Raw genomic sequence first — 266,979 nt, 5'->3', positions numbered from 1 at the left:
AGCATTTTTGCAACATCCTCATCTCTGTCTGCCGGGTGTTCTAAACCACCGTGAGCAAAATGTGACCTTTTGATTACAGTTTCAGCAATGCTGATTTAAATGTGGTGTGCATGACTCACAGACCTAGACTGCTTTGACTTTTATCATTGGATTTTGTGTTTTTTTTTGTATATGGTATTTTCATCCCTATGGTTTTTGTTTCTGATAAGCTTTCAGAAGTTACACCTTACACAGGGTGGTCCAGTGCTTAGCATTGCTGCCTCATGGCACAGGGGTCTTAGGTTCAATTCCTGGGCTGTTGTCTGCATGGTGGAGTTGGCATGTTTTCCCTGTGTTTGTGTGGGTTCCCTCTGGGTGCTCCTGTTTCCTCCCACAGTCCAAAGACATGTTGGTAGGCCGCTCAGGGAATCTGGCAGACGAGCTGACAGGATCTGAGCTGCTCGGGGGAATCTGGCTGGTGGGTATCACTGTTGGTTTCAGTCTCACCAGACGGCTCTCAGTAGCTTAACGTCAGAGCACCTGTCTGGCAGTGTTCTGACTGAAGATGATTCTAGAAGATTAGCTGCCTGACTGATAGGCAGCCAGACGGCCAGACGAGAGGCCCGATCTCATACTCGCAGAGCCAGCTGGAGGGTGAGCACTCTTCAGAATGCCACGGTTACCCATGCCAACCACTGGCTACAAGTCAGTGCCAGCCTGGGCGTGACCAGTTAAGGGCTGAGCAAAAAGTTGTCAATTTCACCTGAGCCCGAACCCTCCAATACTATTCGCTTGATTAAACCAAATTTCCCATCTGCTTCTGCTTGAAGTTGTCTTTGCTTGTTTCAGTTGGCGGTCACATGGATAAAAACAAAAAAATCAAATGAGAAGAAATGATTAGTAAATCAAACGCCTCAGGAAAGGCCTTGGTAATGTGTAAAAAAAATTGAAAGGGAAATGAAAACCAAAATAGATTAATGATCTATTATTTTGCCGTGTATTGTAATGAAACCCCGTGAAGGTTGTTTTGGATGGCACAGGTCGAAGAAGATTTGAATTATGGAAAATTTCTACTAAATATATTTTTGTTGAATGAGTCATCTGGATATAATCAAATCCTCCTCCCCACTTCTCTCCCCATTTAAGTTAACAACAGGAAACTGGAAAAGGTCTGGAAAATAGGAAATTTGTCAGCCTAATTCCAATAAGAAATCCAAGGTGACACCCCTACTCTTTTCAAGAAACACCCTGGGATTTCTAATGACCACAGAGAGTCAGGACCTTGGTTTTACATCTCATCTGAAGGACGGTGCCTTTTTACAGTATAGTGTCCCCTTCACTATACTGGGGCATTAGGACCCACACAAACCACAGTGTGAGCACCCCCTGCTGGCCCCACTAACACCTCTTCCAGCAGCACTCTTAGTTTTTCCCAAGAGGTCTCCCATCCAGGTACTGACCAGGCTCCCACCTACTGATCTTCAATGGGGCTGCCAGTTGTGAGTTGCAGGGTGACAAGGCTGCTGGCAAATTACTCTTCATAATCTATATATGACTTTAGGAGATGTGGAGCGACATATTTAGACTTTCAGAAAGCTTTTACTGTAAAGTACCGCTTAAGGGACTGATAAAGCTTAAGGAAACCGAGGTATTGTGTACACATGGATTAAGAAATAGTTAACAAGCAGAAGACACATGGTACTGATAAGGGGGTGCGAGTTGGTGAGTGGTTGCTCTGGAAGAAAGCCTCCTGTTAATAAGAGGATTGAATAATTGGCATCCGATGGGAGTGAGAAGCCAGATGAGCGACCAGGATAGGTTTTGCATTGACCTGGTCTCTCGTCTGGGCTATCAGAGAGATGTGAACATTCAGCCTGGCAGGAAAGACAATGGCTTTTCCAGAGGGAGGTTTCCCATTATTATCCCTAATTAAACCCATCACATTCCCACAGGCACCAGATTCCACAAATTCTCACTCCGGGACCAGTTATCCAACCACTTCCCTTTCCCTTCAGTATTTAAAGCTCCTTCCCCACACCAACCCATGCTTACTATTAGGAGCACCTGTGTGGTTGGCTGTGCAGTGTCCTGGCCAAACAGGCACAGCTGGTGTTGCTGGGAATGAAAAGAGTGAGTGGCCGTCCGCGAAGAGCATGCATTTGGGGGAACACAACGAAGAGAAACAAGAACTGAGTGAGCCGAGATTTGAAGAGGAGATTGTGATTGAGAGGCCCTGAATGAATCCAGTAGAATTCTCCAGTGCCTGACGATATGCTGAGCAGTGATTAGTGAAGATATGGATTTACGTACTGTAAATATTGGAGAGAATGAAATCCCCAAGGAAGAATGTAGATAGAGTACCTCTTGACTTCTCCAATCAGGAAGCAACAATAAATGGTAGGGGCCCAGAGTGTTTCCGCCACAAGATAAATGACGGGATGGTTAAAACACGGAAAAATAAGGTAACTTGCAGACATTCTTTATTGTGGTTACTGGGGAGTAACCTGAGATTGATGTGCTGTCATTAGAGGTGTACACCAGGGGACTGTTCTAGCACTGCTGCTCTTTCTAATCTAAATCAATAACCAAGACTCCTCTAGAGTAATCCATACAAGTGATGCACAAATAGGTGGTGTTGCACATGGATGTACAACAGCATTTGAAGTGTAAGAAGACTTTTTCCAATTTGTGCAAAAGCTGGCGTTCAAATTCAATGCATTCCTATGAGTTCGTGTCTAGTTAAGAGTGTGGTGAGATGTGTGGAGCTGGGTGTTGGTGAAGAGACTAGTGTGGCCTATCGGTTGTGAATACCCACATGGCTATCTTCTCAGTTTTCCTTGTTTTAAAATGAATGTACTGTAATGCCTTTTGAGAGATTTGATAATGAAGGGTTCCAGTTAGAATAAGCAGTTCACTGCTGAACTGTGGAAGGTAAAAGCTCAGAGGCAAGAAAGTAGAGGACTTTAGAAGTTAAGTTGTGGCTAAATAAAACAATATAACTCGACCGAAGATAAAGCAAGAAAGCCAGTACTAATTGCTCACACTGTGTTAAAATAAGGATGGCTCTAACAGGTGGCCTTGTCAGAGGAGTGTGTTCACACTCCTAGAGTTCCTGGGTGAAATCCTATCTGTGAAGTTCTATCACAAGGAACTGGGTGATCAAACTGGCTGATACCTTAATATTAACTCAGTCTGTCTATCTCACCTGGCAGTACAGTGCAGCCCTGTACTGCTAGCACATTGCTGTCTTGCACAGTCCAAAGACACGCTTGTAGGTTAATTGGCCTCTGGGGAAAACTGGCTCTGGTGTTTGTGTATTTACCGTGTGGTGGACTGGTGTCTCATCTAGGGTACAGCCTGCCTTGTGCCTGTACCTTGAAGTCCTATTTGGTGCTGATTTACAGCAAGTCTTACATACTCTGGGGGCAACTTAAGACACCCAGCTCTGGCAGTATTAGACCAGATGTTCACCACTGGAGGAACTCCTGTCATGGTTTAGTAAAGACTCGAAATGTCTCCAGATGGGAGAGTTCAGTCGCACTGAAACCGAATGACAGACCCCATAAGCTGGGTCTGGGACAAATTCAGTCCTCTTTCCATGTTCTGCTGGTGTATGGAAGAAAAAATGGTTGTATTATAAAGTAATGTGTAGCATCAACAAAAGTGGTTAATAACTGACACATGGGGGGGGAAAAAATGGAAGATTCAAAAGCTGATGGGAGGCTCAGATGTTGTGTCCTATGAGTCACTAGATTCTTTCAAAATCTAATTATACATGGACAGATTAGCCATCCAAAGTGATATTTGTTTTTCCTTTTAACTTGATACAGTATGAAGTGATCAAGAAGTCATTCAGCAAGATGGAGTGACTCACAAATGTTTATTTTTTACTGTTACTATAGTTCTCAAGGCATACACAAATAACAGTTACGTTTTTTTAGCTTTCTCTCTATTTGATAAAGGCTTCAAAGCGTGTGCATGCCTTTTGAGATTATTTTGCGCTAACGTGTATCTGCTGAGATCCATACCTGCAGTCAGGTTATTCTCAAAAGTCTTCTGGTTTCCTATGTTATGAACCGTTAGACACTCCTAGGCTTTCCTCTCCAGTGTCTAGGGATTTATCAGCAATGTCATGACTTCTCCATTGTCCGTGAAAAGGGGAGGTTAGATAAATTAGGAGATCAAAGATTAGATTAGAAGTGCAGATTTAGTCAAACAGATCTCAAAGCTCAGATGCAGAAAGTTTAATTGTAACTCTTGTCGGCTTCAAAAACAGATGTAGGTTTAGATTTAAGCATTGAGCTCATTTTCCTTCTGGCCTTGAAGCCCAGGAGCATTTGTAGAATCTCAGATTATTTTCTAATGTTAGGTGTTTTAACCTGTCATGGTGGTGGCATAGAAACCTAGATTTTTTTTTTTTTACCACATTGTGGGACAGGATAGGATTAAAAATTGCTGTTGCTCTGAAAGAAATTAAGCTTTCTCCTTGCTGAGATAAATAATGGAATTGAATGTCAGCGCAGTAATCTTAAATATCAACCAAATAAAATAAGTTACCTATTTAAAAACTACATGGCTCTCTCTCTCTCTTTTTCACGGCTGTAGCCATTCCAAAGTAGACCAGGCCTTAAGCATTTTCTGAGAACGCAAGCAGGTTGTTGAACAAGGTCATCTTGTGATCAATGGAAAAGCAAAACATTAAAAGAGGGAAGGGGGGGAGGGAGGAAAGAGTAAATACAACTACTTACAACACTGTTGAGGCTTGCATTTAGGTTAAAAAAAAACACTATGACGGTAAACCTCTAAACATCTCCAGGAAGAACTTTTTAAAAATAGAACTGCACATCAAAACAAAAGGTCAAGACAAGAACAGTGATGGAAACCGTATCAGTTGCTCTTCAGGCCTGTGTGGTTGTCAGAATTGCCGTATGACTACTGACCATTAGAATTTGACCAAACTACCAAAATGGTGTTTTTGACGTTCAGAAAGAGGTCAAAATGTAATTTTGTCCTTCCACTCTCCCTCCAAGAAATACTTGGCATCTGTCCACAATTCGACGTGCATTTGTTTTGACTCCCCACCCTTCCAGCAGCTCCCTGGAGCATTCCTTGGATTTTCTCCGTCAAGTTAATTAACGTCAGTCATAAAACTACTGGATGAGGCATGCGGTCTCTTTACATTTATAATTATTATATGCCAGAACTACTGCTTCACCAAGGACGAATATTAAAATGCCTTCTTTTCACATGTGGGTGTATAAAAGGTACAATGTTATGGAGTTCAGGAGAATAACTGAGATTAGAAGTGGTGACAATTTCTGTCACGTATTCATTATTGTCTCTGAGGTAAAAATATAGTCAGACCGAGTGTTTTGGGACGAGCAGAACAAAAGTATAGTTTATTACAACATTATCCTGTTTCAGATGCCAGATACCTTGCAATTTAACATATCTAATAAACATCAGTGATGAGCTAAATAACATCAGTGATGAGATTTGATTTAACTAAATAATTCCTTTAGAAAGTTTTTAATGGGGAGTACTTATGTCACATATGGTCCAGGAATGCAATATGACTATGTGCTATAAACAGTGAATCAAAGCAATAAATTAAGAACTTCTTTCTCATACAAGCATACAGAATACACCCATACCTCTTTTTACAAATGTTCTTTTTATGAAAATCCAATTCTACAAAGCCACATTTCGTATAATGAAAGCCAACTTCAAAAGTAAAAGAAGTGCTACAAAGAGATTTTTTTTTTAAACCTCCGCCAAATATAGACCGTGAAGAGAGAAGCACCTTATGACTTGTTTCATATCAAGTATTTGCATCACATTCTACGAACTAGTACAGGTGAGAGTTAGCACAGAGCTTACAGTGGCACAAGAGACGTGTGATAAATTCATTTTTCGTAAGAATGTTTGTGGTTTAGACTTTATCATGACCCCTTAGCTCATGAGTGTGAGTGTGTTTGTGATTGCCAAAAAAACAAATCTAGTGGTTACTATACGGTACAGTACTGTATTCAGGTATGATTAGTGATGTTCAAATAGGTGAGCAGTGTTTTTTTTAATAGTAAAAACACAAACCACAGTATGAATGTTAGTTATTGTTTCTATTCTGCTCTTTTCACTCAATGTCTTCTCATTCTGCAGATCCACCACAATTGTAGCTATTTTCTATGAAACAGTCCTAAACAAATCTGTATTTAGTGACGCAAGAAGCTGAGCTTCACCGATTATGTAAAATAAATCATGTTAATGAAGAGAAAAACCTCCCAAAGAGTCAATCAGTATTTGAGAGGACAGATTCGTTACCACCACACCTCGCACAAGCTTTTCAGTTTTCCCTACAATGTTCTGATCAAGCTTTCTGAAGATTCTGGTTAATGTGAATTAAAGAAAGATACTGTAGCAAAATGACACGCTTGGTTTCTTCTAACACAAACTAAAATGCATGAATAAAAAGTTGATTGTAGAGGTAGCAGTGGACACACAGAGGCAATTGTTAATGCTCATAATAAACTATGTATTGTAACTTATGATAATATCTCTGATGTCTAAGCGTTTTGAGATTTTATAGAAAGTTTATAGATTTGAGTAAATTGTTCTCTATGCAGAGTCATAAACAGCTGCTGACAGTTATAACAGGAAATGTAAAAAGAAAGCTGAGATAAGGGAAAACTACCAGTGATGGGATGTAAAAAAAATGTTTAGTAATAAAACACACCCTAATGTGTTTGGTGACAGATCAAACCAGTAAGAGACAACATAGAAAAAATGGGTGTGAGAAATCTTATTTTTTATGTAATGTTTTGTCACCTTGGTGACACCTACATCAATTGATAGGGGTGCAGAACATGCTTTGCCTGTTAATGCTCTAAATGGAATGAAAGCAACCTGAGAACTGAGAACATGAGTCCAGAGTAGTGAGTTGTGGTTGCAAGCTTTAAAATAACAGTGTACTTTATTGCAATGTAAAACAAAGAAATGTTAGTGAGGTCTCCACGATATTCTGATCTACTTACACATTGCACAGTAAAGAGATGAATATTAATTAAGTACAATTATTGTATGGTCTGCATGGCAAATATAAATCAGACTCATATAGTTCAAATAAAAAATGAAAGCAATTACACTTTAAATTATTTTAGTTTTACACTGTGTTCGTTCAGAAATGCACATGGTTTAAAGGCATATGCACCTTCTCTTTTGTGTTTCAGTTATTTGCTTTATATGAAGTTGTGTGATAACACACATGACATAATGGTAACAGGATGTTCTTATTGCTTGAATTACAAAAGAATGTTAACAAATCAGTTGAAACTACAGTTTGTGAAAAGAAGTGCCACACAGCAGAAAAAGCAGACTGATAGCCAGACCTTTCTTACTCTGTTATCATGCCTATTCAAACTCATGCTGCTATTAATAGTAACTATTTAGTAGAAATATATTGGTTACTATTATTAGAATTGTGTTTAAAGATATGGTTTTATTTGCTTACACTGACTTTCATAGAATGATCACAATTTGTACCATAAGGTGTAGCAATTACATAGTCATTCCATAATTAAGTCAACAGAGTGATGTAAGAAAACTGATATGAAAACATTTAGTGAGACAGGAAATCCAGAACCATGCAAGGTACAGAATAAATAAGACTACATGAGGAGCAAGATAACATTATCTTGTAAAACAAATCACTTTTAATCCAGGTGAGGAATTCAGAGGATGAAGTCAGTTTTGCAGATACAGTATGGAGCAGTGCAGTGATAAAAGACCATAGGTATGCAGGAATAAAAGGTTTGTAAGATCAGTCCCATTATCGTTGTGTATGGAGAGAAGGTGTCATTAGGATTTCAGAGTGGCTGTAAATGAGTTGAGCTTGCTTGGTGTTTCAGTAGCTAATTGATCAGAGGATCTTATTAAGACTCTTCTTGAAAGAATCTGCCTGAATAACAGGGCTGGGCCGCTTGTTCTAGACTCCCACGACGCTTTTTAGAAAACAAAGTGCCTTCTGTTCTGAGCTGCAGTCTCTATGGTTTTCACTTGTGCCAAGATTGGGGGATTTCAAGCACAAACATATGTTAAAGGAGAAGTATTTTGAACTTTATCACGTAGAAACCCAGCCTTGGTTAGGGCAGGACAAAGACATTGCTGTCGTAACTTATCAATATTTTCTTCAAAGAACATCCTAGAGGTTACGAAAGAGATGAGCCTTTTTGCCTGTCTGGTTTGTTTGGAAGTATTTTATTGATCTAAAGATCTCATCCAGCTGTTCCTCGAATGAGGGTAAAATACTGGCTTCAGCCACAGGACTGAGTAGATTGTTCCAAACACCATTTTTCTTGCATTAAGCCTGTTTAAATACTGGATGCCTTTTAACAGCACAACCATCACCAAAACATGGTCGAAATGGCTGGTTTGACTGTATATACTGTTGTGCCCTCGCCGAGCGGTTTAGCGGCTGCATTTTCACATTGCTCCCAAGGCAGTCTGGGAACAGCTGCCTAGGGACTGGACTTGTGGTCAGCGCGCTGACCTGGGACTGACCCCGGCGTGTAAATAGTTGTAGTGTTGTTGAGTGGTCCTTGTAAATAGTTGCTGGATTTTTATTGTTGTGTCTCTGTAAATCCCTGCAGGCTGTCCTACCCCTTCCTAGTGTGTAAACCCCATTGTTTGGGAAAACAGTTTTAAATCTCTCATTGTTGGGTAAAGGTTCAATAAACTTGGTGCAACGTCAAAGGCATGTGCTGTATTCTGCGTGAATCCTCCGGTCATTACAATACACAGTATTTATAATTGACTATATGGATATTTAGATGTCTATTTTAGGAATAAATAAACTCAAGTAATAACAGCCCAGCACAGGTTCTCAAGTGCAGACTAAAACAACACTGACAGATAAACCTCCTGAAAGATATATTGTCAACATTCTGATAGACAATAAACACACCACCTACATCCTATTGTGGAGTAAACAACACTATAGCTGATGTATACTGTACGTGTATGACTACTACAAAAACAATTCAGTTTCTTCATCTGTTATCTTTCCCAAAAAAATGCGCTGTACTAGAAAAACGAGTTTGTTCTCTTACTGGTCTCGTTACTGGAAACCTGCAATTAGTATTACTGTATTTGTACAGTAGTTTTCATCTTAAAGTTTAGCTTGTGCTTTGCCAGAAATAAATAGATTTCCAGAGAGTGTTTTAACTACACCTGGCCAAATAGATTGAGTGATAGTAGATGTATGACTGTCTTCATCGCACTCTTTCAAATGTACAATGTACATGCGAGTGTAATGAAATAACCTCAGCATTCTTTGTTTGTGTTGGAAACATGATAGTAACGGTTCTATGTTAGGTTTAGAAATGAAAACATTTAAACCTCAAGGATTTTATGTTTCACTGCGGGTAGTATCCAAAGGGAGTCCTGCAAAAGCCGTGTTCTGATGTCTTTTGGTTTTTGTTACATGTAGCTTTCCAAACTACTTTTGTAACTCTACTTTCCCGTGGCCTCTACCCTATGGTACACAACATGGATATTATAATTATTGCTTACACTTATATAGCGCTTTTCTGGACCCTCCACTCAAAGCGCTTTACAGGTAATGGGGACTCCCCTCCACCAATGTGCAGCCCCACCTGGATGATGCAAGGGCAGCCATAGTGTGCCAGAACACTCACCACACACCAGCTCTCAGTGGGGAGGAGAGCAGAGTAATGAAGCCAATTCATAGATGGGGATTATTAGAAGGCCATGATTGGTAAGGGCCAATGGGAAATTTGGCCAGGACACTGGGGTTACACCCCTACACCCTGAGATTTTTAATGACCACAGAGAGTCAGGGCCTCGGTTTTACGTCTCATCCGAAGGACGGCACCTGTTTACAGTCTCGTGTCCCCGTCCCTATACTGGGGCATTAGGACACATGTAGACCGCAGGGTGAGCACCCCCTGCTGGCCCCACTAACACCACTCCCAGCAGCAACCTTAGTTTTTCCCAGGAGGTCTCCCATCCAGGTACTGACCAGGCTCAAACTTGCTTAGGTTCAGTGGGTTGCCAGTTGTGAGCTGCAGGGTGATATGGCTGCTGGATATTCTAAAAAATGTTTTTTAGAGCCTTCACCTGTCTTGTGGATATCCATGAAAATCTGAGATCTTCTGCTAATTATCTCCATGAACACAAACGACCGAAATGGATTTTGTACTGTAGAGACATATTCATACTGAATGTGAACCATGGGATTTTCAAGAAACATCTGTCAGCTTTAGAGACTTGTGAAAATGTCGGATGACTAATAAGCACTGTAAGATTTTAAACTATTTTTTGTCTGACATATTACATGTTGTTTCAGCAGAAGACGTATTGTACCTCTACAAGTTCATTAATGTGAGTACTGAAGCTTATTAAATGCAAACCTACAGGTTGGCCTGTATTTGAATTTTCCATAATTCATTTCCTGATCACGTGTGTTTCCCAGTTAAACCCAGCAGTGAGGTCTGTCAGCTTAGGTACCGCAGTTTGCAATAGGAGAGGAGATGACTCTAACTGACTCTAGACGAAAACTGTTCTAAAGCACATCTAAAATGAAAGTTACTGTCACTAGAAAGTTGAGGTGGCGTGTCAATGTCATTGATCTTTCTATAGGCAGTTTCAGAAAAACGGTCACAAATGCAGCTGTAAGGTAAAAAAAGAAGTGCTTTTATTTTATAGTGCAGAAATGCCAAACAACGAGAAACAAAACCAGTCCAAACAAAAGGCTAGCTCCTCTTTGAGCTACTGACTAGACTTCTTCAGTTCCCTTTCTAATACACTGTGCAATTTCAACATAAAACACTAATGTCACCCACTGGGTCCATCCTTCACCCCACACAACGGTCTCTCTTCCTCTCTCTATTTCGTCTGTGTCCTCTTCAAGACGTTTCAGCTTCCTGTTTTTAAAGCATCACCTGACCAATTGTTTTTTAGAGATGGCTGAGTGTGCAGGACATCCCCCCCCCAGCTTTCTGGGAAATGTAGTTCAGGCCAGAGCTGCCATCTTGCCTTAATCTTTCAGATGTCAAGTCACTGGATCACTTTATTCTGTTAACTAATGTTTGATTTCAGGTAATCTCTTGCTAATACTAATTTCAGTCAGATATTTCCACCTCCCTTTCAATTCCAGTGCAGAACGGTTACTGGTAGAATTAGATCACTATCAACCAATTTAGATAGCTGTAATCTTGTTAAATTATCAGTAGAGCCATTTTATGTTCTGGTTATTCACAATGTAACTTGTGTGAGAGATTACCAACATCTGGAAAGGAAAACGGATGGAGTTGGCAGAAAAGAAATTACTAACATCCAGATTTGCTGTTTTATTTTCAAAGATTTAAGATATTATTTTCAAGAAACATATAAAAAACCCTTCTAAAAGAATATTGTCTACTTCTCTGATTCCTCTTTCCTGCACTGCTCATTTGTTGTGTCTATTTGTCTTTTTAATCAGATTTTGTTTTTGTTGCTGCAATGGAAGTGAAAATAACTCTTACATGCTGTAACGGAACTCTTAGGTCTGTTTGGCTATAAAAATAGTTATTTCCTGGAATGTTGCATGGGGCCAAACAGAGATGTTCATATAACCTGACAAATTGAATGTGCTTATCAAATTTCTGGTCAGTAAAGCTCAATAAATCCAATCAGTTACAGGTTGCATGCTAGCAGATGAAATCATACCAGTTCTAATTTATTATTAGTGGATAAGGTCATATACTGCTACTTTCAAATTGAAATAAGAGATTCAGATTCATTTTTCTCAAGTTCAGTGATTTAGAAGCATCATGAAGCAGCGATGTGACCAATTGGATTTTTCATGCCGTTTATTCTGTTTAATTTAAATTTTATTATACTTTCTTAGTTTATTATATAATAAACTGGGGTCTGCCTATTATTCCAATTAAATGTTATACAGCTACTATTGAAAGGCTGTGATAACTCTGTTGCCTATTCAAATCACTGATACTGAAATAATGACCGCTTAATAACAGCAACCAGTATAGAATAACATTGAATGAATGAATGAATGAATTCAGGACTTGCTTGTGCCTGAAAATGAAACCAAAGAAAACCTGAAGGAAGTACAAAAGAAGCAAATAAAAGAATAATAACAGAAAGAACAATAATGTACTGATGTGTATGAGGGAGACTGACAGATGTCCAAAGCTGAAACTGCTGAGCCTCAAAAGAAAAGCGCTGCAGGCATTAGTATCTTGGGTTACAACATACCAACATTTCAGACTACCCATGAAACTACAGAAGAGGCTTACAATAAGATAAAGAAACAGAAATGAATGGGTCAGAGTTCAAGCACATTTGTGATACATCATTAAAGAGCAAAGAGCCTAATATGGCAATGGGCTAGATACAGTATACCGCAAAGGAACAGATACACAAGGCATCAAGGAAAATATTTCAAAGTACATCGTTGAGAGTTGCCCTTTGATTTCAAGGGCTAATGCAGATGGTTTTATTCGTAGAACAGTAGCTGCAGGTTTGTGCGTTTTATATTTTTTTTGGCTCACCTCTATGACTGCTGTGCCCACACAGAGGAGGATGACAAAGTAGAAACAGGCATCGCCAATCCCTCCTGCCTCGACCCATCCCCCTTTTGACACAACACAGGAGGCTGAGCCTGAGGTTCAGTTCCAGACGGAGGAAAGGGCTGTCCCTAGCCAACGCCAACACAAGCCTGCCTTCTCCTGGGAGGTCTCTCATCTCATCACATGTCCAGGCAGCTGCATCAGAACAACCCTCATCCCCACCCTCTGAAGTGTTCGCTTAAACAACGCTGCTTGGGAAATCCCAGACACAGTTGTGGACGTGAATCCACGCTCATGCTCGCCATACCCGGGGGATGTGGCTCTTCCTCTCACATTTTGTCATTGAAGCGAGCCTCACTCTGAAGATTATTTCTTGAAAGATTCTCAACTCTGAAGATCTTCTCTTTCTCTTTCTCTCCCCCTCTCCCTCTCTCTCTCTCAAAAAGACACGAAAACCGAACACGATTTAGTGTTGGTTTTTGAAAAGGGAAATGGAATGTAAGACATCTGCAGACACAATAAAGGGAACTTGCTGTAGGCAACTGACACTCCTCTTGTATGTCACACCGCCTTATTAGAATTATCAGGGGATTTCCAAGTTTCCATTTTACTTCAAATTTCATTCCCTTTTTTATAACGAAGAAAGGAGCAGGAGACCTTCAACAAACATTCAAAAACCATCATCAAGAAAACTATTTTGATGCAGCTCGCCTCTCTGTCGCCTTCACCTTATCCAGATGAGTAGCGTTAAGGTGGCCAATTTTTGTGCAAATTAGTCTACAATGCACTGCGACAATACGTAAACCTGTAGTGCATGGGATGTTATTCAAGTGGAAAAAGGTCACAAGTCTGTACCAACCATGGCCTTTTACAGTCTGAGGAAATGTGAGGAAATCGCCTTGCTCAAGGGTACAACATCTGTGATTTAAACCCATGACTTTTTGGCCTGGAGTCTGGAGCCCTAACCATTACTCCACATTGTGACCTATGCCTTCACGCTCCTGCCTTTTGATGCTTGGCAAAGACCAAATACAATATGAGCACAGGAGAATGAAACATCGATGGAACCCGCAAGTCCATATCCTCTGTCACACACACTGCACCATTCCTTAATGCCAAGACACCCCTGGCTAGCTTTCAACAGGCTGTACCTCTTGTCAACTCACCTGAAAGATAAATCCCACCATTACTCTGTTGAAATGCTTTATACCTGGATACTTTTGTCCAAGCAGTACCAAAAGATAGAGTAGTTGATAGACAGGAAGGCAAAAAATCTATGCGGTCATAAATCAGGAACATTAAAGGGAGATGATCTTGACTTTTTTTTTCTCCACTCACATGAATATTGAGATTACATTACAGCTGGGGTTGACTTTTACATGCAATAGTTTCCTATGTTCCTCAAAAGAGTTGGGTCAATTGAAATGTGCTGTTCCTGAAACACAAAGAAGTGGCAATTTATACACTCTTTGATGATTTAGAATGAGTAAAACTGGAACAATAGAAAACCAATTCCATGCGAGACAGACAATTTAAATGCTTTGAGTCTTTTGTTGGTATAATTTTAGATGACACCTTGACACCTTACAATGTTGTTTCATCTGCTTCATCAGTCATCCAAATACTATTTATGTGTATTCCTTCATGTAATCGTGCACCATTTCTGAGTTTTTGTAGCTTGGATCAAAGTCTGTGTGACGAATCCTCTGGAATTTAAATGTTCTTCACGCGCTGATTCCAGATTCTGTTCAACGTACACTGCATTCTCGGAAAACTTTCAGTTGGTTATTTCTAGACTTATATGAATGTCCCCCAGTAATCTGCTCTGCTCAAGTTAAGGGACTGGTTTTCGGTTATCATAAACTTGTACACTGTGCCTATTGACTGGAGTACAAAATATGAAACTATCAAACTCTTCAGTTTAGAACTTTGTAGAAATATAAGATTGTGTAGAGCAGTTATGCTTACAGCAGCCTCTTGCCCTGAGTTACAGGTATCACATAGTGGGTAGGCAATTTTGTTACTCAAACAACATAAAAATATCGAGGATGAGTTATGATGGAGGTTGAGGTCAGGGAAAGGGGACTGATCTAGTGGTATCAGCAATGTCATTTGTCCAGGTATATATTGTTCTTCCAAGGTAAAACAAAAAAAAAGCTGATCTTCAAGGTTTCATTCAGAACCTTGGTAAGTGTCACAAACCGGGTTAAAGAGCTAGGAAGTTTAAAAGTACAAAGTACTGGCATGTCTGCCAAAAAAAGCAATGCCATAAAAAACTCTTAAGAGTAGGAAATCTATTAATTAAAGGATCAAAAAATAATTTTAGCCAACAACCACGTGCTCTTTCAACACCTCATCCACTAACGTTCTTATATTGCTCAAATCAGAACTACAGTACTGTATGTGCCAAGATCACTTCTCTGTATAATATGTTTTTTTGATTGTCAGACAATGACTAATAATTGTTTGTAGCAACAGAGCTTTTCTAAAAATAGACCTAATTGAAAGCAAGTCGATCCTCTTCAGGCGGTGTCATCTTCTTGGTTAATTGTTATTGCACCGTTTGTGTAAAATTTGCATCACCAACGCATTTCAGTTTGAAAGCACACGCCCTGTAGTTGCTCAGCATGCAATGTTTTGATGTATCAGTGATGACTGCCTAAAAGGAGGCACCTTTCTTTATGACATCAGACAGCAGATGTAATGATGAAGCAGGCAGGCTGCTGCTTGTTCTTTTCTCCTGACCTGGCCTGTGTGTGTTGCTGGCCAGAGGAGAAGCAGTTGGATTTTCTGAACACGGAGTCATGGGAGGGCATCCGTTTCTCTGTTCTGATCAATGAATATATTCCCCCCAGGAGGAATGATTGGGAACTGCCCCTCTTGAATAAACTGTCTCTGGGGAGTAGTTCAAGGAGGTGGCTCTGTCAGCGTGCGTAGGCTGTAAAGGAACAAAGTAAAAGGTTTATTCCGTGCTGAAAAGAGAAGGAAAGAAACGCAACATTTCGGCTGTGGAGCCTTCTTCGGATGTGAGAACCATGTTTCCTTTCTTCTCTTTTCAGCACGAAATAAACCTTTTACTTGTCTCTCTGGGGAGGCCATGTGTGGCTATCTGAAAGAGACTTATTTCTGAAAAGATTCCGGCTTTCATTCCTGTGACTGACCAAGAGGCATACATTCCAAAGAGGTCTGATTTTCTTAGCAGTCTATCTGCTCTTCCAGAGCCCTTGGGTTTTTGTAGTGGCCTTCAACCTGTGTCAGAAAAAATCCTGATAATCTGGTCTAACAGACCAGTAACAGGAGTCTTTTTAGTAATTGAACACTTATAATAAAATTGGAATTAAGGGAAATTGTATCACTATATTGGACACCTTGCTCAAACCTTATTTTCTTGTGTGGCCTTGATCAAAACTGTATTATTATTATTAACGATGGTGTTATGATTCATGTAGCTTTAAAGAATAAAAGCGCTGTTAAAGCTTTCATTTTCTTTATATGCACAGCCAAGAATCCATACATCACTGGATTTCATCGCGTTATGAATCATGTAGGGTTTCCCAATGTCTTTATTCTTCACCATTGTCACGGATGTCGGAAGGGACGAACTGTGGAATGGCAGGAGAGCGGAAAAAGACCCTATGCGTTGCGGTTGGACGGGGGTTAGCCTGGGCTCAGTGTTCAGGCGTCGTATAGAAACCTATGCTCTCAGAACATCTGAACGTCAATGCTGAGCGAAGGAGAATGAGTGACCTCCTAAGGTTGCTGCTGGAAGGGGTGTCAGTGAGGCCAGTAGGCGGCGCCCACCCTGCAGTCCCTGTGGGTCCTAATGCCCCAGTATAGTGACGGGGACACAAAACTGTAAAAAGGGACCATCCATCTAATGAGATCTAAAGCCAAGGTCCTGACTCTCTGTGGTCATTAAAAATTTTAGGGCATTAATTTTTAAAAGGGTAGGGGTGTTACCCTAGTGTCCTGGCCAAATGTCCCCCTGGCCTTTACCAATGATGGCCACATCTATGAACTGGTTTCTTCACTCTGCTGGTGTGTGGGGAGTGTACTCGTGCACTATTGCTGCTGTCTCATCATCCAGGAGGATGCTACACAATGGTGGTGGTGGAGGAGAGTCCCCATTGCCTGTAAAGCGCCTTGAGTGGAGTGTAATTATTTTACATTTTATTTGTATTTCTTTCTTTAAGGTGTTGGAGGGCAGAGAGGGCACTGAATCTATTTTTTTTAAAGTTCCAGTTATCGCTTCCTCCACTTCCTGATCAGGATCAATACATTAAGATTTTCATTTGACGTTCTATTCCATTGAATGGTTCATTCAGAATAATAATTATAATTTCTTACACTTTTATAGCGCTTTTCTGGACACTCAAAGAGCTTCACAGGTCATGGGGATCCCCTCCACCACCACCAGTGTGCAGCCCCACCTGGATGATGCGACGGCAGCCATAGTGCCCCAGTACTCTCACCACATCAGCTCTCAGTGGGGAGGAGAGCAGATTCATAGATGGGGATTATTAGGAGGCCATGATTGGTAAGGGCCAATGGGACATTTGGTCAGGACGCTGGGATTAAACCCCTACTCTTTTCAAGAAAAGCCCTGGGATTTTTAATGACCCCAGAGAGTCAGGACCTCGGTAAAACATCTCATCCGAAGGAAGGTGTGTTGTGTCTTTACAGCAAACCCACGGTTTCTGTACTCATTGTTTGTTATGAACAAACAATAAATAGTCATTTACGACTGAAATGTCTCAGGAGGTAGTACATTTCATTCTTTATCTCATTTGACCTTTCCACATCTATTTCATACTAGGTTTCCACTATAAAAAGAAAAATTAGCATATCGTTTTCTTTCTCAAATTCAACTAGCCTTTCTCCTCTGTTATTCATTATGTTATAACCTAATTTGTGGACAGGTGTCTCATCTGCTTGCTCTATTTTGATTTTGACATTAATGTTCCCACGGCATCACTGCTGCCTTTTCTATGACAATTTTCCATCTGTGTTTTAAAGATCCAATGCTTGTCAGTTATCTCCACACATCTCCCATTATTAACCATGGTTATTTCATACTCATGCAAAACATAGATGGAGGACAGTAGTTTTGGTATAGTGAAACAGTAAAACAGCTAACAATAGTTCAGGAGTTCACTGTAGGCAAATTACAGTAAGAAATTTGGCTATAGCTGTTTTAGAAGCACACTATGATTTTATAGTTCTTTGAACACACTGTGAAGCTTATGCGGACTTATGTACTGTACATATAAGTTACCTTTAATGTCTCCGGAATTGAAAATAATGAAACAAAAGGAATGTTTAAAAAAAAACAGGAGATTTTAAACACTAACACCTCACCCAGCAACTAAAAAATGACAAGAAATCTACAGTATTTCACTCCCACACAATACATTATCTTTTCCTTGGGGCAAAGGTTAGGAAAATCGCAGAGACCCCACGCAATCAATTTTCCTTTTTCAAAGAAAAATAATCATTCGGTCCTTTTAATCATTGAATCAATATGTACCTTGATAAGAGATATAGATTGTTTTGGTGTTTTTATTCCATTTTCATTTATTTAAGCTCAGTCCATTGAGATTAACAAATACCATACAATACTATAACTAGCTGTACTATGTATTCATTGTAATCATAATGCAAACTTCCTACAGTACATCCTGCTAACCATTATATTACTGGAGATACTTCTGATAAACAGTGGAAAAAGTTGCCAAGCATTATATACTTGACAATGCTCTTTTATCTACCCTCGACACCTTTGCTCTTTAAAAACTCGAATCATCTCCTTCTCTCGCCCTGCCCCCTGGTACAATGACCATCTGCGATTCATAAAGGCAGCCTCTCGCAAACTTGAGCGTAGGTGGCGTCTTTCCGGCCTAAATGTACATTATCAGGCCTGGAGAGATTACTTATCTGATTATAAGGTTACTATAGAGTCTGCTAGATCCACCTACTTCTCTCACATCATTGAAAATCACCAAAACAATCCCAGACATCTTTTCTCCACCATCAACAGACTGCTCAAGCCAAACTGCCCTACCACATTACCTGCCTCATCACAACTTTGCAACACATTCTTAGATTTCTTTAGTTCTAAGATTGACAACATCCGGCATCACATTCTCTCCACTACGAATATAATTTCCATACCTCCTCCCTCATCATCCAACTTCTCTGGTTCCCGTCTCTCCAGCTTCTCTCTTCTTGACTCAGCATCTCTAAACAAACTAGTTACGCGCATGAAACCCACCACATCTATTTTAGATCCCATTCCCACCACTTTATTCCAGTCCTGTTTCTCTTCTCTCTGTCCCATTGTCCTCAATATAATACATGAATCCTTGAGCACCGGCATTGTACCAACGGTCCTCAAAACTGCTGCTATTACCCCAGTGCCAAAGAAGCCTAACATGGCTCTCGACAATCTTAACAACTTTCGCCCCATCTCCAACTTACCCTTTCTCTCTAAAATTCTAGAACGTGCTGTCACACTTACATAACCACCTCATGACAAACAACCTTTTCGAACCCCTCCAATCTGGCTTCCGTCAACTTCACAGCACAGAAACCGCCCTAGTCAAAGTCACCAACGATCTCCTAATAGCTTCTGATTCTGGTTCTCTTTCCATACTCATCCTTCGTGATCTCAGTGCTGCCTTTGACACTGTTGACCATAACATCTTACTTTCTCGTCTCGAGACTGTGTTTGGAGTCTCTGACACTGCCCTCAAATGGTTTAAGTCTTACCTCACTGATCGCTGTCACTTTGTCTCTCTCAATGGGTACAGGTCTGAAATTGGTCTTGTCAAGTCTGGTGTCCCCCAGGGCTCAATACTGGGCCCCTTGCTCTTCAGCATTTACATGTTCCCACTTGGTCAGCTTTTAAGATCACATGGCCTCAGCTTTCATTTTTACGCTGACGATACTCAAATATACATCCATACCAAACCCGACACTGATGTGGCTGTCTCTATTCTATCTAATTGCATCTCTGACATAAAAATTTGGATGACTCTAAACTTCCTTCATCTTAACTGTGACAAGACTGAAGTCATGCTTATTGGTACCCCCCATCAACTTCGTAAAGCCAGTCCTGTAACCCTGTCTGTAGATGGCTCTGTACTTGAGCTTCAATCAAAATTGAAAAACCTTGGGGTTATATCCGATTCTGGCTTAACATTTGACCCACCTGTACAGCATACTGTCAAAACAGTTTTTTCACCTTAGAAATATCGCAAGACTACGCCCTATGCTATCATTAACTGTGGCTGAAAAGCTGATCAACATATTTGTATTCTCTCGAATTGACTACTGCAATGCTCTACTCCCTGGGGTATCTAAATCTACTCTGAACAAGCTGCAGTATGTCCAAAATTCAGCAGCCAGAATCCTGACCAGGTCTAGTGCAAGTGTTCACATTACTCCTATCCTGGAGTCCTTGCACTGGCTTCCGGTCAAATTCCGCGTAGACTTTAAAATCCTCATGCTCACCTATAAGGCTTTACATGGCTTGGCACCTCAATACCTGTCTGAACTTTTATCGCCCTACTCCCCACCTCGCAACCTCCGCTCTTCAAATTCTGACCTCCTTACTGTCCCCCAAGCCCGTCTACATTGTATGGGCGACAGGGCCTTCTCCTGCTATGCCCCCAAGCTATGGAACTCTTTGCCCAAGGATATTAGAGAGTCACCTTCTCTAAACTCCTTCAAATCTAGACTCAAAACCTTCTTCTTCAGAAAAGCCTTTACTTAACTGGTTCCATTCTTCACCCCTCTGCTCTTCTTAATACCACCTTCCACGGTCTCCTCTATTGTTATTGTTGTATTGTTGTAATTATAATTGTGTCCTATCTTGTGAAATCTTCTTAATTATTGTTGTAGTCTTCTTATTTATTGTTATTGTCATCCTGTAAAGCACTTTGAGAAGCCACCTTTAAAGGGGCTATATAAAATAAAGTTTATTATTATTATTATATTATATAGAAAACACACTGATGGTTTTATTTGGATAAATACTATTTTTATAGGCTAGAGTACTCCAGGTGTACCTGAAGTTTTTTTAAACTCACTATAATACATTCCCTTGATTATTTGTTGATTCTTTCTACAATATTTAACAACTAGTTACCATTGTATGGATGTCATTCTAAGGAAGGAACAGTTATGGGAAATAAAAAAACACTTTAGTATCATTATTAATTTGTAATTTGTCATTCTTTATGTCGATTTTAGGCTAAATTAATATCAGACGTAAACACTTTCACATTCAGAGCTGCAAAGCAACACTTATTTTGAAATGAAATTACAATATACTGATATACTGTGCATGTTTGTAAATCATGGAATGTCAATCATGCCCCAATATAGTGACTGGGACACTATATTGTAAAAAATGTGCTGTCCTTCGGATGAGATGTAAAACCGAGGTCCTGACTCTCTGTGGTCATTAAAAATCCCAGGGTGTTTCTCGAAAAGAGTAGGGGTGTTACCCCGGCATCCTGGCCAAATTTCCCTTGGCCCTTACCAATCATGGCCTCCTAATAATCCCCCTCTATGAATTAGCTTTATTACTTTGCTCTCCTCCCCACTGATAGCTGGTGTGGTGAGCGTTCTGGCGCACTATGGCTGCCATCGTATCATCCAGGTGGGGCTGCACACTGGATGTGGTGGAGGGGATCCCCATTACCTTTAAAGCTCTTTGAGTGGATAGTCCAGAAAAGCACAACATAAGTGGAAGCAAACATTATTATTATTATTAAAAACACAATATTACAGCACAATATTTTATCAACTGTGGGTATTGGCATCAAACGCACGTATCAGATTACTGTATTAAATCATGATGAAATGCACAATGGTAAATCCGGCTGTTTTTACTAAGATGTAGCTGCTGTGGAAAGCCTCCTGTGGGAGAGGAAAAGGGTATCTGTTTTGGAATTACATAAACAATCGCTCTCCCCATCAGGAAAAGGAAAGACAAGGACCGGAAGTTTACAAAAAAAAATTGTAGATGTTGTGCTGCTCTAGCCTTTTGCCTATGAGAAACAGAAACAGACTCTTCTGATTTTGCATATGGGAAACCCTCTTCCGGCTCGCCTTGTGTAGGTCATTGTTAGATGTTTACAGCAGTCTCCATTTTCTTCCTCTCTAAACCCACCCACGTCTGCACTCTCCCACTCCCAGCTTTCAACAGGATAAGAATTATTCAAAACAGACATCTGACATTCACATAAACAGCATCAGGATATAACACGCACCAGGGGTGCGTTCACTGGTCTGGGTTATGTCTGTAGGTTTCCTAGGTCTTTTTAAAGCAACAGCACCTGAAGAGTAACGACAAGCTATTACATTGGTCCAATTAAGTCACAGATTAGCTGGATTTGGTCATTAAGGCACACTGTTTGTACTGTTTAATCAATTGATATCATAATTGTCAATTATGATGTGCCCAAGCTGAACAAATTAGCCTTTGGCATGAAATGGAAATGAGGTCCATTGGATTTTGAAGTCCATGGGTATCTCACTAATGTTCATCAAGCATTTTTGTCGAAAACGAGTTAATGAAACGCTGTTAAAGAAACTGTGTTTGTTGGGAGACTCAATATCAGCAGCTGCTCTGGTCAGTTACTTTGGTTAGAAATGTATTTGGGAAGAACAGGGTATACGGAGAATAAGTGTCTTGCTAAAACATGGTGAGTTAGTGGCAGAGCCGACACTGTAGTCAGGAACATTTTGATAAGTTTTTCTTTTTCTGTCAGTACGTTCCGAGTCTCGTGGCTGATCCACGCTGTATCCGCTCAGATCCGGCGTGACTATAAGATGATGAAACTGCTGGTCAGGAAACATTCCAGCCGGAGATGATGTTTTTTTAACTACAACTTGGCTGCGATCCAAGTGCAACCGCAGAGATTTCTTCATAGTCAAAACCTCTTTCAATTACAGAGGTTTTTTCCATTGAAAGCCAGTAGGCACCTGTCCTAGTTATTAAGCCCAGCAGTACGCGCATATTTTCATATACAGCCCTGCACTTCTGGAAGACAGTAAAATTAGCCCAGTTGCAGCTTAACTCAACGTGTTTAGCCCTTCTAAATGGGTCAGAGGCTGCTGACAATTTAGAAAAAACTGGCTGCTCTTGAGACTCTAGAAGAGGGCCTTGAACAGGCCTCAGACATCTGGGAGGGTGGGTTAATTGTGGCAGAATACATGCAACAACAAAAAAACGTTTTATCCAGATTATACTGTACATTCTATTTGTTGTTAGTCATAATGCCGTAGTTCTTTTGTTCTTATTTTGTGAAGAGAATAAGTAATAATGAAATTATTCATTAATAGCAACTATTATTACTAGTGCTTTTGCTTTTGCCAGGAGCGTTCTGTGTTCAGCTGTCTTAAGGATTAGTGTGGAATGCACTCTTCAGTTCCACACACAATTGCTCTCTTTACGACCGCCCCTGACAGCCGTCCTGCCTGAGAGGGAATTGGGTTGCAAAATCTTTCACATCCTTTTGTAAAAGCATATCAAACCCTTGCTGCTCGTTTTTACTGCCTGTTCTTGGGTCTGCGTGTTGAGACCCGTTTTTTTTGTGAGGTCTCAACAGAGTAAATTTTGTGTTGAATATTTATGTAGTAAATAGTATTGTTTGAATATGTCGGCCTGCGTGTGCTGCTGTTTTTAATTTCCTGAGGAGTTACTGTATCTTCTGCTTGTGTGTGGCACAACACTCTTCCGTAAGGGCCAGCAATAGAGTCTGGTAGAACAGCAAATACAATTCCAAAGTTATTTTGCTAGCATGCCAAACAGCATGGAGGGGAGGGGTGGGGAGTGATTCTGTGGTTTTGTTACTCATGTGTTTGCAGCTAGAAAAAAAGAAAAATTAGGCCAACAATTTAGCAAACAACTGTACTTTCCGACACTCAGTGCATGAAATGACTTCCCCTCTTAAAGTAGTTGCCTTCTCTTTTTGGAATTCTTTTCTTGCTCATTTTGCAGCACACAAAACTAATGTCCCAGGTTTAGTCATATAATATTTGGTAGAACATCGATTTGCATTCTGGACTCCTTGTGGTAAAGTGTATTCAAACATTCTTTAGTTGTCGTTATCGCTGCCCTGCTTTGTTTAGGAAAGGACTTTGATTCGGTACATACATCCTGCTGGTCCACAGGGCTGGTCATTTTTGAACATGCTCCTAATCTTCATGCTGGTGCAGCACCATCATTTCTGTCTCCATCTAGGTTTATATTCAATACAAATGTAATATGTTTGTGCGCACTACAGCAGAGTCTGTGCCAGTGACTCACAGCAAATTAAACACAGAGGCAGGATTAATACTGGCTTGTAAGGTGCCACAGTGCTTCACAAGGTGAGGGATCAAAGATATGATTGATCTGGCATATCAGCCACAGGAACTGGAAATCCTGGGAAATAATGATGGTTTCCCGTTAGGAATGAGATTAATGTGCCTCAGGTGTTTTCATTATGAAAACATTGCACAAAAAGACACACTTACTGTAATCGCAAGCGGTAAAAACAACGTAGGATTTTAATGTTGTCCATCTTCACAAAATAAATGAAATATCACCTGTTATATTATTAGATATAAACATTACTAGATAGAGGTACTGTAGATATACAGTGTAACAATTAAGAATGGAGGATCTGAGATTACATTTCTAAATGCAAAATGATATATGGGACTGTTCTTGCCTTCTGCCGTTTATGTGTTTCCATGTGGACATATCGCAACCAAGCCGAGCTGCAAGACCAGTGATTGAAGCCTGAGGTGTCTTTCCTTGGTGCAGCATTATGTGTCGCGATCCTCATCCCTCCTCTTAAGGGCGCTCCGGCTCTTTCGTATTTTAGTTGATTTCATGCACCTGCCCCCTGTTTTGTCTCACTATTTAAGCCGGGAGCCCCAGCTATTCCTGGCTCAGTTTTGGAAGATGGACACCCAGAAGCCCACGTACCAGCGGGTCCAGGAGAGTACCTGACGGCACAGGCTTCATCACGGCGTCCTGACCATCTGAGATCGGACTGTCTGGTCTTGTTTGCCCTTGCCACATCCCCCGAGCACTGGATGACCATCGTCACGCCCTCCTGTCTGTCTACCTGTCCTGATCCTGCTGTACCTTCCCCGGATGTCCTTCTCCACTTACTCCCGGATTATACCGTCTGCATAGGGTCCTGAACTACGCTTCATAGGAGCCTGGACTGGCTCCCGTTGCATTATTATATTCCAGAGGTGATGAATCAGTTTTGTCAGCACCTTTCAGGACCTTAAAAATTTAAATCAGATCCCCTCATGCAGTATCTCTTCAAATCCCCTCACACTGTCTACTGTGTTCAAGACTAAATAGATTCATTCTATGAAAATGGTTTTGTGTATGATATGCATTTTAATATGTTGAACACTGGCACGGTATCCATTTTATAATGTGGTGATTGTACAAAATATTCTGAAGGAAGTATAATAATTTTCCTTAATTTACATTCTATATTTGACTACATGTCCTAACATATTGAAGGCTCTTTTACCAAACCCAGCAACAATTTAAATGTTTATTTTAATTTTAATGCTTGGACCTTACAGTCTTATATTAAATGGTTTAAATCCCTTGTACCTACTTTAAAAATGCCTGTATTCTAGAGACAGTGGGTGAAGCATTCCTCATATCAAGGTTTTAGAAAAAGGACTTTTATTTGTTCTTGGTGATAGTCGCAAGAAATAAAAAAGAAAGCAGTCTCAAGTACCTGCCCCTCCACCAGGGTAGAAAGATCAGAAGTGGAAGAGGCTGGTAGGTTCATACAACATGGCAGTCCTTATGTGAACCGCATTACCCAGAAGGCATCAGGGAATGCCCACCAGTTTCCAATTCAAGTTCCTCCTGTCCTGACCAATCGGATTAAAGCAATTGTTTGGGTGACATTTAAAAAACCAGAAAGCAAAGGGAAAGAGAAGGAACTGACCCTGCAAATCGGTGTTTTTCTTGAGAAGGACACGAGGATATTAAAGTGAGTGGTTTTTTTTAAATAATTTGGAGACACACATGACTGTATGCCAGCAGGCAGCTGCCTGGCTGCTTGGGGTAAAAAGAAGAAGTGGAGTTAGAGTTCAGACAGAGCTAGGCTTGTGTGTTTTCAGAGTTTTTTGCTTAATTTATTTCTTTTACCTTCATCTGCATTTGTTTGACTGTTTCCCAAGCCCCAACCGTAAAAAGAGGTCATTGACATGACATACCAGCCCTGGGTGTGCTACAGACGAGGAATAAATATTTGTATGCTTTCTAAACCTTAAGGTAGTTTATGGTCGCCTTTTCATCTAGATACTATCTCAACCTTTTTTAGTGACATGATACTCCACATTCCAGGAAGAAGTAGTTACACTAGGAAGCTGTGCCAGCATGCGTAGGCTGCAAAGATTTATTCAATGCTGAAAGGAGAAGAAATGAAACGCAACGTTTTGGCTGTGGAGCCTTCTTTGGGTGGGAGCAGAAATATTGTTTCTTGTTTTACTTGTTCCTTCACATTCCAGGAATTCTATCTTTGTGAGAGGACACAGTATTGATCCACAGAATCCAGGATCATTCTTGAAGCATTCTTGATTTTGTAGCACCAGGTGCTGAAGAATGTGGATACAGGATCTGTGCTTGGAAATGAAATTTGTGTACAAGCAATGCTGAGATTTAGCTCCCTGCTGTGCCCTGTTGCTGCACACAGCATCCAAGAACACCACTCACGGTCCCAGTTCCAGAGCTCCTTGTGGGTTCCTCCTTCAAACGGCTCTGAAGCTCCAGGAAGCTCCAAAGCTGCTTGGCCTACCTGTGGCCTTGCATGACAGTGTTAGCTCCCCAGGGTCCTGTCTACACCTCCAGCAACCAAGTGTTTTGCCCTCAGGCTGCACCTGTGCCTCTGGGGAACCACAGTAGTTAGTTGCTCTATGTCATGTGCCATGTCACCCTGAAACTCACATCTGACAACCCACTGGAGCTCCAGCAGGGGTCTGTGATCTGTGTGGGACCTAATGCCCCAGTATAGTAAGGGGGACACTTTACTGTAAAAAGACGTAAAACCGAGGTCCTGTCTCTCTGTGGTAATTGAAAATCCCAGGGCGTTTCTTGAAAAGGGTAGGTGTTACCCTGGTGTCCTGGCCAAATTTCCCCATTGGCCTTTACCAGTCATTGCCTCCTAATAATCTCTATCTATTAACTCTTTTCTCCTCCCCACTGACAGCTGATGTGTGGGGAGTGTACTGGTGCACTCTGGCTGCCATCGCATCATCCAGGTTGGGCTGCACACTGGTGGTTGTGGAGGAGAGTCCCCATTACCCGTAGAGCACTTTAAGTGGAGTGTCCAGAAAAGCGCTATATAAGTGTAAGCAGTTATAAGTATAATTATTATTATAAGACAGTTAATATTGATCTCTTCATATAAGGCTTTTGATTTCATTTGTCTGTCTAAGATGTTCAGCAGTCTGTCTAATATTTGGACGATCAAAAATCAAATAGCTGTGGTAATTTGCAAATGGTGGTACAGTAAGGAAGAGTGAGAATCCATGTCTCCAAAGCCACAAGGCCACCGAGATTTTGTTTGAGTTATTCCAGACTTTACATTAATTTGAATGTTTATCTAATCTAAATCTATTTTTTCTTATTTTTTTCATCCACTGATCTAATTCAAATGTCTAAAACCCAGTTCCTGGTGGACTTTTGGTTTTCTGGGTGCCTGGTTAGTCAATTAACCAAATTGTTTTCTAATTAAAGCATAGGATTTTTCTTAAGGCTTTTTACATGAACTTATCTTCATTAACAGGACAGCTGCACATGTAAATCAACCTCAGAGCCTGGTTAGAAGTATTATAACATCACAGCTAATTAAATCAGAACACCTTTGTAACTGAGAATTAGCTTCTTCCCTTTCACTTTGCTAGTGCTGTTCCTCCCAAGACTTACAATTCTTGAATAAAGTCCCTTCATAGAATTTTCCACCCAAGACTAAAGTGACATTTACCATGGGTTTGGCTCAGGATATCAGAAGAAGAACGTTTTCTACCGCCAAAAGCAATAAGATAAATTGCAAAGGGACCATAAAAGGTTACTCGGGAAGAAGGCATGATGTCAATATCGAGATCATAAAACTATACAATGGAATGTATAAGAGCAATCTTTCAGGATGTAGGAAGAATTTAATCATTCCCTCTGAGAGAGACGTTCTGGATCAGAGATGCTTGTTTTGTATCTCTCCCTACCTTATGTTTCAACATTCCTCAACTCTATAGGCATAGAATAACCTGTAGTTTGGATTGCTGTGGATTTTCAAGTGTTCTGCTTATGACCAATTATCTTAACTGGTGATGAACTGCATAAAAAGTAATAGCCATATAAAACAACCACCTGTGTAGACCTTAAACCTGCAGACTTATCACCTTGCCACTCGCAACAGGCAGCCCCACTGGAGCCCAGCAGTGTGAGTCTGTCAGTACCTGGATGGGAGACCATCTGGGAAAAGCTAAGGTTGCTGCTGGAAGAGGTGTTAGTGGAGCCAGCAGGGGGGTGCTCACCCTGCGGTCCATGTGGGTCCTAATGCCCCAGTATAGTGACGGGGACACTATACAGTAAAAAGGCGCCGTCCTTCGGATGAGACCTAAAACCACGGTCATGACTCTGTGGTTGTTAAAAATCCCAGGGTGTTTCTTGAAAAGTGTAGGGGTGTTATGCTAGCCAGATTTCCCCCCTGGCCTTTACCAATCATGGCCTCCTAATAATCCCCATCTATGAACTGGTTTCATCACTCTGTTCTCCTCCCCACTGAGAGCTGCTGTGTGGTAAGTGTACTTTTACAAATGTAAAAGTGCTGTTTATGTTGGCAGATACAGTAATTTGACCAAATTAAATCTGATAATTGTACAGCTGAGCACGCAGGAAGGTCTCATGCCAGCACCTGTGGCTCCCTACAGGTAGTAACATGATTTGAAGCAAAAATGCTGAACTGATCATTAATGACCACAGAAATGTCACTTAGCCATGATGATCACTCAATTCGTATTTTGTTTTCAGTGGAAAATCTATTCATGTCCCTATATAGAGTGAACCTGATTTACTAGTGGATCATTTTCTATTCAGGCTTAATAGTCACAATCCCTAAAATTCGATTTTGTTATTTGAATGAGGCTAAAGAATAGGCATCGCTCCTTCATCAACACTACATAACATCAAAAACCTTGTGGAACACGATATAAGCCTTATTCACTTAAAGCGTTACTCATGTTTCTTCACTGCACGGCTTGTTTGTATTTATTTCGTGCACGTCCTTTCAGTCCACCAGATGAAATCACTTCCCCACATTGGGCAGTCGACCACACCTTTCCTTTATTTACTAGTAAATGAATACAAGAACAATACTACTGTGTGCTGAAAAGACGCCCATCCAACAGGGACCGTGGGTGTGTGGAAAAGACACACCTAACTAAACTGTGTGTTTCCAATAGTGGACATGGCAAAACTGCCTGTGTAATAACACTGGCTAGTATGGGCTAGTGATAGTGGGATATTGGAGAGATCAGTATTAAAAGTTTCAGTGAAATGCATTTCAGGCTGAGGAGCTTAAACATACATGCAGAAAGCTGCAAATTCTAGCATAATTCTGGTTTGGCTGTGAGGTACTGTAGGCCGTGTTTAGCACCCAGTATGAATGGGACTGATCACCAGCATACAGTAGCTGTGATTTCCATTTTCCTTTAATAATGACACCCCCACATTCTCTTGGAGAGCTCTTTTGACTAAGCTGGACTTCTGGGCTGAAAATGTGGACACAATCCAATTCCCTCCTGCTTCGATTTCCCGAGAAGCAGAGGCAATTGTTTTTGGTTCACAACATCTTCTGTCTCCTGTTTCATTTTCCGATTCCTGAGTGAAATCTGTGATTGGCGGACGTTTGATTGACTGGGAGATAAACGACGATCACACACGAGTACATTATCTATTAATTTGAGGTAGCTCTTCTTTTATTTTGACTCAAGTGGTGGCCTCTCTCTTTTCCTGAAAATATAAGTGGATGTGAACTGACTTCATGTTATTCAGTGGTACTGACATCTGTGTCTGAAGAGTTCTGACATATTCTTACGTGGCCATCCATTTTCATTTGAGCTGTGCTGGAGAGGAGGGACGCAGAAGTGAGCTACAGTACATTGGGGAAAAAAGTAGCAGTCACAAAGATAACTTACCTGTGACTTCAGTTTACCCCAGGACCAGCTTTCAGGAAAAAAAAATCATTTTCACTCCACTTTTTTTTTTTCGCTATTATTTTTTATTGTGATTATAACTTGGAGACTAAAGAGATGGACTGATGTCCTGGTCCAGCTCTTAACAGCAATAGAAGGGAAGAACAGCCCACAGAATTTCTGTGTGAGCCCATGTCATTGCAGTGGAGAGAGACAGATTCCCTTGTGATGGTTATAAAGGCTATAATGAGCATTCAAGGTGCCCCATGTGTGAGGTTTGACCTGTCAGGCACAGGTGAGTTGCTGGGGCAGCACACCTTGTTTTGTATTTGCTATTGCATTCTGTTAAACAGCCATGCCTCCAGTGGAAAAAAAAAATCACACTTCAAGAACTGCTCTGAAGTAGATAATGTTCTGATGTAGATAAGCATTACTACACTTGCAGCTCAAACAAGGTCACTGTGAAACACAACACTGAGTGCTGATAACACCAAATAAGTAAATATGGTTCCTTATAAGGTTTATAGATTTTGATTCCACCCCACCTAAAATGCATTCCAGATATTCCACTGAGCAAACACATTGATTACTGAACCGTTCTGGCTTCCTCTGACCTGCTGACCTTTTACACTGACTTGCGGTGTTCTTCTGATCTTTGAAAGGAGTGTTCTTCATCTTTAAAAGGAGTATCACCTGCACTTCATGGAGATAAGGAGTAGGAGTTTTCTTCCTTCCTCTGACAGGATGTATTGAATGGAGAGGTTGGGCACTGACCTGACAGGAAAGCATAATGTTTCAGCTACACCCCTTTGCAGCTGACAGTTCAGTATCTCTCAGATTAAAACACATTTAAAACAATTAGGACACATTTCTTCATCAGTCCCTATAACCCCTAAGCAAGGTGCGAAATAGAGTTTACTGATTATGTTTCCAATGACGTAAACACAATGCAACCTCCAAAAACTAGTACAGCTCCAGAACAGGGGTTTTAGCACTACAGTGGTTAAAGATAAGGCATAACTCACTTTGAATCACTTCTAGGCACTTGAAATATTAATATCATAGATAAGAATTGTTGTATTTTTTGACCATATACAGTAGAGCCAAGCTGAATTCCACTATCAGGAAAAGATCGATTTTTTAATTTATTGCTTACACTTGTATATAGTGCTTTTCTGATTCATAGGATTGTGAGGAGGCCATGATTGCTAAAGGCCAATGGGAAATTTGGCCAGGACGCCGGGGTTATACCCCTACTCTAAGTCTGTGAATTTTGGGTAAGCATTCTGTAACATGCTTTCTTAGAACTGAACCTCTTCCAAATGATTTGTTTCATATACTACAAGAAACTTCTTTGAAAAGAATGACTTTATAATTGAATACATCAGGCTAAATAATGAACTGAGTTTTGACAGGCAAGAAATTTAGAATAATTGATGCCCTGGAGGATTTGATACACTGCTGATGGAGTTAAACTCAATCTGATTCAAATGTATCTTAAATTACTCAAAACTCTGCAGAGCACCTTTCTGTTTTACCATCCTCGAACTTACCACACAATGCCACACAGGAAATTCCAGTTTGTTAGAAAGAGAAAATTGCCTATTCCTCACAGTATTTGAATGTGGAAACCAAATTGTTTTCATTTTTCCAATTACCGCATGGAAAAAAAACAACATTTCATTTTGAAGAGCCGGTTAAAAGTCACAAGCAGGTTTCCTCCAGTTTGCTCAACAATGCAAAAACTTGTAGTCTATGAGAAGAAGGTGAGAACAAAAATTTCTAAGTGAAGTGAGAGGGTTTGCACAACATACAGAGTCTGTGACTGTTCTTTGCCAAATACCATACATTGATATATAATATTGTTACAAATGGGGGCTGGACAGATTAGCAAAATAATTATTCATAACCCCCGACTTGTAAGCGATTACTATACCAGAGTGGCTGGCATAATTAGAGGCATGTGAATTCTTTGTTCTCCAGCACAGCTTTGTTGAGAGGAGTAATGATCCAGGCGCGCTTGGTTAAACAAATATTTATTACAATAAACTACACAAGACACAAAACATACAACACATAGTTACATCATATACAGTATTTATAGACAAGGTGTTTCACAGGCCTAACATTCTGGTCACCCATAAAACCCCAGACTGCAACCAAGCACAACACTCTTAATTTGCCTACAGAGGCCACACAAAAGATACTGTAAGCTGCCTTCTAACTAAATAAAGAGCAACCTGCAGTTAAATCTTTCTGCACTCTGGCTGCCACAAAATAAATGGGAGCCTATGTCCCTGTCCGTAAAATGCACCCTAATCAGGAAAGACGTTTCTAACTGAGGTACCAGGAAACCCAAGTTCCCTAAAAACACAGAATAGCATGCTCTCTCTAACAAGGTTCAAATACTTACTGTAGCTCCAGTCAGGTTTGATTTGGATGATCAAGAAGTAAGAGCTCTTGCCTGGCTTAACCTTCAGGCCCCAACTCCTCGGGACTCATCTGTCTTCTCCCTGCTCTCCTTTTCCCTCTTCACCTTCTCCTAATGTCCTTAAGGTGGACTTATATTGTGTCTTTCTGCCCTGCAATCATTAATCCACAACTTGCCTAGGCATACTAAGATACACTTTACTATTGCTTCTGCTCAAGGGACCCCCAGACCTCAGCACAGATCCTCTCTCCTTTGAAGTTCGAAGTATTTACTCTTCCCAGTGTCACAAACTTCATCTAAAATCACTTCTAAGTCACCTAAAGCTGTAACAATATTATATTAACATATCATTCTGTCGGTCCAAGAATCCCAAAGAGTTGACAGACAAGCACTGTCTGAGTCAGCTATCACACACTGAAGTGGGATATGAAACAAACTTCTGTCTGAGGTTATGAAGGCAAGTCTGCTTCTATTCCGGTTGTAGTGGAGTTACAGTAGCTGTTGAAGACAACATGAAGGCGTGAATTAAAACCTTAAATTTGCCAGCTCGGACAGGAATTTGGTTGTATTTCTCATTCTAGTGTCACCGCCTCCTCCTAGACTGTGTAGGATATCAGACAGTGAATACACTCACTGCTGTGGTTATGAAGTTTCATTATGTTTTGTCATATATAAATTGCGTTATTCTTGACTCCCTCAGCTCACATCAGTTGGCTTACTGCTCAAACAAGTCAGTTGATGATACCATATCTCTAGCATGTCATACCGTCCTGCCCTCCAACATTTAGACAGGCAGGATAACTGTGTAACTATTTATAGATGACAGCTCAGCTTTCAACACAATTGTTCCCACTCTGCTGGTTCACAGAAATCAGGAATCTGGGTTTACGCAACTCCATCTGCAGCTGCAACTGGATTTGATGATGGGCAGCCGGTGAAAATTGACAACATTATTTCCTCTGCAGTGATCTGAAATACTGGAGCTCTCCAAGGCTGCTCTGTCAGGCCTGGGCAGTGCTCCTTGTTCACCCATGACTGTACGGCCACATACAGGAGACACAATATTATCAAACTCACTGATGACATCACAGCTGATCATCAGCCATATCACCCTGCAACTCACAACTGGCATCCCACTGAAGCTAAGCAGGTGTGAGCCTGGTCAGTACCTGGATGGGAGACCTCCTGGGAAAAACTAAGGTTGCTGCTGGAAGAGGCGTTAGTGGAGCCAGCAGGGGGCACTCACCCTGCGGCTCATGTGGGTCCTAATGCCCCAGTGTAGTGACGGGGACACTATACTGTAAACAGGCGCCATCCTTCGGATGAGACGTAAAACCGAGGTCCTGACTCTCTGTGGTCATTAAAAATCCCAGGGTGTTTCTCGAAAAGAGTAGGGGTGTAACCCCGGCATCCTGGCCAAATTTCCCCATTGGCCTTTATCAATCATGGCCTCCTAACAATCCCCCTCTGTGAATTGGCTTCATTACTCTGCTCTCCTCCCCACTGATAGCTGATGTGTGGTGAGCGGACTGGCGCACTATGGCTGCCGTCGCATCATCCAGGTGGGGCTGCACATTGGTGGTGGTGGAGGGGAGTCCCCATTACCTGTAAAGTGCTTTGAGTGGAGTGTCCAGAAAAAGCGCTATATAAGTGTAAGCAATTATTATTATTATTATAATAACAACGATGAGTCTGCATATAGGAGTGAGGTGAAGCATGCCGAAAGTGGGTCCGTGACAACAGCCTGGCCCTGCTGAATATCAACAAGACAAAAGGACTCATGCCTGGAACAATGCCTGATCAGGTCACTTTTAAGAAGGCCTTAATTCAAAGCTTAGGTCACTGCAGGAAAAAGTGACCTAAGACACTATGGAGTGTCAGACACTATGGAGTAAGCCGTTCCACTGTGTCCCGTCTGCAGAGAAGGTTTCAGCAGACCAGCAGGACAGATGACTGTCCGAGATCTGGTCGCCCTCGAGTGACCACACCAGAGCAGGACCGACACATCAGACTGGTCCATGTGAGAGATCGTTTCAGATCCGCCACCCGTACTGCTGCTGAACCGGCCGGCAGACGCAATGTCCGCATCAGTGACAGGACAGCGAGGCTCCATGCTGCTGGCCTAAGAGCAAAGCGTCCAGTCAGAGGCCCTCTGCTCACACCTCCTAGACGTCACACCCGACTGGCTTGGGCCAGACAGAGGCTGTGATGGACTCGTCAGCAGTGGCATCAGGTCCTCCTCACGGATGAGTTACTCTTCAGCCTGATCCACGCAGACGGGAGGGCCAGAGTGTGGAGGAGGAAGTGTTGCATTTCTTTTCTCCATCAGTATATATACATCATAATTATATATCATACGTCATTACCCTTACATTAACTAAAATAGAAAAGGAATTTTAGATTTAACCACTCCCAACACGAGCTCAAACTGAAGCTTCATGTTTCTGAATTTGCGCGTATGGTCAACTCACGTACCCCCACTGATCCCCCCATTGAAGCCCATGATTCACCTCGTGCAAGGAGATCCAGCATATCCATTTGATTTTCATCACAGATCATGACCTCTCAGCAACACCACTGACTTTCTTACTCGTAACACACTCGGGGAGCCTTAGTTAATCGCTGAAGCATATTTCAAAAGGCATGAGGCAGATTGTGGAATGCGGTGAAACCGCAGAACCCACGATATGGAATGTGCTCAGTACCACAGGACACATGAGACAGGAGGCATTGTGGGTTCCCTGGAAAGAAGGTGGTGGAGACTGAAGCTGTGTTAGAACATGCATAAGCGAGACTTTGCCTGCTCTTGCTGAGATTTTGGTGTCATCTAATTCTGCGAGCCCATCCAGAGTGTATCCAGCCTTGTGCCTGCTGCTTGCTGGGTTAGGCTCTGGCTCAGCAGGCGACCCTGCACTGGATAGAGCAGATTGGATAACAGTAGGATGGATTATTCTGCATGTTAACTCAAAACTGTGTTAGGCGGTTAAGATCAGTATTATATACTGCCCATGTATCGCTGTCCTCGGGGGTCTGTTATCCAATAGGCACAGAGTAGGGACTGCATCTAGATCTTACACAAATTAAAGGGTCTTCAAAAAACACTTTAACACAGATCTCCTCTTGAATATATACTGCGTAAAGCAAGGAGAGACTATGCAAAAAAAAATCAAAATAATTCTGAACACCCGTCTACCCATAGAAAGCTACATGCCCATTCAGATGTTTCCACCAAATGGAACAGAAGTGGCCAAGGGCTATAAGGACCTTAATCTGGTCCTGTCTCTACTCCTAGTGTAGGCTGTGGGTTGTTGTGACTCTTACCAGCAGTGTTCTGATAATGGATGGAATTATCAGTTTATATAGCCTGATTGAAAGGAGTAGGTTCAGAGGTTAGTCGGTTCGGTTTCGCAGGTTAGCACACATCTCTTGCATGATTTGTGTGCAAGGATTAAATACACCCCCTCGTTGTTTTTTTCCACTTTCGTTCAGCCTCTCAGAAGCTTTTCTAAAACCTGTATTTCTTGATTGACACAGCGAGCAGCGCACTTCATTGCGTTGACCTGAAACCGTCTTTTTTTGTTGGCGTTTTAGTGTCTCCCTCAAATGCATTCCTAGAGAGTGGAGGAGATGTGTGGGTGGCAGAGTAAATCAATACTTTAAAAGAATGTGGAAAAGCGCTGTGCAGTATTGGTTGATCATTTTCCAAAGACAACTAGAAGTGAACCAGTTGTGCATTCACAAGGCAAACGTGTCACATTTCCTTATTATACAGGAATGTCTTCCTAAGTGTTCAGTATAAGACATCGTAACCTGTGCTTTGACATTCTGTGCTTGTCAAGTATTTAGGTGCCCAAGGACTTCATAATTAATCTGCTGATAGCTAACTGTATAATGAGCAGACTAACAATGTTGCCACAGCTTCCAGAGAATTCCAACCACATAACAGGAACAGACAGCCACAACTGGTGAGTCGAAACATTACCTGACTTCTGGGAAAAGTGGCCAGTGTGACGGTCTGGCGTGTCCTTCCCAGTATGTATCCTGCCATGGGCCTCTTGAGATGGGCTCCAGCACCTCTGTGACCCCGTATTGGAAGAAGATGGACAGGAGCATTGTCAACAGCGCGTGTCTGTCCATTCCCACTCATTAAGGACACGTTCCGTGGAGCTAAAGAGATTGTCGGTAAAGAACAATTGCAGTTTCAAATAGGGTGGATATAAAAAGAACGCAAAAGGTTGTGTTAAAAAAAAACTACAATAAATACTGCGGTTGAAATTCAAGTGCCTTGACAAAATAAACTTGCTTTAGGAAAGCCCCAGAGTAAGGAGGAGATTAAAGGATACAACTTTTTTTTTTTTACCAATTTTGGGAGGTAACTTTGTAAAGCAATTGCATCGGAGCCCTTCCCACTGGATTTCACTTTACTAGCAAAATTGTTTCACACTGCATGCGAGCCCCCCCAAAAATGTTTCCTCTTTTTCTGGTATTTCCATTCTTCCTACTGCTGATTCTGTGCTTTCGGTGTTCTGCCTAAAACAAAGATGCCCATCACAGTTCATCCTTCTCTCTAAAAAAAAAAAGACTTAAAATAGTCCTTTTGTTTCGGAGATACACTGAAAAACGAAATGTGAACTTTGTTTTGTTGAGCCCTGTGCCTCTAAAACTACCTAGGTTAATGATATGCAAAAAATGCATACGTATATACAGTATTTGACTTTATTACTGGCTGTCTGTACTTTCTCCTAACTGGGAGTATTGTCTATGTAGTATTTCAGTGGCAGAAGAGGTCAGACAGGAGGCTGGTAGGGGTGACTCTAGTCTTCCACCCCCTACAAAAAGACACAAAATGGATCTGTATTAAATTAGATCGGCTGAATTTCAATTGAGTGAGAAACATTAGCTGGCTTGTGAGCTCAAGTGAGTCATCATGTTTTACTGGGTCCTGTTAGACATTATTTATTAGCTTTTTTCCTATATCCGACTTAACCATTTTCCTTTGCATATGCATACACTACATCACTCCTGCCTGCCAACTCCATTCCTACCTTTTACTTTGCCCATCATACCGACACGAATCCCAGTTTGAAAAGAAGTATTTGTACTGCAAAGGAACCTGCATTTCTGTTGGAAGAGGAACTAGAAAAAGAGCTGTTGATGAAACCACACACATTTATAAACTGGTTCCTTTTTACTCACTCCCTTTGGCACGCAGACTGAATTTATTTATAGCTCCCCATCAAAACTGTGTCAACTTTCCCGATGTGTTATGCGATTGAATCAGAATCAAAAGGCCTTGAATCACATCACACTAGTAAAGAAGCTGGCTGATGCAGTCTTTGGAGGTGGAGGAAGACATCGGATTCACTTGAGACCCTGAGAAAGGTGGGAACATACTGTAAGAGAACAACCTTCAGTCACATGTTCTTGATATATTCAAGGCACAGACCCACTCCTGCCCTTGATCTGAACCCTAACCCTCTCTGTGAAATGGACATTAACCCAAATTCTGTTTCCAGCTGTTATACAGCTTGCGCTGCTGATGTGCTCAGGCTGGGGGGACTGGACACTGCTGGAGAGAATTTAGTGGATGTTAAGTGGATGGAATACCATCCTGATGTGTCATCCACTGTGCCTAGCTGGAAAATTACTAGGCACACAATTGTTACTATTGATCTTTGCCAAACAATTACTTAAATTCTAAAACGTACCGTACATAGAAACATGATCAAGGCTTAAAAAAATAATAATTTCATACATGTTCCAATGCACACCGAGGACATTGAGACATAAATCGTGGATATGACTGATTGCTGCACTGAGGCGAGGAAGTCTCTAATGTCTGCTGTTATTGCCCTTGGGGTCATCTTCTTGGTGTTCTAGTCACAGAGCAGGTAGTCAGGGAGTTTCATTGCTCCGCAGGTCAGAGATTTGATGGTGCACCAGTTGGAAAAGGCTGTGTAACTCAAAGGCACCCCGTGTATCAGGAGGAGCATCCTAATATGAAAGTGATTCAGACCTTGGGATTGCTCACTGCCTTGACATCACCTCTGGGATTTTTTGATGAGGTAATAATGGGAGAACAGTAGCACAATAAAGAAAATTACGTATCTCTTAAAGGCAGAGCCAGCTCACAAACAGGTTTCTAACCATTAGCTATAACTAGTTAACTTTGGCAACCAGCAAGGATAAATGAATTAATGCCGTCTGTTGCAACCCTTAGCAGTCCTTTTCAGAGTTTCTGACTAAATCTCCCTGAATTATTTTTTCCCCCCATTATGACTTGAGAAAATGTGTTTGATTTAATCATTTTCTGGGTGTCACCCTTTTCAGCCAGGTGTATCTGTGGTACTGCCTGATGAAAATGGATGCGATCGCAAATATGATGGATAACATGGGGATTATTTTCCGCAGACAGGTTAGGCCTCTCTTAGAAGAGATGGACTGAGCTGTTCATCTCTCTGCTAGCAAGCAAGTGTGGATAATGAAATACATTCTGCATGGTAATGCAAACAAAAAAAGTTATTATATATTATAATAAATCTGTAGAAAAAAAGCATGACAAAACATATCAACTGTAAGTGTATAAGGACTCTCAAGGGGTTCAGAGAGTACAGTAAGTGGTTTGTTTTGAGTGCACAGTGAATCCTATGACTCAGACGTCGCATACTGTACAATTCACTCTTTTGGGAAAGAAGGTATACAAGAGCCTAGAAAGGAGTCCCCCTGCTCCTGTCACCCCAGTTACGAGCTCCTGAAGTCCCCTTGACCCCCAAAATACAACTTATGTTAGACCACATGCAAGGAATGATCATAAAATGCTTATTTATACTTTAAGGAAAAGGTATAAACATATTAATAATGTTTAAACGTATTATCGAAAAATATCCAATACCTAAATAAAGTAGCATGATGATAATAACCACTGGGGTGCACATGATGGTTTTTTAGCATGCTCTTGCAGACTGAGCCTGAAATCCTTCTTTGGTATCAGTCACTCTTAATAATACATCAATTTCCCTACGGGATTAATAAAGTATTATCTATCTATCTAATAATTGCTTACGCTTATATATACTTTGCTGGGCACTCCACTAAAAGCTCTTTACAGGTAATGGGGACTCCCCTCCACCACCACCAGTGTGCAGCCCCACCTGGATGATGTGATGGCAGCCATAGTGCGCCAGAATGCTCCCCATACACCAGCTATCAGTGGAGAGGAGAACAGAGAGATTAAGACAGTTCACAGATGGGGATTATTAGGAGGCCATGATTGGTAAAGGCCAGGGGGAAATTTGGCCAGGACACCAGGGTAACACCCCTACTCTCTTCAAGAAACGCTTTGGATTTTTAATGACCACAGAGAGTCAGGACCTCGGTTTTATGTCTCATCCGAAGGACAGCGCCTCTTTACAGTACAGTGTCCCCGTCACTGTACTGGGGCTTTAGGACCCACACAAGCCACAGGGAGAGCGACCCCTGCTGGCCCCACTAACACCTCTTCCAGCATCAACCTCAATTTTTCCCAGGAGGTCTCCCATCCAGGTACTGGCCAGGCTCACACCTGCTGAGCTTCAGTAGGCTGCTAGTTGCGAGTTGCAGGGTGATATGGCTGCTGGCAGCGTTATTATAGTTTTATTTATTATAGTTTATCCTGTTCTCGTCTGATCTCAGGAGTTAATGAATATCCTATTAACAAGTTAATGTCCTGTGACGAGAGTGCTGGTTTTCAGGTGGTTTTTAACTTTTTATAGCTGTTTCAGGTTCTCCTGACAACCTTAATCGATTAACATTCATCTGCTAAATTAGTTCCTTATTATTCCTCTTATTTCTTTTAACAACTTATCAGTATCAGGTAACTTTGAATATACTTTCCATATTGGAGTGACCCACCTCGCCCAACATTGTTCTGTCCCCTCGGCGTCTCCCTTTTTACCCCAGGTGCAACCTTTCCCACTGATTTCCCCCTATCAAACCAGGGATATATCTCTGCTCTGTCTTTCCCAGCCTCTGAGTCCAGTAGGATTTCTGCTTTTGCCTTCCTAATTATACCTGCTTCATGATTAACATGCCTCGATGTAAAAAATAGGGTAATGAAACTGTCAGCAAGCCTGTAAGTCTTCTTTACCTGTCACAACCTATGTAGTTGTCATCAAACTGTTTGTTGCAATATAATACTTATAATCTCCCCCTCTCCTAGTCTTTGTACTCGGTTGTTACAGCTGTCATATTAGGTTCTGTCTACCGTGAAGGAAGCTGTGCTGATTGCCCATTTATTTTCATTGACGTCTCGGTCTGTTAATAATCTTTGTTGCCAGTCTTGCCAAAGGAATCAAAATTAACTGTGATTTCACTCCTCTGGAATTAAGCACACACAATTATCTCATGTTCTAGCAATGTTCCACCAGCAAAGAATTTTTCCATTGGCAATTTTATGGTGCAAAGGGTGCAAATGGAAAGCAAAACACCTGAAAGGTCAGAGCAACACAACAGAATTGCTTAATACTGTAGGTGTGCAGTTCCAACAATTTCCATAGGCAGACCAAGCTTATTGATATTCCTGTACTGTTGCGAGTGACAGCAGAAACACAGTAAAACATCACTTAAAATCCAGTTAAAGGTAAAACATACAGAGGTACAGGAAAGCATGATTTAGAAACTCTCACAGCAAAGTCAATGTAATGTGTAAGCATATACAGCTGTGTAGAGAAAAAATGACACAAAATAGAAATGCTTTAAATGTCCATAGTAACACACTGTAATGTGCTGTAAGTATGGGATTTTTTAATGGCCTTAAACTGTACTTTCCAAAATTAAAAAAAAACTATTTTATTTGAAAAAAACATTTTTTTGCATCGTAGGGCTGCCGGTGTCCAGAGGTTACCTGAGACCAGGGGTTTTGGGGGTGTCTGAAATGGCAGACCTCAATTGATATTTACATTTTTGGTTTTGCATGACAGAGCAAAAAATGTGTCTAAGGCAGCTTAAACTTTTAGCTGAGTCAAGGTATTTTTCAAAAGCCCCCAGACTGACCACAGGGCCACTCTGAGAAGCTGACCAAAATTTTCATTTCCAGAAAATCGTCGGCAAAATCCAGGTTTGTGAGAAAAGATTAATCTGGGTGAGGATTTTTTTAAAAAAATCTCTTGGTCTTCCCTTTGCTCCGTGAAGCATGTGTCAGCAAATGCAGTTTCCTTCTTTATTCTAAATCTGTTGATAGTGCTGCAAGTCTGTACGACTAGATTGGAAATTTGCTGTCTAGAAGTAATGTGCTCAATGGACAAAAAGGCAGGACTTTCGCATTCAATCCTGACGTTTTCGTTTCTGGATAAGAACAAGCTGGGGGAAAGCAGTGGTGAGGGGGTGGTAAGCTTTTGATCTTTGGAAATTGCAGTTCAGACTTTAAAAAGGTGCTGACTCTCTGTGGTCATTAAAAATCCCAGGGCGTTTCTTGAAAAGAGTAGGGGTGTAACCCCGGCGTCCTGGCCAAATTTCCCATTGGCCCTTACCAATCATGGCCTCCTAATAATGCCTATCTATGAATTAGCTTTATTGCTCTGCTCTCCTCCCCACTGAGAGCTGGTGTGTGGGGAGTGTAGGGGTGACTTTGCTGCTGCCTTTGAGAATTTGGAAGATTTGAACCAGATCTTGTCGAAATAAAATGGCTCTGTTCCTTCAGCTTGTTTGTAAGAATAGGACATTCATTCATTCATTTAAGTCCAGAATTGTATCTGCTTGGTCTTTGCTGGACTGAACCCCTAGTAGTAATGTCTGACCGAAACAGAACTTAACAGAACTGTATTCTTAATTAAGAATCATGAGTGACTGGCACAATCGCAACATAATTTCCTTTGATTTAAATTCTACATATTTAACTATACATCCTAATATTCCTTATGCTTTTCTATTCCTTCTCTATAATGTCTAGGATAATGATACGACAAAAAAAAAACACCTAAATGTTTTCCTGACATAGCGGTGCTTACTACTGTAGTAAAGTTGGTCCCAGCAATGGCCAAAGCACTTCTTAAATAAGTCTTGCAGGCAGAGAAGTGTCCTTGGTGAAAGAATGAGACATTTGTTACGGTACTTCGCTTGCATAAGGGTTAAAAAATCAAATAAAAAAAGGGCATCATGCCAGTGTGGGTGGTAAGAGATGGAATGAGGATTGTAAACTGTTTCCGAGGAAATATGCACCAGAATAATCCATCGCACTTCAGACATGGAATGACCCGTCTCCGGGTCGAGGACTGATGTGGGGTTTGGGGGAAGGAAGTGGCACTCTGCCAACACTGCCTTTGTGCTGCATGTTGGACGTTCGGCTAACTCCAGCTCGTTTGACTCTGACAGGAAGATAATACTAATAAAGTTTATTTATAAAGCTCCTTTCCAAACCCAAGGATGCTGTGCACTGTGGATAAAGATAAAGACAAAAGAAAGTAAAAGAAGAAGACACCAATGGCATACAGGTTTTTACAAATGTAAAATTAGACATATGTACTGTAGTAACTAGTAAGAAAATAAGTCAAATCAGTAAATAAGTAACTAGAGTGCTTAATCGTGTGGTGCTGCTGGCCAGGGTTAGTAATGTGAATAAGAGAAAAAAAAGGCTGTAAGGAGAAGCGTGTACAGTATCTTGATACTTTGGTGCTGATGTTAAAAGTTGGAAACTGAAATTCCAATAGTCTTTGGCCTATTATCTCACTCCACTGAAAAACAAAAGCGAGAATCCATCCACTTTCGTATCACGAATCACCTGAATTTCTCAAACATGGCTTTAAGCAGCAAAGAGAAAGACCAGAATTTCTGCTCAGGGGTTAGAAGCCACGGCAGGCTAGTTCGGCAGTAAAAGTCTGCCTGCATCATTCGTTACATCATCAAGGCATCCGGACGTCCAGGAGAAAGTTTCCTAGGGTGAAATATTCCACTCTGAGGCTCTTGTGGTGATGAAAGAGAGACAAACTGCTGTCGACAGGAACACACTGACTCACTTCTTTACTTCTGACTGCTCCTGACACCTATTGGCAAGAACTGGAATCTCTGAAAAAGTCCTTTCACCACAGTTCACTCGCTGCACACTTGCTCTATAACAACTGCTGGTGCACAAATACTGGATCGTCACTTTATGCGTCTTTCGGTTAAGCCCTCTTGGTTCCAATTTGACTGGAATTTCCATATTTACCTTTAGTAAGCTAACAGTTGCCTGCTTACTTTTACTTAGTACTGCACCTAGACTGTCTGAAAATGTCACTCAGACTTTTGGGACTAAATCAAGCCAGTGAGCAATGAGCCATTGGTTTTTAAAAACCACGAGCTACCTTTTTAATGTTATCTTAAATAACAGTAAATAACTGTATTTTGGAGCTATTGTATAATTTCTGTCTATTATTATACTGTTATGTTTTGTTTGTTGGCTGGACATTTCTGTACAAAGTATGCTTACAGGTTTTGAAACGCACGACAGATGTTGGGAATGATTTGGGGGAAAAAAGCAGTTTGGATACATTTTCTTCTTTTCAGCCTGTAACACATTTGTGAAGAAAGACAAAATAAAACATTGGACATCACGGATCTCGATCTTTTCCAGACAGTGGAAATTACACATCATCAATTCCCATAGTTAGAGAGTACAATTTTATTAACCCAGATGTTTGTTAAAGGCACACAGAGAAATATGATAATCTATTTAAAAGGTAAAGAAACAGCTATTGATCCTCAAATTGGAGTGGGGCTGTGCTACAGCTTGATCTCTATTGCCACATGCATTTCTGGCCTGAAATATACTCACCTTCTGTAACACATTGGACTGTTTTTGAAGCCTGGGAAGCTGTAACAATATTCAAACATGGCTACCATCGTTTGCATTTCATTTCACTGCATTTGGAAGAACTAACAACTAAACTTTGGATTGGTTGCACCTGCTGTTTGCTGGAGACTGTTTTCAAAGTTTAAAGCCCGTTAGCAAACGTCCGTTCTCTGTCTGAAGCCCATTAATGGAAAATAAGGCCTTGCAGCCCTGTTCAATTGCACAAACCAGTCTGAAGAACTACCTGACATATCCTGTTGTGATGGAGACCCCTGCTGGCTAGACTGACCTATTGCAAGTGTGCCTAAGTAGAATAGAACAAAAATGAATTGAGTCAAAATGTCCATCCATTTTCTACCCACTTTATCCAATTCAGGGTCATGGGGGAGTCAGAGTCTATCCTGTCTGGCAAGGGGTACAAGGTAGGATACGCCCTTGATAGGATGCCAGTCCATCACAGGGCACACATACACTCACACCAGGGCCAACTTTTCCCAGAAGCCAATTAACCAATTAAAAGAGAATCTTCCTCTGAAATGTAGCATACTTGCCTTGGAAGTTCTTAAGCTTTCAAACTACTGCACCTGAAGTCCTTAAAGCAGCAAACATCTCCAGATCATCTTGCACTTAGTGCCCTGGTTTATCCTGAAATGTATCACCCGGTGCCACATTGGCTGGCACAGCTGTGTAGGAAAACAGCGGAATTTTCTGATATTGCAGGTACCGTGTGTCGTTGTTCTCATTGTCGAGAGAGATTTACAAAATTCCCCTCCGTCAGCCAAACCGCATCAGAGAGATCAAGTTCCTTTATTGCCATTTGCACGAATAGTGCATTGGAAATCTTACAAGGGTTCTCTCAGTCAGAAAGCATAAAAACAAAAGGGTAGACACACAGACTATGTGCAGTACACTAAATACACTGTAAAAAGACAAGCATGCATCAGTGCACACTCGTCACACCCCCCTGTTTGTCAACCTGCCCAGTTCCTCGTCCTCTCCTCCCTTGTCCGTTTCCACTTCCTTCCGGAATATACCGTCTGCACAGGGTCCTGACCTACGCATCACAACATTGATTCTGCCTTATATTCCTGCTACCCTTCTCTCTCCCTCACACCTAAAGAAGCCTCAACAGCCAAAATGTTTTTTCTACTGTTCCATGTGGAATCAACCTTTACTTGCTACACTGCAGCCAGTGCACACTGACAGAGCTCCCTACTTGAACTTTAAAGAGCAAACTCTTCGCACACAGGTTAGAGCATTTCATGGATCGCTAAGCGTACAACTGCAGAAAGTCATGGTTTATTAGGTTTAAGTATAATCAATTATCCAAATTAGGGTGTAGGTGCTAACTAGTTTTTTAAGGTGAAAATGTTATACTTTTAGAAAATCACCACTGCCTAGCAGTAATGAATCATTTACACCAAAGTACTAAGAAGCTTAAGGTAGTAAGGAACCTTGTTGGTTTTAAAAAAATAATGACCATGTTTGGTGATAATGGTGCTATTTTTGGATGTTTTAGACAGTTCTGGCTGTAGTCTTATCATTTCAGCTCCAGCACAATGACAAAGCCCAACTTAAACAGCTTGGCTTGAAATGCAAAAATGCAACATGCATGCAAAACACATACTGTATGCATGAAAGAACAAAGCTATTATATTGACTCTTATATTGCTGCTTCTTTGCATTTGTAAATACTCATCCAGGACGCCGAAGTCCTGGAGATTTTACACAGAATAGATTACACAAAATTTACCAATAGAAGGAACTCCGGCACAATCAGCACAGGGTGGAATTCAAATATTTTTCTTTTTTCATTTATCACTGAAAGAGATGTCTTGCAGCCCACTTTCTGTTTGCGATTCAGGCTTGGTAGCAAGGATTGCTTTCATTTTCTTTTTAATAATACATTATAGACTTATACAATTGGTTAAAATGTCTCTTTATAGTTATAAATATTCAAAAACTAAGAAAGGAGGGAGGAAGGTGTGAAAATGTGTTGTATTTTTGTATTTGTATTGTTGTGTTGTATTGGCCTAATAAGTGAAAATACAAATCCCACAAAATGTGGACTGTAGTAACATAATTCTACCACATAGTGGAGATGTTTACCCAATTACCATGCTGGACGAGTACAGATCATACTTTTCATTCAGTTATTTCTACAAAAGGCGTTATGAATTATCAATGCCTTGACATACCGATATCCTGAAGTACACAGACAAACAAGAGACCAGCCTGCATGACTAAGCAGTGTTAGCCAACCAACAAGTCCTTTTCCAGAGATATAAAATAAATCTCCGCAACTTAATTGCATGAAGATCTCACCCAGTCCATAACCAGTCGATGTGTTTAGCAGAGCCATATGTCTGCTTCGGATAACCTAATGTGTATTATAGAGGCTGCCTCTTATGATATAAAGACTTTGAAGACAAAAACTTTGATTGGATTACAGGATGAACAGCCACACCAATTCTGTTTCAAAACCAACAATCAATGGAAGAATTTCCTCAACAGATTGGATTTGGACTGTGGATCTCTCATTACATCACCAGGTCATTTTTACGTTCCCATTAAATGATATATTAATGTTGTGATTTTAGCTCCAGATCCTCAGACCAACTGAAGGTACAGAATCTAATCTGTTTTGCTCATCCAAACATTAATTATTAACCTGAATTGAACTGAAATCCTGTCCCGATTCTGATCCAACTTAACTCACACCTTCGATCTAACACTTGAACCATAAACCCAAGACCAAAGCAAGCCCATATCCAAACCTGCACCAAAACCTTAACCCAGACTCCATCCCCAACACCATCACTTAAAACCTATTTTTTAAACCTTTGTTGTGTATTAATCCCTGTGTGTCTGACTTACACTAACTTGAATGGATAATGACATAATAAAATACAGCTCACATGAGTAGTATTCGACTTCCCGCAATCTCTAAGAATGTCTAATAATGAAGTAAATTTTAATTGGCCTTTTTTGTTCCATTCAGACAGAACCAATATCAGACTTTGATGATTAACAGAACACAATGTCTCCTAAAGCATTAACTGCTATCTGGCAGAGACCTTTGCTTTCATTTAGCTGTGCAGTCAAGCAGCATGCAAATAACATTAGTTTAATAGAAGCGAAATGAAAAACTATAAAGTTTTTGATTAATCAAGTTTCCCTCCTGGTGAGCTTAAATCACAGCTCTGCACCTCACTGAGACCAAATTGGCTGAGTAATATTGATAATGATGATCGTGCTTTCACCTTCCCTTTCAAATCAATAGGGGTGATGCATAAATGTGACATTCAGAGCTTAATATGGAATCATGTCACGCTGTCAGGCTAATTAAAGCCCAGACACTGTACTGGGAAACATTGTCTTTTGACAACTTTTACAAAACACAAGCTCAGAAACGTAAGCCTGTGGTTTTTGGGGGCTACCACCCACGGGGTTATCACCATTTTAAACCCTCCAGTCGAAACGCTGGTTAAATGTTTGTACAAGGTGCCCTGAAGTTCTCTGAAATCACCTCTGATATTCAAGGGTGTTCTGTCTTCTGATTTTCATTCCAGCTTGGACTCTTAATGACTTCACCTGAATCAATTACTCAGTTCATTGGACTATGTCAGGTATCCTCATTTTATCTACACTAGGTGGCGCTAGTTGGCTGGTGTGCTTGTTTGTTTATTTCCCTCCGTAGTTTTCCTGGTGTGAGCGAACAAAAACAGTGGCCGACACTAAGGACGTTAAAGGAGAAAGCAAGTCAAACTGCGTGTTACAATTTAACACTGTTCAAACAAATACAAACAAATAAAATATATAAATATTGTGAAATGTGAAACATAAATGTTTGATAACTAAAAAAATGAATTTGAACCAAATGCGACATTACCTGCGGGGGGAAACAACAACAAATACACCAATAGTTTCAAACAAACGAATACACAAATAAATATTTTAAAGGAACACTCCACCAGAACTGTATTGGTGGAGAGCAATGTTTGAGGTCATTTAAAGAATGTCGGTTCCATCAGAAAAAAAAACATTTTATTCTATTGCGGAGCAAATAAATAATTTATAATTGTCACTGTCATTAAGCTAAGAAAGGAAACAACATTGTGAGCAAGGAGTCACTATTATTAAAGAGGACCCAGAATGGATTTAGCGTTCCAATATGTATGAACAGCAAACACCTTGGTCTAATAGCGTGAAAACCTTTGTCTGTGTGCAACTGGGGGAGGGTGTGACAAGTGGAGCTCTTTGGGCAATGAATGACACCATATAGTAATTCTTGGACAACCTACCATGGCTGTTAGTGTGACCACGCCCCCTCCTCGATCTAATTCGTTGACAACCCTAATTAAACCCCCCTATTTACCCGCCCCCTTCACTCGCCATTGGCTGCGAAGCGTTTCAATCCGTTGGGAATTTCCTCGGGGGAGTTCGGTTGAGAGGGCAGGTAGTAGAGTAAGAAAGCCCGGCTGTCATTCGGGGGAAGAGTTGCCTAGAGAGAAGACGGCGGAGGACTTGCCACCAGACCAAGTGGAAAAGTGTGCAGTTAGCCTCTCGGCGAGAGAGAGGCGTGGTGGGGGGGGGAGGCCACCTGACAACACACTGTCCACGTAAAGCACCTGGTTCATGGAGAATGAAAACTGGAGCATGAAGTGCAGACCTACAATGATGTTAGGAACCCCGGCTCTGGAATTGCTTTTGCTGTTCAGTGTTGGGTTAACTGAAGCTGCACCTTCGGTCCAGGCCAGCCATGCGACTCCTTCTGGAGTGGAATACGATGCTGTTTCCCAGCCTTCCGTGGAAGCGTCCAGCGCGACAATCCCCAACCACCTCCCGGAGGACCGGGATATTTTTCCCACACTAGCCCCCACGCCGGTTCAAACTACTCTCACCGCCGCGAAAGCCACCCCGGTCCACACCACCACCACCATCACCACCACGACAGCGGGAGCAGCAACGCCAGCTTTTTCCACGGCTGCATCCCCGTTGTCCACTATGGTGCCTACAACCGCGAGGAAAGTAACCACGGCGGAGTTAGGGAGAGCGACTGCCGGCACCCCAACCTCTACAACACGGTCAACCACCAGTGCCCCGGTAGTGCGAACCACCGCGTCCCCAGCCACTGACAGGGCTGCCAGTTTGCAGACACGGGGGACCACCAGCGCACCTGCCGCCACCACAGAGATTGGGAAACCAGGTGAGCGAGCTTGCACAAGGGCGGTGAAGCGACACCAGTTCAGCTGGTGAAAGGGGAGAAAAAAAAGTGCCCGTTGTTTCTTTTGCATGACAAATCGAAGGAGAAATTGCAACTCCCAATAGTTTCTGTTATTTGCGGTGGTGTCTCCACTGTTCTCTACGTGGCAATATATCTATAGACTATATAAGCGGCGTCGCACTTGACAGCTCTGTGACTTGTTTATTGTTAAGAGTAACGAAAAGGGTTTCGGTTTGCAAACGCTGATACAGTTAGCAAAAAACTGTGGACAAAAAAAAAAGAAACATTTGTCGGGTGAGAGCTCACAGCTGAGTGAACTTGAGTAAAACCACTTCAAACTTCCCTCTGCTTTTTAAATGACAGTGCTTTATCGATTTTTTTGTGTGTGCGTGTGTGTGCAAATGTCTCCGCTGGAGCAAGGGGTACAGTAGCTGTAGAGCACGGCGACAGATGAAAGCCTATCGACAAAAGAGTCTAGAAATAGGGTGTTTGATTTCAGGTGGATCGTAACGGTGCGCGCCAAGCACCGAGCAGCATCTGATGTTTGATGAAAATGCCACCACAGGAGTAATGAGTAATATTAAGATGCCATTATTACCCCCTCCCTTTAGTTTGCACGTAAAAAAAATCGATTTCTTGCGAGGTTGGAGACGCGGTGGCCGCTATGTCGATACAACCCAGCGCAGGCAGTGCTGAAAAGAGCAGGATAAAAAATGACTTTTCATTAACAGTTATCCATCTGATGTAGAAACAATAAAATATAATGTGGAATGACCAGTAATTCCTATGTGAAACGTTATTTCTTTTCACCCTATGGATTGATGGTACAGAGCGCCGGTGCCTAATGGAATTTGGGGCGAGGGGCGCCTTTGTGTTGGCTACCGCTACAGGCGGTGGGCACGGCTGGTGGGGAGGGACAGCGCAGGTACTGTAATTCTCCAGCTACAGGCTGGAGCACAGAGCCCAGGCTCGCCCAGAGACCAGCAGCTTATCATTCCGGTTTCTCCTCAAAGCGATCGCAGAAGGATCGATAGCCTGTAAATCAATGCGCGGAACTCCAAAACCGCGCTTTGTTAAATGACCCTAGTCACATCTAAAAATGCTTATGTTGCAAAGCCAGATCGCTCCCTTTCCCCCAAATGTTCCCTATTTCGCGTACTTCAGAACTGTTGTGACTGTATACTGTACATTATCTCTAAAGACAGTGCCTTGGTGGGGCGCATGGTCCTCAAATGGTTAAAGTCTTAACGATTCTACTATACAGTTGAGAGACTTAATCTACTGTGTATAGTAAAGAGCGCGGCACTGTCACCTGAACACATTTCCCAGAAGGTTGGTAGTTTTGAACTCAGGCTAGCATATTCAAGTCTGTTTGATGTGTGTAAAGAAACATCACCCTCCAAATCGGAAGATTTAGGGAGAATCTTCCCTGGAATTAACTCCTTCCAGTCAGTCAGTGGTACCTTCTAAGCTGAGCATTGTGTAGTCCGGAGCTTGCATGAATCTGAGCCTCTCAATGTATAACGATCCCTGTACCTTTAAGAGAAGGAGACAAAGCCCCTATAAGATACAACACACACAGTATACATACTGTATCTCTGTCTATAGCATGTTCAGAATGTAGGATACTGTAAGCTCTTCTGAGTATCAGTATTTTTAATTCAAGGTTCATCTGTGTCCTGCTGTATCTTTATGTGATTGACTTGTTTTCCCCACTTATTGGCCCCATTATAGACGACCCCAACCCCCCCACCAGCGCAATTGACATCCCTCATAAGATTTTGTTGTGGTGTGATTAAGATTAAGGCATTTAAATGTGAAATATTTTCATGTTTTTACAGTAGCTTTAATTATAGTTCACATGATTGTGCAGTACAGTATGTGCAGAGAGACTTCATTCTCTTTTTGTTTATGGCTGGTGCTGTAGTCTAGCTACTGTACCTTACGAGTTCTAGTTCAATCTGCAATGAATTCAGGAATAGCTACATTTTGTGCTCATCAGGGGAATTGTCACTGGGCTGGTGTTTTCACAGTAGCCTCTTAAAGACCAGAGCAATCAGACGTGTTCTCTGCTGGTCTCCATCCGTAAACAGAATCTGCTGTCCTAAAGGTGGGTAAGACACCTATTGAAGCATGCAGAACGCATACATTTACAGGAAGGGATGCAAAAACACTTCAACCTCAAACTAATTTAATACCCTGGAACAATTCCGTTTTTTTCTTCTGAGGTTTTTACAGTGTCCTGTCTAGAGATTGTGGAGACATGCTAAAAGTGACCAAAAGAACAGTAACAAGCTGGAATTCCTGTACACACTGGCTCTCTGAAGAAGATGCTGTTGATTTGGTTATCGTATTTGATTCATGCAATTAGGCTGCGCTGTGCTGTTGATTTACCTGGCGGTGGTTTTGGGGCTACAAAACACGCATACGCAATGCTTGTTGGCATTTTCTTTGTTTGCTTCTCCAGATAAGTGTGACATTTAAGTTCTGTATACTGTATCTGTTTGATGTATCCTATACATGACCCACAAGTACAATACATTGCCCACTGCCTGTGTCCAGAACTGTACTGTCTGTTCATCATGAATTCCATCTAATAAGGGATCAAAGGAATGTCTTTGTCCATTGCTTTTATGTATTCCTTGAGGTTGTTGCTTTCCTTTTGTATTCTTTGTTTTCCAAGTCTTCCACGTTTCTTCTAGCTCCAGGAATACAGTTGCTTTTTGCAGTTTTGATCATTTTACTGGGCTGATACCGAGATGTCGTTTTAACTGCTAGAAGCAGGACCGCTTTTTACATGTGGTGTCTTTAGAAAGTGATAACAAAAGAATTCAGTCTGTCATCTGCTGGGTTACATGACTCACTCCAAAATAAAACATATTTATTAAAATAATCACGGTGTCAATGGATTACATAATACAGGAACAGGTATTTAATGCAGTTTTTAATGCATATGAATGTACGGCATTCAAAACTTGCTGTTCATATTATGGATGTTACTTTGAGTTTTAAAACACAAATTGTGGGCATTTAAGCTGTACTGTATAGGAAATCACTTTAGTAGTGTAATCATTATTGAGACTATAGTATTGGTATGCAACAGTACTTTCAATAATTTAATTAACACCATCTGAGTGGAGCTGTTCCTTAACAACAAAGAACACTTGTCTCAGAGTGATTATCTAAGCTCAATAACATGTAGTGGTGTTGGAAACTGCCGCTGAAGGGATATTCACAGTCATTTAAGTCCAGTTGTCCGTAAACCGTCTCAAACAGAAAGCTCATTTTGGTTTGCTTTTTAAGCAGTTTGAGCAGCGAAGGGGTTTTGTCAGGAGTATTTATTGTGGAGTACGGTTTCTGCTGTGTTGCAAAGGATGAGTACAGTGGTGTCCGCAGGCTGGGAAACAATCGCTGTGTAGTGGATAAAACATTTCCCTTACAAAGAGAAATGTTTTTGCTGCAGTCCGGTCTCTCTCACACTCTCTTAAGCTGTTTTTTTTCTCCTTTGTCTGTTTGGAGCGAGCATTGCTCACTGGCCTTAAACTGGAGTCTCAGAACAATCTCATTCCAGCCATATTGAAAGTTTGAATTAAAAAAGGTAGTGGCTCTGTGAAGCATTATTAAGTCTCTTTTCTTTTGCTTTAACTGAAGCTACAAAAATAGTTATCCCAATACCTTGAATCCAAAAAAGAGGATTTTAAAAAGCATATACATTTTTCCAAACTTATTTGCATTTTGAAGCACTGATGTGACTTGATTAACAGGCACACCAACATGAAAGAAGGAAGATGTTAACTTACGATCGGTTGCGAAAACTATTTTAGGGAGCAGAAAAAGTAACTTTTTGACTGGGAACAAATAACAAAAGAAAACTCTTTTCTACAAGCTGAGTCAAAGGGCCACCATTCCAGTTACAGTACATTATTGGTGAATGAGAAGCCACCATGTGACGCATTCTGCCAGAGGTGATTGGGTGTTAATAATCCTTCGAGATGCCCAGTGCTTTTTAAGTAGGATTTTGTTACATTTAACCTTTTTCCCTTTACCTTTGGGTGTATTTTTCAAGCCGATAAAAATCTAAGATGTCAGTGGACTGGGGGAATTTGGAGTGGTTTGATTCTGAGAGCCGTTCTGTAGATTGAATCAGGGCTCCCAAAACTATGCTATGAACAGATGTGTAAAATAAAAAAAGAAACTATTGTGGCTCATTGCTAGCTTTTCTTTCCTGGAATATGTTGGAGCATCTGGATAGGATCAAAACTTCTTGTTCGGCTGCTCTTCAGAGTCCAAGCTGTTCCTGTACACAATTCATGTTTTCAATTTTGTGCACATGAAAATCTGCTCAGTCTTCCTTCGAGAAATTGAGGCAGGATTAACCCATAGATTGATCGGATTCTGCATGGTCTATTCTCGAACATTGTTTGCTAACTGGTTATGGGGTAGATATAATCTCCCTTCTAACATCTTGCTAAAGGTACTTATTGTGCAAGTTTGGTGGCCATTCAATACAGAAACTACCAAAAATTCGGGATTCCCTCTCTCTAGAACACTGAACCAAAGCATGCAGGTGAATGCCTAGGGCCACAGACATGAATTCATCAATGACGGAGAGAAAGAAGAGTCACGTCATGGTCTTGTTGATCAGTAGTCTTATTATTTGCTTTGTGAAACAGCTGGTTTCTCGTTAAGGCAATACAGAATGAGAGAGAGGCCTCTGAATGTACTTCGATTCAAGACAGTGCTGATATTTCAATTTTATCATCGAGTCTTCCTTTCCAAACAACAATTATCAGATTCCCAGTGGCTTGGGAATCAAAGGTGGAAGGGAACATTGGACAGAAACGGTTCTTGGATAACATTGAAGATTTTTATTTTTTTGGCAAACCAGTCAAATGAGGAAGAGAGAACTGACGATTGAGTGTCCCCTGGTTTAGCAGTCCAAAGGGATTTTCTTAGAAGCCAGTGATTCAGACCCATTCAAATTCAAATATATGACGAAGGTCAGTCAGGGCATCTTCCTCGACACAATACAAGGTTACCTGCTCAGTTGGGATTTCTGGCAAACGCTGGGACCAGCTGATCCCCAGTTTTTTAATGACAAAGACATTTCTATGTTCGCCGCAGATTCTAGGCGAGGACAATGGGTAAGCGATGTCCTGGGGCTTGATCACATTGTAGCTATAGTTTTTTTTTTTCGTCCTCAAGATCAGTGTCTTTGATGTGTGATTATAAGGTCACGAGTGGTACATACGTGCACTTGCAGCATCTTGAGCTCCGTGAATTCTATGTGTTCCCAGAAGCATGCTGGGAAATTCTTGATCTGCTTAACTCCTGTGGAAGAACAAGGGGGAAAAAAAACAGTCGAGAGTTTACAGGCTAAGTGCTTAATGTAATACTGATACACCATAATAAGAGCAGAAACGTAGACCCTTGCTCATTTCACACAGGAGTGCTACACAGCAGTCAGCTGTCAGCTGTAATGTAGATGTGAACTTAATAAGATAGGTTACCAATAAGAGGAGGGCATATAGCTCACTTAGATCTTTGGTAAGATTGTAAAGTATTCACTGCTATTTGTGGCCTCAAGCATTCCCTGCACTGATGACACCTGTTCCTTTAAAGTTGAATCACTGGAGGAGATACAGTCCAGGGCTTATGGGAATGTCCCACACCGACGGGCTGCAGGAACTGAACCTTTTTAGTCTTGAGAGGACTACGAGGGGACCCGGTACAAGCAGTCGCAATCCTCCCAAGCTGTCGCCCCTGTCGGCCCGGCAGGTTTCGGCAGGACGAGCGATGAAGCGCCACCCAGGCGGCACGAGAGGAAGCCGAAGAAGGCTCCCCAGCTGAGACGATGTGCCACGCTCCCCGTCACCGTGGGATAAACCTTTACCCGCTCCTCGGCAGCCCACGCAGGCCGGCGCCGCTCCCTGCTTGAGGAAGTGGAAGTGCAGTGAGAACTAAGAACAGGATGCGGATCTTTACACAAAGGGATGTGGGAGTATGAAACGAGCCCAGTTGCTGAAGCTTTTACCCTCGTTTCTTTTGAGAAAGGGCTGGATCAGATCCTGAGATGAGATACCTAGTAACCACCGAAAGCACTAGATGGCCTCTCCCGGTTTGTAATCTTTCTTGCCGTCTCAAGAATCCTTTGAAACTGGTTGTGTATGCGCAGGGGGGAAAAAATGTTTTTTCAGAAAAGGCTTATTAAACTTGAACTTTTAGCACTGTTCTACTCGCACAATCTGAATCTGCTTTGGGACAGGTGTGCTGATGTTGCATGTTTAACACCTGCTGACAGATATAACAGGGAAGATGAAAGCTGTGTGACAGCACAGCGCATTTTCCCCCTAGCGCTGCAGATTTTTAAAACCAAGTACCTGATTTAAAGCCTTTGTGCCTTATTTGCTGTATTACCCACTATATTCTATTTAAATTCATGATAAAGGCACGGCTAAGGCAAGCTCTTCTAGTCATTGATCCAGTGGATAAGGTGAAGAATTTCGAAAGGCATTATTTTATCATTTCGCTCCAAATAACTCTGCCTTGTGCTGTCGTTACTTCAGCATATTTACTCACACCTGTGTATATAAAGCATAAACATTTTGTTTTCAATAAGCTGATTACAGGCTCAGGTTGGCTGACACAGCAGTATTGTTCACAAGTCTGGGGATCGCAGCTGCAGAGGAAGACTCTTGAAAAGAAGATCTTCTGTGCACACGGTTTTTAAAAAATGTTATCACAAGGTATAAAGCTCAGAGTAACGGTGTCCAAAATCTATATTGAATACTTCCTTTCTCTGCTCGGCAGAAGTGGGGAAAATACTGTCATAGAAATAAATGAGTATTCTTTTGGGACAGTATCTTCCATGGATGTTTTGAATTTCTGATCAATAGGTAAAGAGGCCAATTGTAAAAGTTTTGATGACTGCAAGCAGTATCGGCCAAACCGCCAAGTAATAAGGTAATCTGCTTTCCTGTTTCTGAAGCACTTGCAGCTGGTGGCTCGTCTGACCCTGCCTGAAGGGCTGTTTGCTCTGTGGTTTTTATTCAAATGAATGCTCTTTAGGAAAAAAAATCACAATTATTTAAATTGTCTTTGAAAGCAGAGGAAAAAATGCATGAGTGATGCAATTACCGCTCACTGGAAAAGACCATTAAAGCTCTTCCTAAGCTTTTTTTGTTTGTCATTTGGTATTCAAATGCCCGGCGTTTTCTCATTCAAGTTCCTTCTGATCCGTCGACGCGCCACTGAGGCAGTCGATTCTGAAATAAATAGAACCCTGCCTGTTGATAAATGCAGGGGTGAGACAGAGGCGAGTGCTGCTCTTCAGAGGAGACCATGAAGCACAGCTTCTCTCAGCTCATGCCTATTCTAATTCCCAGCCAGTGCCTGAAGCCTTGTGATAGACTGTAGAACAGGCATTGCACCCCATGGGACAGAGTTACAAAACTCATAGTCAACGCGCGTCAGCTTTTGAGGACTGCTCAGTTCAAAATATTTGTTTGACAGTCCTGTTAGTGCCCAGGAAATAACAGTAAGCAACAATCCAGGGGTAGAAGGGTTTAGTAACATTTTCATAGCCTTGAAGATGCTGGCCTTGGCGCACGTAAACCAGAATGATACCCTTTCCCTTGCATTCTGGGAGAACTTGTTCAAGTTTGAGTTTACACATCCCCGCAGTGTTCCCTGGTATGTACATCTAACAGCAACAAAGAGATGAAGAGAACATTTAATCAAAGTGAAAGAAAAGGGAATCGGAAGCACTGTTTTGACCTACAGATATTAAATGGACAGAATTATGCTGCTAATTGCCAGAAATTGCCAGAAATCGGCCAACGCTGAACAAGATTTCGTTTCGTTTGGCCAAAAACACTTCCTATCCTCTTCTTGCTTCGCCACAATCCAATCCAAGTTGATAATTTGCATTATTTCTGTTGAGATAATTGTCACATGTGGGTGTGTTTAAGCAGCAGTGCAGGTGTGCAAAAACAGGAATGTGTGCCGAGATAAGTGCTTTATTCTTTTTTTGGGGAAAGTGAAATCCAGCCCTTGCCATACACCATTAATGGAACACTGTTAGTGCCTGTGTAAAACTCACTGCACTGTAACGGAGTCAAATACTATGCATCACACTATGTTGTGTCATTACATTAGAAGCTTGCATATCCTGGTGTACATATACAGCATGTTTCTTTAATCTTAAGGGACTTTGTGTGTCAATTCAGCTTTTGGACCCCAAATCCCCCTGAGAAAGATGTTTTGTCACAAATGGGAGATTCCAGAAACACAGTCTTGGTAGAACATAATGCATTAAGCCAATATAGCGAGATGTACAGTATACTGTATGAAACTGAAGCAGCGTTTTTGCAATTTTTTTAACGTCGTTCGATCTTTGTTCATCTTTGTTAAAAGCAGCAGAAGCCTTTTTCAGGCCTCTCGAAGCCTATTTCTGAGAAGGCAGCCCAGTTCTCCTTTAGCCAACAGTGGCAGTGAGACAGGAGCTTCGTTTTCGTTTGTCACATAGTCTTCTTATTTCTTGTATTGGAGTCGAGCCCTGCCTCGTGCTCAGGGTAGTGTGCTTTGCATTTCGTTTTTCTTATTAGGTCCCGCAGCGTGTCTCTTGGAATGGCTCATGCAGATGTACGAAGTGCTTAATTTCCCACTAGAATAATACATATCTCGCCTTCAATTTCGGCGTCTGTTTCTTTTCACTGGGAACAATATTATCTGTTATCTAGAAAGGTTTTTATGTTTCCTCATGTGGTTGAATGAGGTTTAATAAGAAGTGCAGAAGAGCAAAGTTTCATTTGTGTTGGGGTGCACCGTACAAGTGGTTTGTTCTTCCTGGGAGAGAATGGTCGTACGTATTGTGTATGTTACTGTATGTGCTGCCCTTCCACAAAAACAGAACGCATGGGCTAGCAAGGCTTTCATTAAAATAGCTACTTAATTTGTGATTTTTATCCAGAAGCATCTCAACGTACTTCGAATATATGAGGGAACCCATTTCATCCCCAAAGTATCAACCGTTAAATTGAGGGAGGCCAGATTGCCCAAGAGAGATCATATTGCCAGATTGCCCAGGGGAACAGTCCTATTCTCGCAATCAGTGCAGTGACCAGCTTTTGACTCGGTCACATCCGGTCACCATACTGAGGCAGTGATTTCAAACTTCTGGTTCAGAGGGGCGGTGGCTCTGTGGCTCAGGATCTGCGCCTGTGGCTGGAAGGTTTAGATCCTGCGGCCGGCAGAGGACTCCTACTCCGTTGAGCCCCTGAGCCAGGCCCTTAACCCCAGCTGTCCCATGGGTGCCACATGAATGGCTGACCCTGCGCTCTGACCCCCAGCTTCTCTCTCCCCGTCTGTGTGCCTGTGTGTCTCATGGAGAGCAAGCTGGGGTATGTGAAAGACAAATTCCTAATGCAAGAAATTGTATATGGCCAATAAAGTGATCTTATCTTTTCGGAGGGAGACCAGTGCCACTTACTGGTCAGCCATCACCACTTACAGTACTGACCAGGCCCAGCCTTGCTTATCACTGAGCTTTTATAGACATAAGACTGCAGTGAAGTAGTGGTGATTACAGTTCTCATTATATACAGTACGGGTGTCGCAAGAACATCAATGGATTTTCAGATGTCCGTGGAAATCAGGGACCACTCAGCAAGCAGCAGGCACAGCTCTGTTTGAAATCTGTGTGGCAATTTGGTGGCGTGTTACTGTATATCCCAATTTGTGCTACCGGCTAGGTGTTTTTTCATTGACCTTAAACCCCTAAGATTTCCTATAACGAGAAGCTAGCCAAACCTGCAATTACCTTCAGTGATGAACCAGAGGCCACATGTGTTATATCTCTGGGGCGGTCACTTATATCTGATTTCTTTCCCACAGCGCAGAACACTCAGGAGCCAGGTCTGCTACTGCTTTACAGGCCTTACGAATCCTGGAACATACTACTTGCTTGACTATTCCCAGTATTTTGGACAGGAAGGGTCATCTCTGTAGAACCTACCACTCTTTAATAATTCAATTAGCAGTATATATACACAAGATGTTATGTTTTTGGAAAGACTAGGGGAAATAAACTGACAGCTTTCAACCGGTTTATTTTGATATAATGCAATTTCTGAAGCAAAATTATCTAAAATCAGCAAAATGTCTTTTTGCATTGCAGAGCTTTTGTCTGAGAAATCTAATTTGCTTTGAAAAAAGCAAGTTAAGTCGAGCACAAAAAAAAAAAGACCTGCAAATTGGATTTCTATCAGCAATCGAGGAATTAGCATATTCTGATGAAATCAAAACCAACTGCTTTCTGGGGTATTTTCAATCCTTAGAGAAAACAAACGGCACCGTTCACATGCAGCTATTTCTGGCTCAAGTAGCCAATGGAAATGGAAGGATAGAGAGCATCAGTTCTAAAACGAGATCTGTGTTCTGCTTGACTCAGCGGAGGCGGAAAACTATGGCAAAAATGGCAGTCAGTTTTGATTGCTTTTCAGTTTGCGTGGGCTGGGCTCTGTATGACAAAGTTGTACACCGTTCCCAATTTGATCTGTGTTTCAGCTTGGCAGAAAAAAGCCTTTTTTAAAGCATTTGCATAACAGTAATTGACATTTGGAATGAAACACTGGGTGGAGGGTTTGCATGAGAGATGATGTATGAAATCCCATCGTAGTGCGAGATGCCTCGTGCTATGATTCAGTTAAACAGCAGTAGTAGAGGTTCATTAGTTAGTGAGCTATTGCATAGTATAATAATGCAAGCAATTCTATGGCTTAAGCCATCTTCTCAGGGTATGAGGTATTGAGAAGACAGGTGAGCACCAACGATGCAAATCAAGGTGTTAGCGTTTGTGATTCCTTCCAAGGTACCTCTTGAGAAGAACATTCAAGATAACACTCCCTGTTGAACTCTGTGGGGTGAAATATAGTTGACATTGCTACTACATGTGTAGAACGGAGAGCTGAATTTTCTCACCGTTTTCGCAGTTTTGGCATGGAAGTCGTTTTGCAGGAACATCACTTTCTAAACATCTCCTTTTCGGAAATGACGGGTACTGCGGGCTGATTTGTTATAAGAAAATCAAAGGAACTAAAGAACATGCAGGAGTTACTGGACTGTAAACCCAGAAATGGCTCCTCAGGCAGTGATCCAGTGTATTAAAGCACAAGCACAGCATGTTGTTTCAGTATTTTGCTTACTCCACACAAATCGCCGCTAAATGAGTTATGATTTTTTTTGTCTATCATTTATGTATTCTGCTGTTACCTTTTACTGCCTTTACTTTTCAACTGTGTTTTCTGTGGTGACGTAGGGTAAAAGGACTTTGATATTTAATTGTCACAACTGTGCTAAGGAGGAAGTACGTAGGTGTATCCACTGCCCTGTAGTTCATAATAAAAATGATGTTTTTGCGGAATTGGTTATGGTTGTGCACCTTTCTCTGTTGCTTTTTATTCTGTTCGGCTGTTACTTGTTTTGCATCAAAAAAAGAAGAGCATTTGTCTCCGTTTAGCACCAGACTGTAAGCCCTGTAAAAAAAAGAAAAGAAAAAGGTTTTGGTTACAGAGTTTTGGGTTTTTCATTTTGGGGAAATCGAATAATTTAGAGGAAGCCTGTCCTGATGGTATTGGTCATGATTGGACTGAAAGGGTGTTTTTTCGGCACCACCCTCAGAGTGTGGTGGCATAGGGCTGCTTGATCTTCCAAAGCATCAGATTAACACCTGTGCCTATCATGCCTGTATCTCATACCACCCTAATTAAAATTGCTGGTGTTTCCTGTTGAATCTTAAAGAAGTTAGCTGGCGGGATCAATAACAGTTTAATCTGTTGTGCAACACAGAACTGAATAAATTGGGTGATAAACGCTCCTGTCCTTAAACGATGCCTTTGCCTCACTGGAAGACTTATTACCAGTAATTAAGGTTGTCAACTGTGTGTCTGCTGGGATATCAGTATAATGCTGTGCCATCAGGACTAAAACCAGTGCCTGCAAAAACCGCCTGATTGCTTTGTGCTCTCTGTGTGTGTGCGAGTGAAAGATGTACAACTAGGGAAGCATCTATCATATCCTCTTGTCAGTGATTCACAGGTTTTCACACAAGATTATGTAAAACCTTTTTCCAGTTCAGTGCCCTTGGCATCAATGTCAGGCGTGACAAAAACATCCCCTGTTCCACCAGGAGTCTTGTGTGGAGTGTCTATATAGCACTATAAATAGGTTCAGTATTTTGAATAAATCAAGTCCCTTCAGGATAGATATTTCTACTGCAGTTATGTACATTTTGTGTGGACTGAAAAACAGTCAGTTTTTCATCGCCCATTTGAATTGGTCTCTTAACTCTTGGTACCTCACCACCCACACAAAGGAGACTGTAGCTCCAGCCTTTTTTCAGGAGTGAAGTCTCTGGAACCTCCGGCGGTTGTTTTGTGAAAGGCTTTTGAAGAGGGGGGGTAGATCCAAATTTAAATGTCATACCTTCAATCAGTGTACAACAGCTGTGCCCCCTCTGGGATTTGAACCCACAACCCTCCTATGAGACCAGAGCCCTGTCACTACTCCACACTGTGGTTGTGGTGTGCTCCACAGCACTGCATACAGGTGTTAGTAAGTTCCCCGTTATAGTAGACCGACTGGCATCAGATGTTGGCACCAAGCAAATTGAATTCGCCCTAAACCAGTGTAAATGAAATTATGGTGTGTATCAAACTGTGACCAAGGTATTGATCGTAACTCTTCATGTGCCATCAATCCACTGATAAAGTAACAAACAACTGCATCTGCCAGTTCTGTAATTTCAAAATTGGCATCTATGCGCCAGAGAGGACCGTACCTGTACCAACTCACTTCGCTCTGTTGTGGTTTTAGAAAAGTTGTCTGTACTGGAGAAGGATGTACAGTAGCTGAGCTCCAAGGGAACTTTTAGTCCAAGGCAATTAGGATAAGGAGGATGAGTTTGGTTTCAAAGTGTCTTACAAAATACATGGTAGGATACCGCTGAGAACTGGTTACCCATGAGGCAAACTGTTCAAGAGACTGTTGTGTCCACCCACGCAGTGTGTTGGGGGGAGAAGTCATGAATTTAAGATGAATGAATCTGTAGGGACTGGGGGAGTTCTCTGAGTAAAAATAAACTTTAATTAATGAGGACAGAATTGGAAACTCATATTTAAGTTTAAGTATAATTTATTAATTCTTCTTGCGAGTGGACCTGTTTTCCTGGTTTGTTCAGCCACAAGTCTGCAGGTTTACCTGTATTTCACTTAATGACAAGGCCAGACGTTCAATCCATTGGAGTACTGTACATGCTGTAAGGCAGGACAGGATTTACTTGTTTGCTCAGTAGCAGGATGTATAATCTCTGGATACATACTGTAAATGATGGTTATCCAGTAAAACTAGTTGAGAAAAGAACTGTACTGGTTAGCAGTGGAGGTTTATGTACGCTGTGTGCATGAGGGTGCACTGCATTGTACAGAGATCCTGGGTGTGAGCACTTGGGGAAAAATCATAGCCTGCCTTCCTACTGTGCAGTGCCCCTCACTGCAGTTCAGCTATCTTTGCTTTTTCCTTGGCATTTTTGAGATTTTGAAACCCTTTGCCCCATTTCCAAATTCCCACTGCTCCTGATTTCTGTTCCCTTTCAAAGCAGCCCGTGTTCAAGGTGAAAAATAAAGTCTGAAGCCCAGCTCGTTTCCTAGATGAAATCATGTTTTCTCTCTGAGACTATTTTATAAGGTGGTTAAGAAAATGTGCTACTTTCCCTTCTACCTGCATAGGGTTCCAATTGTTAGGGTGTCACCGTGTGTTTTCCCCACAGTTACTGTGCTTGGTAGACCACTTAAATTGTGCTCCAAAACATGAACCATGTTACAGTCTTTGTGGATAAATAAATTGAACCCTCTAGCTAATAATCCAGATTCTGGCTATAACCCTAAACACAAGTTCAGCCTTAGAAATTTCTCTCTTGGGGGGGGCTCTCAAGTTGCTTAGCAAGTAACTACACTCACTCAGAGCACAGGTTGAGCTCTGGGGCTCAGATTTTACCTGGCTTCCCCAAACAGGGTAGCACAACATCTGGATAACTGCTGGGAGTAGGATTTGGATTAGTCAGGACTCTTGTGGTTTTCAGCAAAACAGTGACTCTTACAAACTGACTCTTCTGAAGCAACTGCTGGCCTAAGGTGACACCAATAAATGACTCATTCCTGCTACTGTCTCTAAACCTGTCGCAGATGAACAGCTCTGATGAGAACAGGGTGGTGGGGCTGCATCATCACTAACTGACGAGTTGATGCTGTGAAACGTGAAGAAATACGATGCCACATTCGATGGAATACGATTCGGGAATGAGCTACAAAAAGGAAATGCAATAATTCTCTTAGCTCACAATCATCACGAAAGCTCAGTACAGTTGCCCCCTGTGTGAACAGCACAAACAATGAAACCCACTGCCCTCATTAGCACTCCGTTAGTGCCGTTGAAAGTAGCGTTTGTGCTGCTTATTTCTACAGGAATGTGAGATCACTCAGCCCCACCCTTAGAATGGCAGTGGAGAACCACACAGGTCTCGCTTGTTTGTGCTTTATCTGCGCTGCTTTGTGCCATTGAAAGTAACATCTGAGGAACATTCATTACCAGGATATAGTGCCCTTCTTTTTTTCAGGGAGTCTCTTTTTTATCGTCTCTCGTTGTAGGGGGGCTGAATGATGTCACACCCAGAGCAAAGAAGACACTATATTTCGGGAACGAAAGCTGCACAATGGCCCAAGTGAAGGACAGACGGAGGGTTTCATTGTGCTGTTTGCAGAGTTGCCGACTTCCCAGGGCTCATAGCTGAACCTCCGTGACATCAACACTGCAAGACTGCAAGAGCTAGCAGCCACTTTCAGTTCAGTTTGCGTGTGGTTAGAGAAAAGGAAGTGCTGTAAACCCATCATACAATTGATTTTTTTTAACTGCTGCTTCTCCGAGTAACCTGCTTCATGGGAGCCACTCAAAGAGGGTTAAAATAACCATTCTGACAAATCTGGCACTGTGATCTAATGGGTGTTACTGTGATCTAATGGGCGCTTGTGACCGCATGAGCTGTCCCTTGATGAGAAAATCCCCATGTTCTTGCATTCTGAATTAGATGTTTTGCAATGAAAGATACAAAGAGCTAGCAAAAAGCACACCGTAACCTGCATAAAACCTCTTTCGCTTCATGCGCAATAGGAAAAAAAAAAAGCACTTTGTCCTTCCTTTATTTCAGCGAAGGTCACGTTTTCCTAACTGATAACACTTAGCCACATTGTCAGCTTTCCAAAGGAGCTTAATTTAGCAGCCATATAGTGGGACATTTGTTGCCTTCAAGACATGTCCAGGTAGTGATGTTTGCCTCAGCTGTTCACTTTGAGGAGACTGCTGAAGAACAGGCCTTCACCAATGGCTTTTTATGTAAAGGACAGAAAAGGATGAATGGGGTATGACGATTTATCATGGCTGTACAGGAGAGGAAAAGCAGCAATGGAAAATGGCAGTAAGAGATAAATCTTCCCCCTTTTGCACCAGCCTTTTGCATTATCTCTGATGCCACCGGCGCATCTGCGCAAAATTGTCTCCCATTCATTTTTTTGTGAAGCACAGGGTGGCTCTTTTTTAAAGGAATGCGGACCAACACCTCCTCGCATCTGAACGCACTGCAGTGGAGTGGAGGTTTGGTGTGAATGGTAAATTCGGGACTTATCACCTGGCTCTGGATCTCCCCATTCTGTGGGGTCTTTCCTGTGCGCCCCAATTTGAAATCGTCAGGGGACATCGTCAGGCTATCTAGTCGCGGTTTCTCAATGCTTGATCGAATCCAGGGTCGCAGGGGAGCCGGAGCCAATCCTGACAAGCAATGGTCCCAAGGCAGGATACACCCTGGATGGGATGCCAGTCTATCTCAGGGCTCACGCCGACACAGTTTCTGTGTGCTGTTACAGTGTAGCATCCTATTGAATATACTGTACACTTGAGGTCAGGCCAGTTATTGTATGGTCTTTTAAAAATAATTTTCTTTTTTGTCAGCTGTACTTTCTTTTGGATAATTCTGATCATAAATCGTGAAACATGAAATGATATTGTTCAAGTACCGTTTACAAGGTCTCCGTTAAGAATTCTAGATATACACATTTTCCCAAAATGTCACGAACCAATGAATGTGACTCCATATAGTAAAAGAAATTTGTTCATCACTCAAAAGTGATGGAGAAACTCAAAGTATAGCCATTGATTGCCATCAACCAGAGGATAACTCAAACACCACATCAAGGATGGCTGCTTTTGATGTGAAAATAATTCCAGTTCGTAAGGAATAGTACTGTTGCTGAAAGCAGCTTTGGCATTTATGTCATCTAAAAGCTGTGTTTTAACCATCATCCCTGTTAGTTTGTGTATTGTACCAACTGCAGATCATATAAATGTGTTTAAGCCGAGTTGGTGGGAACTTTTAAACCACAGAGGTGTGATCCAACAATTCTTTACATAGGTGTTGGGGCTTTTTATTGCAGAAGAAAATGAGGGATCAAAGCTGTCCTGCACATTTACCAGGCCATGTCTGCATAGTCAGAATCCTAGCCATTTGAAAGTACATTTCCACAGTTGCACTTGACCTTGATGTGTGACCTGTCAGTGAAGTGTAGAACGGACAGCAGGCAGAAAGACAGTGTTAGCAGTTTCCCTAATCGGCAAATCTTTTTTTAAAAAAAAAAACATATAACAAGCAATTTTGTGAAGCCAGTCTTGGCCGTCAGAGTCTAATGTCTTCTCATCACAAAGTGGGCAAAAAACGTAACCCAGACAGCTTGAGATGCCAGCTTATTGTCACAGGCAGTGAGAAGAGAATGTTCTGTATATGTTCCCAGGAGTGTAATACCAGACAGTGAGGGAATGTAGTAGCACTGCCCCAATGTTTCTAAGTGGTTTTGTGGTGTGGAGGAGGACTGGTCTTGAACGAGCTGCTGATATGACTGAACGCACTGCCAAACAGTTCTGAGTGCGCGTTAATGTAGGAGTTGTCTTTTTTTAGCAGACAAATATCAGCAGTGGAAAGTGGAGAAGTGCCTGTTGTCTTATTACTGTGACTTACAGTACATAATATTGTGACACTATAGCACTTGGATTCTGTTTTTATTTTCCAATTTTAGTTTTATTAACTCTTGCCACACAAGCTACAAAGTAAATGGAAAGGATTCTCATTTCTAAGTGTGTATCAAGCTTCAGTCTGATAAAAAAATGTTGACGCAGAATAATTAGTCATGTTTTCTGTTTTTGAGGATCACCTGTATTACAGTACTGCTCAACACCAGTGGAATAGCTGGAAGGACTTGATTTAGTTAAATTGCTTCCTCTCCTTCATACACTAGTTGGTACAAATCTTATGCACCATGACTGAGAGATCAGCTATACAGGGCATTTTCTATAATACAATTACAGTACTTGTAGTATGTGAACAGTGATATTACTGAGTAATTCCCTCATTAAGTCTTTTTTGGAAGAGAAACATGATATAAGAAAAAAATATTTTATTGCCACTTATGGTAGATTCACAGTAATTGTAGTTTTTACCATTTTTCTTTCTATAATTGTTTTGGACTAGAATAAGAGCCCACTAAATCTTGTAAAAACACCCATGTCTTTCTTAAAATGTGGCCAATGTGCATTAAAGGTTACACAGGTGGTTACACATCCTATGTGTGAAAGGTGTGTTCATCTATGATGCACTTCAGTGCTTTGTAAATGTTTTTTAATAGGAGAGAGTGCCATCCATGATAATCTGTGTTATCTAGAAATTCAATTACAAGGACTAATTAGCTTCAGTGATTAAGAGCTCAGCTGGGATGAAAACTGGAAGACTCAGGAGTACTCCAGAACTTTAACATTTAAGAGTTCTGTCACAAATTCCAAGAATGAAGAAATGTGGTAATTCAAATGACCAGTTATTAATTCTTAACAGATACAATGTTGGTGCTCAATATAATGGCCTACTTTAGCTCTATGGGGGAATAATTTGTATTAATGGGCTTGAATATGAATGCCAGGCCTAAAAGTATGCATAACTCTTCTTGGCAGTGTTTTAAATTTGACTTAAAAAAAAAGGACAAAGTTATTTCCAGATTTGATTGTATGGATGCTATGCTTTTTTTTTCTCTTCAAAAAAATATGAATAAGATGCAGTTTGACTAGTTGAACCTCTGAGAATTTCTGAGAACCACAACACATCTCAATGATCAGGTTAGATAGGAGTAACAGCTTTATACTTACAGGAGCTGAGAAGTTGAAATCCCCTCTCTTGCCCTGTTTACCCTCTTTTGCATGGTGCCTCTGAGTTGTGAGGGAGTAAGCTGTGTGGTTAAGAATGGGCTGTGTGCTGTTAACATTCAGCTCAGCACTGCTAGTTTGGCTGTGGCATTGTCTGGGAGCTATGGGGTTTCTTTGGGGACTTTGTAGGGAGGGGGGGATGACTTTTAATTAAAGCTCCTCTTCCCTCTTGATCTGCAAGGATCAGCTTCAGGGTCGCAGCTTCAATTGCTCATTAATTTGCTCTATGTGGACTGGTATGTGTGATAAGTACGTGCATTGTCGTGTTTTCATGCAAGGTTTTCAGGTTGTGGCTTTGTTTCGATAGTGAGAGGGCAGCACGGTGATGGCAGTGGTCAGCATCGCTGCCTCGCAGTGCTGGGGCCCTGGATTCAGTGCTGTCTGTGTGGAGTTTACATGTTCTCTCTGTGCTTGCGTGGGTTTGTATTTGTTTGCCCCAGCAGTCTGTTATTATAGCACTAAATGAGTTGGCCCTGGTGTGAGTGTGTGCGCGTCTGTGTCTGCATGTGTCCTGCGATGGACTGGCGTCCAGTCCAGGGTGCATCCTGCTGTTGCTTGCCAGGATAGGCTTTGGGTATCCCCCACAACCCTGGATTGGATAAATCCATTAGAAGACGCATGATGATGGGCACAGAGACTTTTAAAAGGGCAAGTCTGCGTAAGACCATTTGAGAGTGGCGCTGCACTCTTTCAGCCAGTCATGTGTTTTAGCTTGCTTGTAATTTAATCTGTGATGTTGTGTCATATACTGTAATGTGGAGCAGAGACCTCTCACCAGCCCGTGTGTATCGTGATTATTGTGTTGTAAAATAGAATTTTTCTAGTACAGGAATAAAGTGTGATTTAAAGAGTAGTCAACAGAACACGTACAGTAGTACACAAAACAGCAAGCAGTGAAGTACAGAAAGAGAGATTTGATAAATATTAGCTATCTGAATACAGAGTCCTGAGAGGACATGGCTGAGGTAAGATCATCTGAAGGCTTTAAATTATTAATGCAGTCTCTTTGAAGCCTCAGATTCCTTATTTATAAGGTTATGCGAGTACCCATACGGACTTTCAAGTCAGAAAAAAATATTTTTGCGCCGCGTCGTGTTTTGAGAATTTTTAACGCAACAAGCCTTTAATGTTGTTTGAAAATTTTTGAATGACCCGTTTCCAGAAGCTTGAGTAAACTGTTCATTCTCATCCGCTTGAGTAAACAATTGTGGTGTGTTTTGAAATGAAATATCGAAATGTTTTTGTTTAAACCTAGTTTGACATCTTTTTCGAATCCTCTGCGGCTTTTTACTCACGAACGCTGTGCAAAGCTATGATAAACTTCATTCCATCCAATCAGTTCCTCTCATCTCACTGGATCTAATTTGAATTATTATGGAATCATTCAACTTTGACAGCTAACAGTCAAAGCAGAAAGAAACACACTGAACAACCCAGGGAACATGCATTGTAAATACAGCTGAGTGAAAGTGTTTGAGAGAACAGTTCTGAATTGCACAACACTTTGATACATTCCATTTTCCACTCTCTAGGCCATTGTATACAATGTACTGTATATAGGTGTGTGGTTGTATAGCAGATATATAAAAATGTAATTCCAGCAAAAACAAATATTAGTTCGACAGGTGATCTCAAAAGCAGCTGTGGGTAGTTCTGTGAACTCCACTCTCACCAGGTCAGATTTCATCTTTGGTCGTCCATTGATGTTGCTGTTATCCTGATTTATAACCGTGTTTGGACATCTTTAATTTGGGCGGACAATGGTAATATCTGTCCCACATACAGTGTTTGGGCTGCACTGCACATAGCAACTGCACGTCAGAATCCGCTGAATGAAGTTGCCTGGAGTTACAGGGCCCATGTCTCTTCAAGCGCGATAGGCTGTATGGGCTGGCTTCCAGAAATCAAACTGTTGTCTCTGCATCAGTGCTTCTCAACCAGCTGGCAATCTCAGACAACTAAAACTGGTCTGCATTGATTTGTCTTCTAAATTTATGCCAAAGCTGAAAATCCTCCCAGTTCCACAGACCAACTAAGAAAAACAAGAAAACATGAATTGTTTGGGAACATTCCTGTGGTCCTTTTTCCTTGTTGTTCTCCCCAGAAATTGTTGCTTGAGGTGTCACTTGAGTTTTTCAGATCGTGTTGAAAAGAAACTGAAAAGAAAAGAGGCAGCCAGTAGCTGTTTTTTTCCATCAGTTCAAGCCTCTCATTAAGACTGGAATGAGCAACACAATCTGCTTTCTAGAACCTTCTGGAGTACTTTTTCTTGTGTAATTTGGTTTATACTGAAGCTGTTGTGTGGTTTGTGTAATTTGGTTAAATCACTCAAAAGTGGGAGATCAGAAACTGGAACCAGATTAGAATCTGCTTCCCTGGAAACCAGACTCTAGTTTCAAACACTTCTGTAGCATCATAACTTCCATTTTCCGATAAATGGTTTCCCTTCGTAAGAGTATGCAGGATTGTGGTTTATTGCGGTTACTTGTTCCTGATTAATCAACTCTGTAACACGCTCTTCAGAAGTAATTGCACAAATTTTAAAATAAACATTAAAATGAAAAGAGATCAGTTTACATACACATTTTATGTAGCTGCACTTAGTATAGCCACCCATCAACGAGTATGCACCCCTCATACAGTCATTTCTTCAAGTCACACTTGTAATATAGACAGTAGATACTGCAGTGTTGCATTAAAGCTTTAAATATTTCTAATTTCTAAATGTTCATTAACTTTCAACAACAGCCATGTCACCCTGCAACTCACAACTGACGACCCACTGGAGCTCATCAGTAGGTGTGAGCCGGTCAATACCTGGATGGGAGACCTCCTGGGACAGCTAAGGTTGATGCTGGAAGAGGTGTTAGTGGGGCCAGTAGGGGGCGCTCACCCTGTGGTCTCTGTGGGTCCTAATGCCCCAGTATAGTGACGGGAACACTATACTGTAAAAATGCATCGTCCTTTGGATGAGACGTAAAACCGAGGTCCTGACTCCCTGTGGCCATTAAAAATACCAGGGTGTTTCTCGAAAAGAGTAGGGGTGTAACCCCGGCGTCCTGGTCAAATTTCCCCCTGGCCTTTACCAGTCATGGCCTCCTAATAATCCCCATCTCTGAACTGGCTTCATCACCCTGCTCTCCTCCCCACTGAGAGCTGGTGAGTGGGGAGCTTACAGGTGCACTATGGCTGCCATCGTATCATCCAGGTGGGGCTGCACACTGGGGGTGGTGGAGGGGATCCCCATGACCTGTGAAGCACTTTGAGTGGAGTGTCCAGAAAAGCACTATATAAGTATAAGGAATTATTAATTATTATTTAAATGATCATTGGACAGGGGTGGGAATACTATGGTATAAAGTAACAACCTTGCTACATTGCAAGCCTGACAGCAGGAGCATTTCACTCTTCAGTGTTCCATTAGTTCCCACATTATGGTTTACAGTTAAAAAAGAATTCACATAAGTCAATGCACCAGAAAAGAACAATGACCTTGTCTTCTGATATACCTATTTTGGAATGTTCTTCCTCCCAATAAAATCCGGAGAAGACAAACAAAGCGAAGGGTGTGCTTGCAACTTCAGTTTGTGCTGGGTTTGACCGGTTTCTGTTCGCTGTGCTGCTTGGAGAGATTCCCACAGCTTTCTAAATCCTTGTTATAATCCAGGAAGCACAGAAATAAAAGCAGGTACACCACCACACCCTTGCCTCTGACAGCATTGCTGTGTGTCGGTAAGTCGTTAGTCCTGAACTTCCGGGCCACTCTCCCCTGAGTTTCTAAATATAGCTCAGGACCAAACAATACCCAGGAGTCTTAGGAAACCAGCAGAGGGGATGAGTCATCCTGCTGACCGAAACTACTCAAGTCATAGAGGCTGAACAGGTGGGAAAGTTAATGGTGCTTTAACTTCACACAGGAACGCATTTCAGTTCCTCTGCTGCCCTCTGACCTTTGTATGAAACTTGAGGGCTCCCCTGTTTGTTCCTGTTTCAATTTGTGATGGGGCAAAGTTTCTGCTCAGGGGGAAGGCTCTCATCTGCGACGATGTGTAAACGTATGAGTTTAAACGTACGAGCGTAGCTGGAGAAAAGGGCAGGCTCATTCTGGCCTGCTGGCTTCTGGTTCAGCTGGAAGGCTGACAGTCTTGTTTCCCAGGTTACAGTATGTAGGGGGAAAAAAAAACACGTTCTGTTTGTGGTTGACACAAAGTTATTTTTCTACAGTTATTGAGGTAGTTGCTTTTATACATGATTCATTTAAAGTACTGTTTTATGTGTTTACGAAAGCTGGAACATGAATGTTTTGCCCACTATATAGCTGAATGGACGTGTGTTCAATACAGTGCCTTTACAGGTCTGTCAAAGCAAACAATATTTTATATTCAAATATATGTACATTGGTGATTGAACAAAATGGGACATCATCGGAGGGGGCTGAATAATTTTTTAGGCAACATACATCATTATCTTTTATATAATAATTATCTTTTAAAAAATAGCTACTTATTTCATTTAGGTAGAGTAGGTTTTCACTTGACTATTTAAAAGCCTTGTTCTTTAACATACACTCAGAAGAAGGTCAAAATTACAACAAATTAGGATGTCTTAGCCATTGGTTTTCCTGTTAAAGGCAAGTGGGGAGTAGAATAAATAATTGAGATCCTTTTTCTTACTCAGAATCTCAATTGGAAGTGTGAAGGGTTTAATTTAAATATGTGATCCTAACGGGCTTAGGTGGAGGGCAGATGTTTGATACGTTAATAGCAGCAAGACTGCAAGGGGAAGTAATACGAAGAGGCCATTGAGAAGAGTTTTGTATTTGTAGACCTCACACTGCTTCGTGGACTGGCTCATTGGCTGTCATTCACCGGTTCTGACAGTGTTTCATCTCTTTCTGGTCATCTGGTCTAGAAAGAAACATCAGAGCCCCCACGGTGAGCAGCTTCAAAGAGAGAGGGGGTGCTCTGAGCCCCATCCTCCTGCTGCACTGCACTGTATGGCTGGAGCGCATTACAGACAGCGTGCCTCATGCTCCCTCCTCTTCCAGCCTCTGAGGCTCAAGCCCATGTCCTTTCAAATTCAAACCAGTTGTGCCTTGAGAACAGGTCGTCATCCCTGAAGGTTCAAGTGGAGTTGACTGCTGAAAGAGACAATGCGGGTCTGCTTTACCACTGAAGTTTTACATCTGCATTGTGCCTTGCTTGTGTACTCAGCAGATGCAGTACGCTTTAGCAGCATGATTCTGTATTTTTCCATCGCAAGCACTGGAATAGGAAGAAGGATGTACACTATAAGACATGGTATGAAAAGAAATGCTTTATCTTTTACCACAAAATAACACCAACATTTGGATTTGACGGAGTGCTTGATCCGTGCACACTGGTTTCAGAATATAGTATTGGATTGCTGCTACAGCCATTTATTTTTAGCTGAATTAATTCAAGCTTTTCCCTACCTGACAGGCTCAAGGCACCTTGTTTTCCCACACTGAAGCTAAAATTTGGTGCGAGCTGCGGTTTTCTACAAGTACATTGTAGTATTTGGCATGCGACTATTTAGTAAATTTAAATGATCAATCCAATGTGTCATTGCTCTAAGAACAGTTGGACTCTGTCTCCTTGAATTTTATAGTCCTACTGAACACGAAAGCACATTCGTGGGAACCCACATGCTAAATAAAGTCTCTGGTGCACAGCAGGCCCTTAAGCTTTTTAATCCTGCTTGGAATTAAACCAAAACGAAGGCTCATCAGCCTAGTGCTGGCGCCGTGTGCAGCCTGGACTCGAACGCCTGCTTCCTGCGACACCAGAAGTGGACCCAAACCGTCTGTGTGAAGAAACAGAGTGAAGACTGTCCCTTTTTCGCTGCTGAGGCTGACGTGCCTGTCTGTCAGTTTCAAATGGAAGTCTGCAGTGTGATGGCAGCCAATGATCCAGCAATCTCCAGACCCGCCCCAGTTTAAACACGTTAAAGTACTTAGTCTTGCAGTCTGAATGCTGTGTGAGGAGCTGGTTGGCATACATGTTTTTGCCATCAGCACATCCCTGGAGTTCTCTTAGTGCCACATTTCTGTTGTTGTTGGTGCTTAGTATTTCATCATCCGGAAATGCCGCTGGAACAAATCATTATTTGAAATAGAATTTGTTAGATAATCATATCAGTCGACACCATTTCAATAGTTCCTACTGTAATTTAAGATGATTGTAGTGGGGAATGTTTGTTAAATGAGTGTTAGGTGCCTGCAGTGTGTGAAAGACTAATATTTTACAATACTGTTATTTTACAGTATGCACACTGTAGTGTAATATAGTGTGACTTTTGACTGCACTCACGAAATGACACTCCCAGGTATGTTTTTAATCATAAAAGGAATCTGTTATCCCTGTTAGTATGCAATACTATACAATGCACCTTAAGGTATGAATTAGAATGAACTCATGTAAAAGTGAGTTGAGAGCTTCAGACATAATGAAAGCATAGCAAAACTGCAAGATTTTCTCTTCTGGTTAGCACTGAATAGTGTAGACTTTTTTTCATGTGCTCTCAAGAAATGTCTGAAGCCCCTTTCAGGATAAAAGAGTGAAGTAGTAAATTTCACCCGAGGAAGACTGCATTTATTGCATTGAGGAGCCCTAAAATTTAACCAGTTCACGGAGCTAAGACCTTTGTCTGCCATCTCGTTCGATGCACAGTTCTGCGCACGTCTTTGCCATGGGCTGAGCTCTGGTGCTAAGAATAGCCCCTCTTTGACCTTGTCATGGACGACACATTGACTGAGAGCGAAACGTAGCTGAGAGAGAATGATCAGTGATGCCTAGATGCTTTTCGTCTTTTCTTTTTAACCAACTCCAATTTAAAAAAGAAATTGGAGCAGAGCCTTTGGAGTAGTATGGAGCAACTTTTTCTTCCTTTGCTAAAAAATATGACTCCCTATGTTTTGAGGAATCGAAGTGAAAGGAACTGAGGAACTAAGAACTATTCTACTGACTTAAATACTGGAGCTTAACATCCTCAACGGCCTTGACAACCTCAACAGGCTAGACTCCTTCAGAATTAGCTGTGAGATGTGAACGAGAGGTCACAGATGGAAAGCACAAGGAAGCACGATAAAAACAAAGACAGGAGGTATGTTTTTCACAAAGGGTTGTGCGACTTTGGAGTAGGCAGTTATTGAAATTGATAGACTGGCCTTGTATTTCAAGAAGGATCTATTAGCTGCTATCAATCAAATGAATGGCCTCTCATTTGTTACTTTTCTTATGTATTTACAAAGTCCTTAACATTCTGGGAGAAGGCTAAAGTCAGACTCTCTGCTCTCCTGTTTTTCAGTGTTGGATTAAGATCCTTTCCCAGTTAATTTGCAGTATTCCGTTCAGCTTTGACATTTGCCAAGTTTCCATCACACAAGGGAGAATTTACTGATTTACCTCCCACTAATGCACATCTGATTGGTGTTTTCTGAGCTCAGTGCGAAGCACACAAGCCTGGCATTGAAATCCGAGGGACATTAGTTAGCAGCCTCTGTCACCAGCACAAAGCCAAGCCTTTGGCATTCTTCACCAGTGCTACAGGACAGTGGCCAAGGTTTGGTAAACTCGCCAGAGGCATTAATTGTGTAAATATTCTTTTGCACTCTGGAAAATATTTGAAATGGAAGGCACTTTGTGGTGTAGTATCCCAGTAGCTGTACATACAGCTACGGTTTTTGTGTATGCAAAGATTAAAGTTCAGATGAATCTAAATGGGTTTTTTTTTTCCCTCCAGTTATAAAACCAGTCAAGCTACGGTATCAAAGCCGACTGCTGTCAGTCATGGATGATGTGTGAGATGCAAAGTCATTTCCAGAATCCACCCTTTCATACGCATTAGAAGAAAAGCTGCTTTTTAGATTTTTTTACAGTAGTTAGATTATCATGGAAACAACTGGTAAGTGCTGTTCTAGCAGTATTCCACTGCTGCAGGCTCTATTTCTGACATTCCAGTTTTTCTTTGTGAAGTCAATAATTGAATTTGTACAAATTGTCTTGCAAGCGGCTGCAATTTCACTTGGCAGCCAGACGAAGATTTAATCAGTTAACCACGTTTGGCAAATTTAATTTCCTAGGTGTGTTCCTTTTTTTTTTTTGCTCCGTCATTATTGCAGTCTCAGTTCCACATTTCCCATTGCCTGTGTCAGTCCTTTTTACCTTGTCCTGCGCTGTCTCACACTTAGCAAGCAGTCACTTCTCACATCACCATTCAGATTCCGCATTGATTGAAAACACATGATCAGATTTGAAGTTGCCCGAGCAGCTGTTTGGGCGCTGAGACGGCCTGGTAAAATTCAGTTCGGGGTTGCGTTCCACATTTCTTTAGACTTTAGACTTTAGACGCAGAAAAAGAAACATATCTGTTCGTGAGATCCACAGGTCATGTCTGGCTTTGATTCCTCAGTACCTCTTGTAACATATTGATCTGCTGTGGTTGGTTGTACAATAATCAGTAGCTGCCACTCGCATTGTAACTCTCCTGTATGTGCCAGCTTTGCTTAATCTGGGCTGTTTCTCTGCCGTTACAGTACCTTGCATTTGGCTTTAGAGAAGTTGATGCAACTTCAGCTTCAGATCAAATGATCTCTGACGTTTTAGAAGATGCTCTTTTAATAGAGCCTGTAATACAAGCAAGTTGGTTTTTCAGGTCCGTCAATGCATTGTTGTAGGTTGCGGTTTCATATTATTGCTATTTTCTGATGCTGGAAGAATGATCCATTAAGTGTAATGGGGCCCATTACAGGAGACAGATCTATGGTTGGATGATATAAGCCTTTCACACTCTATCAAAAGCAGCTAAAGTTGCTGGAATACCATTTCTCAAAATTGTTTTTGTGCTTCACAAGTGAAAACCTCAGTCTCGCAGGCTAGTGTGCAAATGATTTATCTGGTGCCCTTGTTTTTAAAGTTTGACACTAGGTGCAGTTATAAAAGGAAACATCACCTTTGCTAAGACTGTATTACTTAATCTCTATGAAACAGGTTTATAATTTGCGTAAAACTGGCCAAAATTGGTTTTAGAAACTGTAAAAATGCTCTTTAACTGAAAAACCTTTCTGTATTTTCTCACCTTTTTGTGATTTAAAATTTATGGGAAATATTTTTTTCCCACAGAAAGGTAGTTTACAACAACGTTAATGACCACAAATATTTTCCAAATAGTACTAATGTGTGGTGAACCTTAAAAATTTACCCAGTTAAATTAATCAAAAAAAAATGAATGCTGGCCAGACAAGCAGAAAGTCATGCAATCTTGAGTTCTTGATCAATTCCGACGTCTTTCATGCCGTTGTGTCTGTAAATGTGTTGACACACTGATCAGGTTATATAACAGTTCTCCAATCAAGCAGAAAAATACAAATATGAAATGAAACACTTGAAAATAAACATTGATTTTGAAGTAGCCAGACAATGATAGCATACAGAGAACCGGAGTAGTCCGTCTGCAGCCCCCAGCGACATTCTGCGCTCGGAATATTGAGGTTGATTGATTGCAATATGTTTGCTTTGCAAAGCTTGCCCTATTTACCATTAAGGGTTACTAGTTCATATTTCCAGTTCTCCCGAGGGGCTGCTGATCATTCAAAAAGCAATTCCTGGAATTCCCAAACCAGTAACCTCCTCCAAGAGACCAATATAAAGCCTCTTTTCATTTCCAGCAGTGGTCCCAGGACTCAGTCGGTGATGGACTAGCTAATGGCCCAGGTTGTTAATTTAGACCAAAGGCATCTGAGGTCAAGGATGCTGCAAAAATCTCTTGAAGGTTACACTGTTACGTTTTGTAGCGTAGAAATGCACATTTTACCACTTCGCTGAATTTATTTGTATTGTTTTTGAGCCGGTTCTAGCCCTTGCTTGAGAACAATCTGGCTAATTTAATACAAGTGCCGAATGAGCGCTGAAATGGACAGGTTTATATTATGTATATACTGTATACAGCAAAGGGGAAAACGTATTTTATAAACACAGAAACTCGTTAAGAAAACAATCAAGTCACATAAAACAAGTCCAATACACATTTATGCAATGCATAATATTCATGCAATTTACAGATCTGAATATTACTGTACAATGACAATAACAATGATTATATTTTCTTCCTGCTCCAGTTTATTGCTTGACATCAACCTAAGTTATTAAAACACGGCACTTTTGCAATAACGTACAGTGCTTAATGAGTCGAAATTCAATCTGTAGACCTGTATCTGTAGCTGGCTTTCCATTCTCATATTTTGCAATTTCATGCAAAAAGCGGCATTATTTTGCTTAACTATTCTAATAAAATACCAAAGGCTTTTCAAGATCTATAAATATATATTTTCAAGATCTAACCCTGCAGTGTGCATGGTTTTTGTCAAATCGGGAACGGTACAGTATATACACAAGCACTTTTATGGCTGCAATGGTGCTGATGACTAAGGGCTCGACGAAGATGTCGCTAATGTGTTTCTTTTAAATGCTGCAGTTTCTATGAATACAGTAGAAGATGGGGAGAAAAACAACTTACGTTGTTTCTAATGCACAGGCCTTGACCTAAAACTTCTGCTCTGAAATAGGCTCACTACTCTCATCTATATAATGCACCCATGTGTTACTACAGTACATAACTGCTTCTATACTGTAGCTATACATTCAGCTGAAGCAGTAATGATCTGTGAAAACCACAAAAGATCCGACACCAGCACCCTCAGTGAACCTTAACCATTGTAGGCCAGTGTCTTTACGGCTATGTTTAGTAAGCCATGCTTTCCTCTCATGAAAGAGGAACGAATTCAAGAATGAAAGAAAATGAAAACAGGTCCGTAGACGTGCTTAAATAAACCAGAAGGCAAAAGAAAATCATCCATCCATAAATTTGTCCAACTGCCCACAACCCTGCTTTGAACAGTCCGTTTAAAAAAAAAAATGACGGAATTAAATGCCATTCCCAGGGCTTGTGTAATAATGAATGGATTGTAATGGAGTGCTGGGTGCTAAGAAGTGGGTCAATCTTTCCTACACACGTCTCACAATGGATGCTTTGGTCCTCATGGATAATGCTGAATGGCTGATTTGCTCTGGAGCAGAAAATCAGAGGGGCATGGGGAGGGAGATAATTACAGTGGGGCACAGTTTGTATCGTTATAGTCATCTCCCAATTGTTTCTTGTTCTTCACACTAAACAGCATCATGGCTTTGCGTGTGCGCACTCTCTCTGAAAGGGAAGAAGCTGGCAGAGATGGGGCAGATGCATCTGGTCCAGGCAGCTGGCCTGCCTCCCATTTTCTGGTTATTGGAAACAAACAGGAGAGCCCCATCCGATTTCCGGAGCCCGTCTGAAATTCCTGCGTTTTCCGTATTTTCCCGGCACTTCTGAGACACGAGACGACCCAGGGATCTTTTTAATAACAGCTTCCAAAACATTCTGTGTGTATGTTTTGGAAGCTGTTATTTAAGCTTTGTGCTATTAAAGCACAGGACATTTGTGTGCAATTAAGAGAAGCATTGCTTTTGGTGAGCTGAAGCAAAAACCACAAAATGTTTGTATGTACTTAGCGCTGGTACATAGCCCTGGTAGGTCGCACGCTCTAGTCAGAAATAATTTATTTTTTTGGCTGCAACTCGTTTCCAGGACGCAGTGATTCCAAGGCCTGTGTCTGGGCTGATTTACTGGATCGTTATAGAGCTGTACTGTGGTGTGCCAGCTTCCAGCAGCTGAAGCAGAAAACTGGCCGTGCTCTTATGTGCCAGCAGCCTTAACACAATCTTCTACCGAACTTCAAAAGTGGGAGAAAAAAAAGAGCATTAAACGTCTTGGATAGTTTTATGAAAGTGTTGATTAATGGATGAACTCTGTGCTTCCCTGTCGGATGGATTTCATTGTTAGACAGTTGCTCGTTAAACTGGGCCGATGATTATACTGCGGCCTTGTGAAGCAAAGGGGAGGTATAGGCTGAGCCGGAATCTTTCTGACAGTCTTTGGCCACAGTTGGAGCTGGTGGAAATCTTGAATGGAGCACTGCTCCTGCTGCCTGTGAGCACTGGCACAGCTGTAGGGAAAGCATCTGGAAGTTCTCTGCAGGCTCCAAAGTCCCACGGGTCTGCAGGATCACGCAAAGCGAGGAGTATGGAGCAATCGGAATGAGTCGTAGAAAAAAACAAACTTTAAACAGCCTCGTGCTTCATTAAAAATGAAACGCTGCTCTGTTAGGGTGTGATTAAATAGATCGCCGTTGTGTTACTTTTAAGACTGTGGTCACATTCAACATTAAATTGGTTTTCTGGCAGTTTCATCCATTTCTGAAAGTGAAAGCTGGCAGTATATTTGGTGATGTCGTGAACTGTGGTAAATGGCATTTGATTTTTGGTCATTCCACAGACGGAAAACAAAAACAGTGGCTTTTTTGGCAAGATACATGCTCGGGATGGGCTTTGTAATCTAAAGCACATGCATTCAGTTAATGAGAACCATATATAAAGGGAGTTTCAGTAGGGGCTTTCTTTGGACAGGAGGCCTTTTTAAAGGGTTTTCACTTAACTTTTATCTTGTTTCATTCTGATTGTAGAAGATAGAGTGTTTTCCCTTAAAAACAAGTCCCACACACCTTCCTTTACCACATACACATAGCAATAGCAACAGAGCTAGCAACGTGTTTTATTAACCTCTTCATCACCCTGCTAACTACCAAATTAGCTGGATGGGATGAAGGGCCTCCTCTCATTTGGACTCCCCCTGACCCTGGGGATGTTTCCCAGTTTCGTCTGTTCCTAAGTGGATGTACTGAGCACAACTGTAAAGGCAGGGGAAAAAGATGCTGGCAGGACTGGTAGCCTCTTCATTCTGGGCAGAGGGACCTTCCTGCCCATGCTGGCTGTCCATGACCAACGTTCTTCATTAGGACGCTGGTGAATGAAACCATGCATTGTTGGTTGACCTTTTTGCTGGCACACGCTTCAAATCTTCATTGGTGGCAGTCGATGCGCATCAGTCATAAAATGAGCAGTGCTCCGTGCCTGCAAAGCAAACTCCTTGGGGAAGCCACCCACATGGTATCTGTGGCCTTGATGATGTGGAAACAGGGAAGAGAGACTGTTTAGGCTGTTAACAGGAAAATCCTGTGCACTGATTTAATGGGATTCATATACAGAACGTTCTTAGGAGCTCTATTCTCCTGAGACGAGCGTGAGAGGTAAACACACGATGAGTTACATCCGTGTTTTATTAGAGAGTCTAAGTGTTTGAGCGATCAATAAGGTCCTATAGAGGCTTAACTGGGTCAATAGTTGCTTTTCAGCTGGTCCACATTTTGAAGAAAAAAATATATTCAAAGCATTGTGCAAACAGAGAGCTCTACAGTATTTTCTAAGATCACTGCTTAATTTTTGTCACAGAGTGGGCCTTGAGAGTCATTTATGTGTACAGAACACAGTATGGCTTCAGTTATATTGGTAGTTGCATTTGCACCCAGGTGGTAAACAGTTCATATAAATTGAAATCTATCGGTGTTTATTACTTGATAATATGTTGGTAATATATTCGAGCTCCAATTTTAGTGATCAAAGTGATAAAAGCTTCAGTCGACGGGCTAGGGCTTATTTTCTTACTGTGCTTCCTCTCTTGGAAGACTGAAGACAAGTGTTACTGAAGTGACCATGCAGAAAATAACTTTCAGTTCCATTATAGGCCTCAGAGTGTGGGCTCCATGTTGTTTTTGTTCTGGTTTGTTTCTTTTACTGACGAGGCATTAGTTTCAAAATGAGAACAGGCCAGGAGCAGATTTCGCATATGGACTTAATCAGAAAGTTCTGAGCCAACGAACACGAAACTGAATGAAAATATAAATACAGTGCAAGTGTAGTAAGTGAGCTCACTTCACTCACAGTTAACTAGTGTGTTGCCAGAGGTCCCCTCTGGGATTGTTTTAACTGGAGAGGTAAAATTTAAATTGCTTTTCTGCTGGTGTATGTATTATATAGACTAGATAAGTCTATGTACAGTATGTAGTAGTACATCTGACTTTCAAATGTCTTTTCCTTACCAAAAGGAATGTGTTTTAAAAGCTAAAAAGTTTTCTTTACAAATTCCCATGGGCGAGACTTTAACTTGCCTTCGTAGAGTTCGGATAGAAATAGATGGTGGTATTTTTGAACAAGCATTTACAGCGGTAGTATTAGGGATTGTATGTATTAGTTGTCCAGGCTCGTTCAATGAAAATTAACCCAACAACTTATTTGTCAAGAGACTAAAATGTATGGAACTGCAGAATGATCCATAACACAATTTTCTGTGCTTAGTTTATGATTGTGCTCAAGTTCTATCTATAATAAACATTTCTGCATTTACATTTCAAGATTGGGTCACATCTATTTTGATTTGGTTTTATCGATTAATTGAGTGTTTGAAAGCCCCTACAATAATTATTCCCTTTATAACATAAGAACATTAGAAAAGTTACACACAAGAATACGTCCTTCAGAGGGCTTAGCTGGTTTGGTTATCTTTGGTTATTTGCTGATAGCTAGTAAATCACCCAGCCATTTCTTGAAATAAAACAGGATATCTGCTTTAGCAGCATCTCCGGTTAGCCCAGTCCACACCACAGAAACTCTTTCAACAAAGCTATCTTTTCTAATTTTTAAATGGACCCCACTTTCATTTTCAGTTGTGATCTTGTTGCAGTTTTGATTCTGAAGAAGTTCTTTGACGATTTTGAACACTTGAATCCGATCACCTTATAGTCTTTTCAATTCAAGACTAAAAAGATTCAGTTATCTTAGCCCATCAGGCTATGAAATTCCTTTACACCCAGGGATCTATCTGGTGACTCCTCTCTGGACTGCTTCCAGCAATATCAAACAATATCTTTTTTTTTTTGTAACACGGTGACCAAAAATCACAATAACCTTTAGGAGCCTTTGTGAAAATGTAAAAATATCAGCAGATTTGCCTTGATCTTTTAGCTGCACTAACTTATACAGTAAGTGGCTGGACAGTTTGCATGACCATAACATGCGATAGGTGAAATTCTAGTTTGCAGTTCGGGCGTTTGGAGTGTTAATAGGTCAGTCCCTAGAAAAGCATGCACACTCTACGATATGCATTAGCCAATATTGAGAGCTAAAGGAGATCTTTAATGAGGCTGTTATGTAATTTGGATAATAACACTTAAAATCAATCAGTGGCCTTTAATATCAATATTAATCATATGAGATGTTCAGTGAATTGCCATGTGGATTAAGGATCCAGACAGAGCCTGGTGTCTTCTGCTATCTGTTCTACATGAGCCCTTGGGTACTGGGTTTTTCTCATTATTTGCTGTAGCTGCATAACTGTACAGACTCTTTTTTGAGTAACTGCTGTAAAGATCTTAAGAATCATTCTATATATGCCTATGAAATTAATTAATTGCTTAATTGACTACTCCATTTGGTACTAGAACTATAAATCCCTTCAGGACTTGAGTGTGACATGCCTGTATTTCGTGTTAGGCAAATTCTTGAGTGGTAAATTCGTATGCTGCAATAATTATACAGATTTTGTTTAGTTATACAACAACTGTGGTGCCTAAAGGTTACCAGTGTTTGCAGGAAAACTCCCATGACCTAATCCTTGTAGAGGAAGGATCTGCCTAAATTGGACTTGAGACAAGTACAAGGGCATCCAAGCCATTGATCTGCACTCTGAACTACCTCAGCAGCCTCAAGGTACTGTACTGTGGAGCAATTACTGTAATGCACACTGGGATAACAAGGCCACACGGATGATGGATAGTCAGAGGCTAATAGTGCACTTGATGAGCTTTAACATATTAATGAACAGAATTTCAGCTGCGGGATCAGGGGTGATTGAACGTAGGGCACTTTTGCTGTCAAGGATGCGGATATGTACAAGTTAGTATCTGCTGTCCTGCGTGTCAAGATGGAGTTACCTTGCTTATTATTCTTTTGGTCATCTACATCAATGATGAAACCAATCCTGACTGTGAATCAGGTGTGTGAAAATGTCTGTACACCACTGTATAAGGTTGGCTTGCACCATGCTGTTTGCGAATCTCCCTGTAAAGATGATTCCGTCCTAAGTTCTAGAAAACGAAGATAAGGCCAGGTCTATATGTGAATTTTGTATATGTGAAAGCAAGTGGAACTGACGTGTTTGGACCTACAATTTGTAGAGAGAGACAAGGTTGCTAATAACCTTCCCAGTGGAATTTCTGCAGTTCGGATCAAATGAGCAGCAGGAGATTTTGTGTGACACCACCCCTCGTTTGCACCGTGACACACAGCGCCTGAAGGGACAGTGTGTCAGGGTGTGCCTAGAATAGCATAACAATTGCTAATAGTGTTACGTAACTGTTTGGTAGAACAAGGAGAAATAAGTACGAAACAGGTTTCATTTTTACAGATTAACTCTTCCACAAACGTTAGCTTCCTGTTGACTCTGCCTCGGACTGCCCCAGGAGACAGATACCCAATAGCAGCAATGAGATACATGTGACTCTTATCCACAGTGGGAAGAAAGACTGGAAACAGAAAGAAAAGCCTGGTCTCTCTGAACTCAAACTGAACTCAATTTTTCAATCCCTCCTTTAAGGTAGAAACCCGGACATTCCTGCAAAACAAACCTTCCCCTTGGCCGGCAGTCATATCACCCTGCAACTCACAGCTGGCAGCCCCACTGGAGCTCAGCAGGTGTGAGCCTGGTCAGTACCTGGATGGGAGACTCCTGGGGAAAAACTAAGGTTGTTGGTGGAAGATGTTAGTGGGGCCAGTAGGGGGCGCTCACCCAGCGGTCCATGTGGGTCCTTATGCCCCAGTATAGTGACGGGGACACTATACTGTAAAAAAGGCGCTGTCCTTTGGCTGAGATGTAAAACTGAGGTCCTGACTCTCTAGGGTGATTAAAAATCCCAGGGCATTTCTCGAAAAGAGTAGGGGTGTAACCCCGGCGTCCTGGCCAAATTTCCCATTGGCCCTTACCAATCATGGCCTCCTAATAATCCCCCTCTGTGAATGGGCTTCATCACTTTGCTCTCCTCCCCACTGAGAGCTGATGTGTGGGGAGTGTACTGGCGCACTATGGCTGCCGTCACATCATCCAGGTGGATGCTGCACACTGGTGGTGGTGGAGGGGAGTCCCCATTACCTGTAAAGTGCTTTGAGTGGAGTGTCCAGAAAAGCGCTATATAAGTGTGAGCAATGATTAAATTATTATTATTATTCCCCTAGAGTGAAGCCATACTCACTAGTCCTGTGGACCCTCTCTGGCCCTTCTTACTACCTTCCTAGTTACAAGACATAGTCAGCCTTTTCACACAATGTTGACAATTTGGTAGAAAACTGAAACAAGACCCTGCTGGAAGCAGCTTTGCTTACTTTAGACAGACTGTATTTAAAGACTGCCAGGAATAGAAATTGCTGAAAAATGTGAGGAAACCCTGACATGCTGGGCTAAGTTTAAGTGGGGCTGGTAAACCACACCACACTGACCTCTGCCTCTAATGAAAGACAAATCAAAGCAAAGCCCTCCCATTTCTCCACACTAATGACAGTCTACTGCAGTACTTCAGCACAGTGCTTTTCTATTTTCATTTGTTTTACTCTGCGGATACCACAGATGTACTGTCGTAGTGTCCTACATTTTTATCGTGCTTTAGCGTACCTCTCTGTGGTTTATTATATCTTCAGTTCCTTTTAAATATGGGCAACCCCACGAGAAAAGCATAGCAAGGAAGACATGCCCTTGTCCTTTGTCAGTTACGATTGCCGTTTCCTCGCCAAAATAAGATTCATCTTCTTTTATTTGCACTGCATCATCATTTTCCGTGGTCTCAAGATGCTGAACAGTCAGAAGAGACGACGGAAACGCTTTTGAATACAAACGACATCTCTGCAGGATGGCTAAAGCCATTCCACCCAAACGAACGGGGATATAAATAGTCGTGGAAGCCGCCCCCAAGGATAAGAAACCTATTCAGGCTGGGTTGTCCGCGCAGACGTCCTTTCAGCACGTCACCTTGCAATTCCAATCATGCCTCGCTGACATTAATTATGGAAGGGTGATCTGAGCACTGGCAAGGAATCTGGCTGCGGAGCTCCTGGAGTCCTTCATGGGCTGCGCGCTGCTACGTCCGAGCCTGCAGGAGCAAATTGCCCAAAGCAAGGCATGCATGGAGGTGCATGATGTGACCGAGCCTGAGAGGGCCAGGACTGCAGACCCTGCCGTTTCGTTCCTGTGCAGAGACGAAATTCCTTGCAGGGCGACCTGACGCCAAGAGCCAGAATTTACTTTCTTCGACGCCGAGGAAAACGGGACTGGAGGGCAGATCTCAGCACAAGCGGGTCTGGCCTGGGCCGTTTCCCGAACGATGCTCACGTGTACAGTACTAAATCTACTGCCAGACTGCTGAAAGACTGTGACCGTCTCTCGTTTTCCAGTCCGCAGCCTGAACAAAACAAACGCTGTACTTTACCACGGGCTTTTGAGAGTGAGCCACCACTTCTGTCTCGTTAATTTTTATATCTGCTGAAAGTTACGTGGCTTTCCTATAAAGCAAAATTGTTGGTTAATTGGATTAGTTGCCTTTATGCTTTGGGGTGCCAGACTTTGGAGAACAGTTTGCTTTCATTTTGATTAAAATCCGATATATCATGACTTTTGGCTAATCCCATTGAAGAGAAATCAATAGAAATCCTTAGCAGTTCTTTAGCACTATGACGTTTTACGATAGTATTGAATACATAAAAACATATACAGTATTTACAGTGTCACACTGTAGATCGTCTGTTCATTTCCATGGTTCTCTGAAAACAAAATTGCAGTGTTGCACCAATAATTGACAGACTGTTTTTGCACAAACTTTCAAAGCATGTGCCTCTGGGCATTACTATATTCAACAGGTAATCAAAGACTTTATGCTGTCTATGTGTGTCTTTGATCGGTTACATGATTAGTAAAAATGATCTTGTTTCCATGTGCTGATGGCTTGACGTGTCTATGACTTGCAACAGTATGCATTTTGCTAAGTTGTTTATATGAATTTAGAAAAAATACAAACACGTGTACAGCCTTTTCTATCTCAAGATTGCCATCCCAAACCTGCTCTAGATCAAGAGGAACAAGAAGTACAGCAATTTGACCTCAAGAGCACAACAGCAATGTCTCTGCAGTACAATCTCTTGGCAGTTAAAATTGGCTTAATTAGGAATTTCATGTATTAACTCAAGCTGTAAAGCCAGCCTTTAGTGCAAAAAGGCACTACAAAGCTGACAAGCTGTACTTTTTATTTATTTAGCTTTGCTGGAGCCCAAGTTCACTCTGTGCTCTTGCCTCTTATCAAATCTCCCTGTGTAATGTATGCTTACTTGCATTTCTACGAACAATAAATCAATCTTGGTAGAAAATCAAGAATTTGATTAAGAGTTCCATTTAAAAAAAAAAAACATACTGGGAGGTGTTGAAATCAGAAGATGTGCTCTTGGTCCCAGTTCTCATTTGTGGTTTTCTTAATACCTCTCGGTATATGAAGGAGAAATTGTATTAGTATTGCATTTATGTTGCGCTTTCCCTCTCACGAGATCCCCGAACGTTTTACATATAAAAGTGGACTCACTGCATCTCCCGCCTGGGTGATATAGCAGACATTGTGCATAAGCAGTCCTTCTATGGAGCTCAGTGGAGAAGTGAGAAATTTCTTCATCAATTAAATAAAACTGCAACTGTAGGTAGGCCGGATTGTGAGAGCCCAAAATGGATTTAGCCAGGATGCTGAGTTTAACACCCCTACACTCATAAACAGTAACAGTCTTGGAATCTTTAGTGGCCAGGTAGTCATAATCTCAGTTTAACTGAGATTCTCAGGTGAAAGACATCACCACCTACTGTACATTACAGAGCCCCCCTGTCATCAAACTGTGGCATTAGTTTGGGACTTCAGGTTCAGAGGCAGGAGTGTCTCCTACTGGTCCACTGGTCAACAGCAGCAGCCTGTTTTTGTCTGGTGTCCTTCCATCCCAGTACTGACCAGGCCCAGCCTTGCTTAGAGTCTCTGATCTCAAAAGATCAGACTAAGTGTGCTAGTGGTCCCGCCAACATTAAAAATTAAGCATTGCCCTTCCAGTACCCTTAGTATTTGGAAGTAATGCAAGTGTCTTAATTGTAGCAAGTGAAGCCTTAAAATTATATGTAGCCATTCCAGATGAACAAAATGTTTAGGTTGAGTCTTTAATTTACTAGGCATGATTACAAATAATTGTAATCATGCCTAGTATTAAGCCTAGAGAATGTATACATTGATATTCCTTTGCAGGGACATCCATATTGTTCCAATTATACTAATCAAGTAAAAATTACTATTTTAAATTGAAGGTTTTTAATTTTTGAGATCAACAAACACCACCTATTTATATTGCATGTATAACGAAACTGCAAAAGGATAAAGTTTTATTTGGATTTCCTATTGAAATGGATCTATATTGCACACAAAAAATATGACCCATACTTTACATACTTTACTTTACAAGCAGTAGAATTCCTTGCCTTTTTCACTAACTGAATTGTGTTTCTGTGCTTTTCTGCCCAAAGTACCAGGCTAATCAAGGCAAATCTCGCTGCCTGTTCCTCAGTTTCAAGTGTTAATCACCTCAGTGGGTGTCTTTCATCCCCCCTCACAGAAAACCAGATCCAGACTTTCAAACAATCCTTTTATTCAGCTCTGCTCTGGCAGGCATACAGTAGAACAGGGTTCACAGTGAGAACCGCAAGTTTAAAGACTAAGATATATTTGCACAGTGTTATCTAGGATTAAAAAAGGTCGAACTTCACTGACAGAAAAGCAGAATCCTGGTCTCAGGTATTTGCCAGGCGGGTCTGTTACAGTTATTACTCATTTTAATTACTTTTCCACGGTACGCTACATTAGCCAGCATAGAACAGCCAAGAATATTTTAATTCCTTACATCTTTTTTTTACCTTACTGCTTTTTTTGGCAATCATATGTAAGAAAAGCATGCAACAACATGACCTTTCCTCTTTGTTTTATCTTCCAGCCCAGTTTTATAATTACAATTATTCTGTGCAGTTGCTCCAGCAGCATCTGACATGGTTTCAGCCTTACTTTGCAGTATAAGTGCGTGTCTTTATGGGCAGAGTTGACATGTTCTCCTCTTGTCAACATGGGTTTTCTCCAGGTCATGTGCTGGTACTCCATCACTCTACCCTTGCTGATCTCTTTCCTTTTATTGACCCAGATGGAAAATGACACTTACAGGCGGGTACAATATGGGCCTATTAACACACAAGCAACATGTACAGTCTAATGAGAAAGATAAAAAGAAAGATATTCAGTTCAGTTCAGTTTATTTGTCATATCCGCGAATGCAAGGAAATGCTTATTTACTTTAAAACACCAAACCTAAACACAGAACAGCAGCAGCAACATCAGTGTGAGTCCGTAGTAGGTGGTGGAAGTCAGTAACCTGACAGCTTGTGGGAAGAAGCGGTCTTTTCCCAATTGTATGATATACAATCTTTTATCCTAATTAAGCAGGTTAATAATAATTGAATCGGGGTAGCCTGAATCAACCCCCAGATGGAAGGAGCTCAGTTTCACTGTGCGAGAGGCGGACATGACAGTGTTTATACGGGCCTTCCACATTCTTTGCTTGACGTCGATGTCTGAAAGCCGTAGTGGTCGTCCACCAATCATTTTTCTGACTGCCTTCACTGTCAGTCTCTTGTTAACGTGTGTGTTGAGGTGACCAAACCAGGCTACCGCAGTGAATGTCGGGACCGATTCAATAAAAGGTCTGTGGAGTAAAGTCATTGTTGTCATTCACACATGAAAAGGACAGAGTTTTCTCAGGAACAACTGTTTCACCATCTCTGCTAGGAACTGAGTCTGGAGTCAAAGGACAGGTGAATTTGTTGGCTCCAAAGCATTTCGCTTGCCAGTGTTGTAAATATGGGTATTTTTTTAAATAAACAAATAAGGAATTTGCCCTTTTCATAAGGATTTTTCCACATTTCTCTTTCTGTTCCACTTGACATTTTACTCAGTGAAACTCGTGTGCTTTTTGTATATGTCTGCCAGATAACTTAATTATGTTATAGATCCTTTGTCCGTCTCAAGGGTACGATTTCTGTTTCATGACGATTTACCTCCACAGTTCTCTTTCATTTCAGAATGAGACTCGCCTTCCTAAGCTGAGTTTTGTCTCACATCATTGGATTGCAAAGGAGGCGGCTTCTTAGTCTTCCAAAAAGTGTGCAGAATAAGTGCACCCTGTCATTACAGAAGGATTAGTTGGTGTTCTTTTCATGGGTGGAATGCCGTTAATGAGCCAAAAAACAATGTGGTCTGGAAAGGCTTAGCTTGTCAAAGCGAGCATGGTTTCAATCCAACTGTCATGATCATCCTGCTCTAAACACAAGTAGCTTGTTAACTAGAAGAAGAACATTTGGATCAAAGTGTCTGACAATCGGGCCCGAGTGTTGATGCTGATGTCCCTCATGTTTCTAAATCCACAGGCACCAATTAGGAGCTGAACTCAAAGCCCCAAAAATCATCTACTATTTTGACTACAATTGATTGCTCTTGGTAATTACAGCAATTGCAGAATTTCTGTATCGTCAGTAAGACAGACTCGGATGTGCTTGTGGAAACAAATAAGGGCCTTTTTCACATCTTTTGCAAGACGCAACAATGCAAGTTATGAAATGGTCAGCAGTGTTCATCAATTGTTTTCCAGCTTAAAAATAATATTTTAAATATTATCTTTACAAAGAATCAAACTGACAATTAAGTTATCATTTCTGGAAGGGTTAAACAGGGATTTCACTTCATTAGAACACTGTTCCCGTAATGCGATCCAGGCCTTTCCTGGGTGCAGGACTGGAAGAGTGGGAGATACAGTAACCTGACTTATTTCCAATGCAGAAAGAACAGGAGTTCAATATATACTGTAGCTTCTGGTTACCCAATACACATAATGGACATGATTGGACGTGCCTAAGCTTTTACAATATATTAATTCACTTGCACTGTTACACGACTGTACAAGAAAAGGGAATGATTAATGACCACAGGACTCGGGTACGACTGGCACTTCACTTGCAAAATGAATTTTTTTTCTTGGGCTCTATTTGACTGCTGACTGACTTGTTTATAGTAGATTTAATGGGAAATTAAACCAATATCCTCCTTCCAATCCCTGGTCCCTGTACTAGTTAGACACCTTCATAAGAGCTAGATCCTTATTGTATAAGCTGTTCCTCATCCTTTCCTCTCCCTACTTCACTGTTATACCTGTATTTAGAAGAATCTCCTCGCAGTGGGTAGGTGGCATGGTGGCGCACTAGATAGCATTGCTGCCTCGTACTGCTGGACCCTGGGTTCAATTCCCTGGGGTGCCATCTGCATGGAGTTTGTATGTTCTCCCTCGGTTATTGTGGGTTTGCTCTGGGTGCTCCAGTTTCCTCCCTGGTAGGCTAATTGTCTTCTCTGAAAATAGGCCCTGGTGCGAGTATACAGTGCCTTGCGAAAGTATTCGGCCCCCTTGAACTTTTCAACCTTTTGCCACATTTCAGGCTTCAAACATAAAGATATCAATTTTTTATTTTATGTGAAGAATCACCAACAAGTGGGACACAATTGTGAAGTGGAACGAAATCTATTGGATTTTTGAAACTTTTTTAACTAATAAAAAAATGAAAAGTGGGGCGTGCAAAATTATTCGGCCCCCTTGCGTTAATACTTTGTAGAGCCACCTTTTGCTGCGATTACAGCTGCAAGTCGCTTGGGGTATGTCTCTATCAGTTTTGCACATCGAGAGACTGAAATTCTTGCCCATTCTTCCTTGCAAAACAGCTCGAGCTCAGTGAGGTTGGATGGAGAGCGTTTGTGAACAGCAGTTTTCAGCTCTTTCCACAGATTCTCGATTGGATTCAGGTCTGGACTTTGACTTGGCCATTCAAACACCTGGATACGTTTATTTGTGAACCATTCCTTTGTAGATTTTGCTGTATGTTTGGGATCATTGTCTTGTTGGAAGATAAATCTCCGTCCCAGTTTCAGGTCTTTTGCAGACTCCAACAGGTTTTCATCCAGAATGGTCCTGTATTTGGCTGCATCCATCTTCCCCTCAATTTTAACCATCTTCCCTGTCCCTGCTGAAGAAAAGCAGGCCCAAACCATGATGCTGCCACCACCATGTTTGACAGTGGGGATGGTGTGTTGAGGGTGATGAGCTGTGTTGCTTTTACGCCAAACATATCGTTTTGCATTGTGGGCAAAAAGTTCGATTTTGGTTTCATCTGACCAGAGCACCTTCTTCCACATGTTTGGGGTGTCTCCCAGGTGGCTTGTGGCAAACTTTAGACGAGACTTTTTATGGATATCTTTGAGAAATGGCTTTCTTCTTGCCACTCTTCCATAAAGGCCAGATTTGTGCAGTGTAAGACTGATTGTTGTCCTATGGACAGACTCTCCCACCTCAGCTGTAGTTCTCTGCAGTTCATCCAGAGTGATCATGGGCCTCTTGGCTGCATCTCTGATCAGTCTTCTCCTTGTCTGAGCTGAAAGTTTAGAGGGACGGCCAGGTCTTGGTAGATTTGCAGTGGTCTGATACTCCTTCCATTTCAAGATGATCGCTTGCACAGTGCTCCTTGGGATGTTTGAAGCTTGGGAAATCTTTTTGTATCCAAATCCGGCTTTAAACTTCTCCACAACAGTATTACGGACCTGCCTGGTGTGTTCCTTGGTCTTCATGATGCTCTCTGCGCTTTCAACAGAACCTTGAGACTATCACAGAGCAGGTGCATTTATACAGAGACTTGATTACACACAGGTGGATTCTATTTATCACCATCAGTCATTTAGGACAACATTGGATCATTCAGAGATCCTCGCTGAACTTCTGGAGTGAGTTTGCTGCACTGAAAGTAAAGGGGCCGAATAATTTTGCACGCCCCACTTTTCATTTTTTTATTAGTTAAAAAAGTTTCAAAAATCCAATAGATTTCGTTCCACTTCACAATTGTGTCCCACTTGTTGGTGATTCTTCACATAAAATAAAAAATTTATATCTTTATGTTTGAAGCCTGAAATGTGGCAAAAGGTTGAAAAGTTCAAGGGGGCCGAATACTTTCGCAAGGCACTGTATGTCTGTGGGTCCCAGCGTTTGCTCTGTGATGGAGGGGTGTCTTGTCCAGGGTGTACCCTGCCTTGTGCCTGGCGTCAGTACTATGAGATCGTATAGAAGTGTAGAAACTCTTTTAAGTGGCCTCCCAATTTAAAATGCGCTTTCTCCGAGGAGCTGTTGTTTTGCTGTCTTTCCTTGACCTCTGCTCCGTCCTGCATATGCCATTGAAGCTCTATGGCTTGTCCTTGGCCTGTGACTGTGACCAGTTCATGTTTGCTGTCTCTCTCTCTCTCTCTCGGTTTCTCCCAAAAGCGGTCTGGGACGAATTAAATCACGCGAGGCCTCTGGTAGTTCCTTTACGCGTCTCGTCAAGAGGAACAGTGTGCACCTTGCTGTCTTACAACTGCGAGCGCGTCCGCTTGAGCGCCACCATGTGTTTTCTGTGTTTCTCGACATGCCTGCTCGCCCAGCATGTGCCTTTGCTCAGCAGGCATAACCCTTCTCAAACGGATCGGAGCAGAACCTGGAAAAAAAAACCCTCAAACAGCGCGGCGGATGGGTAACAAGCTCCAACTTAGTCTGCGTCCCACCTTTTCACTTAAGAGGGTTATGTGAAAGCGGATACCACCCTTTCAGTCTCCGAGTCGGATGCCCTCGCCCTGTTCGCTGTGTGTCGGGAGCGCTGGCCGGCTAGGACTCCTCACGCCTCCCCTGGCCACCAGCCCAGACGCGGATTGGGAGCTCCAGTGCCAGAGCCGATGGGAGTGGGATTGGAACTCCAGGAGGAACCCATATTGGAAATCGACCCATCCAAACTGGCTGCCTTTACGGACATATGGAAACCATTACAGGACCAGGAACATTCTTCCCCGTGTGTCCAAGTCTTTTTTTTTTAAATTAGGTCGGCTTGATTATTTACAGAGACGAATGAATGCCCGGTTTTCTGACTGTTGCTTACCTTAAAGATCTGAGAAATCGTGCTCCACCAGTTCGACAAATTGTGACGTAGGGCTATTGATGTTACCCTTGTCACATGGTCTGTGTGGCCCAGCATTGTGTATCTGAAGTAGATATTGTTGATTTCTTGGAAATATTTGTGTGGCTGCGTGTTGTATTAGTATGTTACCTGTTTTGGACCCACAAGTTGTTTTACTCCGTCAGCTTGTGTCAGGCTACTGAACCTGCTGCCTCCCCCTGTTAGACAGGGCTCACCTGTTTGTCAGGTGGGCTGGGTGTGGGGTTTTAGAGTATTTAGCTTGGCCTAAGTGCAGGAACAGAGAGGATTTTATTGGTGTGTATTGTCTGAGTTGAGTTGACTGTCTGCCCCTTTTTTTGTTAAGAATTGCTGTTTCACTATCAATTTTGGTGGTGTCCTGTGTTTTTCTCTGACCAGACTGACCACCCTTGTTGGTGGTCAAATCAGAGGAATATTGTGACAGAACGAGTACCATTTTAAACGGTATCTGTAAATCGGTCCACTTAATGGAAGGGGGACAGATTTCTGCCGTTACTTATGAAGAAAGTGCCACCTTAACAACACTAACATTAGCTGTGTTCAGCCTTTACTGAAATTTAACAGTGTTCCTATTTCTATTTCGTTTTGATCTCCTCCTGTACATCTGATTTTTTTTTCTAATCTGAATGTCAGTGCCAATTTTTTTAACAAGTGATAGAAACAGTGACTATGATGGCAAAATAAAGTAAGCCGATTTGATGGGATCAGTCAATGGTATTGATTAAACTTGTGCTGCCTTACACTGTCAGTGCTTTAAAAATATATTTACCTGAGGACAGGCAGATGACAGAGCATCATACTATACAGGCAATTATCGTGTACTACTGCCTTAGTTGTATTTTCTGTTGCCTCAATTATGTTTACAATGTCTATCCTTTGTATTACTGAAGGACAGCACCACGATACTTCATAATAAAAGACAGAGAGCAGAATGTTTTCATGCACAGGCGGCAGGTGCAGGTATTTTCATGAGTGCTATCTAGCAGGTTTGAAGCTGGCAGGCGACCGTAAAAATGGAAAGCAACATACTGAGAAGTTGTCGATTTGCAAGATGAGATTTATCTCCCTTCCCCTTTGCTTTTCAGCTGGCACATTTGTCAGAATGAATCCATTGCAGTGTGACGAGTGCACCGAAACCTTACGGCCTTCCAGCGAGCCACAGCATTTAAACCAGCAGTGTCTCGCCCTGGGGTACTCAGGCCCAGCCAGCTCCTGTGGCAACTTCTGTGTTGCTGGACACAGCATGCTAATCATAAATCCTGGACTTCATGCCAGGTCTGGAATCTCTGCAAACGCCTGCCTTCACTGCTTGATCTGCTTGGGATCATATCGCCATACATTGATGTTATTTATTACAATTTTTAATTGCGTTTCAAGAAATGTTACTAAATATGTTTTCCTGAACTGCAAACATTTTCAAACAAGGTGCTCTCTAGCTGAGAGCCAGTTCTTTCACTGCGTGCTCGGTCAGTTTTTAGGAGGAGGAACCAGAGATCGGGTTCATCTCTGTTAAAGATGGGGGCTGGTAACGTATTTGGTGATAAGTCTGAAGAGCAGAAAATGAAATGAGTTCCTCAGTGATGAGAAAGCTGTCGTTTGTGAGCCCCAGGCTCGGTCATGATGCTTCTGTGTGGCACAGCTAACAGACTTTCCATCAATTTCCTCCTTGTGTGAGAGTGTTTGGCACTTTGTCAGTAGGGGCGCAGATGGTACCATGTAAATCTGAGGTGGGCTGCTCTTGTAGTGGCTGCGTGCAAAGATCGCTCGACGGGGAAAACATCACTACGTTCGAGTTAGAGGTCAGAAAATGTCAGAATACCTTTGAAGAGACCGTGAGAGTACAGAGTGAGATCATGTTATTTTATTATTCATTCATTTAACTGATATTTTTATCCAAAGTGACTGATCTTGTAACTGCTAAATATTAACTGTGTAAAAATACTTTGTGTATACAGAAGCTACTTAATACAATACTAATAACCAATACAGTGAAGCAAGGTAAAGAAATTCTAATGACTAATGCTTTAAAGCATAGTCTACAGTAGTGTAAACTCCAACTAAAGACCAGTCACGGCAAATACATTGATCATTCAAACTATATTTACTGCTATAAAGAAATACTTAGAAGATTACAATAAATGAGTGTTCAGCATTTTACTCCTCCACAAGTGTTTCTTTTTACTATTTGAGGAACTTTAACTGTTGTTAAGATACAGTAGCTCTGGCGTAGGAGAAGGACAAAGAACTGCTAAGAGTCGAACAAGCAAAAGCACTCAATTTGTTTCACAGGGACCACTTGAAACAATTTCTCAATTTTTGTACACATTTGTTGTCATTTTTTACACCGGTATTCAACTTCAAAATTCAAAATTCCCAAGAACTACATCATTTTATTTAATTTAGTGTGTAGAAGTACCCTGTGGTATCACTCTGAGTTATCAACAAGCTGTTCTGTGATTGACCTCTCATACAGTAGATGATTAAGCAACATTGCAATAATAAAAGCATGCTTTTGAACTAAATGCATTTAGTATTTTTCATATTTCTGACTTGGGTCCTGACATGAAAACTTTTTTCCCCAATGAATAACTTGATTGAAAAAATGAAATGAAAATGAAAAAATAGGAACCACAGATGTAATTTCTTCACTGCTGGAAAGCTCTCGTCTTCCAGGTGACTATGGGCTGGGAGCCCATTATTAAAATGATTGTTGTATTCAATGTATCGGACGTACAGTACATGTATCTCCAGTATAAGCTTGAACCCACCTCACCCCTGCGCAAATGCTGTAATTTCTTGTGGAGATATTGATATATTTCCCCACATAGCTTTCTTACTGTCTCATTAATTGTACCCTGTGGTTGTGTGCGTAGATTGATGGTTGGGATTCTCAGCTAAGCTGGCGTTGTCCATCCGTTGTTCTGTGACTGGTCCTGTTGGAAGTGACTGTGGTCATGCAGAAAGAAAGTTTGGATGAGTCTGACTCTGTAATACCAGCGACCAATGTGTGGGTTGGAAAATAGAGGACTGCCTGTTTATCCTGTTACTGTAGGATAGTCTATGTCGCTGAATTCCAGGCACCAGTAGTCAGGATCAGATGACTCTGAAAAATAGATGTGCTTGCAATGGCAACACAATGCTGCCCAGTCCAATGGATTATCAAATATCTGGCAGTTTCCATGCGTTTCCAATCAAGAGCTAATTAAATCTGTTCATGTCCATTGCAGCTGTAACACATACTTGAGAGTCAGGTACTGATTTTTATAATGGCTGGTCTAGTTTTGATAAAAGCAATTAATGTTTTAGTTCTAAATGGATTTCAGTAATTAAGGAATAGAACTCCGACTCGAAGGGAATTACCGCAAACTATTGAATAGGCAGCTCTCATCAATTAAAAGGCCGAGAACTCTTTATATATTAAAATTACAGTTAATGACATGCTGAGCTTTGGTTACTTTTGCTTTTATCATGCATTTAATAATTAACTGTATGGGTTTAATAAAATATGTAATGTGATCGGCCCACGTCGTTAATCGGCTTTATAAAGCAATAGGGACACTCTACATTCTGACGACAAAACCGTTCACTTGCTGTACAGTGAGATTCAGCTGTTTTGCTGGAGCACAACTGCATGTCCTTTCGCTAGCAGAAGGTAACTTTCACTTCTCTCGCTGGTCTGTCTTGGCAGTAAGATCTGTTTAGAAAGTAAAAGCCAGTTAACAATTTCTGTGGAGTTTGTTGGGGAGTTTCCACAGATCCCCCTGTGGTGTAAAAACCAAGAACTATTAGGCCCACATGTTTTGTAGAAACCAGAAACTTCCAGACCTCCCTGTGGTGTAAAAAACGAGAAATTCCAACGTTTCAGTTGAAAACAACCTCCCTTTGCTACTAAGATAGCTGTGAAAAGGCATTTGAAGTGGAGAGGTTAGTTGTCTAACATGGGTCTTTGGCCTAACTGTTGTACGTGCGGCCTCGTTTTCTGTTCATGTTGTGTGATCATTTCTGTATCGAACTGGCCTGCGACGCCTTTCTGAACTCACCTCTGCACTCCTTCGAGCAGTACTGCCTGTTGACATTGCTCCTGTCCTGTACTCTACTCTGCCTCCCTGGGGCCGGCTGTAGGGACACCTGACACTTTTAACTCCTCAGTGTGCCGGTCAACCAAAATGCTTGTTACTGTAGTTCTTGGATTTGGTTTCATAAAAATTGATTTTTGTTTTGGGGGGGAAAAAGCGTCAGACTCTTACATGGGACAGTATTTGTAGTTTGAATATGATTGAAATTCAAGTTCAGTTCACGTTTATCATCATTATACTCATATAGAGGGTATATGGTATAACGAAATGCTACTTAGCTACAGTACCTCTCAGACAGTAAGATTGCGACCAACTATAAATGAACTATTCCAAGCCAAGTTGTGTGCATATTATTTAATTAAAGTGTGCTCACTTGTGTACTATTTTCCCAAATTTATATCCCCTCCCTGTTTTCAGCAATTAATAAACCCATGGTAGCAGGAGTTCTGACCTAACTGCCCTCATCTTTCGCCTGTATGACCAACGGCACCTCACATTCATCCTGTGTAGACGCTGACACCTGTTGGAACCTAGTGACATTTTGTCAGACAGCCGTGTCGCTCGGCAACGTAGGGGCTGTTTAAAAGACATCCATCTGCAGCGAGAAGTGTTGATACTACCAGTTCCAAGTACTCAATCAGCCATTCTCTTCCATCATGCCTCTCTCCTTATGGGACATGATAGTCATTGCTGTTTGGGGGCATGTTCTGTAGGAAATTCCATTGCCCCTTTATCTCTTGTGCAGAGCTCTCTCTCTCTGGTGCTCTGACTGGCACGGGTAACTAGGTTCTCTTTGAAACTACTGTCGGTCCTCTATGCCCCTGGTCAGCAGAGCCACAGCTGTATCCTGTACAGTCAAAGACTCCTGTAGAGGGGTGATTCAAGACCCTTGACTTTAAGGTCAGAAAGGGGGCGTGGTGTTTGTAACAACAGTTTGTTACAAACAACAAGTTCTCAGCTTATATCTCTACATAAGTAATGACCTATTATGGATACTGTTCAATTCCAATAATACTAGAAAATTGATCTTTTTTTTAATTTCATTTATTTAAAAGGATTTATTTTAGACTGGATTGCCCAGATAGAGCCACGGGGGGACCTGGAACCTGTATATTGGATAAAGCAATTTAAAAAAATCCATGGATGGGTTTACTTTAATATAGGACTCAACATTTCTAAAAATAAAATAAAAAACGTTTTTTTAAGCTCCTCAGCTGCGTGAGAATGCTGTGAAGACGTCTGCAGTTAAGGGGTATCTTGAAACATAACCCTCTCTTAAGAGTTTTAACACTCTTAGAGTTTTCTTAAGAGTTTGAACACTCTTAGTGAGCAAGCAGTGTGCTCGATCCTGTAAGAGGATTCAAGAGTCCAGCCAGCTGGAAATGAGTGTTCTACAGCAGGCTGCATGCTCCCAGGCGACCCAGTGCCTTATCATATTCTCTTTCTCTCTCTAGATTTGAGCGGCTACAGACCTATCCAAACAGAATTGTTGATATAATTAAAGCAAATGGTGCTTCAACCAAGTCCTACTGTAAACACCCTGTGTGCACGAAACTGTGTACACTTACACAACCCATTTATTTCTAGGCTTTCATTTGTAATTTCTTTTCAGAATGTTTGAGCATTTGTTTTTCACTTGGAGCTTGCGTGTTACAATGTAATAAATAAAAGGTAAAATCAATTCTAATTTGATGTGCCTTGATTTCAGGCCATTAGACCATACAACTGTTACTTTGGAAAGGGTGTGGAGACTTTTTATGGCCACTGTAAGTTCACTGATGTAGCCAGGAGCCTTGTCATCCAAGCCCCTGAAGATGAGCCGCAGTATTTGCATTTTATTCTGAAATCTACTGGGCCAGTGAACGGGATGCTAAAACAGGAGAGACTGTTGGTTTTAGTTTTAATTTAAGATCCAAGCTGCTGCTTTCCGAGCATCTTGTAACTTGTTAAAAACATGTTTGAACAGCATTGCAGTAATCTAAAAATCGAATGGATGCATTATCTTCACTACATCGGAGTGGGAAAGTCATGAATAGCAATGTTACAATGCAAAGAAAAAGTCCCTCTCACAACATTGTGCACAAGGATCTTAAACACAAGGCTTGGATCAAAGACAATACCAAGATTTCTCACCTGAGTACTGATTCCAGCACAATCAATATTGAAACTAAATTTGAGATCCAATTACGGAATTGATCAGAAGAGCCAGTCAGCCTAAATTCAGGCTTGGCAGAGCTCAGATGAAGCATGACAAGGCAAGTAGTGCTAGATTAATATCAGGTTTCATGCAAACGTAAATTTGCATGTCATCGGTATAGAAATGAAAAGAAATTCTGCATGTACAAAGATGTGGTACACCGAATTTGACCACCTTTATCAAGGCTGAACACAATTGTTTTTCTTGACTTGATAAGCTTTACATTTTGATAAGATGCAGTGATACCAACAGCCCTCTTTAATCTATTCAGGAAGTGGATCACAACAGTATCGCAAGTGGCATTGAGGCCCAGCAAACCCGCAGACAAGACATCAGCGTCTTCAGGACCTCTGTATCGATCTGAATCCTGATTAAAGTGGTTCATATAGCATATCTGTAGATAAATGATCTAGTAACTGAATAGCAACAGCCTTTTTCAGAACCTTATCATTACATTCGCACTCTTACAAAGCTTCATTCCATCCTAAGAGTTTTAAGATTTTAATATAGAATTATTTCAGCCTGTCTTTTTAGCCTCTTAGCTTCCCAGGCTATAGTGTGTAAATCAGTGTTTCAAATTAATTTGCTGTCGCGGACCAGATTTGATTTACATGTAAGTGTACTTCATGAGGGCCTAATATACGATAAATTATCAAAATATTAGGCACAGCTTGTATTCTTAGTATTATATATTAGTAGTTTTTATTTCACAAGTACAGAGCTCTTTTTAGAATGCACTAAGTATTTGTTGCATCTTCACTAGATGACAGTTTAGCACAATGTACTCATTACCCTTTGAATATACAGTAGGATTTATTTCTATCAATATCAGCTACAGTTTTAACTGATGTTATTGTTGTACATGTATTTTTAAGCTCTTAGTTTGCTTAAATATTGGTTCTGTTGGATGAAATTTCTTAACTGCCACTATAAATATATTACACATAAAGACCTTTTTTTAGATCTCAGGAATGAGTTTTAATCCTTTTAGTGTAAAGTAATGGGACTTCATGTTGTGCAAATTTTCATATAGTATAATGAGCAGTTGGGAGAAATAATTTACCTTCACTAACCAATAGATTAGTGTATATGTACTGAATATCAATTATTAAAATGCAGGATAGGAAAGAGTTATAAGGCCTCTGAGATTATGATCAGCATCACCTGTAAACTCTGCTTGAGGAACTGAGTACACTACCACTCATCAGCTGTGCAACTCGCCTTGTTTCGTCATGCACAGTTTCAATGTTTCAAACTGTGAAACAGAAACATCAGAAGGCAAGGTTAAAAGACCGTTGCTTGATCAAAAATGAACATTGACAGTGGGGAAACACCATTTGCTTGAAATCAGTAATGTTAAAACAGCAATAAATTCACTTCTACAACTATTGCTATTACTAATCAAGTCTATCATCTTTTCATTCACAAAGAGATATACAATTTTTAATTTCTGTTGTATTACTTAACATTCTTAATTTTTCATTTGTTTGATATATAATTACCAGGACCTTATTAGTACATGATAAAAGGATATCACTAGGTACTGTTTCAGTCAGACTAATGGTGGGTCTCTTAGGTTCCTTAGAAACCTTGGCAGAGTTTGTAGGAAGTGTAGATACAAGTCTGATGGAGACTGATATGGAGATCTGCTTTATTAGTCCAGACAGAATGATTCTGTGGGATTCTTCCCTGTTTATACACATTCATATCCAAAGTGGGAAGAGAACGGCTCAATCCTCTTACAGTCTCGCATGGTAGTCGAACGCTTGGTGTGAGCAGCTTTCAGCACGTTCACCAAGAGTGTTAACACCAGTCTGTTCCCATGGCGATGGCTGGCTTTCAATGGTTTCTCTCATGCGAGACGCCAAACAATAAAGCTTATGAACTAGGAAAAAGACAGCTAGAAAAGCATGGTAAAATATTTTGTATTCCTGCCCTGAGTATTACACATTAGAAGTGAGAATATATGAAAGATGTATATTTCTAATCTCCAAGGAAAAATATCTATATTTAAGAGTTTAGCCTTCTTTTCAATGGCCGTCATGCTACATAAATATCTACATTATTTTCTTAATTGGTTGCTTCATGTTTTCTTAATTATGTCCCCCACTTCTGGTACATTTAGAAGCCATTGTCTAAATCTTAGGAAAATCAAGGAAGATTCACATTGTTTCAGTAGCCAGACAGGATTTTAATTAAATACAAGTAATGAGTGTGACAGACGCACAACACAGGAATTGATTTCAACGACAGTAGAAAACACCCCATTTATTGATCACTGTCATTCAAATTTAATTGCGTTTGCACTCGAGTCTAATGCTGGTGCCAGAGATCTACATTAAGATGTAACAACACCTGTGCTCCCATTTTAGTTGAAAAGAACTTGACATCAGAATGTAGCTTAACGAAGAGACAATAGGTGATAATAATGGAGTTCTCCTGAAGTCAAAAATCTTTATAGTAAATGGTACTTGACATATTCTTCTAGAAAATCTCAGCATAGTGAGATCGAAAACAAATGTTAACAATGCATTCCTGATGACTACTATGTGATCACAAACTCTGCCCTGGTGTGATTGCAGGAGGGATTGTAGGATGGGATCTTTGAAGATGAAAGTGGTTTCAAGTCTGTGAGACCAGAACCTGTTTTGAGACCAGCATCTGAGATCAGTTGACTTTTCCTGGTTGACTTTTGTAATATGATTTGGCAAAGAGATCACTGTAGAAGTCCAGGGAAGAATAGAGCTTGGTAACCGATAAATGTGAAGAGTGTTTCTGCCTCCTAAAACAGCCTGGATAAGTGAGAAGGGAGATATTCACGGACTGAGAGTGTGGGTACAAGACGGCTATCCAGGCACTGAATATTGGCTGCAGGCTTCCAAGAGGGGAAAATGTTTGTATTTGATTTCCTATGCGTTTTAATGTGTGAAATGCTTGATATAGATTTTATTTGAAGGGGGTCTGAATTAAAAACAAGTGAATAGTTGTTCTGCGTAAATCTCTTCATACAGCAGAATCTCGAGGGGCTTTGCTCAATGAGCTGCAGTATTTTTCAGTTGATTCCAATTTCACCAAGCAAAGCAACCTGCAAATTTTAAAAAAACAAAGGCTCATGCATCGTCGGATGTCACATCATTTGAGTTAGTAAAGGAAGACATAAATGTTATTTAATTAAAAAAAAACTATTAAACGTGAACAGCAGACTGTGCACAGTACGCCTGTACATTATTTCAACAGAACAACCTGTTTCCTAAAATCTCTCTTTTACTGGGAAATGCCAACAACTCAAGTCTGATCTATGAATAATTAAAGAATACAATTCCTTACTTGAACCCTGAGTAGCTAGTCATGGTGGAGAGCCACATTCCTGCAGGCCATTCAAGTCACTGTTTAAAAGCCATTATAATGTACATGTTAAAATTAAAATATGTATGAGCCTGCTTTGCTGTCCTGATTGTGTACAGTATAAGGGTTATATGACAGCAAACAGCCAATTGCAAACGTGATGATAGCATAATGAGGATTAATTTCATCAGTACTGACCTCAGAATTGCCTTTCAGTGATCTTCAGATACTGTAATACTGATGAAAACTGCTGGCCAATTGAGCTTTGGGCATTTGCTTACAAGAACATCCCTGTGGAAACACAGACTAGGTCTTGTGACAACATGGTCCAAAAATGTTGTCATAATAGTTGTGGGGAAAAATACGAGGACCGCAAAACAGATTTTAAACCCTGCTGGAAAAAGATTGTTGAAGTTATACATCTAGGATTTTCCGTGAAAGCGAATTCAACAACATGTAGTGATCACTTTGAAAGTAAAGATTGCCATGGGAGTTTTGTCTTTGTATCTTATACAGTATGTGTATACTGAAAGATGTGCATCCTTAACCTTTGTAGGATATCTGTAGTAGTGATATATCAACATACTGTACATAATCTTTTAAAAGAATCTGTGAAATTGAAATTACAGCCAGACAGTTATTTGTAATACAGTAACTCATAAGAAGACAAAGTAGTTGTAGCTACTCTAGTTGTAGTTGTAGCTTCTCTCTACTATAAGAAGTAGAGAGAAGTTAAGTGAAAATGATGGAAGGAATTGAGACCCGATGAGGACTTTCTGTAGATGCAGCTCAGTAACAATGGTCCTGGTTTATGTGAAGTTTTATTTTGCTGTATGTCTTTTATTGTGTGGTGTAGTGTCCACGCAGGAGTTGCAGTGTTATAATGGTGTCTTTTACCTAATTCAAGTAAAGCTTTGCAATATATGCAGTATATATAGTCCTGTTTAGCTAGATGGAGTTGGCTACATCATGCTGATGATCCCTAATAAGGGAAAAGCCTCTGTGCATCCCTGCGAACAGGGTGGCAGATTGCCGGTTGAGTTGTCACACATCTCGTACAACATGGTCGCCACCAAGGTTTCAAGGTGCTGCAGTGTATTCGCATAATGCTCATTGCAACCACCGTTTTCTCATGGCTGCCAGCTGTAATGGGTGAGGACCACAAATGGCAAGTTGTGTTTGGATACGTGTACACAAGGGGTTGTCACAACGGAAGCGAAATCCATACTCTGACTTAGCGGAGCAGGCCTCTGTCCTGTAATGCCAATGTGATGCCCATGATGTCTGTGCCAACTGAAGGGGCTACTGTATCACCGACACCCACCCCCCTCCCTTGGTGGAGGGGTGGAGAGAAATGTACTGTCTGGCATTTTGTAGGTCGATATTACATTAGTGTAAAAGGTCAAACAACAAGCAGACATGATTATTTTTTTTCGCTAAGGCTGAAAACGTTAGGGTATTTTCGTGTGGGATTGAATGAGTGGGCTCTCTGCAGACCTGCTGCACGGGAAAGAGTATCTTCAGAATGCTCTGAATAGCAGGCGCTGTTATTTCATCGATGCAAGAGTGCTGTACTGTATATATGACTTGATCACACACAAGCATTTTGCTCCAGGAAAAGAAGCCATTTCCATTATTATTATTTTTATGATAACTAAATAAACTGTTTCCGCACAATGCAAAGCCCCAGAGATCATCTGACTGAATGGCATTATATGTGATTTTTAAATGAAAATTGAGTTTGGATAGATGCCTCTGTCCCGAAGCCTACTTTTAAAATTGCATTTCTAGATATTATTCCCAGAACATTCAAGGTGACCTTCCCTGGTGAGTTAATGTTGATCCCAAATAAAATGAATAAATACAGTAAAACATTTTTTTTTTCTCTTTGCCAGGGACACTTTGTCTATTATAATCCTATATATCTTCTTCCTCTTGAAAAACAAACTGTTTTCTATCTCATATCCAGTAATTCCTCTGTGGTGAATAATAAGCAATATGGTTACAATTAAAAATTCATTGGTCAATGGGCACCAAGAATATGTGGATTTACAAGTTACTCTTTAAATGTTTACTAAACAATTGACTAATAAGGCCACCAAAATATGCATCAGTAAATCACTGCTTGTTTCAGGTTATGTGGCCTGACATTTATGAGAGTAAATTAAGGCAAAGGGCAAATTCTTTCTGTCTACATTTACTGTAGGAAGCCCTGTTCAAGTCATTTAGTCTTCATTAACTTCTAAAACAACAGGTTCCTGTCAAGATTAACAGAAAACCAGAAGTAAAAATGACCACCAGAGCTGGGAATCATTTTCCGAAGATTGAAGAAGGAAAAAAAAAAAGGTGTTTTCTTTCATCTGTGACGCGAGCAGACAGCAGTGCCACTGTCGTCATGAGTTTTACCTCGGTCCTTGAGTGATTTTCGATGGGATAGCTCTTCAGAGCAGGAATTCTAAAATACAGCTTTCAGCTAACCAGGAGACTGAGTGGTGTGAGCACAGCAGACTGCTTCCCAACCCCAGCAACCACTAATTGTCAGGCAGATGAAGCCAGAAAATTCCCGTGCCTTGAAAATTAAATTAAGTTTCCATTTTTTTTTTGTCTCGGCATGTGGAAAAACCAGATTTTATTCCTTTTGAGTTGCTTGAGGACAAAAAAAAAAGAAATCCACAGTATTCACTTCAAATGCAAATACAAAATGCCATACACTGCATGCTGTATCAGTTCTTGTTGTTCCAGCATGTGGACATGTGATTAAGCAAGCTGTTTTGGGTTCTCCCATTGCTTCATATCAGCAAATCCACGAATCACTGATGTCACTCTGCAAGGGCGTTGTGACATAGGTGTCCTTTGATGGGTTTGTCATAATGAACAATATAGGGAATGATAAGCTATGAATCACCCCTGGGTGCTATACTGCACAGTTGTCTAACGAGCTGTCGTCCAGGTAATTCCATCCCTGCCAACTGAATATGAAATGAGAGCAGTGAGATCAGGTGAGCTTCTGACATGCCCTGTCAGCGTCAGTGGATGAGCTGGCAACAGAGGCTTGAGGCGGGCAGACAGGATAAAGGTTATCAGTCGAGACCCAGTGAGCTGTGCAGCAAGTTTCCCTTTGATGCGATTTCGTGTTTGCGTTTTGCAGAAAAACTGAAAGTAGCAGAGCACAGTTGTGTTAATTTCCCCAGTGTGAGAGGGGTCAGGGTGCTTGAGCTGTGGTATTCCTCTTGCCTACTTTCCACTTCAGAGCGAACAGGAAGAGAACTTCCTGTTTTGGTTTTTGCCACACACACTACAAGGAACGGTGCCTCAGGATGGCTGGCTCTGATGGATTTGTGGAAATGTACTGTACAAACTATTTGTTTGCCTATGTGGCAAATTATTCTCCTTTGACAAATTGTGAAGAGGATATTCCGTTTGGATGTGCACTTCAGTGTAAAACTGCAGAGTTTTGCTCTCCTGTTACATTGTGGTTTATTAACCATTTTTAGACAATTGTGTAATGAATAAACCAAGGCAGTGAATCAGGGATGCTTATGTTATCGGCACCAGGCCATTAGTCTTCAAAGTGCTTCCTAAGGAGTTTAAGAGAGGTAACGAAATAGAGGAAGCCACTTGACCAGTCTGGCTTATTCTCAGTTGTTCGGAAATATTTGGAATATTTCAAAACCATTGCCCACAACACACAGTCTCGCAGTGGGATCGAAGAAGTGTTTCTCTGTCCTTCAGGGGCAGAAATAAAAAAAAAAACAACCCCTCTTTTGTACCTTCTTGAGATGGGGGGGAATTCTTTTTCGACCCGGGGTTTTTATCTCTAATTTTGTCGAAGGTTTTCTCTTTACGCGTCTTTTTTTTTCTTTTCTCCTGCTCTTGTCGAGGAGCAGCGTCAGCCTGTACTGACCTCGGCTTCGCTCTCTGTGCCCTGTTCCAGAGTTCTTCTGCAACTGTAGCGTGGATGGGGCGGTGAGTCTCGACGCGTGCAACGAGACCACAGGCCAGTGTGAGTGCGAGCCTGGATACACTGGTCTGCAGTGTGAGGACTGCGGGGATGGCTACTTCTCTAACGGGACCACCTTCTGTCTGCCCTGTGCCTGCGATTCCTTTGGGGCAGTGAGCTCCCTCTGTGACAGGTAAGCAAGCAAGGTGTGTTTAATGCAGAACCTGCAGCTCTGTGGCTCTCTGGAGCCATAAGGTGTTCAGTACACTATTTATCAAAAGATATGCACTATAGTATGATTGTTAAACAGGTTCGATTATCTGATTTTGACACTGAACTGCCTCCGTTTACTGGTTTGACGAAGGAGCAGGATGAAGATTTGAAGTTAACCTTTTCGATTGCCACTTTCATGTGCTTCGCTCATCTGAGCGTTTAAAAATAAGTTGCGCCAGTTCATTCGTAATAGTTCCTCAACTATGTATACCAGATAGCAGGCGTTTGTGTTGGACATACCGTAGGCCAGTGTGCGGTGCAGTAATAAAGATGAGTTTGATAGTGTCGGCAATGAAAACTACACCTAGGAGGTTAAGTCATGAAGTCTTTAAAGAAACATGAAGTGGAAGCAAAGGTATCACTGGTTTGACTATAATATACACCGTGTCAGACACCTTATCCGTTTGAACAAATAGTGATGCTGGTATTAGTTGAATGGCAGGATCATAACAGCAGTAGAGACTGCTAAAACAGCTATAGAAGTTGCCTCCCAATGAGCTACTGTACAGAGGGAATGGTGACAGGAAGGAAACCCCTTTATGATAAACCAATAAAAGCAATTCTGTTTCACTCGCGGAATGCCTTTAATCAGGAGGTTCCCTCTAATTGGGAAGGGCATTACGTGTTACACTCCTATTTCAGGTCTAGTGCTGTAACAAGGCCAAAGAAAATCACGTAGTAATAGTCTTTTCATCTATCTTTATATAGTCTTTCCACCTTTAAGAACAATCATTCTTAAAGCAATTTCAGAAGTCTCAGTAGGTTTTGTAGTCAAAATGCCACATACTGTAGCTCCTGGTTTGTTTGGGACAGTGGTTTGTTAACTCAACAGTGGTGTCAAAACAGCACAACCCATGCAAATAACGGTGAGCTGTGTGCTTGCCTTCAGCACCTGTGCCCCATGATGTTTTACCACAGGTTCTTGCCCCAGAGTGACAGTATGTATTCAGCTGACGCGCTGTCAGAGCTCTTCTCTCCACGGTGCAAGGCCCTTCCCTCTTTTATTTCCTTGACAAATTGAACTCGGGGCTCCTCCTGAAATACCCGGCGGGCCTGCTGCCGGCTCCCGGGAGTGCAGCCTTCTTTATCTGTGTCACTAGATGTTGTAAGCGAGTCAATAGGCCTGACCTTTCCTGTTGAAGCTTGTCGCAGTGGGGTTTTTTTTCTTCAAAGAAGCAAGTTACAACATTTTGTTACGACAGCTAAAAGCAACAGGTCTTTACCACTGTTTTGACTGTAGGTTGTTTGACTAAACTGGTAAAAAAGGGCAACCAGAATGATACAGAGCCAAGTTAAAGCAGCTCAATTGTTCCTTTCTTGACTTGCGGATGATGATCCTACCAATAACATTAATAGTTATTTTCATTTATAAAGCACTTTTCAGCCTGAAGGATTCCACATGCGGGAGGACACCCAGGGAATGATAATATCCACTTGGGTGTCACGCTGCCAATCCAATACACAGGAGGTCAGCTGGAGAAGTGAGAAACTGCTTCACCGATTGAATTAAAGCATAACTTTAGGAATGGCGGTTTATACAAGCCCAGAGTAGAATTTAGCGAAGACACCAGGGCGAACGCCCCTCCTCTTATGAACAGTGTCAGGGATCTTTAGTGACCCCTTTTAGTGACACCCTAAATCAGGACCTACACCACAGTATTCCCAGTCACTGTACATGTTTGGAAATGTCTTCGGCCCCAGACCCTGAACACTCTTATCTGCGGAACTCCAGCAGCCCCAGGGCTGGGTTATCTAGAGAAGCCTGGACAGGACTTGATTCTGAATCCAGTTCTTCTCTCTGGCTTGCCGGCAGAAAGGCTGGACTATCCCGAGACTCCGGAGTGGGGCAGGGGCAGGGGCAGGGGCTGACAGACAGACAGACAGGTCCCATTTGTGGCACATTCCTGGAAATCCGATTCTGCAACAGTTCATCCCATCATAAAGAAAGGCTTCCTCGCTTCAGGCACTCCAGTTCATACACGTCTGGCTTATTTTAAGAAGATAAGAAAAAATAAATATCCCAATATGTAACTTCCTGAGCTCTGTGACAGTTATTGGCTGATATGTTAAGTACAGCACCATAAAGTGCTCAAAATCAAATTCATATTTCATCTATTGAACTGTAGAAATTATACCACCCCTTCGATATATACTTTGCTTTCTGGTCTTCATTCTCCGGGCTGAGAGCTATATTATATGAGACTTTTGCTTGTTCTTTAATGCAGCTGTACAGTGTTAAACGTGACAGCTGTGACATTGATGTGACAAAGACAAAAGACATTAGCAGCTATAAAAATGTATTTAGGCACAGAAAAGCAGTAACTCTGAGTTTACTATCTGGCAACAGTAGTTATTATTAGACTTTAAACTAAACTGGTATTTTTCTCAAACTAGTCTGTCAACTTCAGTCTTTTGGGAAATCGTGTGCAAGTCTCTCTGCTGAGTAGCTGCTTTCAGTAACCCTGTCTGTATGTTTTGATGTCTGTATGTTCTGTATGTACCAGATGTTTCTGCTAGCTTCCAGAGGTGCCAGTCTTGTCAGATAACCAGCTCTTCCACCTAATTCCTCTAATTCCATCACCAGAAATGTTTAAACCGAAGTAATGTAGTGCAGAGCAAGAAGACTGTTGATATGCTAATTTGTTGCCACATTAAATGCACTCTTTATATCTCCGAATCACATTCCGTCATGACCTATTTCATAACAAGGCCTGGCCTATCTGAAGCATCTACTGAAGTGGCAGTAGTTTGCAGTGCTGTATATTATAGCAGTTTGGGAGCTGTGGTGGTTTGAGCACAGTGTTAAAAATAGTTGCTGTATTTGTGTGTCTAACCATTGCTAGGAATGTTCCTTGTCTGAGAGCTGACTGTGCACCATTGTGGGTGCCTCAGATTTTCTTTTTTTAGATCTAGCTTTCTCGTAATGTGACATGTGAGAGCACATCTCAACAGTTTTTGAAAATCAGGGCTTCATTAACTGAACAGTTTCCCCAGCTGTTTTAAGCTGGTGACATAACATCTTCAAGTGACGGATTTGATGTGACCGTTTCTGTTCCACCCTCTCTTTCATGCTGTCTGCACTTCCTGCAGACGCCAGGTAAATTTCTCTCAAGGTGCTGAATATGCTGAAATACTTCACAAAATAAGCAATTCACTGTACTGCTCAGTGCTTAGATTGTAAATGAAAAGGTAAGAAAAATAACCTGAAAATCCTTTTATTGGATTGAAAAAAGACAGTTTCTGTTCTTGCCGTGTGCCGTGTCCATAAGTTGCCATTTTTAACTTATGGATTTTCTTCAGCCAGTGTTTTTCATTTTGTTCTTTTGGGGCCATACAACATTGATCATAAGTGTTACCAAGGCCCTTTTTATAAAGCAGCATCTCTCCTTACCCATGAGTTAAAAAATAAACGATATAAAACTACTACTCATATTTTGCAGCATGAAATGCTGTTTGATATAAATTGATTCCAGGATAATCTTCTTTAGATTGGTTTCTACTGTCCAGTGACCATGCTTCACCAAAATACTCTTATTCCGTGACTGGAGACGTATTAAGAGATCACGATAATTTGATATCTTTTTTTCGGAGACTTGCGGATTCATTTTCAGAGTTGGAGACACCTCACCTGTTTTCAATTGAGTTTTAGTCCAGGCTGGGTAACGAGACAGAGCTCGAGTTCAGCAGTGTTACCGTGACGAGCAGTTTCCTTCTGTGAAGAAGCGTGCTTGCTCGGATGTAGAGTTGCACGTTTCTGTGCGTGCAGAGATGCAGGTACTAGGGAAGAACTGGGATTTGCTATCTCTGATGGATTGTGATGGATTCATGGCTTCCACCTTGTCGGTCATGATGGAGGTATTCCAGATTAATCAGATGAAAGCACATGTTCGTGCCATTCAATCAGATGAAAGTACAGGATTTATGTAGCTGATATTACGATGATTTTGACCCTATCAGCGTCAACGTAATTCATCACAGTTTTGTGATCCATTTGTAAGCCAGAGAAATGCTCGTAACTGTTGTGTTGTTTTGTCATTTGGACTGTATTTAAATCTGTGTTTATATTTGTAAGAAAGGCTAGTTGGATTCAATGGAGGCACTAATAATGTCAATGTTTGCTGTGTGAGTCAACTTCAAACTGTTCTTTCCATACCAAAACTTGATAAATCATTTGTTTTCTGTTGTAACATGCTTCTGTCATCGCCCAGACAGGCATAACCTGTGTTTTAGACGTAGGGTGCTGTAATCGCTGAAGTGGATTATTAGAGTGGATGGGTGCAGGTTGCTTTATAGAATCTTTGGGAACAAAATCAATATTTCATATAATTGTGGAAAGGTTTTCATTTTGAAGTGATGACTTCATAATACGTAGTGGAAAACAGTTTTTTGGTTTACTTTACAACTTGCATTGCCTCAGAGGAACAGGCTAGCAGAACAAAGGCGTTCATGTTTTCAAAATAACACTTTTATAGGAGGTGCTTTTTAGTCATTCTGCCATTCTTCTTCTTTAATGTGTTATCTTAGTTGATGTTTTATTTGGCCAGTTCAGCCAAATCAATTACAAAACTTTGAAAAGATGTATACAAACCAGTAGCATCCTTTTCTAATGTATTTCGGTATATATCTCAATATCCCTGCAATCAACATTAGAATATTCTTGTTATAGTATATATATTTATGCTTTCTCAGCATGATTTGTAGCTATTTCATTCCCACATTAACACTGCTGCCTGTTAAATGACAGTTTACCTGATGTAAATTAATGCGTCTGTAGGATTATGAACACCTATGTTTATAATCTCAGTAGATGCACTCAGAATACTAATGCAGACCAGCGTGTACAGTCTCCCCTCTGGAGTCAGCTGAAGAGTGACTGTTTCAGGGCTTCGAGTCTTTTTATCGAGAGTGTTGTGACAAAATCCCAAGATTTCTTGGCTGGGTTGGATACTGAAGTGTTGGGGATCAAAATAAAGTGCTATTTACATATTTATTTGATCCCTTTATCACAGGTAAAATGTTAACAGAGCAGTGAAAGAAAACATGTGCACAGTCCGTATCAGAGCACTATAATAAACCTTTTACAGTACAGTGTAATGCATGCAATGTGTTGTACAGGAAGCGAAGCAGCACAAGATATAGCCAATATAGTAAAGAAAAGCTATTATAGTAAAAGGCCTATTAATGGCACATTTAGTAAAATGAAATATTAAACAGAAACCACCTGTGATCTACCCTTTCATTGTCGGTATCTACATAATCCTTTTTAGAGGACTGGACGGACATTTCAAAATCCTGTTTGTTTTAGAACTCGACGGACACGAAGGAGGGAAAATGTTTAGTTCTAGTTTAGCTTTTAGTTCTGCTGCCAATATTCTCATCGCTTCAGAATGCAGAAGGATTTAAGAAATGCTTCTGTTTTTGGGGGGCTTACTTTCTCATATTCCACTGTACGTTTAAGCCAGTGACGCACGCTCATGTGAGCAAAGCAGTATGTTATTGCTTCGCCTCCTTAATGAATACTTTTATCGAATTCTTCAAAATAAAACCATTGAGGAAATAATTCAAATAGTAGTTATAGACCAGTGCCCTCATCCCCTGAAGAATACAGTTCAGCTCTCGTCAGCAGAATGAAATCTGTCCCATTGTAAAAGGTAGCAGAGCTGCCCTGAGAACGCTGACTCGCATGCTATGCGATCCCACTGCGAAGCAGAGCTGAAACAGCAGAACAGCTCAGCTGAAACTGGAATGGGTCGAGCAGTGAGGTGTGGGAGTCACTGGGAGGTTGTGTAGACCCAGACGGCATTGTTTAATCTCCCACGCGATCCTGCTTAGACTGTCTGAGCTCGCGGTGTTATCAAGCCCAGGCTAGACGAACAGGCATGTTTTCTGCTCTCTTTAGGCCGGTTATCACCGTGACTTTTAAAGATTAGCTGTGCTGAAGCCCTTATCCATGTGTTTGCTTGTAATTGCGTTTTGACTAGGAGTGGAGCCCCGGTGACCCTTTAGTAACACAGCTGACATATTGCCTAGTGCACTCCACTGCTGCAAGTGTTTGGTTCCACATGACATCGCAGGTGTTTGGTTCGCAGGGCCATAAAATGGAGGATAAGACTGAATAACCCTTCAGTCTGATGCAGTTGGCCGAGTCATTGTTGAAGTCAGAGCGAGATGGGAATAGTATTGTCGGCAAGTCCATCTTTCCAGAGATGACCCTCAACAGACAGGAGACACCCTCGTGCATTGTGGGAAAGTACATCAAAGACAAAGCTGGGTGTTCTGCGGTCTTAAGTCTATGACGCGTTTTTGAAGCCATTGCTTTGGAGTTTGTGACGGCGCTGCCTGTATTCACACAAAGCAGTAATGAAGCAGTGAGTAGCATGTAGATTATCGCCCCCAACACATAACCCAGGAGATTGAATAAGGAAGCAGATGATGAAAAGTACTGTGTTTCATTGGTATATTAACTTCTGCAGAGTTATGTTGAAACTTTAAACTACATTAATTGTGAACAGGAGGCAAGATGGACAAACAACATTCTGATACCTGTGCAGGGAAGGCCATTTTTTTCAAACCATCGATGTCTCCTCCCAGAGCATCAACACTGGATTTTCTGACACGGTTTAGTGCCACTGGTTGCACTCAAAGTATCAGACAAACGAACTAATCGCTTTTAATTTGTCAGTCGAGTTGCTGCTACCAGCTGAGACTCCTTCTGGCAACCAGCGTCTATACCATAAGTGGCTAATAATAGCTCTCTGCAGTGCACGCTTATGTATGAAATGCGATAACTGAAGTAATAGCAGCTTCAGCCGCCAGGCTTGTTTCCTTTGGGCAGAGGGCAAAAAAACCAATAACCGATACGAAGGGCTGTTCTGAAACATTTTGATTGACTAGAGCAATGTCGAAAGGCTTGCAGAAGTCTTCTGTGAAAAAAAAACAACATCTTTTCACAATGACTGTCTCCACACTGTGGGTAGGTTTTGCTTGTAATTTTGCTGCTGTGTACTTTGGAACCAAAAACAAATACTGGACTAGGTGTTTTAACCTGCTATATAATGTTGTATCTGCTACAACCCTAGTGTTGCCAGTGTATTTGTTCCTGCCAAAAGACCCCTATTTTGCAATTTTTGTACAAAAGGAAAATTCTCAGCCTTAGAGAAACTTAGGCTCTTAAAAAATGTAGGTGACATGTCTAAGTATAAGCTGCCATAGTGCCGATATTGCATCATGATCATGCATCCAGAAATATCCCAGCTCCTTAGCTGAGACTTCATGTGTAGTGCCGCGCCACACCAAGAGCATGGTTAATGTGTCAAATGAGTATCTTACATCTTTTAATTCACAAATTTGCATGCCTATAGGTATCCGTTTTAATGGATCGGTTTCTTAAAAGGGAGAAAAAAACTCTCTCTAGAAATGAACCTCAATGAAACTGCTATGAATCTGATTTGATATATGCACGTTCCAAACATTAGCCTCCCTGTCATTAATTGCAGTACTCAAGCCTAATACTGACCTTCCGGTGGTTCTGATATGAAGTCGACACAAGAGCAAAGAAGCTTCTTCCACAGGCAGTCACAGTGCCAGTGTTGTACAGTAGTCCTGTACACCTTACTCATTATGTATTTTTATTCCTACTCTACTCTTTCATTTAGTAGCCCTAGGATATGGAATAAAGGTGGCAATCAAGTAAGGACAACTCTCACACAGCTTCATTTTTTTAGACAGCAGACAACATTATCAAACATTTACAGGGTTCCCAGGGCCTGTCTGTTCCTTGTGCCATTTACACCGAACTGTCCTCTGAGAATTTTCTTAAAAGAATAGCAGTACATCCTCTCCTGCTCTTGAAAAGAAGTGTATAAAACCTTCAGTCACGTTGTTGCGCATGTTAGCAATATTGTCCACCGACTGTCACTTTGTTTTTGGTTCATGGTTTGACAATGGATTTTCACCCCAGTCCTGTGAGACTCTGTTGTTCCTAGTCCATACAGGGCCCACATGTGATGACACTGCAGAACGCTCAGATTGGTACTGGGGCTGTCTTGAAAAGGCAGTTCAGAAATCTATCTGTCACTCAAGCAGTGAGCACAATACAGCGTTTCCAATTGTGTGCTCTTTCTAAACGTACTGTACATGATTGGCCTGTCTTATTTCTTTGCAGATCGCTATAGGCTTAAGAAACCAATAAATGACAAGACTGCTAGGGCTGCCAGCTTGAGAAACTGGCACAGGCGCTGATGATTTCAGGAACGATTTATTTGACCACTCTAGTTTCAGAAAACAGAGGCCCAGATCAGATTGTTTGTCATCTGTCTGTGGTTACATTACAGCCCATGATGACAGGGTCTAGATTTTCCTTTGAGATATTTCATTTGGTTTCTTTTGGATGAGGTTTGTATTTCCTGCATCTTCTAGACGTCTACACCATAGCTGGATTATGTAGGCAACTTTAAAATCTTTTCTTATTTTTCCCCCACAGTGTGAGAGTTTCTAAAATTCCCATTGTTTTGTCTGCACATATAAAATACACCACTTTCATTGAGTTACACTATAAATCAGTATAAATCTAAAATATAATATATCAAATCCTTTGATTTGATTAAGCGTTTTAATTGATGTTGCTAATTAATGTACTGAACAATTGAACGAGTGGCCATGTACTTTGTTGATGCACATATACGAAAACAACACAAGGTAAAACAAAGCAGATTAGTCTATCAGCACTAGACACTGAGTATCTTTATCCACCATTTACACCAGTTCTGTTGAAATCCATTCTTTTTGTTAATAAGCTCAAAGTAAAACCGCTCCTAAGCTGTAACATTGCCTTCCTGTCAGCCATGATAACTACAAGTGCTGTTTGAATCCACCCAGTGTATTGGGAGGAGAGATTTTTACGTTTAGAGGGCTCACCAAGAATGAATAGTCTGGGGCACAAGGGAATGTTATCTTGAATAACAGTCGATTTTTTTCCCAAATGTGTTATATCAACCTCTGTGCCCTTTTGTACCCTATTCCTTGTGTCTACTCTCGTTTTCCCTTGTTTGTATTTGAAACTCACTTCACACAAATACACAACGTTTGTGTAAAGGGTTAGTTAAGGTTGTCGGGTACATTGTGCACACGTAGTTGGTCTTTGTATTAGAAACACTAGTTTAGGACGGGTGAGTGCCTTTGGTCTTGTATGGTTTGGGGTAGTCGGTGAAGGTTAGGCTAGGGCATTAGAAGATGCCGAAGACCGAGTGTTTTGGGTTTTGTTTTGTAGTTAGGTCAGCTTTCCCTCACTTTATTATCCAGCTCCATTTTGTTTATTTTCTTTCCTTTGGCACCGCTCAAGTTCCTTCTCCCTGTGTGTTATTGTGTCCTGTATACGTACCAGTCACCAAACTTGTTGCCACGCTTCCTAAGTCCCTCACCAGAAACCCACCTGCATCCAAATCCATCCTAAATGCTACACCCCTTTACCCCTAGACACCTAGGGTCGTGACAAATGTACCAGTAAATGTTTAATGTACATTTATAATACAGAAGTGCATCAACGATGTAAATGATCCTTTCAAACGTCTCAATAAACACTCCTTTAATGTTTTGAGCTGGCTTTCCATTGCTTTATGAGAAAGCCCTGCTGTGAAAAAAGAAAATAAAAACTTCAGAAAGGTTACAAGCTCGCTCGTGTTGTTGCTCGTAGCTAATTAATTTGAGGAGTACATCCAGCTGTGTAGGCGTCCTGAAGTCAGGATTTCAGCTGGAGTGGGGATTTCTGAGATGAAGGTTCTGTTGTGTAGTACCTCCTGGCTCCCTGTAGTACTGTCAACTTTATTGCACTCTCACCTGTCTCAAGCTCCGAGCTTACACGCGCCTTGAACATCAAGAAATGTAATAACTGGGAAATCAAAACAGCAGAGCAAAAGCCTAAGCTATTTTAAGGATAAATATAGGAGATCATGCATAAAGGCTCAGAAAAGAACAGAGACGGCACTGACATTTATGTTGGATGCATACATTACTGGGTTATTGGTTTGGGAATTGTTGAGCCAGAGGGAAGAGCTCCACCTACTGGTCCACAAATGCTCTGTTCCTTAGAGGGCCACCAGTCTAGTTCTGACCAGGTCCGTCTATGTTGAGCTTCTGAGATCTGACAAAATCAGGCTCTCAGGTGGTAGTGTTGATGGCCAACCTGAACGCAACCGAATGAAAATGGATTAAAAAGCCAGTCATCCATAGCATGCTCTAATTAACGTTCCATATTAATAAGCAATATGAGGTCTATGTGCAGTACCTGTTCAAGGTGACTTATAGATGGGAAACTAACAATGAGAACAAAGGCGTGAAAGGGAATTGCTGTAATTAATATGGGTAAAAATGACATCCTGAGGCAGCAATGGTGTCACTTTGCCTTCTCGATGGAATTCGATCCCTTAGCCACAGAGGATGTGAAGAGATAAAAATGAGAGATCTCCTGCAGGTCTCCCTTGCAGCCAGCATTCTCCAGCAGTGTTCTCGCAAGGTCGGACACAGGGACGGGAAAAGGGAAGACGGAAGAGTGGAGCAGAATGAGCTTAGAAGCCAAAGAACAGAGGCATTTCTTGCATAGAAGTAAAACAAGGAAAACCGAGACCAGAGTCTCATTTACTGGAATATACTTATCTAATAACCCAGGAGCAGAATTCTGTGGTGGCACGTATTGTGCTCCCCTCAACCGCTAGTTTGGTCTGGCCTGTTACTGAATGGTAATTAGATCACATCTAAATTACCCATCAGCATGGCGAGCCAAGATTGGATTCCTCTCAGGGGTTGAGTGTGTTGCCCAAAATACCTTCCAAGGGAACTTCAGGCCTTTCTAAGACAACAAAGCTTACTTGGCGGAAACCAGAAAAAATGAAAGTGTGTCACGTTATTTTCATTGTATATTCTATTGTTGCTCAGGAAGGTTTACCGTAAGGCTTTATGAGCCAGAGGCAGAGGTTTTACATGAATGTACAGCTGACCTAGAAAGTACTGTAACATTCATTTTTAGTGCGGGAGATGGGCTGCTCTCCACTCCAGCACACCAAAGTGCTTGGTAACAGATGAGCTGGGCTCCAGTGTGCCGTGGATAAAGAGGCTTACACGGCCTTGCTGTGTGATGAGGGAGCTCCTGTCCCACAGCGCTGTTTACTAACAGCTGAACAGCTCTGGTATTAAATCCACTTGCTCTGAAGCAGATCTCTTCCACACTGCCACACTTCCTCACGGCTTTCCTTCAGTTAAAAACTGGCTGGGCACCATAGGCCGCTGCCTTCTTTCATTGACCAATATTTTGTTTCCTGCTGTTTTCTGTAGATCTTCAGTCCAACCCGCAAAGCGATGCCCTGATTCATGTGATTGTTGTGCAATTGCTGTTGTTTTGATTTGATTTCTGATGTCTCATTCAAAAAGGTTGCATAGTTCAAGTACAGTATTTCCATCCTGGTGTGTTGGAATTGCACTATGTCCAGAGGTCAGGCAAGTTTAGAGGTAGGGGGTCAGAGAGGATTTTCGCAGTGGATAAATTTATAGGGCCATATTTATTTGTGAGCCCATCACTTCAGCTTTCCCTCATTTGCTGACGAACTGTGCTGTAAGGCTGAATTTTGCTATTGTAAATAAAATCGTACAGAAACAGGGTGTGAAAGGTTGTCAGGGATATTTCCAGTTCTGACTGGATTCACGGGCCTAAAACAGTAGTTTCACATTCTATTGATTTTGCTGACAGTTGCCTAAAATACGTTTTGCATCAGTTGTACAGGTAGTCGATTTATGGACTGCAATATACATTTTAATCTTTTTAACGCAAATCTTTTTATTAAGTGGGTTAAAGTGGTTCTTTAAGCCTCCCAATCAAGATACAAAAATATTTTTTAGTTATCAATATCAGATCCCATCATGGTATGAGATAGCAGTCAGCTTCCTGTGGTCCTACCCTAAAGGATGTTATTGCTTATCTTTATATGAAGGTTTTAAATACATCTTCTTGGACTCTATTTCTTGGAACATGCTTAAGTTCTTCCTCTTAACTATAAGTATAGTTGTAGTATTCATAAGGGGGCAGTGTTTTGTTAGTGGTTGACTGGTCTGCTAAGACGTGACTGCTCCTAGTATAGAATACCATACGTATTGTCCCCATTGTGCTATTTTAGAGATCTCTCTGGGCTCCTGCCCAATGTGACACATGCTATAGTATTTCATCTGAAGGCAGAAGAGACTAGAATCTCTTAAAGGCTGATGTGGAAAGCAGGTAAAGCCATAAGCCATAGGGGAACATAGGTCTTTATTTAAATACATCAGTGACTTAAACTGTAATAAGTCATAAAGGCTGAAGTGCTTCTGGGTTTCCCTGTGTGTAATTTGCAAAGACAGGGCTGAGAGCGAATGTTAGAGATCACAGCTGTCTGATTTGCCAGCTGTTTCTGAAATGTCTGTCGGGCTTGTTGTTCTTACGTACATTATTGTATATTAATGAACCTGGGAGGTCATTGTAATAGCACTGCTGATCTGTCCTTTGTATTAACAGTAGGTTGCCGAAAATCCCTTTTAATAAACCTTCATTTCCCAGAACAACAGTCTTCATGATTCGATATATTAAAATGTCCGACATTTGGCACCATTTAATAATGAGTCTTCACTAGTGCAATAGTACAAGTCTAATGATTAGCTGATAGAGGGCGTGTCCAGTGTTGTTGATTTAGCTATGCACAGAAATGGGGGTATGAGGTAGGTTTTGTCCTGAAAGAAGGACGTCAAATAAATGTGGATGCCAAACAGAGCTTTGAGTTTCATGGATTGCCTTCCCACTGATATCTTACAAAGAGAAAAAACAGTCTACAATTGAAAATATTCTTTTCAGTGTGCAGAGTGTTTTAAGCTTTGGTGTGGCTCCCCTGATAATCCTGCCCCTGAATGAGGGATCTGTGTAGAAGAACTAAGCCTCCAGAGTAATAGCAAAAGCAAATGTAGTCGAATTACAGCTCGACTGTGCCATTTCTGCAGTCTCTCCAATTGGCTTTAGTGTTATAATCTGTGAGGAACTGAGACAAGAGTGCTGGAAATTCTTCCTTTTTAACAGAGAGTGAAATATATTAGATATACAATATATAGATATTGAGACATTAGCATGGGCAAACATGAATTTAGCAAACTAAAGTAAACCCCATCTCTTTCCACCATGGTAAAATTCTACAAAACCGCCTACTTTATGTTGAAGCTTTTGGTATACAAATCTTTGCCTCTTGCTCATCTCATCATTTTTCTGAATTATTTTCCAATATCTGTAACATTGTTTCAGGCACACATAATTTGCTTTATTGTGGTGCAATTAAGCTGCATCGTTGTGGTTACTCTTGTATAAACCTCTTGACTCTGCACAAGAACCTCAGCAGAGGGAATTAGGAGACTCAAAGGTTATACCAGTGGGATACACTTACACGCCTCATGTTTTCCTTAATAAGTCCTTTCCTTTCAAAGCTAAACACAGCTTGTTGTTGTTAAAAGGATCCTTCCGTTATCACAGGCACAAACTATTTTTTTTTTCCATGCCGGCTGTAATTAGGCTTACAAACCTTTGACAGAAAACAAAATGAAGGAAGAAGAGAAGCCTGGTTGCTAAGAAACCGTAGCGCTGGGCCCCACTGATTTGGCAAGACGAGTGTGAAAAGCAAATTAAAGAATTGCAGCGAGATTCGTTGTGCGTATTCATTTAAGGATCTCCAACTTCTCCCAATGAGAGACCACCATCTGGGTTTCAAATGGCTGGAGTGATTAGTTGTGTGATTGCAGGTCGTATTATGCAGCAGAAAGGAGATAAGAATCCAAGTTAAGGACAGGAAAATCAGAAATAAAAGGGAGAGATTTTCCTTTTATTATTGTCTCTTTTCTTTGGCTTTACTTGATTCAAAGTTGGTTGGGTTATGAAAGCAGGTCCACCACCGCAATAGACAGGCGTCTGTTCTCGGACAAACCCCACTAAACACGAGGGAGTAATTGGATGCTGTTCCACAGCTAAAACCCAAACACAGAGCGACTGTGGCTCTTGCATAAAGTGAGGAAGGGGTTTGCTGTCCTGAGGACTGTGTTTCATCAGAGCTGCCTGATATACACCAGTGGTGCATCTGCCTGCTTGCACAAAGGCAGTGGACATCTAAGTGTCTGCATGCTGTCTCCTCTTCTCCCTAATTAGCATTTTCACCTCACCTTGCCTTCAGTGTTCAAGACCGTCCAAGCCTGCTATCGAACAAAATGGGTCTAGTGGCTGCTGTCAAGATCCGAAGGTGCTTTCAAGATGGATCTCTTATTCTGTGGAATGACGTGAGCCCGTGACTTCGGCAGCTCTTTGTTCAGTGGATATGCCGGAAGAGGGGGTGTTGTGGGGTTGGTGGGGGGGCATTCCGCAGTCCCCCCAGTCCTGTTTGGCCTGCAGCTACAGAGACATAAAGCTGAGGTTGCAGCCAGTAATCTGTAGTGACTGACATTGTGTGGGTCCTTCTGGGAAGCAGTTAATAACTGGCATTTCGAGACATTGAAAGATGGGCTTCAACTCTAATGTATCGGTCTTTTATAAAAATGTCCTTGACCATGTTTGACCTGGCGGGCGCTTTTGGATTTTTGGCGATGTATCTTTTGTTTGGAAATGAATGCGAGCTTTCAAGAAACAAAGAAGTAAATGCCTTGTGTAGCAAGGTGATGCTAGCTTGGATTTGTTTTATGACACAGCAGAGAGGTTTATTCGATTAGTGCTAGCTGACCTCCCCTTGGCACAATAGAAGCCTTACAGCTATGTCTCTCATCTTCCTTTTCCATTTTGATGGCTTTTTTTTTCTTATTCCTTAAGGACTATTTTACTGCTATAGCTTCTGGGAATAATACCTACATCGAGTAACTGTTCAAGCACAAAATCTTACATAAAGATAACATGGCGTAAAATTATGTAGAGGAGGCACAACTCCGTCTGTTTGAGCAAAGGGCTGTCTAGATTTGTGCAATGCTAATCGAATTCCTAATTTAAATACTTCACAGGGGTTGTTTTAGCAAGTACCCAAGCATTCAGGAATAATAACAAAATCTCAACAGGGAAAAAGAAACAGGCAGGATATGCAGATGAAACTTGCTCCTTTACTTTGAAATGACTGTTTTACGCTCAGTGCAGGGCAGACACCTGAGACACATGACTGACACCGGTGTTTCAGCCTGAATGTTCCATCTAATTACAAAGTACAAAACATAACATAAGCTCCATTAACCAGAGGCTTGTTAATTTCAAGGCTTTATGGTGATCCTTGTTTGATGAGTGAGGGGAAGAGATGACTTTTTCTAGTTTAAAAACAGCATTACCATACAGTATAACTAAGCCAATATGCCATCTCTCTGCATTGGTTGAGCAATATTTCAGAGGATACCTCTCATTCCTTCAAAACCCTGTACAATGACACTGTGACAACTGATGTTTTAAAATGTGAAACAGACCCCTGTACATACTGTTACTTGATCATTTTATGTATTCATTCATTGGGTGTAGAAATTTAGAAATTTGAGACAGTGGACTGGGTGGTATTGGACTAATGGAAAGACTTTCTCAGTCTCTTTTCTCAGGTCCAAACTGTTAGTTAGCTCCTTTTCATTATGTTTTAAAATCTGTGGACTTCCATTTTCTTTTTTTCTGGTTTTTGCTCTTCTGCTTCCACAAATTAGTACATTTCTCTTATTTTGCACAAGCATTTGTCTTTTTTGTGCCAGTTCTAAGGGGGAAGAGAGTACAAAATGTATTTGAAATGGGGGAAAAAAAAACATTATTTTTGTAAATTAGTGTTTCTAACCCTGATACATTTATTATTATTATTTTTTGTTTTTCAGTAGTACATCTACACATACATTTCAGTGTTACATTATAGAAAAAAAATAACAAAATGGTGTTAACTTGGGTCTACTGATCTTTTCCCAGTAGGGAAGAGCTGTGTTTTGCAGGACACGGAGAATTTTTTCATAAATTAAAATCTACCAAGACAGACCGCTACTTGCCCACCAGTATCATGACAGATCGATGTGGCAGACTTGACTTCAGCACCCATAGTGAGGTGATCTGAAGCATCACCTTTGCAGGATAAAGATACAGCTGGGACAAGAACAGAGCTCACACCCTCGATGATCTCTTGCCATTTTTTTTTCTTTTTTTGTTGTTGATGATTTGGATAGAAATGCTCTTTTGTTTCAGGAATCCTTCCTTTCATTTTTTTTTTTGTTGGCTTTGCTTTTGAAGTCGGGGTCAGGAGCGTCTTTGTACAGTAAGGGCGGTGCTGGCAAACCCCGGAGTTGATGAGTCGGCCGGGCGGAGGCTGTGAAAATAACGTTGCCTTGAACACAGCACGTTTGAAATCCGGGATCAAAGTGTCTTCATTGCGCACCGCGGGGAGATGCGTGCCCGGAGCACGGGAGATGAAATGCGTAATTGTGCTTGGTACCTTGTCCTCGATCCCCTCTAGCAGTGACTAATGCGGGAGAGAGGGGATGTATACTAGGGCAGGTGGGGGGGATGGGTGTAGACACTGGATAAAGGAGGAAACCCCTGTTTCCAGGCCGTGTCCTGGATTTCTCACTGACGACCGGCTGCGTCTCTGCCGGGACCGTTCGCGCACAGCCTGCCCGGAGACTGGCCGCACGTGTTGTAAATGCCCTTAAAAGCCCACACGTTTTCCGAAGCCCTCCGACCACCCCCCAACCCCGATTTCATTCAAGCCTGCACTGGTGCTCCCCTCAAAGGTCTTGTACGTTCAATATTGAAGCAAATGTCTCATTGAATCGTTACTGGACTTACTGCCACTTCATAGATTTTTTTTTGTTTGTTTTTGCTTCCCCCGATAACGCGTAGAACCAGATCCATACTACATGATGAATTATAGATTGTTTTCAACACCAGTTTTTTTTAAAAAATCACCACATTTACCTACAACCAACCCTGCAAGTACTTTGATGCAGTGCAGAAGCCCCAAATAGATTTTGGCTTTATTTACCCTTTATTGTGATACCTTTAGAATAGTAACTGTTCCGGTGTTATGATATTGTACGTCTTCTTTTGTGGTTTACACCGTTTGTGTAGCACTACGCTGCAAAACATCATTGGTGCTGCAATACTAAAATATACGGTTCTTTTAAAATATTAGGAATTGTATGTGGATTCCAGCAGGCCATTTTAACCACATGAAGGATTTGAGACAGTACTGAATTGATGCACTGCTGTCAACTGCGCAACACAGGTAAGTCAAAGGGTCAGTGAAAAATCACGACCCCCCCACCCCAGAAAAAAAAAAAACCCTGAAAGTCTTCAGACGCAATTTCAGACTCTTAAGCATTACTGAGTTGATTCAGTCAGTCGGATAATTGGTGTTCCAGGTCTGAGTGATAGCTGCCGTTATTGCAAAAAAAAACGAATGAAGAATTCATTTTTCAGCTAATGCGGTGATTCTTGTTTCACCAGGGTGCAGCAGAGCTTGTGAAATTGTCAATATTCAAGTAAGCTCCTGGCAAATGAGTTCCAGGTGCTAAAAGCTTTCAGACGGTTCAGCATTCCATTAAACTAGCTGTCTGTCTCTCAGGACGCCAAGCCCTCTTTCTCCCTGCTTCAGTATTTATCCTGTAAATGAGAACTCAATTATTTATAATATAGAGATCTCATTCTGTACAGTACACACTCCCAGCAGATTCCTGTCAAACACTGTAGGCTCTGTTCTGGAAGGCATTCCAGAGCTCCCTGGGTCTGACCTTGATGAGAACTGACTGAAGTTGTAACGTGGAGCGAAGATAAAACGCTTTTGGTTTGCGTTGATGATGCCCGCGGGTGTTGCGAATTTGGAGCTAACATACTCTTAAAAACCCAAAAAGGATCGTAAATCAATTCGACCCGTCATTAGGGGGTGATTGTGTTTTACGTTTTTCAAAAACGTTCCGCACACCACTCCGATTTCAAATCGTTTCATTCCTTGTGAGTTTCGTGTCTTAAAGACCATCTTGGTCCACGGGCTCTCTATGCCTTTTAATATTCCCAGCCTCACTGAGAGCTCACTAAGTGCTACAAGTGTGTTCTATTGTATTCCAGTCCTGTCGATAATTGACTGTAGTGATTGAAATGATGGCTCTAAATGAATGCCATTAACCCCATTTCTGAGTTTGTCAGAAAAGCAAGTGGTGGATACAGCGCAGCAGTCTGACGAGCCTCATCCTTATTGTCACCTGCACTCCGTTTAGATGTTAATAAATCCATCTGTGGATTAACTTCTGTGCCCTTAGAGATTGCTCTGTTTATACGCTGACTGTCTGCCTGATTTACAGCAGGGGAAAGAAACTCCACAGCACATGGCTTCTATAATAGTTGCTCTGAAGGCCCCGAACATTCAGTGACAGTGAGGCTGGCCATCCCACGTGTATTAAGTAGGGCCTCATCTCTTCAGAAACACGCGAGGGTGAGAGGGGTTGCTTCATGCATTTTAACGGGAATTCAGAGAAGGGGAGCTGTTTCTCCTCTTGTTAAGGCACCACACAGGCTGTGCTGTTCAGTAAGACTTTGCTTCCAGAGTTGTTTGATCTGGTGTCAGAGTTTGCCCTTAGATCAAGACTGAGCTACAAGCTGAATATATCACTTGTTCTTCCTGACTAGAGAAAATATACAGTACGGTATGAAGAAAACGTGACACAAATTTCCAAAAGGCTCAAAACAAGTCTATGTATGGTAATATACTGAGTATACAGTATTTGTTTTTCTGTGTAGTGGTTGGGGACTTGGATTTTCCTGAGCATATACAATGAAGTAGGTTCACTGCAATTAATTATAATAGTGTGCACGTGTATGAACTTTGAGGTCAGCACTGTACATTTCTGAATATTTGTGAATTCTGTCACATTTGTGACATTTTAGTGTTTATGCATTGTTATTCATTGTTAATCATTTCATAAATTCAATAATGGACTGAACTTTTGCTAAGCAGAAAGCTACATATAAAAAAAATACCAGTTAGACAAATTGCCTTAATGCAACAAACACATGCAGTATGCAGTATCTTATTTATAAAGCTCTTTTGCTCAGTCCTAATCTGTTTGCTGTAATTTTGAGTCATTAAAGAACCTGAGAGATGCAGTGCCAATGAAGTATTAAATAACATTTATAGTGTATAGTGTTCGGAAAGGATAGTAGTCTGTGCTTTACATTTTGCAGAAAGAATATTTAGGCAATTTTAAAAAGACATAATGATTATAAGTGTTGATCTTCCCTCCTGCGCTAGGTTTCCTCACAGGGTCTTATGATTTTCATTCCATCTGAGCTTAATGACTTAAGTGCATCATGTCTTGCTTTAACTAGCTGTAATTACAACTTGTTCCAAGTCTTTACACATTAAATCATTTGAATTCTCTAGAACCCCTTTGTGTCTGTGAACCAGGTGTGAGGAACTTTGGGCTGAAACGGATTATACTTCATGCTCATCCTCGCTTTTAGGCATCGGACCATCGTGTCAAAAAACACAGGCTTCTGTCTTGTAGTCAGTGAAACACTGGTGCTTCTTCCTGCTAAAGTATGTTGTGTATTTTATTCAATCTGGGCTCAGGATATGATTTCTATTTGTACATCCTGTAATTTCCTCAAGCCTTCTTCAAGAAGATCCTGTAATTTACTTCTATCTCATTTTGTAATTATCTTCCATATTTTATAGTGTGTGAATACATGACTTCATACTGTAAAATAGATTATTTTACACTATATCTCAAAATCTAAGGTTTGGTGAATATCTCTCTTCATTTCTAAAAGACAGTTTTTGTAGCCAGATCCCTTCTTTAAAATAGGGGTTGCAATACAGAACATACTGTACATACTATGCATAATGCTCATACAAATTGATTACAGCATTTGGATTTCTGTGAAAGTAAATTTATCTTCCTTTTAGTTTGTCTTGAAGTTCTAGGAATACATGTACTGTGCCAATCTGACACAGAACTGCAAATTGTAAAATGTCAGGAATACAATTCACAAGTTTTTAAAGAATTGTCCTGGCTGAATTCCAGATCCATATAAAAATTCATTTAATGGTATTTTCGTTTCTCGGTCACTGTGTTACATTCGGGTTGCGAAGTAGCTTAGAGTGTAAGATATCTCAAAACGACTTTTATTTTAAGAGAAAAACAAAAACAAATCAGTTCTCCATTTTTACTTGATTCTGCATGTTTGTTTTGTGGACCAACGGGGGTCGCTTGCGGGGCCGACGCCGATGTTGGTCCGGACGGCGAGAGCCGCCGTCGGTGTGTGAAGTCGGCGCGTGTTGAAAGACAAAAGCAAACCTCTGAGCGCCGCTTTCGAGTGCTGACACGATCCTCGTATTTACTGTACCTCCCTGGCCTGGCTGCACACTTCACACAGCCGCTGTTTAGCCTTCCTTCATTAGTTTTGGAGCGCCGCCAAGACGGGAAGAGAAATTCTCCTTGGCGATTATTTCTCAGGCTAACGCTGCATACATACAGTACTGTCGTCATTACCAAGCTCTTTTAACCTAGCACTTGGTGTTTGTCATTGTGTTTGCATTTCATTTTCTTTCCAATGTAAAAGTGAATATCTTTCCCCATTGAAGAAATCGCATCTGTCAACTAGCAAATGAATTGACAGGGGCATTGTGTTTGCTTTGATAGCTTTCAACATCTCTTTCCCTCCCTGCTTTCTCTCCTGTTAGCCACCTTAGGTCTTTTTTTTATCCTTTTCAATAGTTTTGATGGTCATTTACCAGCAATAAACTACTGGCAGTCATTTCTTTAGCAATACACAGAGAGTATATGCAGTTGCACAACTGAGTTTCCTCAGCGAGAGACTCTCAAGAGAACACGATTTGTTAGTTTAACTTAATATCTGTTTTCTTATGTCCCCCTAGGTCTGACAATGATGTTAGACTGCAGGATTCATACAAAGAGCAATATTGTTGGCAAAACGCAGTTTGAACTCGAAATCTCATTTTGGAATTTCTTCTACATCCGTTGAGTTGGGGGCATTTTGTTTAAATCGGTTTGTTCAGGCATCTTAGACGGTATTAAAGACGTAATGAAAGCAGTCTTGACTGCAAGCTATCAGTGTTTTCCTGTTTACTGTAAGTAAAAGGAAACTATACTTGAAATAAATGCCACTTGAAGTGGGAGAATTTTGTCTCTGCCCAGAAACAAGCAGTGATTAAACATGCAGACTGAAAAGATTTGAACAAGAGGATGGTAATCCAAACCGACGTGCAGTTATTGAATTTTGGACTAAGGACTTATGATTAAATGTTGGAGACGCTGACAGTTTATTATGTCAAACATAATGGGCTCAAGAGTTGTGATCCACAGTACTGGTTAGGTGCTGGTACTGCTAGAACAATTATAGCTAAAATACATAATGAAAATCAATGCATTGAATGAATTTAGTTCCCTGTGTTGTCTACAGTGCATCCTTAGAAATGGCTTTCAAAATACAATTGGAAAGCACATCAGTTCCCCAGTTTTGGACAAATATTTACTCTGAACGCTGCATTGTAGCAATATGACTTTGATACAGCAGTTTAATTTACCTCTTCAAATATTTAGTTTTTGATTTCTTTTTGTAGTTTCTGGTGGGTTTATTTAGTTTTAAACTATTTAGACAGGCACAGATAATTAGTCATTTGTTCCTGTGGGCAAGCAGGGTATATACAATGTGAATGTAAGAGTAAAAGAGCTACAAAGTGGAATTCCAGTGCAACACTTTATACACGAAGCCTAGCACCGTGGAAAAGTTTCACATACAAGTCTGCAAGCTATTCATATCAGCAGAATAATGCTGATGACAACCAGGGAGTCTCTTGGGTCAGAGTTCTTCCGTTATGACTAAGAGACCTGTGAAGAGAGGATACTGCTTTACAAGTGTGAAGGGATTAATTCCAGAGGACATTGAGAAACAATGCCGTTTGTTACTTCACTGACCCTTTTGCCCAAATTAGACATTTTCTTGCCATGACCCTGACTTGGTATTGTGTGCAAACCAATGCCCGCAGCCATAGGTGCCAAATATGGAGGATTTAGTATGGGGATGGTAACCTGAAGACACTATTTCCACCAGTTTAAGAACTGCATTAAATAGGAGGCTATGTCCATAGGCAGGTTTGCTCACTGAGGACCACACAGCAGGCAAGGCTGAGCGAACACAGAGCAGCCCCACAATTCAAATCATATGTGTCCGTCCTGATGGGGGCTAGTCTCTAGGATCTACAGCCACATCTGGAGTCCTTCCTAAGTCAGTCCAGAAGAAAAAAACCCTGTGTGAGGTACTGAGGTCTGTGGTCGATGAGTCATACTACAGGAGGCTGTATGAGTTTATTCTTTCGAAACCATGTGTATTTGTAACATTTGTCTCAAGAGGCGTAGAGTGGTCTGATGGCTAAAATAAAGGACTGAATTCCAGAATATGGTGACTTTTCTCCTCGGTGTTATAAACAGTGTGACTCACTGACCCGGAGAGGTTGCTGGCGTATCTCAATTCCAGTTTGATGTAGGGCCAGGGTGCCTAGAAGATTGATGTTGAGCTCCAGCTGTTGAACAACTATCATACTGTAGGTTCCAGGGTTGTGCAGAATCAGTCATATCAGTGTCAGTGTCATGGTGTTTTGAAAGGCACTCAAATGGATAGTAACTAGTAGGAAGCACCCCTACTGGTACAGTATATTATCAAAACCTTTCTGCAAATCTGATTTATTGCGTGCAGGATGAGTTTTATCTAAGGACACAAAGTGATGTTAGTTTTGTCTACAGTTGTATGATGACAGTCAGTTGTAATATTAGTATGAGGTGGGTCCTGGGTTCAATGCCAGGCCATATGTGCCGTTTGTGAAGTTATTATGTCGTCCCCACCCCATATTCATGTGGATTTCCTCCAGGTGCTCCAGTTAACTTCTAGCTTCCAAAAACATACTAGTCCTGCAGGTTAATTAGCCTCTGGGAAAACTGTCTCCGGTGTGTTTAGAGCATTAGACACAGAGTGGGCTACACCCTGGATGTGACACCACTCTATCTGTCCACAGACACAAACACTCACACCAGGGCAGTTTTCCCCAGAAGCCAACTTACCAGCACGTCTTTGGACTGTGGGCAGAATCACCAGGTTAAAACCTACTGTATGCAGATACAGGGAGAGCATACAATCTCCATATTTAGACATGTTATATCTAATTAGAAATGTTTTTTGGTCAATTACTTTCTCCAAGGCCTATAAACCGGGTTACTCAACTGTCGGGTTACTCCCCAGAACTAAGAGACTGGTGTTTGCAGAGGTTAAATAAGTGTTTGACAGGGTAGGAAAACATAAAAAATGTACCTCTGAAGTCTTGTTGGCCTTAAGGCAGACATTGCTGTGCTTCAGATTGTAGACTCTGCTCTGGTCTCCAGTCTTAATAAAGCGAGAGAGAGCCTTGGACACCCTTGGTTTGTTTGGAGGGGGTTGGTAAGCATATTAAATATAAATGATGATTGTGCCAGTTCCGTGCATGTTAGGTCAATTTAGAGGCCTTTCAGAAGGTGTGTGAAACATTCAGACGCAGTGTGGAGAAAGTATCAGAAGAACCCAATGAATTTCTTGCTTTTCTGCTCATTGAATGTGTTTTTATCGAGGGCCTCGTCATCATTTACTGTCTTCTCCTTCTGGTGTGTTTTAGCACCGGGATTAATCATCTGTACAAGTTGTGCGAAGCATCAGTTGAATTCATATTAGCAGTGATGTTAAGCTATTTCTTTGCAATGGGTGTGTTTTCGCTAGCAAAATCCTTTAAAAATAGTCATTTAAGTTGCAAAAGCAGAAAATAACCACTTTGAAGGTACTGTATATCTTGTGTTTCTAAATATCTAGTAAGGTACATCTCATGTACTATGATGTTTTCTTAAAAATGATTGTATTTGTAAAGATCTAAATCTGGTACTGTCATTATACTGTCATTTATTGGACTTAGGATTCCTAATTTGCCACTGAACACTGCTAAATAGTGTGCATTCCTCAAAGCAGGTTATTAAATTGAAATAAAGGAGCCCTTTTCAGCTTGAGTCAGTAAGAGGAAGGGAAAATACAGGCTCATACCTCACGAAGTGAGGTCTGGGTTGTGTAAATATATGTCTAACCTTTCGTTGCTTAGAGACTCCCAACAGGTAACACCTGACTGACCTTCAGACGTGTCCAAGATTTCAATATTTACATAGGGATCAGGAGTTAGAATCTAATTGCGTGTTTGTCTTTATCAAATCCTTCGTTCACTGTAGGTTTGGCACTTTTAATGTCCAGATTAATGCAGTGCAGCCTCAGCTGGGAGACTGTTTCATGAAAAGTCCTTTATTCGCAGTTGAGTTCTAGGAAATGGTATACGTCGATGGTCTTTAACTGCTTGTGCTTGTCCCCTTGTTCATTGTTTATTATTATTTTTGCTGCAGAAATGTCATGAATTCCCATTTTCTTCTACTACCGTGAATTAATCATCTGATCCTTTTTTTTGCAAGAGAAGCAGCGGAAATATTTGAACTTTTTCCTCCAGTGATTCTTTAACCGAGAACTTCCTGTGTCTGCACGGGGCTTCACGGGGCTATGGGTGGAGATGGACAATGGAATTTCCAAGTTTTACTTGAAATAAGTCAAGTAGCAAAAAACCTCTATTTCAAATGGAAAGGGTACTGTACGTTAGCGTGTGGGTTCAAAGGCACGAGCAGAGGTTAATTCCATTCAGAAAACTTAATAACAAGGGAAAATACTGTACATCGTGGCCATGGAGCCTCTTTGGGTATGTGATGAGAGCCCTGTTTCTTCTTTCTATTTACGTTCCAGGGTGGAATTAACACTTAATTGGCAGTTTGTACAGTAGGTGTATGCATTTCAAATCGGCATAAGCGAACAAGATCTGCTGGTGTGGGAATTAAGTGTTGAAGCCATTTAAAGGCCTAGTCTTTGAGTAATGTTTTGTCTCATCCAAAGTGCAAGAAAGGGTAACAAAGCCAAAAAAGGGAGATGGGAAGTTTGAACGTGGAGAAGTAAAAACTGTAAGCACTGGAGGGGGTCTTGGAAGTGTTTGGGCCAACGTTATGACATTTTTATGGCATTTCATCTCACTGCAGTATATAGTAGCTGGCAGCAAAGCCAAAGGTCAGGTAAAAAAGCTCTCCTGCCCTACAAGGACAGAGAAAGGCGCACTCTAGTGGTGGTATTGATTAGGTTTTCCTGTTTCACAGAGCCTGGGCAACAAAACTTTCCTATGACTTCTAGTTCCATCCTTTTGCATTTATATTGTCAAAGTTAGAGCTTGTGTTAGTTATCCCAGCCACGGAGAAAAGATGAGAGAGAATGCATTTTTTGCACTAATTAAAATAATATATTTCATGATGACTGCATGCTCATACAAAGCCAGTGGAAGCTGCTCCTTGAAAGATGTATATTAATGGGTCTCAGTAGTTAGCTATGTCACACTGATCAGCCCTTGAAAGGACCAATAGCTGTGGGTGGTTGCTAATTTCGTCTTCATATAAATGAAGATATGCTGTATCTCCGATATCTGTTCAGAGTGTTGTCCTCTGATATTGCCAAAATAAAACTCTTCAGCCAGACTTTTTGGAGGCACTCTGTATCAGGAAACTACCTTGCTCAGTCAGGTAGTCTCTGCAATGGTTAAAACCATAAGAAGGCTAATCGAGCCGTTTAGCTTTGCTCTGTAGATGAAAGCAGACATCACTCAGTGCCCGATGCCCTGACATACTGATGTTATGTGCTGTTAAATCAGCAGTAGTGACATACCTGTGATAATCCCCCTCTGTGGTGTGCTGTTCACTCTTTGTCATGATGATTCTTGCTTCCAAAAGGCTGTAGTCAGCTACGCTGGGGGAACTCCAGAGTTGCTCACTCAGCCCACTAGCATAATGAGCTGAGTTCGGGCTAGCCAGGTGAGTCCCAAAATTTGAATACGATCTCTGACTCCCCTCACTTCCTGCTTTCCCTGATGGCTCCAATACAGAAAAACCTGATACTCGTGTTGGAGGTGAGGCTCGTTTGTCATTTATTCTCTTATTTGAATGTTTTTTTTTGCTGTATTTTGATGCACTTCTAAAGAGTTGTTGCTGCACTGTAAAGACCTGCTGTTGTGTTAATGATTTGAAGCACAGGGTTTGTGCTGCTAACTGGAGACCTCCATTGTTGTTATTATCAATGAGAAAATCCTTAGGTGTCTGCTTTTTGGGTAACGTTTTCTTTCAAACTGCTGTTCATAAAAAGCCAGTTTGGGTTGTCTGCTTCTTTTCAAAGAAATGATTGTAATTAAAAAGACAGTTTTGATTTACAGTGCCCTGAATTCACACAGACTCTAGTTCTACAAGTCCTAACTGTTAAATTGTACACTTTTTGTTGTTTGACATTTTTGTTTTAGAATATCTGATACATTTTTCTACTTATGTTAAAGCCTCCTTGCTAATATGACTTTATATTATTTTGTCTTTGTAGTGTGTAATGAAACATTCATGTATTGAATTTAGTACCAGAAAAAAAAAATAACATAAAGGAAGTAGAAAAGTAAAGCATGCATTTATAGTTGTAATTAGAGTAACAAATTGAATATGCAACACATGCAGTGAAGAAAATTGACTTGGATATCATCCTTTACACAATAACCTCTATGACTTGTAAAACTAGTTCCTCTACCTTTTATTTTACTATACAAGTAGGGTCCAAAGATCTACTGCACAGTAGTATAACATTTCATATACCATTAGAACCATTACAAAGGCCAAGTTTTAAAAATAGAGCTAAAGCATCATTTTATTTAGTGAAATGTTCTCAAATATGTATGTTAATGGTAGTAAAGCATGATCATTTTTCACATTATCACAGTTCTTTACAAGTGTATATGATGCTATATTGTACTGCTTATGAAGGGAATTGTTTATCTCCAAGCAGAATGACATATCAGTTGTCTTAAATTGTGAAATGAACACTATTTCTGAGCTCCCCTCCTGATGCTTTTAGATCACATTTCTTTCCATTAAGGGATACAAGCTACAGTTGTCCACAGATCTCTTGCCTGCCATGGAAATGCAGTCAGCTAATGGTTTTTTGTGTGCAGTTTGTGTGGAGTATGAGAAACAGCAGGAAATATTCATCATGTACTTAATCATCTTAAAGCAAGATATAAGAAAAAATATATACTAATTACAGTCTACAGAGAAATGTGGCAGAATCAAAAATGGGGAAGGATGATGGTCATTTTGTGATTCTGCATTGATTCTGCTTAGGTCAATGGTCACTTTCTCCTTTGAAACAGCTTGATTTTCAGCACACTAACAGCCCTGTCCAATACTGCAATGAATACTGAACTCTCATTCTCTAATATTATATAGAATCTAACGAAGGAAAGAAAGGTTGTAGAAACTCATTACTAAAGAATGAAAGTAATGCTGCAGAAATACCAACTATTGTTTTGAGCCAGTCGTAAAAATACTGTTTTTGTGATGCAGTATCAGAGAACCAAAATCAGCACCCCCAGAACTGTTTGCAGTTCTTTCTTTGAGTTCAGGCTGGTGTGAGCGTGTTAGAATGAAAGAAATGACATTTAGCCTTACAGTGTTCTGCTTAGCTCCTGTGGGAGTTCACTCTTCTAACATGAAAAACCCTGTGGGCATCATGCTAACATGACCTACACAGTTTGAGCAGTGGGGTCTGCTTAGATTCTTATCAAAGCATGCAGCCACCATTTTTTTCACCACTTTTTAACAGCTTTTCCTCCTCTTTTTAGTTGAGTCTTAATTTGTGTGCTACTGTACAATCACTTCGGTTGTGCACTACCGAAGGAGAGTTAAAATGCAGTGCGCGGTGATTAATTTCAGAATATGTGTGAGTGAAATACATTTAATCTCTGCCGCGTGGCACAAAATGCTGCCGAAGAAACGTACACGGCCATTCATACTAACTCTTTCTTGTTTAACATGAAAACCCATCTTCTTTTAAATATCAGATAGCCTCCAGTGTCTGTTGAAAGTAAAACAAGCCCTTAAGTTCTCTTTAATTATTGCTGTTTTGGCAGCAGAGTTCATCAGCAACAGGAAGGTCAAGAGTGTCCTCACCAAATGTAGGATTGGCTCGGATAAAAAACTGTGCATTAGGAGCCCAGCCCAGCTTTTGGAATGTGGTCTCGGGGCCACTAAAAGGTGACTGTAATGGATAACAGGTCTGTCATGGTCACTGGCACAGAAGGCGGGTGACCTGGGCTCTTTGCCTGCTCCATTATTTGCCTCTGTTTAGGATGAAATGAGTTTTCACACTGACTTCCACATGCCCTGCCCTCCTGGCCTTCTCAGACAGGCAGGAGCTGGCAGCTGGCAGGAGCTGTCGAGATTCTTTCGAAACCGGTCGCAAGAAGAGGCTGTGCAGAGCCGCTCTGGCCTGGCGGAGCAGGGCGACGTGCGAGACTCGTGCCCCACGTGTCCAGACACTGTCGTGTGACACTTTGGTCATCGTGGCACTTTCAGCACAAGCGACTTCTCTGTGAAGTAAATGTTGGTTTTTTTTTTATTCCTTCAGGCCTTCTTGGAAGCTGCGATTCGCTCTTAGATGAGTTACTTTGTGCGTCTTTATTCAGCTCCATTAATTAGCAGTTTGGATGTAAAATGGAGTCCTTAGCGTGTGGTGCACAGAGAGATTAGGTCCCGCAGCAGTACAAATTAGTATTCCACACGTACATAGCTTTTCTGGGGGAAGCTAAGTCTCCTTTGTATGATACAATCAGTCTGTCACTCTATCAGTTAATTTGTTTGTTTATATGTTTATTAACACACATTACTGTAAACATTTCACCTGAATCGGCAACAAATGCTTTGGGCTCAGTGAGCTAAAGATGTTTGTCTGTTTTCTGCCATTTGAAGTCTCTGCTGGTAAAGACCCTCAATGGCTCCTGCTTTTACAGTCTCATCCATAGGTAATTTAACATCTGTGTTTTTAACATCCTTCTTATTTTATTATAATTAACAGGTGGAGATAACGGAAAATTCTATTCTATTGCTCATAATTTAGAAAGGGCTGCTACTTAACAGCTAGACACAAAACCAAGTCGACATATCTCTGTGAGCATAGTGAATGCAGGACTTGGAGTTGTGTGAGAATAATATAGAGTTGTGGTGGTGTTGAAGGAAACCTGTCACAAAAATTAAATGCCAAGTGATTAAACAGAGCACAGCAAGATCCAAGCTTGTACACTCTTATCAAACAACAGCGCTGTGTAGTTTGACTTTGAAAAGCCCGCTAAATAAACTTGAATTTGTCTTTTGATTTAACAAGAAGGTTGCACAGGTCAAGAATAAACTGGCTTCGCCCCTGGTTTACATATTCATAAAACTGTAATTAATGATAGTGTGTTCATGAAAGTATTGAGACATGTAGGTTAAGTGGAGACATTTAAATTGTCAAAACCTGTATCGTAAGCACCTACAGTATAGTATCCTATGACAGCATGACATCTTGCAGTCTTTTACAATAGGAATACAATATAAAGTCCTGCAGTCTTTAACTGAACTTCATCATATAAGAAGTAATATAAAGATCTCTAAGAACAAAACATAAGTGTCTGATAATTTAATCAAGTATCTAAAATGATGTGAAGCCGGTGGCTTTATCCAAAAGATTCACACTTAAAGAACTAAGCTTGATATATTGCAACTGTTAATAAATATTTTCAAGTACAGTATGTACTTCAGTCTCAGAAGTTAGATGGTAAAGATCTACATGATGGAGCCCAAGAAACTGTAAAGCACATGCTCTGAGAGAGGAAAGCTCATCGCAGGACAAGAACAGACCCATCTGTGGTCAACATTATACAGCATGTTTTCCACTGATTGGCTTTTCACACATGCAAGCTGGAATGAACTTCTTCTGATGCATATCGGTAGACATTTCCTTGTGAAGAAGAAGGGTTACACATCAAGTAACATTGACCCACTTAATATGCAGCCTAACGCATCCAGCAGCTGGTCAAAGGTAATATGTGCCCAGGTTCTGCAGAGACAGCGAGCAGAGCACAATGAAGCACTAATTAATATTTATGTGGCAATACCAACTTTACCAGGGAAATGTTTTGAAATTATCTAGTTTGTGATGATTGTGCACAAATTAGTTCCACAGATCTAGAAGGGAGGTAAACAGCGGTGTGACCATTTGCATTCACTGCATTTGGGGAATGAATACTAATAAACCAGTCTTTATCACGTGCCAGTTCAAACTGCTCCATCTACACCAACACTTCACTAATTTGTTTAAAGACGTAGATATACAGAAACATGTTTTTGAAAATAAAAAGAGGTCTGGCCTGTTCCTAGAAAAGGAGTGGGCAAAACTACCACCCAAGCTGCAATTTCTTGTTGATTGAACTGTTATAAATGTAAATAAAAGAATAAGGAGCTCTAGGAGCTGTAGTTCAGTGCTGGTGTGTAAAAAAAGTACTTCCTCTTTGGGCTGGCAGGAACGGCTGTGGTTTTTCTCGATTTGGGTAGTTAGCATCTGGTCTTCCACAAACCATGGTGTAATTAATCAGGTCATCACTCGCCAGCAGTTATAAAAGAGAAGCCTTTGACTTATTTCATGACTTTTTATTTTATTGATTTTGTTTATTTTCTGCATTAAACAAAGGCTCCTGACTCGTGTATGTGTATGTATGTGTGTTTTGGCAAGCCAGCAGAAAAAAATACAGCTTTCTGTGACTCTTGAGATGTACAGCTTCTCTATAAGTGCTCAGATTGAGGTGTGAAAAAATCCCATCAAGCCGATCTCTAAAAGACGCCACATAACAATAACTTCGGCTGATGTTCGTGGTTCCCAGTGCGGTGAAGGATGCAGGCATGTCACCCTCACCCTAGAGGATGTTTTTTTTTTTCTGTAGCTCGTGTATGACAAGGCACTGAAAGCCTCAGATGACAAATTAAACCAAGGGGGCTCTTTGTGCAGCTAAAGGCATTCATTCTCCATTCCCCTCAGTACACAATTGTTCCACAGCGCTAAAATAAATGCCTGGAGACAATACTACAAATTATTTGCCAGGGCTGTTATACTTTCTGTGTTTGCTCACAGTCATTGAGTTATACTGACGTGTAGCGCTTGTCCTCAGGGTGTGTTCATTATCACAGTAAAATCTGGTGCTGTTTACTTTCATGGTATGACAACTCAGCTTTGTGCGGGGCACTTCAGAAGACAGAATCTGTCCCAGCTGAGAGGAGGAGAAAGATTTAAGGAACTTTCACGTACCCTTCATTTCCCTTTTTTCCATTCCCAGCTCTGAGCATCTAATCTTAACCAGTGACACAATGCTGTCGTTTCAGAAGAGGAAGTAACTATTGTGATGGTGATGTAACTTCTCTTGTGCTTTAAATATCACCTCACCAGAGCCGACTGCATGTAACAACAGTCTCCTAAAACAGGGTGTTAAACAGCCTCTCCCCTTCTGTGCAAGGTGCAAGGCAGTATTGTATGTTAGAAAGGTAGCAATGAGGCAGTATTGTGCGCCAAGTGAGATTTTGGAAGATAAACCAACAACTTTTTCAGCTTTTGTCTATTAGCCTGTCTGTTTTATGAACCAATATCAAATTCATAGACACTGAAGGATTTCATGATTTGTATTGACTTGCAGTTGTGTTTAAGTTAAATTTGGAAGTCCCTGTTAACTGATCAGTGACTGAACAACCCCAGCTTATTACAATAAATAGTATTTTTTTTAAAGTATGTTTTTAAATAGCTTTCTACAAGTGTTCAATTACATTTATATAGTCATAGTGCACCGTTGTGTGAATTATAGGTCGTTCAACAACTTCAGGTGTTGGGTGTCATAGTGATTAATCTTTTTACAGGTGGGAAAACAGACACAAAGGCAGCCGTAGAGTACAAAACAAGAACTCTTTATTTAAAGTGGAATTACACAAAATAAAGCCTAACTCCTCTTTGAGCTTCTGCCTGACTCACTTCAAGGCTCTCTCTGTATTACTGAAAAAAAGGCAGGTTAGCAGCTTAGTAGCTTCTGGAAAAAAAAGATTGTCTTAAACTGGGAAAGATGCATCACACAGACTTTGTGGCTCCGCACAATGTCTGTCTCCTGTGTTTTCTCCAAAGAATTAGCCCTCTCCACAAAGCCCCCAGCTTCCTGGTTTATAAAGCACCACCTGTACAGTCATCTTCCACCTGCCAGGTGACTAAGGCCAGTAGTACATTCCCCACAGCTTTCTGGGGAAGGTAGTTTGGGTCAGAGCTATCTTTTTGCTTGCCTCTGCAGAAACGGTAGTTTCCAATCAGAAGAGAAAAGTCTGAATTCAAGTTATCCATAGTATAATAATAATAATAATTGCTTACGCTCATATAGCGCTTTTCTGGACACCCTCCTCCACCACCACCAATGTGCAGCCCCACCTGGATGATGAGAGGGCAGCCATAGTGCACCAGAACACTCACCACACACCAGCTCTCAGTGGGTAGGAAAACAGAGTGATGAAGCCAGTTCAGAGATGGGGATTATTAGGAGGCCGTGATTGGTAAAGGCCAATGGGAAATTTGGCCAGGACACCGCGGTAACACCCCTACTCTTTTCGAGAAACGCCCTGGGGTTTTTAATGACCACAGAGAGTCAGGACCTCTGTTTTACAGTCTAGTGTCCCCATCATTATACTGGGGCACTAGGACCCACACAGACCGCAGGGTGAGCACCCCCTACTGGCCCCTCTAACACCTCTTCCAGCAGCAACCTTAGTTTTTCCCAGGAGGTCTCCCATCCAGGTACTGACCTGGCTCACACCTGCCGAGCTTCAGTGGGGTTGCCAGTTGTGAGTTGAAGGGTGACATGGCTGGTGGCTATCATCCTATGCTTGATTCAGCGCCTGTTCTAGCAGAGGTGAAAGGCAGGACCCTATATCCTGGAAGGGATGCTCGTCCATCACTCGTCCAAGAGCACTTAGTTGCACACAGGGACAGTTTACAGCCGCCACTTAAAGTGTCCTGCATGTCTTTGGAAGATGGGAGAAAACCCCTGCAGATGTCACACAGAAGATCCCTCAGCCTGCACTTGAACCCCAGGACCTTACAAGCTTACTAACTGCCCCACCTCTGCAATACCCTTGTATTTTTCAGCAGCACTGAATTCCAGCTATGTAATCCAGCTCTTTCTTTTTTATAAAGCCAGCATTGATGCAGCTTTGAATGTTCATGCTCTCCAGTAGAAATCTCTCCTCTCTCCGATTGCTGCAATCAGTTCTGAATTGCGTTGCTGTGTGATATCATTGCCGTTTCCTGCATGGTTTCCAGCTTCCCCTCCGCAAGGCCAGCCCTAGGCCCCGAGCTTTGATTTGCATAGAAATTGTGTTGAGTTACAAGTTCGACAACAGACCTTCCATTATGTGCAACCATGGTCTGAAAGTCGTCACAGCAAACCTGGAAACAGTGTGCGTTTTGTAGCAGACAAGCTACAGGCCCCATTTCAAAAGGCTTTATTCATAGGAGATGTCAGCTCTGGTCAGTTATTGACCCTCTGTGCCCCCGTGTTGAATTAAAACATATGTCAAACTCAGGCATTGGGCCAAAAGAACAGTTCTGTGGAAAGATAAGAATGGAAAAAATAGTTATTACTACTCATTCTCTACTCATTCAAGAGTGCCTTTGAATCTGCATGCATCTGCAGATTAGGGTAGCAGGCTATTTCCAAAGAAGTTCTTTAAACCTCTTTTTTATCTCTGACAGAACATAGTTTTTCCAGGTTGACTACTGGCTTGATGGGTTATGCAGTCCTTGAGTTGTACAATATATAACTTCATGACGTCATTGAAGAAAACTGTACCACTTACTCTTCAGATTTATACGATAGATTTTTCTTTTAAAGGGTGTTTACCTTCTGTTTTTTTTTTTTGCTTTGTCTTACCTGAGGGCAATGTAGTAGAATGAGAGCAAGGGCAAATAAAATATGCATTTGTGTTTCATCTATTTCTTTTGCTTTATTAAAAACTGCTTTCATAACCAGACAGATAATGTTGTTTACGGGATGTCCCTCTATGGACTAACGTTGCAGAGATAAGGGCTTTTCATGTCCTTTTTCGTAAATTAAAAAAAAGTAATAGCTTTGATTACTCCAAATTAAAAAAAAACAAGATAAAAATGACCGTATCAGTCAGTATTGCACCCTAAACAAGAAACAAAATAAGAAACAGCCCTGTATTTAGATGTGTCTAATTATGACAATGAGGCTTGCAAAATCTGAATAGCAGATAACACTAGTACTCTTATTGCAGCTGCAGATTCATTATAAGGTCCAATTAGAAGCGTTTTCTTAAACCAGCAGCTCTGAATCTCGGAGGTTCGCAGGTACAGCTGGCTTGGGCTCGGAGCTCAGGAGCCATTCTGACTTCTGAAGCCTGCAGATTTCAGAGGATTAGACCTCTTAAACCCGACAGGATTAGCCTGGCATTGTTCCACAGCAGGCGGCTGGCAGCTTCCGAGGTCTTCATCTGTGGCTTTTTAAAAAAATATATATAATTTTGCTGTCTCCAGGCAGTTTCCAATTCCAAACGCAATCCGGAGAGGCGAAAATAGATTGCCGTTATTTGTACTTCGACGCCTTTGTCATTTCGGTCTCCTCGAGCATCCTGCCTGAAAGGAAACTGCTGGCGAAGGATTGTCCGCCATCGTTACATGGCCCACCGTGGGATGATTTGTGGAAACATATTTAGATTTTAGATTTCCTGGGGCATCTCCACCAGTCCCGTCACTGCTGTACACAATGTTCAATCTGATTGTCGGGTTTAATGGGTCCAGAACATGTAGAGCAAGGAAAGATACAATATCATGTGTTTGGCTGCAGTCACTGATTAGGTTTGTTTATATTTGAGCAAATACTGTAGCTCAAATAAACAACAGAGCTTTACTCCTAATTATGTTTTAACAGACAGTGTCTTTCCTTATTATACTGTACTTAAAGCTTGACTTCTGGGAAAAGTAGCCCTGGTGTGATTGAGTGTGTGTTTGTGTCTGTGTGTACCCTGTGATAGATTGGCATCCCATCCAGGGTGTACCCTGCCTTGTGCCTGTTGCTTGTTGGGATAGGCTCTGGCTTCCCGGCGGCCCTGTATTTCTATAAGGCGGTGGTAGAGAATTGATGAATGGATGCCTCATGCAGACTTAGCAGAACAGACTCCTGAATGTGGGGGAAAAACTAGTTTCTTGTGGAAAGGGTCATAAATAATATTTCAAGGGGAACCTGGTACACTATTTAAACATTACACGTAAAGTTTTATTTATAAGAGGTATACCGTACTGTGCTTCGGCAGCACATTACTAGAACTGGAACGATACGGAGAAGATTAGCACCTTTCTCCTCTGTAAAAGTGAAGGGCAGGTCGGTTTCTACTGGGGATATCAGGGTGTGGTATCACCAGCCTCTTCAATCTGCAGAGGAAGAGTTCTTACATAGAGAGATGGTAAAACAGGGGGAGAACCAAGACTGGAATTTTCCCTGCTTTATGATACTAAACAAAATGTGAGAGTCTTTCATATTTATTTTGCTGAGTTTGAAATCATTTACAGTCGGTGCAACAGTCTTTTCATACCACACTACCTACACAGTGGATCATCTACCTCCAGTGTAAGAAGGGATCAGTGATTACATTACAGTAGCCATAGCAAAGCCAGTGGGTGCCAAAATATAACCGTGGTTGCGAAACTTCAGTTTATGAAATACGGAATCGTCTGCCGTAAAAAAGCCAAAATGTTTTTCCTGAATTGTTATAACACAGTATAAAATTCTGAAGAAAAAAGGTATCTTTAATTTATGACCTCATTGCTTATAGCTTCACTGGTTGTCATTTTTAATCTCTTTTAGTGGAGGATTTGCAATAAAGGTTCCTGTGGCAATTAAAAAAACGACAGCATACCAGCCTAGATATGGGTTACTCTTATCTGGCAAAGTGCTTGTTGATGGGGCTCTGTAGTCTGGAAACCACATTAATATTTTATGGATGTCAGCGTGAAATAGGATTAAGGTGCTTTATTATTCAAATAGGATGCACGGGATGTCAGCAGGTGCCAGGCGGTTGCATTTCGCCTCAGGGCAAATGAGGAGAAGAGAGAAAAAAGGAAAACGCCGCCGGGATTGATAAGGAAATGTACAAACCAGTGAAGGATGGAGTCACCAGTTGTGTTTTGTTTTCTGCTGTAGTGCTGTGTCACGCCCGTGCGTTGCATGATTCTATAGTTAGATAAGGAAGCTCAATAAGTAAGATAAGAGCTTGTCAGCATGCTGACTGGACCGACTTTCTTAGTGTCACAGTTCCATTCTTCATGGGGAAGTGTACGTCATCGGCATCAAATCAGCGCTGATCTTTCAAGTGCTGGACGAAACTGTGAAGTGCCTATTAAAAAGGAAGTATTTCTTTCTATCGTTTTTTTTCCGAGGACACTGGGCAGTCAGCTTGCCAGAAACGGAGTAAATAGTCCACAAACCTGATTTTAAATTGATGGCCATAGGGGAGAGTGTATGCTGCTTTTGTTTTCTTTTTTTAAAGTTCCAGCACAAGGTTAAAGTCCCCGAGTCGGACCTGATGCTAAATATATCAACAGGGCTGCGTCATATAAAAAAAAAGGGAGGTGGGGGGAGGCTGAGCTCTGAACTGTCTTCAGAAGAGAGAGGAAAACCAGGTTTTGGAGAGACAGAAATACTTTTCAAAGCAATTAATTTTCGGATGAAACCATTAAATGAACAAGGTTAAACAGCTTTATAAGCTAAAAGTATAAGTTGGCCTTATTTGTGCTTGGTATCAATTACTTTGGTGCACGTTTTCCTTTAATTGGTAGAATTGCTCTACGTGCAGGGTGCAGGTATCCGGTATCCTTAGCAGTTTCACAAGTAAAGGCCTTTAGTCTTGATCCTGTAGGTCCTGTATTCCCTGTGACCGGGAACTCTCAGGTGCTGTCACACAGTGGACTGAAAACACCAGAGCTGGTAGAGGTCAATGTCAGCCAGCGTGTTCTCAGCTCTGTACAGCTTTGGAATCGCAGAGAGAGAACTATCTGTGCATCAACCGAAGCCCTTCCATTCCTGTTGGGGGTTTCACAGTGGGATAAGAAAAAACAGATGGCAAAATGTTGCACATTTCTGTAGAAATGAATCTGCTGCCTACATTTCTCCCATAACAGTGCAAATGTTCTAGCTGTAGTGTTGTAAAAGACACAAATGAAAAGAAAATGGAATTGCCAGTGAACAAAAAGTGTCAGTGAGCTACAACACCAAGTGTGGGGTGCTGTCCAGAGACTGCCCGAGTTGAGCCTCATTTTCTCAGGCTCAATAGCCTTCCTAAGTCAAAAATTCGAGTGACATTTAGAAATTAAATTAATTATATTCACTGATAAAGTGCCAATAAGCACGAGACTGGTCAACTGAGAGAACAAAACAAGCAAACAATCAACAAAACAATTCCTGACTTCTTAAGAATTCATGTGGGCAAAAAACTAAATTCCTCCTGGATTAAAACAGAAAAGAATAATTAATCTTCTGCAGTGTTTTACTTAATCATCTGTTTAATTTTTCAGTTTGTGAAGTAGCGTTCTGTTCTCCTCTATTAATTTTCAGATCAATCGGTGGTGACAAGGTCTTTGCAGGACAATGATTCTTTTTTCAGTGCCAGAAATTAATCCTGTTGTTCAGCCTGCGATGCTGCTCGGTGTGTTTATATGCAGGCCTTTGTATGGGGAGAAATAAAAGGCATGTTTAATATTAAAAACCCAACCAAAGAGACTGTAACTCCACAAAACACCATTTCCATAGAGATCACAGACCCTGTGCTCCCCCTATGCTAAACAGCAGGGTGCTACTCAGAGCAATGCTAATTCTGATCACAGCAGAGTGCTTTGTATTGTCAGCAAACAACATGCAAGCTAGGATGTGAAATTAAAGCCATATTAAACAGCTACATCTAAATACTTTTCTTAAAGAGACGAGGAATATGTTTTTAATATTTATTTGTCGGATAGCTGTACAGGGTTCAGCCAACATTGACAGCAACACTTGTTCATCTTGTCATGATTATGCCATCTTCCTCTGGCTTGGTGATTTCTGGAGGGATATCCATGTTGGCTCTCGAACAAATTTTGGACCTGGACAGTTCCTCCTAATCTCTTCCCAAGCCCCACCAGAATGTGAAGTCTGGGTTCATTAACACAAGATCAGCTGATAGCCACGCACCCACTGTTTTGAGCTATTTCTCACCCCCTTATCTCAAAAGCTCCAAATTCATGCTCGGTTTCACCATCTGTCCGGGCGGCACTGTGCATTTTAACATGTAGCCGTGAATTCGAAGCTGCTGTTGGTAATCCTCTGACAGACCTGCTTTCACAGACACACAGAGACCTGTTTTTTCCTGTTATTTGTGTGGATTTCCCATATGATTAGTGAAGAATCTCAGTGTGTTTTAAGCAGATGCACAGCTAATCTCTGTGAGATTTGTTGTATGCAATGTTGTATGATTGTTGTATGCAATGTATGTTTTTTTTTGTGCTAGGGAAACTCTTCCTCATTGATCTTATATTAGTATCAATTTAAATTGCCTGCATAAAGCAAGTAGTTCAGATGAGGCTATTACTGTTAGAGTTATTAAACCTGATAGACATTCCCCTGATAACACAGTCACCAAAGATTATGCCTCTTGAGCAGATGAGTTGCTGTGTGCTGAATAGCAATCAGTGCGGTCGTCCTTCTTCTGTCAGTTTTTCCATATCTAATCTCCATATATAAGAAATTAGACTCTCTGGTAATGTAGGAATGAATAGTCTTGTTATTGTGGATTGCCCTGGATCCTGCACAATTGGCCGACGTGTTCTTTTCCAGAGCACGACTGCCGGTTTGCGTTAAATTGGTCTTTTTTAGGCACCGGTGTAAAGAATATCCGTTATCCTCAGAGCAGTAATAAAGAAAAGTGATAAGTATTCTGTATAGTTCTTACATCCTTGAAATGTGCATGACTTGGTTTGTCTAGGGTAGATTTCATGTTTCCCCTGAAAGGACACAGAACGGGCATGGAATTGATACAGCAAGACCTTTTTTCAAGATGGAGCTTCTTAATAGTATTGCTATTGATTGTCAGGAGGCAAAGAATACGTTTTTTTTTATTGCCTTCTGCTGAATGGCCTGCCTAACCCCCTGTGTGCCCCTGGGGTGTGAGTCCCAGCACTTCCTGCAGGGTGCACTGGCCAATGGGAGCTGTCTGGCATGGTTGTGCTGTCCCCTCACCAGCCACCTTGAGGCCACCCAGCGCTAAATACATCCTGTCCTTGTGCTACTTTCGCACCATCTCTACTTGTATTTTAAATAGCAGTTGTATAATTTATTGTATCGTAATGTTACCCTTATCCCTATAAACTTCTGTCCTTGCACTCTTATGTCTCTCAGCTCGCGGATAAAAGCATTTCATTGCCGACAACACCGCTGTATGCTGTTCTGTTCTTGCGTTGATAAATAAACCTTGATTGATTGATTGAGCTCCAGATGGCAGACTCTGCTGAGATCGCCTCGGGGGTCTCCAGAAACTGTGGCGCTTACCTCCCTCCTACTGTCCGTGGCTCTCCTGTAAACATTCCCAGGTCCAGTGAGCTGAGCTGAAACCTACACCCCACCTCCTGCGTGTACACTGCCTTCACGCCAACAAAATTTACCTCATCGTTTTGAGTAAATGGAACCTCAGGCGAAAAACATCTTCTACAATGGGGAAAGTAGGTTGTGGTCAGTGTTCCGTTGACCCAAAAGGCCCAGTGGCAAAGCTGTGCTCTTGGACCCAGAGTGTTGACTTTGCACTAGAGACCCCTGGGTGGGGTGTAATGGTTTATATCGGAGTTCCGAGAAACACACTATGATGCTCATTTTTGAATACTGTCCAGGATATCTTGAAACGCATTGTTTTTCTATTTTGTGTCACGAATGCAGTGTATTTATATATACTTATGAAGGTTGGGACAAATCTAATTCCTCATTCTTGTTTTCTCTTAGCATATCTTTTCTTAAACATAGTGGGTTGTGACCGATTTCGGCGAGCACTCGCCTTCAAACAGAGGCTTAAACGCCTTGTTGCGATGTCATTTAGCCCTTCTAGATCATTTTTGTTTCGAGATAAATTAGGAGCCGATAAAACCGATTTTAACCCCGCTTATGGATCTGCAGCATAGACAGTGTATATTATGGCAATTAAAATTCATTTGCTGTGCACAGCACAGAAGTTGGCAGAACTGTCTAAAGAGATGGAAAACTCGGCCTTTTGCAGTCTGACATTTACTTATCTGCTTTATTCCGCATCATTAGATACATAACCTCCAACAGTGTGGGTACATCTGGATTCTGTTTCAGCTTACTCAGTCTCCTTTGTCTACCCAGTGCTATTCCAAGCCAGCTGTGGCTGTTCTTATGCAGCTATGGAGCTAGAATACGTTCCTAACAATATTCACTGAGACCCATTCTGCAGTCCCTCCTGTTGCTACAGCAACTGTTCTGAAATTAAAGACCAGGCTTTTTTGGCCTATGATCAGCGGTGCTCCTTGCAAAAAAAAATCATTAGAATCCCATCTGGCTCAGCAGAGTCCTGGAAGAAGCCCTCTTCTCTCTATTGCGATGCCAAAGCCGGTGATTACAAAAGCCCAGGTGCTACCCCTAAGAGCTCTGTCTGTTTAGGAAGAGAAGAAATGGAAAATGCTAGATTCACTCACCGTTTGGATTGGAATTTTTGTGTTATTGAAACAATTCTTTTATGCTGTGCCGTCTTTAATGTATTTCTTCTCTTCTTGCTGTTTTTCTTTAATGGTTAAACACTTCTTTGAAAATGTTTAAATTTCCAGGTTTAGTGTTTGCATGGGAATTGTATCTTTGGTTGGTGGTCAAAATACGTCTACCAACTTGCCTATTTTTTGGCAGACAAATCTTGTTGTTCAAGCTATATGCAGTCGTCAACATTTCCCACCCAGTCCTGCCTGGTTATGCTATGTATTGAATACATGTGGATTCCTTTGAGATGACAATATTATAGTAGATACCACTTCCCTTCTTAACTCCCAAAGAGGTGCTTTCATACCATAACTATAGACCTAGCTTCTGTGACCAGAACAAAGAAAAAGGAAATACAGATATTGGATCTGTGCAGTTCTGCACTCCTGCATCTGCTAGACACACAGATCTCTCTCATTTCAAATAAAAATCCATAATGCTATTACACAGAGATTGAGAACACACATCAGATTTTTAAATTTATGGCAGGCTGCGTCTAAGGAGACAACACAGTGTGCATATTCCCAATGGCCTCGTCTGGATGTGGAGAATCTTCACACATGCAGTCCATCACTGTCAGACCTTGATAGTATAATGTGCTTCTCCATATGCTCTATTGCTTATTCTTTGTACTTTGTCCTCTGATATACCACAGCTTGTAAATTCACTAACCTACATACCTACAGTACACCCTGCTTGCCCAGGGACACTTGTGGAATCTTTGCTTTCGGTCGTAGAGAGTGATGATATCCTCACAATTCTGCCTGGCTTTCCTGCCATTAATGAGGAGAGAGATCTGTGCGCCTGCCTTGTTCTGAGAGAAAGCTTGTCGGTACTGACAGGGGAAATCAATAAGCCCCACGCTGGGGTTACTGTTCCTTGCATTCATTCCATTTCAGGCACATTTTCCATCTGTTTGTCACTATCAATAATGGATCCAGCTCCGCGCGTTTGAATAATGGAAGTAGGCGTGATGGGATGTGAGACCTATGCCTTTTTTTTTTTCTTTTAATGACGTGAACGGCTCCTGGATTGTCTGAAAAATCTCTCATTTTGTGGCCACACAGCCTAAATGAGAAAAATCTGGACCTTTACAGGCCTGTTACGCAACTGATTGTATCATGGAACTGATACAGAAGTTACGGTTTATTTTGTTCCCGAAGTACGTCAATTGTCGGTTCCAGTATGTTAATGCAGAGCAAAAGTTGGTCAGACATGAAAGGGCATTTCCATCGTTTTCCTTCAAACTGTCAGTTTTTATTTAGTGCTTGGACAACTGCTTGATCAAGTGGTTGAATGAGGGGGGGAATAGTTGATATTTGATGGTGTCTGCAAATTATTTAATTGTTTAATATGATCAACCAAAGCCTACAGCTGTCAGTAAGTTAATCTCATAGTGTGTGGTTCAGGAGTTTGGGAGAAGGCGCATATGGTCCTCATCTCTGACTTGTAGCTTGTAGCTCTGAGCCTAGGTCAGCAATTAGTATCTGCAAATTGGGATGGACGAGTAAAGCTGAAGAAGTCTCTAGAATCAACTGAAAGCAGGAGATACGCCTCTAAACAAAGGGCTTGGGGATCTTGAGTAAATTAACCGTCTTACAAAGGCAAATTTCCTAACATCCTCCAACAAGACAGGCAGACAAGATGCTTGGGACAGAATGCTGAGCAAGTGAGCAAGATGGGCTGGCTGGCTTTCATGTGTAATCTTTCTCATGTTCTTGTTAAGTCCAAATTTGATTTAAAAGTGTACACAAAACTGTGTATGGCTGGTGTTTGTAACTGAGACAGGGTGGCAAATTATATTATATGTATACAAATTGCAGGAAATTCCCATTTTCATACAAAGATGGCATGCCCAACTTCTACCAAGAACTTGACCGCTTTAGCTTGATTGGTTTCAGTTTTTACACAACAAATGCCAGTTTATTTCATGTTAACGCTTTAAAATGTCTTTCTCCATTGAAATGTTCATCCTAGAATCGCTGATAGAGACTTGAATCAGTTTCCTCACGTCAGTGGCAGGCAACTGTCAGCTTCAGTGTATAAATAATATTATGTAACAGTTTGAACTGGTGGGTGAAGGTTGCTCTCATCTTTTCCCATTCACAAACACAACACTTCTTACAGAAAGCCTGGTGTAGAGGAAGGTGTAATAATCTCATCCAACGCTTAAGATGTATCAAGCACTTGGCCTAGTTTATGAAAGCAGGCCAAATGACTCACTCCAGTAGATTTGCATCAAGGCTTTTTAAAAAAAGCATCAAGATTAATGTCCTCTTATTTGTACAGTCTGGTATTGAAGTAGAAGCCTTCTGTCTTGAATGCTTTGAGTCCTGACTCCTGGCTGGATCATTTTTGTTAACATTGAAGTATGCCCCCCCGGATGGAAATGTGTGAGTGTTATTTGCTTTATGTTGGTTGTTAATTTTATTCATAGTACGTTACAGTATGCTTCACTGTCACCTTAAAATGAATGGGCTGGGGGAACCTTGGGCAGTGAGCAATGTAATCTTCAGTATGTGTCACCAAAAGGAAGACAGTAAGGGATGATTTTGTAGTGAAGTTAATTGGAGTTAAAATGACGAACTGTACTGTATAGTGAACATAAAGGAAAAACTACCTGCAGTTTTCAGTCATTGTCGTTGAGTTTGCAAGAGAGGTTTAAATATGCTTTACAACTTGGATGTCTTATTTACCCTTGAGAAATATCCCATCACACAGGAAACGAGGGAACATCATGGATATAGCTATTGTTTAGGAGGATTTTGCTGGTCTACAGAGATCTGCATGGAGTATTGACATACAGAAGACATGATGGATGGATTAATACCCTCATTCATTTATTTCCTTTTTTTTAATTATATAATGTTAGCCTGCCCAAAGGGGTTGGGCAGCCAGTTGACCTTCGACCCCTAGAGGTTTTTTTTCTCCTTACTAAGGAGGAGTTCCTCTCCTCCGTTGTCTTCTGGTCTTCTGTTCTGTATTGGTTATTTGCATTGTTAAGTGCCATGGGGCAACCTTGTTGTGAAAGGCGCTATATAAAAATAATCTTCATGAAACACTTAATACTTTTGAATATTTTGCTTTCCCCATCACAAAACCCTTGATTATTTATATGTTATAAATGAGCCAATGCTCACAGTTTTGTTCTGGGGAAGCACAGTGCTGTTTCACAGATAAACATCCTTTTATATAGTTCAGGTGGGTAGCTGCGTCAGCATGCGTAGGCTGCAAAGGAACAAGTAATAGGTTTATTCCATGCTGAAAAAAAGAAGAAAGAAAACACAGCATTTCGGCCGTGGAGCCTTCTTCAGGTCACCTGAAGAAGGCTCCACGGCTGAAACGTTGTGTTCTCTTTCTTCTTTTTTTTCAGCATGGAATAAACCTATTACTTGTTTCTTTGCATCCTTTTATATACCTGCTTAGTAGAAGAACAGATTGATACTTTTCCAAAGAATCAGTTTCACAAATGTACTTTTATTTCTCAATTTAGTAGAATTTCATATTGCTCTTCCACTGGGACTCTGGGACAAGCTCGCCAAGCTATAAAGGAACCATCTAGTCCCTCGCTGAGACTTACCTTTTTATGTCATTATCTTGATTAAAAAAAGTCTTAGCTGTATACCAGAGTGCTTGAAAAAACAGGGAAACAAGACATCTCCTTGTGGAAAAAGGGTCTCTCTGCTTTGAAAACTCAAAGGGCTGTAATACCATTACCTCTTTTGTGATGAGCCAAGTATTAGTTTAAAGTTGGATGAGTTTTGGTGAAGTCCCTGTGCTGGGACCGAAGTTAAGTTGTCTTCTGTTAAATCCATAGTTCCACACAGACTGGCTCTAAATTACCCTAGTCTGGTGTGTAGCACAGTAACACAGGGCAAACAAATTGCTGGTGTTTTATCCCAAATAGTCCTTATTATCTTAGAAACATCCGTCAAGTGTTAATTTTTCAGAAGAACAAGGAAACATATTTCAGTATTGTGAAATTTTAACCATGTACTCTGTGTACAGGTAATAGTCAATATATTAGTCAATAATAGTGAATCATTCATTCATTTATTTCTCTTTCAGGTCCTCTAAAACAGATTTTAATCCTGTGTCCCAACTCTTTCTTCTTCTTACTCCATCTATCCATTTTCTGACGTCTTTATCCAGTTCAGGGTCACAGAGGAGCCAGTCTATCCAGGCAAGCATCAGGCAAGAGGCTAGGTACAGTTCATCCTGGTACTCCAGTCCATCACAGGGCTCACACACTGACACCAGGATTTCCCAGAGGCCAATTCACATACTATTTTGTAGTCTGCGTGGTAAATCCTGTGCAGCAATGCTTTCAAGCTCATGACAATTCAGTTTCCTGTTCAAATATGACACCTCGTGTGTTTTAGCTACTGTGAGTACACCTCCTTCAACAGAAGCCAACCATACAAATTTAGCAACAGAATATGTAGAATGTCACTGGGGTCATTCACTGTGGAAAATAAAATTCTCCCTATCGCATACCAGTTAGATCAGTTAATATTCTGTTTAAATCCATTGATAAGACCAGAAGCTTGAATCCAGCATCTGGTGTTGATTAATACTGTATACTGTACATCTGTGTAGTTCAACAAATCTGAATTTGATCAGTCCAGTATGCTCAGGGTCTTAATCTGCTTTGCTAAAATGTTCGCTTTGACTTGAACATTTAATCTCGGCATTGATACAATTTTAAGGGTGAGTGAACAAGACTACTGTCAGGTCAAAAGTGATCTCTAGTCAGTCCTGTACTACTCTACAATATGGGCTAGTTTTACAAGCCAGTTTAAAATCCATCAGTCCCACATTTTGTATTCTGAAATCCTGACAACAGCACCTGAGGCACTGATGTGATGAACTGTGTGTTCAGAACCAAATGCTCTAGATTCAGAAATTGCTTTTAAGCTGATTTTAAAATATTTAATAATAGCTATAACAAATCTCCATCTGAAAAGCTTCCAGAAATCTTAGCATTTAGTGTTTATTTTAAACTTAATGCTGGGTTTTATTAAAAACGCTTAACTGAAGGTTTTGTGATGCGTGAAACATATCTGGATGCAAGACATTTGGTGCTCTCTGCGCAGCAGTGTGTGTAATCCAGGTGTTACTGGAATTAACTGGGCTTAATATTAAATGTGAAAAAAGGAGTTTAAGTAATGCTGGTAATTAGCTGGAAGATCTTTAGTTCAACCACAGCTGTAGAAAAGGCCTCAGGGAGTCTCTGAAAGTTGCCAATGCTTGACCCCAAATGAAACGCAAAAATGTTTTTAAACCTGCTCCGTACTGATGGATGGAATAACTAAAACTAATGGTCTTATTTTATAACACCACATGGATTGCTGTTTCAGAGGTGAAGAGGGACATGAGTACATTTGCTATGAATTATACGCAGCACAAGCAAACCTGTTTTGGCAGATCATCACCTTTGGCTTCCAGTTTTGAAATTCCTTCCATCATTTCCTTTGAAATGATGCTTAATAACGGAGCTGACGTTTATTAAGTTAAGTCATGGAAGGCAGTATCTCCCATGATCAAGAGAAGTGATCCCAAATCTTCAAAGCGTAGTTGTGGAGCATCTTTGAATCCTGCCCTGTGTTCCAGACTGCAGTGTCTCTTAAGAATTCTGAAAGCACTTTTCATGGCAGTTTTTAAACAGTATTATCATCACTATACAGTATTTTGTAAGACGTTGATTTGTACAGTACTGTACTGTAGGTCCTGAAAGGTACTGTACTGTAGGTCATCTTTTGGCTGTGAATAATTTTAGGTTAATAGAACAGTATATCATACCTTAGATATTAAGATATTTTGCCTGCAAATATGCTGTGCTTATTTATGCAATTCTGACATGATTTCTCTAGGCTTCGTCATATTCTTTTGCTTCCTGATTTTTCTAAAAAGTGGGACATAAAATGCCCTGAGATTTTCCCTAACTCGAAGCCAGGCTGTCCTGATCTCTAGGGAGGAGCACTGATAGACTCTCAACCTTCCATTCCAGCTTTTCGTGGTTCAAATCCCAAAACTTAATTTGCTTTAAAGCTTTTTTTTATCAGAAATGAAGAAAAAAAACCCACTAATGCACTCTGTTAAATAATTCAGATAAGCGTGGAGATTAACACCACTCCTCCATTTGGACAGAACTGCAATAGTACTCTGTACTTAATACCAGAGAGATTCTGTAAACTTAATCTGGGTTTCAGTTAAGTGTTTATAAACCCAGTGTATTTTAAAATGAAGTCGCTTTGGCGTGTAATGTTGTGCTGATCTGGCCAACTCACAATTTGAGTAGTCGCCCCAATCCTTTCTTTCAGCATGGGGTACAGAGCTGCAGTAGTCGATGCCTGACATTGGTATAGAATTGTATGGTTCTGTAACATGACTCCTCACCTTACATGTCACTCAACAGGCACAAATGACTGCTTTAAAAGAGTAGTTTATTATCTTAGTGTTCTTTTTTCATGGCAGGGCTTGAAATGTGTGATCTGCTTTACACACCTCCCTGCCTCCCTAAAGAAACATTAGAGAACGTGCCAGTCATCTGGTCTGCTCCGTAAGTCCAGCAAGTGCCAATCGCATGATACAGTATACTGCAAAGAAGCGACTGAGCAGGCCAGGAATTTTCTCTCAGTGTGCTGTGTTGCAGGAAAGGCGGCAGATGAAAGCAAACTAAAAATAGACATGTCTATTAAACCTCTTGCCTCAGGTGCCTTACTAAAGGTATGAAGACAGTAGTTGTTTGGTTTGAAAAATGTCAACAGGAAATGCAGTTCAGACCACAAGAGGATACTGTTCAAAGGAACAGAGGGCAGATTTCACCATTTGAGAGCATTGAGCTGGTTCTATATTCACATGGCCATCCATGAACTTCAGTGATGCAATGTGTTGTAGCTGTCTGTATATTTTTTTGTGATGCATGTGTGATGCATAACTTAATATACATACAAGAACCCTCACAAGGAGACATGCTGTGGAGGAGAATTAGTGTTGCACAGTTCACTGGTGAAACTAGGCTCCTCACTTGCATCTTTGCTGCAGGAATTTAAGCAATGATATTTAGAAAATGTTTTGATTTATGTAAGTAGATTGAATTCAGTAATTTGGTTTCCTGCATGTCTTCCTTTCCAAAGATCAAAGTCTGTGGCCAAGCTGATCATCAGTTAACTGGGAGATGATTAAAGGTTCTGTTTAGTAGTGAAAATTAACATCACCTTTAAAAAGGCAGGCAGTTGCACTAACAAAATGATTAAGAAATGCCTGTTAAAGACAGATGAGTGTAAAAACATATTGTTGGCCTTTCTTCCATGATAGCAGTTAAAAGTTCCATGTCTTTAATTGTTAATTCCTTGCTGTTTACAATTCCTCAAAATTCACCACCTGTCCTGTATCTGCTAGGGTTGTGAAGCTTTATGACAACCCTAAGTGAATAACTTCAAATGTAAACCAATTATACTTTGACCTAATTTCTGCACACTAGGTGCAGATTGTTTTCAGAGTAATTTGTGTTGCTATAATCACATAACATTAATGGAAAATAGGGCCACGTTTTCCAATGTGGGCCGACTGCCCACCAAACGCTTTTACTAAGGAGTAGGCAGTGTGCCCACATTGGAAAATAAGTAGCCTAATCTCCTCATAAACAGTGAATCATCACAAAGACAACATGTGAAACACAAGAAATGAAGCAACAAGATTAAGTGATGTGAATGATCTATGAGTGTTCTTTTAATGTAAGAAGCTTTTGTGATGCAAACCCTCTAACCTAGATTTTTGTCACTTCTGTTATATTAAGATAAGTTATTTTTAACATCTTCCTGAGGACAGAGCAGTTCCATAGCACAACGGTATTGTTCTCAACTGATGCTCTGTCAGCATTATCTGGTAGTGTTGCTCGCAAAGAGGACAGTGAGATATACTGTACAACCTTCTCTGTGTTTTCTGAATTATTGGCTACTGTTGAGTTCTGAAGACCCTCAGGGTGAAAGAACCCAGTGACTACCGACAGAAGGGTGGTGTTCAATTTTTCACAGACCTTGTGTGTAAGGGGTGGGTTTTTCAAATTGACAACATGCCTGAGGAAAATAAGTTGAAATAAGTTATAGCAAATCAGTCATAGCAAATCAGTATGTAGTGTGTGCAGTTTTGTATTCTGAGTAACAAATTAGCTCTGGAAAAGCAATTTACCCCATATTGTGAGCAGTTTAAAAAGTAATCCCATATTTAATTACATTGTAACTGTAATTGATGTGTTCTGTAAAACTCCCTAACGCAGGTTGTCCTTTTAGGCTGCTCACTCAGATTAGCCTTCTTCACGACTCGTATTTGAACATGGGGCACAGGTGTCAGCATTGATAAACGGCTGGAGAATAACCTCTTGGCCCTTCATGCCTTGCGCGGTAGTGGAGGACGCAGTGGGTAGGTGCCTTTCTAGGGTCTGCCTAATTTAGGAACTGTCCAGACACCGAGACTAAGATAAATGACTTCCCCCAAAATTAATTATAGAGGTGTATAGGCTGCGTTCATTCTTCACAGCACCAGGATAGATCACTATCAGTGTTCTGACATTTCAATCAACATGCAGGGCTTGTTTGCGGGCCTCTGTGGAAAACCGAACCCCTCACCTAGCGATATAACTATGGGAGGGCATAACTGCATAGATACCTACGATGCATTTTTGGAAAGGCTGACACCAGGGACCTTTTTCACGAGGAAAAAAACCGATGAAATGTGTTGATAGTGATACCGTACGTCTCCAGGAGCAGAGAGTAAAATGTGGCCTGGATGGTGCATGATGCATCAAAAGGCAGCTTGGTACATCGCGTGTGGGGAATGAGGCAAGACAAGTGATTCAGTGAAGGAAAAATGTCACAACACCAAAGATCGGCGCAGAGCTTAATGCATTAAAGCAATTATTGCCAGTGTGCTCTGCTGTGTCCCTGCAGAAAAGAAAAACATTTGCGAAAGGTTTAGGGTTCTGTTTGTAGCCGTGCAAAGTTCAAAACAACCTTTGATAACACATGGTTAAAGCCAAGTTCACATCTGCTTTAAAAAAGCCAATAAGCCAAGGTTTGCTATGTAATGTCTTTCAATTTTTTCGCACAAATGAGCTTGTCAACCCTAGTAATAATGATAGATCATATGTGTAGACTCTGGATCCATGTCAGAGATGCGGACATGTAGCATATCGAGTCATTCACATTGGAAAGCCATACAGTACATTTTATTGATGATAACCAGCGTCATGTTTTAATTTTTGGCAATCGCCAATGACGAACAACTAACGACGGAGGCAATCTGTTAATATGCAAACTAAAAAACGTCCCTGACATGTAAGATTGTAAAATGACAGAAACGGTTTACAGTTCTTGAGCAACACGGCTCAGTTTTTCTGCCAACTATGTTTTTTTTATTCCAGAACTTTGAGCACAAGAGGTAATTACAGAGGCCCCCAGTGAATGTTTTTGAAACATTTCATACAATAGCTTAAACATTTTAAATACAATACCATGTGTATAAGTTTAAACCCCACTCTTATTAATTGTTTCCTTCAAACAAAAAAATTCCCTTCCTGCTGTTTCTTTCTCTCAGGTGAGATAGGAACCTTTGCCAGACAGACCTGTCAAATATATAAAAGCCCGTGAGTCACAAATTATCAGGAGGGTCCTTTTTACAGCCTGCTATGTCTAGTCCGTTTTTTTCTTGTCAAACTATAATCTTTGGACAGAGATTTAAGAGGAATATAGTATTAGCTTGTAATTTGAAGACCCTCCTTTTCAAGTGTCACTCACAGTTGAAAAGTGCCAAAGTCTGTTTTTTTGCTCTAATAAGGACATGCTGAGCTGTTGCCATGGAAACACAGTCCTTCCAAGGCTTGTGGAAATCAAAATATATTTAGTTCTTAAGGTCTAAACAATAGAGTTCTAAATATAATGAGCCCTAGAAACCCACAATTTCCCCTGATTTGTCCAGATAAATCTCTTTATGGTGGGGAGATTCTAACAAATTCCAAACTGACTGCAGGAAGCTGAAAGGTTCAAGATGAGTCTGTTTCTTTTTTTACTTTTTTGGAAGTTCATGTTTTATAATCTCGCTGTTCTTGTACTGTACTGCATTTATTAAAACTAACAGAGGTTTTAACATCCGGTTGGAATGTGGATAAAAGCGACACAAAATAGGAAATAAATGTAAACATAACATACTGTAGCGCTCTCGGGTTCACGTGGGTATGCGCCCTCGCCGCTGACGCCTCAGGTCGGCCCCCCACCGCTGGGGGCTTGAACCCGGGCCTCCGGCATCACTCAACAGATAAATTAACATTTCATTGTTTTCTGTTCTTGTTCCTTTAATGGAAAGCCAGAGAGGTACTTTTCAGTGAGAGACTTCTTCAGAAGTGAAACCTGTACCAGAGGACACAAGTAGAAACTATGTTGAAGTGCATTTAAAAACAACAGGAGACACTACTCTTCTCAAAGGATTGTCAGCACCCTCACTTCTTTCAAGAAATAGCTGAGAACCTTGATCAATTAGCTTGCAATTGCCAAACAACCTCAATGGGCATCCTTTTTAATTCGAAAACTCTTATTTGTTCATATGTAGTGCAATCAGACATTATTAGCGTTTCGTCTGGTCTACTAGTCTTACTGTCGCCAAGAAGATTCACTGTTTCCATGCCATGATATTACCTTGAAGAGACTTAGAGGGCATATAAACTGTCTAGCAGCCCTGATTATACAGGGTGCCCCATTTTTATCTGACACATTTGTTTGTGTAATAAAACAAAGGTCGTTAAAGAAATGTCTTCAATTGCATTGGAGCACAAACATAGGAGTTTTGCTTTACTATAGTTCAGCAACATTTTCCACAGGTCGACGTATAAATTCAGGTTTTAAATGGCGTCCATTGCAGTTGATGTTGAGTCCAATCTGTCATTAGCAAACAATTCATTTAATAGTAGCCTTCTCCACATTTTGGTTAGGTTTCAAGAATAAAACGTCAAAAAGTCGTGCACGCTTTTCAAAATGTGCATGGTCAAGAATCCTGACCTTTCTGCTTTGTTAAATACATGTGTGCTAGATATGAATGGGACGGTGCAGTACCGTCATTTAAATCTGCAGCGCTAGCTGTAATTCCCCACAATGCCAGAGCTGCTCCTTTCCGATTCGCAGCGAAGTCTGTGGCATGGAATGAGTCAAAAACAAAGAAGGGAAAGACGTGCAACACTGGAGACAAGCATGAAGCTTAAGGCATCAAAGCAATTATTTCCAGCGTGCCCTGATTTATCCTTGCTGGTGCTCAGCTATACAGTAGTTTGCATAGTCAAAGCAGATCGCCACTTCCCCATGGTAGTCACTGGGCTGTCACAGAGATGAAGCAATCAGGACACCACAGAGCTAGAATGATGAAACTGGAGAAGCAGGGAGGGCTGTGCCACTCCAGACTGCAGCATGGCAACACCATTTGGAGCGGTAAGATTAGGAATATTTAATCTTTTTGTGTTGAACAAATGTAATTATCTAGCTATTGAGAATGAGGGGAACATACTATAGTTCCTAGCAATTGTTTTATTGTAATATCACATACAGTAACCATGTTGGTCTCAGTTATGCAAGACAAGAGCAACAGGACGAAGTGGGTTTTAAGGGATTCTACCAGATAGCTATGAGTGGAGATGAAAAGAACATAAGGGTACTAGAGTCGCCATGTGGGCCGTCTGTTTTATTTTTTCCACTGCTAAGTAGCTAATTGTCCAGCCATTTCTTGAGAGACGCCAAGGTATTGGCTTCAGCATCAAGGTTGTGTAGGTTTGTTCCAGACTGCCATAAACCTTTGAGCCTCTAATCTCAGATCTGAATGCCCTTTCCCATCGTTTCTGTTTGTGTCTTCACTGTTGGCTGTGAAGTCGTCCAGCGGGCTGGCTTTGTCATGCGCCGCGTCCCCTTGTCGTCTTCTCTCTTCAGTCCTAAAAAGACGCAGAAAGGTGCTCGGAGAAGCTCTCTCGCGTTATCTAAACGCTCTGCTTCAGCTCACTGACGCCAGTTGTTATTTTGTGAATGCTATCCAGAAGAGTTTAAACGGAGAATGCAAATCTGAGAAATGCATCTACTGTATCACAGGTTTGCAGGATGGGGGGAATGTGTAAGTAAACAGCGAAGTACCAGCCTCCTATTGCCCGCGTGACTGGAAAATCGGTGGAGGCGGATGAGATACTGTGCAGTAAAAGAGGAAAACCGCATCTTTAAATGATGATTTCAAGTGGGCCAAGCAGTGAGAGGCACTCTCCCTTCAGAAGGCTGTTGTGGTTAACTGCCTGTTCTCACCTACAGTATGACTGATGGGCGTTCCAGAAACTCTTAGCCTGAGCAATAACAGCATATAATCATGGACCCCTGCCGTGTAGCTAATTAGATTATACAAACAGCCTGGATGGTGGGCAACAGCCAGGTGTGACTGTAGGAAGACCCTGTGGGTACCCAAGTATAGTGCCTGCACAACAGTATTTCTAGACAAGGTAGCTTCTTAGTTTTGGTCTACTGCTTTGGGAGGTCTTCCTCGTAATTCCTCGGAGTAAAGTCTTACTGTGGTGTTGACTGGGAGGACCAAGGTTGTCATTAGGTCTGTGCTAGCCTGTTGTCTGGGGCACAGTGTGGATTGTGCAAAACCAATCCCCTTTATATACAGTATGTAACTCTGGCATAGGTTTACATAGTGCAAGTACAAAGATTTCACAGAACACCCCATAATAGAAATTGTGGGATTGATTCTGTTTGACTACAGTAGGTGTTCACAGATGTCCAATGCAAGGTGACCATTTAACCAGTCAAACCCAATCTCCATGGGGTGTGGCTATTTTCTCAGCAGTTTCCTGTAGCCAGAAATATTCATCCTGTTGGTATTTTAATATCTGTTAACCATGGATTTTACACCAGTCTTCTCCATAGCACAGAATACAAAGGAAAAGTCCTGGTTAACTTCTACTTTCAGTCCTCACGAACCATGAAACACAGCAGATGCTGGCCTATTTCCCCCGTTTCTGCGGAGCATATCATTCTGGACTATTTTGGCAGTGAGAATATGCAAAGGTAAAGGTACGTGACTTTTGGCGAATCTGAAACTCAAGGTCAGCACAGTCAAAAGAGAAAGAAAGTCAGACTGAGCACCAGGCAGGAGGGAGAAGGCTTGTGTCTTGCCTGGCTTCCCCGCAGGGTAAATAAATCTCTCTCCCAGCCCATGTATTGTACTTTGGCTTTTCTCAAACAAGCACTGCCTGTGGTTCTCCATCATCCTGTCAGTGTTGGCTCCTGCGCTTTCCTTTCTGGCATTTGTAAAATACAAAACTGTGAAAGAATTGCTTCAACCTGAGGCCTTCAGTCCTGAAACAATTTTCTTTTTTTCCTGAAACATAAAATATTTTCCCAGATGGCTTCAAATACAATATAAAGGCACTGTACATAACAAGCAACCATGATAAAGAAGTAACCACTGCAATATATCTCCCAAGTTATTCACTAGTGATCATTTTTGATAGCGTCGCTAACTTGACAGAATAGACCAAAATAGGAAATCAGTGTACAGTGTACAGTGTACTAGATCATGCGCTGTGCATGCAGCAATAATTTTGATGTTATGTTCTGTCATATTATTGATTGACATAAATATGAGTTTATGATGTATTTTATTTAAATGAATGCACTCCTTAGTGACTGCCACCATAATATTACAGAAGCCACCCTAAATCAATATTTTGTGTTATTTTTAACATGTTGGCAAACACGAAAGGATTCTCCTGTTCTCAGGGTGTTTCAATGGCACGACCAAATTCTATCTCTTCTCTGGGTGTTTTTGAATAGAGCATTTCTTTTCAACTCCAGGAGCCAGTTGGAGCCAGCTCCATTTTGTTTGTTATTTTCTTTTCTTTGGCACCACTCTAGTTCCTTACCCCTGTGTGGTACCGTGTCTTACCAGTCACTTATTCAACTTAATCATCACTTTTGCACCCACCTTTGCTATCACGCTTTCTAGTCCCTCACCAGAACCTTCCAAAAGAATTATCCTAAATGTTACACCCCTTTACCCCTAGACACTTGGGGTCGTAACACTCATGTACTGTATATTTCCTTGTCTGCTCATTAATTGGAGGGTTTTTACATTTTTCGGCCAGATTTCTAGAAATTACCTCCCATGGAAATAACACTGTACTCAGCGAGTTTGGGAACAGCTGGGTCGCGGTGCTCCTTTTTTAACGCGGTTATCTTGATCCGTTAAAGATGCGAGGTCCGCGAAGCTCGGGGAAGTCTCTTGTGTTGGCCTGCTGGGTCTTGGCAAGTGCAGAGGCTTTAAACTGCAGGTTTCGGTCCCGCACCGAGAACATAACGAGAGCTTATGTGCTGTTTCAGCTTTGCTGCCGCATTTATTTATATCCACGCGGGCTGGGATCCCCGGTGTAAGCCAGCTCAATCATACATACGCGGCGAAATGAGAACAGGTTCATAAGTCCCCATAAAGCTGAGACAGCTCTTTGTTATTGATTTCTGGGCTGTAGGTCTATAGAGATTGGACATGGCTTTTCAACTGCCAGTTCTCTCCGTGCCCTCATGGATCCATGTTGTCCTTCTTTCTTTTATGGCTTCTTGGAGCTGTGGAAATGTGTTTATGATTTGCAGTGCAGTCTTTTATTGAAGTCATCAATTGTGCAAGCTTTCATCCAAAGCTAGTTGGAGTAGCTAGTTTGTTTTTGTATTTTCACTATGTTCACATCTCTGTGCTGTACTCTTGCTTTAAGTCCTATACCTCTGAGACTGCTCTGAGAAGGAGATTGGTATTGCCTGAAGTAAAGAAAATGGATGTCAGTTAATTTTAGCATTTGTCCAATGAACAAGAAAGTCGGCATGTTACTAATTACTGTCTTAGCACGAAAAGCTCTTTAGATTATATGGATATACAGATCCATTGGAATTGTGTAGATAATCTACTACATTTTTGGGGGATTTTCAGAACAAAACTCTGTCAGTTCCAATTATAATTGAATGGAGCTGATTCGCACGTACACTCCTACACTCCTACTTGGATGAAATGACTCCCAACTTTGCTTATTGCCAAGAGCACTGTGGCAATCATAATCATAAGCCTTATCCCCCAGTTTACTTAACATCAAGAGAAATCAAAATGAGCACTGATGCTAACAAGGCATTTATTCCAGTCAGTTAACTTTTATAGTGCAACGTTTCACTTATGCAACCAAATGGATGGACTGTTTAACTGCAACAGCTGAACAAATGGCTCATGTCTCTCGTTCCGCTGGAGTAGCAACAATAGCTCTTGTTTCCCCAGCAATGTGCTTTACCCGAACCAGATGCCTCTGTTAAAGGAACGCACTGTGTTTTCAATAGGGACATGACATGACACAGAACAAAGCAGCCAGGCACTGCAAGAAGGCACTCTCTGAGCAGGAAAGGGAAGCAATCTTTTAACAGTCATGCTTTCTCAATGAGTTCTACACAATACAGAGTGACTGATTTTGCTTTAGATTGCACTGCCTATACCCAGGAGTGCTGTGTCATTACAAGAGAAAGATTTTGGTCACCGATTGCAGTCCTGATATATGAGGTGGAAGGTCAAGATACTCTTTCATTCAGTTTGTCATTATTTTACAGAGCAGGGAGCGTGTTGTTCACAAAGCTGCAGAAATGTTAAAATAACAGAGCTCTGGTGATTAACTACTTTAACAGACTGACTGTTAAACTCTTTATCTTTGGTTTCCTGAAACGAAAGCTCGATATTGCGATTTGAATGCATCCTGCTCCACCGAAGCTCAGGCTAAGAATGTGCGGTCATGTTCAGTGGATTAAAATGTTTAAACTGTGTCTGTGTAAGCAATTGTTTACCTTTTAATCCAGAACAAATGTCTTCGCTTAACTGCGGAGCGGAAACGGATGGCGAGCTTGAAATATGCTCTGCTGCTCTGGTAAATGTGCGCCTGTAATTCTTCAAGGTTTTTTCCATCGACTTTAAGGAATGAACAATGTATACAACATGCTGCAGTTTTTGCCATTTTTTGTTTTTCATTTCACTTTGAATTTTTTTAGGTCCGGGGCATGAAAAACTGTCAAATAAAGTTCAGAGACCTTTTATAAACGGTCCACGAACGCGATGAGTTGAATCAGAAAGCTACATGGTCACACTGAGGCAAAGCCAGAGTAAAGCTGAGGTGTGTAGTGTGTAGCAGCAAGCCTGATCATGCATCACACAAGAACACGGACACTGCATTCTCCTCCATCAGCGGAGGCAGCAGAAGCTCTTCAGCACGAACCTGGGAATGATTAGCTCGGAGCCTGGTTTTCCTTTCCTTTCCATGCTTTTTATGGAGAGGAAAAAAAAAAAGCAAAGACTGATCTACTGTTTCCAGGAGTGTGTCCAGCATCATGTTGAAAGTCAACTGATTCGCAGTGGAGGGCCTGTAACTCACAAACACTCAGCGTCGGCTTTCCTTTCGGGTTTGCTGCCTTCTTCAGATTAGTGAACTTTATTGCCCCTGTTCCTTTTCCACTAGCTGGTAACCACATTCAGTACAGGAGAGTGTTTTTTTTTTTTTTGGCAGATTGTCAGTTTGTTTAGAGCTCCATCTCAAATTGGTTGACAAAGACCGGCCCATATGGGCATTGTCCAAATACAGAAGAGTAATCTAAAACACTTAAATTCAAGTAAATATTCCAGCTAGGCTGCACGAGATGTCCTTAATCCCCAGCGCTATAGAGAGGTTATGGGTGGCGAGCATCTTGTGTAGACCTTGAGTAACAGTGGTGAGGTGAGGAACATGGAGTGAATGAGGAACCCTCAGGAGATCACATCCTCCGAGAAAACATCCCATGTGCCACAATGACAGATCTTTGGGAATAGGCAACACACCACTGTACTGTTCTCTGTATAACAACCTTGGCAGACTCACTCCGTGTTTCCAGTGCTGGAAAATACGTTAGCACCTATGTTATGTAAAAGTCTCATGAAGAGCTGCAGGCACTGCCTGACAAGCCAGAAAGAGAAAAGTTAGCAGTGCTATAGTAGATGCATGTCATTTTCCTTATGTGTGCTTATCCTATGAAAGACTCATCTTCAGAGGACCTTTTAGTGAGGAATGCTTTGAATTGTAATGCTTTTCCTGCTTTTTAATGCAGAGCAAAATGTCCTTGAGAGACCTCCTCATTCAGAGGCAACGTCTGTCATTACAGTGAGGAGGATTACGGCTCTGTGTGATCACCCCTTCAGTTTTGCAAATGAGCAGTCTGTAAACTAAATAATTACACCATATAGCCACAGATGATCATTTAAACTGCAATACAAATCACGCTAATTTGTCAAAACAGTGCTGCTGAAGATGACTGTTTAAACCCTTCTTCTGTTAAAGCACCTCTTATATACAAGGAGAGACCTATTCTGTCACTTCACCTTTTCGCCTCTGAGGGAAAGCTGCCATTTTCAAACCTCACTGTGGGTGAACACAATTTAGTACACGTGATGAGCCATGTTTTCATGGTTGATACTGAACAGCTTCAAGCAGCTGTGTCCAAACCAGCAGAGATGCAAAAAGTGGTCTTGCTGAGCCGAAGTGGTCCTCTGTGTTTGTTATACTCTAATTGTCCATGGGGAAATGTTTCCCACTGTCTCATTTGCACATGTCCAGAGTCTCATTATTTCACTGTTTTCACAGTAAAGACAGCGTCTGGATAGGACAACTAGCTTGATGAGTGCTCTTTTCATGACAGTACTTTTAGACATACATACAGTATCTTACAGTCGGTATCCTTCTGGTTTGTAGTGTGAATTGAGAGAATGCAGTCTACAGTATATGCAACAGGCAAAATTATAAAATAGCGCAGAAGGTTCCACTCAGCTCTGGTAAATATTTAATTGATGTTTTTGCCCATTATAGACACACACACTAACCATTGTTATTGCTTTCTGCTCCTGAGCCTGTATCAATGTGGTTGAAATACAAAAAAACCTCCACTCGCAGAACAAATGTCAAATTCATTCAGAAAGCACGTTAGTGGAACCAGATGTTCTCGATTCCGTTTGTGGTTTAGACCATCTCCTATACACTTAAGATGAAAAAGCTTTTTTTTTTGTGAAACTTGGCCATTAAAAAATGAAAGGCTCAGCCTGCTTTGAAACACGCATGAAACAGGAGCTTTTACTGGTGGTTTACTGTCTGGTACAAAGAGACTGTACTTTACACACGAGGGCAGGCAAGGATTGGCGACGAGATGTGTGAATTGGTGGATTTATATCTTCTAAATCAGCTTAGGCAGTCGGGGAAAATCTACATTTTATGTCTGATGTGCAGTACTGGAAAATATTCTCTTCTCAGGAGATCCCTGTTATAGGTCCCAGTTCTAACATTCTGTTTTCCTGACATGGGATAATCATTACAAATGGCTAGGTTTCAAAATACAGCTGGATGAATCCCAGGGTTACTGTATCGTCATTGTGAGCCAATGTTGTACTGTAAATGTCCAGCACAACTTCCCTTGGCCCCAAATAAAACACGTTCTTTCTGTTCTCACCTCCACAGATTTACAAAATGTGCCTAGAAGGTACAATATTACATGGAGGAAACTATGCTGTGAACTACAGTGATTAATGAATAAATGATTAAAGAATGAATCTGTTATAAAGCATGTTTATCGCTGCACATTATATTCCCAAAATGATTCCAGACTTAAAACTGCTTGATCACCAGCCAGGGTAATGCTTAGTGCATTTGTTTTGGCAGTAAACTGGTTTGATTCATGTACTGTATAAGAATCTGCTTCCCAGCTTGGGGGATTGGAAGGCAAGATTGAAACATACCTGGGGTATTTGTTTTGTCTGTTTGCTTGACTTTATTGACGTGTCTACATGAGAATAATGCCTGAAAGAACAAGAACATTACTTGAAAAACAGCGGGCCATTCTCCTTCTTCCTTCTGTTCTTTATTGACTCAATCTTCAAGCCTCCATTTTGTATATATAAGATGAATATATACTGTATATACGATAACTGTTCCTTATATTCTCCGGATATCCTTATATTAATCACTAAAAATGTAATTCTGAAAACATGTTGGAACAAACAAAAACACAGGATATTATTATTATTTTAGTAGTGAAGTGGGTAGTGCTGATTCTGAAATGTGTATGATATAGCGCTCACCAGGATAAAATGTCTTGGGAATTTTACTTTGTTCATAATGATCTTTGATCTCTTGCACAGTTCACATCCCACCAGATTTGTTCTGCGTGATCCTGTTCTGTTGTTCCTTGTTATGTTTGTATTTCACTTGCTAATTACTCAAGCAAAACCGATCTGTGGAAATGCAGCTGGGATCTGAAGTGTATAGCAGATGGATGGAAATGAAGTGCCTTTGCTAAATTTCTCCACTACTGTTACACTTCCAGTGTTGTTCACCCTGGTGTCCTGGCTGACTTAACTCTGGACTTGAATCAAGTTCATTTCACTTTCCAGGTGTATCTTACACTTTTCACTTTAGCGCTGTGCTGTAGTTTTGCAAGTTTCAAGGGGATTTTATGCCAAGTCAGCTCCAAGTCTCTTTGTGTTATTTGGTGCAGCTCAATATGCACACCATAAAAATAGATTAACGCATAAAATTGCATTCCTACTTGGTTAGAACTTACATCCCATGTAATCAAGTTTTTGGTGGCTGCAAATAAAATTGTATTTCCAATTTAGCTGAAAACATTTCAACCCTAAAGGCTGGTTTTTCTTGAAAATGGGCCTTTTATTATTTTCCGGAAGGACTATTTCGTACCCATTCCAAGGTTTCATGTTACCATTCTGATTACGCTGTTTTTTTTAAAAAAACGTCTGCCTCGTGGGAGTTGCAAAGGAATACGTCCTCATGTCCTCCTCGCCTCTGTGTCTTACAGCTCTGGGATTTGTACTTGTAAAACGGGAGTGTATGGCCCCAAGTGTGATGAGTGCAAGCCTGGATATTTTTCATTCAGCACCACGGGATGCCGACCTTGCCAGTGCAACAATCATTCCAGTGACTGCCACCCCCAGTCCGGTAAGTGATCACCCTTGCCTTTCTCCTTGCTCAGAACCTGAAGAACATACAGTGGGATGGGTTCCAAATGAGAGGGAGCCCTTCTGGGCGGTTGTGTCCATTTAGACAAAAAAAAGCTAAATCACGAAACCAGCTGTTTCTTGAAAGCAGCCAGACTGTTGGCTGCCCTCAGCCCCTTGTGTGACGTAGCACTTCTTTCTTAGCTTTAAATGCTCTTGTGCTTAGTTTCCATTTGCGTCCTTTGATTCTCGTTTCCTTGTTGATTTTGAAGAAGTCCACTGGATTTCCTCTGCCTGTTCTTTTAAGGACTTTGAATGCATGAATCCGATTCCCCTGTACTGTAGCTTTCTTTAAGATTAAAACGGATTCGTTCTTTCAGCTTGACAGCGAAGGACATTCCTTTGGACCCAGGAATGTAATATGATTGCTTGGCAGTTGACAGGTTGCAGAGCAGAATATCGTATTTGTAATGCAATAAGCAGACTTCTGTACAATATTCTAAATTAGCTCCAGCTAATGCCTTGTAAGAAATCCTTTAATTAGATAGCTTTAACTACATGTCGTTGTTTTCCTTTTTTTTATCACTTTCCAATTCAGTCACTGTACACCTCACTGCACTAAGGGTTAGGATTCCCCTATACCAAGGCTTCTCTTGGGCCACAAAACTATCAATCCCCAGTCAGATAAAGAGCCTTCAGTGGCAGGCAGTGTGTGGCTGGATTGTGAGTATGAGCTAGTCCTCTATCAATTTTCTTCTGCAGAGCCAGATCTCACTCCTCTTGCAAGCTGGTATAATGTCTTTTTTTTAGTCCCACACAAATTTGTCCTCATTCTAACCACAACTCAACTCAGTTCTCCTGAACAGAATGAGATGGGATTGTTACATCCACTGCTTTGTGGGATACATGACACATCCTGTCCAAAATGTTCTGCTGCTTACAGTTTGTATCATTTGGTTAGTGAATGTGATTTATTTTCTTGATCAGTCAGTCCTCTGTATCACATTATTAACAAAATAGCAGGATTGTATTGCCGCTTGAGCTCTCACAGTTTAGAGATATTCAGCAAAGTCTTGTTTGAGTTACTTTCTACTACCGTTAGACAAAGTAAGTATGTCATTGTAATGTGGCTTACTGTAGCTGTCACAGCAAAATAGCCATAGTACAACAAGCGAGCTGCAATCTTCCATTAGCATAGGAAAATAGTAAAAGCTCGCTTATGTAGATTGTTAGTTATTACAGTTTACTCAGTTCAAAATTAAATAAACTATATCACTAAATGTCAGAAACATAATGTGTTAACACTCAATTTATTGACCTAAACCAGCTATTTGATGAACATTTGATCAAATATTCTGCGAAAGGTCAGGTTCTAATTTTTTGTTTACTGGGATCCACAGACTGCATGCTGGTTGTCTTGTTTGAGTCAGCAAACAGTGTTAGTTTAATGAATGAGTCATTATGTCGCCAGTCCTTTTAATGTGCATGTCTATATATTACTGTGAGCTAAGGGTGGGCATGCAGGTCATTTGTCATTCACTTGGAAAGTTGACGTCTCAGAAAAATGCTTGCAGTTCACAGAGTCTGGAAGGAGTGCATAGAAACTAAGCTGTTTGCTCAACTACAATTGATCTTACAGATGGGTAAATACACAGGATCAAACATGATTTAATCCGTTTTTCTGCTTGTTTACTCTGGTTAGTAATAAACATTTACTGTAACACAGAAGCACAGCATAAAAAACAGGGAAACAAAGAGCAGATAGGAAATGAATGTGAGGAAAACAGAGAGAGCTGGAAGAAGCATCAGCACTCATCTCTTTCTCTATGTCTGTGCCAGGCAAGAGGACCTAGTTCTGATCAGTCTTGAAGACCAGATTCTGCCTCTGTAATTTGAACCTTATTTAAGAGATCTTGCCGTGCTCAATTTTAAGAAATTCTGGTTTCCTTTGTTGTTGAATCCCTAGGCTAAAGACGTTTTCTCCTAATTTGGTATTGCATCTTTTGAGTAGGGACATAAGAGTCCCATTCAGTTTTGGGCACCCAGGTTATAAGAAGGGATATTTAGCACTGACTCTGATTCTTTTATTAAGGACCCAGCACAGTATTTCTTTTGTTGACTTGGCAAGTATAATATAGTGTTTCAGATTACTGTGTTAGCATTCTGGGTCTATACGATGTAGACCTCTGAGATCCCTTTGTTTTGTACTGTAAATAGCTTAATGTTTAATATTGTATGTTGTGTAACATTTTGGGTGTTTAGTTCTGTGTACTTGTAATTGTTAATAAATATTTGTTTGTTCTAGATTGCCTCTAATTTATTATTTTTGCCTCAAATTATACCCAATACTCAGGTGTATTTTTGACATTCACATTTATTTGATTATTTTTCCTGCTCTCTATTTTATCACCCCCCAATTTATAATAATATTCAGACCTTCTGCTGCACTTATGATGATTATTTTGCACTTGTGCCATGCGCATTACAGATGTTTTGAAGCAGAAAATTACTGTGCCATGAAGTAACATTATGCTTTGTGGGTTTTAAAGTCATGGTAAGGGTTGCATTGCATGTATTCAGCAAAACAGCAGTGAGTCAGCAACACTCCTTTTAACTTGTAGTTTGGACATAATCCATTGAGATAAAGGGGGATTTAAAAAAATTGAGATGTTCTTTGAGGTAATGCAGAGGACTAAGAAAAGTTAATTTGATTGTAATTCTGGATGTAATTTTCTATCCCCAAAACATAATTTTCCCTCTTTTGAATTTTTTCAGTGGATCAGGAATTGATTGGATAGATTTGACATTGTTGACATTGACTCAGGTTTGACTCATCTTTGCATCATGGAAAAAACAAGTTGTTTTTGCAGTCATCATTGAACAGTCAGCTTGCGCTATGACAAATAAGCTAAGTGGAAGACACAATTAGCTTCTAATTCCTGCTTCCTAAATGCCTTAATAGTTTAATTATTCTGTATCAACTTAATGGAGTGTCTAAAACTAACATCTGGTGGGAGTATTCAACAGCATCAGCAAACTGGGCACAGTGTGCCTGGCAAGAGTCCTTTTTATCAATGTAAGTGATTTCAATTACATTACAAGTTTTATATTGTTTTTAATTTAGATTTAATTTAAAAATCCAGACCATGATTCACGCAGAATATGTCATAGGCACTAAATCACCTCATTAGCTGAGAGTGGAGCAGAGGGTTGATTAAACACTGGCATTGTGGTAATTTAACCTGTTATGAACAACAAACCAATCAATAGGGAGGTCCAGGTGTAATGGTCTGGACAAGAATGTCTAGACACTACAGAACTCTAGTTACAATGATTGATGTCAACATGACTGCATGACACTATTCCTCTTAGGAATATTTAGAGTCATGAATAAATTGACCCTCGTGTTTTATGGAATTCAGCTATTATGACAAATTTATGACCAATATGTCTTGGCTGTTATGATTACATTATAACATTTTTGGAATGATTTTAAGCAAGACACATTATGCAATCCATAACTCATTCTGATTTATGATGTTTTTTACTCACCTTTCATTAGGGTTATGAATAAATCTGGAAGATGCTGTAAGATTGTATATTAAGCATATTTGTCAATTGAACAGTACCTTTTTGAAGTTTATTGAACAGCCATTCATCCTACCGAGTGATAGTTATGATGTCCCGGTGAGTGAAATAAAATACAGTACAAGAAAGGTGGCATAACTGATAAAGGTGCTCTGCTGAGTGTGGGTTAAGCTCCATGATCACAGATTCTAACCTGAACTAACCTGTTATGACCAGGAGAGCACTGCGAAGGGTAAAAAGCTCTTTGTTATTTGGCCTTAAGACACTCATTGTCCCCTATGGCCTCCTGAATTGTCATACGTGCAGGACTGTCAGTGAGAGGGACACGTCTCTCCAGTGGGGCCTGAACCTCCTATACGGGGTTGCGTAGCGTGTTGCGTGATAAAAGACGAATGGCTGGAAGATGGGGGGTGTTGGCAGAGCGTGTCTGCACCTCTCAGTTTCCCTGTGTGCGGCTACGAGGTTTGTCACTGTGAACTAAGGTATGACAAATACACAGTTCCAAATCGGTGGATGGTCCAAAAATAAGTTCCTCATTGTGTGAGAAAATGCTGATTTTTTTTAAATACATATTAATATTAATTAATTAATTTTCAATATTTTTGTGCTTAATAGCAGTTTTAAACTGCAGTTTGGCTTATGCATGAGGACTTGTCTACAGTTCACTTCTACTATAGAGGAGTTACTATTCTGTAACACTGTATCATAGTCAATCCTCAAATTGCAAGTGAATCTGTAATTCAGGCTGCAGGGTACCACTCTTCTTTAAGAGATAACCAAGGGCTGGCTCCAAGAGCATATGTGAGATCAGATTAGAGCTGAATCCTATGATGCTGGATTAGACACCTTGCAACAGCAGAATTTCAGCTGATGATTAATGTGTTGCCTGTTCAATTAACTCAGCAAAGCATATTTTTTGTGTGCTTATCCTAAGGGTCTATTATGATTCTGCATTTTAAAGCAGCTGCTGAAGGCATACTGTATATTGGGGAAAATTAAAAGATGGATGCAGTGCTATCTATTCTGGACCATGTGTCACATCAGTAAGGAGAATAGACTCACTCGTTAAATTGCATCAATATCCCAGTCTTTATTAATCATATCCAGGAGGAATGCAAAACTGCTCATTTCATTGAGATTTCACAGTCGTCATGATATGTGCTCATGAATCTAGTGTCTCCTGAAGCCGTTCTTACTGCGGGATGACGGTTAATTTGTTTTTCTACTTTCCTGCCCACCATTGCAAACACATTTCCCAAGACAGTCATCAATGCTCAGTCATGTCAGAGTTGGAAAGCTGAAAATACAAGGATCTCCTGGCTCCACCAGTCAAGGGATATACTTAGAATGCAGGTGAAAACAGTGAGGGAACACAGTGGTCCAGAGGTTTCTAGTTTGAGCTGAGATGCCCTAGTCAGGCTGAGATGATTCTGCCAGCCAGAGAGAGGCCTCTTGACTTGCTGGTCACCTCTTCCAACAGCAGCATGGTTTTCCTTAGATGTCTCCCATCCCAGTAGTGACAGATGAGATCCGACTACAAAGTCAGCGTGCTACTGCTGTTGAATTTTGTGCTTCCAAGCTGAATGTTTGTATAGTAAAAACCATTACAGGCGATTCACATTTTTTATACAGTACACTGTTAATTCTGCCAAACATGCTTCTGGATATGTTCCACAAGGCCCCCTTTTCCAATATACTGTACAGTATTTCATTTCAAAGAGGTCTATACTTGTACGTTCCACAAGCATAAAACATAGGAGATTTCAGAATCTCCCGACTGCTTTTAATTCAGTTTAATTTAATTGAATTCAATTCCTGTAAATTGTCCTGTGATACTGAGTGCATTTTACTTTGATTCGGTTTCATGAAAAGCTTTGAAATCCTTACACACTGTAATAGATCACCATAGGAAAGTGGGGAGCACTTCACTAATCTAGCTTTAGTGAAATGTTAGTTGAAAAAATTGAGCAATTTCAGTTTTGGCTTTTTGATACAATGCCTTACATGCCAAACTACGTAGCTGAATAATGTGTAATCAGCCATTGACATTCGTGAATGATTAATCGGCAAAGTGTTGCAAAAATCTGTACTTGGCAAAACCCTATACACTCCAGCACAGATTCAGTTACCTTTCAACTAACCAGGACTGACTGGAGCACCATGAGATTTGTCCGGACCAACTGGAATTTACAGTAGCGTTTTATGAAGGAAAGGTTTAAAAATTTACATTTTGAAGATAGTATTATACACACCTTGTTCATTGAAACTGCAGATGCGATCAATCAATGAACACAGCACATGAAATAAGTCTTACAAGGGCGAGAGCCCACCTGATTTCTGTTGAAGGATGTGTGTCTTTTCATTTGACTGTTACTCGTGTCCTATAGGTTAACGGAGCGAGTAATCATGGGAGTTCTTGGGAGCTGCCCTTTTCTGAGGGTGATCTTTTAACCCAAGACAGTGTCCCTGTTGCACGGCATCTTAAAAATGGTCTAACAATACAGTATATATGCCACATTTAAAGCCCTAGAATGGTGCTACTTCTAGAACAGCTCGACATTTCTCCTGAATTTGTGGAAAAGAATGAGAAAAGAAACAATATCAATCCACATGTAGCTAATGCTTTTAAAGTGAAGATTTTCAGCTTCTAGTCCCAATGGCAATACAAATTTGATGCTGTTTCCCAGTTGCTTAATTGACCTCCTGTGCCTCATAGTTCAAGGCACTTTGTCACTGTCTGGTTGGTACTGACAACTCGCTGGGGCCTGTTCATAGAGGAAGCTTTGAAACACTGATCAGACTGTTCCGAAACAATGAGTCGCAGCGAGGAGGCAGAAAACCACAGTCACTCAGGCAGCACAGCTAGACTTGAGCGAGTTGCTCAATTAAAAATCACTGAACCCTGGCGTATTAAATTGAGCACCCACCAAAATAATCAGATTGTCAAGTTGAGTCACAGTTTTTTTTACATCCGTGGTGTACTGTAAATATCTGCCTCTTGCTTGTTTTGAAATATTAACGTCTCAGGGATTTCAATAAATGTTGCTTCCAGGTAAACAATAGTAATTCATTCTGTGAAACACCATTAGAGTTCTCGGGGTTGTGTGAACATAGGTTGTTCTCAGTGGGCTAATAATAAAACACACAAACCAAACCAAGGAATCCAGTATGGTAGGAGACAGACAGAGACAGCTCCTGATTCTTCTATAAAATGGAAAAATGATACCGTTAAAAAGACACATTATTTACTGTACAAACAGATCATATTTAACTTTGTACACTGTCCCATCACACTGTGCAAAGAAGGTCTGTGTTGATAGAAAGCACATTGTGTGTGAATTCCTGCCCGACAGCTCCTGGTGTTCTAAATTATTTTCATGGGGAAGTATATTTAAAAGCAGTAGTTTTTTTTTTTTAGGTACAGTACCTGATGTTTTCTTTTTTATGGAGCATAAGAAATATTACTTATAAAACTGAAGTACTAAAGCACACAGTTTTAGAGCAGCAGATGGGAATTTACAGTGATGTTCATAAAATGTGCAAAGGCCACTTGAAGGTTTTTTTTATCGTAGCATTGCAATTTAATCTTAAATGCGCAGCATGTAAATGAGAGAACACTTTTTGTATTTAACAGTCAAAACTACGCATCTTCACAGGGTTCCCAGGATTATACAGTAGCTCTTTAGATAATTAAAGATATTTTTCGGCATTAACGATGGATCAGCAAAGAATCTATTTCACTCTAATGGGTTCACTATCAAGTGACAGATGACTGATGAGGCCCTTTGTGTTAAAGGGATAGCCTCTATTCTTCAAACTGATTTCTGCAATTAATATAGCTTCCCCTTTTCACAATAGTTTTTTATTTTACGCTTATGATTGCAGTCCTGCTGATACATTACAGACAATGGTCCAAGCTGTGATTTGGAAATATGTTAGCAACGGTTATGAAAGGCTTCCTCTCAGTATTGAAATCTGTGCCATTTAGCTCCATGGATTTTCCAACTGCTGGACTGTGCCTTTTGTTTTTTTTGTTGCAATGTGAACAAATGTCGTTTTTTCTGCTGCTGTGCAGTGAGAGTGAATGGTGCACTAGTCCCCTTTGTTCTTTGGAAGATATCTGAAGTTCAGAAAATTGGCATGTTAATCTGAAGACAACATCCGGTGACATCAAAGCCAGTTTCAACTTCCCACTCCCTGATTTCACTAAAGAGGTAGAAAACACTGACCATTAGCAGTCTACATCTTGTAGGTTGTTGTTAACTTTTACAAGGAAGATTAATTAATATTGTGTAGATGTGAACGTATCAGCAGAATGTACAGTAACTACTGTAGCTGACAACCTGAAACTGACATTCAACTGACGCTTTGCCATGATATTTTTAATTGGCGCTTCCAGGATAGAACAATTTGTATATAGAAATTAACATCTGGAAAATTGGTTTGTGCTTTGTATGAAGTGCTATGAAGTGAATGTCTCTGTGTGATACCTCATGTGTGAGCACTGCATGCTATACATAGCGATAGTCTGAATTAATAGCAGTAAATCTAGGCATTTACTTGCCCTGAGACTCAGAAACATGGAACACTTTGTAGATATCCCTGCCATTATACCAGCACAGGGAGTATTATTTTTACATCCTTTGCAAATTAGATACATATTTCAACTTTATTCTAAATTATATCGTTTAAATATACTGATTGCTGAGGAAAATTACAAGATACATTTTGTGTAGTGGAGGTACCTATATCCCGTACTGAGCTAAGTGAGGTGACTGAGGGCATCAGAGGTAAATTGCCTACTGTAGTTTTGATGGTATTCCTTTTGAACTTTATCTGACTTGTTGGCCCCAATTAAGTTCTCTTATGCCTTAAATTATATACTGTATGCTGCCATTTAGAACAGTTCTTTATAGAGTCATATCAAAGCTGCCATTATACTCGTAGTACAGCAGAAGATCTTTCAAATATTTTCAGCAGTTTCATTAATTAGAAGCTGAAATTCCATATGCCCAATCTTCAGCCATGGTGTTACCAGGCAGCCACTGTTCTTTCTTTGCTATTTCTAGGGGCCCCTTTGTGTCTTTTGACATTCTTCTATTCCGACATCCACTTAAAGAAAGCCTGTACATTCATTTTGGGCCCATCATTTTGCAGTTTAATTTGGCAGTTGGTGGAAAGATTTGTGTCCCAGAACACACATTTCCAGTCCAGGTACAATTATTAAGAACTGGGATGTTCTCATTCTAACAAATATTGTCAATGTGGCTGGCTTAGCAGTGGCAATTTTTAATACAAGCTACCTTACTCTTCTTTATTTTTTTATTTACGTCACCATTGTACACTAGTGCCCATGACACTAGGCAGTAGCAGTAGGATAAGAGTTCATTTATAATTTCTTATTCCTAGAAGTTTATCTACCCTAATATGTTATTCCTCCAGTCCTTTCACATGAAGAACTCCTGTATATGCATGAAGTGAGGGCTTGGGTTCCAGCAATGTTCAGTACACATTGACTAGTCACTAAATTTTGAGCAAATATTGAGTATATTTCTCTGGGGAAGGGGAAAGGTTGGGCAAAGATGTTTCTCTCCAGCTTTTAGAATAAGCAAACCTGAAGTGTTTGCTAGTATACAGTATTATCTAAGGCGAGGAGTAATTTCACTCACATGATCTTATACTGTACATCCTCGAAACGTTCTGTACAGTCTGCAGTACCCCCGGATAACTGCTTTTCTTACTCTTTCTGTTCGACAGCAACATTAAAAAAAAACTCTGCTGATCCTTCCAGAAAAAATCCAACATGTCAGCTTTTTCTATTTGAACAAGTTTAAAAAGTCTGTGTGTGTGATCCATTGATAGTGCAGCTGACTAAAGGCCTCTGGCCTGAGATGTCCTATCATCAGCAGGGCTGTGTGTCCACATGGAGGAAAGAGAGAGGGAGGGAGCAGGGAAAAAGTCAATCATCGACTCTTCCTTTCCTAGGACAAACTATTGCCTTTCCCAAAGTCAACGGCGAAATAGTTGGTGTATATTCACAAAATTAGAAACAGCTAAATCAGCTCAATGAACACTGTGTTCACTGTGTGCTGTTCACCCTTAGAGAAGTATAACTTTGTAAATTTAGCATTTTGTAAGCGACTGCAGCTTTATTGTGTTGTATTGACATTGTGTAGACCTTATATACTGTACCGTCATAGAATGAAAGTCTAATGAATGTTTCCTGTAATGACCCCTTTTGTATTCCTGGGGTCCAGTATAAGAAAGGCATGTTCAAACCGTATAAATAAAAAGTAAAAGTGGAAAACTCCAGTCAATTTAAGGTCGATTTTCAAAAGTAAATGGGCAGATAACTGTGCACTGTAGTCTTCATAAACATAGGTGCAGCGTGGTTTAAAGAAACTTTTGGGAGGAGGTCAAAACCTAATATCGTCCACAAAGTACTTATAAATACAGTATCACACTTCCTGCTTACTTAATTGTAAATTACATGTCTGCATCCTTTCCTCCACCCCATCTGTGCTCTTGCAGCTGCTCCCTGGCTCATCCTTCATTAAAAGTCAAAGGTTTATGCATCTTTCTACATCACTTATGGATGTTCTGTCCCTGCACCTATGAGCTCAATGCCTCTCGAAGAACTTTAATCAGTCTTAACTCCCCAGTGCAAGCAAAGAGGGAAAAGTTAAGGGGGGAAAAAAAGGAAGATCCCCGATTTCTGCGTCTCTACACCTATAGAAATCCTAACCTCTCCGTCCAGTTCAGGTTCACAGGGGAGCCTGTCCTGGCAAGCCATGGGCACAAGGCAGGGTACACCATGGACAGGATGCCAGTCCATTGCAGGGCAGACACAGAGGCACACACACACACGGGGGAATTTTCCCAGAAGCCAGTTAACCTACAGTACCGTTATGTTTTTGGTCTGTAGGAGGAAACCTGGCAAAAACAGGGAGAACATACAAACTCCACAAACACAGCACCCCAGAACTGAACCCCTGGCCCCAGCACTGCGAGGCAGTAATGTTAACCACTGCGCCCCTGAGCCACTGTTTACACCTGTACTGTATGTACATCTGAACATACATCTGTACATATCTGTTCTCTGCAAACGCGTGCCAACCAGCCTTGCTGAAACAGTCTTCTAGAAGCCTGAGCTCAGAGGATTAAGATTCTGCAGTCTTGGACACTACTAAGAAAAGCCAAGGTGAACAGCTGGAGTTCATAGGGATGACTCACTAATTCCTATGGTTTAGTATTTGAAGTGCAGTTTCATAGTGAGGACTGTATGAGAACCCGCTGTGAATGACATTGGTTAGGAAAATCAACCCGCCTTAAGTTCTGTATTTTTTACCTTGTCTTTTGAAGTTCGCTGTATCCTTACATCTTAATCATCTGCTGCCTTTTTTAAAACCAACAAGTATCCAACAAGAAAACAAGAAACAAAAGAAAAACGAGCAATTATTTTGAATTAAAATATAATAATCAATTTTAGAATTTATGTGATGAAACCACTTTTAAAATGACCTATAACCTTGACACCAGTGATGAGCTGAAACTGACTCTAGGCATGAAATGAGTCTCAGCTTGGTTTTTCTGTCGCACAGATTTTTAGTAAATAACTCTCAAGTGAATTACAGTAATGTATTAAGAATTTTAGTTAAGAAAAAATACAGATAAATAATAGAAATTAGATAAAATTATAGATTCCTATAAGTCTAAAATCAAATTCAGAAACTCGCTTACAGTAGGTACTGTAGCTAGTTCCAGACTTCATGAATACTTTGTGCAAAAGAAATGCCTACTATTGTCAATTTTGAACATGCTTGCCCTTAGTTTCCCTTTGTGTCGTTCTTCATCCAAAACGAAACGCAGCGTCTAATTTCTTTGACACCGTTACAACTCGATGACTATTACAGGAGTGGATAGACATTTCAGTGAATCACCAGGGCAGTTATGTGAACAAAAACTGAACAGTTGATAGAAGACGAAAGCTCCCATTCCCTTGAATATACCATAGTGCAGTACAGATTAGTAAGGATCTTAAAAACTGAATGAATTGTCAGCAGTGTTCAGAGTCAAGAATTTCTTCATGCTCAGCCATGTCGGTGCTGTCCAGATGCTGTCTATCTCCGTTGTCACCATCGGTTTTCCAGCCAGTCAGTCTGGTTAGGGGTGTTTTCATTTTTCCCCCACCAAGAGAACAAAGTTAGGGCGCAAACGTGGGGTTCAGGGAAAAGATCTGGCTTCAGCTGATAGTGACAGAACGACTAATTCGATTAAGAGTTGCCTCCATGCGGATCCGTCCAGTTTTCCTCTTGCTTGGTGACTGGTCAGGCACAGTGGTGCCCTGTCTAATATGAAGCCAGCTCAGTTGCCGATCATGCTGAATGGCTATCCCTGAGTGGGGGAATCAGAATTGTCATGGCAACACGAAATGTGTGAGTGGGGGGAGGCATGTTTCTTCACTGCAAGGGGTGGGGGGATATGTTTCTTCAAGAGTAGCTTTTATTCTGGAAAAAATTAAAGAAAGGGTAGACCAACTGTGCAGAACCATTTGACCATACATAAATTGTGGAGTCCTAATTCAGCCTGAATGAAAACCGTGAACTGCCTACAATGATTATTATTTTATTTTCTATTTTCTTTTCAGTCCATTTGCAGCTGATTTCAAGCACAAAACTAAGAATGAAATCTAGCAGCCCCTGCCTCTGCGGTGGTGTGGTGCTATTATAATGGAAAATGAGAACAAAAATCAGAGCAGTTTCTAGTTTACTTCATTTTTTTAGGAATGACTATAGTATTGGAAAGCCAGACTGAAATCAGTTCAGGATCTTAAACCACAGGGGTATACAAAATGAGGAGCAAATATTAGGAATGTCAGTTCCAAATAGAAAGAGCTGTCATGATCACTTAGAATGAAGTAAGTACATTTAAATAGTTCATCAGGCTCTTAAACTTACAGCATAATGCAATGCATATTGCAGCGCTGAAGTCACAAGCAGGCAGATCTTGTTTGTGGTGTATCAAAAACAGTTTATATTTAAATGTGTGGTACAGTACATAATGGAATCCGAATGTTATTGTTGTAGTTCAGTGTACCATTACAGCTCAATAAATAAATCTGTTTTATTTTAAAGGGAAAAAACAGGACCCAGGGTTACAGACTCTGAGTCTGAAGATCCAAATAATTTTCATTGGCTTCAATTACACATTTCACGCCAAGTCTAAGTGTGAAGTAAGTAGTGTCTCGTTTCTTTGTCAACACCAGTTTTTGAATCCTTTGCCCTGGTTTACTTAAATATATGAAGCTCTTGGCCATGCTAGATCTACAGGAAACATACTTGCTTTGTCTTTCTGTTTTGGTTGTCCTATTTACTTTATACAGTATCTGCCCCCAGCGTTAGTATAGTTCTTCACAGGTTTGACAAAAAAGCTGATGTATCCATTGCCTTCATATCATCTTCGTTCATCTGTATGTTAGGACTACAGACTTAATTATTTTCATCATTCCCTTTCCTTACGGTGGTGTTCTTACAGTACATGTAATCCAAACATGTATTTGCAAGATTGTCCCTACAGGGAGTCACCTACAAAAAGGTAATTTTAGTGAGTGTAGTTCCATCCACTGACAGACAAGATCTACCTAGTCATGCGAAAATAAATGACTTTGGATGCTAGAAAGGACCCCAGGCTGAAGATGACATTGAGAACTGCTGCACAGGCCAAGTGTGAGGTAATGATAGCTGTGTTGGCATGACAGAATCCTCAAGCGGTCAATGTCAATGGGCAACCGCAGTGCCCAGCTGGATATGCAAGCCCAGCAAACTGGCGAATCCCCTTCAAAAAGTCTCTCTTGTACAGTGTGTTGGACTCCAGTTCTGCGCAGGAGAGTGTCTTGAATTGCCGAATGCGTTCCAGTCTTATTTAACGTTCTCGGTTTGCATCAGGAGGGTGGTGGTGTTGTTGTTAGCCCTGCTGCTTAAATCCGGACCTGCGGCGCTGTCTTGCGTGGAGTTTGTATGTTCTCCCCATGTTCACATGGGATTTTGCCTGGTGTGGGTGTGTGTGTGTTTGTTTCTGATGGAGTGGTGTCCTGTCCAGGGTGTATCGCGCCTACTTGCCAGGTTTAGCCTCTGCCTCCCCCACGACCCTGAGTTAGACGAAGCGATGAGACAACAAGATAGATTAAGATTGTATAAATGCTTTCCAGATGCGCTGCTACCGATCTGTCCTGCGCGTACGCTGGTACTATTATACAACTAATACAGCAGATTGGTCAGAAGCGAACCCTGTCGCAGGTCGTAGCAGGTCGTGAGCTCCAGCTATCTGGCTCTATCCGCTCGGAGGTATGAGTGGACCCCGCGCCCGTGGACGACCATGTCGCGATGGCTGGGTGACATTCTGGAGGGGTGTGGGCCGGGCCTACAAACGCTCCACGCAGCCAGGGATCGACGGTGGTGGAGGGGAATAATGGACACTGCATTGGACACCAACGCAGTTGATCTTCATGGACAGTGATGATGATGATGATCATGATAAGACAACGGATGGATGGGGCTTAAGCAGACTTGGACCGCCTCATCTGAGGAAGCACTCCACAGCTTAACTGTCCTCTGTTCTAGGCCAAATTTACCCATTAAGTTCACATTCCCTCTCAGTACTGTATGTTAAGTTGCAGAACACACCAATAAACACAATGAATTTCCTTTGAATTGATTTTCGTTGGCCTGTCTCTTAGAGTAAATTTCACTCTGTCTGGAAGAAAATGTTTAGCTTTCTTTTTTGGACAAAAAAGGAAACTAGGATTTGAGCGTTCTGAGGCATCTTCTCCTGTTCTGACACAAAGAACTGTACACAGTGTGTTGTACACCAGCATTCAAATAGCACTCGGGTTGTAATACAATAATACAGCGCTGGCTGTATTTCTGACAGCTCTCTCACTTCAGCCACGGAGAACTTTGAAGTCTACCTTTGACAGTACCAGTCGCCGCCTGAACCACAATGCACTGCCTGTTGGCTGACTGGAGCCATGGCCTCTAAGGGTCTCAAGACGCCTCCACTGTAGCTCAGGAAATTTCTCGTGTGAAATCGTTTTTCTGATGCTGTGCAGTGCACTGGCCCTCGACAGAGACAAATACCACATTCACTACACAATCAACATTTAGAAGCTAGAATGTACAGGTCTAAAAGCATGTGAATCATGAGCAATAGAATGCAAAATATTGGCTAGTGCTGTATTTTTAATTGCCTACATGTCTCATAAAACAATCTGCCAGTGTGATGCATTTTTGCAAGTCACTGCTAATTATGAGGCTTTTTTTCCCCGATGTTATGCATCTGTCTTGAGATGTACCCAGATAAACTGAGAAGGCCAACAGCACAGTTAGAGATAATGATAAGTTATGCACTCAGCAGGGCAGCGTGCTGTGTGTTTGTGTTTAAAAAAAAAAAGCACATTAGTGGAGCTCTGTCAGCCGAAACGTTGTTGAAAGTTTTCAGAAAGCGATTGAAGAAACTAGTTAAGCTGAGGGCAAAGTAGGTGTGAAAATGCTTTTTTAATCAACATAATTCTACAATTTAAAATTAAGTAATCTGAGAGATATTAAATCAGAACAAATCTGCATTGGAGCACAATGTGAATGCATGTTTAAAATCACAGACCTAATCCATTTCCCACACTGCTGCAGTTCATTTGTGTAAAACGTATAACAGTGCATGGATTTAATAATTTCACGATTCTGATGGAGCACCAACCTACCTCAGCATGATTTTCAGGCGACCTGTTAAAACCAGGTTGTGTACTGTTGAACTGAATAGGCCACCAGCAGCAGCTATGGAGCTGTGCCCCAAGGAGAAACACCAAATGAAAACTTCTCGCAGCCTAAGATCCTGACTGTGGCTTTGCAGCTCCCCAGTGCTGGGGTATGGGTCACAAGCCACGAGATCAAAGCCGTGCAATAGACTGCTTTTAACGAACGTAGCTCAGGAAATCGCCTCGCATGCTCTGGATCCTAGTCAGAACATGGGAAGCAGCAGACTGAAACAGGTGAGCAGTGCAGAATACATACCTCACCTTTTCTTTCTGATGAGGGTCTGCGGCCCGATTTTCCGCTTTTCTCCCAAGCGTGCAGATTTCCAGACCGTCACACCCTGTGCTGACGCTGGAAAGCGTGAAATTAAAACCCCGCATTCCGATACATAACTCATAAGGCGTAAGTGTCTAAAACTAATGAAGAGGCGCTTTTTTTTTAATTGTCTTGTCTACATAAACCCCCAAGGGGTTTATTTCCCTGCTAACTCACAGAGCTGCTTATTTTCTGTTTTGCTTGCTGTGATTGCATCATATTACCAGCATCAGCACATTGAGGAGAGGGGACTTTGAGAGTCACTGTGTTTGAAATGAAGGTGTGTCTCTCATGTTCCTTGACTCATTCCTTTATCCTAAGAATCATTGTAAGAAGTAAATACACAGTTAAACAAAAGAGTCCGCTTGGTCTTTGAATTTTACTGTATGTCCACAAGGGATTCGTAAGAAGACAAAGGCTCCAAGTGTTCTGCTTGGGGGAAAAAAATCCCCTATAAACAGGAAGGAAAATGGAGATATCATAACTAAACCAACATTAAACACATTAATCCTTCATACCAACAACAGATTATTTGTTTGACAGAGCTTTGCGAGACTTTGTCTCGCTAAAAGTTTTGCTCATTTCTAAAAAGCAAGTGGTTCTGCTGCAAATTGTGTTGACACGTTCTTTAAAAAAAAGCATAATGTAGTGAGCTACACCCTAACATCTCGCATGTTTATTGTGATAAAGAATATTTTATTGTTTGGGAAGTTTTGCCTTGTAGTGTCAAGAGGATTCTTTTGTATTTATTTCTTAAATTAATGCTGTTGAATTTCTGCAGGCGTAGTAGCATTCTCAGACATACATTGGATAAAAACCTGTCAGTAATAGGGAGTGAGCCGTTTCTGACACAGCACTGACCACCACACATTGAACTTTCATTGAAAAAGAGACTAAAAGAATAAAGCAGAATCAAAAGAAGCCCAGGTGTGCAGCATTTCAATACATTAATAAGAGCGGGTTCAGCAGGGTTGTGAATGAGAAATGGTTTTTTTTTGTATTTGTTTAAGCGTTTTATAATAGTATTGATTAGTGGTTCATTAGCAACACATTTGATGGTGGGGAGGCATAGACAGTTTGTGATTTTGGCACTCTGATGAAGATCTGTTTCCAAAACATCATCCTTTTATGAGTTCTGCAATACAGTGGGAGGTTTGGAAACTGCGGCGCGCGCAGGAGTTTCTCTCTTCTTCAGCCTTTCCAGCTCGGAATTGCTCAGTGCCAAGGAAATCGCCTCCCAGCTGCACAGCATCTCGCCCCTTTCCTGGGAAGTGCGAGGGCAGTGTGCCCGCACCTTGTGAAGTGTGTTCTGTCAAGACATTTTCCTCTTTGCCCCCCTGAGCCCCAGGCAGGTTGCGGCCTACAGCAGAGTTCTCAGTGAATGGGCTGGGCTGGCTCTCAGGCTCTGTGGCTGACTCAGCCAGTCTGTCTCGGGCACTTCAAAGTCACATGTGCACCATCTTTTGGCGACCCCTAGTCACTGACCTCCGATGCCATCGCCCACATTGTATTGGCTTACATTCAATCAGCCACCGGTGAACTACTCCACCGAATTACAGAGTGACATGAACCTCCACTCTGGTCCATTCCCCACTGCAGAGGAACGTTATTTGGACTTGACGAAGGGGCTTTAAGATGATCTTTTCAGAGCCGTAAAATGGAAAAACAGAAGCACGCACCATGGAGTGCGGCAAGGAAAGAAGGCACATTTCCATCAATGCAACATTGGATGGAAGGGTGTGTGAAAAAGGGAATAATCCCAGATCTTGCAGCGTCAGCGTGATGTTTGACGTCAGCATATCAAAGGAAAACCTGTTCATTCTCCGAAGGTACTGGCAGCAGCAGTCAGACTCCCAAACATACAGTATTATTAAGGATTGCAGTTTTCAGTCAGTACAGTATGTGACATATTTCTCCAGCTCCTTCAGTGCCATTGCATTCAGATGAAGGTTCTCTTTTATTTTTTCTTTTATTTAAAAGAATATTATTTAGCACTTGGTGTCATTTAATTTTGACTGAACTCTGTGGGGAAATTGCTTGCCTGCAATGAACTATGCTGTTTTTTAAATTATTATTATTATTATTATTATTATTCAGTAGAATACTAAATTGTTTGTGAGGAAGCTGTTTCTTTTACTATACAGGGGCAGGTCTCATTGTTGTTCAGTGGTATTGTACTGTATGAGAGAAACTAAAATAATTCCAAAACAGATTCACAACCTCCAGTAAACACGAGACATCATTCTGTTTTGTGCAGAATCCATTACTAGGTTGATTTTAGATATCCTCAGAACTTGAGCCCTGAGCTCTGCGTCAGTACTCTGAAATCAAACAGTAATGTGTTGAGGATAGGTAGTAGGAAACAGTTATTTTTTGGATTAAGCTTAGTTGGGGTTTTTTTGGCAAAGACTCAGGTTCTTTACATTTATCTGACCGCTTGATGAAATAGTTAATACAGTGCTAAAGCATTACTATTTTAATATAAATATAAAGTCTAGCAGAAAGCTGTGCGTCTTAATCTTTTTCCAACAAAGTAATGTAGTGTTTAACCTTGCTATTAAGCATCACTTTAACTGACCCATCAAATCCTAAGAGCCAGGTGTTCACATTTTAGTGTTAATTAAGAAAGAATTGATGTCCTGTGCCTGTTAAAGTAAGAGCTGTTATTACTGCAGTTTCACTACTAAATGAGGTCTTGGCCTCCTGAGGCAAAAAGACAGTCCAATAACAATGAGATATCTAAAATGAAAGCCCACAAGGCAGGAGTGCAAAGATGAACAAGTTCAAGTCATTGCATAAGGTCTTTTTAAATCATTTCACAAATGTCCTGTAAAACATGAAACTTTCTTAAGAAGGCAATCACATAAGAGAGGTTCCAACCAGCAAACTCCATTTTGGCTACCCAGCCCATTTGGTAGTTGTTAGTTTATCGATCCAGAGATCTCATCCACTCTTGACTGAAACCAAAGTATCTGCTTCAACCAAATGCCTGAGTAGATCGTTCCAGACTCCAACAACCCTTTGGGCAAAGAAATTATTATATAAATTCTGCTTTACTGTTTCAGCTGCATTTAATCTTATACTTTATTGTAGAGTGATTATGTTCTCCATCAGCACCTAATACGGTATTTACAACACACTTGTCTTGGTCTGAGAACACTGGACCTCAAGTGAAAGAGGACACAGATACTTGAAATCTTAAAGGCTCTGTCATGCCAAAGGAACAGCCACTGAAAGTGAGCTTGTCACTAGCTGCTTGAAAGCTTTCTTTTCTTTTTTTTTCATGTCTGAAGTCACATAATGAGAGAGACTGAGCACATGATAGAACTCAGTGGGAAACACTTGATCTGGAGAGTTTAGAACAGTCAGGTGCTTCAAAGCTACACTTTTTTTTTGTATTAGACGCACAATCACACATACAGTACACACAAATTAAGGACATGAAAGAGCTCTTATTTAACAGCTTTTCTGAAACAGGACAATTGTTCAACAGCATCACGCTTGAATGATGCATTGTCACACCTATTTCTTTCATGACTTATTAATTCCAAATCTGGCTTCTCTCTCCTAGGTACAAAATATTTTAGCCTAGGTTGGTGCATGCCATGTGCATAAAGCAAAAATAATAATAAAAAAAACTTTTGTGCATTTGATTTTTGTCACCTACACTTCTGTTAGGACAGGTAGGATTTTCTCCCTTTTTTTTTTGGCATTTTACTTTAACTCTTTTTCAGTGACATCGTCACTGCTCGACAGCTGCCCGGCCAGTGTGTCAGATCCACCTGATTTTTTTTTTTTTAATGTGAATTGCTTTTCTTTCAGGCACTTGTGTGAACTGCCAAGACAACACACAAGGACCCCGCTGTGAAGAATGCAAGTACAGTTTCTACAGGAGGCCCGGTGCAGCCCTGACAGAGATCTGTGAGCCTTGTCCCTGCTCCCCTGTCACTTCCACAGGGAGCTGCCATATCGGTGAGTTCATTCATTAACATTACCGTACAGTACGTGGCCCAGTAACAGGCACTCCGGGCTGTGATGAAGAAGCCTGTGTCTTTGTAGGTGGCTGAAGAGACTGGGGAGGAAGGCACTTGCCTCTCTTTAAGGTGTCTTCTCAGGCACCGAGGAACGTGACGTTGAGCTGAGCCTGTCAGTTAAGCCCGATGTCCGGGGCTCCTGAGGTTACTGGTTTTTGTCCGTAGGAGCTGGTTGCCAAGTGATGGTATGTTGCTGTAGTTAGTCTCGACTGCTGAGAAATTCACAGAGAGGATTTTTTTGGGGGGGATTATTCTCATTGTCAGGCCTTTCTTCGGTGTTCACTGCTGCATCGTTCCCGTTATTGTCATCTGTCCTCTTTTTTTTTTGTTCGGCGGAAGCGGACTGCCTTTGATATTGACTGCGTTTGGGATCTTGTTCTGGCAGATTCGCATGGAAATGCGAGGATGTCATCTTAGAGGTTAAATCTGCAAATCGAATCGGTGAAGGTCCTCTAAATCCAGATGAAACTGCGGCTAAAGATCGGTCTGGATCAAGGCCTGCAAAGCCTTGAGGTATACTGGTATTGAGCAATATTTGTTTGAAATGTTTCTTAGATAATCACATTCTTCATCTTTGAATACGGGTATTATTGAAATGGTACCTATTATGATCCAAGCATAATATTATCTACCAGTGAGGCGTTTGTTTTTAGGATGAACAGAAACAAAATACTTGTCAATCACATGCAAAACAAATGAATAATTATTTGTATTGTTATTGGGCAGTGGGTAGCCTTGCAGTGCTGGGGGCTTTGGGGCTTCCACATAGACTTGGGGTGCTGTCTGTGTGGAGTTTGCATGTTCTCCTCGGGTTTATGTGGATTTCCTCCAGGTGCCCTGGTTTCCTCTGACAGTGCAGACATACCGGCTGGTTAATTGGCTTCTGGGAAAAGTGTCCGTGGTGCGAGTGCGTGCCTGTGTCTGCGTGTGCCCTGGCATCCCAGCCAGGGTGTACCCTGCCTTGAGCCCATCGCTTGCCAAGGTTGGGTCCGACACCCCGCTCCAACCCACGATACGCTAAATAATAATAATAATAATTAATAATTGCTTACACTTATATAGCGCTTTTCTGGACACTCCACTCAAAGCGCTTTACAGGTAATGGGGACTCCCCTCCACCACCACAAATGTGCAGCCCCACCTGGATGATGCGACGGCAGCCATAGTGAGCCAGAATGCTCCCCACACACCAGCTCTCAGTGGGGAGGAGAGCAGAGTAATGTAGCCAATTCATAGAGGGGGATTATTAGGAGGCCATGATTGGTAAGGGCCAATGGGAAATTTGGCCAGGACGCCGGGGTTACACCCCTACTCTTTTCGAGAAACACCCTGGGATTTTTAATGACCACAGAGAGTCAGGACCTCGGTTTTACGACTCATCCGAAGGACGGCACCTGTTTGCAGTATAGTGTCCCCGTCACTATACTGGGGCATTAGGACCCACATGGACCGCAGGGTGAGCGCCCCCTGCTGGCCCCACTAACAACTCTTCCAGCAGCACTCTTAGTTTTTCCCAGGAGGTCTCCTATCCAGGTACTGACCAGGCTCCCACCTGCTGAGCTTCAGTGGGGCTGCCAGTTGTGAGTTGCAGGGTGATATGGCTGCTGGATAGGAGGTTTTAGAAAGTGGTTGAATGGGTAGATTAATGTGCAGTTTAACTGCAGAAGTGAGGATCATTCTGCTTGAATGGCAGACTGAAAAGCTCAGGCTTCCTTGTGGCCAATCTCATAATGGTCAAAAATAGAAATGGCCGTTTCAGTTCACATGCTGCCACAAAGAGCGCATGTGTACAGTATTCAGCGATGTATTCGCCATTGACTGGTTCATCCATTGACTTATAACGCATAATCTTCTGATGCACAGGGGGCACAGCTCTGATCAGAGGACCGGCGTTTACCCCTCTGATCTCAAGCTAGAGGGTTCCCAGGATAGTTGCAGGGGTCAACATTTCGCTCGGAGTCGAAACTGCTTTAGCCAAGTAATGACACTTTCTTGTTTGGCGGCATGTACTGGTAGCTGACAGATTAGGAATCCCACAGCAGCATGACAAGGGTTTAATCTGAGGTTACCGTGCGAAACTCGTGGGACTCCCAGTTTCCATTCATTTTTTGTAATGGATTCCAAATCTGAACTGTTTTAAAAGTGCTGTTTCTCTGGACAAAGGTCAGTGCAATCATGACTGTAGTTAGAGTAAACAAGTTTGTAAATTGCTTCTTAAGATCTTATGATCTTTAGATAAATTATATGTATCTATATAATTATATGAGTAGATAAAAATAGCTAAGAATTAGTGCCGTTGGCACAGCCCAGAGGAAGGCTTTTCATATTTCTGTTTGGGTTCGATAAACCGCTGCAGTGGAGAATATCACAGAACGACTTGACATCAGAGTTCCCAGCAGGCATCATTCAGCAGCAGTAATCCAGAAAAGCCCCTTACTGTACTTCCACACAGCCAGACGCTGCATAGACAACCAGCAGTTTTCTTAAAGGATTCTCAGCCTCTTATTTTGAGGGCATCAAGAAACCATGTGCTTTGGAGGATTGTGAATTCTGCATTTTTTTTGTATTACAGTATGTTGCATTTTGACTAGCTCTACTGGTGCTCTAAAGCCGTGAACATTTGTGTATGTTCTACCCTTTTTTCTTAACGTTTTTGTTTTTTATGCCAAAATCATGTTTTGAAATTGTTTTTTAATCTAACAGGCAATACTGGTTTATGTGTATTTACAAAGTAGCATTTTGGCTAAATGGATGTGTGGAGAAGAACAAACTATAAGGAATGGTTATTAACGAGGAACTCCTGACAATGATACAGTTGGATTTTATTGGTAAATATAATGGAATGTGTTAAGAAGCATCATATTAGGTGCCTAAATTAAGATTCTCTTGAATTGCTGTGATCTCTTTTTTGAAGAATTACTGATCAATGTGCAAAAACATAAAGCTGGCTTTTTTCTCAAAGTTAATTAATATCAGCCAAAGTTGTTTTAATAGTCAAGAGCACTAGTTGAGGCTTTAAGTGAATCCAGGATGCCCTTAACAAACAGTATGTGTATCAGTTCCTCTTAGTGTATAAAAGGCCGAAGTCTTTTGCACTGCAAGGTGTTAGATATCTAGGTATTTTTCTTTGAGATTTGCTCGTTTGTATAGCCAGTGTTTGAGAAGAGTTAACATACTGTAGCTGTGGAGCCACACACTGTAGCTGTGGTGAGTCAGGAATGCTGCCACTGTTTCTTTGCTGTAGTGCATTTGAACATTCTCACTGGGCTTCAATCACATGGGCAGCCAGTCACTGCAGGAGTAGCTGGTTAGCTTGAATGACTGTCTTGCTGCTGTCTCACAGCAGTCACTATAGATGGAATTAGGACTGGCAGGCCACATTTACACAGAAAAGGCCAAAAGGCAATATCACACTTTCTGAAAAGGGATCAAAGGAGATGCAAGATGTTTCCTTCAGGCTTTTGTGATTATGTTTACATGCTGAGATGTGAAAGTACATGCGCCGTTCCTCTGCCACATTAGAGGGAAGATGAGGAGGAAACGGTGATGTAGATTTTTTTGTCAATCGCTTCTATCTAGTCTGCAGGTCATGTTATGCAATCTTAGAAATCAAAGTCACTAGCAAATTGCTTGACTTGACAAGTCAGTATTTTTGTTATTTTAAGTTTGAGTAGTGAGATAAAAGTTTATTAAACAAATTAGGATTTTGGAGGCTTTAGTTTCCTGGCAGGAGTTATTTGCCATATTTTCATTGTCTTATTTAGTCTGTGAGTTGTGCTTCCAGTCAGTACAATGGTGTTTCTGTCAGAATTGTCATGTTGAAGAACATATGCATACAAGTGACCTCCAACAGCACTTGTGGAAATACAAACAGCCACTGTTAGCCAAATGGAAAATGAATGTACCAAGAAATAAATCCTAGAGCCGGGATTGTCAAAACAGAAATTAAAAAATAATTTTTCTCCAACTTCATGTGTGAAGCAGATGCCGGAAGTATGCGAGTTTCTTGTGCTGCTAGTCTGTTCTACAGTTTAACTATAGCCAAAAAGCACAAGGTTGTGGCAGCTGCATAGTGTTGATTGTAGGAAAATATGTGGTTTTCTATGTAAAAGATGTGATTTTTTTTGTGAACATTTCCGCCTTTATGACAGCACAGCCCACCCAGTTTTAATCAGAGTTGGAGGATTCTCGCACCGAGTTAAAAAAATAAGAATAGGTATTTGCTAGATATACACATTTAAATTAAATTTGTGGCCTGATCACCTTAAAGGGTAATAAATAAATAGCCTTAAAAGTTAATAAATAAAAAGTTTATATCTCATTCTTCACTTATTTTTAGTGTTTATGCTCAAATCAGATTGTAGAATTCGTGTTTCAGTCAATGTTTAGGCAGTGAAAGAGCTACGGACAGAGCTACATATTGACAGTATATGTCAAAGTTCTGTGATAGCTTAAACATTTCTCAGCAGTGCTGTTCCATTTATTCTTTTTTCCTTTCTTGATAATATTGCTTATGTCAAGGTCACAGCTTCAGAAATGCTGGACAGGCCACAAAACAATTTCAGTTTTTTTGTTCAGACAATTGCCAGTTAAATACCACTTCCTGTTATTGAAAACTGACTGTCAATGCCTCAGTCTCCTCAGTGGACTGAACGGGCAGAGTCATGAGGCCAGTTCGTGTTCAGAGGCCCAGTAGCCAATATTTCAGAGGAATTATCCCGGTCAGGATCATGGGGGAGCTGGGGCCTGTCCCAGCATGCAGTGGGCGCAAGGCAGGGTACGCCGGGATGGGACGCCAGTCCATCACAGGGCACACGCAGACGCGCACACTCACACCAGTGCCAATTTTCCCAGAACCCACTTAACCTACTGTACCTCTTTGGACTCCAAGAAGAAACCCATGACAACAGGGGGAGAACATACAAACTTCACATGGATAAGCATCCCAGGACTTGAGCGAGGCAGCAATGCTACCTGCTCAAAATATGTATTTATTTTTTTACTCAAAACGGATGCTTTGGTTGGTTGTGCTGCACACCCTCCATGTGTGGCGTTAGAGGGGTGTTTACTGGGCCTGACTGTAAAACAGGCAGAACGCAGCAGGAGGGGGGCTCAGCCGAGGGAGCCTGGTTGCCATAGTAACCCCGCTATGTGAGAAAATACTGTAAATGGGGAATGTAAGATGCTCAGCTCTTGCCCGTTATGAGGAGGTAGAAAATAAGCCAGTGTATTTTGCACGATAGACTGTGCTGCAAACAAACAAGTCTAAGCACAGAGTAGTGTTTGCCTCCCTTTTTGAAAGCATACAGTAGTACCTCCTCTGTCGCCAGTCCTATTCCAGCCATATACAGTACAAGTATACAGGGGAACAAAATATCAGTCCTCCTGCTCCACGGTCCAGTTACAGACAAGACCCTGACAGAGACATTGTAGACAGATACACATAGTGCAAATTACTACTAATAATGCTAATACTGATAATACTAATATAGTTATTACAGAACAGTACAAAAATACATCATACAATATACACTGGGGGAATTTAAACCCTGTTTCTGGAATTGGGGTGGGTGCAAGTAGGTACCAGGGTGATGAGAAGCCTGTGGGGAAAAAGCTGTTCCAGAGTCTGGTGGAGCTGGCCCGTACACTGCGATATCTTTTTCCAGATGGTAGGAGAGAGAAGAATTTATGGGAGGGGTCATCTACTGTACTGGAGGCCTTGTGCATACAGCGTTTGTGATAGATGACATGTATGGAAGAGAAGGGATGCTCCTATCTGGAACAGGTTTGGGGATTTGTGTATTTTTTTGTTTTACCTCACAGTATTTTTTTCTTAGTTTACATTTTTAGCTATTGTTAGTGTGTAAGTGTCACATTCTGATACAATGTCTTGGCTCCCTTTGATACCAGACCTTCAGAAGGGGAGTTCATGTTAATCATTGAGTGTAGTTTAAATACAACTTGATATTGGTTCCTGAGCAGCCCAGTTACCTTAAAATGGAATGTAATCCAAAGACACCATCAGCCTGCTTTTGAGCAAACTTGACAATGAATGTGAATTTGTTTTCTGTTGAGTATTTTGAGGGAGCTCTCTCCAAAAACCGAATGAGTTTTCCTGAGGCAAACTACTCCCTTTAGAGATTAGAGAATTAGCAGCAAACCAGTAATCAAAAGCTTTCACCCTTTCGCACTCTGCTACCAGGTTAGGCTGCGGGGTGTCAATTTACACGGATCAAGAGGCTTTCTAAAACGGAAGAAGTGATTAATGAGAGGTCGTGCTTCGCGTTAACCCAAGGAAAGGTCACCAGATCAGTGAACAGCTCCATTTTCTCCTCTGTTGGCCATATCTTCCACCTCGGCTTTTGACCAAATGGGTATTTTTTGGCTATACTGTAAGCGGAAAGAAAGGTACGATATTTCTTCAGTAGGTTAGTTCTAAGACCTGTGCTTACATTCCTGGTGTTATATTATTTCTGCCTTTTCATGGCTTGACATCCTGCGCGGAGAGCATGTCTGTACAGCACATCACACTCACACACACAGAACTAGATCAAGACATCTTCTGTTCCTGCAGTTCCTGGCTTTAGGAGCTTGCAGCTTGTGGGGGAAACGGAACTGAAATTTTCTGCTTAAGACAGCCAGGCCACACTGTCAAATAAGATTTACAGAAAAACATTTCAGAAAAAGTTCACAGTGTGATCTCTGTTAATGATATATATTTATAGTTCATACTGAGATGTCATTATTTCCTAAAATTTTAGACGTGCTCCTAAAGAACGTCAATATGAGGCTGCAAAGGAACAAGGTTGATTCCACGCTGAAAAGAGAAGAAAGAAAACACTACATCCTCAATATGAGGATGTTGACCATGTAGCGTCTAAACATCAACAAAGTGCTTCTGTAGGTGTTTTGAATTGCTTTAAATGCTATCAATTAAAAAGGCTATATTTTGTCCTCAAACTTTCCTGAAATGGACACCACACAAGGCCTGTGTTTGCAGGACCTGTTTACAGATGGCTTGCACTCAGACGAGAGCCAACATTGACGTCTCGGGTGACAACCCAAGTAGTCCTTTTTGGTCCTTCGCTCCTGGCCCTCACACAAATTCCCAAGTCTTTCTTTTCCTTTTACTGAGTCTGCTGATAACGCCCCATGTAAGCCATGTTACACAGCCTTTTCGATCAGCTGATTTCCCGTCTCCAGCTGGGCGACAGACGGCTAGCCCTCTTCATCTCTGAGGACTTATTATTGAGGCACAGTTGGCACACGACGTACTGAATGCCCCAGTCTTGCCTTGTGGCCGCGCATGACCCCCCAGCCCCATGGGAGAGAGCAAATCAGGGCACGTGACACCACTCGGCCGTTTCAGGAGCTGACCCCTGAATCAATAACACAGACTCACCGCCGGTGCGGAATAAGCGATCGATTCCTCCAACCATGGTCTGAGATGTCAGCTGCACTGTTAGTAACTCACCGTTGAGAGTGTAATAACACCCTTTTGCAAAGGTTACCATTAACCAGATTCTCCTAGCAGGTAATATATAGTGTGTGTATTTGAATCAACGTTTTCAATTTCACCAAATCACGGGTAAACATGTTGAACATGTTAAACGTCAGACCTTAACACGATTAGATAAATGAAATAAGACATATTGCTTCAAAGCTAATAGTGTTTATTATTTTCAGCTTCTGGAGTTCCAGGCACTTTGTGTGTGGAAGTGTGTGAGATTCACAGGGATTTAAGCCAGTGTCAGCTTGCTTGTAATTTAATGCCATTGCTTTGCATGGAAGGAGTTGTAGTATTTGCATACTGGCATGTTTCATCAGGTTAGCCTTGGTATACGTACTGTATTACAGTAACCCTTCCAACAGACCCTTTTAAATAGAACTCAGAGATCTTTCAGTACAACAGCACCATCTAGGTGTCTCATATCATAGTTGCTGGTAAACACTGGGTATCTGCCATTATGACCCATTGTTATGTTTTTCTGAAGAATACTTTTTTGGTATACACTTCACGGTTTTTGTTGTAAACCTGAAAATGAAATGAAAATTCAAACCTAAATATTTTCTATACACTTACTGTATGAAGCTGTTCAGCAAAGGAACATGTTACTGTATCATTCTAGTGTGTTTTTATGAAGGTCTATAGTAGGACTGCATACAGTAGAAATAGAGTACTTTCGTAAGAACTGAATAAGAACATGTTTTTAGTCAGGTTATCAGCAATTGTTTTTTGTGAGCAATATCTAATATGCATATCCCATGTAAACTGTCTGATTCTTATTTTTAGAATAGAATTAGGTAAACATGTTAGTAAAGAAATAAGAAATAAACAACAGAACACTCTGAGGCTTCTTACACTAATTTCTATTGTCTACTCCTTCTATATACAGTATACAACAGTAGCTTTGCCATAATTGATTGAGATGAGCCTTTATCATGTGTTAAATCATATTATCTAACAACAAGGAGGTACTTTTCCCTTTTAATTAGGTAATCTACAACTGTATTATGTAGAATCTATAATACCCTGCACATTTCAGCTCTAGAAGACAAAGAAACATGTAGCAGGCATTCCATTTGTCTTCTTCAGTGAAGCAGAATAGAAAATAAGTGTGTAATTTGTGTACGTTAAACTTTTTATAAGGCGGTGTCCATGCATGATTCCTTTGGCAGGCTGGTCCTAGAGGCTGTGATTTAAAAACCAGGTATCTTGTAGCTCCAAGACTAACTTCATGATTTTCTTTAATGTGATCCTTTATTTTATTATTTTAAGTTCTGGGAGCAGCACAGTGACCTTTGATGAACTCTTACGATTGCGGACAAATAAAAGCTTTGGTTTTGCTGCATCCCTGGGGAGTTTTGGAGCCTAGGAGACACAATTAACTTTCCTGATAAATGGCACATTGAATCGGATCTGAAAGAGCTCGCTATGGACTGCACATCAGGCAGTGAAAGTATGGATTAGTCATCAAGCATCTAGGCTTGATATTGATGCCTTTCAGCCCAGTGTATTGACACAGAGAATGGAAAGACCATCATGTAATATCACTGTAAATTATTACCATTAACAATGCCTCCTCTGTAATCATTGGTAGTCCAGTGTGGCCCAGTGTAGTGGCTGTGATCTGTAGGCTGGGGTGTAGTATATTATAGAAGGCTTTCTAAGGTTTGCTTCAATTCTTTAACTATCTTGGATGGAATTGCTTCTCCCTGAGGTCTTGGGCTGTGCTTGGTGTGCAGCAAATTGAGATTCAAAGGCTTATAGAGATGTACTGACCACCTGAGCCTCAATATTGAAGAATCTGTTGTGAACTGTAATTCAGGCAAAGACTCTGGACTCTACCGTATTCGTGTGGATATCTTGACAAGGAGCTACTGTATTGTGTGTTTCAGCACACAATGAGGGCACAAATGGAGGTGTCTTTCTTCTGTTTTATTTCATTGTAAAAGCTGGCTCAATTCAAGCTAGAATATGAGCCATATGATTCATGAATATGAATTCTGAAACAAAATGTCCTGATCTGTTTTACACTTCAGCGCTTGAAAGTCAACATACTATTAAAACTTAACTGTTCTGTTCTTATTCCTTTGAAATATATTTAGTAGAAATACCAATATACTGTAAGTGTATAACACCCTGTAATGTAAATTGCTCCAGCAATCTTACATAAAAATAATGATTTCTTGTTGAGTGGATTTCTCATTTGTTTTCCAGTATAGTGGGTACTGCTCTTATTAAGGAGGCTCACTTATTAAGGAGAGTCATTGTAAAAGAATAAAGAGCTTGTCTTCTTCTTTTGTTTTATCTGTTTATCTTCTCTTATTGTTATACAACCTCTGCAGCTACAGTACGTGTTTCAGGATCAGTGTTAAACTGAGAAGTGGCTTTTCTTAAGAACCTGAATATATTGATTGTGCTTCAGTTTAATTGCACTGCCCATTTCTGCTAGCAAATGAGCAAGCCTGTAGTCACTCTTTTGTTTTGTAATGAACTCTTAACGGTTTCTGTACCATTCCTGATCAAATGTTTTGTAAGGTGCGATGAATGTACTAGGAAATGAAAGATCCTTTACTTGTTGTACGTACTATGTAAAGCATCTTGGCCTTGAGGAATTGAGCAAACGAAAAAAGTCTGTATCAAAGAGTTTATCAAATTCTTATCCTTCTATACATTATTGCACATAACTGTATTCTGTGAATGGTGGCACCAGCAACCATAATATAGACAGATTTCAAAATATTTGGTGCCAGACTGAATTTCTTTTGGAGCAGAATAGAAAAGGAGTCTTATCACTGATTGCATGGAAACAAAAGAGCATACCCTCGGTACTAAATTCAATGGTGCATCTGTTAGTTTGGAAAGCTATCATTATAATCAATGTGTCCTTCTTTATGGCTTCCTCTAGCATGCTCTGTATGAATGGAATTTTTACTCTATAAAGCAATTCCTGGTGTGACATGGGTCTTTGTAAAATGAGCGCCAATTATCTCAATTAGTGCCACTGTCCGTGACATACAGTAGTCCTGAAGCTTACAACAGAGCAGATGGGGATGAACCACACACAGTTCATTGTAAAAACATAAATTGAAGGAAGCAACAATTATTTGCCCTGGAACATATTTTGTCTTTCAGTTCTTACAATGGGATAGCGAAGTTAACTCACTCCCAGTGATTGAGAAAAAGGCTTAAAGATTTGTTGAAAATCAAAATATGGTTTCTAATCAAATTGACGGTTTCTGGTGTCTTCTACCTTTTAATAATATAAGGTAAGTAGCCTGTCTTTTCTCCATTCATAAGATCTATGTCTGGATAGCCAGAATCTTAAACAGTGAGCACAGTGTGGCTGTCCAGGTACTGCAGTAGTCTGAGTGATTGTGCTGTGAACGTGGTTAAAAGGCGCTGAGAGGATGAGCGTCCTACAACTTTCGATTATTTAATTTCACCTTCTATGCCCTTTGATCCACTATTCTTTGATACATTGACCCAGTTCTTAAGATAGAAGTTATCAAAGTTTGTTTCATTTAAAATTTTCTTTTGCCCGGGAATAAAAAACAAACCAAACAAATTCTATGTTTGATTGAAAATGTGCTCTGAATACTGCTTTTCAGCAGCATGTCATTGCATAAAGGTGACTGGAATGTACAGTATCTCTCACAAATTCAACATCCAGCTGAGTGAGTTTTTGCTGATTCAGCAGAATGGTGTAAACCTGAATTGGATCTTGCGGTTTGCACTCATACTTCCTAATCTCTAAGGAATCTGTGTTCACATTTGTGAACCAGCATGGTGCAGCAGTGTCTTTAGCATGGAAACATTCAGTCGAGTGCATCATGTTCTCTTTAGGCAGTATTATGCCACAGAGGAGCAACAGGAATTGATTCTGATGCACGTGAAATGGTTAACAGTTTGTTTATGTAGCTAATATAAAAAGCTTCTACATGCAGCTAATCTCAAACCACCTCCTGTTTTAGTGATACTGGGTGTGGTATTGGTTCCTGTTTGTTTGCATGACTAAATAGAGAGGAATAAAGCTGCCTTCACTGTTTAAACAGGCTTGATGCTTTTGTCCAGCTACTGTATTAGCTGGTTATTAGCTGTTGAGAACCCCTGAAGACGTGACTACATGTTACCTCACTTGGCTTACAAAGAGAGTTAATAGGTCTGCCTACCTATTGTGCCAGTTTGCTGCCTTTTATTGCCGCAGTACTGCAGTTTCAATTAGAGGAGCTTGTTAAAGAAGGGGTTACAGTGGACCTGTGATCATTGAATTGAAAATGCATTCATCATGTATTGGAGATTAAGTGGTTTGGGATGTCACCACCATATTGGGCTTATAGAGTGAGCACAGAGCTAAGTACTAAGCTGAAGAGCTCAATTGTCATGGTACAAAAAGCTGATTTGCAGTGCCAGCTAGCCAAAAGCCCTTAGATAAATAATAAATCATGACAGGTAATATATGTGTATAATACATACATATGTAGATAATATAATACAGTATATAGAGATATATAGAATAGGTAATAGAATAGATAAATCATTTATTTGTAATTGTGGCTTTGGAACTTCTACCTGGAATTAAAAGTTCATTGTATTTTTCGTTTAGAGTCATCTCCCATTAAATCTCATGTCTTCTAAATTGAATTGTTCTAAAACTGCTTATGATTATATTTAGAAACCACACAGTTTGCTGCAACAACAGGATCTGCACGTAGCAGGCACTCCTCCATAGGAAAATTAATAATCCCAGTTCAAGAATTCAAGTTCTATACAGGTCTCTGGTTAAGACAGAGAATATACAAATATGAATACAAAATAAGTCAGGGCTGCTGTGTGAAGTTTCTGTGTTGGTATTTGCTGAATGTTTGGTAAAAAAACAGGCAAGATGTTTGTGAATCTGCTTGAAAAGATAAGTCCTAGTCTTTGTTTCAAATCTTTGATTTGGTCGATCCTCGCTGCTGTGAGTAACACACTCAACATATGGATAGACACATTTACAGTACAGTACACTGCCTTCAGCTTAACAGGCCTCCAGGCAACAGCCAGATAAGATTACTGTGTCGATTCTATGTCTCACATTCCTAATAATTGTTCTAATTCTGAGAAATTTACCAGTCTTGAGGGCAGCACACAAGAGAAGGACCCACGATTTGAAACCAAGTCGGAAGAAAAATCCCTTTAAAAAGGTTCAAAACAGATATTTCTGAAACCAATTAAAAAACAAAACACAGATTGGTGCCCAGGTGTTAAGTGCAAATGTAAAATTCTTTGCCAAACAGTTTGAAATTCCTTGTTCAAATAACCACAGAAGTAAAACTATTTGAGTGGCCAAATTACCAGTGATCTGTGAAGCTACTGTATCTGTACTATTCTCCAATTTTGCAAATTGGCTGAAAAAACAAATACTTATCCTCTTGTATATACCAAAGTTAGTAAAGGCCTGTTCAATTTGTTGGCTTTGATGCTGTCAAGTTCCAGTTTTACATTACAGTACATCCCACTAACTAAATCTGAAGTGCTTGGTGAGCTGTATAAATCTTTAGGGATAAGGGGAGCACTGTGTCAAAATAAGGGATTGTTATTTGCTGTCATGTTACAGCTCAGTATTATTACACGGTCAAAGCCTAGAAAAACCAACAAAGTTGAGTCAATATTAAATCAAGGGCAGGAAGAAATAAAATAGGCTTATAGTCTCAAAATTACAGTGTATTATGTTTTATATTAGAATATTTTATACAAACTAGCAGGTGCCCAGTAAATAATTTAACTTCTGGCTCAACGAATGGCAAAGCTAAGTATTATAAATACAAATGGCTCTAACAACAGCAATATCTGTTAATCTTCCAAATATACAACCAATTAACGTTAACCACATAGCACAACTTAAATATAAATAAAGTATTATACAAAATCACCAAGGTTTATACAACTAAAGCTTCATCACAGAAGGGAAGATTCTGGACTCTTATGAATGACAGAATCATAAATATACAGTAAGTCAAACTGTAAAAATAATCAATTAAGACTGAATTGTTCAGTAATGGTTTTTTATCAATACAATCACCATAATTGGAGAAAATGGTGAATTGAACCCCTGAAGTCTCTTAAGATTATATTAAACAATATACCCAAAGTGATCAATCCAACAGGCTTCTCTTTCTGGTAATAAAGGATCAATATCTTCATGCCTCTGAGGAGCAGTTATTTGTTCGGTACCAATGAGTTTTAACATGCTCACAGTATGATTCAAACTGACTAAGATGTCTTGCCTTAGGGGAATTAAGACTGTTCCTGTGAATAGTACTCCTGGTTTCACCTGTTCTAATATTGAGCTGTCTTTTAGTTTTACCAGTGCAGCAGGAGCATTTCAAGGGGTTAGACCACATGAGGATATACACCGTAGTACAACAGCTTCTGTTCTTTGATTAGACGATCTACCAGTATGTGGATGATAAAAACATTGTAATATCATCATATTAACATGTGCAAAACATGGAATACTGCTTACGGAATGATCATGTTACATCGTTGTTGTATTCATCAAAATTGTGATTGTATTAATCAAAAAATGCTATGTAAACTTGTAAACTTCTGTCTAATCCAAGTTCAGTACATGTTTGAAAGCTCATGTTTGACTGGAAAAAAGATAGAGGGTGGGCATGATAGATACAGTATGCTTGTTTGGCAAATGCAAGATGAATCATGAAAGATGAGGCTTTTGGTGTACATTTTTTAAAATTAAATATCTCTTTTCCCCTACTTACCAACTTCCTGTCGGTGACAGCAACAATACCATAGCAATACCACGCAGGAAGGATTCGAGTTTGAGGTCTTTACCCAAATGTTGCTGGTGGTTGGTACAGTAGATGTTGCCCTGCCTTCATTCAAAGAAATGGGTGGATGAGAAACTTTGGATGAATTACCTATTGACAAACTTCCAAAACATAACCACATTGGCATTTCCAAAATATTCAGAATTGTGTTCATAGCTCCTCTTGGGCATAGCATGTACTGTAAAGAACTAGCTTTAAATGGTAACATCTTCAAGGAGTCATATGCACCCTGTGACGAAAGTCAAGAATAATCATTTGGTAGGATTTTTGTAAACTGAATTTATGCTGTCCCAGATGGAGTCCCAGGAATTTTTTTTTCACCTGTAACATTCAAAATCCTTCTGAACAGGAACAGCTACTGTAGCTTTGCATGACACCAAGAGCAAAACTAAAACCTAAATCGAGGAAGTCGGTTCGATTGCTTTGGTCTTGAAACCACTGGGTTTGCAGACAACTTTGCCTCCAGGGGGCGCCAGAGGCCCACATTGCAGAACGCTGAGCTGGAGACAGCAAGGTACAGAATAAAGGGCAGTCAGGTTTCCACTGAACTACTAAACACCAGGTTGTAAGTAAGCCATGCTGTATCCCTGGGCTCAATTCCAGACCTGTGGTGCTGCCTGGATAGATGTTCTCTGGTTTTCTCCCACAGTTTAAAGATCATGGTAGGATCTTTTTTTCTTTTTTCCATGTCACTGAGCCAGATGAGACTGCAAGAAGTCCTCCGTGAAGATCTCAGTTTATGTATTTTTCAGTGCACAGGATTCCCAATGTTCTGGGAGAGACAAAAACAGCTGAAAATCTTTATGAAACAAGGGAATCCACTGATCAAACAAACGTCAGTGTTAAACACCTCTCCTCAGCATTTGCTGTGTATCCATCTGATAGGTATGCAAGACCCTGATGAAAAGTGTGAACCTGTTCAAGTTTAAATGTTTGCTTCCCTACTAGTAGTGTTCAGGTTTACTCCTCTGTGTTGGAATACAGACAGCTGAACTATAGTTATGGACTACAGTAAAAAAATGTAGTGACTAAGTTGATTAAAATGGATGTAAAGTATCTCTTGATATTATGAAACATTGACCTTAATCTAAATTAGATGGGGCCCATCCTGAAATTCCATATCTAGGATGGGATAGATACAGTAGGATGAAAATATTCTGTACTTTGTACCAGGTAACATCCCATGTAATTGGCAAATAAGAACCAGCCAGCTCATGGAGTGGGATTTGGAACAGAGCGTTTTCAGTAAGAACGTTCATTTGCTTTCCTTATCTTCAGAGGATGCAATGAAATGTACATCATTTGCATTTAAAGTGCCTGATTAGCTTCCAGCCTGCAGTTTTGTGGTACATTTCAGTGCTGAAGTCCTGGAGAAGGAAACGAATGGAGGAACAGGAGGAGGCCAGACATTGAAAGTCTTACTCTTGAAGAAATGGCCATCAATAAAAACAAGCGTGATGATCATCTACAGTACAGAGCCTTTCGTGCATAGCATCAGAGAGTGTCATTTTAAAATAGGGCAATCACACCAATTATAATCAACACTCACTTGAAAAGCATATGCAGCACCAATAATGGGACCAGACTGTAAAAACCAAAATATAGAAATCCATTTCAGTTCAATTTAAAACTGCAGCCGGAATAGCTCAGCCGAAAGACCTCTGGGAATTTGGGGAGACATGAGGCATGTTGAGGGGTCTGATGCCTGCCTGTGGATGCCATTTAAGAAAAGCTCAACCCAGACCTCAATCACAGGCTACCATGCCTATTAGGTTACCAGCTGAAATGCATTTCTTCCCTCAGCATCTGGAGTGAGAAACCCTAGAGATATTACCAGATCTGCCTTCCTCACTTCTCTTAAACTCCTAAATGCCATCACAGCTTCAGGTTATTTTCACAGGGCCGGTGCCAATAGAGTGTTTTTTTTTCCTGCTTCCTGTGTGATAGACTAATTAAAGTGAACATGCTGAGGACTGAGCAATGGAAATTTGTCATATCTGCTGCAGGAAATATTAATTTTTCAACACTCTTTCAGAATAAAGAGGGCATCGGGAACCAGGGAGCACAAGGGGAAACTATATGGAAGTGTATTTACAGTAAATCCAAGAACTCTTGAAGAGTTGTGGGAGTATGCAACAAGCTGTCCAGTCTTGATGTTGAAGCCTATACTGCAGCTTTTTTTCAAGCAACAGCTGGACCCTAGTATTAACTAATTAACTACCAAATGGGCTTGATGGGCCAATTAGTGTCCTCTCGTTTATAACTGTTCATTTGTTCTTCCATCACCAATTCACCTTGGTTTGGCATCTAAATAGATGCAATTGCTGAACAAATTCTTTAATTAAAATGTTTCTGGCTGCAGTCATGGTGCGATTTTAATTGTGGCACTAGATTGTGTGTCGATTGTCAGACTGCAACAAATCATGCAGAACACGAACGCTCCAATGTGGAAAATACAGGAGCACAGTAGCAGTAGTAAAGTGCAGTATACTGTAAGTGAAATGTTGATTTGTGTCTCTGATAGGCAAATGTAAAAAAGGAATTAATTACAGTAAGTGAGAGGCTTCATTCTGCAGGATAACAAATTTGATCATGTCTAAAAGCAACAATTTTGTGTTTGAACCTCTCATTCTCTAACAAGACGTCGTACCCCTGAACTTCAGCACTTGCACTGTCATGCAGTATGCACTACTGCATGGCTGTATACTAAACATACTGTCTTGAGACTCCTGGTTTAGACCCTTTTTACTTTTGCACACACTTACACAGCTGGGAAGGGAGCCAGGCTGAAGTATAATTTTCTTTTCTTGGTCTACGTCAGTGCAGACATAAACAGTAGACGCAATGCATAATGGCTCTGAGGTGTCTTCACAAAATAGAAGAATGTTGGGAGAAGTCCCTAGAGATCCGCAGCCAAGCTGCAGTGCTCACAGAACTCTAGAGCTATTATAGGAGTTGAAAGTAATAAAGTAAAAGTCTCTTTAATAGAGATCTTGACTATCAGAACCACCTGCAAATATCAGGACTGTTAAAAGATTTAAGATGCTGTATTTTTGGGGTCATGTGGATGAAAGCAGACAGCAATGCAACAGAGAAGCCAGTATCAATTCCTGTGTCCAAGCAGGACAGAGAAATTAAAGACCCATCCTGATGTTTTCAAGAGTGTTCCATTAATATAATATAGAAGGAGTTCCAAGTCCAGCGACATATTCGCACAGCACATAAGAAGTTTCCCAGTTCTAACAGAAATTCAGTCACCCAAACTATACAGCACTATTAGTCTCCTGAAAGTTTGTTTTGAACTGAACAAGGTTATGACTGAGCAAGAGAATTAAGCTCTTGAAATCCATTTCTGCCCACGCTTGGTAGAATGCTATTTCAGTAAGTACTGTAAAGCCTATTTAATAAATATGATATTGATGTATGCTCTGCTGACTTGTGCCGGTTTTTCAGTTTTTCTTCCAGCCTTCAATTAACCCGACGTATCAGATAATATGTCCAGATAATATCAGATAATGAGATTATATATCCTTTTATCTGCTTCAGTTCAAGCTTTCTGGCCTTGTCTCTAGTGGTGCATTCAGAGCATGTGCTAAACCCTTCTGCGTTAAGTGTCAACTAATTGAAAAATGCAAATTATTTTCAGTTCACCACCTTCCTGTTCCCATTTTTTTTTTTTGCTTTTTTCCTCATGTCCTTTAAGTTTTTCTGCAACAACTAACTGCAGGTGACTCCTGCTAATTTCCATACACCCTTCCACCTTGTCTTCTTAAATGCTGAGCAGGGCTGGGCCTCGTCAGTATTGTAGTGGAAGTCTCCTAATGAAAAGCAGGTTGCTCCTGTAAGTGTTATGGGCGAGCCAGTAGTTTTTGTTTCTGGCATTCTTCCCTCTGAACAGAATTTCTAAACCACCACTCAAGCATGGATACTGAGGACCTTGTGCGGTCTTTCAGATGATAACTTAAATTCAGGTCTGTACCACCTGGTCATTAAAGTTCCCATTGTACGCTTTGTAAGATTTGAAATATTAGCACCAGTGCACTGTTCTACATCAAATCCCCCCTTAATTCTTCCGATGAATTAACTTCTCCACCTTCTCGGCAGGAGGTTTCAATTTTCTAACTCATTGGCTGAATACTTCAATTTGCGGGGGAGAAAAAAACGCTTTTTCAAAAATAACAATTTTAAGAAATATAATTTCAAAATGTGTTTGTCACACCAAACGATACATTCTTTTAAATATAGCAGGAAACTCTCCTTTAACAAAATGTTGTTCTTTTGCTATTATTCTCTCTGCATTTGAGTACTTGCTTCACAGTTTTTCTGAGGGCAAAAAGGTGAGAAATGACTTCTCAACAAGAGTCTTATTAGAGTGGCACTCTCACAAAAGCCTGTAAGGATTCCCTCTTGCTGGATTTCTGCAGTAAATAGTTAAAATACGCTTTTTTGCCATATTTTGCCATATTTGCCATGGCGCCGTCCTTCGGATGAGACGTAAAACCGAGGTCCTGACTCTCTGTGATCATTAAAAATCCCAGGGCACTTCTCGAAAAGAGTAGGGGTGTAACCCCGGCGTCCTGGCCAAATTTCCAATTGGCCCTTACCAATCATGGCCTCCTAATAATCCCCCTCTATGAATTGGCTTCATTACTCTGCTCTCCTCCCCACTGAGAGCTGGTGCGTGGGGAGCGTTCTGGCGCACTATGGCTGCCGTCGCATCATCCAGGTGGGGCTGCACATTGGTGGTGGTGGAGGGGAGTCCCCATGACCTGTAAAGCACTTTGAGTGGAGTGTCCAGAAAAGCGCTATATAAGTGTAAGCTATTATTATTATTATTATTATTATTATTATTATTATTATTATTATTATATACAGTTTCTTGCATTAGGAATGTGTCTTTTTGCATACCCCAGCTTGCTCTCCATGAGACACACAGACAGGGAGAGGAGCTGGGGGTCAGAGCGCAGGGTCAGCCATTTATACGGCGCCCCTGGAGCAGCTGGAGTTAAGGGCCTTGCTCAGGGGCCCAACGGAGTAGGATTCCTCTGCTGGCCGCAGGATACAAACCGGCAACCTTCCAGCCACAGGCACAGATCCTTAGCCACAGAGACACCGCTCCTTCGACCTACTTATACTGTAGGTCTTTGCTGTAGAGGGTGTGCCTTTGAAGCTCATACCCTGATATGGATCACCGTAAATATGGAATCCCCTTTAAATTGAATTACACAAATGGCCGTTTGCTGCTTCTCGCCGTCCCATGAGTTTGAAGGAATGACACTTCAGGGTGCTGAGGAAAGAGTTGTGTGTGTTTGGTGGGGTGTCGTGCTTAACTGCTCCTGCCTCTCTGCTCAGAGTGCTTTAAATCATCGTTGGTTGGTCAAGGTGACATTGCAGATTGACGGTGCTTGGCAGAAAATTTGATTTAGATCACGGACGGCATATTTCATTAAACCACATTTCCCCCAGCCCCACCCCCATCAGATAAAATATGGCCAGAAACATTTTTTCCTTCAATGTCATGACAGAAAATGCAGATTAATGCAAGGTCACAGTTACTGGTTTTAACCCGTTCGCTTGTGTTTTTAGTTTTTTGGTTTTCTTGGTCACAGAGGAGGTTTACATCTGTCAAGAAACCTGGAAACTCAGCATTGCTTAAGTCACACCCTTCCTGAAAAGCCTTGAGGTTTGCTAGGGGCAATGTGTACAGCAGGTCATCAGCACTTTTCTCTGAGTTTCTTTTACCTTATGTTTCCGTTTGTCTGGTTCTCTGTTGTCAGCTGGAGTCCTATATACAGTAGCTCTTCTCATTTTAGATTTGTACTAGTGTAGCACTCATCTACATTAAATACACAGGTGTCTGACCAGTCCTGAATTTGATCAAAGTCCTGTATGACCATTTGAGAGTGCACAGTGTTTCCTATTTCTCTCAGTTTGATATACAGTAATCTGCAAACTTTGCTAGGTATACCAGATTCTATATCTGTGATAAAAACTAGGAATAGTTAGGGTTCTATCAGGTGACTGTGGTTATGCACCAATTACTTCACCCACATTTGTTTCCTGTACATTATGCAATCTATAATCCAAGAACTTGCATTTTATGAATGTCTGAAATTTGAGAATTCATTTGATGAGGAATTTAATCAAATGAATCCTGAAAAACCAATTAATCATGGTACTGTATAACTGCAGTAATGGATACAAACACACATGCTTCTGTAAATACTATATGCCATGTATGTCAGTATCTGTAACTCAAGCTGCATGTTCAAAGAACTAGTTAGGTAAGCAAACTAAGACTTAGCTTTTCTAAATCCATGCTGGCTATTCTGGAGAATTGTATTGCCACAGCGATGATCTGTACTAGTTTACTTCTACTCTTAAAAACAGAGCATCAAACCTGTAACTGTAATTCTGATTATTATAAGTAATGGAGGTTTTGGTAGATCAGATAGTTCTGCTAGTTCCTTGGTAGACTGTGCTGTTAGGGGTTAAAGAATGTGGCCTCTGATTTTAAGATCACCATTGCATTCTGCCCAAGTGTTTTTTTTTCTTCCTAGGCTGAAACCTTTCTGTATTCGTTAATGTGTACGGTAGGTCATGGTCTGTTTGTTGTGGTTTCTAAGAATAGGCTTGTGTTTTTACTGGTTTGGTTAATTTAGTTCGTTTGGCTTCTTTTCATTGTATTGTAGTATTGTAGAGGTTCAATCTAATTAGTTAGTTTTCAGTATAGGATATACTATATATAGGATATAGGGTATACTATATCTTATAGACTATCTCTAACTAGTAGAATATACTGTATCCCCAGGTGATAAAATCACTCAGTTACGGTCACTGTGTGTTCAAGGTGAGTGTATCCTTTAATTTGTGCATTTCGATTTTCAGTATTCTGAGTAAGGGGAGTCTGCAGAAGCCATTTCACCTGTTGAATGAATAGTGAAAAGCACCAAATGTACCAGCTGCAAGCCGAAGCTGCCACCAAAACACACACACATGTGTAGTGTCCACCATAACACTTCACTCTGCCTAGTACTGAACACCATAAGAGCATACATTGTAGGCAACTTCAGCACGGCTGAAGATCTCCAAATCCATACTTGTCATTGTACTTTCGCACCAAACTATTGGAATCCTGCCTTCTCTCTTCGAAGTTTCAAATGCTTCAAATGTACGATGTTCGTAATCTTGTTTGCTTTGCATTAGCATGAATGGTTTATTTACTGATTGTACTGTTGCCCGTTTTAACGAGTGATGGCTTATCCCTTGCACTAGTTGGGTTCTGTGCTGAATATCAGCCTCAGGATCCATTGCTGTGTCTCCAAGCACCATGCTCCCAGTGTGCAGCCCTGACTTTTGAAACGGGCCACTTGTTGAACTTGAGCTCTTTGATTTAACCAGTATGTTGTGGAGTGCACTGCTGCAATGGATTAAAGCATTTGACTTTCTAAGATTGTACAGTATAACCTGTAATTTAGGCCATGTTAACCGAGTGCAGTGTGCAAACCTGGGAGATTAGCCCAAGCAGCTGTGGGCACTGGACTGACCTTTCACAGTAAATTGCAGTCTTACAGACTGATCCTCGACGTGTTAACTGAGATTCGCTGGTTAGTCATACAGCTCTACAGGAAACATAAAGCCCTATTCTTGAAACTCACCCCTCTGTGTGCTTATGAGCTGCACTTTGCACCTTGCATTGTGTGGGTGGTTGTGCAAATATGTGACATTTCTTGAGGTGCTACAGCATGTTAAGAGCATATTCATTTATAAAAAGAGACAGATGACCCACAGAAAAATGCTAACATGCAGTAACTAAATGTATGTTTCAATGTGCAAATGCTGTTGCCTTGGAAAACAAAGTTTCATTTGGGTTTGTTAGGTTATTAACAGATTTTCTGGTTGTTTAAAAAAGATGACATTGTGGTTCTTACACTGCTGAAGCAGACTCAATACTGGCAGTAATTTACCAAAAGATTGAACAGATTTCCAGTCCCTATGTGAGGGGATTACTCTGTGAGACTGGACTACTTTTGAATACTGGGTACAGTGTAATAAGAGAAGCTGCTTATTCTGACATGCCATTGAATCTTTTCTACGGTATAGTATGCAACACTGAAAATCAAGAAATTCACATATATAAACACTTGTGAAAGTTTTGTTTGCTGTTTCATGTTTGTGTTCGTTTTCTTTAAATGATTTCTTTGCTCCTGAAATGTTCACATCAGTTAACATTAGAAGACATGTCCTACTCCTACTGTATCTTATTGTTCTGATGTGATGTCTTAATTTACCCCCTTACCAAGTTAGAGAATCAGGTTTTTACTTCCAAATACATTGGTGGAGCGGTGGCTCTGTGGCTAAGGATCTGTGCCTGTGGCTGGAAGGTTGCCGGTTCAAATCCCGCAGCCGGCAGAGGAATCCTACTCCGTTTGGCCCCTGAGCAAGGCCCTTAACCCCAGCTGCTCCAGGGGCGCCGTACAATGGCTGACCCTGCGCCCTGACCCCCAGCTTCTCTCCCTATCTGTGTGTCTGTGTGTCTCATGGAGAGCAAGCTGGGGTCTGCGAAAAGATAATTCCTAATGCAAGAAATTGTAAAGGGTTAATAAAGTGATGTTATTATGATTATGTCTCTTCTCTTCCCTTTCAGCAGCTCCTTTCCAATTTGTTGAGCAGACTGCGCAAAGGTTCCTTAACGTACTTGGCCCTTTGAACTGTGAGTCAGTAAAAATCACCAGGCAGGAAGTTCCTTTTCCTTGTGTGATTGATTTCAGACCTGTCTTTTAACAGATGCAAAGGTCGTGCTTTCACATGTGCGTGGCTGCTTTTAGAAAAAAACCGAGCACATTTTCAAGTGGAGAGAGTTTGGCTGAGCTTATGTTGGTCGAAACCAGTCTTTTGACGGGGAGCAGAGGTATTTGTTTTACAGTGGCTTCATTTCTTGGCTTGGTTGCTAAAAGTTCAATTCCAAAACAGCAGGATCAATACTGTTTGTATTCAACTGTAGGTGCCAGACCAGAACTTTACGTTGAGGGTGGTGAATTTCTAATGCGTTTTTTGTTTTTATTTCCCTGTAAATTTAATAAGTCTGTGTTTTGCTCACTACCCCATTAGAGTGATTTTAGTGTTCCTTTTTATTTTAGGGATAGTCAGAAAAATAATGTAGCAATCTTTTTTGTGATTGTTGTTGGCGTTTTTCATTCATTTGGTGGAGGATGTTTTTGGGGAGGTTTGTCATTGCCTTGTATTCAGACTTCTAATATTAAAAGTATTCCTGATACCTTTCAAATATTGCAGGTGTTTTAATACATTTTATATGTATTTTTTTTTATTAAAAAAAAGAGAATAGTGCTAAAACATCACCTGAATTAAGAGCAACCAAACGTTTTCACAGGCCAGCTGTGACATTTCCTCCTCACAGGTTGAGAGCTGCTGGAATTTGGTGGACACAGCAGTATCCCTTTGGACCCCAAATTGTATATGGCCAATAATGTGATCTTATCTGATTGCAGTTAACTTTATGTTTATGTTCATCTCAAGTTGACATTTTGTTAAATTTCTTTTAGCTCTTCTTTTTGTGCTTGTAAGCTCGGGGCTTGTGCCATTTGAGACAGGAAACAAAAATCTAACCATTCACAATTTGAACTGAAATCATATGCATTGAAAAATGTAATCACACCGGTAATTCTAACCCTGCTTTCAAGTATAATACAAATCTTAAGCAGCTGAAGAGCAATTTCTGGCTTGAGAGCTTATATATTGAAAAATAGACCTGCGTGGTCTCCATTGGTCAGGGTTCAACACATCACTCTATTCTGAATTGTCCCAGCACTGAGGGTGGCCCTGTTTCACCCCAAACTCTGGCCTGACCTGTTCTATTATCTTCAGTTTAACTAAGAGGAAGAGGGATTTAAAAAAAGCTCATTTGAGGAGTGGGCCTCTGGCTTCTTCGTATTTCAGAGACTCTCAAGGACTTTTTAAAACTCCCCTTGAACTAAATCTATGAAAAGCCACCTTATCCCTCCCACCTTTCACAGAGGAACAGCAGGGGACGTGCAGCTAATCAGGAACACACAAGACCGTTCCTGTGAAGCGGTTTTAAGCTTTTTACTTCAAGGTGTGGGGCTTAGTTTATGAGATGCATTCCTGTGTCTTGCCATAGCAAGATCCATGCTTACAGTACGTATTATATTTCAATGCAGTTTGTATTTGTTATTATTCTTTACAAAATATTCATACAGTACCTTAAAAGTCTGTCGCTGGAGCAAACGCAACTCTGCTGTTAGGATGCTTAAAATGTCAGGTGTTACTTGACATTCTTTAATTCTTTAATTATCTGCGAAATCTTTAATTATGTCAATGTTGATTCTTGCTCAGACCCATCTGGCCTGCTCAGTACTTCTGTTTGCTGATTTATTGATGAGCTCCTCTGTTTCTCTTGATTCTGGGCCCAGTGAGATGAAATTAAGTATCTTCTTCTGTATTTTCTGTGGCAAGAAAGCTGTTCCTATTGTAATCATGTCTCTTAAGGTGCAGTATAAGCAGGTAAACAGACCTTACTTTTTTATTTGTGGCTGTTTGTGCTTGTTGAAGATGTAGACTGAGCAGTGCTTTCCTCTCAGTGAGACTTGCCAGTTTCTGCTGCCTTCTTGGAATATGCCGTAGCTGATTAATAGCTCTTTCATGGAGGGTAGGTCAACATTCCAGTTGAAGTACACAAGCTGCTATCGCACAAGGGCATCTTGAAGTGGTCGATGTGGTAGGGAGGGGCTCATTTCACACTATGTAGGCGAACAGTACAAATTTTCATCTCAGATCAGCTCCACTATGACACGGGAAACCCCGAAGTCATGATACAGGGGCAACTTCACATAGTGCTGCTTGTGGAGCAACATTGATAGTACACTGATTTTGTTATTATTATTATTATTATTATTATTATTATTATTATTATTATTATTATTATTATTGAGGTTCCTCATCACCATGTACTCAAGAGGAAAACTGCTGTAGCTTTGGACATGACAGGCTGACATAAAGATAATAAAGTACAATAATATGACTTCCAAAACAATGACAAAAAAAGGCTTAGAGTATTTTTTAAAGAAAGACTTTAATAAAAAAATATTTTTCCCGCATATTGAGGTTTTATTGATGATTAATAAGGCATCTGGAGTTACAAAGTAGAGTGCCTGGACCTCTACCCTTTAGCTGAACCCCACTGTGGAGGCACAGTGGAGCTGTGGTGAGGGGCTCTGGACTGGACTCATCACTGGAAGGTTGTGGGTTCAAATCCCATGTGTGGCACTGCTGTTGTACCCTTGAGCAAGGCCCTTCACCCTGCCTGCTCGAGTTACAGTACATGCCCAGCTGTATAAAGGTGCAAACATAAGTGGATTTGCAAAAAGTCCCATATCAGTTAATAATACATGAACAATTCAAAAAAAAACATCAAGTTACAGTAAAATCATGATTAAGGGACTACAGTATTAAACCTTCATTTATATATTATAATCTAAAGCATAACCAAGCAAAAACATTAAATGTGTCTGATACCTTGCTTTCTAATTGGTGCTATTAGTATTAATACCATTAGTAGTACGGTATGTTGTTGTATGGAGGAATAAACTAGATCTGGAATTGTATCAGAGACCTCTGGGGCCAGGAGGAACAGGTAGCAGGCATAGACATTAATATTGTGCATATCTCTGATGATTCCTGGTGCATGTGACTCTTCATTTGCACTACATTGCATATAAGAAGGGTGTCATGGTGCTGCAGTGTTTGGTATTGCTACCTCACAGTGCTGGGGCCCTGGGCTCAATTCCAGACCTGGGGTGCTGTCTGTGTGGAGTTTGTATGTTCTCCCTGCATACCCCCGGGTTTCGTCCAGCTGCTCCAGTTTCTTTCCTCCCACAGTCCAAAAATGTACAGATAGATTAACTGGCTTCTGTGTCTGCCCTGCAAAAGTGACAGCTGTCCCATGCAGGGTGTATCCTGCCTTGCACCCGTTTCTTTCTGGGAGATCCTCCAGCTCCCCACAACCCTGACCTGGCTGAAGTGCTTAGAAAAGGGATGGTTCCAAATAAGAATGGAGGAAATCCACATCTCCACCGAGGTATTTTTAAAATACCAATTTTCCAGTGAAGCTGCGGTTTTCATTTGTGCAATTGTGAATTGTGTGCTTTTGATTCATCACTGCGGCTTTTTCTTAGGCGATCACATGCATTCGCACGCCTCAGGAGACCCCCTGGGTACACAAAGTGGTTTAAACACTATTTTTAAAAATGCACAGATAGGCATTGCATTCTAGAAAATTGTGCTCTCTAAAACCTCAGCATAATCCGCATAAAACTCTTCAACCCTGGAACAAAATTCAAACGCTTGTGTCAGATATAAAAAGAAAATGCATTCTTAAACTTGGCAAAAGTGCAAAATATATAATTTAGGGAGAAAACGTTTATTTAACAAGAAAAACACTGATGTGCCATTAAAGGCACACATTCCTCAAAAACAGCCTAAATGTGAATTGTTAAAACGTATAATCTTTAAAATAGTGGCCACACACTGGCACTGTTCCTACAAAAAAAAAACATTTTTATAACCCAACTAAAGAAGCTGGTTGTTTCACTTTCCAATATGACTCACTTCTCATTCAAAAGACCGAAATCCTTTTCTTAATAAAATGAGTTTTGCGGCTTTCTGAGTTACGGAAACTAGTAGGTACAGAAGCAGGTACCTTTGACTGTGCCTTAACATGGTTTCTTTGTGCGTCCCAGTATACAGTACATGTATACATGTATACAGGCTGATGCATACAGTATTATGAACAACATTTCCTGGAATTCAATCCCATTAGGATCTTCCCTGATTAATGCATTTCTCATCAGCATATCTCTTTCAGAAAAAGTCCCGCTTTTTATTCTCACCATGCTTTTGTTTTTAAAAAGTAAAAGTGAAAATGTATTTCAATAATGAATGACCTGGCAGGTTTTTTTTTTCAGGAGGTTGCGTTCCTTGCTGTTAAATACAGTATGTACAGGTACCCAGATATTCTACTTTTCTTTATCACACCTCCATCCTGACAAAGACAAATACATTTCATCTTAGTGCCTTTTGCTCATGATTCTTTTTCTTTACCTTGGGCTTTCACCGGTAATGAACTTCTGTGATTAATTTTTTGTGTTTGTATTATCAGAAGTCTGTTTTAACAAGAGCAAAAGACACCACAGAACCAGTGTTTTTTCCACCAATGGCATGTAAAGGTTTAGAAGGTTTAGGTTGGATCAAATTATTTTTAAAAGTTGTACTATAGAACATTGAAGATTTAGTCATATTATAACCAGTGGTTGTGTCTTCCAAGGATATGCTGACCACATATGGAGTTGTGGAAACTTGTTTTAATGAGAAACAATTTCATTATGCCTTCTTTCGCGCTTCCCTGCTGTTTTGTAATGACAAAGAATATGGTTTCTTCCTGCACTGCCCAAAGATAATGATCATTCCCAGTGTACTGTATCTGCAGAAAACAGAATGCATTCTGAAACAGAACATCTGTACCGGCCATTCACAGCAAGAGCTTCAATTTACATCCATCAGCTTCTCCTTGGGCTTCTGTACTATCACTTTTCAACACCCACACATAAGACAGGGCTCTGGGCTGGGGTCTTCTCTATGAGGCAGGCTGGTGAGGGCTTAACAACAGAAAGTGGTGAATGTCCATATAGTGGAATTGTGGAATGAGGATATTTAAACGGGAGACACGATTTTTAAAAGTGAGGCTTGATCTGTGCTGTCTTTGTGAATGACAACCCCTCTGTCTTATTTTAGTCCAGTACCTACAGTATAAGACTACAAACAGAAATAGCACTGGAGGCTCAAGCAGGCTTTGTCACAACAAAGACTCCTGCAAGTCCACCTAAACCAATTGTCTTTGTTTAGATCAGATATCTTCTGCTGCACAATTCTATCTCAAATGCAACATCAAAGCAAACACAAAGTTAGGATAGAATGGAAACAGTTTAAAAAGTGCTTACCTCACAGATCAGTCAGAGCTTACACATTCAGTAGCAGGACAGATCAACTGAGGAGCCATCAGGATCACTAAGAGGCTGTGAGACTGTACAGTAGGTTGTATTTCTTCTCACGCAGAGGAAGTGATTTTGCTTTGGAAGGCCCTAACATTCCAGCTGTGTAGTATTTATTCGTGCTTGGGTTCCCTGAGTCACCTGCATGCTGGAGACTACTCATAAGAAATAAGAGAACCCTATTACAATGTATACACATTGTATAACTCTAAGAAATACAAGAAAGCTATTACAGTCTATATACTGTATAGTACACTATATAAGAAATAAGAGAACAGTTTAGTACAGTGTATATACTGTAGACTACTGTACAGTACAATAGAAATAAGAGATTATTTCTATTATAGTGTATATACATTATCCTGAAGTTGTCATGATGTTCAAATTTGATTTCCTTCTCTTAAAAGGCAAACTTAGAGCCATAACTCATAGTTAGACTCAGTTTCTCAGCACTAATATTTTTGGTTCATGTGTACTGTTTTTCTTCCATGCCTTCCATATACTCTATGTACTCCTGTTAGGGCTGTGCTAATCATCAGGATTGTTTCCAATGAACACTAAATGCTTTCTCTGCCTTCCCACCCCCTCCTTAATTAAAACTTTATGGGACTGGCTGAGGATCAAGAAAGTTCAAAGGCAAAAGAAAAACGCGCGAGAGAGAGAGAGAGAGAAAAAAAAACAAGAGAATCTCTGCACAATAAAGCAATCCAGCGTGGCAAAGGATATTGAAATCCTTAACAACGGTGCAACAGTCCTCTGTGACTGACAGGAAAATGCCTTGAATTATTCGCCAACAGCATGGCAGTGTGAGAACAAAGCGACTGGAAATAGCTGGTTAATTGATTGACGCAAATGTAGGGCTACATAGCTGTATTGTTATGTGTGTGGGAAAGCACAAGAAGGCTGACTTTCTACAGCATCCTTCACGTCTCTCACTGGGTAACACTGACCTGACAAAGCTGCCCGGCCGGCTGATAATATATTTTAACAGGAATGAATACGTTTTGATAGTACAGAGCAGATCTTTTAAACTTTAGTAGCAACATCCTCGTTAAAGCCCTCACAAAGTCACTGCTTAGACTTTTGAACTCTCTAGGTAATTTTATTTCCATTGAAAGGATAACGTAGAATATAATCATGTGGATATGACAACAGGGTTATTGGTTTTAACAGTTGTGGGGTTTTGCAGTTGACAGAAGGGTAGACAAGTGCTCTGATGTTCATCCTCATGTGATGGCTCTCCTTCTTCCTTTGCTTGAATGATGATCAATTATTTAAAAACTGAGAGGGGGGGAGGGAATTAAGATGGAGACCGTCACCCAGCTCTAAGAACGGCCTGAGATGCTACTCAAATCTCGGAGGATCACAACCTGAGTTGGACTGCTGTGACTCGATGGAATTTTGGGATAGGGAGTCAGTCAGCCTCCAGGAGCCTGGGAACGAGCTGTAGTCTGGGTTCTGCATGACTCCCTGCTATTTGCAGCGGAGTGGAAACGTCCTGAGTAGCGAACTGCCACCCCGGTGGGTTGGTTTTGGAAAATCTAGTGAGTAAAAGGGCAGCGTGCCGGCGCATTGATCAGCATTGCTTCCTTGGAGTGCTGGAGCCCTGAGTTCTATTCCAGACATGGGGGACTATCTGGGGGAAATTTGAACATTTGCCATGTTCTCCTTGTGTTGTCTGGGCAATCTGTTTTCCTCCCACAGTCCAAAAACATATTAGGAGGTTAAGTAGCTCCTAGGACAAAATGGCCCTGGTGTGAGTGTGTTTGTCTGTGTATGCCCTGTGATGGACTGACGTCCCATCCATGGAAGAAGTGGTTAGAAAATTGGTGGGTAGTGAGTGAAACCTGGTATAGATGATTGACTGACATTAGTTAATGCTTGCTGTGGGAGCCTTCATACGAGAAGAGTCCAGTTTCAGAAGAAAGGCTGTTATTTCTGTAAGGGGCAGAGGAATTCCAGGTCCTGTGTTTGGCTTCCCTTCTCTGAAAACTGATCTCTTCATATTGGGTGGTCGGGGGGAGGCTGATGGGACAGGCCTGCAGAAACGGCTTCTTTTCTGGCCAGAGATGACATAAATGTTCTGGGCATTTATCTTTTTCGTCAAGATGTCTGATGAAGTAAAGTGTAGTTTCAGGCCTATTCTGTCAGCAGAACTCTGAGCAGTACTCAGTTCAGTGACTGAGTTCGAGTACAGTAAGTCTTAATTGTTAAGGTGCGTTTTTTTAAGTATACAGACAAAAAGTTTAAGGCCTACTTTTGGGTGTGGGGATCCCTTCACAGCTCTTCAAAATTGACAGGTAAAGGAAGTGCTCATATTTAAAAGGAATATTTAGTACATGTATCCTGGGAAGGTACAGTAATTAGTATTGCACTGTTTTTTTATGGAATGATTAAGATTCATTCTTTTTAGTGTTTCATGTAATAATAAAATATTATTAGCATAATGCAAAAGCTTAAGCCCTTGTTGGACATACTGTAAATTGACCATTAAAATCAGATGTGTGACTGCTTTTATTAGCTTCATTCAGTTCTTCTCATAGCTGCAGAAAGGGTGTGGCTCCAGTTAATGTCTCCAGTTTTACTGACTCCCTACAGTATGTGTTTAGTTAGATACCAATGTACAGTACCGGTTGTGCATTATATAACACATACAATACAACAGCAACAACGGTTCTGAGTTGTCACTGTCTCAGTATTTTGATAATCTTGTACCTTTCAGTTTCATTTTCATACTCAGAAATACTTGGCTCTCATATTTCAGTTCTGTTGCAAAACCTTTTTTTGTGTGTTTTAGAGCCTTTGTTGGAGTTGAGAAAGCTGTTCATAAACCATAAATGAACTGTTTGTGCCCATTGTGTTTAGAGCATTTTTGTGGAAAAGCTCCAAGGACAAAGGAAAGGAGAAGGATATTTTTTTAAATAGTTCTGTTTTCTCCTCAACGTTATTAGTAGTATTTACAGTATGATGGCCACAAAGACACCCAGCTCCCAAGTTTGTTCTGGTCTGTACGATATGGATGTTTTTGTGTTTACTGTATATATGCATGAGGTGGCATCTTTGAAACCTTTGCTGGGTTCTTCAACACCAAGTGCCACTGCCACCACATGCCAACTATGACTCAACACAAGAGGAACCTTTTCAGTATTTAAACGCTCAGTTCAAAGACAAACAACACTGTTCACTTTTCTGATTCACTCTCTATGTGTGATGTGCATATGGGTGTCTTTGGTGACAAGGCAAATGTCAGTGCAATTTATTTGAAAATATGAATGCTTTAATCTGTTAATTACAGCCTGCAAAGTCAATTTATGGCAGAGACGCACAGAAGGGTTAAATTGATCTGGCTTCTTAGAAGTGCTGAATTCTCCTCTGCATTTATGCACAAGTGCACACACAACAATTAATTTCTGCTGGAGCTGCTCACAATCTGCCTGTTTCTGAGTTTTTTTTTGTTTATTTTGCCTTACAAGCAGAATTAATGAAGTGGCGAAAATTGCATCCCATCTGACAGATCTCTGTCTCCAGGCAGGAGGTAGTCAGAGTTCGTTCTGACTTGCTGTGTGTGGCGGACAGTTTGGAAATAATCAATTCCAGGGAAGAGCTTATGAGTATGATTGCTACTGAATTCACATTTCATGTCCTTTTTTAAACTTTGACCTTGGTTTTGATCACATTCCAGTTAGGTCTCTTAAAATCTCTTGATGTGAATTGCGAATGGATCATGTACAGAATTCTTGTTTTGAAGGAGGCAGAAAATGCCAAGACTTTTCATCTCATTTTATTGTATTACATCGTTTATTTTGGTATGCTGGGATACAAGCGGTCTCTTCTTCAACGTGGTCTCTTCTTCAAAGCAGCTGTGTAAAGGCATTTGTTTTACTTCCTGTTGGGGTTATTAAGGGTTTGAAACTTTAGGTATCCATAATGTGCTCAGTCCTATACTGTATAAAAGACTTTAATTGTGCTTAGAGCATCCAAGACACAGATCACTTTAGTAGCCTACACTGCACCTTACCATGATCCAACGTACCTTTTTCATCCTTTGATTTTATGTCAAATCCTCTGCAAGGAGTTAAAACGTTGCACAAAATGCAGTTCTCAGCCTCCTACCATGATAGATGCTCAGGTGCGAACCCAGCCCTAGGTGGAGTCGTCTTCTTTCATCCTCTCTCGGCTGTGTTCCTTAGCCAGTGAGTCCAGACCCTCCAATGTCTGCCAGTGGCTTTTCACTGAATATGTTCATGTACTGGGGTCAGCGTATCTTCAGAAAAGAACCTGCATTGTCTTTATCTTTATCGCTCCGTGACATCCCAGAGAGTGCCTTTTGAGTTTGTGATTTCGAGGTGTCTGCTCGCACTGGACGCGGCTGCATCTTTCAGCTCTTCTGCTCTTGCCTCTGGGATCTCCCTCCCATTTCACAGTGGAAACTCGTGCCTTCGAAACCGAATTGAAAGTCTGCCTTTTTCACAGACGAGTGTAACTCCTACAGTTGAACAAGCATCTGGCGTGTCCACTCTGTCCAGTAGCTCATTTCGCACACTGTGCACTGTATATATCTGTAGTGTGGGCAGTGATCAGGAGCTTTAACGTTGAGTCCATTATTCCAAGCTGTCCACAGAGCATGTCCTTGACCTTGTTTCCTTTGTGCTCTGTAAAGCCCTCCTGTTAACTAACATGATGACATAAAGAAAAACAGTAAGTTCAGTACTGTATATACTGTACTTACACATTTCCCAGCATATAAGCTTGTAATGCACCACTAAAGACAAAGGGATTCTGCCTGAATTTGTGTTGAGAGTCATCAGTGGGATAGGGAATGGAACTCTTACGTGTGGATTGTGAGACTGACACTGTCGGTTTAGCCAGATGAGACGAGACCTACAAAACCGACAGTCATTCACTTTCTAGAGAGTGTGGCTTGAGATCAGGAGCTATCTTTACTGTGAGTTGTATGTCTCTGCCGTACAATTTTACTTTCAAAGGTTTGGCTTTGATATTGACACCCATATAAAGCACCTCAAATGAGTTCAGTGCAATGTAAAGGGGCTGAACTGTGATGTGTCAAATAAAGGATAATTCATGTCTGTTCCACAAAGGGACCACAGCAATAACTGCCGTGATCGATTTACTTCTGTGGCTGATGAGACTTGTTGCCGTGAGTAATGCTTGCTGAGGATAACCTGAGGATACTGCCATTGATCTTTATATGAGCGTTTTTGTTAAAGGAATGTCTATTTCTTTTTAACAGTTTTTACCCTTCCACAAAGAGTAGCTAATTATTCCCTTTTCTTTTATATATTACATACTGTGTATGCTGTGTATTATCTATACTGTGTATTGTAACACCCAGAGGGTCAGTGTCAGAGAGCATCACTAAATTACTAACACTAAGCATAAGGAAATTGGTCTATGGAGATCAGAACTTTAACTTACATTTTTTTTTTGTCTTGGAATGACTTTGAAATCATTTTGATGTAAAATGAAAACTGGACACACATAAAAAGTTGAAGGAGAAAAATGTGTGTGTTTATGTAACAAAAGTGCTGTTTTCTCACAAAATCTCCTATTGACAATGCCTACAAATACACCCAGTCCACCAGTGTATTATAATCCATACAGTTTGTGTATGTGTCGAAATATACCATATACATGTAGCTGTCCTGCTAAGACAACAGTCTTAGCTTGTATTACCTAAAAGTATCCAAAAGTACAGTAGGTTTCGCATTCGTTTCATGTGCTGTCCATTGCTTATCATCCCCTGGGAGTTTGACTGGATTCTTTAAAAACCTATAACAGTCTGTCAGAATACAAGAGGTACAGTATTCAACACACCATTTCAGCCACTCAGAGTTGTATGCTATACATGAATACACTATTTTTCTGCTTAAGTGTGAAATGTTTTCTTTTTGGCTGAGATCTACCTAGTACTATAACTCAGTGTTTATGTTTTTCATCATCTGAACTGTAGCATGCACCTACGTCACAGGCATTATATACCAGCAGCCCTGATAAAACTGGTCCAATTCAGCAATTGTACGAAAAAGTACATTTAAAGGGTCCAGGTTGAGCATGCTTGAAGCAGAAATGTACCCTGGACATTGGGGTTAACACTTCTCTTAGAATCACTGCAGTGGGATCTTTAATGATCACGTACTGTGCTCAGGACATTGCTTTCATGTCTTATCCATTGGGTTGCACGACCTGTAGCACAGTGTTTCCCTGTCGCCATGCTGGAATGCTGGTGTGGAAATTGTGGTCTATGAGGGAGAGCACCACGTACTGTCTCACAGACACCACCAAGGGCAGCAACCTGTATATTCTTAGAGGTTTCCTATGCCAGTAACTGTGCTGTGTTGGGGCAAACTGGATTAGCTAGCTGACCTAATGTATAGAATAAAACACTATTTCAGATGTGGCGTCTCCTAGTTTCAGTTGATCTGGTGTGTGCTGTGTTTAGTAGCTGAGAAAGCGGTGGTTATCTCTTCGAAAAAGCCTGTTATGTTTTTCATTTGTTCTCCTTACTAATAAACTTGCTTTGCCGTCTTTCCAGAAACCTTTTAAATTGATCTCGTGGACTGGCTTGGCCCGTTTAGTGGAGTCACGGCGCCACTTAGTGGCTGTGAGTCCTCATTGCAGCCGTCGGCCAGCTACAGTGGGTGAGATGAGGACAATGCAAGCTACTGGATGAAGCTATGAAATCTTTACCATTTTCAATAAAATAATCTGGATTTGATATCTGATGAATACGGACTGTTTAAAAAATATTCCTACAGCAGCATTCCAAATCATTTTCTTGAGAAACATTCACAACCCATCATGCACCTACTGTGCTAATACAGACTCTCGTACTATCATGCTTATTGCAAACTTAACTCCCTTTTGCTCAGCCTCCTACTAATGCTGTGCACCCAATTAAAGTCAGTTATGCTGCTTGCATAATCTTTTTTCTACCTCATTTTTCTCATCCTCTTGCGTGTCACTCTATTAACCACCTGGCTTCGTATCAACACGCATACCCAAATCAGTGTCCCCGTTCTCTGCTGCTGTTGCCTCAACCACTCTTGTCCTGCCTCGGTCTCTCATATACAGTAACCACACTGCCACCATACCGTCTGTACGTAGTCTTGAATGTGCTATTCAAGAAAGGTGTATTAAAGAACGAAACTGTGGCCTCGTATCCTTCACAGATGCCTACAGTGAGGGAGACGATTGGCACAGAAAGGCCAAATTGTATATATGAAAGTAAAGGTGACTGGCCAATCAAAAAATCAAAATCTGCTGTTGGCTGAGGGCATCTGTAGGTGGTTTCCGCCCTCACGAACAGGTGATGTGAAATTGTTTTGTTCATGTGGCAGTGTGACTTTTGATTTAGACATTTGGTTTCAGAAGAACCAGAAGCGACTTTAATACTGCTACGATTCTGACAAAGTTTTGTAGTCCCGCTGTACGTATTTTACTTCACTCTGTCTGAGAAAATAATTTGTTTTCTTCATAATTTATTGTAAGTGAAACTCCAAGTATAACTACGATGCAGGAAGGCCAAGTAAAGAGTTACTGTAAGCAGTGAAAATATATACATTTCTACAATTTACTTGAGAGCATAAATGATTTGCATTTGTTTCTATGAAGTCATCTTAATCATTTCATTATATCACAGCGTTTGGAAACGTATTTTTGAAGCCAAACAATTTGGTAAAGGAAGAAAACGCTGATATTGCTAGAATATTTCTGCCAGCTCCTAATCAAGTTTAAAAAAACATAACAGGCTGGGAAGCAGAAAGAAGAGAAATTAATCATAGCCTGGTGGGAAATTTTATAATACCACTTACATCATGATATTTGTTTGTGCTTTCTACCTGTTATTATAAAAGAACCTCTGTAGCACTGCTGATAGTTTAATAACAGTAATGCAGTCTCAGTAAAGAAATATATTTACCAGACTTGTTTCTTCTTCATTTTTTTCTTTATTTTTTGTTGTTGAAGTAGCACACTCTTCTCCCAGTTTAATGATTGTCATTCACATATCTCAAGGTTGCAGGACAGAGACAGACAGCAGCACAAGACGATATTCCTGCTCTTGAGGTCTCGAGATTGATATGTCAGCTCAAGAAAATAAAAGGTGTTCCCAAGCAACAGAAAGAAACACACTGTATATCCTATCTCCTAACTGTAATATAACTCTGACACTGTTTGGATTGCTCTTGTTTTCCCCATGTGCCCTCAGGATGTGACAGGACAGCAGGCCTCTACAGACTGGGCATAGCCTCAAACCTGGATAAAAGTGTCTGCTAAGCAAATTAATCAAATATTAACGTTACTTTAGGAACAATGACCTGCCAATTTCAGCACTGTTTTCTAGAATAATACAGAATATGGATTTATACAGGGGCTCCAATTAAGACTATCCCAAAGCCCCCTGAAAAGAAAGAAACCTAACTATAGAACTGCAGGGATGTGAGACATCGCAGAAGAGTTCAGTGAGGTTTTGAAATGATTTGATTTAAGGGTCAGGCTGAACCACTTCTTGTCTTCCCATAAATGTCAAGACAAAAGATAGAACATGCTGTATATTTAACCACAGAATGCAACAGATCATACTGTACATAGGATACTTGATCAGCATATCGCATAGTGCATATTTAATTTGACTAGCTTTCTGAGAACATCACAGTGTCAGCTGAACAGCTGAACAACATGTCTCCACATAATCCTATACATAACACCACCTGCAAAAGACAAACCAGGATTTGAACCAGAAATGGACTCCAGCAAGTTTGATCATTCGATCACTTGGTGCACAAGGTGCTCCATCACACACTGCGTCTGGAAACTGCAATTATGAGCACAAAAGTCTTTAACAGCAACAGCAAGACTGGATGGGTCCAGGAGGTGGATCCCCAGCTGCAGTTCTATGCTAGTTATCCAGATCGAGCCAGCACTTTCCCATGCAGAGGCTATTGCTGATGAAACCTGGATGTGTATCATAGTGGATTCTAAACATTCCTTTAGCAATGGAAAGTGATTTATGCCCTTACACCAAAAACAGGTTTTATTAAACGAAAACCCTTTAGTTTTAACAGCGCTATAACATCAGCCCTCAATACAAATTGTATAGTGCATTGCAGTTTTGCTTTCTGAGACCAATATGTAACCTATACATAAGTATGTAACCTATACAGAAGCACAAAAAAACTGTAAATCTCCTTCATATTCTGCTTTAACTGCCATAAACAACAGAGATTAAACAGGTTAACTCCACAAATAACTTTTCTGAAAGTACAATTTGTGTTTTTATACATAAAATAATTATTATTTTTAATATCTTTCAGTACCCTGTATTTGCAAATACGATATGTAGTTCTAGTGCTGCATTATTCTGATGTACTGTATGCAGAGGGGTCATCCAGACAATTTCAGTAGCTCATTTGTGGAAATCTTTAAACTAATCTTTAGTAGGAAATGTATGTTTTTGTTTAGAAATGACACTAAAACAGACAATTGGTGAGTGTTGATCTGGTGGGCCAGTGATGCTCTGGCAGAGACAGAGTTAGTGACCTCGCCCCGCCATATGTGGGTGTCATTCCAGATTCCAGTGGCCAGCCCGTCTGCGACCAGTGCAGGCCAGAGTACCAGGGTCCGAACTGCGATAAGTGCCGCGATGGCTACTACAACTCCGACAGCATCTGCGCGCGCTGCGAGTGCAGCGGGAATGTGGACCCCCGATCGTCTCCTCGCGTCTGCGACCCCGACACGGGTCAGTGCCTGAACTGCGCCAACAACACAGCCGGCCGGCACTGTGAGAAGTGTGCAGAGGGCTATTCGGGGGACGGCCGGGCTGGCAACTGCACCAAGACGGGTAAGACTTCCACACCGTAGCAGTGCCCGGACTGAAGGGACGGGACGGCGCCATGTTTTCTCATGAATGTTGGGATTGAAAGCCTGAAAAAGGGGCTAATATGTCTTCTTATTACCAAGAGAGTCCTGATATGAAGTGAGTTTTGATGTACAGATGATAAAACTGGGACAAAACGCCAAGCTCAAAAGCGGAGCAGACTCAAACTCCCCAGTCTAATGTGTGCAGCAGGCTCTGATAAGATCACTTTACTGGCCATATACAATTACAGTACTTGTATTAGGAATTTGTCTTTTTTCGCATCCCCCAACTTGCTCTCCATGAGAGAGACAGACAGGGAGAGGAGCTTGGGGTCAGATTGCAGGGTCAGCCATTTACCCTCAAACCCCTACCATACCCCAATTACACCATCATATACAGTCCCAATTACCATCTGTTCAGCTCTGCTCTTCTCAGCCTTTGAAAGTGACTTTGAGCCATAATTGAGAACATTGTATGTTATCTGATACTTTTATGATATAATATAACAGCGAATTTGATTAAATGAAATAGAGGTGACTGATGAGATTGAATACAGTATTATAACTCTTTGAACTAAATACCTTTGAACTGGTCTGTGACTTTAAAGGACAGATGGTCAGACATTTGGTTGTACCAGAACTTGTTTAGGTGTGTCAAAGTAAAGCAGGTGAATGCAATCACTTATTATCTGCTTTATATCCATAATTTAGGAGGATCTGTAGAATTTTGTCAGTGGTAAAAAGTCCCATACAAATACATTGTGATCTATATGGTAACACGGTAAAATGTGACAAGTCCAAGGGGAGTGAATACAGTCCTATCGAGAGCCGCTGTACATAAATATCTCTCCTTATTTTTCCCCCTTGAATGTTATCGTAATCTCACGTTTAAAGATAACAACGGAACAAAACCTGTGTGCTAATAATTAATTGTTTGAAATGGAAAGTGCTCACAGTCTTGTTGTGAATCTAATATAGATCACATGACGCCAACCCCCACGTCTGTTCCTGCCCACCCTGAGGAACTTTCATTTGTGAGTGGGTTTGTCTGTTTGAAGTGCGAACTTTCAAAATTTGTAGACAAATCCGCTGTGTGTTTTAGATCATGCTGGGTTTTGCTGCAATGAAATTTAACATTAAGGAGATGTTTGTGTTACATTTTTTCCTAAAGAATAGGAACGTTCAGCATGGAGGTTTTCAGAGCCGTTGAAAAACCTTCTGTTGTAGCCATTCCATGTCAGCGCTAGCTATTTTTAGTTGTCTGTGGGATTATTTTTAGTTTGTTGTTGCCAATCTGAAGCAATCCCAAAATGACACCGTCCAGTTTTACAGACTGTTCTAGATTTAATGTGAAAACATTAAAGGACACTATTCCTAACTGTAGTGTGGAGTTCAATGCTGCCACCTTTGTCTTTTTTGTCAATTGTAATTTGTGTCCAATTCATTTCCAGTGAAATCGTGCTCATTTAAATGGTAAATCAACTTTTTAGTGCGGTGAACATGTACAACACTCTCTCAGTTTAAGGCCCTGGATGAAACACACCCCAGGTAAACAACAGTATCAGGCACCGCTTTTGTAATACTCTCTGTATCAGCCCCTTTTTTAAACCCACCAGGATATTTAATATGTTAAAAAATAAACAATGACTTCAGTAAAGTAAATGGGAGCACGTGTGGAATATAAGTCAGGAGATCTCGTGGCCCTCCAGCACTTGAACAGCCCAGGAGTGATTTACAGGGAGGTTTTCCCTATCTTCCACAGCTGCTGTGACTGTTGGGTTTTCACAAGTGACTCCTTCCAGTTCTTTACCTGTTGAAACAGACATTGTTCCTGGGTCAGAATGAGGCATTAATTAAAACAGTCCTGTAACATCTGGCACGTCAGACATTACACCTCACAGGTTTTTTTAAAGTATTTTATTATGACAAAGGCATTGTCTAGTATTTGCATTTAAAATGAAAATATGTTGTTTTGGGCATTTAATTTTTTTTGTACACTTTTTTTCCCTAGATAGACTAATTATCATTCTGCTCTGAGGTTTTTCTCACGGCTGCAGACTAAAGGCTGTCCCAGGGGAGAACAGAACCCATGACACCACAGAGATGTTCAATCGAAGATTGGCCAACTAATCATGTTCACTGGGAAAAAAAAACAGAGTCAAAGCGCAGAGTCAGAATTCATGTGTAGAAATCATCAATTTTTAAAACAAATTAAATTTTAGTTTTTTACCTTGAACACAGCTAATCTTAGTGATTGTGTTCAAAGGGGTTTTTTACTCTTTAGTAGATTTGTGACCCGCTGAAAATCAGGCCCCAGGTGTATTGTGAAATTGAACTAAAGAGCTGGTGTGAATGGTAGTGCTGTCACCTGATTGGGGGTTGAAAGACGCGTTTTGCCTTCTCTCTAGGGTTGAGTAATTCTGTGATGATTGATCATGATGACTTGTGGTAGATAGGAAGGCATATGCCCTGTGGCATTAGGGTTAGGTTTGCAATGGTCCCAGATGAGCTCTCTCTGAGTTGCAGGGGAGGGAGATGCTGACAGATGGAGAATTATTGAAGTATAACACAGGACATTAGCAAACAATCAACGAGCAGTCCTGCCCCCGGTTTCCAACACATGTATCAGGTTTGAGGAGCAGGCAGTTATCCACTTGGGCCTCGTACTGTATCTGTCCCCAGCACGGGAGAGTAGGTGTTGCATGAGCTTCACCCAAAGATTTTCCATAAAGAACTGAAACTAATAACGTCCACTATTAAACAGTTTCACAGTTTTATCCCTGATGCTCCTGTTGGGAAGTCACGTGCATCCTACTGGGAAATATGGGATATGCTGGGGAAAGGTATATCGGGGATGTTGAAATAGGCAAGGTCTAAGTGATTTTAACAAATTGTGTTTGTTCAGGCTTGAGCTCAAAACAGTGGTTTTCCCTCAGAATACAGAACATCTAAACAAGTTAAATTCTTGGCTCATTGTCTTCAGTTCCCCAGCTGGACAGCTGTTTTGCTTCTTATAAAATAGAACATGCACTCAAGATAACAAAATATCTTGTCCATCTGTTATTTTTTTCTGTAACCCTCGGTCTCTTCAGTCTGTCCTTCTGTCTTCAGTTAGTCAGCTGTATTTGAAATGATCTTACTATGGTAGAGCAACAGACTACAGTGTCTTCCTTTTCCTGTTTGACATACCGACAGAATATTGGATCAGGTACCTGTGGCTTTTTGGGAGTTGTGGATTTTTGATGGCTCTTTCATTTCTTTAGGGAGACCTCCTTTCATATCTGCGGTGCCCAAGTACCAATTTGTGTCTCCACTCCACACAGTATTACAGAGAGTTCCCAGAGTCACTTTTGAAAAGAAGGGAAAGTGCTGATTAGATTAGATTGTCTAATGGAAGGATGCCCAAGAAAAGCCCTTGTTTCTTTCCTCTTGGCTTTAACTCGATTAAAGGAGCAGTCAGGCCTTCAGCATGTGCTCAAGCCTACTGTGCTTCGGGACATGGAGACAATCCATGTAAACATGAAGAGAACATGCAAGTTCCACACAGAAGTTACCCTAGTCCAGGATCAAATCAAGGACCCAAGAACTAAGAGAGCAAGATCACTAATTGCCACCCCTGAGTTATGTCATGAATCCCAAATAGTACCTCTTTATCTGGGATTTGTTTTTTAAATGCCCGTCTGTCCTGCTTTACAGAAATATACTTCCGTTATGCTAACCATGAGAAAGAGATTGCAGGGCTCCGTTATTTTTACAGTTGAAACTTGCGTGGGGTGAAGTTTCTTTTTTCAGTTCATGAAAGAAACCCAGTTTTCACCTAAAATATTTCCATGCAATTCATTTTGAAACTCCTGAACAGACACAGTTACAGCTGTGCTGAATCAGAAAGAGGCAGCAGTCAGGGACAGAAACCAACATTTTGCATGTATTCTGTCTGTGTACCATCCAAAGTCTGTTGTTTGCTAGAAAATGCTGCAGTTTAACAAGAACACGTGTTGATGAGCATTGTGCTGATGACCACCGTCGTGCTAAGACTTAGCTAAGACCGCAGCTTTATCAGTTTTGCACTTAAGGTTACTTTAATGTCTTTCAAAATGAGTGTGCTCACATTGTAACTTTCTTTTAAGCAGACAGAAAGTTGAGAAATTATGTTGCTGTGCAGGATGCTGACAAATAATAGATATAGTACATCGAGATGTCCGGGGCAGTGCTGTTATGTTAAACTCTTTATGGAGGCTGCATCTGGGCAGGAGCCAGCTGGCAGATTCAGGTCATACAGAGCAACGTTAGCTGGATATGAATCACCAGTGAGTAAACGTTGAACCTGTCCAGGCTACCTTGCATAACCTGCAGTACTGACACTCCACGTTCTGGCACGAACAGGACAGTACGAGTTAAGCCATTTATAACATGATTCCTTTTCCGCTTGTTTCACTAGTGTAAAAGTTAGCCAGCACTATGTACTGGATGATAGAGGTATTTGTGAGGCATCCCTCTGGGAAACCACAGTCAGGTGACAACTGAATGTTTTTTTTTTCACTAACCACATTGACTTAGTCATGTCAGAATGTAATATGCCTACCTCCACAATGTTCTGTGGTGTTGTGGTACCTCAAGATAAAGACTTCCCAGTGTGGCACCTTAACATTTCCTTATTAAAAATGATGAGACCCGAGAAAGCAGGGAACCGAACTTTAGCAAACATGAGATACTGCCAAGAATCACAGCATCTGAAGATGCTTCACGATACAGACGAATCAGTCGTTATATTTAATGTTCCTTTTAAAAAAGAGGCACAGTAGCTTCAGTTCTGTCAGTAGGATGGGAATCCGTGAGAACCACTTGCACATCATCATAATGCTTCAGTTCAGGCCTGCAATCCAATTACCTGATTGTGATCAGGTAGCACAGAAAATCCCATGAAAAATTGACATTGAAATACTGTATTTCAGGTGTATTTCAGGGTAGCATTTTGGTGCAGTGGTTTGCATTGCTTCCTCACAACACTGGTGACACCTCACAAAAAATGGAGGTAATTGTAATCAAGGTTGACATATTAGATGTCACAAGAACACTAAGTTAGAACAGAAAGAACATCAGTTTCTAACCTCCTCACCAGAACAGCTACCCCTTCTGTGCCCACCCTGAAGCTGGTCGAACTTAATCGACTGAGACATTATAGTGGAGATTGAGTGGAGGAGCTGCAATCCCTTAGTGCTTTTCTTTGTAGAAACAATATATTTCTTTAAAAAATCCGGGAAACCACACTCATCTGACTCCCGGATTGAGCGAGACAGCTCCTGTACGAGGTGGAAATTCCTGATTTGCAATGCTCGGGACTCGCTCAGGTTTAAATTGAGAGCATGGTTTATTTTTCCAGAATCGACCGACATTTTTACGATGCCACAAAATAAAAAGCACAGAATAATGTACTTAATTCAGCAATTTAAAACCATTTTCAATGCAAGCAGACTGATCACCCCTCCAGTCGGGTGCAGCTCCAGCACACACCATGAAGATCTCACTGTTATAGCTCTGATAGCTTTCCTTAATGCCAGCAGCACGGGCTCCCTGGTATTCAAAGGCGGTACAAGTGACTTTGCAAAACTGTTTGTTCTTGATAAGCTTATGCCCTAAAAGATCTAGGCACGAAATGAAACACAATAAAATTTCACGTGCCGAGCCAGAAATATTTAGAAAAAACCTGATTAAGAAAGACTTTTTAGAATGGCTGGAATAAAACCTGATGATGGAGATATACTGTAATGTATTTATGCAGATAACCTTGTGGAATAGATTTGACATACTGGACGTAAAGTTATAGTATTTTACTTTCTTACAAAAAATAAACATAAACAGCATTAAATAATTAATCTGGAGTCATCCAGATCTTCTGAGTTTCATTCTGATTCTATTATTCTGTTACACCAAGTTGTACAGTAAGTATGTTACACTTTTGTTTGGAGTTCAGCCCAATAGCATTGCTGAACTGGTAAAATAAATGTTTCAAGAGTTATTTACACATTCTAGGTGATGTTTTGTGCTGGAGAAAATAAAAGGCCTTAATCTTAGAAACTTGTTAAGGGACACATGGTGAATGAGAGGACATCACCCACCACCCGAACACCATCATGTTAACGTTTTACAAGCAAAATGTGCCAGTATCAACCGTCAGTGGTCAACCGTCTGAACTGAAATACAAAGTGCTTTGAGATAGAGCAAATGCTGTGATGTTACACGTCAGGAAAAGGTACATGTGAATATCTCTCATAATGAGTAAAGCTGTTGAACTGACAGGAGCACTCAGATATCTTCCCATTCTCACGACTTCATCCGCTCCCTGAGAGAATCAGGTGTTGATGAGGAAAAACAGAACGTTCCCACTACTTCTGTTCTGCACAATCTGCATTTTCCTTTTAAGCAATTGTTTTTTTTAATTTATGCACATCCTGTTGCATGTGTTAAACAAAACTCTCTGATGTTCGGGCTGTTATGCCAACTAACCGTTCTAGAAAAAAACAGGTTAAGTTCTTTGAAATGAATGGTATCGTTAGTATCATTACTTCGGCATGGACTTGTTTTTACGTCAAAGCTTGAGGCTTTCTGTAAATATCGAGAATTTCTAGTGAAACATTTGGACTTGCAAAATTCCCTCGATTTTAAAGTGAACCCAAGAAGAAAAAAAGGAAAAAGAACCAAAAAATCATTGAGGTAGATAAGATTCCATCTTAAAAGAAATGTTGCTATCTTTTACACATTAACCACCCTACTGTAGAATCACTCCACCTGCGTCATTCTTACAATTACTTCTTGAAGGTGTAAAACCATTATTTTTCCTGAATAAATTCTCAGGAACCCTACCACACCAAGACAGTATGAACCTCCAAAGAATAGCAAGTACCTTCATATCAGTCTCAAAGTCTGACTCAAATCAGGTGAGACAGAGGCTGCTTAAGTGTCCATTTAAGAAATAAGGCCAATCGGTTCAAAACACTGATTCCTGGAATCCTACTTCAGCAGTAGTAGCTGCTGTTGTAGAAGCAGTACAGCAGCAGTAATAGCAGAGGGACTTGTTTTATCCATGCATTTCCTAACCGTTTCATCCAATTAAGGATCACAGGGAGCCAGATCATCAAGTCCCAAGGCATGCTACACCTTGGACAGGACGCTAGTCCACTGCAGGGTACTCACAGACACGCATATTGATACCTTGGGACAAGTTTCCCAGAAGCCAATTATCCTACTAGTATCTCTGTCCACCAAGGGAGGAAACTGAAGCACCTAGAAAGCCACACAAGCATGGGGAGAACATCAAACTCCACACAGGTAGCACCCCAGAAGTTGAACCCAGGGCCCCAGCACTGTGAGGCAGAAATACTGACCATTGCGCCACTGTAGCACCCAGAACTTTTTTCCAGCCAACCTCAATTGTGTAAAGAAGTAACTCCTGTTTTATTTCTACTGGTAAAATTAAACTAGATCCAAAATAATCGTCCTGGTTGATTTTTACAATGCCCTTTGGGTTTCAAGTATTATATCCTTTTATTGTCTCCATTCAACAAGACTAATACCTGCCTTTTAAAATGGCATTACAACACGTACCTCTAAAGCCATTAACTTTGTCCCTTTTCCTTGAACTAATCCTGTAGCTGCATTATTGAAGTTTGCTGATCCAAATTGTTAATACTTCTCTAACCTTGCCAGCACAGTATATTGAGTTATTTTAATCCCTTTCACTCGGAAACACTCTTACTAGGCCAATTCGCTGGCAGTACTTAGATCTGACTACCACCGAACAGTGGCTCTGCGTGGCTTGGCACCTCAGTACCTGTCTGAGCTACTGTCATCCTCCTCCCCACTTTGGAACCTTCACTCTTCTAATTCTGGTCTCCTATCTGTGCCCCAAGCCCATCTACACTCTATGGGTGTCCGGGCCTACTGCTGTTAAGCCCCAAAGCCCTGGAACTCTATCCTTATGGATATCGGAGAGTCACTTTCCCTAAACTCTTTCAATTCTGGACTCAAAACCTTCTTCTTTAGAAGAGCCTTTACTGAACTGGTTCTGTTCTTTACCCCTCTGCTCCTACCGTATTCAGTACCACCCTCTACTCTCTCCTCTCATTGTGTATTTTCATTGTGCAACTCTTGCGTATTTTTTTATTGTTGTTGTCGTTTTGTAAAACACTTTGAGAAGCCACCTCTAAAGGCACTTTTTAAAAGTGCTCCTGATGTCAAATAAAGTTTATGATTATTATAACAACCTGGTTTTCTAATTTTTGTCCTATGGCTGCCTTGATAGTTCACCAATTCAAATCTGTTTTGTAAACGTTCTCTCGTTTTACCTTTCAGCAGTAAGGATCCTTCCCACAGCAGTACCGACAACCACCCCTGCTCCCCCTACCAGCACCATGACCTCCTCTCCCAACACCACCACCCTGCTCACCACTGCCACCACCCAGGCCCTGGCCACCACTCTCAACAACACCACCACGGCCACCGAGGTCTCCTGGACCCAGTTCAACATCATCATCCTGGCGGTCATCATCGTGGTGGTGGTGGTCCTCATGGGCTTCGTCGGAGGGGTCTACATGTACCGGGAGTACCAGAACCGCAAGCTCAACGCCCCCTTCTGGACCATCGAGCTCAAGGAGGACAACATCAGCTTCAGCAGTTACCATGACAGCATCCCTAACGCGGATGTCTCCGGCTTACTGGAGGATGAGGCCAGTGAGGTGGCACCCAATGGGCAGCTCTCCCTGAGCGCTCCCATGGGCATGTACAAGGCCTAGCTCCGACGACCTCCCAAGGAGCCATGGGATGGATTACCTGGAAGTTATCTTGTTAGGAGCATGTAGTCCTACATGGGGACAACAGATACCCCTCCAACATCCTGAAAGAGGAATAATTTATTGGGAAAGAAAAACAGCAAACTAAAAAATAATCAGGTTCCCATCGCTGGATTATCACGACTGGTGAACAAGACATGCAGGGAAGATCAGAGCTGCATGCAGTTAAAACCAAGTTCTTAACAAAGGCGATCAAAAGATACTAATAACTGGAAGGAAGCCTGTGTGATTTGGTTTTTGAAATGACGCTGCTGTGATTGGGATTCCCAAACTCCTAACCTCACAAGTTCCCACCTCCCCACCCCCCATCTGTAAACATCAAGTGGGAAAAGGCACAGATTTTCTAAATAAGCTTTGAATTATGGGTGTTTGGGTTCCCAGGCGTCGTGGAGGAGGGGGAGATTAAGACTTGCGTCATGAAGCTGGAATTCAGAGACGCGTGTCATTTGCTTTCCTGCACTGAAACGGTGACTTTGCCTTTGCAAACTTCACAGAGAAAAAAAAAATTAAAGTAATAATCACTTTAAAAAGCTGGTCAAGTCTGTAATTCTGAGACGACCACGCGCTGATTTTTGTTTTTTGTGAAAAGGGTAATATTCTACTGGGGAAGAGCTGAATGTTTTGCAATGAAAGCTGATGAAAGCGATTCATCCCGCGGAGCTAGTCTCCAGCTGAGCAGTACACAAATCCGGAAAGGAAAGGGAGCTGCCTTCCTCTTTATTCGATTTCAGTTCAGCGTTTCTTTCTTTTTATAAAGGGGTTGATCGGATTTTAAATGGGGAACACCCTGTATGAACTTTACATCACGGGAAATGGCAATAAGACTCATATAAACTTTTCAGCGGACAAAATCAAGTGATAAAAAAGTGTCCACTTCAGAGATCCATGTAATTTAGGAATGTTAATGATTTTTTTTGGTCTAGACCTGAATTATACACATATAACATGACGTACAGTAATGGGTGCGTCACTGTATAGGGCAGTATTGGAAAGGGCTGGGACACTTGGCGATCTGTGGCAGAGTTAGAGCCATGGACACATGACCAGACAGGAGATTCAGCGCCGTCTGTATTCGGGTCTTAAGTGTCTGTTTTCCTTTTTTTTTTCCTCCTGAGAAGTAAAGAGCAGTCATTGTTGGAAATTCACAAAGCCTTTAAATATGTTTTTACTAACCTCAATTTAGAGACATCTCCAAGATAAATATGTTTTATGACCATTTCATCTTTTTAGTCATCAACAGCTTCTAAAGTCTTATTATTGTTTCCTTTTGAGTGTTGCACAACATAGACAACAAAAAAAGTATTTGTGAATTTTGGCTTTATTGAATTTTCCCTTTTATGAGCCTTATTATCAGGTACAGATACCCCAAAACTCTATTTGAAGTACAACGTGCTCTCAAGCTTGACATGAAACACATCAACATTAGATATATCTTAATTATCCAGTTTTCAAATACTAAGAAGCTCTTCCTTCTTCTATGCAGTACCAAGTTGAGATAAAATATATATTGAAGAAAACAATTCAGTAAAAAGATGGCCTTTGCTCTGAAGCCCAGTCTGCAGACAGCCTCTCTGACATAAAAACAGAAGGCAAATTCTGTGGAAGGAGATATAAGCAATTTTGTTGTTTGAACCCTAAACAGACCGACATCTGATTACATAGCACAGCAGTGTTGTTGGTACTCTTAACTTCCTTGTTTTATGCTTTTAAAAATAACATTTACTGCTGTGTGTCACAGGTTGTTTTTTGTTCTCCTTATCATCTCAAATTACGGGAAAACCAAGCAGTTGATTTTCATATGGGTTTTTAGTTTAGTGTGAAATTGTGGCACTAAGTCTTAGTCTTGAGCATGCATTCAGTCTTGTAGTCCTTTCAAGAAGTGCCGCATGTACAGCTGAAGCAGAAATTAGGGAGGTTTATTCTGAGGGGTCAACTGTTTGGAAAGTGCAACTAGTTACACTTATCTTATCCTTTTTTATTTTGTTTTTAAATAAGGCTTTCCTTTTATTTCTGTTTCAAAAGAAAGTAAAGTTCCAGATCTGTTAAAGGTATTGTAAACAACATCTTCTTCAGTTCCCCAGCATTACAAAGTTGTAAATTCTTCACCCTTATATCCACTTTGTTTATTTTAGTATAATTACATTTCTCTTTATTGACTCCATCTATATTTTACACCCTGCCGAATGTTATATTTCCCACAGTCTCTGCTATTACAGAAATTTTGACTTGAAATCATTTTGCAAAGTGGGTAACATAAAGACTGTTCCTTCAGTGTCCCAGTATGGCTGACCAGGGATGGAATTAGTGGAGTTTTTTTTTTTCATTTTATCTGACAGTGCATTTCCCTAATAATAAGGCTGCGTGGCTCTTTTTCAAAAAACATGATTCAGTGTTCCACAGTTTGTGCAGTCATTTCTAAAAGGAAGAGTTGTCTTTTGTAATCACGCTGGATTGATTGATTTAGCTATACAGTCCTCGGAAGGAAATGTACCTTTGAAGCATGCAATATGGTAATAAAACAAAATCAATGCCAGAACTGTAAGGAAATAGACATTTCACACCCAGTTTATTCAGTTATACATTTTTAAAAGAACAGGATGCATGCTGACCCCAAACTAGGTTCCTAGTGTTGCCTACCGTTGCTCGTTAATTAAGAGACCCTTGAGATTTAGGTTGAAAAAAACATAGAAACCAAAAACCACGGAATTTGTGCGTCCAAAACCAAAAAAACAAAAAAAGAACCCTTCGTGAGAAATTAAGATTTCCTGATTTTGCATTTATTTATCAAATAGGTTCCAATCTCTGTGGGAGACTCTCACGAGAAAGGAAACAATGTACTTCAAGGCCATCAGTGTTCATATGAAAGATAATAACATAGAAATATCAATTCCACTCCAGGTTTGTCATATGGGATGAATGAATAGGCTACAAGTTGGCATGAGAGAGACAGTTTAAACCAGCAGCACAAGCTGTTTTGTTAGGAAATGACTAATTTCAGATGCTATCTGAAGTGGAAAAGACATAGCTTACATTGAATGCATGTTTCATTTTGACTGAGGTAGTGTGCACATAGGCTAAAGTGTATGTTTTTTTTTATTTCTTTTAGAAAACACATGATAAATGACCTATTTAAAAATAACCCTGTCAAAAGATGCATCACGCATTTCAGTGAATGACTTAATCCCATACATGTTTCTTATTTTCCTCTGTATGTGTAAAAGATTTCAGTAGTTGGCTAGACTTCAGTAAACTCCTGAGACGTGGAGCTCCTTTAAGGAATGGTGGCCAGTCCATATAGTAGAAGTAACAGCCAAAACTAATATCAGTGGTTCAAGCAATGGATGATACAAACCACTAACAGTCAAAAAGATTTGGAATGTCTTGAAACCTGCTCTGAAACAGTCTCGGGGTAGGAAAGACAAGTGACGAGCTGGTCTGTATTAAATTGAGCTGTCCTGACACATGAACAGGACCATTGTGACATATGCCTTGGTCTTGTGCAGTAGCGTTAGGGGTTATCTACTCCACAGGCTCATAAGGACAATTTGAGACAATTCCCCTGCCCTGAGAAGTACTCCTTTTATCATTCTTAAAACAATACGATTCACACCAGCACCTTTACTTCAAGCAATGTGTATTCATTAAATGCAATAAATTATAGAATAAGAAAAAGTATTTAAATTAAAACCAATGTGCTGAAATTCACTAGAAATCAGGCAAAAGATGCTAAACTTCGAAGCATCAATGGCAGAGAGTGTGAAATAGCACTCGTGTGCGGGAGGCGAATCATGCATTGAGCTGTATATGAAGGTGAATTTGCTGAGGTTGGTCTGGTCTTAATATGGCAGGCCTCTTTATGGTGATTTTATTGTGCACCTTTTAATTTCATGGAGTTAAACTTCACAAGAGCCATTTGTTTCGGTCAAAAGAGTTACCGATTGGCTAGTTCAAGGATTTCTGAGGCGTTTTCCTTCAGAAAAATCCAAAAGTGCAAATGAGAAGACAGTATCCTGTGTTACAACACACCTTCCAATGCTCTGCCCAGCAAACTTTTTGCACAGCTTCTTTGCTCAGGAACTAACCAAAAACTTGTTTGCTGAATAGAAGTGTGGTAAGTGAAATGCTTAAGAGTTAGTGTTAAGATTAGGTGTGTGGTACTGTACAGGCTGTGGATCAGAATTAGCATTTTGTTACTAACATTCAAATAATCTACAGTAGAGTTTGGTTATTATCTCATTTACTGTATGTTACCCTATTTCTACTTTATTCATATATTTCATTTATAAAGCAATTATAAACAGCATTTGCAACCTCTGATTTTTGTTTTACTGATTTACAAATACCCCTTTCATCCCTGAAGAGAGAGATGTCTCCTCTTTTATAATCTACTTCAGGAGTCAGTGTGTACAGTAAGTGTGACTGGAATTCAGTCTTGCTTTTATTAGGAAACCTTAAAACTGGGGATGGTGTATGTGCCTAAAACATCAACATTAACTACTGTACCTTGACAGTAATTAATAATTATTGTGAAGGTTTTAAAGGGCAGTCTTTTTTCGAGTTTAAACAGCTGCTGTTCAGTTTTGCTGCTGAGAGGACGACAGAGCAGGACCTCAAATGTCTGCGATTATTTGTAAAAGAGGAGAAAGGTCAGGAATTCACGATGATAGCGAATGCAGGAATAATGGTGAAGAAGAATGAAAAACAGCTTTTTCCCTTATCCTCTCAATACACAGTGTTTCCATACTTCTGAGCTGTACCCTGTACAGATTTAATGAGACTATGTATAAATTCCAAACACCTTTCTTTGTTTTAATTTGACTGTAATATGAAGTGTTTATTGCAGACAATGGTCCGCCTAATTTTCCTTTGTCTATTTTCTGTTCCATTCAAGAAAACCCCCACACTATGGTTTTAATAAAATCTTTATGAAATAGCTAGGAGATTCAGTGCTGCTCTTCATAAGGGGGGAAAAAAATATCATATTTTTTTTCCTAAGCCGATCATAATGGAATTTATGTGAACCATTATAATGTGAAGGCCGAAGGCTAAATACTTATTATTTTAGAAATACAGTCTAAAATAGTTCAGTTGGAAACCTTGCTAAAGTTATTGAAAAGCTGATGCAACTAGTTTTCTATATGAAACTATTGTACATTTCAAAGGAAGCACTGTTCATGCCAGAAACCATACATAAGAATGTTCAAAGCCATTATTTCAGTCTGTGATGTTTTTCCCACTTCTTTGCAAATATGCAACCCATTCAAGTATTTTTATTTTTATTTTTTAAACTAAAGTTCCCATAATGGTGTTCTTCGGTGTTAAGTTGAACAAAGCTAATTTTTTCTTCATTTTTCCTGAAACATTTGAGGAATTTGGCTATGAAAGACTGGATTTTCAGATTGCTGTATCAGTGATACGTCCCACTTCCGAATCTCAGTTTGCAGACTGCAATACAGCTAGCTGTGAAGTAAAACAGTAGGAGCAGAGAGGCCAAGAAACTTTTGCTTTTGCATTTTCCACATCTTAAAAATGTTTGTGTTCTTAATGTGTAACTGTCACTTTGTGTATGCTGCGTTACTTATATTCCAAATGTCGATTAGCTCCACTCTTGATGCAAATTTGCTTGGGGTCTCTCAGAAACATTCTAAATGAGAATCTTAAGCTTGTAAACCTTTTCAATCTAGAAAGCAGCAGGTAATCCACTGCAAGTCTTAGTGCTTTGTTTTAATTTTAGAAGTGTTTGATATACTGTAAATGTAGGTGGTCATTTCAGTAAATTGTTCTTACAGCGCACATTGGAAATTGTCTTAAACTGTAGATTTGTGAGCCCTTCCAGTCTTCAGTCTCTCAGCAAAGGGGCTGATGGTTACTCTATGACATGTTTTGGCCCTGCTGGTAGAAAATGAGATGTTCTAGTCACAGTAGGAGAAGGATTTTGGCTGAGATATGTTCTAATATTCCTTCTGAATATGGTAAGGGTAACGAGATGGACAAAACATAGTCAGAATATAGTGTGATATTCTGTCTGAGTTAGGTATTATATTAATCTTGCACACTGCTTTAGTGTAAAATGCAAAAACAGCTGTATGACTAACTGTATGATGAATGCTGGTTAGTTCATGATGGTTTCTCTTCAGTGCTTTATAGAATGAGTTCAGATACAGGGTGTTTCCAGGGAGACTGGTACTCTGCATTACACTGTGGATTATCCCTGTACAAAAACGACTGTCATCACTTATTGTGAGACCATTTGAGCTAACTACAGTCTAACCATGTTATGACATAACTGTTTCTGCACTATAATCTAAGGTGGCTAATTTTGTACATTCTTAAAAACCCTTTTCTGGATACGTTTCAGTGATTGTTGCTGAGTGACTGTGAGACACTCTTCAGGAATACAAAAAGATTTGTGTGTTCCTTAAAGGAAAAAGAAGCTAGACTCCTAGCAAAATGTTATCACTTTGGGTGGAGTTCCATTGGTAACCTACCCTATAGGGAAATGGCCCTGTGATATTTCATTCATATTAATACAGAATATACTCATTTAGTTCCGAAAATTTCAGTCAAATCTCTCACGTGACCTGCTTTTTATAGTTAGCAAAATATGCTTCTCATTTCTCTTGGTACAAAATGACATTTCTTTGTTAATGGGTGTGGAAAGCAGTTTTTTGGATACACGAATGGGGTCTACCAGAATGAATTAAAACTGTCTGGGGAGATGATATTTGTATGCATTGGTCCTCAGGTTATTTCAGTGATTTAGATTAGGGATGCCAAATTTGAAAAAGGTCTGATTGCTTTCTTGAAGGGTGGGTGGGGGCAGTGTTAACCCAGAAAAGCACATTCCAAAAGCCTGTGTAATTGTTTTCCTGTCAAACATTTGGAGGGATACTCTGCCCCTGTATAAGATGCAATGAATTCAGCTTTGATTTGCTTAGTGAACAACAGTGAAACTTTGTTTCTCAGGTCACACACCTTCACTAATTTATTTATAAATGTAAATAAGACTAAGATGTTATACAGGAGTGTACATAAGAATAGTGTGTTGTACAGATATAGTACCGATCCTTGGGCAACAGATACATGCTGACATGAATGAATATTAACAGTCCCAGCCCTTTTTGGAACTGTCCTACATCTCCACAATAAAGAGTTGTTCATAGGTATGTGAATCCTTCTATTGTTTTCAAGGAATAACATGGTGTATATATTATGAACTAATATTGCATATATTTAATAAAACTTGTTTTTTTGGGGGCTGCTTTGTTTTTCCATCACATTTGTTGCTGGTTGATTCTTTTTTTTTCTTCTCTCTTTGCCCTCCTGCTTGGTAGTTTTGCCTCTGAATGTGCAGTTGAGAAAAATGCAAAGATTTGTAGTTAAAGTAGCTGAATGCACCTTGACAGCAGCAACTGTGGTAAGTGTTAAGTGTACATTAGCCAACAGAAACAGGTAAATCAAAGCAGTGAAAGGAAGTTCATACTGCACACTCTGTTCTGTTGAGTGAGCATTCACAGGCTCTGACACATTCCGCCAGTCAGAGCTCTGTCATTCACGATAGCTCATTGTGACTTAAATCACAAGTTTCATGCAAATCCAGTTCCAGACATGTTTCCCTGCTGCTACTGTTACTTTGCTGAGCTCTTTGTTTTTTTTCCTGTGTACTGCACATTTTCCTGGTGAGCACATGAATTCTTGCTCTGCTCACTTATGCCGAGTTCAAGCCACAACACTCTTACCGTAGGTCAGCCAAGCAAACACAGACGATAGAATTGAGTCCCCACAGTTCCCCATTTACAGTAGAGAAAAAACCCAGAGGAAGCCAAAGTCTGAATCAAGGTTATTTACTGGAAGGTTTTTAATTACAAGTTAAGGTAAGCTCACTTTATTGGCCATATACAATTTCTTGCATTAGGAATTTGTCTTTTCGCATACCCCAGCCTGCTCTCCATGAGACGCACAGACAGGGAGAGAAGCTTAGGGTCAGAGCGCAGGGTCAGCCATTTATACAGCACCACTGGAGCAGTTGGGGCTAAGGGCCTTGCTCAGGGGCCCAACAGAGTAGGATTCCTCTGTCGGCCTCGGGATTCAAACCGGCAACCTTCCAGCCACAGGCGCAGTTCCTGAGCCACAGAGCCACCGCTCTGTCAGGTTAAATAGGCAGTTATGAAAGCCCTTTCTTGAACTGGCCAAAAAATGACAGTAGGTCAGCTCTTATGTATGTGGTTTAAGTTACTTGCATTCATCCATGTTCTAACTGCTTCATCCTATTCAAGGTCAAGGGGGAACCGGAGCAATGGGCATGAGGCAGGATACATCCTGGATGGGACACCAGTCCATTGCAGGGCAAACATATACTCGCACCTGTGCAAATTTGTTTCCACAAGCTAGTTAACCTACTCGTACATTTTGGACCATGGGAGGAAACTACGTGAACACGGGGTGAACAATACCAACTCCACGCAGACAGCGCCCCAGGTCCAGAGCCATAGCACTGCGAGGCAGCTGTGCTAACCACTGAGCCACGTGATTGACAGTGATTGGTAAGTTTGGTTTCAGACCCCTGTCCCAGCATCCTTCAATAAAGAGTATAGGAACGAGGAGCAAACCTTGCTGATAAGAAAAGGTTATTCAGCACCGCCTGTTTATTTGGTTATTGATTGAGCCAAGGACCTTGTGCAACCCAGGGATCCAGGAATCTTGTTCCAGCTTCCACATCCCTTTGGTTAAAGAGATGTTTGTCCTCAGTCTTAAAAAGCCCTTTTGGGTCAATTTCCAGATGAGGTGCCTGAAGAAGTCAATGAGGCTGAATTTGTCAGCACCTTTTGGGATTTGTTAATGTCTATCTGGTCCACTCGCAGTCTTGAGTGATCAAGACTAACGGAATTCAGTTTCTTTACTCTTTCTGTGCATATCTTGAGGGAGAGAAAGCACTCTTCCCTGAAAGGGAATCCAGCACAGTCAGCCTTTGGATTTGTGGATTAGTCAAAGAAGCGCTCAGTGAAATGTACTTCGCTTGAGTTATCCAGATCACGACCTGGAAATGAATCACAACCTGACTCTGAGCGAGGTTCCTCAAGTGGCAGTCTCGTGTGTTGCCAGAGGGTGATTTTGGATTAGTTACCAAAGGCTTTCTCAACTGCTGCTGAAAAATAACTCCTACAACTTCCTGGGCACCTGCAGGATTGTGTTAAGGTCAGTGATTTACGGGTCTCTTTTCCAGTCAGTGCTGAATATCTTGGACATTGATCTGCATCTCTTAGTGTGTGTGTGTGTGTGTGTGTGTGTGTGGAGGAGTCTGTTAGTCAATCTTCATTTCTCTGTACAGCAGTTGATGTTAAAGCACACAACAGCCAATTTCTGATCAGGGTAAGTACATGCTAGAAATTAATTGGTGAATCTAAATTATAAAAAGCTAAACATTTTAAAGGGGAATTTCACAGTCTAACATGGTTAGTGGAATAGGAATTATGTTATACCACGAGACTGACTATAAAATCCTATCTGTGATTAAACCAATTATTTAAAAATGGATTAAGTGCATTTTCATGCCGAACTGAATCACTGCTTGGCAGGACTGAATTTCTGAGATACTGTATGTTGACCTGAAACTTCCAGGGTCTGAGGTTTCATTGCAAATATTAAATGCTAAAGTTCCCTTTCAGATCAAAATTAGTAGTTACTTGTGTCAACAAGAGGTTGTGGGAGTTTGGAAAAAAACTAGCGAGCTGGATCCTGTTAGCAGCTTTTTTAGCTAATTTCAGAAATGGCAGAACCAGATGCACTGTTTCACACAGAAGTACAGTGGATCTAGTCTGTTTCCCCAGTGTGAACTGAACATGAACATCACTATTGTGCTCCAATTACAATCAATTACAGATCAACAAACAGCTTGATAGTCAAATGGAAATTCTTAACTCCTGCAAAACAGTGGTATGTCAATGCTATAACTGCTGAGTCAATGTCTAGCTTAGTGGAAGAACTGCTCAGCCAATGTCTTGGTCAGTGGAAGAACTGCTGAGTCAATGTCTTGGTCAGTGGAAGAACTGTTGAGTCAATGTCTAGGGCAGTGGGAGAATTGCTGAGTCAGTCTTGGTCCGTGGAAGAGGAGGAATTGTTTTTGTTGAGCTTAATAACAAAAACACAATATAGTCTTAGTTACTGTTCCAGTCACAACAGTACAGTTAATTTTTGTGAAACTTTTTTTCTTAGTAATTCTGTTGTTTCAGTTTTTGTTTCTGAAACTTTAGAATTAAACCTGAGAATATCTAGTTTTGCTTTCGAGTAAGCCGTATTTTATACTAATTGTCACATCATGGTGTGGCTCCAAAATTAAGAACCTGGACCAACAGTGAACAGGCCAATAACTGAAGTATTTTAAAGTTTGCAACTAATTCTTTATGCTGTCAGAAATGATGGTGATCGAATTCATATTATTTTTAGTTTGATAAGTTTTGCAGTACTGAGCCCATTTTTTCCAAATGTTTTGTGCCTTTTAAAAATGTATTCCTGATTTTCCGACTTTACAAACCAATCGGACATGGACTTACAAAACAGACAAAAAAGAAAATGATTTTCAAAGTTTGGGCATTTAACGCCTTTGCATTTAACTGTTTTTTTTTAAAGATGTAAACTTGCTTTTGAAAAAAAAACATATTAACCAAAGTGGTAAAACAACTACATTTTTACACTAAATGCATTTGTTTTTGCTTTGGCATTCGAAAGGGGAGGTAAAATTTCGTCAACTTTTAGAACACTTTTATTCCAGTGGCAAAGATCAGTGGCAAAGGAGTTTCAGTTTTCAAGTTTGAAGCAGTAGTTTACTAGTTTGCGGAGAGATTTTGGTTCATGAGTCATGCCTCATTTTCAGCATGTCAGAATTCCCTGTTTCCTCATGACCCAGGGTTTAATCCTCCCTCTTATATAATATCCAAACAAATAATAAAGAAGTGTGGCATATGTTGTCTTGCTCGTGAATCATTTAGGTTACGGTTTTACTGCAAAAATTCAGCATGGGTCTATCTCCTGAGAACATGTACTCATAAACACCCGCACTGTCTATTGCAACACTTTTGCTTTTTTTCTTCAGATTAAAAATCCCCTACACTCACATGAAACAACCTAAATGTTACGTTGGAGTACAAATCCCTGTATACACTTTACCCATCTAATACGAATATAATAATATGTGTCCTCATATTTAAGTAACTCTAAATGCTTTCTTTGACAATGCCGAGTGTCTCTTTTGCCAGCTACACCCCAGGTAATAATTCAAATTCAAAGGCCAAGATGTGCCAATTCTGGAGGTGCAATGCAAACAACGAAAAGATTTGATCCAAATTAGTTAGAGCTTTGAAAAGATCGCTTTTTTATCATGTTTGCTTGCTTCTCTTTAGGCCTAGGTTTGATTCTCCGACCTTCTGTGTGTAGTGCGCACATTCGCCCTTGTCCATGTTGGCATTCTCTGGGTGCTGTGAATTCCTCACACCTCCTAAAAACGAGATAACTAGGATAATCGATAGCCCTGAGTGGTCTGTGCATGTGTGTGTCATGTAATTGAGTGAAATCCTATTTAAGGTATACAGTAGTTCCAGACTGAGCCCTATCACTCTTCCTGCTGCTGTGACTCTTTCCAGGAATGAGTGACTTTCCGATCATGTGGATTGATGTACTGTATGTGCGTTAACATCCAAAATCTTTAAGGGGTTGAGTGGCCTGGCATCTTTTGTCAGTCTTAAAGCAAAGACCTGGTTAAACTACTTCATGAGCAAATAGCCAATACCCATCTTACTGGGGAGCCGTGGTACGGCTCAGACGGCAATGGGTTCTGGCTCCTGACCTGAAGGTCCCGGGTTCGATCCCAGGTAGGGGCAAGCGATGTAGCTCTAATTCCTTCCAGATGGCTCCCAGGTCCACTCAGCCTGCTTTCCAAGTGAGGTTAATCCTTCTGGCGGGTAATAGGCCGGCCAGAGTGTGATGTTGACCACATCACCTCCACCTCCAGTGTCGAATGGTTGAGAAAAATGGTGGCCCTTGCCCCCCATTCCCCATGGGCCTTTATGGCCTGAAAAGGGACCTACCTACAAGTAGGTCTTGCCTAGGTACGATCTTATTTATGAACCCTCACTGGAATTAACCATTTTCCTTCACTGCAGGGATCCTCTCAAAGCCAGTAAGAGAATCTTCTGTTCCAAGGCACAGAGAGCCATTTCAAATGCTGTACTGTATGTCACTAATGCTTTGTAACTTCTAACAGCCAGCAGCCCTTGAATGTTACCATCTGCTGAAGGACGTTTCCTTCCGATATTTGCAAATAATGAGGCATGTCAACTAAATGAAATATCCCCCCAGAATTTGGTCCTGTTACAGTGGTTTCATGTGCAGAAACCTTTTTTTATTTTTTGTATTCTTTTATAGATCTTCAGTGTATCGTGTGACTCACCGCAAGCAAGTTTTTTTTTTCCTCACAGTTTTCTATAGGGTGTGGTGGCTTTTGTTAGCTAGTAGCTTAGGGAATTCACACTGTTTTAGAAAAGATGACGTGCTTTTAATCGATTATGATTAGCGCTTAGAGTTTATCACGGTATCAAGCACCCTAGCTGAAAGTCCCTTTCTCCCTGTCATACACTTGGACGGGGAGGATGGGGATGGACAGGATTTAATTCAGGCACAACTCAGATGTTTCATTACCAGTCATACAAGAAGCACACATGTACTAAGCTGACATGGGCATTTACAAACTACATGGAAGTGCATTTCAAACTGAGAACAAGTTTTTTACCCAAAGCATTGTGGGAGTTTGGAATAAGCTAACCAGTCGTGTTTTTTAAGCCGACACCCTGGTTTCTTTCTAGAAACAGCTGGGTGACATACTTGGATCAGTTAATAACTACCTACCGAACGGACTAAATTTGCTGAATGGCTTCCTCTTATCTGTAGCTTTTCTTATGTTCTTAAATACAGCACAGCATTTTACACACATTCAGCGTGTATGGTTTCCAAGACAAACAGCCGCTGCTCAACAACAGAGTTTTGGTTAAGGAAGAAGAAATAGGTGGAATAATGAAATGTACCACGAGAAACCGTTAATTAGGTTGTCCTGATAAAAGCTGATAAGATATGTGATGATGGCATAATGACTCTTGTCTTGGCCTCCATTTCCTCTCCAGCTTCCTGAAGCAACACTACAGTGCCCTTCACACTTTCTGAAAATTACCACTCCAGCAAGCACAGCTTGGTTCTGTGACAGTGCTCTGCGTAGACTGTGCTTGTTTTTCCACAGGTTACTCACCTACACGCTTTTTCACACAGGGCCCTAGCGAGAAAGTACAGCAACGTGAAACAATGTGGATTATTGTTTACTCGAACTAGGAAAGAGCAAGCGAGTGGCAAACTATTTTTGGTACGCAGGGCACCTGGGCCGCTGCCAGTCTTTCCAACTGTACAGAGGACTTTGGCTCTTCTGGGTCTCTGTAGTACAGTCATTGACTAGAAGGTTTCCTACGCTGTTTTGGTCCTTTCAGGTCATTCTGCTGGTACTGAAGGAAATCGGTACGCGTCTCAGATTAAATCTGCTGTGCGTGTCTCAGGCTCCTGTATATCCCACTGCCTGTTTCGAAACAAGCCAGTGCAACGGAAAGGAAAATTCTGCAACAGATGTAAAGCAAGTAGTGCCACACCACAGTGAACCTTAACACATTTTAAATCATGTAGAGTCATCAGTCTTGCTCCCCGTTTCCTAAATCATTCTAAGTTATCTTCACGTGGGAAATAGAGCAAAGAACCAGTGGCAAAAAAGCAACTTTTCCTTCCTTGCATCTCTCTTCTTGATGGTGCACTTTCTGCCAGCTTTACCGATAGTCAGAGGATGAGGTGCAACTGTTACAGAGGTGGAGCTCTTCTTCTGCATATCGTACGACAGCTTAACCACAGGAGCTCTTTCAAAGGGTGTGCTAGCCAGAAAGCAGAAAATTAAATTCGAGTGTGTCAGGCTTGGGGGAATTGACATTTAGCGTGCTAAACTGTTATGAGGTACAGAGGTGTAAACACCGACTGGTGTTCAGAAAGCTGTCATTTCTGTCGTCATTCCGCATAAAACAGTTCTGACATCTAAGGTAAAACAAAACAAAAGGCTCCTTCAGAATGCGAAATTACCTGATGTAGAACGTTTTCATGTTCAAAGTACAAAGTTGTACAGTGGTGTGCAACATGTTTTCAAAGAACATATACGCATGGCGTATCGGAGAAATGGTTCAGAGCCCAGTGTCACCTTCTATGGTGTTTCCAATCAGATGTTTTCCTTTAATTTATTCCCCATCGCATTTCCCAAACAGACAGGATGGGAAGAAATCCAGATGGCAGTAATACACCAAACAGTCTCCAAAAATTCCCTGGCACTAGAATTCTGATTGTTTTTTGGCATCGAGCCAAGACACTGATGTGCAGCTCCTCTTGGCTAGTCCACACACAAGATAAGGAACAGAAGGGCAAGTATCTGAGCTTTCGGGACCTTCCTTTCAGCCTGTGCAGAGCAAGTGGACGTCTTCTGGGATGTAAAATGTTTTAGCCACCTTCCTGGAAAATCCAGATGTAGAATCCTGCTGATTTGCCTTGTCCTCTGTTCAAGGTATGATCCTTCTGAGAGAACACCAGAAGTGGGCTTGACCGATTGATGTATGGATTAACTAGGATGGGGTGAGTCCTACAGTAGGTAGACCAGACCACACAGAAGGAAGTACATAACAAATAAGACATACAAGAGGCATTAATCCAGATTGTCTTGCTTGTTACAGGTAAGTGGCAAGTTCCTCACTGATATAGGAAATTCAAGATCCCAAGTAAATCTGAGTATTACTCGTCTGTGTAGTCAACACAAAAAACCGTCCAAAGATATGTCTTTATATCTGTATGAGGCTGGAAACAATTGAATTCATAAAGTGCACAGTCTTAACAAATGCATGTCTGTCACTGCCTTAGATGGCTTAGTCAGACGCTCTCTGCAAAAAAAATAAACAGCAGAGGCATTTGGAATAACCCTGTGACGGCTACAGGCAGCTACAGCAACAGCTACATGAGGAGGCTCATAGCAGATCTGTCCTTCTGATTCAATTACATAGGGTGTCACTTTCTTATTAACAGGTGTTATTGGTCCTGTTTCTATTGCTGCCATGGAGGAAGAAGGGAGGAGTGAAATGCAGACAAGTGACATGCTGAGAACAAAACCCACAGCACTTGCGTAGACCACAAAGAGATGCTCTGTACTTAACAACAACCTGGGACCTGGGTACAGTGTGAAAGTCTTGAATCCCTTATCTAAGCAGAAACGGCTGTAGGTACAGCTTTGGGTACTTTCCCTGAGTGATTCATCATAGGATGAGTTGCTCCTCACATCACATTTCACTGTAACACGGTGTGACCCACATTTCTCTGAAAACAGACTCAGATCTGGGGGATGACGGGGAACTCCATTTTAATCTGCTCGGCTTTTTTTTTTTCCTTTCCCCATCAGGAATTGCTACCTTGAAGGAATAGGAAAAGTACCGGAGCGAGTATTGTTTCCAGTTCTATAGGAAATGGTTGCTGCTTTTAAAGAAAACAAGGTTGCTTCTAATGCAGGAATGGAAGCATACCAGACAAATACGAAACTGTAGGCTGGATCATTCCTTCGTCATAGCCTGCTAAAACAGTTGTGCTGTAATCTTTAAGGGTACATATCTCTTAGATACAGGACCTGGGAATGGTTTTGCCTTCATACTGCATGTCCAATAAATGAGAAGGAAATATCCAATCCATCAGTCAGTGATTGAATCCATTCCATCAGTGCTTTGGCGTGAGATTTTACAAGGCGAAATGGCTTGAATTCTCTCTTGATCCTGTGGGCTCTAAGCACTTCACGGACTGAAGCACCGTTCACACGCAATAGCTCAGCCAAAACAATTTAAGGATGTAGATTCTGTTCCTGTCTTGGAGAAGTAGTTGTAAAAGAAACATAGAATTCATTAATTGCCGTATTAATTAAAGAGTCTAGAAGATCCTAAAGGACATTGATTGTGGCATGCCGTTGTTGACTGTAAGAGAGTATGATTATGTTCTTAGACTATAGTTTCATGCTTTCAATACCTAATTGTAAAATACAACAACAAAACAATGACTAAAAACCTCTTGAACCAAAGAGACTCTTATACTTACTGCTTCTTCCATATGAAGATGCTTCTGCATTTAAATCATAAAGAGAACAATCAATGAAAGCAAAATTGAAGACTTCAGATTCTTACATTTCTTTTCATTTGAAATTCTCGTCAACTAACAGGTGTCTAATTGTAGTCTAAGGAAACAATTTTCTAGAGCCTTTCCTCCTTCCTTTCAGCTTGCTTGATAAATGGCTTGATCTTTTCGTTGTTTAAAATTGGTTTTATGAAAAGGGAACATTTAAGAGAAATTACTTTCTAAAAATATGAATGGCATGACTTCACAAGCCCTGCCTCAGCAGTTACGATGAACTTAGAAATTGGTACATTATTGGCTGATGCCAATTAAAATCCCATTTGACCTTTTAAAAGCTGAAAGTAAATTTTCACATTTTAAATTGTCAATTGCATCCATGTTCAATACGTTATTGTTTTCTGTTGATCTATGGCAATGGTTCCCAAAACTAGTCCTGGAGAAACAGTGTCTGCTGATTTTCATTCTAGCAGCATTCCAAATCTCCAGTTCTAATTGATCTGCCTGTTCATTTAGGCTGTTACTTTAGTTCACTTGTTTCACCAGTTGGCGTTGAGTAACCGACTTCAAGACTACTGTAACCAACAACATCAGCTTGCAATGCTTTTCACATTCCTAACAAGGAGAGTTTTTTTTTCTTTTGTACAGGTCATAGCAAGATCTCCCTCAGTCAACGTATTTTTCATTAGAAAAGAAGCATGTGATATCTCACGTTTTACTGTGTCGGGGAGGTCAAACGTATTCAAAATTCTAACAAAGCAAAATACGTTATCTAGGAATATAGACAAAATGTTTGCTTTCCAAGCAGGTAAGGCAAATTTATTTTAAATATACCACACTCTGTTTCTGGTTAACATTCATCTATAAACACCACCACAAGCAAGCTGGAGCTGTGACAGCTACTATCTTTTTAGTGCTGCTTCATTGCAGAAATAGACGACCTCAAATGTGTTCTGAAATGAACTATTGCAGTGTAGAAGAGAGTGGTATATCTCAAGCAAAAAGCAGCAATAAACCTCAAGGTTAATGAGGCATCTGTAAATACAACAGATTTAATTCAATTAGAGAAATTATTGTCCAACATTGTCCAGCCAGGAGGTGAAAGGTCAAGATTTCATTCATGCATTTTCTAACTGTTTTATCCAATACAGATAAAGCAAGGAGGGATACAAGCTGGACAAGATCTGGCATTGAACCCAGGGCTCCAGCGCTACAGTGGTAACTCCTGCTCCACAATTCTGATGTTAGATTTTGATTTCTTTACCACAGGGGGTACATGGTTAAATATGGGAAATCATACTAGAAGCTGTAGAAACTCCACGGAGCAGAAAAGGATAATTGGGAATAGGGTTGGGACAATTTCAAGCACCTACGGTGTACTTCAGCAGACTTTTTTTTACTAGTTTAAAGTTTGTGTGCATACAGTGTAGGAGTCCTGTAGTGCTGACTTCTGTTCACAGAATTGATTATTTGTAGACAGTGGAGGCTAGCCTTGTACAAGAAAAGCCCAATGACTCAAGGTGAGATTTAGGATTGCCCAAATATTGCTCAAACAGCCCATTGACAGCCTCCACATAGTGGAACGTCGGGCGGTGAAGTATTATTATTCTTTAGTTTTGGTGCTGCAGACCACATCAAAGAGCTATCAGCCGTAGGTATGCGCATACACCAACAATTCTCAATCAAACCAATGAAGCAGTGATGCAAAACATAAAATAAAGTAAAGCCTTTCCAAGTGGGAATCTGGATTCCAGAGATTAAAGGCCTTTAGGAAGAGATCATCTCAGAACCATCCGGCAGGGAGAGAGTAAAGACACTAAGAGGATGAAAAATCAGAATGATGTTGTAGGAGCATGTTGCAAAACAATGCATGCTAACATTTATTTGCAAGTTGTATTCCTGGTGAGAAATGCTGATGCCTTGCTAAAAATCACCAAAGGAATTTTTTATTTTAACCATAGTTAGTGTTACAGTATAGAGTTAATTAACACTATCCAAGATATGGCCCTACAGGGCTCATCCTAATTAAAACCATAAGGTTTGCATCCACTGTTTAGAATCTTTCTCTACCTAGAATGAAAAAGGAAATGTTCAAGAATTACCCATGGCTATATAAATCCTTCTTTATTTTTAGGACCATGGTAATATACTGTACAGTACCAGACTTCCTCACAGTGTAACACGGTCTTTGTAAATATCAGTAATATCAAAATGTTGGTTTCTTTTTCTCCAACCCCTTGTCAAGTAAGATATCCTGGCACTTTTATATTTGCTTTCAAACTTGTGCACCAACATTGTGAAATTTTAAACATTCACAAGTGGTTTTAGGCACATTAAATCACCTGTGCTTTGGTTATCCTATTCCTACGGACATATAATAATATAATTTGCCATCTAAAGTTAAATGTTTTAATGATATCAAATGGTTTCTGGAAACATGGAAACATTTCATTTTTCTCTGCAAAGGCCAGTATTAACAGGCAGACCCAAAAAAGTGTGTTTTTGCTAACATTTGTTTTTAGGCCAAGAGATGCAGTGTATCCTTTCAGTGGAAAATATAGATACAGATATATTTCTTCAACAAAAACAGTTAGAAATGAGTAATTTGTTGCATCAGAACCTATAACATTTGGAAATGTTTTAGTAATCATTTAATGTTGTTTTTCCCCTTCCAAACAAGAACAGTTCAGTATCAAGAAACTAATGTGATTTTCCTGCCTTTAGCTGAAAAGAAGAAAACTAGAACTGTTTTGGTTTAATGCAGCATATCTTGTGTTGGTAATCCTTTAGGTCTTAAATGCTACAGTAGTGCTGGATTTCTGCCTGTACAGCACTATGTATTGTGAATAGTGGTAATCATTTACTAGAACTATAGATAACCATTTGTAACTAGTAAAAGAAGGCATGTTGGACTTGCATACTTTACAGTAACCTACAACGACCAACTAACGTGCTGTTTAGCATGTTTTAGTTAAAGATAATTTCCATGAATGATAAAGTATAGAATCTTTCAGCATCAGAGCAGAAATTAAGGTAATCTCTTCTCCAGTAAAAATCGGTACAGTGTGTATGTTCATTTTATTTTGCGGTTTAAGATGCCATTTTTGCCAGTTTGGGTTGTAGGTCAGCTGTACATAGAATGAATGTGTTTTCTATGTGCCAGTACCTGTCAAGTACAGATATGTATGTTCAGTAGGTACAGTAACTGATAAGGAAAATTCATCAAAAGAACTAAAAAAAAGTCCCCAGTCCATTTCCAATCAATTACCACTATGTAATCAGTTTTCCATGAAATGTTTGGTTTTCTGGTATATTTTCTACAAGAAAGAATGCAAGGGAAAAATACGAGGATGCTCAATTTTATCAGCTGATCTGTACTGAAAACAAGCATTACAAAAGATAATATAGAAAGTAACAAGGTATTCACCTTAAGAATATTTTAGTAGAGGATCTATATTCTGTTTTTGTAGGTTTTAGAACACATCAATGCCACCCTACTACTACTGGTTTCTAATATCAGGTGACAATATTTAAAATGTATTGATTTTTCCAAAATACATCACACCCCTGACCAACACTAGTGCTTATGTCTTTTCATGAAGTATAACCACAGATTAAATGAGCTAAATATCCTCTTTGTTAAGAAGTTTTGTTGATAGAATCCCTGTCTCCTCTCTGGACGATTAGAGTGATCTTTTACATTGCAAGTCTTTTGGTAACACGTGAGTCATTCGCTCGTTGCTGTCGATACTGAAAGTGACTCATTAAGGGGCTATGTGGTATAAGCAGATGATTAATTGACCACCAAAGCCAAATGAAAAATCAAGGTGGTCTTCTTGATCCACATTTAGCATTTGAGACTCATTTCAGAAGTATGATGAATTGCTTATACATATATATCTTTTATATAATACCATTACAATTAGAACACTTGTAACATTTTGCCTGCACTGATGACCTTGCATCTGTATAAAGCTGGTGATGTTTAAAATGCTTCTTTTGTTAACACTATGCCCTTGAGATTCTGACATACTGTATTGCGCAGACTGCCTGAAGCTACAAGTTAAGTTTTGATAATGGAAAGGCAAGAAAGGACAGTCATCTAGCTGCTGGACACATCTAGGGTTGTGTAGGATGGACATTTGTTAACATCTTTTATCGGGCTATAAAGAGCATTCCATCAGGGGAAGCACCAGAGAGAAAGGAAGAAGAAGAGAACTTTTTCTTACTCTCATGCTGCTGTATGGCGCCTTAACGTAAGCTGAAATAAAGGCTCCTGAAGAGGGGCTACCTTCACCCATCTGCCTTTAGGTATTCCAGGCATAGATATCTTTCACTTATGTACAGTAGTTGCCCATTTACAGTACGAACCACTATTTTGCTGGGAAGTGGGTCCATGCCTTTATTTTCTATTGTCTTTCTATATTGGTCTGCTAAGTGCAACTGTTGCTGGTGCTTCAAAACACAATTTCAAAAGGCTTCAATATGTTCAGGACTCAGCTGCTAGGATCATCTGCTAAGCATGAATCAGACTCTTGTCCTAGATTTCCTGCTGTGGCCCACAGTGGACCATAAAGCATTTTGAAATCATTCTGCTGACTCAAAAAGTAATAGAATGTCAGGCTCCCCCCTACTTTAATGACTTGCTAAGCTTTTCATCTTCATCTCAACATCTCAATCTGTAACTCATAAATTCTGACTTGCCACAAATCCCCATAACAAGACGTTATACTGTAAAGTACAAAGATGGGCAGGTCTTTCTTCAACATATGCCCAAACAGTGGCCTCCTCAGCCTGAGACTGTACAAGCCTTACACGTCTCTCAGAAAGTCCTTTTTCGTGCACAGCTGACCCAACATGAAAGGAGCCGTTTGAAAGTTTTTGTATTATCTGAGAACAGGATATACACTTTATAACGTGCAGTTCCACCTCTGTTTCTACCCATATCCACTGATACGCCAAGATTGCAGGCCTCACATATTTAATTCATAAAGCTTCCCAGAATATTCCTCTTGGGATCTAGTGGAGACAATTGAAAGCTGCTGGACATCAGTGCAATTCTGAGTTAGTAGTTAAGTAGGAATGTTTTTTTTAATAAGGTAAATTTCACCACAGACGTCAGGTTATGTACCCAATTTATTTTATCCCCTAACTCCAGATTCAGTCTTTCACAGTATTGGAGTTTTTCATGCCAAATCCTAGGGCAGGGACATAGCGCACCAGAAAATTTTTCAGAAAAAACAGCCAAGTCACCCGGGAATGTCGTAACTCACACTTTAAGGTCTTATTTGTTTTCACTGGCATTTTTATAACTGTATTTTTTATTGTTTTATATTGTAAAGTGTGTAATGATTGATTTACAATTGTATCCTGTGCTTCCTGGAATTTGGACAATGAAAAAAAAATGTTTTCAACAGTGTAGCGGCGAGGCTTATTAATAAGAAAGAATTAAGTGTTCTGAGCCTTCCCAAATGAGGCCCCATTTCTCTGTTCATCTCTGTGGTGCAGCCACAGAGAAATAATTCATGCAAGCTGATTTAAGATGTTTTCTTGTGATAAGAAACAAACTCCCAGACGGGGATGCACTTAGCTATCATGATCAATGGTCATCCATTGGCGCCTATCTGTCTAGGGAGTGCCAGTTGGACATCTGGACTGCATTACTAAGTGTCAGGAGTAAGTGACTCATATCTCGCCTTGATCAACCAATCAGGGACTGGTAGGGCCGAGTAACCCACGTGGGACTCTGATGCCCATGGAACTTTCAGCCAATCAATGAGCTGAAGTTCCTCCAGGTAAAAACAGGCAACACAGAGAGCCTGTGAGATTCAACGAGATTCAGCAAGATTCTGGAGAGGATTCTGTGGACTGTTCTAAAGGGAATTCAAAGGAGAATTCCAGGGCAGGACGGCCCAGGAGCAGAAGGCTCCCAAGGGCAGGACATCTTCGCAGCGCGCCTCCTGACCATCCTGAGACTCAGCCCGGACAACCACGGAACGGCCAGTGTGTCCGAGTGCCAGAACTTTCCTTTGTTCTAAGAGTCTAGAGTGGAGGTTGCCAGAGAGTAACCAGCAGCAGGCCTCGTGAACAGGTCGGAACTGTGGACAGCTGAATCACTATTCAGAACTAGCTCTTCATTAGGAACGAACTGGTCCTCTTCCTGACTTGCTGGGACCCACAGTCATCTTTTCTCCTGTGCACAAACTTTGCTAGTTAAAGCCAACACTAACTAGCCGGTCAGTGAGCATCAGCAGCGCACCGTCGCAAGCCGCACAGCACAGCCTGGCACCGAGCCAGAGAGCGCGGATTGGACAGCAACAGCCTGCAACTGTTTCTTTGTGCCTGCAGGAGATCTGAATCCCCAAAGATTGGATGAGTATTCAACTTCAATGCATTACAGCTCAAGAATTCAATTGTTATCCCAACCAGTTGATATCAATTTAATTCCTAAGAGTTATGTACTTGTTTCGAGTATCTAATGTAGAAGTTATAACCAAGTTCATTTATGAAACGGTCTTAATGAATGATATACTGAACGTATGTCCTCTTGATATATGTAACTCTTTGTAACTGATTGAATATATATCTTTTGTATTCTGATAACCCTCTCGATAAGATCTGTTAGGTTTACATGCATATTCTATGTATTAATAAATGTATCCTCGTGTATGAGTACCCGTGTGTGTGTGCGTTGTTTGAGTTATGTCGCATGGTTGGATTCTAAAGCCATCAAAAGAATCAACTTTGTGATTTACTGCTACAATTAATAATTGTCTCAGTAAATGCCCAAACCCTACAGAACTGGTGCCTTCAGAGAGCCACTATGATTACATATTTGGCGTCCCTGAGCCGGTTTTCCCTACAACAGTTATTATTTGAACTCCGAACTCATACATCAGAAAGACTACCAAAACCAAACTTATCCTGCAGCTAGGATCACTCATCCCCCCATCTCTTAACGACAGACTACTCTTCTTTTAAATTTTCTCCATTCATTGGAAGTTTCATTTCACACCTCTCTACACCTGTTCTGACTTCACACCTCTTGATTGGCCTCTCTTTCTGTCCCCTGCTCCCGCCTCTCACTCCTCCTCCCTCCCAGCCTTTGTTCTCCCGCTACATTACCTTTGCCTACTGCCTTGTCTCTCTCACACCCGAAGAAGGCTCCATGGCCGAAACTTTGTGTTTTCTCTCTTCTTTTTTTCAGCACAGAATAAACCGATTACTTGTTATTATTTGTTCTTGTATACAAACTTATATTTGGTTGGCACTGGCGGCTAAAACCCTAGCAATGGGGCCATGCTTTCCATATATTTTAATCAGTTTTATTTGTATATTAGATTTTAATAGCCTAGCCAATTCCTAATCAATGTGATGTAGAGAAGAAAAGGGATTAAAGGTTTATTTGGTGTAACTCCTGGCTGAAGGAATGGCCAACTACCCAAGAGAATGAGATTGAGAGAGCCCCCCTTCTTTTCCTCAGGAATGAGCCAGGGAGCTGCAGCCAGAATGAAGATGGAGAGGGGTGAAAGAAAGGAAGAAGTGCCTGGGAGCCTATATAAATGTATGCTTAGCAGAGTGGCAGTGGGTGAGGATGTACCACCCTCCATAATGTATGTTTAAAAGCATCATTTTATTATTTTGGCCTAATTGTAAATAATGTGAGATTGAGAAGAAATGGGAGTTTTTCTAGGATAATCCACCTGAAGAGTTGGAGGTGATGATGAGGCTGACAGGACACCCTAAAGAGATTAAATGAGCCCCATATTGCTGATGCAGAATTCTTCAGTTTAGAAAGCTAAAGATAAAGCATATGTATGAGATTATAATGCATTTCCCAGAGAGACATGGCAGACACACACACCAGCGTACTGGTACAGAAATTGAGAGATTATTAGATTGATTAATTCTGATTTCTAATGTTGCAGAGATGCATCCCTTTTGCTGGAACTGCCAATGTGATTTGACTTTGATTTACTGGATGTGTTTTGGACCCTTTAACATGATGTCAAAGTTTTGGCAGGAAAACTTTAGTTTTTATTATTAAGAAAACCTCCTGTTCAGAATTTTATGTTCTTTGGAAATGCTGTGAGGGTAGTTTTTAAAACCTTTTTTTTTCCCCTTGGACTTTGTTAGTAATTATTGATGGGTTGAGCTCTTGCTGTGGAAGTTTTTTACTAATATGTTTTCAAGAAAGCTTTTCTATTAATTCTGACATGGTTTTGCAATTTTAAGTTGAATGTTTCTTGTAAGTAGACCAGACCCATTATCCAGTACTCCTTGTTAAGTACTGTACTATACAGTGCATGTAAATTGTGCCTGAGAAATCAAGTCATAAAGTACATGGGTGATCCATTTCCGTCTGCAAGTCAGCAAATTGGAAGTGCTTCCTTAAACCTTTTCTGATCTTCATCTGATGGGGACTGAACCTCTCTTTCTGCTCTGTGACACTTGTACCAGAAGCTTGACCACAAGACCAGAGCAGGTTTTTGAGTCAAGGCAGTCTCAGATGGGAAAACAAGGAACTGCCCAGCATCTACTCTTCCTACTTCATGATTCGTTACACCTTCTCCCTAGCCTACTGAATTTCTAGTTTCTTTCATGGATGAAGGAATGTTTTCCTTCTTGTCCATGAAGTGTTGGTGCAGAGCTGCTGACGATATTACATTTGCCTTTGGCGAGAATTACAGGGCCCTGCTCATAACTCCATGTGAACCAGTTCAGTCCATCTTATTTTGTCATGTGCACAGGTGCAATGAAATGCTTCTTTGCACATATGCTCCAATAAATATCCCATTAAGGGAATCACCAAAATTGTGGCAGCAACAATAACAATAAGTTAGATAACAAACAACTTAAAAAAAATGTCAGACAATCACTGTGGGGAAAAAAAAACATCAATGTGAGCCAGTGGTTGGGGTAGAGTTCAGTAATCTGACACCTTAAAGAAGGAACTGTCTCTGAATCCGGCAGTTTGTGCCATTATGCTCAATACGCTTACCAGAGGGAAGGAGAGAGAAAAGTCCCTGGCTCAGTGCTATGACTGGATGACTAAAGCAGGTGGGGAAAAGCATGTTTATTCAATGTGACCAATGTATTTGAGTCACTCACTGTGCAAGCAAATGGTTGCAGTCTGTTATAGAGGCATTGAAACAAGAATAGTATGGCCACATTTTCTCCAGTCCCCTCAGAAAGCTAGTCGCAGCCTCTTAATAGGAAAACACAGCAGTAGAATCGTTGGCACTTCACCACACTGCTGTTTTCCTAAACAAATCATGAATCAAGCATGCACATTTGAAGGCTAAGATCTCTATATGGTATTGACTGTGGAATGCGCATGTGGTTGAGCACATGTTCCACCACACTAAAATGTTAGGAGTCAGGATGTAGCACCAGCCATCAGTTTCCAATGTTACGTGGCTCGTACACTCATGCAGTTAAAGAAGTGATCTCAGTCTAATCTAAAATCTATACAGTACAAAACTGAGTCACGACTAAAGTTCTGGTCTTTTGGCATGGTGGAGTTATCCACTGTCTAGGGAGTAGTACTGTGCATGCTTGGAGCCCATGAGCAACTGAGATTGAATTCAGCAAGGGGAGAAACAGATACACGTGTCACACCTTGTAGAAAAATGTACTGTATCAGGCCAACAGGAGAGCATAATTCCAGATAATATGGTTGGTTTCTTACTGGACTTACTAGACGCCTCACAAGGAAAATAACTCCAAAAGTTGGACAGGCCAAGTTAGATGAGTGGCCATGTTCTAATGGTCTGAGGAAACAGAGAAATTAAAAGCCTTTGAATTTACCGAGAGAGCACCCAATGTATTGGTGAAATTTAGGATCACATTTCAACAGATAGTATTTGCATTGTCTACAAAGGCTGTGTGTTTCGCATACGTGAAATTGGTCTGACATCAATAGTATGTGAATGATATGGAATTTACACACGATATGGTGCATTTGTGTCATAGATTAGGCTACAAGTTCTGTGACTCAATATCCTTTACCGAGGTGCTGAAAAAGGTTTACTTCAGTATGTTTGTTGTCAACACTCACATTAAAACCCTACTATTCTTTGTGAATGAGACATCATTTTTATAATTTTGGCTACCCAGTCTGTTGTTGAGGACCGGACACACTGTAGTAGTTTTTTTCTTTTCAGACAGAAGAGTTGTGCTGCAGTGACCTAAACCATCATAAAACCTACATTATTGGCCCAGCCAGAACCAATACTGAATTGATCCTATTGGTACAGCGGCCCTAGATTTAGAGAAAATACTCCTCTGGATCATCTATCGGTGTGGAAAAGACCAGACATTCATTATTAACAACAAAACCCACAAAAATACAGCCAGACAGAATTAAAGGACTAGTGCCATCAAGTCAAATATGCCAAAAAGAGACAATCTACTAATTTCTGTGTATTGCAAATCTGGTCATTTGTTACTTGCAGTAGTGGCTGAAGTGTGGGAACTTGATTTCATTTTATTGCCTGAATTTTAAGCAGATCTCTGGTCAGGCTCCTCATCTGTACCATGCCGGGGTTTTGCGGTTTTCAGTGACAGTGAGCCCCACTCCTGGGTTTCTCATCCTCAAACAAATTTAAGCTTACTGGAATTTGACTTTTTGTCTGGTGTCCTGTGTGTACTTCTACAACTGTTGGTTAGCCTTCTCCAGGCCCTAGAAGCCCCTTCAAGCTGCTTGAAATTGTTTTGACAATTAATTGCAGGACATCCTATGCATGCAATGAAGCAAAATCAAGCACCCAAATCAAAATGGAAGATTTTGGCTGGAGCAAACACAGAGGCGTTCTTGCTGGAGCAAACATGCCTGGTGGGCCTGTCAAGTCAGAGTTTTTGGCACTGGTTTTCTTGAGTATCAGAACATCTAGCTGTTGTGGTTTAATGATAAAAAAAAAACTCCTGCGCTTTATTGTATTACACTTGGTTCCTACGCTTGATAAAAATCAGAAAAAGGTTTAATTTTGTTTTTGCTTTCCCCAAAATGCAGTAACTGTCATTGGAAACTGGTTCACATGCATGGAACAAAGGTTGTATGCTGAAACAATTCAGATTATCGGACACCTTTTTTCTGTGGAGTGGTCCAAGGAGAGTAAGATCTCAAATCACAGTGTAGACACTGTTTCCAGGTCTTAGTTAGAAGCAAGTCTAGAAGCACATTTGATTTCCAAACAAGATAGAAAGCGTGTGTTCGGTATTACACTGCACCTTTCCGGTTTGGCTTTTCTCACAAAGTAGAATCTGGTTTGGCTACACTGAGACGCGACCTTCCCAAATCAGACGGAAACGTCACCGAAAAAACGCTGTAAAATGTGTGTTTAAAGTAGCACAAAACTTAAGGGGTTGGCTTGAATTCTGAATTCTTGCAGCATCCTAAGAAGCAATCAGTCAGCAAATGCTTTGAAGCGGGGGTCGTAGATCAGAGGGAGATGAAAAGGAAGAATTCAGAAATATGAGTCAGACATCCTGTTTTCACTTTGTCTCCTTTTCTTGTATTAAACATGACTTTATACATTACCCGAGGTATTAAAGGCAATAAATCGTTGTTCTTCTGGGAAAGGTTAATGGAAGGTTTCGAACAGTCACATTTCCAGGCCAGCTGCCGTCAGCTCAAGTTATGGAACTTTGAAAGTTTCAGATGCGTTCGGGCCTTGATCTATGACATTAAGAGCCTGGTACATCATCGTGTAACTTGTCACTTGGTTTGCAACAGTTGTGTTGGGGTTATAAAGTTGCAGTAATTCCCCTCCTGGTTTTGACATCTATATGATGTGACCAAGTCTGAGCGTCAGAACCTCCCCCATGTCCCCCTTTTCTGTTGGTTCAGAAACGACCGTTGGTGCATTTGACGTGAAATCAAAACTTTCCTAATTTATTTTCTAGTTTGTTTAGTTTAGATGAGTGGCTTTTTGTTAGCCCATTACACATGATTTCTCGTAGGAGTATTGTGTAAGTCGTTGGCGTTGATGTTGAGATGGATGAACAGCATGTAGAATATTGTTACAAAATGTTTTGTTATTAACATACACAGTGTAATTTATGAAAACTATAATTAAACGTCCTTATAGTACAAGAACACAAGAGAACATCTTTTATATCTGTTTACGATATTATGACATTTTCTAAGGATGTCATTTTGAAAATATGAATAATTAATTTTCAAGTGGACAAATAACTACAGAAGCTGGTGTAAGAAATCCATATCAAATGTTCTTTTTTTGCCTTTATATTGGGGAGGATGAAAATGCTTCTTGTTGATTTGTGACAACAAAAATGAACATTAAACAAGCTACAAGTCAACAAGTTGCACTGCTCTCACTTATACCTGAAGGAGTAAGGTTATGAAGTCTGGTAGACCATTTCAACAGTTTTTAGTAAATTTGACTGCCTGTTGAGAATGTTAGTATACTGTATGTAGTTCAAAGCGTGGACTCAAAGGATGTTACGTTAAACAATGAATTAACAGCACCTGATTTAGAATCTTAAAGACTATTTTGGTCACTGGATTACAAACAACTATATTGCAGCTGTGGAATCAATCTAAAAAGAGTGATCATACAAAATTCCCATGTTATAGCCCTCCTTTGTCCAAGAAAAATACAATGATTTTAGCCCACTTGCTCTTATATCCGTTTTGCTAACCTCATTGGAAATGATTTTTGTTTGTAATCTCACTTTGTTGATAAATTTGATCCATTTTTGTTTGCTTATAAACAAGGGTGCAGCACAGAAGATGAAGAAGTAACCTTCGCTTACCTTATTTCAAAGCATTTGAAGGGAAGCAAAACATATGCTAAGGTACTTGTTTTCCTTACAAGAATATTGCAGTGGGTTAAAATGAATAATATGCTTTCTTCTGATAAGGTAATTAACTATGGAGCACTCCAGGGATATGCGAGTTTACCATTGCTTTTTCATTCTCTATATGAATGTGTTGCCTGTGGTCCAAACTAATTCCTAATCAAATTTTCAGATGATCACACTTTGCTTTCTCTGATGCAAGATAAAGATGACCCCAACCTATATCAGAATAGTGCGGACAGTTTGGATGCATGGTGTGACCAGAGCACTGCCAGTGTCTTAAGTCTTGATTATGATAAATATCCTACACCATTCATAAAATAAGAGTGTCCACTAAACATTATAATATTATTACTCTACATTATATCTATACATCTCTGGGAATATGCCTAGATAATATTCCACAAGGAACATGTTGACTTCATCTTAATAAAGCACCAAAGGAAATCTACTTTCTTTGCAGGTTACAGATTCTTGATGCTAATAGTGAGAGTTCAGTGATTCAAAGTTTCATAAGATGTGGAATAACCATATTCACAATAGCATATTCTCAATTATTCTCAATGGCATCTACCCTTCTCTATAATAGGTTGCAACATGAAGCATCACCATTTTACAAGGAAATCCCTTTCCCAAGTGAAATCTGCTCGGATACGGGCTTACAAGAAGGGTGCATAAAAGGCTCATTGGGGACTCATGCTCATCACTCATCATCATGCTCTCAGGCCTGTTAGCATGCTCAGAACCCGCCTTGAAAAAACACTTTCTCCCAGAGACGGGATATCACACCCACCACTAAAGATCTGACGGAACTTTATTCTGTTTACCAGAAATTATCCCCTCTGAGCTAACACTTTATGCTCCTGCAGGAAGGTGGTCTAAGAAATATAATAATAAACTATTTCCTACCAAATTCCTGAAAATCCTGAGAGGATTTGTTCTAAAGGATGTTTAGACGGTATAAGCCCCACCATGATGCCAAATTGCCATACCTATTAAACTTGCCTCGCTGGATAAAAACAATTAAAATATTGTGAAATGGTATTTTGTGCTTAAAAGGCAAAAATAAAATTATTTCTTTATACACAGTCAACTCATCATATTCTTTTCAATTTGTTGCCATCGGTATTCTAACTTTTTCACCAAGTATGATGAAAACTAAAATTATTTCTCGTGTTAGTTTCTCGGCTGTCAGTTTGATGTATGGCTCCCCCTCTAAGACACAAGCTAGGTAGTAAAGTTGTGTAAATTGATATAAACCTTCTTGCTAATATATAAGAATTTTGGATGATGACCTGCTACTGGACTGTACGTTCTGTAATTTCCAAGCAGAATTATGACAGAACAGAGCTGTCATTGCAGTTCATCAGAGCTCTTCAACATAAACAGATCCTCATCTCTGCATTTTAGTAGTTTTTTTTCCATTTTAGCTGTCTGAATGGATGATCACACTGACTCTCTGTGGTCATTAAAATTCTCAGGGCATTTCTCGAAAAGAGTAGGGGTGTTACCCTGGCATCCTGGCCAAATTTCCCATTGGCCCTTATCAATCATGGCCTCCTAATAATCCCCATCCATGAACTGGCTTCTTCACTCTGCTCTCCTCCCCACTGAGAACTGGTGTGTGGTGGCAGTACTGGTGCACTATGGCTGCCGTCACATCATCTAATTGGGGGCTGCACACTGGTGGTGGAGGGGAGTCCCCATTACCTGTAAAGCACTTTGAGTGGAGTGACAAGAAAAGTGTTATATACTGTAAGTGTAATGAGTTATTATTATTTATCAGTATGATCAAAGACACATTTTTAGGATCACTAAATAGTAGCACCATAATTCTTGTTCAGATTTCACAGACGTTTTTGCCTCCTTATTTTCAGCACCTAATTGACACTGCTGTGTGGTAACTGCCATTTGAAGGTAAATGCCTCAACAGTCAAGTATAGTTTGTACACAGTCTTATTCTTGACTTGCATCTATACATATAACCCATTTACGTGCTAAGTAATAAAATTTAGAAAAGTGACAGCAATCAGTTTCCCAAGTATGAGTACGGAGTGGTTTATTGACGTGACAATTAGAAGTGTGAGTGGTTCAGAAACAGCTACAAAACATGCTTGCATGCATTCTCGCAAAGGTCATCTCTCAGTGTGAAAACCAAATTCCCGTTCTGCGTGCCAAATTTCTCACACAAAAGCCAAAATTGCAAGTGGTTCCTATCCTGGACTATTATAAATGACCAATTTGTTATGTCTTACATCACATCATTTAAATAATGAAACTTTGCAAATAATGCTTGCTGGTGCACAGTACAATGATTGAATGATGTCAATCTCATCCATTTTCATTTTTCGTTTCAACAAAGCTATAGTCCTGTTTTTCTTACCAGAAATAGCTGGAGTGGTGTCGGTTGTTAATTCTGTAATGTTTTCCACTTGTTTGTTCCAATATGGTATTTATAGCTCAATTTGACAGTGGACAGTTTGTAGTAATTCTTCAGCTGTGGCAAAAGAGCAATAGCAGTAGTTGTGGAATTTTTTATCGTTTTTTACTGCTGATATCTGCCAAGT

General features: G+C 40.8%; 1 protein-coding gene across 2 annotated transcripts; it reads left to right on the top strand.

Moving 5' to 3' along the window:
- Window positions 1-48,505: 48,505 nt before the first annotated feature.
- On the top strand, window positions 48,506-242,623 carry LOC148644061 (multiple epidermal growth factor-like domains protein 9). 2 transcript variants are annotated; one of them, XM_088615360.1, is made up of 6 exons: window positions 48,506-49,244; window positions 107,323-107,521; window positions 168,341-168,480; window positions 188,012-188,161; window positions 226,234-226,503; window positions 234,873-242,623. In XM_088615360.1, exons 1-6 carry the CDS (start codon window positions 48,674-48,676, stop codon window positions 235,307-235,309), a joined length of 1,767 nt encoding a protein of 588 aa, XP_088471486.1. In that variant the 5' UTR covers window positions 48,506-48,673; the 3' UTR covers window positions 235,310-242,623. The 2 variants fall into 2 exon arrangements, with proteins under 2 accessions (XP_088471486.1, XP_088471485.1); XM_088615359.1 differs by having other exon boundaries at window positions 48,507-49,244; window positions 234,870-242,623.
- The last annotated feature ends 24,356 nt before the right edge of the window (window positions 242,624-266,979 follow it).

Source organism: Lepisosteus platostomus, chromosome 21, assembly GCF_059453375.1.
Source record: "Lepisosteus platostomus isolate fLepPlt1 chromosome 21, fLepPlt1.hap1, whole genome shotgun sequence".
NCBI classification, from domain to species: domain Eukaryota; kingdom Metazoa; phylum Chordata; class Actinopteri; order Semionotiformes; family Lepisosteidae; genus Lepisosteus; species Lepisosteus platostomus.
This window is presented reverse-complemented; position numbering and strand designations above follow the sequence as displayed.

Bases quoted from the DNA above. Each gene is read 5' to 3' on its own strand.
- LOC148644061 (XM_088615359.1), top strand. From the start codon at position 48,674: ATGGAGAATGAAAACTGGAGCATGAAGTGCAGACCTACAATGATGTTA. The intron at 49,245-107,322 runs GTGAGCGAGCTT...GCCCTGTTCCAG, and splicing joins CACAGAGATTGGGAAACCAG to AGTTCTTCTGCAACTGTAGC. The intron at 226,504-234,869 runs GTAAGACTTCCA...TTTACCTTTCAG, and splicing joins TGGCAACTGCACCAAGACGG to CAGTAAGGATCCTTCCCACA.